The sequence below is a fragment of the Myiozetetes cayanensis genome, unplaced genomic scaffold, assembly GCF_022539395.1.
Source record: "Myiozetetes cayanensis isolate MyiCay16 unplaced genomic scaffold, myiCay2020 scf13, whole genome shotgun sequence".
NCBI classification, from domain to species: Eukaryota; Metazoa; Chordata; class Aves; order Passeriformes; family Tyrannidae; genus Myiozetetes; species Myiozetetes cayanensis.
In genome coordinates this window covers 19161580-19408429 of record NW_026086937.1, presented here as the reverse complement: position 1 = coordinate 19408429, position 246850 = coordinate 19161580, and the positions used below count along the sequence as shown (strand labels likewise).

At 47.4% G+C, this 246850-nt stretch overlaps 4 protein-coding genes across 6 annotated transcripts; all 4 read right to left on the bottom strand.

The window, feature by feature from the left end:
- Positions 1-50035: 50035 nt before the first annotated feature.
- On the bottom strand, positions 50036-52364 carry RPL22L1 (ribosomal protein L22 like 1). The gene is made up of 4 exons (XM_050308212.1): positions 52291-52364; positions 51714-51806; positions 51196-51317; positions 50036-50288 (listed from the first exon to the last, which is right to left on the bottom strand). Exons 1-4 carry the CDS (start codon positions 52297-52299, stop codon positions 50144-50146), a joined length of 369 nt encoding a protein of 122 aa, XP_050164169.1. The 5' UTR covers positions 52300-52364; the 3' UTR covers positions 50036-50143.
- A 255-nt stretch (positions 52365-52619) lies between these two features.
- EIF5A2 (eukaryotic translation initiation factor 5A2) lies at positions 52620-60166 on the bottom strand. The gene is made up of 4 exons (XM_050308211.1): positions 59962-60166; positions 58451-58555; positions 56808-56939; positions 52620-56542 (listed from the first exon to the last, which is right to left on the bottom strand). The coding sequence occupies exons 1-4, from the start codon at positions 60124-60126 to the stop codon at positions 56483-56485; spliced, it is 462 nt and encodes a 153-aa protein (XP_050164168.1). The 5' UTR covers positions 60127-60166; the 3' UTR covers positions 52620-56482.
- A 2177-nt stretch (positions 60167-62343) lies between these two features.
- On the bottom strand, positions 62344-76050 carry SLC2A2 (solute carrier family 2 member 2). The gene is made up of 11 exons (XM_050308296.1): positions 75894-76050; positions 75163-75258; positions 74517-74773; positions 73879-74003; positions 73007-73122; positions 72304-72466; positions 71691-71878; positions 70569-70673; positions 68430-68531; positions 67808-68011; positions 62344-67602 (listed from the first exon to the last, which is right to left on the bottom strand). The coding sequence occupies exons 1-11, from the start codon at positions 75924-75926 to the stop codon at positions 67411-67413; spliced, it is 1581 nt and encodes a 526-aa protein (XP_050164253.1). The 5' UTR covers positions 75927-76050; the 3' UTR covers positions 62344-67410.
- A 5054-nt stretch (positions 76051-81104) lies between these two features.
- TNIK (TRAF2 and NCK interacting kinase) lies at positions 81105-232695 on the bottom strand. 3 transcript variants are annotated; one of them, XM_050308683.1, is made up of 32 exons: positions 232433-232695; positions 205034-205099; positions 153879-153935; positions 149283-149408; positions 141330-141440; positions 138868-138958; positions 137403-137533; positions 133335-133389; positions 132534-132612; positions 128674-128849; positions 126907-126973; positions 125862-126066; positions 117739-117849; positions 117172-117258; positions 115676-115876; positions 110859-111023; positions 108822-109061; positions 106460-106566; positions 103999-104162; positions 102823-102920; positions 98018-98202; positions 95258-95384; positions 92925-93089; positions 89938-90052; positions 89387-89557; positions 89113-89256; positions 88141-88275; positions 87778-87878; positions 86204-86353; positions 85148-85307; positions 84412-84551; positions 81105-82676 (listed from the first exon to the last, which is right to left on the bottom strand). In XM_050308683.1, exons 1-32 carry the CDS (start codon positions 232487-232489, stop codon positions 82593-82595), a joined length of 4071 nt encoding a protein of 1356 aa, XP_050164640.1. In that variant the 5' UTR covers positions 232490-232695; the 3' UTR covers positions 81105-82592. The 3 variants fall into 3 exon arrangements, with proteins under 3 accessions (XP_050164640.1, XP_050164641.1, XP_050164642.1); XM_050308684.1 differs by lacking the exon at positions 117172-117258; XM_050308685.1 differs by lacking the exon at positions 108822-109061 and having other exon boundaries at positions 232433-232694.
- Positions 232696-246850: the final 14155 nt, after the last annotated feature.

Genomic DNA, 246850 nt, shown 5'->3' with positions numbered 1-246850 from the left:
CATGTTCAAAATGATTTCTTTTTGCATTTTTATTTCTTGATTCTCGAAGTTTTGTTCGCTCTAGATACGCTCCCTGGCTGTACCTGTGTTGTTCCATTTTGACATCAAATCCAAACTGGTTTCATCTCCAGTGATGCCTGGCAAGGATCAGATTTCAGTCTCTGTTACAGTTTCATGCTAGAACTTCTAACAGGACCTATTCCCAATGTGAGCTGTGTCTCGAGTGGAGAGAAACTTTTCATTCTCTGAATACTGAAATGAATGTCTGCTTGTAAAAATGAAAGATGGTATCCTCCAGTGGGATCAGTTCAGTTCTGAAGTCAGTGTTTGCCCAATGTGAATGACTCTGACAGGAGCTGCTTCAATGGCAGTGACCTTCTGGGGACATAGAGACAGTGGCACTGCACAGATAAATCCAGCCAGGGTGGGGGTTGGATTAGGTGACCTTTAAAGGTCTCTTCCAGCCCAAACTATTCTAGGACTCTATGTCCATGATCTTGTCTTTGGCCAGGATAGCAGACCACGTGCCATCTCTGACATCCTTTCCAGCCTTGATTTCTGTGGCGGTTTTTGTGTCTTTCCAGATGAGTGCCATCATTTTCCCAGTTTCTTACCAGACTCTCTCCAGCTTAACTTTACCTTGCTCTCCCCCCTCACTGCAGTCTCTTTGCAGCCTCTCTCTTCCCAGACAGGAACAGAAAAGGCCTCTGCCAGGTTACTGCTGGTCAGCAGAGGTGTCATCACAGGATGACAGGATGCTCTGTTCCCTTCCTGTTGCCGTGGCCAGCACTCATCTTGTCGTACAGCACACAGCAGAAAAAGCCTTGTTGGAGCCAAAGTGCAGCCAGCTGTTACCCTGTTCACAACCAGCAGTTTTGGAACCCTCTTTTGTTATTTTCCTTATTCTTTGATTGCCTGAAAGCAACACTGAGAGCTGCAGCTGCTCTCCTGTCCCTCTCTGTCCATCTGTCCCTCCCCAGGGCTTCCTGTTTGGTTGTTGTTTCTCTTCTCATTCACTAGCTTCCCCACCTGCTTTTGCTCAGTCCATGGACACTGGATACAGCTGATATCAGGAGCTTTCCTTGGACTAAATCTGTGCAAAAGTGAAAACCTTCCCCATTTGTTATTGCACCTTGTTTTGCAGCACTTCTAAGACCATGGTGAACTCCATCTGACAGCACCACCAGCCTTTTGTGCTCCCATCCAACTCCTCAGTGCTCGTAGAATGTGTGAGTAAAGGGCATAGGATGGTTTGTTTGTGACAGGATTGTCAGTCTGGCCAAGTTTTAATGGGACTTATCTGTGTGTGTGGGTTCAGAATCAATTGAGTTATATTTACTACTTTGGGCTTGCATATCAGAGCACGTGAAGTTTGAGGGCAGTTTGGTTGGTAGCAGCAGAGAGAGGCTTTTGTGTCCTCTTAGGAAACCCTTGCAGCACCCAAGTTGGTACAAATCACTGTGCAGTACCACGATGCCACCCCCACCTTCCACCTTCTACTGCTCAGAGCTCTTGTTCTGGCAGACTTTGCTGTGTGATAGCTTCACAAACCCTGTTTTGGTCCAGCCTTGATCTATTTTGGGTAAGTTTGCCTCTGTTCTATGCAGTGGTACCTGCTGTTTGCTCCACAAAACAACCTGCCACCACTTTGAGTGATGAATGTTGCAAGCGTTTTGTCAGAGGCTCACGTAAGCTCTTTCTCATTAATCTTTACCCCGTTCTCATGAGTTTTGTAATGTCCAATCTTGCAGGAAGATGAATTTCTACACCTACCCCTCTAATGGTTCTCTTCAAGGTGATTAAATGTGGATAAAGAACCGAGTGGGGACAAGTTACCCTCTCAACAAGTCCCATCAGTGAGGATGCCCTCAGATTAAGGTGAAATTTTCCATAGCAGCCAAGCACACGAGGATACTTTCACAGCAGAATCTCTTCTGTTCCCAGGCACTGCCCATTTTCTAGACCAAACTAATTTCTGCCTGTTTTTCCCTAACAGCAAGTGGCCGTCTGACTAGTAATTTAAATACTTAATCCTATTTTGAATTTGACCAAGGCTTTGGCCTCAATAACACCTTGTAGCAGGGATCTCCATCAGCTGCTATCTCATTATCTTGGCTGTTTTGCTTATCAGTGTTAAATATGGCCTTTCCAATTTCGTGGGACATAGATTTCTTTTTTTTTTTTTTTTTTTTTTGGTGACTCTGAATACAGAGAGAGAAGAAGCCAGCAGAATCCATCCAATTGATTTTCTTTCTTCCTTTTATTAAAATGTTTGTTTGCCTCCTTCATAATCCCCTCACACTTGTCTCATCGGTGACTAATTAATTGTGCCATTTAAATACCATTTAAATGGTTCCTGCAGTTTTCTAGGTTATTTCTCTGTCTGCAGAGCTTTCTATTAGGACAGTCAACATCCCTTGGCCTGCTGATCCCCATATTCTTCCAGGGCTTCCAGCATCCTCACCTCATGGGCACTTTTTCTCTCCATGAAACCTCCCCAGAGTGGAAAGGCTCATCTCTAATCCCTTTAGTCTGATGAGTTTTCCTCAGTGCTGTTCCTCAAAATGTTTTGACATTATCAAAACTGACTAACGGGATGTTCAAGCGTGGGTTTGCATCGAGGTCCCAAAGTGTGTGCTTGGTCACCCCATGCCATTTTTGTTGGTTTTACAAAGGTGCACTGGTTTGGGTTATGTTTCCAAGCAAAAAATTATTTCAAACTGTTTGAGAGAAGCCACAGCACCTTTCCCTTTCCATTTCTGTGTCCGTGTGTGCTGCCTGCAGTCCCTCCAGCAGCTCCCGTTAGGCAAGCAGGGCACAGCCTCTATCATACACTCATCATTTAGCAAAGGTGGCTGCAGAGTGTCAGCTGGCTCTTAGGAACAATTGATATTTCATGGGAAAGCTCTTCTGTCTGCAAACACCAGGTTGCACAGGGACATTGTATTAAGCAGCCACTCTGCATGCCTGGGAGCTCATGTCCACAGCTTTGGCAAGTGTTCTCTCTTTGATTTGGTCTGTAGCATCACAAGATATCTCACTGAACAGCAGGATATCCCAGACATTCACTGCAAAATTCAGCTGACAGTGTCTCTGAGCCCAGACCAGGTGGAGCCCTGCAGAAGTGCCAGTATTTTTAGAAACAGAGCCAGAATGCTTGGCCACTCTTTTTCTTCCTTTTGCATCAGTTGGAACCTCAGTGAGTACCTACAGGGGTCAGAGTGATGGAGGCACTAATGTAGGAGGATAAAAGAAGGATTAATCTTGCTGTTTCATCTCCTGTGGGTGACTGGTGCCATGACGAAAAGCAGCATGAGGAAGGATGGTCCTGTAATTAAAGCCCTGACCTGAGACTTAGAAAACCTCACTTAGGTTACTGGCTCTACTACAGGTTTCCTGGTTGAGCTTCAGTGTTCTTCATGTCCCAGTGTTGTGAAATGACAGTGGAAGTATTGCCTGGTCTCAGGGAGTGTGTTGACTGCACAGGCTGTAATTTCCATGGGTGAGGGATGGTCTCTACATGTTTTATGGGATCTTGACCTCAGTTGGGACAGTTCAGCTGGGCAGATGCAATTAGCTGAGCAGCTGGAAGAAAGTGCCTGGAGTGCTGAGCTGTGCCTGCCTCTTCCCTGACCCTATGAACTCTTACTCTGATGCACAGGGACTGCAGCCCTGACCCTGCTGGGCAGGGGACAAGCCCAGCACCCACAGGGCACCTTCTTCATTATTTAAATTACTTATCTGTAGTGGAACTGGCCATGGGCTTAATTTATGCTTAGGGCAATGGAAAAAGTTATTCTGCATTGCTAAGTGGCATCTTGGACAGGTTGAAAGGAAAAACATCCATATGGATATTTCTCGTAAACCCATATGAGGTGCTTCCCTCTGCAAGGGAGGGAAACCTCAGTTCTGCCTGGATTTAAGCAGAAACTGGGGTAATCCCAGCACACCAAAACCTGGGGTTGCTTTGCCATTTGATGTCGTACAGCCAAGATTTCTCACAGCCTCTTTCTTCCTTGCTCCATACCATCCATGCCAGGTTGAGCAGAGAAGATGGATGATACACCCATCAGACACGTTCCCTGTTCAGAGGCACATGGGGAGGTGGAGAATTAAAGAAATCCCTTTCAAATCCAAATGTGACCGTACAGTGCAAGCCCAGTTCCAAGCCTGCAAAAGGAGTGATGCCCTTTGGCTGTGCTGTCACCGTCCCCAACAGGGAGCTCCCACTGGCACCGAGACAGCTGTGCTCACCTTGGCCAGGGATGCATAAAGAGCCATGTGATGGGGCTGGAGGCTGCACGGGGTGGGGATACCTGTGGGGACACCCCACCTTGGGGTGCTTGGGACACCCCCACCCCCCACAGTGGGGCTCCCCTTCCTGCACTGGGACAGGGACTGCAGATGTGCCTCTGGGGGAGGCTGGGATAAAGCAGCTGCCAGTGAGAAGGGATTAAATGATTCACTGTTTGGAGGCTGCTGTCTTATTTAAAGGACCACACACTATTTTTTCCTTATCCAGGGAAGACTGCTTTTAACAACCAAACCAGGCAGAAACTTGATTTTTGTTGCCTTCTCATCTTCTTCATCCCACAGTTTAACATTAGTGCTTTGGGCCACTGTGTAGCTTCTAAGTTCTACCTGACCATCCAGGTCACACCAGGTATGCTGTGATGATTATGGCTTAATCAAGTGAGACTTGATACCCTGCTGAGTATCAGTTCCCACTGTCTTACAGGTGGGTTTAGCTCTTCTGGATTTCAGTTAAAGTCACAGGGGTGCAGCTGGTGGAAGGATTTTGTCTTAGTTGTCTGTTCTGGGAGTAACAGGTGAAATACCATAGCACAAAGATGGTACCAGTGCAGGGACATTGGGTGGATTTGTTGACAGATCATACATGGGATGTGGCTCTGGATACAGAGACACCACAGGATGTCAACTCTGTGTTAGGCAATAGTGTGACTCCCACGGGTGCTCCCCAGAAGATCAGCACCTACTTGATGCCTTTAAGCCCTCCAAAGTCTGCCAGGCACCTTGGGTTTGAAGTGATGCACCACCTGTAACCTGTATCTGTCAGCACTGACTTGTCTGGTGTTGAGTGCTTAGTCCAGAGCAGAGAGTTGTGGTGTTTGCCACCTGTCTCATGCCCTGGAAAGATGAGCCTCTGAAGCTGAGAAGATTGCTTGGCTTAGCCAGCTACTCATCTCAGTAAAGCTGGTTCTAGCAGGACCCATGCTGGGCTACTTTTAGGCAGAAACTCACTCTATCAGTAAAGGGCCTGGAGAAAACCTTTTTTTCTTTGCTATAGGAGCAAATGCTGCAAATGCTTTTAGTGTGGGAATACTTTGAGGGGAATGCTTTCAGAGCAGAGCTTTGGCAAGGGGACACATGACCTGGTTCACCCATGATGAACAGGGGGCAGGACATCTTCCACTGGACCAGGTTGCTCAAAGCCCCATCCAACCTGGCCTTTAACACTTCCAGGTATGTTCTGGGAGGCTTCTGAGGGATGATTTGCTCTGCTGTGGTGTTGCACACACCAGGTTGTGTCTGATCTCTATGGCTTTCCTGTGTTGCCTCGCATGCTCCCTACCCCAGACTCATTTCAGCTCCCCGTCATTTGTTGTACCTGGCTGCCTCACACAGGGCTGGGGAGATCCAGGAGCTGTTTGTCCCCACTGTGACACACTGTGGTGACAGGTCCAGCTTAGTCTCTGCTGGGCTGTCCATGCCCAGGAGAAGCTGTTATGTTGTGCTCAGTAAAAGCAGTGTTAGGCCAGAGTATTTGCTTTGGATTCATACACAAATAGCTCACTTGCTACTGCTGAGAGTGCCAGGTTACATTATTGGTCTTCAGAGTATTTTAGCATTTACTTGCCAAATTTTACCCAAGGAGTGAACTACTTCTGCTTGAACAAAAAAACAAAACAGAACATTTTTTTTCTGGGGGAGGAAAACAGAAAGATATGGGAATGCTTCCTGGGCACTGTAACTGGCTGTGTGATTTATCCATCCTGCTGCTAACCCTGGACAGGGCTTTGCCCATCCCGGGATTTGCTGAGAGGCTGTTGTTTGCATGAGTGCATTTGCTTTGCATGTAAATAAGAAGGTCTATTGTCTGCTGTTTGTTTTTCACTAAAGTGCAGTTTTTGCGTGTCCAGAATAACGGCTGTTGTCCCAGAAGTAGGCCTTCCAGGAAAGGAAAGGTTTATAAACATCCCAGGGATTGGAGATAAGTAGCATCAGCTATTCAGCAGGAGAGCACTGCACATCTGCTCTGAAACCAACAGCACTGCAGAAAAAAAGAGGACAATATTGATCTGATAGTTTGTTGTCATTGACATTTCTATTGATCTACTATTCCCTGATGATTTCTTACTGCTGAAGTCAAAGGCCAGCGCTGGGAAGGGCCAGCACTGAAGGCAAAAGCGTTATCCAGATGTGCACCATACTGCAGTTTTCCTTGGACTAAACAGTTTCTCAGTTGAAGCTCAGCCAAGATACTTCATCTGGGTCATTCCAGGTCTGTTCAACCTGATTTTGCATGTCAGCTGAAGGACAATGAGCCAAAGCCTACACCTCTGAAGTCACCGTGGATTTAATATCGTAATGCAGCCTTGGCCGAGTGCAGTTTGAAAGAGCAGAGCAGCACAGATTGAATTACCTGCAGCATATTAGTTGAAATCTCCTATTCACGACCCACAGGGCCTGAAGCAGCTCAGCTTTCGGGGGAGGCTGATAAGATCTAGCCTGTGGTAGCATAGTTTTAGGTTTTAATTTGGCATTCATTATATCATTATCAGCGATCAGGGGCCCGGCTCGCTTATGAGCTGCTAATGGGATCTCAGCCAGGTGGCTGCCACGTCCACTGGCCCTGGTGAAATAAGTTGCCTTGTGTTGAGTCTCTGGTGTATGTCCCATGGCTTTGATAATCATACTTTAGTGACCCTCTGGTACGTGGGGGTGTGCTGTCCATGGGAGTACCCCAAAGAAGCTTTAAAACTAACACAGAAGAAGGAACTTGAACCAGATGGCTCCTCCAGAAAATGAAGATTGGATTTTCAGTAGTTTGTGTGTCTTCCACTAACTTAAAATAGCTCCTTTCTGTTTGGTGAGCCAAATAAGACAAGACATTAATATGCACATCCAGCAGTAAATAGGTTTCAAGAAAGCTTCTGCAGGGCTGGGGGAGGATATGAGGGCAGTGTGTTTTTCATCACTGATGTGCCAGCTAGTATGCAAAACACTTGCAGTGCAGGGAAAGGACTGGAAAACTGGGGGAAAAAAATTTTTTCCACTAGTCTGTGGACAGAAAAAAAAAAAAGTTGATCCAGAATGGAGACCAAATACTAGTATTGAGTCTGATCCAGTGACATCTAATTCTAAAAGTACCTGTTTTGATGAATCAGTTCTAGAGTGGGCCAGGTACAGGCATGATGTAGCTCTTGAAATCAGGTGGAACATACATAAATGAAATGCTGCTTACATTGATCCCTTTTGTTTTTTTCTTTTTCCCCTAATTTATTGTTATTTTCCTGGCCCTTGACGTTGCACATTTATAAAGACAGGCTTTTAGAAATTGCATCTCATGGAAAAATCCACTGGGCTTTTCCACAGAGGAGTTAATGGATTTTATGAAAAGATTTACCTAATCTGAGGTGATGTTTTCAGTCTCATGAAACCACTGCTGAACAGAGCTGGAAACAAGTGCTGAAGCAAGGGCTGGAGCCATCTCTTCTGTGCAGGGCACACGGGAAACAGAAGGGCTTTGCTTTGTTTCGTGCTTTTGGACAAAATAAAGTAGATTTTCATTAAAAACCCGGAGGAATGAATGAGCAATTTCTTAATGTACCCAGTCAGCAAAAGAGAAATGACCACATCAATTAGACAAACCAGATTAATGGCCGGGGTGCGTCCTGGCTGTCCACATAAAGCATCGACAGCCCAGCTACTGCTCAAATACACCCTGATGAACCCAGGCAGGGACTGATCTATATTTACCTTCTTGATTTACCAGAACAGAAACCAGCAGGGACTCTGAAGCATATGATTCAATCATGTTTCTCATGGCTTATACAACTCCTGGTTAGGAAACGCTGCCTGTTGCAGGCAGGAGAGAGGGCGAGGGAAAGCCCCCGCCTTTTCATCCCCTCTCCATCCCCTTGATGTGAGTCTCCAGTGGTCCCCATCACGCAGTGCTGGAGATGGCATTTACATCCTGGATCCATCCTCGTCTCGTCCGGATTTTGTGTTTGACTTGCTGTGTGAAAACCACAATATTTGAACTGCATTTTGATGACTTGCGTCGAACCACAGGCCAGGGCTGCGGGTTCACTGTTGTGCTGCAGGGCAAGGGGATGTGTCACAGCTCAGTGCCCTCCTTGGGGACAGCAGGGACCCCAGGTGCCCCAGCCAGGTGCAGAGGAATCATGTTGCACTACAAAGGAAAGGAGGAGAAGCCCTCTGTTAGAGTTCATAGTCATCTTTTACATTCTCAGCATCATAAGTAATTAAAAAACACTAATGCTCCATTGTTCTCCCACCAGCCTAAAAAAAAATGGTTTTAATCCCCATTTCTTATTGCCATTCCCTTCGCACTGGTGCTGAGCTGATGGGTGCAGTGCTGATAACTGGGACTGGCCACTGGGTCTTTCCCACTGGGAATTATCAAGCAGAGGCACTGGGAAAAAAGCTGCTCCGTGGGGAAGTGCTTCATGGAAATGGTAACCAGTGGCTGCTGACTCGGAAGCTGCCCCTGTGTGGTGGCACTGGTCACCCCAGGGGACAGCGGGGACCTGCCTGCACAGGATCAGCTCCATAGCAGGGATGAGCTCAGGCAGGAGGAGCAGGAGCATGGATGGCAGTGGATGGGATCAAACCCAGCATCTCTGCTTTAAGGAGAAATATAAATTGGTCTTTCTATTAACAACCTTATTGTGCTGATGCAGGATTATATCCAGATCGAGTTCTGAACTGCTAATTTTAGCACTACGGAATTTCCTGAGGTGTTTTTATTACACAGGAAGGAGAGTTACACATAATGCAGTTTTGCAGTAGGTTAGCACATATTTTAGCGTGTGACAGTCATTTAACCACCACCACCCCCACACACACTTATGTATGTATAAACAGGCTTCACCCAGCTTGAATTCCCACTTTCCCATTCACCAGGGAGCACGAGCTGCCTGCTGCTTTGTGCCACACACAGTGCCCAACGCCACCAGTTCCTTAAATACATTATAGATGTACATTCCTGCAGGCAATTTTTATCCTCTTGTGCCCACACCGAATCACAGAGTCAGGTTATCCTGGGGCTTTTTAGGAAGTTTCTGGTGTTGAGGCATTACAGGAGGAGACACAGGAAAATGTGGTTTGTTTCACTCTTTCCACTGTCCACTCTGGAAATAGCTGTTTAGGAGAGTAATTTCCCTTTTCCTGCTGGACTTTGGTCTGGAAGTGAGCTGTGCTTCAACACAGTTGCTGTAGAGCATCACTGGCCACTGCTGAGTGACTGATCCCATATCACTCTCCACCAGCTGGTCTTTGCAAAGGTGAATGGTGAACAAGGAACACTGGCATGACAAGATGTGTATTTTCCTTTCTTTTTTTTTTTTTTTTTTAAGCAAGAAACCCCAGCGTTTTGTTGACACAGAACAACTAACAGTTCATTTGCAACTTCCCAAATGAAGCTAAATTATTCTGAATAAATTAAACATTAAAGCAACATCTAAGCAAACCCAGGCTCCTGATGGAGCTTAGTTCTACTTGGAAATGCAGATGTTCAGCCTAATGGGTTCCTCCAAGATAACCAGTGACAGCCCCTATCCAGCCTCACAATTCCCTCACAATATCCAAGCCTATCCTTAATTTTTTTTTCTGGCTTTTCCATGACTTATTTTATTTCCTGCTGTCAGTGGATTGTCTTTGTGTTTCCCAGTCGAAGCATGCTCACAAGTGGAATGCTACCAGTCGGTCTCCTCGTACAGCAGTTTGGCTCTGGACTGATGAAAACAGACGAGCGCTTAAATTGAAGAGTCATTTGACATTGTGCAGTTAAAGGAAATGTTCTTCCTTATGATAATTAATGATTCTTGAAGGCAGGGAGCAGGGAGTGGGCAGCCCAGGTTGCTGCTGGCCAGGGAGAGGAGAAGGAGGGGAGTTGGCAGGGGAACATATTGCCAGCTCCTCTCTGCAGGGAAAGCAGTGGATATCTGTGGGGAGGGCAGAAATGCATACTCAACACTGAAGCAGAAATCTAGAGTACTCTTAGCAATCTCCAAGGAAATTTGTGATTTTGCCTCTGGTAGGAAGGACCACTGGGTAATACACAGTTGTCAGAGGGTGCCAAGTGGTCAAATCCAGCAGCAGAGACACATGTGCTTAAATCAGAGCTGCATTTGCCTGCTTGTTCTGCTTTACTGGCTCCCTTTCCCAACTTTCTGCCCAGTTAAGGTCATCATTTCTGTCAAAATGTAGCTGCAGAGATGTGCATTTTAATTCCATGTAATTACAGTCTTTGGGAACTCGGTCTCCCCCTGCCTCAGACATCATCCCTGTCCCCTCTGTCCCTGCAGAAGAAGATTGAAGTGCTATTACAGAAGGTGGCTGGAAGCCACTCTTGTTCTCAGAGGCCTTTCTTGTCCCCCTGCTGTTATTTTCAGAGCTCTGACTCGAGCTTCACTGCTACATGGGCAACCTCCTCCCCAGCACTCCCTCCCGAGGCGGGGAGAGTGCGACACAAAAGCCACTCCACTCCCACCTTCAAAGCAGATGTGACTCAGCCTGCAGTCCGGGGGCTCTTTGTTGAATTCGGAGGAGGATGAGTCACAGGAGGCGAAGGCAGAGGCTCAGCTGGCAGGAATCAGCTGATGGCCTGGCAAATCGGCTCAGCTGGGCTGATTCACCCGGGTGGAGGGTCCTACCTACAACCATCCCACCCACCCCCGGTTGCGCTGGAGAGAAACCATCGATAGGATGGGGCAGCTGAGCTGAGAGGCACAGTTATCAAGTCAATTGTGATGGAGATACATGGGAAAAAGGCTGGGGCAGGGAAGTCTTCCTGCTCCATTTAAAGGACTGGGAAAAATGGTTCTCTGTTAATAGTTCTCAGTGCCATCCCAGCAGGATGCCTGGTGTCCTTGTCCAGCAGCATGGTAAGTGTGGGCCTGTGAGGGCTTGCAGCAAGTCTCTTCTTCTGTTCTTCAGTTCCAAATGTCTTGCTTTAGAGGAACAAAATGTATAAAATGTATAAAGCTTCTTTTCTTTATAAGGATCTTTAAGGATGAGGATGATAGTCAGAATGTGGAGAAAATCAAGTAAAAAACACTTCCTGCAGTGGTTTTATTGACAGCACAAGGAGAATTTGTAAGGTTTTTTTGTCCCCCTTGTCACTTTGGTTTCCAGTTCCTTCAGTGTATTTAGTCCACTCGCATCTTAATTTTCCTTGCTCTTTTAGCTGGGTGTTGTATTCTCCCTCCCATCCTCTAAATCATGTCAGATTGCTGCATCCCACGGATGATGCAACTCAGAGTCAATAATCTTCTCCTGGAGAAATTGCTCCTGAGGGTTCAGAGACCCAACTGAACAAAAGGCATATAGGGAAGGGTCTGTTTCTTCTGGGCTGGGCTCATAGCACTTTCATCCATGGGAGAAGGGATGTGACTCAGAAGGCAAATCCTGAATGAGCTGTCCAAAATCTGTTACCAGCTAAAGCCACTTTTTTTGTACTAGTATAGAAGCAGGACTTACATCGGCTTTGTGTCAGGTTGGTTGTCAAATGTGCTGTTTGGCTGCTGCTGAGAAACAGTTTGTTCTTGTTCCCCTCCTGAACCGAAAATAAAGAGACTCTCATGTGGAGCAGGTGCAAGGATGGAGAAAAACCATTGAAAAATAGTAGTATGCACACAACAGGTTACAATCACTGTGCAACATGGTATACAAATAGCTTCCTATATATCTGCTATTAGTGGTAACTACCCTTGTCACCCATCTGCTTATAGATCCTTATGTAAAAACCGAGTTATTTGTAAAACAAATTGCAAAAGGCCACCTCTTGAAACAAAAATAAGTCAATTTGTCATCCTGATAAACATTTCTGTGGGGTTGTGTGGACAGCAGTTGTGCACCAAACCCACCCCTTTTCATAAGGACAGCACTGGAAGAGAAATGCCCAAACAGAAGTGATGCTGGGTTTGAAGCACACAGAATGGCTGTGGTTTTGCTCTTCCACCTTGCAAAGATAGAACTAGAAATGGATGTGTGTCCTTGACCCAAAGTCCAGGGAAAGGAAGCCCAGGCTGTGGGATGGGTGCAGAGGAGCCCACTGGATTTTGGCAGAGCATGGTCGGGATGAGACCCTTTTGGTCTGAGTCAGGAGGGAACGTTACCATAAACTCCACCAAGAGTCAGGTCATGATCCCTCTTGGTATGTCACTGCTTTTGCAGCTCACAGGTGAGGGATTCCTGCTGGCACAGTCTTAATTTCCTGCAGCTTTTTGAGCAGAAAGGCTGTTGTGCTTGTAGCCATCTTCTCCAGAAGGTTATTCCTGTAGAAAAGAGCGTTTTAGAAAAAATGAATTTTAGCTGTTGCTCAGGTTTTGATGGAAGACTTTGTTGTAGCCACAAAAGAATGTAGCAAGCACAACTGCTGGCTTTTTGAGCAAGGATAAAAATTTAAAATGTATGGCACAGAGTGAATAAAAACAAACCAAGTGTGGTCCTGCTGTCAAGTGTCCAGTGTAGTCAGGAGAAGAGCCCATGGCAAATGCAGCACTTGGCTGGCAGAGTGCTCTTGTTGGGGCTGGAAATTCTTGTCCGAAGCCCAGAAAAATCAGGGGGCTCCTACTGAGTTCCTTGACCTTGGGATTAGGCAGGATGTAAAGCAGGAGGACATGGATAGCGATAAGGTGTTTGGAAAGAAGTTATGCAAATGGTGTTAAAATAATGCGATTTAAAATATTAGCTCTGGCAGAGAAACACTGCTGAAGTTTTGGTCAAGGGGAACAAATACTCAGTAAATTAAAAAGTCAGGAGTTGGCTCTAAAACAGTTGCTTTGTAAGCAAATGCTGCCTTTCGTGGTTGGTGTGGAATGTGCTGTGGGAAGTGACTTTCTTGGGGAGGGAGAGGGATATTGCCATCATCGAACCCATCTGAAGAAATGGCTCAAGTTTACAATTTTGTTGGCACTCAGGAACCAGACAGAGGTTTGCCAATTATTTTTGTAATTCTCTTTATAGATGGCATCTTCCCAGAAGGGAGCCAAGGTCCATTTGGAAGTGTAGGGGAAAAACTATGCCATTATGGCCAGATCAGAGCCCCCTCTGTGCCAGTCCAGCAAGGATTAACTTGTATTTTAAAATTTAAAGCCATATCCAGTCCAAGATATGTTGTGTGTTTTTTTTTTAAAAGCTCACTTTTATGTTTTAAATACACGTGTATTTGATGCTTTCAAGGCAAATGTAGAGCATATAACACTAGTCTTTGTTATTTTAATCATCTGGTGAATCTGCAGTGCTCTTATTCACCATGACTGTCTACCCAGGAGAAAGGAGGTCACAGACTACAAAGGAGCTGGCAAAGCAAATTCAATTTTTGGCAATGCAAATAACCCTTAATAGGAAGGGGAAATTTGTAAAAAAAAAAAAAAAAGGCTAGTCAGTGGTAATTGCTTCTGTGTGGGAGAACACTGTTGGTTTGTTTTTTATTTTCTTTCCAGAATATTGCATGGTTTCTTTTGTTTTCTTCATGTTTAACTAAAGCTATCCCTGACCTCCCACCTGAGCATCCACCGGATGAGATAAAAGGAGGGAAGGTCTGAACAGTGAGGGGGAGATATACTCTAAAAATATATTAAATATCTTTTAGGAATGTAAAATCTTGATCTGGATGCATGTTTTCCACTGCCTGGGCGTGGATCCATGGGAGTCATGCGGTGCAGACAGATTAAACTTCAACAAAACAGTGGGCAGAAATGAAGGAAAGAAAAGCAAGAAGCACAAATTTGAAATAAGAGAAATAAACTCCGGGTTCAGGTTTGTTTATTTAATTGTCGTGTTGCTCAGGGAATCAGACGAAGTGGCGTTTTAAAACCTCTGCTTGATTTTCCCCAAGTGGAACATCCCAGCTCCCTGCCCTTGGCCTGCAGTTGCCAGGGGGTTCCAGTTCTTCTCCAGCAGCAAAAGAAACCAGCTCTTTCATTCCATCAGTGTTATTAAGAAAGAAATGAATGGATAACACTTTGCTCTGGGGATGCACAACACTCTCGAGGTCTGGTCCCCAGACCTTCAGGTCTGTTACACCATCTTCATAATGACCCTCCTTCATGACAAACTTTTTACTCCAGAGGCTATTGGAGGTGAACTCAGGAATATTTATGGAGGAATGTTGATGTACTGAGATCCCCTGGCCTTTAAAATATTTACAAGTAAAGCAAAATACACGTTATGGGTTTCACTTCTCTTTTAAAATGATTGAAATGACACTGGAGTGGGAGGCGTTCGTGTTACATTGCTGAAGAACATTGAATTTGATTAGTTCCTGCTCTGCTTTTCTTTTGGCTGAGAAAATACCTATTTCTCTTGCAGAAACAATTTATTTACAGCGTGTAATAGCAGAGCACTGGGATGTGCTTTGTCCCATTTTGAGGCTTTGTGTTGCAGAGAACAACTTTATGTTGTTTTTTTCCTGCCTGAATATTTAACGCTCACCTTCCTCTGTGATTTTTTTTTTTTTTTGTCAGCTGTGTTTTTCAACTGAACATTTCTCATTTTGCACAAGGTTGATAGTGATAGGACAAGGGGGAATGGTTTTAAACTAAAAAAGGAATGGTTTAGATTAGAAGTTAGGAAGAAATTCTTTATTCAGAGGGTGGTGAGGCCCTGGCACAGGTTGCCCAGAGAAAATATGGTTGCCCCATCCCTGGAAGTGTTCAAGGCCAGGTTGGACAGGGCTTGGAGCAACCTGGGATAGTGGCAGGTGTCCCTGTCCGTGGCAGGGAAGTGGAATGAGATCAGCTTTAAGGTCCCTTCCAATCCAAACCATTCTGTGATTTCTGTATTAAAGAGAGAGCACTGGCCTTGTCTCGTGGACAGGACAGCAGTCCCTGACTGTGACCTTGGAGCCTGATGCTGAAGGGACTCCATTTCGCTCACAGAGGTGCAGACAGTGACCACAGGTGATCGTGAAGTGAGGAGCCCTGGGGTTGTGCTGCCCTGGCCATGGGGGCTGGGGAGAGACTGCAGCTCTGAGTCTGATTGCACAGCCTGCTGTGAACCCTCGTGGGGTTTTACCCTGTTCCTCCCCACAAGGTCAAGGCAAACAGGGAGCAAGACAAACCCAGCTTGTCAGTCTGCTCTGTTTAACTGTGGGAAGATGTGAAGGCTGAGCTTGTCCATCACAGCTCTCAAGAGCAAAATCTACCGATACAGAATTTCTTCTGGAGATATTGCTAAGCTGTGCTAACCCATCGCTCACCCACAGTGTCTCCCTGCAGTTATTTCTTTTATTGAGTACATTAAAAAAAAAAAAAAAAGTTTCTGTCTTTCTTCTCTAATGCAATAACTTTGCTTCCCATCCCTGTTCAATCCCGTGCTCGATGAACACCTCAGCATGTGAGGACTGTGCTGAGAGTCACCTCCTGCAGGTGAAGGGACCCTCCTGGGTAGCACTGGAGATGAAGTGTCATATATAACCACAGGTTTGGAACAGGAGGGCTGGGTAATGTTTTTCCAGGATGGCTTTGAAAGACTGTGCATGTTGTGGTCTTCTTAGGAGTAACTGTAAACACAGGAGGACTGTAGGGCAATAGAGAGCAAGAAATACTTATGGAGAGGCTGGAGGCAAGGAGTGTTTGTAGATGGGCAATATTAGTGGTGTCTGAGCGCTGGAAAGCCACACAGGACTGGCAGATGGCAGAAGGCATTTAACAAAACACTCTGCTGTCCTAATTGCTCCCTTTGCAGTCCACTGGACTCTTATCAGAGGCACTTTGGGGGCATAGAGTTAACATCCTGAAATAATGGTATGAATTTAGTAATACTTGTATTGTTGTCAGAAGTAACAAATGCTTTCCTTTTAAGCTGTTAGGATGGAATATATGACAGCCCCACTCTTTTCCCCTGGAGTTACAGTTTTTCCTGACTCACGTTGCAATCATTTCTTTTCTTTATTTTTCTCTTTTTCAATATTACATTGTAAAAGACCTGACTGATGTCAATGCAGAATATCCCAGGCCTTGCAAACGAGGCCAGCCCTGGCCACAGCTCTGCTGATGCCTGGGAGGAGCAGCCTCCACTGGCCCCTTGCCTGCTCTGTGCACCCACAGAGCTGTTGTGGAGTGCCTGTAATGCCGTGCTGTGCTGTGAGAAGACTGTGTTGGAGGTTGGTGATAGAACTCTGACTTTCTATGAGAGGAAGGAAGAACTCTAAAGCACTCAAAATGGGTAAAGAAGGAGAGAATGAACTTTTTTCTCATAACTAAAGGCCTCAGTGTGGTGTCAGAAATCATTACTCATGGTACTCCACAGCCCAGCCTGTTGCCCCATAATGCCATATTTTTGTTGGTTTTTGGGTTTTTTTCCCCTTAACTTTGAAAAGAGCTGGGTGTAGATGAGTTTCCCCTTTTAATGCTGAAGTTGCAGCCCATGCTGTGTGATGCCATGGTGTTGTCTGGGGGAGAAGGACTGAGCTTCTGCTCTTCATGCCCCAGCTGCAGAGCACCCTTTGTTTGCAGAGCTTAGAGCCTGGTGTCAGCCTTTGGTAAACTGGGATATTGGGACCTTTGTTATCTCAAACCATCTCAGCCATTTCCCTGCCTCCACTGTCTGTACTGTCAGCTTTCTTTTGCATTTTCTGCAGTCGTCCTTCCCAGTCCCTGTGGGATGTGCAGAGCTGTGCCACACACAGGGCACGTGCCCAGGGGCTTTGTGAGAGGGCAGGGAACACATGTGAAGCTGTGGATGGGCATTTAGTGCACCTGCACACCATTTCCAGCTCCTCTGTTGCTGCTGCAGCAGTGGTTGCAGGCTAAATATCCTTTGGAACTGCACCCAAGAAAAGCCCAATCAAGCTGTACAATAGCCTGGAAATTGTTCTTTGATCAAGTGGCACTTTCATATCATCCTAAACACTGTAGAAAGACAAACTAGGTTACAGGATGGCTTTTTTTTTTTTCACCCATTGTTTCATTTAATTTGAAAGCCTTTCTTTGGGTCTGTAAGTGCTTCCTGCCTCACTCTCTCCCCAAACACGAAACACAGATGGTGCAGTACTGCCTGTATCACACAGACAATAAAAGTTATTTAATGGGGTTTGATGTGCTTCAAGCAATGGAGGAAAAAACCCCATCCTCAGAGTTTTTGAGATATCCTTGGCCTGAATAAGGGAAGAATTAGACAAGGAAGATGAGAACCAGAGGAATGGAGCTAAAAGGAGGTTCCAGTGGAAACGCAGCTTGGGGTCTGTGTTTAACATTCCCCTGGGGTTTGCTGTGAGATCTCTGGAGGGAGCAGACACTGGAGCAAGCAGGAAATACTTTGAAATAACTGACTTAAATTAAAGGTGCTCTCTTGAACAGGATGGTGGTGCCCTTCTGGGAGGATGACTTCTGAGCCACCAGCAAGAGGCTGATGGTGAGCCCAAGAGCCCCTCTGGCTCTGGTTTTGGCTGCCCTTCCCATCTCTTCAGTACAGGTTCTCCATGTTCAGACTCAAGTATAAATTTCCACTGCAGTATAAGCAGTGCAAAGCCGTATTAAGGAAATTGAATGTGGCATTAGTCATTCCCTAGGCAAGAGCTGTGCCTAAGGAGAAGGAGGAGGAGGAGGCAAACAGAGCAAGGCACCATGCCATGGTTTCTGTGCAGTGCCAAGGCAGCCAAAGCTCAGATCTCCCTTTGCTGCTGCTCAGAGGCAGCAATATGTTCAATACTGAGCATATTGGATCAGCTGGATTATTTCACAACACTGGTTTATCAGTAGTCATTGTCAATTTATGCTGCTCTGTTAATGTTTCCTCTCGCTCTTATCCATGAGGGATTAAGTGAAGAAACACAGTAATGTGGTGGATTGTACAAGAATTGTTCAGATTTTCCTATCAGCTGCATCAAGAAGGCATTGTAACTGGAAAACTGCAAGTTTGAGCTTCCAGGGTTAGCCCAATGAGCATAATGTTTTGCTAAACTCAAGGTGTGCCTTGGCTCACTTTTTACATTTGGATTCACTGAAGGATTCCCTGATTAAGGGCTGTGCAAACTCAGCAACAAGTGCTGACCCAGGTTGGTCTGTGGGGCTACATTTGTACTCGTGTTCAAGGAGTCTGGGGTTTTACAGTGCACTGTTTTACAGAGCAGGAGGTCAGTCCTTGACACCATCCATGGCACACTTTTGGTCTGTGCTCAGCAGCCCACCCTGGGCACGGTGCAGGTGTCAGGATGGGTCAACCCTTCCCACAGGCAATTTTCACACAGCCTTTTTGTTCTGCAGGGTGACAGAGTTAAGCATTATGCACAAGGGTCATCCTGTGCCAGCTGGCCAATATCCGAGAGAATGGTCCCAAGCCCATCTAATTTATTAGCAGAGAGGTACCCTGATTAAATTGATGGTCTGCTTTCTGGGGGCTGAGGCTTCTTTCAAGATTTGGTCATTTGGAGGTGATGAATTTTTGCCTCAGTAAAAGCTTCTGGGTTTGACCCAAAGTAAATTGTTCAGACGAGTCAAAAAGCCAAGCCAAAAAGGCTCAGAGGGCCCCATACAAAGCAAAAGTTTTGTATGAAGGATTATGAAGGCAGCCTTGTTATTGTCTTGTTCTTTTGGTGTTCCAGGGAATACTTTGGGCGAATACCATGGGAATAAAGGAAATATTTTCGTCAACAGAAAATCCCCAGAGAGTCTCAAAAGGGCAACCCTACCAATAAATTTGTTGAGGGTGTGTTCTGCCTTGTGCAGAAGCTGCTGAGCATTATGTACAGTGCCTGAACTTGATTACTTCATGTCGTGCAACTCTAATCACTTCTGGGTGTTAACATGTGCGAATTAGGAAAAGGATTAAAATTCTTCTTGGGAGTGAAATGTGTTCTTTCTGATGAAGCATAAAATTAGTTGTCTCTCAGGGGAAGGCCCAGTTGAACTGTTGTTTACGGGGGTTTCTTTCAGAATTGGGGCATTGATGGGTTCAGTTCATATTTAATTAAAAAAAAAAAAAAGAAAATATTTGTCGTACGTTCAGGACCACTGAGTGGTGTTTTGCTTGCTGACAGTGGTGTTGCTTGCTGCAAAATAACATTAAGTTATCCTGGGGTTTCTTCTCTGCTGTTGCTTAACTTATAATGGATGACTCTTTCCAGGTAGGGAATGGTCTCCCTTGTTAGGGAATGTGAGAAACTGTATGTTTTAAAAATTTAAACTTAAATATGACAGCTGTTGGCCAGGCAGTGAAGAGGAAAGCGGGAATGCACGCAAACCACAGGCACGAGAAGCAGGATCACAGGAAGAGAGTACCCATGCCCAAGGGAAATACTGAGGCAAAGTAAGAAACTGCTCTGTTTTAAACCCCCTGCCTCTATTTGAGTGGATAGATGAGTCAGACTTTGTTTTAAAGACACTGTATGTTGTCACTACATTTTCTGAAATGTGAAAATCCATAGGGGAGCATCAAAGGCAGTAATGATCCTTAGAAAGATGCCTGTTTCATTTCATTTAAATGACCTTCACATTAACTTTTAACAGCTGGGCTATGACCACTATAATCAATGGAGAGCTGAGTCACAGGTACCTGAATCACTCCATGAGTCATGTCTAATCCAAGATATTTCTGTGAAAATCCCTGGAGTTCATGGGCAGATGTCTGGGTGAGGTGAGATGCTTTGTCCTCGGGAAGCGCTACCATCCCTTGCGGGCTGTGGAGAACCTGGATGAGGCCTTGGACCAGGCAGGAACCTTTCAGGCAGACACTTCTTGTTGTGTTATGACATGAAACCACCCTGAAGTGGGTGGACTTTGCAGTGTTAGATTTATGGTTGGACTCAGTGATCTTAGAATTCTAACCTGAATGATTCCATGGTTCTACATCTGCCCTTTGCCCATCCACAAATGAAGCCAGTGACAGGGCTGGGAACAATCCTTGGGACCAACTCTACCCAAGTCCAAAGCCCACCTAGGCAGTGATAATGTGCACAGAGGACAGGCACTTCCCCTTCCAAATTCTCCCACAGTAGTACATTTTATGGCCAAGGTTCTCAGTAAGTTCCCAGCTGAACATACTTATGATCTACAACAGGTCTGTGAATTCCTGGGTTTGTATCTGTGCAGTGATGAGGTGTGGCCTGGCAGGAGGGTGTGCTGGTGGAATTAGTGCCTGCTGCTTGGCTACAGCAGGGAATGGGCAGTTCTCACAGTGGGGCTTGAAATTTTATACTAAGATTTAATGCCTAGAAAGTAAATGGTTTGCAATGTGAGTCATTTGCTTTGGTGTTAGATTTAGTCTGCAGCAATCAGGAACAGGTCAATTCACCAATCAGTGCAAAACCAAGACCTGTCAAGCAGCTGCTGAGCACCCCACTGGGCTCATCTGCAGTGTCAGCATCATTGAAAGTCCATGGTAGCATCTAAATCTGCTCCAAATAACCCCAAATCGACATTCTTCCCAGATGAGTGAAGGGTGCTGGCTGGGCTTACAGCTTTGTTTTATGGACACTCTCCTGTCTTCCAGTTCTTTGTGTTTTTTCAATCAAGAGATAACCAGCTTATTCAAAGGATGGAGGAGACTTGCCAGACATAACACTGTTGGTTTAATTTCCTTCTGTGTAATCACTCCTGTACTCATTTTTCACTAAAATTTATTTCCATTTCACCTTCCCGAAGACAAATGTGTCTTTTTGAAGATATGCCAGGGCAATAAAAAGAAAGCTGCAAGGCCACAGTGATGTCACATATGGGTTTCATGGGCCATCTGCAATGGAAATATCTGTGACAGAATTAGATTGGACTTCAAGGGGCTGGGTGTACTTTCAGCTGCAAGTTACACTTTTCTGCGTGTCATCAGAGCAGTCGGGTTTTAATTGCAGTTCTGTGTCATGCAAAGCTGGACATGGGGTTTAACACCAAAAAAATGGAAGTTAGCTCTCTTTTCATAACTTCAGGAAAAAAGTTCCCAGTTCTAATGTCTGGCAAAGAAGCTTGAAGTGTGAGTCTGTGTGGTGGGTGTTCATGGATCTTTGGGGACTCCGAATCTCACTTCTGAGAGGGTGAGCTGCTCTGTTCATTTCCCACGAGAAACTGCTGGGAAACGCAGAGAAAATGATGAGGAGACTCCTATCTGCATTTAAATATCCTTTTGCTTTCATCCACCAGTTGTAGCTGCTGGGAGGAATCAGGGCTTGCCAAGGGTTAGACAACACACACTAAATCTCTTCTGAAACTCTGTCTTCAAGTAGGGATGAGAAGGGCTGGAAGTCTGAATTTAACAGTCTCTGCTGTTGAAGTTACCTCTTACACAGCATGATTTAAGTCCTCACTGCTCCAGACTCTAGCTGTGGAGTAAATAGGAGGTGTAGTTTGGCACACTGTTGAGAACAACTTTGGATTTAATATTCCCCAATACTTTCAAACAAGAAAACTTTCCATAGCAGGCACTCAAATTGAATGTTAATTAGAAACAAAGATCCTAAAATATACCAGTGACAGATTTAATTTGAGAAGGGCTTCCTGCACTTTCCTGGAAGCCATACAAAAACACAGAGGGAAGCAGTCTGAAATCCAGCTCTCTGGATGCCGTGTCTTCACTGTTACTGCTGTGGAGGGGTACAAGCAGGTTAATTCAGCCCTCTAACCAAAGTGCTTTTACTGGTTGAATTCTCTGTTCCTCAGGAACCTGCTTCCAACCTCCCACCTCTTACCTGATGGCCCAACATCAGCAGAAGGAAACCCTCTCGCTGTGCAAAGTGCCCTTCAGCACCCAGAAGAAGAAGGCTGCTTTTCCAGACCTGACTTTCCCTGCTGTTTTCTTTTTTGCTCTGACTCTGGTGATAGCACTGCCAGAGCTACTCCCATCCCTGTCACCTTACAGGACAGGTTGAATCCTGCGTCTGCCTTCACCTGCGACAGGCTGGGGCATCCAGGAGCATCACAAGTGTGTAAAGCTGGGAGAGAAGTGCTAAGGGGGCAGAGCAAAATCCCAAATGGCAAGCCTTTGGACAAAGATGGAAAGGATTAGATGCCTCGGTTTGGATCTTTTTGCTCTTGTAGAGGAAACTCAAGTTTGGGGAAGAATGAGTTTCTGCACAACCTCTAATTAACTGGAGGGCTGACACTTCGCAAGGCAGAGGTGGCAGATACTGTGTGTGTCCAGCTGAAATACCTGGGAAACAGGTGATAATACCCAAATCCACCCCTCTCCGTCATTCAGACCGGAGTTAAAGCTCTTACACATCCAATGCATTATGTCTTCTCTTGAAAACTGGCTCTCCAGAAAATAAACCAGGCCATTCATCCCAACCTTCTGGCACCGGCTCCAAATGCAAATACCAGGTTGCACAGCCTGCCCTTCTCAGCATTGCATGCTCCAAACTGGGAGGCTTTTTGTGTGCAATGCCTCCTGCAGCTGGCATGTCCCCATTTTGTACTAGACAAACACTGACAGCTTTATTTCTTGTTTGTTTGGTCGTGAAGATCCTCAACATCCTGGTTTGAATTGAGTATTGTGGTTCCTCGCTAGCAGAAATGTAAATAACAAAAGAAATTTCATGTATTTTAATTACCTGAAGGCGTCTGTTTTAATCTGGTAAATCCTCTTATGTGATAAAAGTAATGTTGCTATGGGAACCCTATCTAACAGGAAAGGTAGCACCAGTCTGCTTGTAAATAATTAGGAAACGGATGCAGTGTAGGGATTTTTCAGTCACTTGGCACAGAATTGGCTTCACGGTGAAAGTTTAGACCAGTGTTACAGTTTTATATCTGTATATGAGTGAAAGGCATAGATTTAACTGTGAGGATCCCCTTCAGGCATCTTGGAAGGGTGGGTAGATGCTTCTTTCTCCCATACAGTCACCCAAAACACAGCCCACCCCCTCCAGCAGTGCATTTAATATACTGTGACACTCTCATCAGTGTTTATTAAGTGCTTTAACTCAGTAATGTGTGAAGTTCACTCAGGACTGAGACACTCACTGAAATAATCCCTCAAAGGCAAATTCCACCCAGTAACTCACTTGTGCATCTCTGCAGCAGCCAAGGAGCCCCATCAGTGCCCTGGGAGCAGAGCCAGCAGTGCAGGTCCCCTCTGTGTCACCCCCAGCAGCCTTTGGTGTGACACCAGCTCCTGCCACGGCTTTGGCTGGAGCAGACAGGTGAAGGATTTGGGATTTGGACGTGGTCCTGTTTGTCTTTAAATCACCAAATCCCTCTGCTTTACATAAAGCCTCCAGGGACAGCAGTGCTGCCCAGATGGATGAGTGCCTGCTGGTGTGTCCCTGAGGGGCAGGACAGGCATCCTCTGCCTTGCCTGGCGCTCTCCTCAGTCGTCCCATCCCACAGTTATCCAGAGCTGTGTGTTGTGAAAGGGTTTATTCATTTACCAAGTGGATGTGCTGATAAGAGCCCTGTGATAACTGGCAATAAAGCAATAATGGCAATATGGTTCAATATATTAGCAAATTTTCCATGCCATGAAATCCTCTCCCCTTTTCTTAGATTAAAAGGAACTGACTAACAGGATATTTCTCATTTTAGTTTATGTAAGTACATAATACTCAGTATATTCTATTACATTTTAGGATGGAACCTGGTGTATGATGAACTTTCTTTCCTCCAATGCAATCCTTGTGCCTTGAGGCCACTATTGAGAAAGAAGCTGTCATTATAAGTTTAGAAGAGATATTGAGTCACTCTAAAGTCTGGGAAGCAAAGGAAAGGGAGAAAGATGAAATCTACCATTAATTAAATACTTTTATATAATAATATATATTATATATAATTTATTTTGTAATATTTTTATATTATTTATATATTTATAATATATAATATATAATTAATTACACACTGAAGAGAACTAATTGTTTGCCATGTAACTATAAGGTGGTCACTGAAAAACAAGTAGGCTTTGTTTCATAAACTGAAGAACTACACATCAATCTACTCCATCTACTGCTCAGCCACATCCATTATGCAGTGGTGAGTGGCATATTCCTGTCTCATCACATATCAGTAGTGTGGTTTCCATGGATAACGTTTCCATGAGAAATTGTAAATTTTTGTCAAGCAAATATTTTGTCTGCAAAGAAAACCTTTGTAGAGGCAAGTAAGATATGTCTGCTGCATAAAGACACTGGATTTGCAAATTAGTATTACTCCAGTCAAGGCTGTCAGTGTGCTGACATAATTTGAAGGGAATTATTTCCTTTAGCACAGGGAAAGGTTTGGTACAGCTGAATAGGAAGCCTTAACTTATCCTAGAACTTTCAAGGGACTAGACTTCCAGAAAAGGGACGTTCATGAGGAAATTCCAACATCAGAGATATTTTCCAGAGGCTGCTCCAGGGGGGAGCACCTTGTGGATCAGTCTCAGTCTCAGGTTTCAGTGATCCTAGGGATTTTATCCAGCCTCACCAATGAGAAGATCATGTTGCAATAAATTGCATCTCAAAATTCATAATCAGGTTCATAGAAAATAATCCCACTAGCCCAACAATTTCAGGTGGAACCCACCCTACTGCAAACAAAGTTAAGGACATTTAGCTGCTGTTTGGGTTGTGCAGGTTGATCTCCAAATGTCCTTGTCTGGGATGGTGCTTTGGGGGAAGGGATGGGAGGGGAAAGGCATCATACAGGGCTTATCTGATTCTTGGGCATAAAAATATTGCAAGCCATGTTTCATACTGCAGTATTATGTTAAATTAAAGTCATCTTCCTGACATAGCTCCTGCCCAGCTAGATATGAATCATTAGAACAAACCCAATTTCCTAATTATCTTTCCATTGCAGGGTAATGCAGTGAGTTTTGTAAAGCTGTAATTTTATCCTGGTTTACTTCCATGTCCTCTATTTTCTCTAGAGACATGCTCTGTTCTCCTCTGAGGTTATTTCTGTTGTGATCTTTGGCTACAGGATCTTTGCATACAGGTGGCATATGGAGGAATTCATCCATCTTCAGCTGCTTTCCCAAATTCCCAGGGAATTTTTGCTGGGAATGCATAAACTTGTGCAGGTGTTGGATGGTCTCTAGTGAAGCAAACAGTTTGTTTTAATGGTTGAATTGATCTTTGTGGCAGATCACAGGAATATATTTGTTGCTGACTTGCCATGTCATCTATAGGTATTTTTAGGTGGTTTATGTAAAACAGACTTAAAAGAAAACACAACAGGGGGACCACATTATGAGAAGGTTTGTGAAAACCCTCTGTGCTAACAGATATTTCTGTCAGTACCTGCAGACGTTGGAGAGATTAATTAGTGGAATTTGTGAGAAAAGCTGACACAGCAAAGTGTTAAAGGAGGAAGCTCTGGCGCTCCTCACCCTCCAGAAGTCTCAATGGTCCTGTCCTGGTTGCACAAGGCTGCATCAGTTGGGTTCAAAAACAAGTCCTCTCTGTAGAAAAAGGGGTAAAGACCTCAAACTTAGGTGGTGGAAAGTGAGTGATGTGCCATCCCCCTGGGCCAGGGTGGGTCTGTCCGTGTGAGCTGCAGCCACGCTGCCAGGACGTGACCCTGTCACTCTGTCCAGGGAGGGAAAGAGGTACTCTGGCACCATCCCGGGAGGGGAAGGATGGGAGAGTCCCCAGCTCCACTTAGTGGGCAAAGCATAAACAACATGTAACAGCTCGGCAATAACCACCGAAGCCAACTGGACAGTGTGTTAAAACCCTCCAGCTAAGTCATGAGGAGGAAAAAACCCCTTTCTTCGGCCTTGGAAGACCACCCTGAAGCCCCGGGTTCCCAGAGGAGGACCCATAGGAAGTGTTACTGCACTGAGCTTGTGGATTTCTCTGGAGTTATGGAGGGGTACAGTGGTTTGCTCATGTTCCTGCTCAGGCAAATATTTAATTAACCATGGTCAGATTTTCTAATTTTTTTTTTTTTTTAATTCAAAGCTCCTGTGAAAGATACCCACCAGGAGCATCAGGAGACTTATCTCCTGAAGGCAAGGCTTCAGCCTGGCAGCAAGGGTCAGCCTGCACAGCAGTGGCTCCTCTCCAAGGAGCCAAGACATTTGTTGATAGCCCTGGTCCTTCAGGCTGCAGGGGAGGCTGCCTGGGGATTTTCAGGAGGTCATCAGAGCCAGGAGAAAATAAAACCCAGGGTTTTAGTGCAATCATCTTTTCTGCTGATAGCTGCAAGATATCTCAGTAGCTCTGTAGAAGCGTTAAGGGCGGTTCATTAAGCCATTTCCACTGGTGAGACATCTCACCCGAATCACTTGCTTCATTCTCTAGTGCTCCAACTTTTGGCATTTCGTCAAGAAAAGCCTTTTAAGGTTATATCTTAATTAAAAACGTTCACCAGCCTGGCTACAGCTCTTTCTGAAATGCTCCTCAAGCAACAGCACTTCATATGCTATTAGCTACCTCCTGACCTCCCTCCTCTCCTGGTGACCAGGTCCATTTAAGATGATAAATAAGAAAAGTAACACAAATTATATAAATGAGGCACATTTTGAGGGGCTAGTTGCCATTTCATATTTTTCTGTGCTCCACAGGGATTTAGGGTGTGTTTCCTGTACTCCAACAGGGATCCTGTTATTGAATAGTCCCTTGCACCAGAAATCAAGACTCCTGGTCCCAGGGTTTCAGGATTACTTGCAGACAGGATGGCTTGCATGGCATATCAAGTATCATCTAAACAAGTGTTCCCCTCTTCGTGTCAGGGCCTTCAGCACATAGGATGCAGGGAAACTAAAACGCTTTTAGCATCTGATATATTTTCTTTATTAATTTTTATGAAAAAGGATTGCAGTGGAATCACAAAAATGGAAGTGGTCCCCCCTGCATTTGGAGAGGATGCAAAGAGAGGATAATGCTTTGTGGGTTTGGGTTGCACTCTAGTTTGAATATCTAACATTATTATTATTAATTGTTTGTTCCTATGAAGTTCAAGTTAGAGACATTCCCAAGCCACCAGTCTTTTCAAAAGTTACTGGATTTTCTCCCCCCTCATTCTTTCTGTATCTCTGTTGTTGCTCCACCCTTCCTGCAATCACCCTGGGAAGCTGATGAGCACTGAGGTAGCTGCACAGCAGATACTGGATCCTCAGTATAATTTTCAGCAGTTAATTAGCAGCTCTGCTACTCACATTGAAAAAGTGGAGAGCTTTAATTAGACTCACAGAGGGACCTGAAAAACTAGCCAGCAAGTAGCCTCTGTGTTCGGGCGGGTGAGGGACTTGCACTGAAATGTAGCTCTGTTTGTAACCTCTGCAGCGCTCATAGAAAGCAATTTTATTAGAGAAAAAGGAGAAAAGGAGATGGAAGAGGTTCCTGGTTACAGCCTGAAGTGTGATTTCTCTACTTGGTGCCTTACACTGGCTCGAAATGTAGTTTTAGGTGTTATTATTCCGTAGCCACTGTCAGGGAACATCCACTGCTGCTCCTGCTCTTACTTAATTTTTTTCCTCTCCATCCCTCTTTGCTCAGTCAGTGTTTCTTGAAGTATTGGCAGATTCCAGGTTTGCTTTTCAATGGTGTGACTGAGCAGTGCCTGCTCTGAAGATCAGGAGCGAAACACACCCGATTTGTGTGCAAATTGGCCCCAATTAAAATGAAAAAGCTGGACAGTGTTGAGAGGGGACACAATATAGAATCAAAGAATGGTTTGGGTATAAAGGGACCTTAAAGATCCTGTTATGCCAACCTCCCTGCCATGGACAGGGACACTTTCCACCACATCAGGTTGCTCAGAGCTCCATCCAACCTGGCCTTGAACACTCTCAGGAAGGAGCTGTCCACCTGGGAGTGTCTTAACAGCTGCACGAATAATCTTTAACTCTGTGCTGATGTCAAAATCTGCTGTAGAAAGGGTTTTTTTTTAAAAGACTGAAAAAGATGTGGATTTGGCAATGCAGGCACTGTGCTACAGTTTATATTTAAAATAAATTATTACTCTGTTGTATGGTTTAATCAGCTAATGAATTTAACATTTTTGGATAACGTTCTTAATGTTTTCAGAGTGTCTTTAAGATACTCTTTCCTTGCCTCAAAGCCTTTTCTGACCTTAAATTAGATGAGCCATTTCAAGCCTGGGGCAATGAGAAGGGTGAAACACAGGTCCAGGTCTTGCACTGCCTGGTTCAAGGGGCACCCAGGGGGCAGGGTCTGCGTTTGGGTTCCACCACACGTGGGAAACGCTGTGATGCTGAAACACCCTCTGTGCTCAGGGCTTGGTATGTACTCTTCACCCTGCTGGAATTTATTCAATTTGCAGAGATTTAAAACAGATTCATCAGGGCAAGGCATTTCCATTATATTTTGTCTGCCACGAGGCAGATGAGCTGAACGGGGGGGGGGGCAGCTCCTGCCTGGAAAGGGGCAGGGAAGCCTCATCCAAAGGTGCGGGATGGAGGGAGTGGGATCGCTGGTGCTCCCCGTGCCCCTCCAGCCTCCCTGGTGCCGGAGGGAACTTTGCTTTTCCCTTGGGCCGTTTGGGTGGCTGGTTCAGGCTGCAAAATCCATTTAGCTGCGGCGCATCTGCCAGGGCTCTGCCTGAGAGAGACGTTATTCCATTAAGCTGCAGATCGGGGAGATTGCAGTAATATTTTTATACTAAAAGACGTGTTGTCCCAAGATGCCCCCGACGGCGGGGACCGACGGCCACCATGCATATTTATGTCCTGCCCTAATTACCTCGGAGCGGGAGCATTTGCAGCCATGCATTGACGGCAAAGCTCCTTATTTTGGAAAGCAGAGCAAAGCTGCAGGGCAGGGAATGACCCCAGGAGCACCACGAAGACTTTTTGTCTCTCTCTCCAAAGTCATAACCTATTTTTGGACCAGTCATTGGGAGGATTACAATTTTATTAGCTGAAGTAACCACAAACTGCAGCTCCTCACCGAATGGCTGCAGCTTTTGAGCCATGTTTTGGCCTCCTTCTCTACTGGTTGGTGTTTGTAGCCCGGGACAGGCTGTGACTTGCTGCCACCTGGGACGATGTGGTCACTGCTGCAAGGTACCTGCACAGTCAGGTGACAGCAGGCAGGGTTTAATGTCCCGCTGCTTCCCACTTCCTTTAGATTCCACACATAAAAATAAAATAGAAAATAAAACAAACAAAGAGGGATGCTGTTTAAAGGATTGAAAACTTATTATTAGTTATTTTCCTCTGTTCTGCTCTCTCCAGGTGTCAGCTATACTGAAGTATCAGTGAGAAGTGGTACCACTTCCCCACCTTATATTCCCCAAGGGTTTTACCTTCATCTTCAAAACATTTCTGTGGAAATGTTTTCTACACAAGGAGCTGGTGTTGCAGGCTGTTGGAAACAAGAAAACCAAGTCATTTGCCCCAGATTGTGGAGCTGGTGGATAGCAGATCCTGCCTAGGAATCACTCCTCACTAAAAAGAATGTGCAGGTCAAGGCTGGGCAGGGAAGCACCAGCAGCTGCTGGTGTTGGAGTATGACTGTGCTGCTGAGGGTCCCTGCTGGGCTGCCAGGTCCCCCCACCCCCCCTTTCATGTTATGCACTGATTTTAATGACACGGTGGAGCCAGGTCATGCACAGGAAGGAAATCTCCAGCTTTCATCACTCAAGTCATCTGATGCTGGGCTGTGTGGAAGCTCCCAATGCTGTTTTATCATCCATGTGCCACTGGTTTTGCACTAAGAAAACAATTATTGCACAGCCCAGGACAGGCTTCCCTGTGTTGCTGAGACTGCCCAGCCTGTAGCAGGTCACAACAGCCTGGACAGGATGGAAGTGCTGGCACAGCCCTCGCTTGATGCTGAAACTTTTTGCCCTGGAAAATCAGGTTTCACCTACCACATCCCTGTGGGTTTCAGTCAGGGTCATTCTAAAATAAGTAGGGTTTGATTGATTTTATCTGTTAGTCCCAGGGATATGAAATTTTAGCAGTAGGTTTGTGTGTAAACTCTGACCTCCAGGATGGAGGTGATCTGTTTCAGGGTGTCTTCACGTTTTGGAGGACCCTGGATCCATCCTGAAATGCAACGTTTGGTCTGTCTGGAGCCAGAATTGTCCACCACACCTTCAGACCCCCTAAGCAGGGTGTCCCTCACCATATGGGCTCAGAAGCTGAGGCCACAACACTCATGACCTGCCTTTGCCCACAGCAGGTACCACGCTTTTGACTGGCAGCATAAAGATAAATTCACCTGTAGCTTGGAAAGCTCAAGGTTTAGCAGACATCCCCTGGTGTTTAGGCTGTTTGTGGGGCTGCAGTTCTGTCCTCAAGCTGAGGTAAAGATTTTGTCAAATGCTACAGAGAGCTGGAAAGCAGGGAGAGGCTTTGACTGCTCTGCAGCCTGAGAAATTCTACAGTGACTCAGAAAGGGAAATTTTCTGCCTGAGGAAACTGGCAAGATGCTACGAGCCATGAAAAGGGACTTGTCACTGTGGTGGTGACGACGAAGGTGAAAGAGATTGATGCAGGAGCTGAAGTATTCCTCTGGCACAAGAAGTCATGAGACGTCTGAATCCTCCAAATATTAGATTGCAGTCTGAGTGGTGCTTTGCAGTTAATGATCCGACCAGAAGCACACTTTCATGGAATAAATGCATGTTATTAGAGACATCTCCTGCTTTTCTTTCTGGTTTCGATGACGGTCTCTCCTCACACAATTCTCCAGCGTGATTTGCATGTGCAAGTTAATTAATGCCTGCTCTAGCATGGAAAAATGTAGAAGCCCACGTGGCAATCTATAAAGCAGAATTTCCTCAGAGGTGGAAGACCTGCTGCCTGCACCCCAGGGTGACTCTTACAGTGCCTTGGGCTGCGTGGGGATGTCAGACAGAGGAATCTCAGTTTGTAAGCCATGATTTCACCAGTAAGGGAGTGAGATGTTCTGGCATTTAGTGCTCAAACGATTTTTTTAAAATGATAAAACAGAGCAGATAGATCAAGATGGAGGCATGCAGAGGAAGAACCTTAAAGGATTATGGATTTGGGGTGTTTTGGGCCAGGGGAGCTGTGCTGGCTGCCAAGAGCATCCTGCAGGTCCCCATGCACAGCAAGGAGAGCAGAGACCATGGTGTCTGCCCAGAGCTTTCGAATTGCTGCCACTTGCAGTTCCTCACTGGAAGAAGCAGCATGGGAAGAGCTGAAAAAAAAAAAAGAAATAGGAAAAAGAAAAGCCCAGCACGGTCATTAGGATGAACTGCTTAGAGTTAGATAACCAGAAATGAGTTGCTAAGCAATGCTCAGGGAAAACGACTTGGAAAGGACGTCACGGTGTGCGATACCTAAGGGGGGGGGGTTAGCAGAAATCAGGCTCAGCCACCGTGGCACAGCAAGCAGGGCTCCAGGGTTGTTACAGGCAGGAAATGCAGCATTTTGCTCTATGGATTATTACTTTTATTATTTACTCCTTTATTGTTACTTGATGGGTTCTGGAACTTTCAGGATTTGAGGTTGCAGAGGAGCTCATCTTGAGGATGCATCCTTGCTCTTCAGCCCTTTGATTTGCACAAACGTATTTACTACTTAGTTAAACAGATTTCCATCATTTTGAAAAGCCTGTCAAAACCATTTAGCTGTGAAAAATCCCTGATGATTTTGGATATCTTCAGAAGGAGGGTGTATTTGTGGCACTAATTAGCTCCTGTCAGCATGTAATGTGTACCTTTACCTCCTCTGGTGTTCAAAACCATTCAACCCCAGGCCTCAGAGATGCTGGGCAGCATCAGGGCACTAAGGACTCGGAGAGAGATGAGGTCTGTGCTGTGCAGTTTATGGTTCCCTGGCTGCCCACACTTGACATGGAAGCTATTTAAGGATTTTTGTGTTCAGATCCAGCCCTCAGTACAGACCAAGCTGCAAAATAGTTAATCAGCAATAGCCTCATCAGTAAAATTGAAACTTTTCCTCCTGGCATTTCTGTTTACATCCCCTTGTCTCTTACCCTGAGCAAAGATAGGAGTCAAAGCTAATGACTCAGGGAGTGTGTTATGATATCACTGTGCTTGGCTCTTCTCATCCTGCCAAGTGTCTGCAGCCCGTCCTTGGTGCCTTTTCCTTAGATAAATTCTGCATGGAGAGATACAAAACACTGACTCCCTCCAGCCCCGCTGCTCCAGCTCACTGGGAAAGCAAGCCAGCCCCACACTGCCTCATGTCACATCATCAGCAACATCAGTTTGGATGGCCCCAAACAGCAGCTCCCCCGTGTGAGACCCTCTCTCCCATCAGCAGATTTCCCAGGGAACAGAGACGGCTGTATCCGTGTTATCTCCGGGCTGGAATCGCCTCTCCCGGGCACGTTGCCTGGCTTGCACCAAAATGTTTCTTGTTTAGGCAAGAGGGACAGAAAGCACTGTGAGGAGTGTCCTTGTTGATAAGGGATGTGTCGAGCTAAGCAAGCCTGGCATTTCCAGGGGCCAGCTCCTCCACTGAGGTGGGGGAAGGTGGCTCTGCCACGCTCGTGCTGATCCATGGACACTCATGAAAGGATGATCCAGGTGTGTGAGGAGGGATGTGTCATCAGTGGAAGTTCCACGGTCAAGCATCGGTGCTTCACCTGTGTGTGACACGTGGGAATGCCACGTGCCCTGAAGCCCTGACCCTCTGGGCTTGGGGTGGCTCAAGAGGAAAAGATTTGGGATGGCTATAGGGAAACCTGGTCATGCCGTGTTTTCTGTGTGGAGAAGCTTATCTGGCAGCATCTGGTTTTAGAGGGGAGTGCCCAGGGAGACCCTGACTCTTTAGGGACACCCAAAGGGTCACCATTACTCGTTAGGACCAAACCAGGAGCTGGTTGTAAGGACTTGTTAGGACCAAACCACCTCAGAAAGAGGCACAGTGAGCTCCAAACTTTTTGAGCTGGATTTTCCCATCCCAAATTGCACCTTTTCCTGTTGCAGTGACCCCCGGGATGCAGAGTGATGGGTGGGAGCTGCAGACAGCAATCCTGGGTGCCCTCGAGCTGGTGGCACAGTGAAGCCTGGCACTCAGCACTTTGCCAGAGCACAGACTTCCAGGCCTAGCCTGGAGTGATTTTGCATTTTTTTGTTATAAAACATCAGTGCAACTGATCTGGGTCAGGACAGGGCTCCTTCTGCTGAGCTGTGACATACCCTGTGCTGATCAGTTAATCTCTGCCTGCTTTGTTTTCACTGGGTGTTACAGCCTTGTGAGGGCTTTGTGAGAATTAACAACTAAAAACTGCTTTGATCAGTGCTGCAATTAAAGACAAATTGCAAGTTCAAGGAATTGCAACCAGACAGCTTGAGAATGTATTGCAGATTATCCTTCAGATGATGTATTTGCTGGAGAGCAGAGGGAGGTGTGTCTGTCCATGCCTCTGGTAGGATTCAGATCCCTGGGACTGAGGGGATGCCTTCAAGCCCCCTGCTTTAGGGACAATGTCATGGACACTGCATTATAGCAGAAGGGATGTTGCTCAAAACCACTCTCCACCTGACAGTTACGCTTATTTTTTGCTTTCTAGGAACCTTTTCAGGTCAGAAGATCACAGGTCACCAGCACTGCCTGCTTTCAAAACTGTGAGATTGAGATAATACTAGTGAATGCTTCATTGCCCAAGCATTGACTTCTATTTTTGGCATTTAAATTAGACTGCAGTTAGCCAGCCCAGTCTTTCCTGTGCCCCGATCCTGGGTTTAGACAAGGGGCACAGTGCTGTCCCATTTGAGTTTCACAGACATTTCTTTTCATAAGGCAGTTTAGTAAACAGTTTATTAAAATAATACATTTTTACTCTGACCTTCCTGTAATTTGAAAATGCCCAACAGGGCTTAATGGCACTAATAAAGAAATCATAAACTAAGAGGAGCCAGGGATGTTGGCCATTTCTCCCCAAGACTGTTGGTTAATGTGTAATATGGGTATGTGTGTTGGATTGTGGTCCTGTATTTGCTGCTCTGTGTAAACAGGCTTTTACCCTTCTTCTGCTGCTCTTCCCTTTCAGAATGAAATTTCAGTAAGTTCCCCCTCCCTTCCCCCACCCATGATATTTTAGACTAACTGGAGGCAAGAATTGCTGGTTTTATGAAGATTTACTTTAATGGGGTGAAACATCTCATTTCCATCCTGAATAACTTATGGCGAGCTCATTCCCACTGGCTCTTGGGTTGTTAGCTTAATTATTTTCTTCTCTTATTCCTTATTTACTTATAAACAGCAGTTGTATCTTCTCTTAACCTGTTTTTTTTTGGTTGGTTGGTTGGTTGGTTGGTTTGGTTTTTCTGTTTGTTTTTGGTTTGGTTTGGTTTTGGTGTTTTGTTTTGGTTTGGTTTGTTTTTTTAGCCTAAAAAGTTATGCTCTCTTATTTTAGGCAATAAAGTTATTAAATCCATAAATAAAGACTCAGTCAGGACCCTGGTCATCTGTCCCAGTTCATCTCTGTCAGTGGGAGAAGTGCTGCTGTGTGGGGCTGCTGAGAAAACCTCCACCGTTTTTAACACAACTATGATTTCTCCTGCCAGTTGTTAATGCCTTTAGAGTCAACCAGAGAAGCTTCATAAATAAACTGCTTTCTAAATGGGGGGTATTTATGTATAGACACAGAAAGGAGGTCAAAATCATTCGATTAAGCAACTGTCTAGTAGAAGGTGTTCCTGCCCATGGCAGGGAGTTGGAAGTAGGTGATCTTTAAGGTCCCTTCCATCCCAAACCACTTTATGGTATCTGCAGAGCAGTTGCAGAGAAGAGCCATCTGCATTGCTGATGTCCAAGTCTGACATCCAACTCGAAGGTTACAGGTCTTTCAGGTTGTATTTCTGCTTGATTGTCACTGATAAAGCTAATTTACGCTAAATTGTACGAAATTGGAGTGAATTTTCTGAGAGCTTGTTCTCCAGTGCCTTTCACAGGAGGCATTTCCATCTGAAAAAATAAGGCTTTTCCTTAGCTGCTCATCAAACCTCTTTACCAAACCTTCTTAGTTGTGTCATGAGGTCTCAGTATTGTAAAACTTAGTGTTTCCACATGTTTTCCTGAGGCTTAGAGCAGAGTGGTTTGTTTTGTTGTCATCAGGAGCATGGCTGTGCACAGGAACCACATCAGGACCTTTCATCCATTGCTGGATTCTCCTGTTCTCTTTCCTGGATTATCTGTATTTCATATTTGAACCTATAAATGAATCATTTCAGGGGAAAAATAAAAAAAAAAAGCAGCTAAAACTCAGGGAGAGCACGTATCTGGGCATCTATTTCCAGTGTGTTAGATCTGTGCAAAATCTGCTGCTCTCTTTGGAGGCACAAGACAACATCCCCATTTTTCTGGCAGCCAGCAGCACCCACTGAGCACTTCAGAAATCTGATCTGTTTTCTTCTGAAAATCTGATGGAGTGTTTAAAATACATGACTTGGGAATGATTTTGAGAAATGGTGCTAGACAGCCTTATTTGCTTTCTGAAATCATTTGAAAAAACACCCATTTTAGAAAAACTAACCACAGCCCCAGCAGAAGGATTAATTCATCTGTTTTCTCAAGGAAAAATAATTACTACGGATCTTTCAAAGCTCACAAGGAGTCAGCAGTGAAGTCTTCTCCAGAGCTGTCATCTGTGCCTGCAGATCTGGCTGTGATGCTGTAAAATCAATCATCTCTCTTGGCCGAGGCCGGCGAGCAGGAGGAGGCACCTCTGTGCTGGCATCTGGAAAGTCAAAGCTGCTGCTGAGACTTTGTCTTCACTGAATGTGTTGAGAGATGCAGCATCTGCTGTGGTTTGTAGTGATGAATATATATGAGGGGAGATGGTTTTAATTTAAAATGTTCCAGTTTTTCATTAGTGGAGTCGCACAATACCCAGAGGGAGGGTGCCTGAAGGGGAAGCGAAGCTCAGCACTGGTGGTGGTCCCTGGTGCCTGGCAGTGGGAGGGTGGGTGGGTGCAAAGGTAGGGTGGGAAATGAAGCATTTTGCATTTCAGTGAAGCCACTGGGGAAAATGAATCAAACAGCAGTGGCAAAAGTTGTTGAGGAAACAACCTGGAGAACAGCCTTGCAGGAAAGGCCTTTTTGGAGGCCAGCTTGGACCCTGAGACTCAGACACTCTGAGCAACCTGGTCTAGTGGAAGAGCTGTCCCTGCCCACGGCAGAGGGGTTGGAACTGATCTTTAACATCCCTTCCAACCCAAACCATTCTATGAAAACTGGGTGCAGAGCAGTGTGTTAGTGCTGGAGCTTCAGAGAGCTCAGGGACATCCCAGAGCACCGCAGGGTGGGTGAGGATGATCCTGACGCTGGATCATCCATTACAGATGCTGGCAGGGAAGAGCCTGGTGGGACTTTAATAGCTATCAGCACGCTGGTGCAAAATATTAGTTCTCCTGGGACATGAGCCCCAGGCAGATGGAAGAAATAGGAAGAAAAATAGGAAAGAAAAAAAAAGAGAAGGGAGGGGAGGCAGCAGAGCTGGGTTGGGTGGCTGAGCATCACAGCACTCAGATCACCTCCTCCCGCTCTGCTCCGGGGCAGGTGGGATGACTTTTTGGCAGGGACTGGCTTTCTTGAGTTGCTTTCCCACTGAACAAGACGTTTTTCATTTCACATTTTCACAAGAAAATGTCAGTTCCAAAGAAAAAGATATTGTTGTTTTTATTGTTGTCTGCTGTCAGTTTTTCCTTCAGGCTCTCACTTTCCTCACTGCAAGCTCTCCAGGTGGGGATATATTCACTGCTTTCATAAGACTGGCATGAAGGTACCCTGCCAGCAGAAATAAATACCCATACTGATAGGAGTTAGTATCTTAGTTTGGTATTTTCCTTTTGGAAAGAACAGGAAAAACTGAAAACCAAAATGTGAATTGCTTTTGAATTCTTTTGAAACTTCTTTTTAATTGGTTGGTTTCAAACTTTTTTTGGGGGAAGCATATTTTTTTCTACCAAAAACCTGTGAGCAAGGATTTTTCTCCAGGCATATCTTGTCGTGTGAGTTTTATCAGCTCTCCAGGCAACAGCTTTGCCGAATGAAAAGGTCAGGTGAGCGGCAGCAGAGGTGGGAGTGACTCTTTTGTTCCAGGAGATCTTGTCTTTACAGCTGTGAAGATATTTCTGGCTCTGAAAAAGACCTCACACATTTCTTCTTCCTAATTCTCAGCCCACGGCTTCTTGCTTGTCAAGAGGTGTTGGACATTGGAGCTGTTTGGCTTTTAAACTTTGAGGAAAATCAATGCATCTGCAGCCAGGAGAAAGTGGATTTCAGCTCCTCTTTTAGGTGCTCATGAAATCATTGTGTTACTCCTCTGAGATTTTCTTCAAAGCTCTTGAAAATGTTCTGTGAACAGCCTAACTGGCAGTTTGTGATTTGCCTGGTCCTCTGGATCCCCTGTCCTGTCCTGCCTCCTCCCCCTTCCCAGGTCTCCATGGGTTTTCGTGGGTCTCTGCTGCTCCTGTCATGTCCTCTGGTGGGGCTGGGCTGGGCAGGAGGTGCTCTTGCCTCTCCCCATTTCCCTACCTGGTTAATCGCTATTTTCTTGGCATCTGAGCAAATGCAGTGCTCTGGGAGCGTCACTGCCAGGCCAAATTTGGAAATATGTCCAAAACCCATTAGAACTGTGGTGGGAGGTGGGCAGACCATGCAGGGGAACATGACAGGAACCTCTGTGTCTGTCTGGATGATCACTCTGTGCCTTCATTCACCGAGCACACAGCGCAGCCGTTCCCAAGCACAGACCTCCCACCTCCGAGACCACACGTTCCCAAGTGCGCCCCTGTCCCCACCCTGCACGAGGGTTTGGGGTCACCTTTGTAGTTGGTTTGTTCAGTGATTAGCAGGGAGTCACAGGGGACGTTCAGTTTATGTTGGCATCTGCTCTTTTGTGGGGGAGAAAAGGTTTAGTTGTACGGCTGACGGACAGAGTTGATAAGTGCTGACTTCAAAGGCTGCTCCAGCTCTGGTGGTGTTGAGTTACTCCCTCATGGTCCACTTCATCATACAGCTGTTTAACTACAGCTGGATGATGGTGTTGGAAGCGTTCCCATCGCATCCACTGGGCTCTCTGGATAACAACCCTGGCAGCTCTCTAACACAGCAACTGTGAGGGGTCTGAGTCAAAGCTGTGGGCCTGGTTATCCTGGGAATTTTGGGTTGTTTGAAAACAAAACATAGCTGACCATGGAGGCAGACCGTGCCCCAGCTTTGTGCAGAGCTCCAAGCCCTGTCCAACCTGGCCTTGAACACTGCCAGGGATGGGGCAGCCACAGCTTCTCTGGACAACCTGTACCAGTGCCTCCCCACCCTCACAGGGAAGAATTTTTTCCTAGTATCTAATCTAAATCTATGCTCCTTAGCTTAAAGCCATTCCCCTCTGTCCTCTCTTCGCTTAGAGTCTGCAAATTGAAATTAAAAAGCCTCTGAAAGAATCTGTAAGTAATTTCTAATGATCCTTCCCAGGGCATTTTAAAAAATGAAAGACCCCTCTGCTCTGCCTGCAGTTAACCAAGGTCCTCTGGAGCCAGGAGACCACAGAATATTTTAAAAGCAATGTTACTTTGCAGCAGCTCATAGCTAATGAATTCCCAATTCGTATCTCACAGTAGGTTTAGAAGAAAAGAAAAATCCATTTTCATCACAGCTGTAATGTATTTTCCAGTCACTTGTGGAACAGATTGTGCTCAGACCTGCAGCTTTAACCACTGGCACAGCTGAGATGGGGATGGAGGTCAAAAAGGCTGATGCTCTCCTTCCTCCAGCACAGTGCAGTTTGTCCAGACTGTGGCAAGTTTTGTCTTTTTTTTTCTGTGGGTTTTTATAGCTCATTTCACTCCATCTGAGTGCTCACTGCAGCTCAGGTGCTCCTCTGTAGGTGTTGGGTGGTGACTGATGTGCTGGAGGTGTCTCTGGTGGGCTCCTGGTTTGCAGTCAGCCAGGAGGGTGCCCCTTCCTGGGGATCCTTCCTTCCCTGGGGGTGTCATGGCAAAGCTGCTCTCACCAGCAGTGCATGTGGCTGTGGCAGCTGGGCTGGCTGAGCCCTGGGCACAGCCTGTCCAGGACACTGCAGGCACCAGGAGAGCAGCTGATGGCATTTGGACCCAGGGTCCCTCATCCACTCTGTGCTCTAATTGCATTAAAAGTGTGCATCTTGGAGGCTGCCAGAGACTCCATTTTCGTATTACTTTGCTGGGTGCTCTCCCCATTTCTACTTATTTTACTTTTGCTAAGTGCCTGCAAAACAAATTACAGCAAATATTCCCTCATCAGGGCAATGCTTTGTAATTCACTGTGCATTTTTGTTTGCACATGTTGGTGCATCCACCTAAATTGTGCTGGCTAAGGCCTTGAAGGGAGTCATTAGGAAATTTCATCTGATGGGTGATCAGCCATCTTTCATTTGTCCTGGTACCTCGGATCAGGATCAAAGGAGAGAGGCATAACAGTAGAATCACAGAATCAAAGAATGGTTTGGAATTAAAGGGACCTTAAAGCCCATCTGGTTCCAACCCCCTTCCTTGGGCAGGGGCACCTTCCACTTGACCAGGTTGCTCCAAGCCCTCTCCAACCTGGCCTTGAACACTTCCAGGGATGGGACACCCACAGCTTTTCTGGGCAACCTGTGCCAGGGCCTCACCACCTTCACAGGGAAGAATTTCTGTTATCTTTTTCAGTGAATTATGATGTTTTAAATATCCCTACTGTGAACAAAAGCTGGTGTTTAACTATTTCCCAGGGCAAAGTCAAGAGGATTTCTTTGTGCATCCTCCATGACTGTAGGGAGCTGGAAGCTCCAGGCGTGGAGCTGGATGTGATGGTGTTTTCTGGGCATGGCTCCTCTTACACAACCACGAGAGCTGTGTGAGGAAGCCTCAGCACCACGTTTGGGAGATCTGGCTGAGAACAACAGACCCTGTCCTGGGTATCTCTGCAAGCAAACGTGGTGCCCTCGAGGCTGCTGCGCACCAGTCAGGGTGAGTGTTGCCACTGCCGTGTGACACAGTGCTGGTCCCAGGCTGTGAACAGATGGCAGGGAGGCAAAAACTGCCTCTCAGTAGACAATGAAGCATCTTTTGGCATCTGTGCTTGCCTTTAGGCAGCAGCCGGCACAGAATGGCAGGGGATCTCTGCTGGTGAGGGGGCAAACTGAGCTGGTGTGACCTGGCTGTGGCTGTGTGGCTTTTCCAAGGTATTTAATTAGTCTGCCAGGCAGGACAACAAAATTCCCATGCATTATTCTGGCTGGGTATTTGAGTCCCAAATGGGGATGGCCAGGATGCAGATGGGACTCGGAGCAGCCTCTCTGGGTCATAGCTCTTCCCTTTCCTCCTCTTCGCTCCCAGGAGCCCCCTTGAGGTCCCATGTCTGTTGGGACATTTTAGGAAATTTAGGAAATTAGGAAATTTTAGGAAAAATATTCATCTCCAGTCAGTGAAATAAACTGCCAAAGAAAACAGATATGGGAGGAAACCTTCTGGGCATTTCACAAAAATTTATGGGTTTCTAAGGAATGTTTTTGTTTTGGCTAATTAACCAAGAACTAGTCTGTCAACAATTCCCTCAGCTCTTGGTCCTAGAGGTCCACTGTTTGCTCCTGGGCTGTGCTAACATGTGCCTTCCCATGAAAGTAATACTTTCAGGCAGCTACTTCAGCATCCCACCAGTTACTCTCAGTGAGAATTTTGCTCAGATCTAGACTAGGAGTTCCCAACTTCACTTGGGACCTGGCTTTGCAGTATCTCATCACTTCCATGTGATTCCATGATTTTAAAGGCTTGGCATAAAGAGATTGTGATTCTGCCTGTGTCAGCCTGGGCTGTCACAGGGAACCAACATCCCATGATGTGGATGCTAAACTTGCAACCCAGCTCTGCTTCTTACTTGCCTATTAGGTTGCTATTTTGCATCTGAGGTGAGTCAAAGTGTAATCTCATTAACAGTAGGGTTTTGAAGCATTTTAGCTTCAATATTTGGGCTTCGAGGTATTGCACCTAGATGGTGCCATCAATGCACTGCCTTAGAAACAGGAGCAAAGGAGGAATCTGAAAGTACAAGTGGATGTGCATGCATGCACATGCCAACATGTTGATTCTTGGAGTTAGTTGAGGAAAGTACCAGGGAAATGTAAAATTGGTTATGCATGATGAATGCAGCTGAAAAAGTGCGTTGTGCATTGCTGGAATGTTGTGCACCAGCTGAGCGAGCAGCTCTTTTCCATAATCCCAGGTTCACCTTAGAACTTTTAATTACTAAACTCAGATTTCCAATTATTTGCAGGCAGTGTGACAGAACCTAAAATAATTCTGCTTTGTGCAACCCAGCCTGGACCATCAGCCCCTGGCTGCTGCTGCTCATCCAGGCTGGAGCTGGGCCATCTGGGTCATGTCCTGCCTTAAGTGAGGAGTCCTGGGCAGGACACTGCTGCAGCGACTTGGGGCAAAATGTGATCTTCTGTCTTGATCTTCCCCCCCTGTGCAGCTGAGATGGAGTTTGCTGCTGTGTTTTCCACTTTTCAAGCAAGCTCTCCTGTTATCAAACCCTGACGTGAGAAATGGATCTGATCCGTTGTCACACCCTGGGGAAATTTTAGGAAAAATGAGTGCAGCGTTGCTTAACCTCTACTTCCAAGTTCAGATAAACAGTCGTGCAGTGAATTCCAAATTAAAAGAATAAACCACAGAGCTGTCCCAGATATTGGGTAAGTAAGGAATGAACAGACCTTGCTGTCTCGTATGGATTGCCCATTGCAAGTCTCCAGAGTGCATTGCTTTGGTGTTATTCATTTCAGCAGCTAGCTCTTGCTCGACAGGTTGTTTGTGACCAGTTCACCACCAGCTTGCTCAGTTTGCAGCCCAGACTGGGGTTCCTGTGCTCAGTGTGGGCAGCCAGCCCTGCCCCTGGCTTACAGCAAAGCGTTTCCCTGCAAAACAGCACATCTTCAAACACTGAGCTTTAAACCTTGGTGTCTTGGGAGCTACCTGGCAAGCAGAGCAATGGGCCAAACTGGGAGGGATTTTAATTGCATCCCACGTTCACTCATCCCTCTATCAGTCTGATCCTAGCCTAGGGTCATCACTGTTCTCACTTGTATCTTCCCTCTTTCCCCAGGGCAAAGTAACGGTGCTGGAGGGAGCCACCCTGCAAGTTTTGAGCTCACATCTCAAAGGTCTATTTGTAAAACCATCTTGAAGGGATTGGCACAGGAATGCCGTTTGTTTTAAAGGGAATTAGGCATCCCAGCTGCTTCTGGGGCTTAGCAAAGCTCAGGGCAGCACATGGAGATATTCTTATAATCATAACTCTTTGTGTGCAGCACAAAAGACCCAGAGGAATTAGGCAAGCGACAGCAGTGGCTTCTTGACTCGCAAGCAGAGCTCTCCCCACAGGTTTTGTGCACCAGGTCCAGCAATCCCACCCTGGCAAAGAGCCCTCCCAGGGCACCCCTGCCAATGGCATTGCTTTGTGAGGAGCTGCAGACAAGGTCCCCAGGCCCAGGTTCCTGATTTTATGGGTTTTGACTCTTCAGTTATTGGGCTGATGTGGGAAACAGGCTCCCTGCTAAAGGTGAGCAGGAAAGTTGCAGTTTTCTATCACAATCTCTGCAGTTTGCTCTCCCAACAGATAATTCTGCACCTGCAACAACATTAGTTGCTTTGTGCCTCTTTGTTGTGTTTGTGGGAAGAGGAAAAGAGCCCTCCTGAGCTTTCTGTGGTGGGTTTGAAGGTCAGAAGTCACTGAGAAAAAGCAGATTTCCTCTCCCCACTAACCTCCAAGGGCCACAGAGCTCATCACAGCTCAGATGTGGTGCAGCACTGTCAGCACCCTGCTGCCATCACCCCTGTCCTCTGGGAGGCACCTTGCCTTGGGAATTATACATATTTATAGATACATATAGAGAGAGATAATTTATACATACTATATATAATATATAAATATTTTATTATTACGTTGTATACATATATACATATGATATGTATAATATGATACCTAAAATATGATTATATTTTATTTATACATTATCTGTATATGACATATAGTATGTTTTTCATTATAAGTAATGGTTATTTCATCTAATAATTGTGTTGGAAATATATGTGGTTTTGGTGCAGCTATTCCCTGGTCATGTTCATCCCTGTGCCCAGCCCTGGGCTCTGCACACGCCTTTGGGCTCTGATTGATCCTGTGCAGGAATTAATTGATTATTTTCTCCTCCAAAGGGCCAAAAGGGCTTCAGCAGGAGGCAGGGAAACCCACTCAATTTGTGCCTTTAAATTCTGCTTTAATGCATGGATGTGCTTTTGCTTGCCGAGGAGGAGCAGAGGGATGCATTTGGAGCCAGCAATGCTCAGGTAGACAACCCATCTTCCTGGACATCCCTCCTTCCCCCGGGAGAGCAGCACCCATCTCATCTTCAGAACATTCCTGCTTTGTTTGGCTCCACCTTCTGCTGGGTTCACAGATACACTTTTTGCTTTTGTACAACTGCAAGCCTGGCAATTACTGGTGTTTGGAGAAATAACTGAACAAGTTGACAGTATGAAGAGAATCTAGAGAGGGTTATTGAACACAGACACAGCAGCTCTGGCTTAGGAAGTCCCTAACCATGAGCTGCTGCAGTCTGGTAGGTGTGGCTGACCCTTACTGATGGGAGGGCACTGGGGTCCAGAACCTTTGGTCAGACTCACTACAGCTTTTTCCATGTATTAACTTAACACTTCAGCCTTTGGCATCACACCATTTCCCAAAACTTTCATTTAAAAAGCCAATTAATTTCTAAGTCTCCTGTCAAGAAGAGTTGAGAAATACCACTCCTTAAACTGCAGAGGAGTAAAAAATAATTCATTATTCGACTTCATGGTTTTTAAGCCAATACAAAAAATTTTGGTGCCCTTCTGTGTTTCTTGACCACTTTGCTGCTGCAGTGCTGTTAGCAAAGATCGTTTGGCACTGGGGCTGTAACCTGTCTAGCCAGGGGTCAGGCAGGCCTGAAAGCAAGCACTAGGGCAATTTACATTTAATAGCCGGGCTGGTGTAATTAGAAGGCTCCTGTGTTTGGTTTGGATTCATATTTTTCAGCTCCAATACAGTGTCTCGTGGAAACACCCGCACACGGCAGCACGGAAGCTGTGGCAGCACACCTGTGAGTGCTCCCTGGGATGCTCTGCATCCTGTACTCCTAAGGCTACCCAGAGAAAACAAGACTTGATCTCTGTTTCCAGCAAATACCCATCTGCCCCCAAAAATGGGAGGAAAAAAACAGGTCCCTGGGGTGTCTGGTGGGTGCTACACAGGTGGGAGAGACGGCAGGACCCTCTTGCTCTGGGCTTCAGGCCACTCACTCTAGTTCAGCTGACCCTTGCTGCCCACCCAGAGGCTCTGCCAGTTATTTCTGCCAGCCCAACGCTGTGCCCCATTGCAGCTGGTGCCATGGGGAGGGTCTTTATCCCCGTGGGGGTCTCGGTATCCCAGGCTGGAGCAGGAGGAAGAGCCGTGAAACAACTGCTGGGGAGATCGGAGGCTTCACAGCTCCCGTCTCACTGTGTCAGCAGAACTGCCCCTATCTCAGGACCCTTATCTGCCAACAGTGTAAATATTTTCTAAATGAGCTGGAAGGAGGAAGATTGATGAATGCAGCTTTGCTGGAAAATGTTACCAGGTTGGGAACAGCGATGGCTGAACACCCCCTTATCTGTCCTGGATGAGGAGCAAGGGATAACTGGGATTTCCCCAGCCTGAGCCAGTGGCAGTGCTGCTCCTGGAAGCATTCTACTCTTCTGTAGCAAACTGAAGCATTTTAGTTATTTGCTTTCAATTCTGCTGTTCGTGCACCTCACTGTGTTTATAATTCAGTGCCGTCTGCCCTCCGTGCCCCCTGTGCCAGTGATTAAGAAGATGCTGATGCTGTTGCTGGCTTTGGCAGCTGGAGGTTGGGCTCAGAGCATCCTGTCAGCGTGCAGGGAACACCAGTGTGGTGATTGAGCCACTGTGTGGCCAATGGTCTCCTGAAAAAAATGCCTGCAGTCCCATGTTTCCATTTAAAATCCCTACCAAACCTCTGAACTAATGGCAAGAACATCATAACAAACATGAGACTCTAATCAGGCTTGCTGGAATGGGGTGGGATGGGGGTGTTTGAACTGCCTTGCCAAGTTAAACTACTTAATTAAAAAAAAAAAAAAAAGGAAAAAGGAAAAAGATTTGTTAATAACCTATTAAAGCATTTCTCTCTTAATTGCTCGTTTAAATCCAGCAGGGATGGACAGCAATGGAAAACCTATCCCAGCTGGTGCCACTTTGTGAGTTTATTAACCCTCAGAGCAAAGGGATTCAGGTGCAAAAGGCAGTTTCCAGGCTTGGGGGGGGTCATAGAAACACCCTCCTTGGAAGCAATCCCTCAACCTGCTCCATGAGGACTTCATGGGATCCTGCCAGAGGGGTGTTTGGGGCATGTCCTGGTTATCCCAGGCCACTCCTCCCACCTGTGATTTGTGCTCTGCAACAGCATTGTTTGAGTGTGAGTTAGGGCTCAAACAGCAGCCACGGTGCCAAGGGAAGCCTGAAAGGGGTTTTAGGCCAGCACCCTGCCAAAAATACACGTGCCAGGGGAATTCAGCTCTTCTGTGTCCACTGGACAGCTGAGCAGCAATCTCAAGGTGAGTGGCTGGATGGGCTGGGTGGATTTAGAGGCTGAAAAAGTGGGGTGCTGACATGAATCCCTGCTGAGCCCTGCAGCCCCGTGCTGCTCCCAGGGCAGATGTCCACATAGTGGGCCCTCTGAGTTACCCTGCCAGGACAGCTGGGACAGCCCTAGAGCCTTCTAAATATGTAATGGATAAATAAAATATACACATATATAGATTATATGTATATATCATACATATATATATAAAAATATACAGTGAGGAGGCAACTTGATCCCTACTGATCTGCCCAATGAGAAATTTTTTCTTTGTCTTTGCCTTTAAAAAGAAATAACAATTGTTCCTTATTTTTGTCTATATTTGGTGTAATCAGATCACTCCACCACTGAAGCTCATTTCCTGCTGCTGGGTACATCCAGGCTATTATTGAGTATTTATTTTCCACGGGCCTCTCTGTTTCTAATTACTTCGTGCTGATGTTTTGTGACAATGTTGAGTCTGCACCTCCTTTAAAACCTGCCACATGCTGGGTTTATTGTATACATGAGTACCCTGACACATTTTTCAGACACTTCCTGCTATTATTTACCTCTTTATTGCTGATCTTACTATTTCTGGGTATATAATAAAGCTGTTTTCTGATGGGGCTATAGGCCAGGAGAGCAAACAGACAGAAAGCACACAGGTACATCAAGAAGTAGCTTTACTAGTGATGCTTAAAACTGGTGAAATGCTGTGGGGCTTATTGTTCTTTTTTTTTTCTTTTTAATGGAAGACAATAAGAGTTTTGCTGCAGTAAAAGCAATAGAGACTGGTGGTGCAGAAAAATAATATCTCTGTGTGCTCACACATAAATAGCCTGTGTGGTGCTGCTACTGCTGCTCTGGCAACAGCCACTTGTGCTTAAAAATCTCTGTTTCTTCTTTTTGTTTGACAGACATTGGAATTTTACACGTGTGGGATGTCTCTCATAAACCGATTTTATTTGGGAGAGAGCAGTGAAAACATTTGTTTGAGAAAGAAAGGGGAAAAACACTTGAAAAATTAAAGGGGGAGTAAAATATATTTTTACAACAGATTTTTATATGTTTATAAAACATAGAATGCATATAAATGTAAAAAGTTTGGCTATACTGAAGTCTAATAAGAGTTATGGTGCCACTGCCCTCCTGAGCCCTGAGCTGGCAGGTGCTGGCCCAGGCCCATCTGCTGAGCTACCCATGCAAGTGATGCTCTGCAATGATTATTCCTCTCTCCAAATTACACTTCTGGCTTGATGGACCCAGGGCTCTCAGCTGGGTGGAGGCAAAGCAGGGGTCTCAAAGCACTCAGTCCTGCTGGATTTCGTGCTTTTCCCTTCTGGAAATCCTAGAGCAACCTGAGCATCACCTGAGACTGGAGCAGGTTTCTGTGGCTGCTGAACTTGGAAGTCTTTGTGCTGTGGATACATAATTTTTTACCAGCAGCTTCATCCTGTGGCTGATGCAGGAGCACATGTCCCTGCAGCTCCAGAGAACCTGTCCCTCCATCAAGCAGGGCTTTTCTGGGCTCATGTCCAGCACTAAACATGGAAAATTCCAGCAGTCAATCCTGCCTGCTATCAAGTTGTTCAGGATCTTTTAACTTTCAAAACAAAGATGAACAAAACTGGTGATTTTACAGCAGATTCTAGTTGGAAAGAAACAATTGGCCTGCCAGGTCCCTGAGGAAGGTACCTGGCTGCTCCCAGCGGGGCAGAGCTGCCATCTCAGTGAGTTATACCCCACCAAGGATCGAAGAAACACTGACCTCTGGCTTTTGGAAAAGCTTGCTTCAATTCTGATCATGATAATTTGCATTAATTTACATTTGAACAATAAGAGGCTCTGTTCCCTCACTGTCACCCGCATCACACCTGGCCTCTTCAGTGTGAAATACATGAATTTATGAAAGAATCACCATTTTTCTGAAGTGTTTCCTGAGGTCAAATTCTCATCTGTGGACTTCATTGAGTTTTCTCCATGAGTCTTTTAACAATTGGACTGTAAAAGCTCCACTTAAATTTAAAATCCCTCTTTGTGGCTTCTGTGCCTAACACATATGTGCAACTTCACCTGACAGAACTCCTACAGAAGAGCTGTAACAGCCCCCATGCTCCAAAAAGCCGAGTTAGGAAGTTCTTGGTACAGTCAACAGAGCTTGGGCAGCAACACAAGGACAAAACAAAAATGCCTGGCTACTATCTAAAAACTCTCCTAAATTTGCTAAGTACTCTAGATCAACAATTGTTAATCAGAATTCTGGTTTTGCAAAGGTTACCAACATTTTGAAGCATCAGGATAAAGAATTCCAAGGCTCCATCCTCACTGCAGTGAAGCTCAGGGAGTAACACAACTTGCATGAGCACTTTGGCAGTTTTCCTCCAAACGCAGCTAGGAAATAAGTTGCTTTGCTTGCAGTCCCAGGCCTTGTTTCCCTCTCTCCTGACTAATGACAGTCTGTATCTGCTCGGCTGTACAACCACACACTGCCAGCCTGCTTTGAAAGGAAGGATAACAAGGCAGCGTGATCCCATTAGCTCCGACTTTGTTTGTGCTTGTTCTATTTAATCACAACAGGTTTGTTGTGTCAGTGAGGTGTAAAGGATGTACTTGTCACATAAAAGCACAACACTGAAACACCAGGTGGGGATGTGTTTTGAAATACAACTCTTTAAGTTCAGGCCCTTTGCTTAACTTTGTGCAGCCAAGAAAACACGCCAGTTTTACAAATGCTTGCAAGTCTACCGGGGAAAACCCGGCTTGTTCAACCCAGTATGAACTATCAATGCTGTAAATGCTTTGTGACAGCAGCAGTGATCTTTGGACTTCCAGGAAGGGAAGGACCTTTAGTTGTTGCTTCAAAACTGCCTGTTTTTTTCTCTCCAGTGGGAAATTCCAAGGCAGCATTACCCAGTGCCCTAGGTTGGGACAGGTCTTCTGGTGTTTTATTTCCACTGAAGCATATGAAGTCCCACATATCAGTCTTGGCAGCCACACGCTGCTCCCTTCCTTTCGCTACCTCTGAGACAGCAAAATGGAACAAACCAGCAAGGCAGAGATGACAAAAGTAGCTCTTGTTCCACTGCTGCCTCCTCTCCTCTCCCTGGGCCACCCGTCAGGAACAGCTGCTCAAGCACATTGGAAGATGACAAACAGGACCCCAAAGCCTGTTGACAAAGTTCACCTCCCCTTCTGTACTTCTCATTTAGATTTAGGTGGCGTGAGGGGGTGGCACTTGACTGTTAATGTGTTGCTCTGTGCTTTGGCAAGTCTCTAAATAGAATGTCTGAGAGGTTTGCCAGCAGAAACAATACTGATATAACAATTTACTTTAAAAAAACCATCAGGAAATCAAACCATTTAGAAAGCACACTTCAGTCTGAACTAGCAGATTTGTTCAAGCACAAAAATCAGTATCAGAGCCTACATGCATCCCTGTTTTGTATGTTAAACAAATATGACACTACTTATTCCAGAGTTCACCAATGCTCTGGGACCTGAGAGTAACAATAAATCACATGCAGAGGACACTACCAGCCCAACAGCACATGGTACTGAAATGCATCCTCATGCAACAGTTACTGCAGCTGCAGGCTCACAAATACTTTTTTAGTGAAAATTCATCAAATTTCTCTTGATATTACACAAACAGAACTGTTTTACAGGATTTGGAGCGATTTATGTTTCAATGGAAAACCCCTCACTTGTAATAAAGAAATGCTTGTTTTAAGGAAATAATCCCAGAAGTCAAATACAAGAACTGTAAAATCATAAAAGTAGAACCATCTGTATGGATCTTATGGCATTCAGTCACTGTCAATATTAAAGGACATCTCACTGCTTCTTTTAAGTTTTAGCTGGATGCTGGCAATGAGACTTGTCTCCACCTCCTTATCAATCAATCTAATATAAATCCAGCTAACAAACCTCTGTCATACTGGAGTTTGACTCGTGGTTATACACAGGAACACTACAACCAACTAATGAATTAGGTAAATCACACAGGAAAAAAATATTTACAAGTTGTCTGGTTTTTAAGTAAATTAAAAGTAAGCTTTCATTAAGTATTATGCCATTAGCTCCACGTTAATTAGTAGGAGCTCGTACTTTCAATCACAAAAACCTCCAGGATTTATCTGTACCAATGATTAAAAATTGATCTAACTGTCCCACAGGTGTGCTGGGCAAAGGGGCTCAGTATTCTCCTACTGGGACTCTCACTGGTGCCAAGTGACCAGCTGATTTCTGGCAATGGAAGGAAAACTGCAGATCAAACCACTCCCCGGAGCTGCTTTTTAATGAAAGAAAAATACCAGAAAACCAACCATGCTCTGTCGAACAGGGTACAAAACCTTTATTCACCAATAAGTTAAGTGTTCTTATAAATAGGTGTTCTAGTCTTTCGTACTCTGTGCTGAGCATAAGGCCAGGATTCCATCATTCCTCGGACTCTGACCCTTCCTCATCCTGGCTGATCTGGAAGTAGCGCAGCTCGTAGGTCTCCTTGTCCGACGCCACCACACGGAGCCAGTCCCGCAGGTTGTTCTTCTTGAGGTACTTCTTCGTGAGGTATTTGAGGTACCTTGAAAACAGGAATTTCATGTTAGAACCTTCTCACTGAACCGCCCTTGCTGCTGTCTGCACTCCACCCAAGACACACTGGTCACACCCAGAAATAGAAGATTATCCTATGTAGCAGGTAATAAAAGGTTTTCATTACAGACATGTAAGAATTTATTATCTGGTTTTGACTAAACAGCAAAATGCCCGTAACTGAAAAGCACTGGTGAGTGGTTTTAAACCTTGGTCTTGAGAACTGGTTCTGAACCTTGGTTCAATGTAACGGATTCTGGTGCATCTGTATCAGCAAACAAATGGAGGGCAGGATCTGTACCTCTGATCAGGGCACTTATCTGTTGTGTCCTAACAAAATTGGCAGTTTAAGGCTTTATTTAACTTATGGGGGTCTTTGCAACAACAGATATCTCACACATACACACACATTTTAATACAACCAATTAAATAATCGAACAGCCACCCATGACCTGAATTCAGTCTGCCTGTTAAAGGTCCATCTTCCCTCGATACACTTCTAAGGACCTATTTGGAGTATTTGCATTAATGTGCTTAGAGTGAGCTTAATTTGCAATCCTTTAGTTTTAAAAAGCAGTTTTAAAAATACCTACTATGATAAATGTTTTAATTACATATTTTGCTAATATTTACAAGTGCTATGAACGTTAGAGCCGACATCTCTCCAAGTATCAGAAGTGCACTAAATGAAATCCCTTTTGCAGGCAGGAAATGAGTATTAATGGGCATTTTAGGGACATGATTTAGTGTGATGGACTTGGCAGTGTTAGTTTTATGATCTGACTCGATGATCTTGAGGATCTTCTCCAACCTTAACGACTCTGTGATTTTATGTTCAACATAAAACAGTTCAAAACTCTCTACCACAAACACAACAGGAGGAAACCCGTGCCAACCTTTTGGAAAACTGCTTCTCAGATGTCACAGTGATCTTGTTCTTCAGACGTTCAATGTGAACGGTGTTGCCCAAGTTCCCAGTTTTTCCATTGACCTTAACCTTCTCCTTTAGGAACTGTTCCTGTTTCAACATCAAACAAATAGAACACTAGGGAATGGCACCCTAGGTATGAACTAGGGAAGGGACCCTAGTCATGCAGCAACGTTAAAAATCACCGTTTACTCATGTCCTGATAGAAGTATTTACAATGCAGAAAGGTTTTAGAGCATGTAATTATAAAATATCACTCCCTTGCTGAAACAGAATTTTAAACAGTTCTGTTCAAGGACAGGTATAAACTATACTGTCTATATAAGACAACTAAAGCCATATATAACTTTTTAAAAGCGCTGATAATTTAAAGGACAGCTGCTGATCTTACTAGTTAAGAATGCAGCTTTCCAGGTGTAACTCAGCTACTGTAATAAGGCTTTAATTATACCATCCGTCACAAGTATGAGCAAAACCACGACTTACAAAATTCCCTGAATCAAAGATTCCGTCTTCCACAGGATGGGTCAGGTCAAGGCAAAACTTCCAGGTGGACTTTTTAGACTTTCTGTCTTTTTGCTAAAACAAACACACACGCACAAAAAAAAACAACCAATATTAAGAAACTGATGCCAGAGCTAGCTTTAATCCGAGCAAAGGGGTGGTGTGGACGCACGGCATGGGAGGGACATGGGGCGGGCATGGCAGGGGAGGGATGGGGACACACTGGAGGAGGGGACACCCACGGCACAGTGGGACACACGCGAGGGGGATGCACTGTGGGGAACTGGGGGCACACGGCGAGAGAGGGGGATACTCAGGGCGAGGGGGGACACACTGTCGGAGGGCACACCGGGGAAACGGGGGACACACATGGCGTGAGGGGAGGAGGATACGGCAGCGGGAGCGCCACCTCCCGGCGAGCGACGCTTACTGCAGCCGCCTCCCCACAATCGCCCCCCCACTCAAAGCCCTTTCGGGGAGCCCCGCGCTCGTCACCGGGCCGGTTGCCGGCCCCCGCCCGCCCCACAGCTCCCCTGCGGCCCCCGGCCTTCCCCCTCACCGGCGCCATGGCACTCCCGCCGCGCCGCTCCCGCCGAAAGGAAGTGCGGGGCCCCTGCGCCGTGCTTTTATAGGCTCGGCGGTGACGTCAACGCGCGCGGCACGCCGGGAGGCGGCGGGGGCGGCCCCGGGAAGATGGCGGCGCCGGGTGCCGGGATTCCCACGATTCCCACATGGAATTCCCGGCGCTGCTCCCGCGGGACGGGCGCGCGCACGCTCCTCCCGCAGCCGCGCGTCTCCCCCACCCTCCCTCCATCCCGCACCCCAGGCAATGGGCCGTGGAGCGCCCCCCCCCGCGCGGCCCCGTTCAGTGTAACCAGCACCAGCCTCCCCACAGCACTGACACCTTTATTGTTATTATTATTATTATTTCTGGAGCAAAACACACACGTACAAATCTCTTTTTTTTTTTTTCCCCCCCCTGATCGTTTCCGTGGTGTCGAGAACACGAGCTTCCCAAAGAGAGTGGCGGAGCTGCTCGGGCCGGGAGCGGGGTTTGGATTGTCCCACGATCCGTAACTCCGGCTGTGGCCGTCGCTCCCCTTTTCCCCGGGAGAAGGCGGGTTTGCTTACAACAGACAGCACAGGACAACAAGGGCTTCTGCGATACAGCAAAGCACAGCAAACAGTTCCTTGGAGTTCACAAACCCAGTCGCTCCCGGGTGCCAAATCCTGTGGGGCCGGGCTTGCAGGTGCTGGAGAGGCTCCCGACCCCCTCATTCCACGCTGATCGCTCCACCACGCCCCCCCGGGATCCCACACCTTCACAACAGTCCCCGTGGATACTCGAGATATCCTTAACAAGGTTCTTTTAATAGCCTGAAGTTTAGTTCTACTGTAACAAACTACATTCTAATTGCTCGACCAAATAAAACAGAAATTAAAAAAAAAAAAGAAAAAAAAGAAAACAAGTGGGGTTTATTGAATTTTGAGTTCTGTGAGACTGACCTGCAGTAACCATAAGAGTTTGAACTGTCAACAAACTTGACTTCTTTACAGATTATGTAAAATTATCTGCTCTGTGAAACTACAGACCGTGCACCATTTCTGGGTACACTGTAGATTACAAAAACCTGCAAGAGAAACAATGAACTTCAGCTAACTTCTTAAAAAAAACAGCCCTGAGAACATGGCTCAACCAGCAAGAGCCCAGTTGAAAAACCACCATTGTAAGCAAAAATCAGAAGGATCTATTGAAATCTCAAAGTATCATTTGCCAACATTTGAGGCAGGAAACACTGCAGTCTTTCCAATTATGTAAAGTAGTACGAGAAACTCAATGAACAGGAGCCATAAAAAAAATGCATTATTTGGAGTGGAAACACCTCTCATCACCTGCCTGTGTTCACAGCCTTTAAGCAATTGCCATCAGCTATCAGAAGTTTACAGTTTATGGTTTTTGACACAATTTTAAGTGTTAAGACAGTAATACAGAACAAATACACTGTTAAGATTTGTTTTAAAGTAAAGCTATGAAAGGAGAACTTCCCTAAGCACTTGGTTATGGATCTTAAAAAATACACATCCCTATGGGCTACTGATCACAAAGTTTGTTGCAACGATCCCAACAGGAAACTGAAACATCTTAGTTTGGAAAAAAAAAAAAAAAAAAAAAGCCTCAAATACATGTTCTAATTTAGAAGCAACTTTTAACCTTACTGAAACTTGGAGCTTATGCTTAAGACATGCTTGTGTATTATCTATGGGAAGCTTCATGCATGATGCTCTGCACTTCCATGGTGTCTGAAGTGCTTCACAAAAAAACAGAACTAAGTATATAAGAACAAACCTATAATGAAGTACTTAACCATTTAAATCTTGCAGAACTGAAGGTTGCAATAGAAGGATGTCTGAAAGGCCCCAGGAGGGCTCTTCCAGCAAGCTGGAGGTCATAAAACCTCTATCTTTAGATTGCTGTAGTACTTGAAAACTCCAGTCAGGCCTGAACCCCGCTTGTAGGAACAGGACTAAAACCAGCCCTGGTCCCAGAGAGCTTAGTCTGAGTAACTGCTCAGATTGTGAGCCAGTGGCATCAAAGACCTGTCTTCCAACAAGGTTTTTGAGGACAGACAGGCATCTGAAAGTAGACTAAAGCACTACCAAGAACAAGGACAAATTCAAGTCTCGTAGTTTTCAAGCATATTAGAAGTATTTGTAATATGGTGATAGCATTAGAACTTGCATTAGTTTGACATAGCAAACCTGTGACTTCCCATGTGACACCACACAGCTCAGATTGCTGTCAGCGCCATCATCAGTGCTTTTAGTCACCTCCAAAGCCAACAAAGCCTGTCTTCTAGGTAGCAGCCCATTGGAGAGTGCAGAGTAGCCTCACCTATTCCACACACGCTTCAGAGCTGTTCTGAAGGCACTGCAATCTACAGCTTCTGCTAAAAGCAGCTTTGCCACTTCGGTCAAGGTGCTATTTACTGAGTTCACCTGCAACATGTGTTGTGCTAGGCAAGAGCATGAGGCAGGTCCTGCTTCTGCCAGGTGTCCCAGGTAACTGTGCTTTATTACCAGAGTGTATTTATTGCTGTCTTTACCATCACTGCTCTCCCTGGCACGAGGAGTCTGTGGGAAATGCGTGTCTTTGCCATCTTTGCCCTGCCATGGTGTGTCCAAGGGCAGTTCGGGGCAGTTGCCACGAGCCCTTTGGGGACTAGAGAGTACAAGCTATGGAGTTGAACACGCCTGAAGCAGTTGAGAGCAGCGTGAAGCCTGACTCTGGCTGCCAGTGGCGCGAGTTGTGCGTGCTGTCCGGGGCAGCAAGCCACGAGCTTACGTGTCATCCTCCACCAGCCACTGAAGATTAAGGCAAGTTCACGGAACAATTTATCAACTGTGAAGAGAGGTCTGAGCCATGGACTACAGGAAGTTTCCCCACTCATGGAGAGTCACCAAGTCTTAGAATTCAAGCTGAACGCCTTAAACAGGAGCAGGCTAATGATCCTTCCATAACTATTGCTGTGAAGCCTTGTGAAGCTACTATAATATAGTTAGAGGCATGCAGGCGTGTTGCTATGACTCAGAGCTCTCTAGGACAGGAGCCAGCTTTCCTAACTAGGTAGCGAGTGTTTTACTTTTACAGTTAAGCCATGGTTGTTCGGTATCGCCTGTCAAGTTTATAGTTTGAAAATACAATAGTTTTTTTTTTTTTTTTCTTAAAAAGAATCACATGCATTTAGTTTAGGCTCAATGCTACAGTTTGTCCCACTTTTTGAAAAACGTGTGGTCCCTGTGCTACAAAAATATGGTCTGAACCTGAAGGTTAAAACCTAAAGCTGGAAGCACTGCAACAGATTCCCATGGAGTTTGTCACCCTTTTATAGTTTAAGATAAATATAATAAAGGAAAGCAACTGAACTGCATTTTTCTATTTTATTTTTCAAGTCTGACAAAGGCCTCGAGTGAAAGTCTATAGCTTTAACATCCATTCTCACCTTTGTGTCCCCTTGACCTATCTATGCCTTATCTACTCAATATTCCAATTGCCTGCCTAAACCACAGGTAGGCTTTTTTTTTTTTTTTTTTTTAAACCATTTTATCATTACAATAAGCCAACAAGTTGGCAAAGAAGAAAACAGAGGTAATACAGTTAAGTTGCACATGGCCACTGGGGCTTGGTCAAGCCAGCTGGCATTTCTGATCACTTGAGTTTCTTGGTCTAAAAGTTGTGATTGGCACCTACAGTTCTGCAAGAGTCCCAATCCACAAAGTACTTAAGCTTTAAAAAAACAAGAAAAAAAAAAGGCTACTTTTATTGTCAGTTCTACCTAAAGATGTCAAGAAAAATACTATTTGTGCTCTAGGTCACTTTATAATCCTAGATACCTACCAGCTTATCTAAAAGCCCCTGAATACTGTATTTTGTCTGTTCATACAGACAAACACTGTTTTGCTCAAGCAAATAAAAATATATCCACTAGTAACACCTGATTGGTTTCTTAGATCCATAGCTGAAACCCACAGGAATGTTAAAATAGTTACAATTAAGGAATTAAAACCTCAGTGATTTTGAAAACTGCCAGTTAGCCTGCAACACTAATCCAGAATCCAGCACTGCTTTTTAAGAATTCAAAAAGGAAATGAGGTTGCTTGTGAAGGCCAGAGCTTTGGTGACAATAAGAACCAAATTTATAGATCTGTGGTTTGTCCAGACCTGAGCAGTTGCCCGAGCCTGGCGATCTTCTTTACTTGCAAGGCTTTATGGCTACAGCACATTCTTCATTCATTGCACTTATGACAGATATCTGGAAGAGAAGACACAAAGGTGAGCTCCAGACCATGCCACAGGAAGTGCTCCTAGAAGCTACAGACTTTCACATTTTAGTATCTATCCCATGTCGTTGGAGTACTCCACTACAAAAGTCCTTCTACATCTCAAAGGGCCAATTCCCACCCCTGTAACCCACTCTTCACAAAGAGATACAAGTGGTCAGTACCAGAATAAGACTTCTTCATTGCATCATCAAGTGGAATCAGCCATAACTGCTCTTGTCTGCCCTCCACACTCACCTGCACATCTTCATTGGCATTGAATTTTCCTTCTATTTCTTTGCCGAGATCCCCTTCTGGCAACTTGAGATCCTCGCGAACTTCACCACTTTCCGTCAGCAGGGAGAGATACCCATCCTGAATACCTATCAGCTGTGAAGAGAAGGCCACTTTTAGGAAGTTTAACATCAGCAGTCACTAGCAGGTAGTAGCTGAAGGTAAGCAGAAAGCAGTGAACTCTGCCTGTTACATCAGTTCTTTACTATTGTAACAGTTAAGAACCTTCTGTAAGTCAATTTTTAGTAAGTTTAGTTGGCTGGCTTAGGGCAACTGTAGCAAAAGCCAGTCTGCTGTCAAGAACCAACAGAAACCTGCTGGTTACTTCCTACTGTGTTGGGCACTGCAAAACTAACCCTTGAGATTTAGGAAATGTACTGCTTCCAGGTCACTGGTTCAGCTTTATCTGTGAATTAGAAACAATAACTGGAACAGCACTGCTTGTGTGAAGTGTACAAAGTACACAACAGAGTAACTGTACACTTCCACACCTGCATTTCTACAGTGAGATACTGTCATTTACATGAAACACTAGTGAATAAATCAGGGAACATCCACCAAAGTCGTGGACCACTTCTGTAATGCTGTTTTCAGCCTAACCAAAAGCCTGAGCTATGGGGAATGGCTATTCTGACAGAGCAGGCTGGGGAACTGGGAACATGGAATAGTAAATCCAAAGGCTACCCTAACAAGTCTGATAAATAGCAGGAATTTCTGTAGCAGTAAGAACCCAAGAAATGGAGAAAGACCACCAAGGTAACATTAAGAATTTCTTGGAAGGTCTGAGCCCTAGGACAGGCTGGTCACACTGTATTCCAACAACATCATCTGTTTTGCTGGGCTCTGTCAAGCCATTGCAGCTTTCCAGATGATGTGGATGTTTAAACTCCTGACCAGAACTATTCCCAGATATGATGGGAATATACCCCCCACATTACAACTTCAACCTGAACTGTGCTGCTTTTAAGAGCTCACTATCCATGCCACAGAAGGCATCACAGAAGCCTGCTGAGCTCTCTTCATGCAGGTATTTCAATGCAGACTTCAGGAGCACCAAAATTATTTGATATCAACTAAAGCCATCTCCACACGAGGAGGAAAAAACACTGTAGCAAGTTAGAACTGGCATCAGATACAGTTTGAGACTGTTTGGGGAATTCATCCACCCTATGTAAGAGCGAAATTATAAATGCCAGTATATACTTTGATTCAAATCTACTTGAAGTGAGAGCTTGACTATCCTTTAACTAATAATAATAATTTGCAGCAGGGATAACCTCTCTCCATATTTTAAAGGATGCCAGTATCACAAAGAACACAGAAGTGATCTTATAGCAATAGTTAAAAAACGTGATTATGAATTATGTCTATTACCTGTCACATTTAAAGATTACTACTGTAACATGAGACTGTTAACACACAAAGGGGCTCCCTCTTTAGCAGAGAGTTTTGACATTCTTAACAATCCAATAAATGCTATGTGATATCTAGACAAGCAAGTTCAATTAATTCTGACAACAGTACTTGTATCAAGAGGCAAATTTGGGGATGAAGAGAGTTTACATGTGGTATTAAGAGCATAAAGCCTCTTATGACTGTTAACTCACCTGGTAATCATTCCTCTTGATATTTGGAACATCCATGTTATGAGTCGACGGGCAAATATCTTCATATTTTTTACCAGTGAAGATATCAATACCAACCAAGTGGACCTGCAAGAGTAGAAAAATAACTTCAGTTACTCTTGGCCCTAGAGAAGCGAGATGCCACTGCTGTATGGCACCTTAGATAACCGGTTTCACACAGCTTTCTAAGAAACCATGTGCAATCCCAGATTCCACCTAGATTCTTTGCTTGCGGTACAAAGACATCCCTCACACTGAGAGGAGGCCTCTTGATCCCTTCAACAGAACACCACAGAAACCCTACGTGAAAACAGATCGCTGTTGTCTTTCACTGCCTTCTGCAGATTTATTTACAGCAGCAAGCTCAGATCGTGCAGAGGTTAAGAAAATGTGTTATTTTAAGTTCTAGCTGTTCTGAGAATCACAAGTGTCACTGACAACACAGAGGTTAAGGGGAAAAGCCGTGGTCGTGCAGAGAGATCACAGCAGCCCCCACCTCCCTTTTGCCAGTTGCACTGCCCACTGCTGCTGGAGCTTGGATGACCAGTTTATCCAGCCCTTCTCGGGTCCTTTACCTCTCACACCTGTTTCTGTGTTTAAGAAAACTGTATCTGTCTATTAAAAAAAAGGGGAAGGAGAAAGGAAAAAACTGGCAAGAGCTTGGTACACTCCAGCTTTGACAAATCCCAAATACTCTACCCACCTACACGTATCACACAAGGTTGTGGAAACTCAGAAATCTCTTTAGTGTGTGCTTGTGAGAGATCTGTCTCTAAACACTCATGTTCCCGCCACGAAGAGTGGCTGAATGAATGAGGGGGGATTCCAGCCCTGCTCCAAGCCCTGGACAGCTGCACCAGCCAACTGCTCAGGCAGCAGCCCCAGACAGCGGCTGAGAACGGCCCTGCTGGGACAGAGGAGGGGGAAGGCCCTCCTGTCCCAGTGCTGGGAAAAGGAAAGAAGCTGCGAGGCAAAGGCAGCGAAACAGGGCCAGAGCAGGCCCAGGGAGTACCGAGTGTCCGCCGAGCTCTCCGGATTATGTAACACGGCACGGGCCCTTCTGGTCTGGCGCTGCAACAGTGAGAGAGAGTGCCGGCACGGGCGGACACAAAAGTGCTGTGGTGGGGTAGCGACAGCACGGCCCAACCACGCCCTAGCGATTTCATCGGCCCCCCTTCCAGAACTTACTCTACCCCCATTCTACAGAAACTCGTTTTGCCACTATCAGCGGTAAACGGTTATTTTGTTTTGTTTTAAAAAAAGCGTTAACGCGGTAAAGTTGGAAGAAAAAAAACTAAGTTCCCCCCCTCCCCCCCGCCCTCAATCGTTCTTGTTTTACGTGACTGGAAACCCTTCAGTCAGCTCTGGAGCGACGAGACACGCGAGACGCCGCTGCGAGAAAGGCAAAAAAGCAAGACAGAGAGCCAAATGAAACGCTACACCCGTCCCTGCCGGCCGGGAACACACACACACACTGCGGGCCGAGCGCTCACCTTGGCGTGGCCGTGCTTGCCCGTCTTGGAGGTGGACATCTCCACGATCTTGCAGGGGCGCCCCTTGAGCACGACGAAGCCGTTCTTGCGCAGCGCCGAGCACTGCATGGGGTAGGTGGAGGAGGCGCCGGCATCGCCCGTGGTGAAGTCGAGCTCGTCGGCCATGGCGGTGCTGGGGAGGGACGGGGGTGTGCGGGTCGGGGGGTGGGGGCTGCAGGGAAACCAGAAAGAGAGAGAGTCGGCTGGAGAAGGCCGGGAACGCGGAGGGGGCACCAAGGAGTGGCGAAGTGAACACGGGCACGGCCCCAACCACACCCCCTCCCTCATGAAGCGCGCCCCCACCCCGCCAAAACCCGCGCTCCGCACACGTGCGCGGCGGGCGGCACCCGCCACGTGCCGCGGCCCCCCACCCCCGGCCTCCCGCCGCGCCTCACTTCATCCCCCTCCTCCTCCTCCTCCTCGCAGTCCCCACAGCCCCGTTACCTCGCCGGAGGGTCGGAGTGCCGGGGGCGACGGGAGCAGCGGGCGCGGCGCACACGCGCCCCACACACTGCGGCGGCGGCGGCGGCGGCGGGAAGGGGCGGCGCGGGGCGTACGCCCCGCGCCGCCTCTTCCCGCCGCCGCCGCCGCCGCCCATTGGCCCGCGGGCCACCGCCCCGCCTCGGAGTGGGCGTGGCCGCCCCCGCCCCGCCCACCCCGCCCCACGTGCCGGCGGCGCTTTCCCGCCCACACCCCCCGTGCGGAGCCGCGCCTCGGCCGCCAGGGGGCGCCGCCTCCTCCGCCTCCACACACCCCTCATGCATCGCCGCCATCTTGGGCGGCTGAGGCGCCCCCTCCCCGCAGCGCACTGTACGAGGGGGGTTTTTTTACATCGCTACAAGGGAAATATGCGTCTCCCAAAAGCCTCGTGAGGCGTGATTAACTGCCCTCGTGTGTCCCCCCCACTCTCAGAGTAATCAGAAATCTTGGGTGGCCGAGGCGGCCGCGGCCCCCTCCGCCCCCCCACACACAGAGGGGGGCTACCCGCGCGTACCGAGGGGTGTTACACGAGTTGCGCGAATTTACACGGGAAACGCGTGTTCCCAAAGCCTCATGAGGCGTGGTTAACTGCCCACATGACCCTCAGTTGTCCACCCGTTCCGTATGTCCCCTCTCAGAGTGATCAGAAGTCGGCGGCTTGCAAGCCAAATGGGCCTGAGACATGCAGGATCCATAGCGAGGGCTTGTGCTTGTTAATAGACGTGATATTCCATTAATAGTGGAATTGTTAGTACTGCAGTACTGCGTCCAGCTCTGGGGTCCCCAGCATAGAAAGACATGGATCTGTTGGATCAGATCCCAAGGAGTGCCTTGAAGGTGATATTCTTCTGCAAAGAAAGGCTGAGAGCTGGGGTTGCTCAGCCTGGAGAAGAGAAAACTCCAGGGAGCCCTTGTTGCAGTATTCTAGTATATAAAGGAGGGTTATAAGAAAGAGAGAGAGAGAAACTTTTTACCAGGGCCTGTAGTGACAGGTAAAGGGGCAGTGGTTTTAAACTGAAACAGTGGGGTAGGTTTAGAAAAACCGTGCCCGGAAAAACTTTGAATACCCCATCACTGGAAGTGTTCAAGGCCAGGACGGATGGGATTTAGAGCAATCTGATCTAGTGAAAGATGTCTGTGCCCATGGCAGGAAAACACAGAAATTTCATGGCAGCACTGTCAGCACCAGCCTCTGCCATCGCCACCACACCCTGCTGTGTGCTGTCCAATGTTTTCTGCCTCAAAATCCTGAATTTGTGTTCTGATGGGGGAGCAACACAAGTCACTTTTAACGCCATATTTTTAAATGGTTCATCATGGGATATTTTATTTAATCTGTGTTAATCTGCACGATCTCTTTGCCTGTGGTCCCACCCTTGGTTATACAGATCCCACTCCAAATTGTGCGGCGTGTACCCAGGAAGAAACGTTTGGCTCTCATTTACATGGGGCCACTTTGTGATGCCCCCGTGGTGGCTCTCTCTGTTACCACAGCTCTCTGTGGATGCTGCCTCACCCAGCCTGCTCTGGAGATGATATCCTTTATCCTGCCCTTTTTACTGCTGTCTCAGTTGATAAGGAGAGTCTGGGGCATCCTGTTAAGTGTTTTCACATGTACAGTGTGTGTTTGTTTACCTGCAAGTGTGTGACAAATTGTACGTGCTCTAGGGCATTTTTTCTTCTGATAAAATATATCGTGAGAGAACGACCAACTGCTCTGACCCAAACTACAGCAGGCTGGGGCTAAGCACTATTGGTAATTTTTTTTTTCCTCAAGTATCAGTTGATAAATTTGGTTGATTTTCCACAATTAACAGATTCATTTTGGAGTAGTTGAGAGATCTTCTGGGCTAAATCAAGTCCTTTTACTAAAGTACAGCTGGAGATGATATTTATTTTTCAGACACAAAACAAATATTCCAAGACAGCCTTTATCTGAGATTCAATAAAAAACATTGGAAATCCAATCCATCATTCATTGCCTGCAGGCATCTTTCCTTTGTCTAGATCAACATTTATTTTCTAATGTGTGTTTCTTGATAATACTGATGTGATTATCCCCCTTTTCTATGCAACAACAGCAATTTGATTCAAAGCACATTTGAAAATAAAATCCTGTGGCCTTTCACATTCAAAGGTATTTCCTTTCCACTGTTGCCCAGCTGGATCATACACACCCCTTTTCTTTCCAGTAGGCTCAGGATGTTATCAAGCTTTAGTTCTCCTATCTGTGTCTATATATATAAGAAGTGAAGAGGGATTAGAAAACTTCTGGAATGTTTTAAACTGAGTGAGTTGTGTCTGTCCTCAGTTATGTTCCGGAGAAGTGTCTGATGCACGTCCTTAAATCCCAGCCTTGGGAATATGCATTTCAGCCAGAGCTGGGCTGAACATCCCACCTTGTTTCCAGCCGGCCTGCTGGAAGGCAGGAGGTGGTGTTTACACCCACATGAGCCATGGGTTCAGGTCACACGATTAGAAATAACAGGTCACGAGCAAAGCAGTGTAAACAGCCCTGTTCCAACCTGAGCCAGCGTCTGCTTCAGCTGCCGGGCTGGCTTTGCTGGGATCTCACCATGTCCTGACTGTTGGGTTGAGGGTTCACAGCGGCTCCTGGGTGCTGCACTGAGGACATGAGAGGCTGGGAGTCAGTGACTCCCCTCTCCACACGACAGTGCTGTGCTCAGCAGGCCCTCTGAGCTCCTCCCGTGTCTCTGTGGGGCAGGAGCCGGGTCAAGGAGCCTCTGCAGTGACCTTGCCACAGGCACCTACCCTGCTCTGGGCACTGCTTTATTCCTGCCGTTCACTGTCAGCTCCCTCTGCCGTGCCTGTGTCCAAATTACCCAGGGAATTACCCTGGGACCGGGGATCAAAGACAAGCAGTGACAGTGCAGGGACACTGAGCTAGTGGGAACTATTGTAACTTCCCCACCAGGAAGAAGGGAAGCACAAAGTAACTGCAGCTGTTCCCTCCTCCTGGGTGTGCAGCAGTGTTCCTGCAGTGATATCCCACCCACAACCTGGGGGGCCCTGATGCTTTCCACAGTCACAGAGCCGCTTCCCGCTCCTGAACAGAATGCAGGGAGGCAAAACCATAAGACACTACCCACGTCTCAGGTCTATAGTTGTATCTACAGCCTGTAAAATTTAAGGACTGCTGATCCACAAGCCAGGATTTACTGCCCCTTTGCTGGGGAGGAGAGCCTTCCTTTTCAGCACAGCTACTTAGGCTGTGCCTCTGGGTAAAATTTGTCAGTATTACTTGAGAATTTAGTGAAACACTTGAGCACACTCAGCTACCTTAAATTAAATCTCATGCTTACACATTCTGCTGGATCCAGACCCGATGTCCTGCCTTGAAATTCCTCAGCTCTCATAGATTTCAGTGAAAGATAAGGACATTGAACACCTCGGAAAATTAATCGTACCTCAAAGACTTGGTACCTACGTACACAGTACTTGGGTTAACTTTATCCTTATCAGCTGTTTGACTCTGGAGGTGGAGGGTAGTGCTTTTCAGCAATGAAAAACAAGTTGAAGTGAGGCAGAAAAATCTGTGATAAATTAGTGTGGAGAGTGTTAATGGGGCCAAATGTCCTGAGTTTATTGAATTAGGGAAGTCAAACCAATTTTAAAATTAAGCCTCGAGAGTGGGAGACCAGATATCGTTGGCACAACAGGAAAGTCTTAATGGCTGTCGTCTCAGCACATTAGGAAAACACTGTCAGAGCTCTTGCTGACAAGATGCTTTCTCAGGGATTATTAATTATATTGCATTATTAGCCAGGCATGGCATGAGAACATATTTTGCACGTTAACTAAAATGCAACAACCATTTAGCTAATAAGTCTTTCAAATTTTCTTAATGATTAGCGACTTAGTAAAAATGTAACAGTGAGAGGTAAAAACAGTGGTTCAGCAAGCTGTATCTCAAGAACAAGTTTCAACTGGAACTTGCATGTAGCAAGGACAGATAAAGTGTACAGTTCTAATTACTGGAGTGATGGGACAAGACATAAGTAAACATATCGACTCAAATGACCCCTTCCTGTGTTGTCATATGGTTGGTAAAAGTGCTCTTGTGATAGTTCAGCCCAGCTTGATCCTTCCACCACAACCATAGGGAGGACAGAGGGTCAGCAGTGCCAAGGCTTTGTCCCAGAATGGAAGGAGAAGACTTTCACACAGCAGCTGCTGCAAGGAAGCACAACCTGAAACTCCCTTTTCCTTAAGCGTTTCAGAACCCCCAGGCAGATCTTCCGGGAAGTTCAGGGATATAGCTATGGGTAATGTTAGTGTTGCAGGGCTTTGTTAAACTAATTTATGTGCTGAGGTACAGTAATTGAATCAGGCTTTCTATTCTCATTCAGCAAAACAAGGACTGGCTGCTCAGTGTTGCTCAGTAAATGGCCCCTCACTGTTCAGTTGGCAGTCACTGATGCCCTGCAGGCATTAGGACAAAGCTTAGCAGAAGTTTAGAGAAATAGTTTTGGACCACCTGTATGATGGCTGTGAACCCAGCCTGGCTGGGTTCTCCCTCAGAGCCCTCTCCCCAAATGCTCCTCCTGACTGTCGTGCCTAGAGAGGCCCCAGCACCACGTTTTAAGCTGCATCAGTGCCATGAAGCAGAGATGCTTCACGGAGGGGTGAAGTGGGAGTGGGGCCAGCTGGGGCCAGACACCAGCACACCTCTAGTGAGGGTTGATCCCAACACAGAGCCAGCTACCACAGGCTCCAGGTCTGCCTTCAAGCCCAGTCTCACCTCTGTACCAATCCATTTAAGGGGGTTTGGCTGAGGGCTTGCACAGCATTTACCACTCATGGAGCAGATGTGTCCTGCCAGGAAAATAGGTCCTGTCTGGCACTGGACGTATGTCTGAGATGTACAGAGGGGAAAAAACCAACAGCACAGGCCAACACGCACCATAGATGTTGTTCACTGTCACTTTTATCTAACAGACATAGATAATGTTATTGAAAGCAGGAACCCACCTCTTTTTTTTCCCCCTTTTTTTACATTCAGACAATCTGTTATAATATTAAACTACCTGTAGTAAACACTGTGGAGAGTTTCTGAGCCTGCTGTGGCAGCTGGTCTTACCTGGGGGGACCTGTTTGCAGCACTCAGACAGAGAGTTCCACCCAGATAGATCTGTGCCCCAGCTCTGCTGCTCTCTTCTCCACCCCAGCCTGGGCCCTGGTTCCCAGATCCATGTCAGACCTGGAATCCCCACTGCTGTAGCACATGACAGCACTGACCCAGTTCTCCTCAAGTTAAATCCCAGCAGTCACTCCGGGAAAGCCTTTGGTGCAATCTTACTGCTTCAGTGCACACACTGGGGCCAGACACTTCTCCCAGAGGACCTTGTGGCTGCACTTCCAGTCACTTGGAAGGGACCAGACTTTGCTTTAGAGTCTTAATTCCAAGAGAGTAAAGTCTACAGAGGAAAAACGTTCAGGCACATGGAAAGGAGCGTGAACTTTCCCTAAAAGCAAAGCCATAGCAGCAGCATGATCCTCCTTGGCCCGTCTGTTCTGTGCTTTTCATTATGCTTGATCCTCTGTTACATTTTGGCCACTGCTTCACCAGCAGCGTGGTGAGCTCACAGCAACCCAGCAATGCTGGTGTTTCGTCTTTAAATAAATAATGGGTTTCTATCCTGAGAAAGTTGCTAGAAAGTAACCTGGTATCACAACAAAGAACATGCAAATCTTAAAAGTCAAGCAAACACAGAGCAGGCTTTTACATTGTTTCCAAGATATCCCCCCCAAAAAAGGAAGAAAAATCCACGGAGTTTGATTATGTCACATAAAAATGTCTCACAAAGAAGCGAAAGGAGCACAAACAAGGCTATGGAAACAGCATGACCTCCTGCTTGCACTTCTTGGCTGCAGCACATCCAGCCAGCAAAATCCAAATTGGTGCAAAGTGGAGGTCTGATCAGTGGGTACCTTCCAGTTAACCCTCCAGTACCCATTGCCCCTCTGGGTCATCACTAATTGTTACAGTACAGGCAGCCCAAGCCCTTGACTCAGGCTGGAGCCTGTGGGTCTGAGCACTGTACAAAGGGAAGGGAAGGCAGGCACAGAGGATGGGGAAGGAGGTGACCTGGCAGATGGCAGTAGGACTTGAGACTCCTCACCCTGGGGTCAGGAGTGCCCAGGTTCCTTGTGTGGTCAATATTGTTCTTGCCTTGTGCTGGAGCAGGGAGAAGGGGAGGGAGGAGAGGCTTCCTAGGAGGGAAGAGGGCGCTAAATAGTCTGGCTGAAGCATAAGGAAAAATATGCCCATCAGCCCAGCCACAGTTTCTAAGATTCTCCTAAAAAATGCTGTGATTGGAAATCCTTATGAGATTGGACAGCATTTCCATAATGCACAGACAGCAAAGCAAGTGAGGTTCAGGTGGGATCCACCTTCTTCCTCTGCACAGGCAAGAGTAAGGGGGAGTTTGCCCCACCTGTTTTCCTTGGCACCTCATGCAATCAGTGCTGTGTGCTGGGGGCACAAATGCACTGGCAGTTGGCTTCTTGAAGCACCAAGTCACTCACAAGAAGGAAGCAGCAAGCATGGGACAAAAAGGTGAAAACATGAGGCTGCAGCATCAGCCGACCACTCTTCCCTTCACTCCAGCTGAGCGATGGCCCTGCTTGGCCATGTGGTGACATCACTGTCCTGTCGGGCTCTTACAGCGGGACGTGGAGACACACAGGTAACAAACTCCTCCCGTCCTTTCCTGTCTCTTCCTGCAGTACAGTTGTACCAAGTGTCTCAGACCAAAATGCCAGGTTCACCTGGGAGGTGCGAACCGCGGCAGCCAGAAGGAATGCAGTGGATGGGTCTTCCTGGTCTGCCAGCTGCAAGGTTTTTGTGAAATGACACTTTTGCCCACGGTACCTGAAGGAGGTCCATGCCCAGTGTCTCCTTTCTGGCTATGCCTCCTCGCTGGCTCGCAGGTCCTGCAGCTCAGTCATGGCTTTGGCCGAGAGCTTCTTGCGGCGGAACACGGCTGCGATCTCCTCAAAGGACTTCCCTTTCGTCTCCGGGACTTTGAAGTAGGCAAACAGAAAGAAGAGCAGGAGCAGCGCCGCAAAGATTGCAAACACGTACGGTCCACACAGATCCTGCAGTGGGGCAAGTGGGAACAGGGGACACCACCATCAGCACCCCGGGGATGGCTTCCCCTTCCTACCCCGGGGGGACTGAGGTGCCCAGCAGGCCTTGGGGATGGAGATCTGGGAGGCACATCCCCATCCCGCTGGGTTGCTCCAGGAGCCAGCGGCGGGGTCGTGCCAGCCACTTATTTGTGTGGTGTGAGGGGTTTCTTACCGCTATGTACTGGAAGCACATTCCCACGATGAAGTTGCAGGCCCAGTTGCAGAAGCCGGCGACGGCGATGGCGGCGGGACGGGGGCCTTGGCTGAACAGCTCGGCCACGATAAACCAGGGGATGGGCCCAGGCCCGACTTCAAAGAAGATGACGAAGAGGAAGATCGCCACCATGCTGACATAGCTCATCCAGGCAAACTGGCTCTGTAAGAGGTTGGTGTTATAGTCCCAACACAGCTCTTATTAATTATCACCAATTACTTTAATTAAGCTTCTTTTTCAGAAATTTCTTTCCTTTCAGACAAGCGGGGGCTGGACATGAATAATTAAGGCTCTCAACTCTTGTGCCAGGTGCTGGCCGGGTGTGTGTTGCCAGTGTTGCTGCTTGCAGGAGTTCACAGCCATCAGCTCAGCTGTTTGTCTGAGCCCTCTCCTTGCCTGCAGCATGGCCAGGACAACAGAGAATGGTACTACTGTTAATAACCAGAGTGTTCAGCAAAGGAGGTCACCCCTTATTTGGTTTTATATCCCAAGAGGGGCTTGCTCCAGTGGTTTGGACTGACTTTGATGGCGTCTTCTCTTGTTTGCAAATCAGGGATTAAAAATGGAGAGAAATCCTTACCAGGAGCACAAGTCCAACTGTCATGGCCACGGCGCTTATTAACATGCCCATCAGTCCAGCCAGGAACAGGGACCGCCTGCCCGCCTTCTCCACCAGAAAGACCTGTAGAAACATGTGCAGCAGCTCAGTCACCAGCCCTGCTGCTCTCAGGATCAGGTCCATTAGCAATAACCAAGCTGTTACCACTGCCACACTGCTCTCCTGCTCTTTTAGCTCTTGTGGTAGGGATTTATGTGCTGGTTTCCAAGTGACTCCTAGGGAGCCAGACTGAGCAGTCACCTTGCCAAGGGCAAGGCAAAGCCACGTACACTCAGAGCTCATGAGTTTCCAGGCTCTCAGGGCTTCTCACTGCTCCTACACATGTATTGCTGACTGTGGAGTTTTCTCTCTCTCTTATTTTCTTTCCCAGGAATAAAAAACTTACTAGCTCTGCAGTAGTTTGAAATTGGCCTTCAAAATATAGCATGATTCAGGTCACACCTTGCCTGTCCCAGGGCAGGGATAGTTGTGTAGCAGCAGGATTTTTCCTCCTCTCAGATTCCTTTTGTTTCCCTGGTATCCACAAGTCTTAGGTTTCTCCTTCTCAGCTCCTCTTGGTGGACTCCAGTCATGTCACAAAGCTTTTATAAATCTGTACCAGACACCTCACCCAGTGGGGGGGTGTAGGTACCTCCAGAGGTCAGTGCAGCTGGCCTGGCCTAACTGTGCATGAGCCTCTGAGGCTGCCCGGTCCTTCCCCTCTGCTCTGAAGGACACCTCTGGCCAGCAGCTCAACCTTTCCTGCCGTTACAGCTGTGATTTATGCTTCCAGGAGACCGTCTCTTTTGCTGGAGGCGGTTCATCCTGCTGACTCGGGAAGTTGCAGAGGACGAGCCTCTGCGTTCCCTTCTCCCCCTGCCAAGGTCCACCTGCTGTCAGCACTTCTGCCTTTTGATCAGGGTCTGTCATTTATTGACAAAGGCAGGTAATTTTTAAGTTCTCACAGCCAAAAGAAGCAAAGAGCAAATGCTCCAGGCCGCGAGTACCAGAGCCTCAGAGTGGGGATGGAAGTGCAGGAGACCCTCCATGCTGGAGAAAGGCTCCTTCCAGCTACACACCTCCGAGTCGCATTTCACAATAAAGATCACATTTTCTCCTCACTGTGGGGCCTGTGATGGACTTCCTCTAAAGAAAGTTCACCCCAAGACCTCCTCATACATCCTGGAGTAAGAATGGGTTGGGTTGGAAGGGACCTCAAAGACCATCTTGTTCCAACCCTCCTGCCATGGGCAGAGGCACTTTCCACTATCCCAGGTTGCTCCAAGTCTGGTCCAACCTGGCCTTGAACACTTCATGGATGAGGCATCCACAGCTTCTCTGGGCAACCTGTCCCAGTGCCTCACCATCCTCACAGCCTATTTCTCACTAATATCCAATCTAAGCCTCCCCTCTGCCATTTTAAAGTGATTCCCCCTTGTTTTAAATCTCTTGCAGCTGTGTATTTCTCTCTTGCAGCCAGTCCTGCTTTGTTGGAGGTAAAAGTCCTTTACTCCCTAAGTCTCTCAAGAGGTGTCAGGGAAATGAGCTTGGCATTTCCTGATCTTATGTTAATGGCCACATTAAAAATCTAATTGCCTGCTGATAGGAATTGTGTTAATCCTCTCAGGAGAGAGACAAACGAAGGGAAAAGTCTGTGGAAACAAAACCATCCTTTTATTGCTGCAGAGCACTGCCTAGATAGGATGAGGATGGGTGCTGGATTACTGGATTACTGTGGAATAGCCTTTGGATATCACTCGTGCAGGTGCTATGCACATACACAAAACAGCTTGAAAGATAACAGGTAAAGGAGACTGTGAGCTGCTCACTCCCCCATCCCAGGCTCCAGCCCCTTCTGTTTTGGGGGAAATGCTGAATTACCAGAGCTTCCCTGAACACAGGGATGTGGTTTCCACTCATAAGGCATTTTAGCAGTGCTGGTCAGCCTCTATGTCAAGGCTGAAATTTTCAAATGAAACTTGCCCAGGGAATGATTTTTCCCCGTAAGGTGTTCAAGGTCAAGCCCTGAAAAACTACAAATCCCCAGCATAAAATCATGTTTCAAAACCCCACTGTAGCTTACGTGCCTTTGTAGTCTGGGTGGCAGAAGTATTTACTTACAGAGATAACAGTGAAGACTGTGTTCACCACTCCAACACCGATGGTTGCGTAAACTGGTTGGTCAACGCCAGCTCTCTCGAAAATGTTTGTAGAATAGTAAAAGATCTATCAAAAATACATCAGGATGAAGGATTAGGCAACAGGGCTGGTGAAACTTTTTGCTCTCTTGAGGGAAGAGTTGCACTTGCTTGGCTGAGATGTGAAGTAATTTAATTATGATTAGTTTTTCAACTTTTAATAGCTTGTTATAGTAATTAAAACTGAAAATTTCAAAGGAGCCAGAGGGAGTTAAAAATCCTGTTGAAATTCCCCTCCTGAGCTACTGCATTTGCACATTAAAACTGTTTTCTTCCATGCACTCCATGTTTAATCTTGGAAATCCAGATCACCAGCACTGAGCAATGAAGAAAAATACCTTAATATGACTGAAATTTACATGAATTTTAAAATATTCTCATTGCATTGGAACAACTCCCATTTCTTCCTTCTCTCCAAGAATAAGGTGATTCTTTTCTGCTGAAAGTAAAGGGCAGGAGGTAAATGGGTGCTGACCCCAGCTGTGCTCTGTGACATCCTCATCCTGGTTCATCCCCACAAAGCTGGGCGCCTCTGCATGCCACTTTGCCTTGGGATGCAGAAATGCTCCCAGAGTTTTGAAAGCTGGTGGAACAGAGGCCTCAAGTTTCACCAGACTGTCAAAAAAGTGATTTTCAGCAGGTTATGAAAAGGAGGCTCTATGCTTCTGGGTGCAAAATGGTGGTTCCTGGTATCCCCAAGAGGTGATACAAAAAACTGTTTAGTTACAAATAGCTAGAAAATAAAGATTCTGTGGTTCCTGGGGTGAGCACATAGTCATTAAAGAGAGCAAACTGCTGATGAACTGGGGTAGGTGGAGGGTCACGGGAGAGCTGAGCATGGACCTGCTGTGCCAGCTGGGTTTGTGCTGAAATCCCTCACACCCTTCTCCCCTCCTGCCCTCCCACAGCCAGCACGGTGGCTGAGGAGCCCACTGCAGCCATGGGAAAGCCACCTTTCCCCCCTGCATGGCTTGGATGGAGCCAGGGCTGCCTTTTCATGCTCAGCGTGGATTTCTTTAAGGACAGACATTTTGGGGAGACTCACCGCGTTGATTCCCGAGAACTGCTGGGATATTTGCACCATCAGCGCCACGATGACAGCCTGCCTGTACTTGGAAGAGGTGAAAAGCTGTCTTATGGAGACTTTCTTTTCACTAGCAGCTTCTTGCTTTTCTTTTTCCATCTCCGCAATCTCTCTCATCGGGTCACAGTTTCCTCTAAGCCTTCTCAAATCTTTTGAAAAAGAAAGAAAGAAAGATTGACATTTTATATGCAGATAAGGCACAGAGTAAGGACAAGAATCTCTCTGGCTAAAACTTAGGGTAGGCCAACCACTTGGACAGCCAGGTCCTCTTGCTCTGAGGATTCCTATGGCATATCAAGGATCCAAAGTGTGTCTGCTTGGCCAGGGGCAGCAGCACATCAGTCCTGCAATGGCCCTGAGACGCTGTGCTCAAGCCTCATCTCTCAGCAATGCTCCTTAGTCCCATGCAAACATCTCAACAGTTTTTGGTCCAGATCTGATCTGTACCTCAGCAGCTCAGAGGGTGGAACGGAGCAACCACACAGGTATATGTGAACCCTCAGCCTTTTCCTTCTGTGTTTAATACTGTGTACAGTATAAAAACAATTCTAGACAAGCCCAGAATGTGCCTTACTTCTTTTAGCTTCCTCCACCTTGCCCAGTTTGATGTAAAGGTATCGGGGGCTCTCAGGGCACAGCAAGAGCAGGAAGAACTGCAGCAGGGCAGCCACGCCAGACAGACCGAGGAGCAGGGGCCACATCTCATCGTTGCCCAGGAGAAAGTCTAGTCCAAGGACCTGGAATAATGGAGGCAGGTTTGAATGGATAGGTTTGCACCCTAAGAAAAGAAAGTGATCGATCACTTTGGCATTTTGAAGTGACAACCTGGAAGTAAACTAGAAGCAAATACCAATTCTTTTTCTGGATCTGTTTGTTCTTGCTACATTTATGTGCCCACCTGTTGCATAGCTGGAACTCCTGCCTTGGTAGGGAAAAGCTGACTGGGACTTTGGGCTTCCTGCTTCTCTGATGAAGCCATTTTTGAGCACCTGATTATCAGGGGTATTGTCCTCAGGATCCAGCCTGATGCTGAAGAGATGCTGAAAGTAATTCCTCAGGAAGAGGAGAAATTGTTTTCAGAAGCATTTTTATTTCTTGAGACGTTGCCTTTGCTAAGACACCTCCAACTCAAGGCAGGAGTTTAACCCCATTAGAGCAGATTGTTTTGCACACTCCTTCAGTTTTGGGGTGGAATGGTGAGTGACACCCCAGCGTATCACTGAGGTCTCCCTAATCTCCGAGCCACCCTCTCTGCACATGTGAGCTTTCCTTCTTACCTGGCTGATGAGGATCCCTGTGACGATGGCGAGCTGGTGCAGCGTCCCCAGTGCTCCCCGAAGGGCCGTGGGAGAGACCTCACTGACGTACATGGGCACGAGTCCGGAGGAGAGCCCTGCATGGAGCACACAGGGTGTCACCTCCTCTAGACCACAGCTCAGAAACCAGCAGAAACCACTCCCCAAACGTGGAAGGAGGATGGAGCCCGTGTGCTGCATCCCACACCCCACCAAACCCCTTGTGCCTGGCTGGGAACCACCTGCACCTTGGAAAGGTGCTGGGATATCCCTGGATTCAGAGCCCCAAGCTGGAAGCCTTTATACTGAAACACACACATAAAGAGCACAGAGCAGAGATTGTCCACTGGGAGGAGTTATCACAGGGCAACGAGCTTGCTTAAAACTTGCCTTGAAACGTCAGAGCAGAGTATTGTATTTGTATACCAGTAACAGTGATAATGAGCTGTTGTTTCTAAGATAATTCTAATGTAATTCCATATAATTTACTGGCTATTGTATCCTCTCCCTGTACAGTGCTCCTGTGCTCTCTGCTAGACAGCACTGCTGTCTGGGGAACTTGTTAACCAGCCTGGCTAATGATGTGCTGTTACAGAAGCCACCAGCAAGATCCAGTGTTGAAACAGAGAGGGGCTTACTCCTTTCTAGCATATGTAAAACAGACCAGTTTTGTGACAGAGCCAACCAAATTATTCTAGGAAAGATCCTGGATCGAGAAGGACAGACAGAGGAAGAAGAAGGAAACTCCCACCTGTGAAACTCCTTCTGAACTAAAAAAAAAATTAAAAAATGTAGGAAACCCTGAACTGCAGCCCTGGAGCAGCCGGCACCTGCCTGACCCAGGCTGGACTCACCGCAGTACAGCCCCGTGACTGCTCTCCCGGCGATGATGAGGATGTGGGACGGCCCAAATTTCGCCAGCCCCATGAGGAGGTTCCCAGCGATGGAGAGGACGTTCACCACCAGCATGGCTTTCACCCTGCAAGGCAGCAGCACCTCAGCTCCTCCCAGCACCTCGCTCGGCCAAGGCAGCCGGCGCGACATGCGAGCGGAGCTATTGAGGGACATAATCAGCACCACAGAGGGAAAAATAACCATCGTAGGCACTGCAAAATTTAGCACCCCGGTGCAATCAGAGGAGTTAAAATTATATTATAAATTACATTTTACATCCTGTGCAAACACTGTTCAGATGCCCTTCTCTCCCATTTGCCATGGAAAGAAAAGGGGGAATTCAGAAGTTAATCAAGGCTGCTCATCAGCTGCTGTCTGAAGCGCTAAAGTTGCAATAAAACACTTGATTTATAATTGAGGATTTTAATAAGCCCGACCTCTGTGATGGTTGGAACAGTATTTTGGAAGTTGGAGGGTGAGGTTTTTTCCCCCTTTTTTTTCCTAAATTGGGGAAAATAATAGAAATTGTATTTCTACAGGGAGGGAACAGAAAGCCTTGGGCTGTGGCACAGAGTCAGAGCACACATGGAGTTCTCACCTGCCGAGCCGGTCGCCAATCCAGCCCACGGTGAAGGAGGAGACCATGCCACCGACAGCAAACACGGAGACAGAGAGGGACCAGTACATGGTGAGGATGTGTGGGGAGGTGGCCAGGTCCTCGCTGGTGTCAGCCAGGGGTGTGAGTGTGCCCTCAGTGCCAGCCTGGGGGTCTGTGCCATCCTCCCCGGAGGTGTTGGTGGCATGTCCATCCAGGGGGATGACGCCCAGCACACGCCCGTAGTGCGCCTCTATCACCTGGGACAGGCAAAGAGGGAAAACCCCATCAGCTCAAGTCTGTAACCACCCCAAACACCTGCTTGGGTTTTTTTCTACCCCAGGAAAATATTTTCATCGCAGGGTCTGCAGGGGAGAAATCTTGGTGTCCCCCCCAGCTCCCCAACACCCAGAGACCAGCGAGGAGGGACCGCAAGGGCAGGCACAGAACATCCCCCCCCTCCCTGGGCCGAGGTGAGCGTGGTGTCAGCATCAACAGAGAGCTGCAGTCCCTCGGCCTGGCATAGGGACTGTGTTGCAGTGGGGATGGCTCCACGACTGCAGAGCCCTGCTCCTTTCCCTGGGGAAGTGGCAGAGGGGGCGTCCTGGCCGTGTTGTTGGCTGTGCACAGGCTGGAGGGCTCAGCTTACCTTCTGGGGGGCATTAATGACACCCAGGCTGTAGCCATACTGGAAGAAGCCCAGCACTGCAGTGAAGACAGAGAGGACCAGCGTTCCTGTGAGGTGCTGGAGGAGGAAGCAGAGAAGAGCCTTACCCTGCTGTCCTAACCCTGCCCAAAGCTGGGGGGCTGCACCCCATCTCTGTCTCTGGTGCCCAGCTGGCTCGGACAGCAGCATCCAGGGGGGTTTGGCTGGCTTCAAAGGAGAAGGAAAGCCTCTGGGGATGGGCAAGATCAAGACCCCCAGAGCAGAGTGCTGTTGCCCCACAATGAGCAGTCCAATTCTCCCTGCTGCACTGCCCATCCTGGCCCTGGAGCTCACAGGAGCCAGAGCTCTGCCTGGTACAGCAGCGCAGGCAGCAGCAGCGTGCCCTGTCCCATCCCCATCCTTATCCCCATCCCCACCCCTGGAGCACAACAGCTGGGGAAAAAAAAAAATCACCAAAACGGTGTTTCGGCAGTGCTGTTTCAAGCATTGTTTCCTTCCATCACAGTTAAAGTTATCCAATGAGCCAACAGAGCTCTTAAAAGTAAAAAACAACCCCTTAACCCCTTTGCCTCTGTGCTCAGTGCGCAGACATCAGAGAGCAATTAATTAAGGGAGGGGATTTTTTTGGGTTGGTTTTGGTCTTGGCATGGAATTTCTCAATGCTGGTCTCCTGCAGAAATCCCAGTGCAAAAATACCAGTGAGCCATGGTTACCTTCTCCGTCTGCATTTTGCTTTTCTCTTCCATCCCGCAGCTCCTCCACTGTCGTCCCAGGAATGGTCCCTGTCCTGGGCTGTGGAGCAAGGTGAGGGCTTGGGCAGGGAAGGAGGGACAGCCGGGGTGGGAGGGAGGCAGGAAAACTGGCTGATGCTCTGAGAGATGGGACTATATCAGCTCTGGAGTTAATGAGAAACCCAAGCCTTCCATGTGTTACTTGGCCACTGCTCGGCTCAGAGCAGCCACCACCAATCTCTGTGTCTGGGGACACGCACGAAACAACAGGAGACCCACGAAAGACATAGAGGGGACCTGGAAAATTCAAATGATCCAGCTGCAGGGCTGGCTTGGGGCTGTCCCTCGGTTTAACAGCCGGGAATGTGACATACCAGGGACTTGGGAACATGCTACAACCTGTTTAGAGATGCTCAGCACTTTCCTCGGCTCCTGTGCTGGTGCATGTGCCACATCACAAACCTCTTTCTGAGTTAGGGAGAAGAAACCTCTCCAGCATATGTTAGCAAAGCAGATAGAAAATGACTAAGTGTTTTATTTAGATAGCACTTAGCACCTGCTTTAAAATATATTTATGTGTGTGTATCATCACATACACAGCCAAACACATATAAACACAGATGTACAGCGGCCTCTCTGTGTATCCATACGTAGACACCTGCACGCACAGAGCCCCTCAGCACCCAGCTGAGTGCCAGCACACACCTGTACATGCAGCCTGAGCGGTCAGAGGAGACATCTGTATGTGCATGTGAAGATATAACGTAGCAAAATTACCCAGAATATTAAAGTAACAGAGCTTTTCATTAAAAAACTCCACAACAGCGTGAACACCGAGCCCTTCAGCACCACCAGCTGATCTCTGCGCTGTCAAATATCCCTGGTTCTGTGAACTGTGGCCGATGCTGCAAATACTCCTGCTGCTGCCAAATGTCTTTGGCTTGGTTTTCATGAACTTTGCTCATCTGCACAAGCTGGTCTGAGCTGGTCTCGCTCCGGCTCAGGCTGTGCTGTCCTTGACATGGTCAGCGAGAGGAGCTGCAGGGCCAGGCGGACGGTGGCATCCGTAGGGACGTGCCAAAGTCTGAGTCAGATTGGAGGTGATTAATGCTGATTAAAGCCATTACCTTCCAGACCAGCCCCTGATGGGTCCGGCAGCCAAGTTACAGCGACTCATTGGATGATGCTTTCAGCCATCCAGGCTTCACGCAGGCACAAAATGTACTTTCTACAGAGGAAGAGCAAGAGATAAAAAAACAAAGATGAGTTTAAGACCACTAATCTTTGCACTGGGCTCCTCCAGTAAAGTAAAACTTTAACTGGAGGAGAAAAGTTCATTGCATTAAGCAGGTGTTGATTCCAGCCACAGCACCTGCATTCCCCCCTTGTGCTGGCGTAGCTGTAAAGGGAAGGGCCCAAGGCTGAGCTTTTTAGTTTTCCCCAATATTTGTCCTTCCAGCTGAGATCTTTGCCCATGGTGTTTGTTTGCTCGCTGTGTGTGGATACCCAGGCATTTACAAGCACCGTTTCTTTGCACTGCAGTTAAATGCCTCCACAATGGGGCTGTCAGGATTTGACAATTAACAGGCTTTTTAACAGGCTTGAATCAGAAAACAAAAGAGAGCTCTGACCCAAGATTCCAAACCCTTGGGCACTGTGAAATCCCTGGCCAGGACTGATGTTCCCCTCCAGGATCCCCATGTACCTGTCTGGGATCCCAAACCCATTGCAGGTGCCTGGCCAAGAGAGGGTATTACTTCTCCCCTGACTCTTCCCAGCCTACCAGAGTTAGAGGGGTGAAAGGCCATCCACAAACTGAAATGAGAGAGCAGGGTGGCCTTTCCGTGTCCTCCCTGCTGCTGCTGCTTCCACAGCTGAATCCTCCTGTAATTCCACTTCCCAGGGGAGGGTGTGGAGCACTGGGGGCAGTGGTGGGACGGTGTGGGCTGGAAGCCCCACAGTCACGTGTATTCCTCGACCAGATTTGCTGGCAAAAGGCATGAACTTATCCCGGGCTTCTCCCACCCCCTCTTCCGCTCCCTGCCAGGCTGGATGCTCGGAGCCACCTCTCCCTGTGAGCTGATGCCAGCTGGGCTGTGACACACTGCTCCACGGCCTGGCTCTGGGCAATTCAAGCACATATTTAGCTCTCAGTGGCACCAGGACTCCAGACCCTGTGTTTTCCTGAACAGGGGGCTGGATGTGGATGTGCTGATTAGCTCGAGGCTCGTCCCGAGGCTCACAGGTGGAAAAGGGCCATGTGTAAATCTGCCTCCCACCGTGGTCACTTGCCAAAGGGGCTGACTGATAGCTTGGAAAACAAAAGAACAACATTCCTACAGGATAGAGCACCGGGCCAGGCTCCACCAGGATGAATGGCTAGCCCAGCAAATCTCTTGCACGTCTGACAGCCGGTTGTGACCACACAAGGTCACAAGGTCACCTGTGACCACACAGGTTGAGCCCTGAGGGTGCAGAGAGCAGCACAGCACAGCTCAGAGCACACCAGCCTGTCCCACGGCTGGTGAGCCTGGCCAGGCAGTGGTTAAGTGATTGGAAAACAACAGTGTCTGCATTATTGCTGATGCTTTACCTAAAGTGTAAGAACTGTGTATAATGTTGGTTAGGCAGAATTGCCAGCTTATTGCCTACTCTCTGTTGTGTCCACTGTAATTGGTGTTGCTGATAATCTAATGCTCTGTGATAAAAGCAATGGGCTAAAGTTTATGGCTGGGCTTTGCTTTTGAGCAGCTGAACGTGCTTGTCACCTCAGTGGAAGGAATTTAAAGATTCCAGGACAGTGAGGCTTTCTCTGTGGCTGGGGCAATTGGTGCACCTATTTTACTGCCTCTAGGTCACTCAGAGGTGGCTCTGATATAAAAAAAAATTAAAAATATGCCATTAACTGGAACAAAACAGAAAGAAAAAAAGGAGGATTGAGTCCATAAATCTTTGGCTCTCCAGGTAAGAGCAAACTGATGCAGCACCTCAGCTGGCACAACATCCAGGGCAGGCACCACTGGATGGTGGCTTCAGGCTGATAAAACACATTTAGGAGAGGGAATTTGGTGCATTTACAGCACTGCTGTAAAGATACCGGAGTGGTGGCCTTGTACCCTCCCAGCAAAATCAGGTGGCATTAAAACAGGGGGGGTTAACAGGCCCCTTCCCACTCCCCAGCTCTGGGTGGTGCAGCATCTCCCAGGACGGAAAAACTGGGAAGCAAACCCAGCAAAGCTGTTGTGTAGCAGGTCACAACAGCCTGGGTGGGAAGTGGCAGCTCTGCAGGGAACACAGGGCAGGACATGCAGGGCAGCAGGGGGCTGTGACAGGCAACCTACACCTAGAACCACATCCTTACTGCTGAGAGCATCTCTGCTGGATCTCCTCCGAGGAGCTGTGCCCTGCTGGTGGCTTGTCCTGGACACAGGCAGGGTATGGAGTGGAGGTTCACCTCACACCTTCAGGAACAGGCAGGTTCAGTCACTGCTGGCCGACACGATGCTCACGCTGGCCCCAGATACGCAGCAGCAAATCACTGCCTGAGCAGGAAAGGACCTTACATGGGCTCGTGTTGAGACAAGGAACTGCAGCACAGCTACTTCAACCATTTCCAGCAACCAGCCCAGCTCTGGGGCCAGGGCCAGGGTCACCTTGAGCATCCCCCTCCTGTCACAAAATACACACTATCAACCTCCAAACCACCTCACAACCAGAAAAACCCCATTTGATAGTAATTCTGAAACAGGTTTGAGAAACTTTCAGTTCCCACAAGTAGCTGCTACAGCCTTACCTTTGAGCATCCTTCACCTGGGTTTGGTACCCAGCACCTCCCTGGGGTGCTTGGCGGTCACCAGGGGCCTCACACAGCCTCGTGTCAGCTCTCGAGGTTTTTCTTCCATTTACCAGGACTCATCCCTGAAGTTCGTGCAACATTTCACAGCAACTCTGTAAATAACTGAATCTGCACCAGGCTCAGGTGACTCCTGCACACACAGGCATTACTGCTTTTTCCTCCTGCAGCACTGCTCAGCTGAATGAACAAATTTCCTTTCTCGGGTAAAAACTCCCAGAAACAGGGTTTCAAAAGGAGCCCCAGGTTTTACTTCTTTAAACACTAAGTAGTTTCTGAGAGCACTGATCAACCACAAGCATATTTTACTTACAGCAAAAGACAGGAAAATCAAAGCTAGGAATATCTGAAGGAGAAAGCAGGTCCTTATAGTAATCATGGGTTGATTTTGTAGAAGAGCAGAATTTTTCAGGTGGTAATGGTCCGTCAGGACATCCCTTGGCCACTGCTGACTGCTGGGCAGCAGCACAGGGCACATGTCCCATCTCCCTGCACTCATCCTGCTCCAGAATGCTGCTCTCCTGAGAGTCTCCAGGCAAAGAACATCGTGACTGGGAACCCTGAAAACCCCCTTTAGCTCTGTGTCCTCCAACACCCCGGGTTTTATTTACCCAAACATAAAAGGCATGGTTTAATGGTGAAGTTTTTTGTGTTTTATTGTGGTTGGCACCAGAAAAACGTTTGCTCTGTGGTATCTCCATACACACACACCATAGACAACACTGTGGTAATACTGGTTTCTCGTGATTTTGTTTCAGATTATTCTAAGATTTAAAAAAATACATTCACAAACTACCTTATGTTTAAACACAATGACTTCCTTCTATTTCATCACTGTACCCAAAACCCTACAATAAAACAATAAAAAATAATCATCCAAGGCTGCGTATTAGTTGCTTGAAGAGAGACCAAAAAAAAAAAAGCCCAAAACTAGTTGTCAGTTTGCAACATAATAAAAGCTCTGGGCTTTATTCGATTTATATTTTAACCACAATGAAAATATAAAGAGCTGGTGGCAATCAGTGTCCGTGCTGGGACTTGCATGGGGTTTAAATACCAGTGTTGTGGTCCTATGGCCATCCCTACACTCTGCAGGCTGCACTGGCCCAGCAGGAGGGTGCCTGAAGACATAACCCACAAAGCACATCTCACCTGTGCTCCCTTGGGCTCCATATCCTGCTGCAAGTCCCACTGCCAGCAATCCCTGCAATACCAAACCATGGCACCCTTCCCACAGGATGCTTCGGGTGAGGGTGGCCCATCCCATCCCATCCCATCCCGTCCCGCCGCCCCGCATTGCCTCTCACCCTCGATAAAGATTCAAGTTTGACCAAGTCCTGTTGATTTAATCATTTTTTAATAAAGCCATCGTTACTGAGTACACCAAGATTGCCAGTTAAGCTCTCTATATGTCGCTGGAGGTAACAGCGCTGTGATCGACAGCGGAACAGAAAAAAAAACCCCAAAAACAAACGAAACCAAACCAAAAAAAACAAACCCCAACCGAAACGAGGTAGGTTAAAACCAGCAACACAGACCTTGTTATGCGACACCCCAACACCACAGGCGGCCATGCTTGCAGCTACTGAGAAAGAAAACCCCAGATACGCACCGAGAACGGAAATCAACTGAGCAGAGTTTATAAGGACACGATTCAACCTGAACTAAACACACACACACGGTTCGGCACAGATGTTGTCTTTTCACTGTATGTTGGGTAATTCCTAGGGAGTGGAGGGGGTGGAAAACAAGTAGATTCAGACCCTTGGCCGAAGAAACCACACATATATATATTTTTTTTAAGCTCTTTACAAGCCCAATCCAGCAATGTGGGGGGGACAGGCAGCTTGTTTCGTGGTTCCCACCCCTGTGCCGGCTGCTCCCGCACGCCAGCGCCCGGCTCCAGGCTCAGGGGCACAAGCACCCGCAGCTTGGGCCAGCTTCAGAATCGAGCTCCGGTGCCCACGGCATCCCGGGAGCCACTGGTGGCCACAAATCCCACCTCGGGGGCGAGCACGGGGCTCCTCCGACCGCTCCGCCGTCCTCTCCTCCTCCGATCCCCCTGTCCCGGCGCCCGCGGCCAAGCCCCGGGGTGGGAGGGCACCTCCGGAGCAACAGAAGAAATGGCACCTCTGTCCCTATCAAGACACACCATTATGTGAAGATCCATATAGAAATATGGATTGACAGACTTGACAAAAATGGTAGCTGATTTTTATTAGTCTAAGGCTAGTAGTTTAGCCATTTAAAATCCATTTCCCAAAAGAGGGGAAAAAAACCTATTACTTTTTCTCTTCTTTAAAAATCCGTTAAGCCGTTGCTGCCAAAAGCAACATGTAAATGTTGGTGAAGGCAAAAGATTTCTAAAATTACCCAGCTATATGGTTATGGCCTTCATCACAAAGATAAAAGGTACATTTATTGTGCTGTCTCTCACCAGATTTAATTGGTAACTTTACAACATACTATATATTTGATGCTAGCAGGCAGACAGAATTAAAAACAGACTTTTTGACACTGTTTTCTCTCCCCGTTCTTACAAAGTAGGGGACAAAGAAAAAAAATAAAACTAAAAAATAAAATAAACCAAAGTAAAGGAAAACTCATAACCCACTATAACACAGCGTAATCAGGAGACCTCGGGTGGTCCAAGCGTGAAAGTCCATCCCTGGCCGCAGTCCCTGCCCCGGGGCTGGCGGTGCCGGGGGAGTGTGGGGAGGGGAGTTCCTCGGCGCCCTCCACACCTGCCTCTACAGTGTTAGTCCACGTGTTTAATGTCCTTTAAATTAGAAATAATGCCATGGCGGTGAGTGCCAAGTGCTCCTCTGTTACCAGTTCATCATGGAGTTTCTGTTGAGGGTCATGAAAAACACTTGGCTGCTTCCTCCGGATCTCACCGATGCAAAAAATACCTGTTTAGAAGGGAAAAAAGAAATTATTATTATTATTATTATTATTATTTTAAAAGTCTGTTGACTCAGTGAGTGAGGAAAGCAGGAGCTGCCCCACACAAATTGTTTCCTCTGCCTAAACTCCCCTCCCTGCTCCTTTTCTCCAGCTGACAGCACAAATTTTACACAGACCCATTGCCTGGTTCTCCAGTGTCCATGGAACTGAGGGGCTGGAGCTAAACCCATGCAGACTGGGATCAAACTGAACCACCTATTAGTAAATGCAGTAAATAAACCTCCCTCTCTGTAACTACAAAAAAGAGCAAAGTTTAGAACTCCTTAAAAATACCAAGTTTATCCCATAAAATGGGATGTTTTACTGCCACAGCACCATTTATTATGCAAAATAATTAAAACTGGTCTGGATCTTGCTAAATGTTCACCATTTGGATAGACACCTGCCCCGGTTTGAAATGGTTTTCTTCAGAAAAGTCAGTCCTGGTATTTCAGCTGTTCCTGAAAGTAAAGCTCAGGAAAATGACTTCCCTTCAATATGTTCAAGGCACAGAAACATATCAAGACTCTGTATGGAGAACACGGGTTTTGGTGCTCCTGCCAGGATCCACCAACATCTGATCCCAAGGGGAGTCTCAAAAACAAGAACCTGTAATTTGCAAATACTGAAGGGGACAATCTGAAGCCTCTGTCCTTTTTAAAACTACAAATTACTTAATCTTACCAGTTTAACCAGTTCCCCAGAAAGACAAACATCTGGTTTTAGTAGTTCAAACCCATCAGTGATCAGCTGGTTCCAGTATTTTAGAAAGACCCAGGTGTTTTTTTTCCTAGGTTTCTTAGAATTAAATTACACTTCAGTTAAAGTTTAAATTTAGTTTAAATTTAGTTTAAATTTAGTTTAAATTCAGCTTCTTGAGCAGCTTGACACGCTCAGCTGCAAGGTTAGGATACATTTTCATGCAGAGTTCTGGTGTAACTCCATCCCACAGGTAGGGCAGTGCTCAAATAATGAGCAGCTGTTTGTGGCCTCAAACCTAATTTACTGCACATTATTAAACCCTGCTCTGGGGACAGAGCAATCAGTTTCTTCACTGCTTTCGTGATCGCGTTCATTATGAAAGATCTCCCTGCTGCGTGATCCTGATTTATCTCGGTGAAACCCTGTGAGATGAGGGAACACCACCAGCAGAAACAGACCTTGGCATTCAACCATCTCTTCCATGCAAATACGCCTTTTCCTCCAGCAATTTCTCCTCATGACCCCCCTTGCAACACCCATGGCAAGGGTCATCTGCATGACAGCCATGCAGCTGTGGTGACCCTCCAGAGCAGCATTTATCAGTGTTATCCAGAGAAAAACATGAGGCTCCACGGAGAAAATAACTTAGGATGCATCAAAATGTTTCTGCATCAGAATTCAAATCAGGGTCACTTACACATCCTTACTGCTGCCATTTTTCAACTTCCAGAGTTTACTTGGCAGCCTCAGTTTAATGTTCAGGTGAAAGAACCGGGAGAAAGTCAAGCCAAGGGAATGCAGATCTCAGCTAGAGGAGGAAGAGATTTTGCAGGCCGAGGTCTCCATCCACTGGAGAAAATAAACTGGGAGCAGGTTTATGGGCACTGCTTATTAAACAGGACTTTCCGACTAATAATTAACCTCAAGATAAATAAGACTTAAAAGTCTAAAAGCACCCTGCAGCTTAAAGCATGGATAGAAGCTTTGAAGTGGACTTACCTTATCATTTCTTTCACATAGAAACTTTAACCTTTGCGCTCGCTTGTGCATAAACACTCCATCCAAATGTCCTGTCTCCACTGACCGGATCTCAATAGCTTTCTCTCCCCAGCCCATTATTTGATTGGAATGAATGTAGGCTGTCAAAAGGAAGCGTTTGGCAGGTGTTACAACTTGTGCTGGGTTAAATATTTATGCAATGGGCAGAAAAGCTCTCATCAGCTGTTACTCAAAGCCTATGTGGATCAATGGCAGGGTTCTGACGGCCGGGCGGGTGCCCAGAGGGACAGCGGCCTTCTCAGGGCACTTTTCATCCAGAAACTGCTGAGCAATTTAAACAGAAGCAGCATCACTTCTTCTGACTTCAGGGAGCGAGGAGCTGGGCAGTGGTTTGCCTCTGTGGGCTGTGGAGCTGAGCAACAGCAGAGCAACCCAAGTGCTCCCAGCTCCACATCCAACCCCTCTTCCACTCAACACAGTATCCCACCACTGCAACAGCTTGTATTGTCTCATCTCATACTCAAGACAAACCAGAGCTCAGATCTTCAAGCAGTCCCTTGCTTTTAATATGGAGGATCAAACTGTAGAAATTAACCAACTGCATCTCACAGCTGGCGGAGGGAAATCTCCTTTGATAAGCAAAAGCCCAAATGACTCCATCTCAGCATTCTCGACTCCTCATCTTACTTGCCACTTGTACTTATTTTAAGCAGGTGAAGAGGAAGGGTTGACCTACCCACAGAAGTAGGCATTTCTCCCCACTGGAGCACCACATCTTTAGTTATCCGTCCGTAGGTGTTCACGTAGACACCCTCATCCTCGTAGCACACGAGCATCTCCATCCCGTCCGTTTTAGGCAGGATGACAATGGCGTGAGGAGTAATATTGCCCTGAATCTGCAGGCAAAACAAACCCTGGAAGTCAGAATTACACGGAATGGAAGAAGAGGGGGAGGGGGAAGGGAGCAAGAGCCTTGGGGAAAAAAAAGCCCAAACCAACTTGAGAACAAAGCCCCTCCCTCCATTCACCAAACAGGCACTGGCTTTCAGAGATAAGCTTGAAGGGGAATAAGCTGTCATGTTTACCCTACCATCAGAGCTGTCTGACATGGCAAGGATAAACAGGTTCAGTAATTACAGACAGATCACAACATATACGCCCCCAAGACTGATGGCTGACACTTGGCTGGAACACAAATAAGTGACTGAGTCAATGAATCCATCTCCTGTTCAAATCAAGGTAAATAAACCCAGAATTTAACAGGCAGCCTTAGGGAGGAAATACTCCTATTTTTTAGCAATCAGTGTCTCAAGGGCAGCTATAGTGACTTTCCACCCATGTCTGCCCTTCCACAGCTAAGACAACACAAAACCATCCCAAACAACCCTGGTATTTCGCCCTATGCTTTTGCCAGATCTCACAGAGGAGGATCTGATGCTTGGATCAGATTCAGCACTTCCTGGATTTCTTTAGTGACACAGTTTCTCCTGCACTGGTTAATCCTGGGCTTAAATAAGCCAACAAGAAAACCCTACAGAGAGCTCCACTACTACTCCATGCAGTGTATAGACTCTCCTTTCTGTGAGACACGGCAACCTTAAACCTGACTGCTTGGGAACGAGGGTAGAAATAGCCTGGGCAAATAATGAACATGAAGCATGTGATAGCTCCAACTCCTCTTCAAGGCAGTATCACTGAGGACAGCACTGGAGGATGTCACACCCATCACTGGTCACCATTTCTGAGCCACCAAGAGCCTCTCCAAACCTTGCAGGTGACCCACGTTACTCACATGAGATGGTATGTAGATATCATAGGAGTTCCCAGAGTCCACATCAATCACATGGAAACCAGTGTGTGATCCAAAGATAACCTTGAGCCTCTGACCCTCTTCTACAGTGAGATCCACGAGCAACGGCTTGTGCTGGAGATCTGCAAAAGACTTTTATAATCCCTTCCGTGAGTACCACAGAAAACCCACCAATCCTGCTAAATATGCGGTTATTTATACTCCTGCCTCTCTGTTCCTGTGTCAGATGCCTCAGAGGATATCACCCACTCACTCCAGCCATCCCAGCTCACCCTTGCCAAGCACAGCTCCTTCCCACAGGAGCCCGGGGCCAGCACAAGGATTTGGTCTCTAAAGGAAAGCGACCGCTCAATTTTGAGTGTGTGTTCAGTCAGCAGAGATCCGTGACCACCCACTTCCCCTCTTGGCAGGGATCACCACTCTGGTTTGGGCAGCTGAAATGAGTCAGTTTAGCAAAGACCTACTATCCTCTGCTCGAGCTAATGTGCTGGATGCAGGCTGGGACCAGCTCCCAGACGCAGATCGATCCAGGGCAGAGTATCTCTCCATGACTTAAGTGCTCAGCAGGAGGGTGGAACACCCCCAAGACAGAGCAAAGGGCTCCTGGCTCTCTGTGCAAGGACCACTTTGACTCCTGACAGGGAAGATCTGTGGGTGGTATTTCCCTCTCTTCCAAAAGACCCCTGCCTAACAAGGCAAGGCAAGGATGTTCATGCCCCCAGGCTGCAGAAGCAGCACCAGGAGCACCAGCCAGCATCCTCAGAGCCCACAGAGGCTGGATCCCAGGCCATTCTGGTGCTGCTGAGCTCTCCATGTCACTGAGCCCATTTATTCTGGCTTTTGTTCAGAAAAAGCAAATGTGACCTAATACTGAATAAGCCCATTTGTGTTGGAAGGATGCAAAATGAGATTACTCAGCATGAACATGTCCACGGGGCATTGCCCCTTGTGACTTGTGTCTGCACAGAGCTTAGGATGAAAAGTGCTCTGAAGGACTAAGGACAAAACACCCGTTGGCAGGTTGTAGAGGGGAAAGGTCTCACTGAGGAAACCGAGGAAAAGGGAGGAAAAAAAAAAAGAGAGATAAAGAGTGGGTCATTCCCCCAAACTTTCTGTCTTGGAACAGAATCCACATGGCAGAAGGAGTGTGGACCTCGCAAAAATAAAAATGGAAAATCATGCCAACCTATTTTTGTCCTGTATGTGAAAAACTAGTCAGAGCTTAAAAAAACCCCAAACTTAAAAAATCCACAAAAAAACCCCCAGCACAAACACCCATCAAAATCTCCAACTCAGTTTTACTCATATGCATTTGATCAGCTTTCTGCAAACCCCCCAAGTGAAGCCTGCCAGCATAAGCTAATATTAACACTTCATTGTTGGCCATAATCAGAACGTATCCAATCTCTTCAGCCAGCATGGATCCCGTCTCTCATGCCTGCCAGGCATCCCGAGGAGCTCAGCTACATAAGCAAGAAGCTTTGCTGCTCTGCAGTGTACAGAAATCTCATGTATTCACAATAACTGAGTGTATTCTGGTTAAAAGACAGACATACCTTAAATGCCATAAACTTGTGATATGGTTTTGGAGCCCAGGCATAGATCTCTACAGCGTTCTTTAAGGCAATCACCAAGAACTTGATCCTTTCATACTTCACTAAAATAAAAATAAAACCAATTTTAAAAACATTCATTATCTTTCCAAAAAGAAATAACTCATCTCCAGGAATTGCTTCTCAGGCCGTCTCTCTGTTGGTTCTCATTAAGTAGAGTGTCCACCTAATACAGACAGATGAATTCCAAATTTATCTGTGGCTATGGTCTACTCATGTTTTTAAGATGAAATTGTCAGCTCAGACCTAAAACTAGAGAATAAAAATGCATCTCTTCAGACATTTATTTCCAGAGAGGCCACTCACCGACTTTGTAGTGGATGCATCCTTCCAGGTCCCCGACTGTGATCCAGCCCTGCTTCTTCTCCACCTCAGGGTCATTGTGTAAAATCCTGTTTCTCAGCCAGGACAGGTAATACACACGCAGCTTGTTCTTCTTTCCTGTTGGCAAAGGAAACATCCCTGTCAGAGCAGAGCCTGTGTGCAGGTGGAATCTTGAGGTTTCACTGCTTTTTTTCACTCACAAGATGATAAAATTCAAGGTTTTTTTCACAATGAAGTTGAAAATAGTAATTTAGCTGTTGTATTAGGTTTTTCTTGGGAAGAAACACATGAAAAGCAAAGCCCAGACCTCTGTCTCCCAGACTGCAGGTGGACACTGGAAAAGCCAGGCTTTTGCTTCTCTCAGGCTGGAAATGTTCCTTTTCCTTTAAATCAGTGTTCCCAATGAGATGGTGGGGCACAGCAGGGTGCTGACCCCAGCTCTCTTACAGCTCAAGGCTCATCCAACCCCTCAGCTACCTGGTTTCTTTCCTTTTCTCTCCTTCATACAGCATTAATTCCACCCTGGAGCTGAGACACGAGCTCCTTGGCCTGCGACAGGCACCACTGCCTGCCAACAAGCCCAGAGCTGGGCTCTGCAGTGCTGAGGGGCTGCCAAATTTCTGCATGTCTGCCTGCTCTTGGATGGCTGTGATCCGCCTGCAAACCTCCCTGTGACTGCAGAGCCGCTGCTGCAGGGACAGGACACAGCTCACACCGAGCCTGTGGGACAGGACCCAAACCATAAACCCAGGGCTCTGTCCTGCTCACGGGGTTTCCACAAGTCCTCAGGACTCAGCACCATCTTGGGGTTTGGTCCTCCCCCCATTCAACTCGTTTGATTCTGGAATAAACCACCTCCAGCTCCCCTGGGAGCTTCCCTCAGACACTGGTGGGCAGGTTTTGTCTGAGCTGGGACCGCTCAGGGCTGAGCAGGGGAGAGCAGGAGAGGAGCACCTGATATTGTCACGAGGACGTTGAGGCCCTCGAGCACGTCCATCTGCTGGAATCGCCGCCTGTTGATGAGGTTGTAGACCTTCCCTTGCCCGCTTCGGTCCAGCAGCATCAGGCCATTTTCCGTGCCCACCAGCAGATTCACACCTGAGGAGGAGAGGGCGGGCGATGGGCACCAGGAGCTACAGCTGCTCCCAAGGACAGCACCCCGAGCTCGTCTCTGCTGCCCCACCAGCCACAGGCTCCGGGGAGAGGGCACGGCGTGCTCAGGGCTTACCCCACAAAGCAGCACAGAGTATCTCCGAGTTGAAGCGCTTCTTGTACTTGCGGATCTCGGGGGTGTCGCTGTGGGGGCGGATGTTGGTGGGGTTGACGTTCACCACCGAGATCTTGCGGGCTTCGTTCAGCTTGGCCTGCTCCTGCCTGAGCAGCTCGCTGGTGAACAGGGCTGGCAAGGAAACACAAGAGCGTGGGGTGGGGGGGTGATGGGTTAACTGTTCTGTCACCTCTGTTTTTTGGGATAGAATGGTAATAGTCGTTTATCTCCTGATGGGGGAGTCATCACCGTGTTACAAGATATTAGTTCGCCCAGGCAGATGGGAGGGGGGGCTTCTGCTGCTTCCTGTTTTCTCTCAGACCTTTCTGGTGGCATTTAACTGGTGGGGGAGTAGCTGGATGGAAACTGGAGAAGGCAAGGATGCGGACACGAGCAGTGTTTGGACAAGAGTGAGGGAAAGGTGAAAGAGGTTCAGTGGGGTTATTTGGGCTCCCAACCTGGATTCCTTCCACAAGACCCTCCTCTCTCAAATTGGCCTCATTGTCTCCTACCAGTAGCAGATGACTCCTCATCCTCATCTTCATCTTCATCAGTAGGTGAGGTCTGATACACTCTGGTGTCCACAAACGGGGTGAAAGAGGCTTTGGTGCTACTTCCCATACCATACTGGAAAATAAACAGCAAAGACAGAGCTCAGAGCACAGAAATAACAGTAATTTAGTGAGTGTGTGTACATGTAAGACTTTGTAATTAGCAAACACAGTGTCTGCCCCTAAGGTGCCCTTTTCGAGCCCTCTATAAACATCTCCTCCTACCCTTCTAACTGATCAGAGAAAACATTAAATTGGGTTTCTGAGTGTCTGTGAGCAACAGAAAATGACAGGAGGAGGGCCTGGCTCTGCTCTCTCCTCACAGCAGAAGCACAGCCGTGACAATGGTTAAGGAGAAACTGCAGGGCCAGAGGCAAAAGCCACCACAGGCAGAAAGCAATCGAGAATCACAGAATTGTTTAGGTTGGAACAGACCTTTAAGATCATCAGGTCCAGCTGATAACTCATCTGGATCAACACACCTGCCTTAAAACCCGCTCTGGGATGTCAGGCAGGTGGGTATTTCCTTTTCCCACCGAGCAGCCAAGGGTGGTGGGACCATGGGAAACCTTGGCACAGGGCAGCTGACACGGTTTTAAACTGCCCAGCATTTCAGGTGAGACTGCAGAAAGAGCCATTTCTAAGCTAACAAATCTCAACCTGAAGGTACTGCAGGGAATGTCAGAGCCAATGCTCTGCTGAGGGAATGTGGGGATGAACAAACTGCAACATCACGTTGCTTTCTTTTTAAAACCATTGCTTTGTTAAGGCAGAAAACGAGGCTAAGACCTTCTTCCTAGCAAAAGGAAATCCTTGCCTTGGGAGTTGAAATGACGTGATTTCCCCCCTCTGTTGAGCAGCTTATCCTTCCCACTCCAGTATTTACCAAGGACATGCTTTATGGATGAGCTCCATTTACAGCAGCAAACCCCAAGTCACCCTGCAGCAGCTCTACTGCTCACGTTTTTCTTCCCTGGGACACTGCCCTTCATGAAATAAATCTTCCTCAGCTTTCATGTCACCCAGTTACTGAGCACAGGCTGATGTGCCATGGGATCACCACTGCCCTGGCACATCCCTACCCACACTGGGCTGGGCCTGTGCCTGTCCTCCAGTGGGCCACAAAAAGATTTAGGGGCAAAACCCCATCGGGTGTAGGAGCACCCTCGTGGCTCGTGACTTTCCTGAGCCTTTCGGGGATGGCATCCACGCCAAAACCACGCTGCGCATCCTGCTCCCCTCCCAGCTCTCCTCCCCTGACAGTCTGGCTGTTTCCATAGAAACAGGATGGATTTCCAAACAGTACACAGTGATCAAGACCCATGGAAGGAGTCGACAGCCCGCGGCAGGGAAGGCTGCGGGCACAGATACCACGTTCACAGACACAGTTCATCCACATCTGTGTGCACATGTAGGATAGGCTTGAGCTGCTTCGTGCTTCTCTCCAATCCAAGAAATACACATTTTTTTTTCCCCCTGTGCTGGATGTCTTTTCCAAAACCACTAACAATTCAAAGAGGAGAAAAATTCAGTATTTACAAGGATGCTTTCCAGCTGAGAGCCAAGTGCTTTCCGGCAACTGAATTATGAAGGAACCCCTCATCTCAATGCATTTTCCTTGCTCAGATTCAGTCATTCTCCACAGAAGCTGACATTTTAATAACTTCCAAGTCTGCTATTTAAACATTAAGACTTCATCTTCCTCCAGGTCCTGTTCCACTGCCTGTAAACCTCCTTGGTGGCTTACAAAGAGCAGCAAGCTGCAGGCTGAGGTTGTGCTCGCTCCCTTCTTTTTGCTCACAACACTATGAGTCACCTGGAAGCCCGTGAACTAAATCCCCAAGTTTCCACTTACACCCACTCCCAGCTCAGTCAGCCCTAAAAATGCAGTTTTAGAAATGGAGAAGATCTTTTTGGTCGATACTCTATAAATGAATAAATTTAAACCCAATCCCAGCCTGCGTTTCAGCAATCCCAGGATGACTGTGGAAGGTGTTACTTTCAGGATCAACTCTCTCACTGCTGCTTTTAATACCAACGAGGAAATGGAAAAAAATTGTGAGGTCAAGTCAGGCACCATCTGTTCTTATGTTTCATCAATGCCCAATTCCAAACAATTTTTATTTTTATACTGCTCGTAAAAGTACACCATGAGTGCATAATTTCTATGAAAGAACATAGTATGGCAGAACTTTTGATGTGTAACCCACAAAATTGAATGAAAACATTAAATACAATAGCTTATTTAGCACCAAATGGGTTGATTTCTCATGGGGAAAAAAGAACTCATTCCCACAGCTGGGGACAGTAAGCAGGGAACAACAATTCCCTTGGTTTATTGTCACATCTTGTACTGTCTGAGACTTTTTGCACCTCATACAACATTAATGTTCAATCATGTCCCTGTTAAACTCCTTCCAGGGAAAAACACTTATCCACGACACGAAACACATGATTTTAAAGCTGTGCAGATTTCTGTCTGCTCTGAAGAACTATCCAGAATTTTGTTGGCTTTGGTTTTTGCTGACCTTTTGAGTCATGTTAATTATCAGAGTTTGCACAGGAGGAAGCTGGGCCCAGTTGAAGTTAATGGCATCACTGCCTCTCATAATTTCCTTTTACATCCAAGAGTAAAACAAAAAAATAAAAATGGGGCTTTCGCATCAGTTGGCAGCACTTAAACCATCACCACCAAAATTCCAGCTGGTGGGCTTGAGAGACCTAACATACATTTCTACCCTCAGCCACAGACCCAGAGAGCGACAACCCATCCGATTCCCTCGCGCTTCCACTACACTCACCCACGAGGACCAGAAACGGAGAGAGGGAAGAGCCAAGAAAGCCAGGGAGGAAAGCAGGAAAGCCCCTTTCGTGGGGCAGAGAGAGGTTAATACTTGTTTAATGCGATGCAAAGGAGAAGGAGGAGCTCTCCCCCCACCACCACCTACTTCAGGCACCGAGTCCATGTCCTGCGCATGCGTGGAGACTCGCCCCAGGGCCTCGGTCGGCGTGCCCGCCGGCGAGTGGCTTTGCTGCACCAGGTCAGGCAGATTGATGTGACCTGCAAAGCCATTGCTGGCTGCGTGGCCAGAACGCTTTTTTTCACCAGAGGTCTGCAGAGACACAAGGCATGAGGAAGAAAGAGAAAGGGAAGGGCGGGGGGGTGGGGAGGGAAGAGAGAAAGAAGAGAGAGAAATAAAACCAAACAAAACTAAGTCGTTGGCTGTCCCCAAGTTCCCAGAGCAAGCGCAGGAGAAGGACCCTCTCTGTTCCATCCCCATGCAGTCTGGCAAGCAGCAAATCAACCCCCCCGCTCCAGGAGAAATAAAGACAGGATTAATCACAAAGTCAATACAGAGTAATTAGCCACGTTACAGCGAGAGAAGCCCGATCACTGTCGTTGGGAGACAAGGAACGTAGGGCAGATTCTGCGCTTGCCACCATGGGCACAAACCCCATGGCCAGCTCTCCTCCCACATGGCCACTGGCCATCAGTGACAGCAGAATCTGAGCCCTTGATCAGCACAGCTACAGCAGCAAGTAGCCTGACTGCAAATGCCAACACAGCCCCGCCCATGTTTCTGTAACCCAAACCAGCAGTGAACAGCGGCAGCAGTGCTGGAAAAGTGACAGAACTGGCAGCTCGCTCTGCACACAAGGTTCCTTGGGTTTCTCCAGGGTTCCTCTTCTCCTCCATCCCCTCCCCGTGCAAGGCAGGTGCTGGGAATTTTCTGCCTTCCTTACTTATCCTGCCATTTTGATGAATCTCACCTACCTGGAGCACACCAGTGAGATCGGTACAGGGATTTGCCTATTTGCTGGGGTTGGCTCACCAAGCTTCTGGCCAGTCCTAACAACGTTTATCCTTTGATTGCTCATTTCCAGCACCTTCAATCACACCCTGCCATCGCAATAAGGAGTGAAAAGCCCTTTGCCCAAAGCCCACTGACCTCAGGGAGTCCATCCTCTGATGGCTTTGGTGGGGAGAAAACTGTAAACACCCAGCACAAGGCTTCAGTTTGGGTTTCTTATCATGCCCTCTCCTCAGAAAGAGGTTTTCCAGCTGCTTGTCTTGCTCATGGCTTTTAAACCCTTCTGCATCCCTGGTTTTCTCATACAGCCTTGCTGGCACAGCACGTGGTTTACTGCTGTGATGCTGAACACAAACTCATTTCAGAAATGACTCCCTGTTAGAGGGATTTGTTCTCCTGCTCAGCCACATCACCCTCCCTGATACAGGGATGTGCAGAGCCTTGGAGATCCCTGCTCTGAGCAGCTCCTCCCCAGTGAAGGATGAGGTGAGCTATTCATTGCTGCTCACCTTCAAAACTGATGGAGAAAGGTAGCAAACATACTGTGATTTCTTTGGCTAAATCCTTCTTTTTTCCAAAGTTGCATTCACCTTTTTCCTTCATATGCGAATATTTTATATAAATGGACCTAAGGATTAAAATGCTGCTCAAGTCTAGTTTGCATTTGATCTAACCATCCCTCCTTCACAATTGCTGACTCCCAATTCTGCTCCCTCTTTCTCCTCTCCCATCCACCTCCTTTACATGCCAGTAGGAGATTGACTCCCCTCTTCACTAACCACCAGGGCCTCCTGCCCTCTCACCAGATCTGCTACCCATCTGTGTTTCCAGCAGCATCACCAGAACATTCCAGGAACTGGGAAACTGAGGAACACTGAGGGAGATCTTCCCCAGCCTGAGGGAGATCTTCCTCTGCCTCATTCCTGCAGTACCATCCATCAGGACTGATCCCACCACAGCTTCACCTCCACAATGCTGGTGATGAGGACGAGGCCTCACATCCCTGTGGGATGCCCAGTGTCCCCACAGCCAGCTCGGAGCAGGACCACCCCCTGCCAAAAGCCTCCAAACGCTCTACAAACACCTCAGGGCTCTAAACAGTCACATGGTGGCAAAGGCTGGGAAGAAGAGGGGAAACTCTGGGCCAGTTCCAAGCGTGTAACTAAATGCTGTAAATGGAAGGTAACTTCTGTTGGCTGGAGCAATCGTGGGGTTACAGCAGAGCCATGTGCAGGAGCCTCCTCCCCGCCGTGCCCTGGCACTGCTATTCACTGCTGTTTGTAGTTCTGAGAAACATCTGCACTTGTCACATTTGCTCCGAGTGTAAACTGCATTAACGAGAGCGCTAACGAGCACGTTGGACTCCATCATTTTGTGTTCCGGACACACAGCACTGTTAGTTGTTGTTGTGCTTACATGGGCAAAACCTCCTGAAGATGCTCCATGGAAGTATTTGTTTTACAACTTACCTCCCTCACCATTAAAGTCCCTTCCCTTGAAATATTGCTAAACGTATCTGCGTGGGAAGTCTCTAGCCCGTGGGTTGTCACCATTCCCAGGTTGTACGGCTCATTGCTTCCAGGAATTCCTGTTGGTCTGAGGGCAGAGTGGAAAAGCATTAATTACAAATGTTTCTTTTGCTAAAATAAATGAAGAATCCTCTAATAAAGTATTTCAATAAGGGTAAGGCTCTGTATCTCTCACGAAGAAAAATTAGAAAATGTATCCAATTAAATCTACAGGGAAATGATTGATGCTGTCAGAAATACAGGATTGGGGTCAGGTTGATAAACTGTAGATACAGCACAGAGACCAAAGAGAAGGACCTTTCTCCTCCCAAGAGGAGCAATGATGAACAGGTAACAAGGAGTGGCAGTCCTGCTCTAACTTACATAATTTTTTCTACTTAAGAAAGTTTAAAAAAATGTAATTCGCTCCCTTTATTCCCCACTTCAACCACTGAAGATGGTTGCATCACAACATCTGATGGCAAAAGACAGCAGGGGAGGAGATGGGGTTTGGAGAAGGTGTGGGCAGGAGGACAAGTTGTGACCTGTAGCACTCTGCAGTTTTCCAGGTGAAAATGTAGCCCTAGCCCATGGTTTCACCTTGAGCTCGTTTCCGTGCTCCTATCTCAAGAGAGAGCCTGGAATCTATTCTCACACACTACCAATAGCTTCTCACCACTGCCAAAGGATGAGAAAAAGCACAGTTATTCCAGTTATAAAATAAGAAAGCAGAGACAGAGGAGGTTATGTTAATTTTGAGACTGTAAATGCATGGCTGTGGTAGCCCCGAGGTCTCAGATTTCATCAGTTTTCACATCATCCTGCAAGAAATCCCTGGACATGGGCAAGAGCTGGCTTGCACAGCTTAGAGAAGAGGGAGCTGAAGGGAGTCATCACAGTCTTCAGATGGAGAAATGGTATCTGCAGAGATGGATGGAGTAAACAGTCCCTCCTGTCCACTGGGACACAAAGCGATGGATGGGATTATCCTGCAGCAGGAGAGACCTGGATAGAGCTGGAATGAAGAGCAGCTAAGTGCTCAGAGAGGATGCCCAGGGAAGTTTAAAATTGGGTTATACAAAGATCACTTGGAAAGTGCAGGAGAACACGAGATGATCTCTCTCAGCCCCAGTTTCGGATGACAAACAGTGAGCACAGAAAAATAAAGCTTTGATAGAAAAATACCCAAGTACATCGAGCCTGAACTTAAGGTCCCTTTTGTAAAATAAGGGTGTAACTCAGAGCACTGGCTTTCTTCCCCAGACACAGAACAGTGCAGCCCTGCCTGCAGGTACCCCTGCATCTCAGATATCCCTGCATCTCCACCTTCCTATCTGCAGGGCACGTTCATCGACAGGACATTTTGGGACAAGTGGTGTTTGGCTGGCAGCGGGGCTGGGATCATCCATCTCACTGCCGTGCCTGTCATCCCACACATCTGGCTGCAAGGCATTCAGTCAGACATTTCATCCACTGAAAAGTGCTGTGTCAAACCCAAGGTGTTTGGAGAAGGATGTCAGCATGGATTAACCGCTCCTGATTGAACTCCTCATCCGAAAGCAGCTTGGGGCCCCTTCTCGCATGCATGGCTGCCCATCCGACTGCTTCAGATTCAGAGCCATCCCTCCCATCTCCTGACTTGCTCCAACAAATTCCAAGAGCTCCGATTTTAATTCTTCTGGTGGAAGGAAGCTCCAACCCAGGAGCCTGGCACTCTGAATAACATGGACCCCACGGAGACATGGCCTCCTTGCCACCTGGAGGGCTTCTGTGCCTCTCTGTGCCCCAACACTACGAATCAGAGAATCAAAGAATTGTTTAGGTTGGAAAAAACCTCTCAATTCATCAAGTCCAACCATTATCCCAGTACCATCATGTCTCTGCTAACAATGTCCCTAAAGCCAGGTATGCCTATATTGACTAATAATTCATTTATCAGGAAAAATGGAAATGAACTGAATAAAATGCAAGTTATCCCCTGAAGATTCCCACAGCTCCTCTGTGAATTCAAGGGTCGGGAGTCAGATCCTGCTGCCAGGCAGAGACCTCCAGAAACACTCCTGCAAAGCACCAGGAAGGAAGCCCATGATGACAGCTCACTGTGCATGCTGAAGCTCTGCTGCCCTCCTCCCTCCTCTAGAGAGACTCAAAAGCACAAGGGGGACACAACAGCAAAGTCTGCTGACCTTTTCACTTCAGTGTTGTAGCCCACCATGTTTTGCTGCCAGCACAGTGACTGAGCCAAGGACAGAAATCAAAGACAAAGATTCAGGATTATTATCATCCTGGCACTACCAGCTGGCACTGGGCAGGCCACCAAGTACTGCACTTCAGCATGGCTTGATTTGGGGCAAGACCAAGAGCAGGCAGAGCTTGAACAAGCCTGTCCCATGGGCAGGACCCATGGTGTGGATGAGGTCAGCTGCAACCACTCTGGCCAAAAACCTGCCTGGCTCATCAAAAGGAACAGGTCCATCAGCTTCGAGCCAACATTCCCTGAATGTGCAGTGGAATTAGTTTTTTTTTTTTTTTTTTTTTTTAACTTTTCCATTAAGTATCTCTAGTTTGAACCAGGAAAAAGACTCATCTGAGTACATTATCCCTTGCAAACTTGTTCCCATGCTGCTTTGGACACGTCCTACACCACAGCCACTCCTCCTCCAGACCGAGACACACTGCGGTTTCATGGTTTGTCCCCCCTCAAAAGAAAGCACTTCTCACATAAGCCGTGGGATGTCACTGACAGGCACGGTCCCATCATGTGTCTCGTTTTCCCCGTCCTCCTCCTCCTCCTCGCTGCTCTCGGACTCCTCGCTGGAGGAGGAATAGTCTGTCACCTTCTTCAGGGGGCGATTGGTTTCCTCGATGCGCAGCTCCCTCAACTCTTTGGCTAAGGCCGTCAGATCCTAAAGGGGATGGGGGCGAGGAAACAAGAAAGCGATGGCTGTTACACTCAGAGCGAGGAGAACGTCACATACATCTCTCCAAAAGCCAATGCTAACAGCACGAGCAACAAGAAGTAGCTTTACAGAGTCGTTACAAACATGAGACAAACGTAAGACAATGTTTGTAGCATGTAGCATTTATTAAACAAAACAAAACTGATTTATGCTCACTGAAAAATCAATAGCCAACCTCTTCTTTTTCTCTTTGGAACGTGTATGTGCATATATATACACACACTTATATGTATATACACGACAAAATTATATTTGTTGGAAAAGGTGAAGTTCAGTCACCATCATAGTAAACTGGAAAACAACGTCACTTCAAAGATTGGCTCGGAGAATTTCTCCTGCAGGGTTTTCTCTTCTTTCAAACTTCTCAGAGAGACCCCGTAATGGTATTTATTCTGTAATAAATGCATTTGGGAAGGAAGCAATGACAGCATCTCCCATGGAGTGGTGCAATCCCCACGTCAAGAGCTGCTTCCATGGTGAGTCTCCGCTGTCGGGCGGCTGCCGAGAGGCGGTGAGGAGCACGAGGAGAAGCGCCCAGCTCAGCCAGACTTTGGAGTCACAGCTCTGAGTCAGCCACACGATCAAAAAATAACAATAATAATAATAATAATAAAAAATAAAAATCCCTCAGCAGGACCCATTAAGCACTTTAATGTGAAATGTGGCAGCCTACAAGCTAAGGGAAAAAGAAAATAAAAAGGAAAGCCTTGAAACGAGAAAAAAGATCGGAGCAGTCCCAAAGCCTAGTCATAATTTTTCAGTTTACCATGACTTTTGATGAGGTCTCAGACCCGACAGTCATATAAAATAGACACTGCTATTTCAAAACAAGGAACATGGCAGGCACCGTGTAGAAAAGAGACTTTTTGTTATCTTACATGCTTTTATAGCAATGCAGGGGGAAGCAGTAGGGCAGAAAAGCATGAGAGCTCGAATTAGAATGGGTTAGAGAACTCTGTTGCACAAGACATGCACATGACGAACAAAGCATCGCAATTGTCAGTCTTACCATTTCTCCCTATATTAGTGACCGAGGTAGGCATCAGTGCATTCGGTCAGAGATAAAGGATTAGGGAGAAAGAAACTCATTGAAAAAGACTAAATTCCACAGCAGTCTTACGGCCATACTCTCATTTACTGCATTTCCAGTTTACCGTTCCAGCAGGGCGACTACGGCAATATTAATTACGGTTGCAAAGAGAGCTCTTAAAAAAATCTATCCTGTCGGACACGTGAAGAAAACGATGGAAAAACCTCTACGGCCGAGATGCAAACCCAGTTTGGTTTTTAATTGTGAGGAAGGAATGCAAGCAATCTGTGCTTTGGTTCCTGATGACCCACACCTCCCGGCGGGCTCCCACCGGTGACAGCCGCACATTCTGCTCCCAGGTCTGCCCTGCCCGGCCTCTGATGCAGAGGAAATGCTCCTATGGATACTGGAGAGCTTTGCATCAGACCAATAATTATTAATATACCAAAAAAACCCCAGGTTGTTGGTTGTTTTGTTTTTTTAAATTGTTAGTTCCTGTTCCACAGCAGGTACCTGTGATGGGTTTTATATGGGTTGTTCAACATGGAGAAGAGAAGGCTCTGGAAAGACCTGAGAGCGTCTTCCAGTACCTACAGGGACTCTCAGAGATTTGGAGAAGGACTTTTGCAAGGGCCTGGAGTAACAGGACAAGGGGGAATGGCTTCAAAGTGTCACAGAGTAGGTCTGTCTTAGATATTAGGAAAAAATTCTTCCTGTGAGGGTGGTGAGGCCCTGGCACAGGGTGCCCAGAGAAGCTGTGGCTGCTCCATCCCTGGAAGTGTTCAAGGCCAGGTTGGACAGGGCTTCGAGCAACCTGGGCTACTGGAAGGTGTCCCTGCCGATGGCAGGGGGGGTTGGAATGAGATGAGATTTAAGGTCCCTTCCAACCCAAACTCTTCTGTGATTCTATATCCCTCTCCAAATGCTCTCTGTACCTTTAAAGTAAGGCTCTTTATCGAGATTTAAGAGAGAATGTGGTATTTCAGGAGTTTATTTTTGATGCCAACATGTTTGGGATTGAAATACAGTCAAATCTGCAGTCACGACAACTAATTATTTTAATTAGAGCTGCAGCAGCTTCTATGGTATGATTGTTTCTTTTCCTAAATAGGAATCAGTGACAACTTCAGCAGCTCAACAATGCTTTCCATTTAGAGTATCAAACATGCTCTTTATCAAGCACTTGCCTTTGAACTGGATTAGAGCCTCTCACTTGAAAAACGACTTTAGGGCTGCGTAAGAGCATCTCAAAATTCCAGCTGGACTTCTGCAGTGCAGGACTAGGACTGAACTCTTCCCTACCAAAGCAAAGGACTGTGAAAATTACCTCTTTTTTGCACCTTCCATTTCTAACGTGCCTCAGGGCACCCTATCAGCCTTCTTTGGTCATCGCTAGAAGATAGTCAAGTGTTTTAAAAATCAGCTTAATTAGTTTTTAATAACTAATTTAGAAGTTATAAGAGCAATAATAATCCCAGACAATATAATCAGATAACTCTTATTTCCTAGTTAAAGCTTTGCCTCGGGATGGTTAATCCTTTGATGATATCATTTTCTGCAAGTAATGAGCACTTTGTAGGATTAAACGGCTTCACCAAGTTGCTCTTGGACAAAAAACAATCTGACAACTAGAAAGAAAGTGCTTTGTAGTTCCATACGTGTTCCAAGTTCTATTACTGAGGGTGACATAATACATAAGTTAGTAGTGTCAGCGCTCTTTAATTATTTTTAATTACAAAGCCTTCTTTAGATTTAATATTTGCTGGAATCAAGTCAACTTGGTTTCCAAAATCACATCGCTCATTGAACTTGAATTTAGCACACATGCTGCCTCTATTTAGACACTGATTTATGTGCTTTTTTCTTAACAAAGCACCTCATTAAACAAAATGTATTGCTCATATTATATCCAAGTTAACTAACCAGCACATCTTCCTGCTTTCGTATCTTCTATTTTTAGAGGAAAGAGGCTGCAGGAAAGGCTGCTGATACTGGTGCTTTCCATTACAGCTCTGCAGTTACCAGTACCAGTATCAGCAGTGTGTGCATAGTGATGCATGTGTGAGGTGAATTATATGTTAAATCAGGAATGCTGGGTCTTTTCCCACGAATATTTAAACATTCACCATCACCAGATACATTTAAAATATTGTCATATGTGAAAAAGGTAACTCAGGACTTTCATTTTTTGAGAGGATGGATGAGGACAAGCGTTGCCCGTCAACATCCAAGACGGCTCTGCTGACTCTGGCTTTGCAGCTGATGCTGGTCCATGAAAATGAATTATTCCACTGTTCTGTTTTCCTTTATTTTCCAAGTGCCTTCATTCGAATTAGGCTTAAAACACATTTCAAACAGCACCTGGTGGCCCCACTGAAATCAGTGGGTGGCCAGGGGCTGTGGCTGAGAGCAGAATGTGGCGAGGGGTGCCCGGAACCACCTCCATGTGCACAGGAAACCTTCGCTCTCACTCCTTCTCTTTCCAACGCGCCAAACGACGGCAGCACCACACGTGGACCTTGGGGTGTCTCTGCCATGGCTTCCATGCAAGTGGCGTGGCCAGAAGGTTCTGGGCAGCCCACGGCTGAGCAGAGCACACCAGCAGTGCCACTCCCCTCCCCACGGGCAGGCTCCCAACACCGGAATGCGACCTGTTCGCTCTCCCGTCTGACCCAAGATTGCATCACCATCTTTACCAACATCAGCACCAAGAACACCCGGCTCGGCATTAAGCACTAACTAGTCAACCTTACATAGGCATGACCCACTGAGAAAAGATATCACTAACCTCATCTATAGCTTTCTTATAGCTCTGTGGGTAAAGGAAGAATAATCAGCATCAGAGGAAACAGATCGGGACAGGAAAAAGCCAGAGGAAGGGCAAGCAGGTTAGAAATAAAATTAGAATTGTTAGCTCAACGCTGTGGAGTGTAGAGAAAAAAAAACATCATCAACAAAACATTAATAAACATTAAAATAGAGAAGCAGTGGAAATTCATTTCATTATTAGGCCGACTCCGCAGTTTTAAGATATAAACGTCAACAGCATTAAACCAGAAGGAAACACTTCGGATGAGATTTTGCTCAGAGTAATGCAAAGGGAGTGTACAGAGACCACTACCAGGTCGGGTTTTAAGCTGTGAGGGCTGTCGGGGGGCTGGTGGTCCAGCCCTCCCGAGCAGAGCACCCCTCCGCCGGGCTGCTGCGGGGGACATGCAGCACGGAACACAACGATGTGCCATCGGCAACCGCCGCGCCCAAGCTAGAGAAGCCCTTAAGCACCTGCTTCACCCGAGAACACAGGCTTAAGTGCTTTCCCCTAGGCTTGGGCTCCTGGTAAAAACTCATGCACTCTCTTAAGCATTCAGATCTCCCAGGGGCTCCCGCCGTACTGCTGCTTTCCAGTCTGTCTGCTGCTGGAGAAGCACCAGTAACCAGCCTCGTTTTTGGGGTCCCCACGGTTATGCTACCGCACCGAAGGGAAACGCGGCCAAGCCGGCTGGCAGCATTCCCACGGGAAACAATTCGAGACTCACAGCGGGTCGGCTCGGTCGCGTCACGTCCCTGTTGTCTTCCTGCTTGACCTTGGCAGGCTCGTGGGAGAGCACAGGGGACCCTTCAGGCTTGGCATTCCCTGGGTGAAAGGCAAGCGGAGAGAGAGGGAATTAAAATGCTGCCCAAACCCATCTCTGCATCCTGTCACCTGGGACAGGTGGGCGCAGGGGCTTCATCATCATTTTGCTTCTGCTGCCTCTGTTCCCCACCAACAGAGCAAGAGAAGCCATAATCCAGCCCAACCTCCACAGACAGCCCTCTTGCAGAGTTACTTTTGTACTTAAGAAACAAATTTACTTTGCAGAAGAGCAGGGTATGTGATAAATTAAAAGCTCTGAAGCATCTAACATCGCTAGGACATTATTTGTCACAGGACTGCTCATTAGTGAAAACAAAACCGAACCCAAAATGACAATTGGTGACAAACTCCTTTTATTGACTACCTAGAGTGATGGTTTCAACAACAGACATGTCATCTTACGGCCAAGTCATAAAAATTTCAAAGCATGGACACAGCATTTGCTTTAATGCTCTTCAGCTCTGGGGACTGGAACCACAGGGCTGTGCCAGAATGCAGATGTATGGGGTGTCTGTGCTTTGGCAACTCCACTGTGATTACACAGGGAAATGGAATATCTTTAAGAGGGGCTCTAGGATGAGAGGAAACAATTTGGCTGGGAATATAAACCCCGTATCAGCGTGGCTGCCTGGCAAGACCACTGGAGAGAAAGCTTCCTCCAGGCTAAGTCACTCCTCTGCCTCAATCTCAGGCTTTGCACAAAAAAGCAGCTCCAAAGAAATTATTACATACCCACTGAAAGTGGAACACACACCCAAAGAAAACCATGTCAGAAGAAGTGAGCTTGAATTGATGGAGATAGGAAGCACACAGGTATTTTCTTCTGTTTACCCTCAAGCACAACCCCCACCTCCTTCTGTACAGGTGACTCGGCACTGCGATGCCATGGGCATCCCACATCAACCTGCAGGCCAAAGGAGGTGCTGGCATCTCCAGTTGGAAGGAGGCCAGCAGCTTACAGAAATGATGGACCCTCTGATTTTTTTCAATTTTTAAAAAACCAAGCATGAGATCACAGACCTCTTGCCCTTCCTGCGTTATCAGGAAGCCGCAGAGAGCGGGACGTTTCCAAGCTCACCTCTGACTCTGTTGCGCTCGCTGGAGCCAGCCTGGGAGCCGGGCTGGGATCCACCCTGGGAGCTGGGCTGGGAGCTGGGAGTGCTGGAACTGGAGGAGCTGCCGCTGCTGGTCCTCTGCAGAGGGCTCTCCACGATGGTCTCTGTCCTCCTCAGGTCCGGGTTGCTGCAGGAGGACAAAACAGCAGCGCACCATCAGCTGGTGTCACACACACCCCCGGGGCTCCAGACCCTTCCCACACTGACAGGGACAGCTGCAAAGCTGAGGAGACGTTTCCTCAGTTGGAGAAGACAGGGTTGAGCTCATCAATTTTGGGTGCACCAGAGCTACAACGAAATATTTGCCTAGAGAGGCTTTCTACTCTTATTTCGTCAAATTTGGCAGCAATTAAAAGATTCTTTACTCAGAACTCCCTTTCGCTCTGTGGATTTGCAATGCTAGAGTTACCCAATGAACCATTAATATTCACCATAAAAGCAGGAATTTGCAAAGTGCTGTTGGACAGAGAAAGATTTCAGTGAACAAGGATCTCCAGTTTGCAACAAGGCTGCAGATAATTTGTACCACTTATTCACACTCCCCAATTTTCATGGCTTCGCTTCAAACTTTCATCAGATATCCACTTTTCTTCCTTGATTTCTCTCACCCTTGTGAACACACATAAATCTAGAATAAAAAGTGCCCTTGATGCACGAAGAGTGACTAATATCTCTCTGGGTATCAGATGCCTTTAGGAAATTAATTCTTACTTGGCATTGAAAAGACATCAGAAGAGATGTTCATGCAGAGTTATGCAATTTGGTTTCATACAATGTTTCTGTAAGTGATCTTATTTAAATTCTAGTAAAAAATGTATAGTAAATATCCTCTCATTTGTTACAACAGGGTGACAAATAAAAGAAAGAATATTTTTGGAATATTTACATTTATGCATGAGGAGAATTGAGAACCAATAGCAGAAGTGGTTAAAAAGAAAAACTGGAGAAATGTTATATTACTCTGAGATAAATGAAGTATGAAATAATTCCACTGAATACTTAAGTTTAATGGACATGGTAGAAACCTAATAATTTCCAGTATTCATCAAACTGAAGGCCTCCAGCTCATCCTGTATGGTTGACGGGTCCTTAGCTAAATTAGCTCATGAAATATATTTGAAAACTTTGGCAACCAATGTTTTTACCTGAACTGACCAGGACTGGGATCATGAGGCTGCAGGAAACGTTGGGCAACCTTGAACTCAAATCCCAGACTCCCATTATCATTTTACTTCCAATACTATCACTTACAAGGACTACACAGTCCAATATCCCTCTGCATTTTAAACTGTCCTTCAAGCAACAGCTAATTAAAGGAACCACATTTTCAAGAATTCAAAATGTTTCAGCCTTCAGCAAAGAAGAGCAACAAACCATGATATATTTTTTTTCTCTAATTAAAAAAAAAAATTAAAAAAAAAGAACAACAAAAAATACTCTGCCTCCTACTGCTGGCCCTGCCAGTGACTCGAGGCTGCTGCCTGTGAGTCTGCTGATGCAGGGACGGGGCACTGAGCTGGAAAAGGAAGGCGTATGCTCAAACCAGTGACAGCACTCGCTATGAACATCCCAGCGTTCACTTTTTGACCTCACCCTGAGAGGACACGGCAGGAAGAAGCAGCCAAGGAGCTCCATCATGCAAAGCTAATTGGAACTCGTATTTCCCCCGAGATCTGCCTGTCTGAGGCCTCGCTCTGCACAGCAGAGACAAGCCCTCGCATGACTAAGCCATGTTCTTGCCATCCAGCTCTGAGCAGAGCCTGTCAGCTTCCCTGCTCGTTTCAAACATGCCCAGGGATAGCTGTGACATGGCAGAGATCAGACTGCAGCAGTGGTGCAGCTCCTTCCTCCCTGCACACCACAGAACCAGAGAGCTGGATCTGGCCAAGCTAAAGGTCCTAGTCCTAGGAAGCCAAAAGGAATTTAATCCTTGATCTACATCTAAAGAACATCTCAGCAAGCTGTGAGAGTGCCTGTCCTGAAGCACATTCCTCAGTCAGTATCTGTGAAAAGCTGCTCTGATGCACAGGAAATGTATGGAATGTACCACTGGGACCTCCCCGCTGCCTTATATGGACCCCTTATATGCAAGAGGTGACACTGGGAGAACCAGAACCTAATTCCACTAAAGGGAGCATCCAAATTCCCATCTGACCCCGCAGCAGCAGGTGCAGCATCCACCTCCAAACCCTGATGCGCAGGAAAGTGTCAGCCCTGGGAACAAAACCTCCAGGGATCCCAGTGCTCACAGCGTTTGCCCTCAGTACAAAACACCAGTGGATGCAAAAATTCATCCCAGAGACGAGCAGCCCTGCAAATGCCGTGGTGCTGCAGTCAGCAAAAGCAGGGCTGCTGGGCAAGACCAGGAGCAGTGTGGCAGTGGCACACTGGGATCACTCCTGCCTGTCCCCTCCGTGTCCATACCTTGCCCGGATGGGCTGGGAGCCCAGCCGGGGCCCCAGGGCGCTGCCATTGCCCGGGGAGTTCTTCCTTGCCAGAGCAGGGGATATGGAAGTGGTTCTTTGAGGCACCTGGAAGAGAACAGAAACATTTGCTGTTCACAGTCTGGCCCACCACCCGAGAGATCATGAGATCACCTTCCAGCACTGCCCTAAGGCTGATTTACAACTGATTTCCCACTGAGAGAAAGGCAACATTTAGGGCAATTATAAGACACAAAGTTCTTGGCTTTCAGAAGGAATCGCTGGAGTGTGAGACAGCAGGGAGCTGCAAAGGTGCTGTCAGGGATGCTCCTGGCACAGGAGTCCCCAGCAGTAACACAGAGCAGCCCAGCTGCCCCCAAACAGGGCACTTCTTCAAAAAGGAATATATGCACACATACACACAGATTTATATAATTTAAATGTAACAAAACCCCAAAACCTAATTTTTAAGGTAAAATTCACCCTCAAGTGCACTTCAGAAGCCACGGCAAATTTTTTTGCACCTCTAGTTCAGATAATGACACAAGCCAGCAGACAGAAGGTGTTGCCCAGTGGACAAACAAGAGGGCTGACAGTGGGAAGATGCAGACTGACCCACCTAATGCTTGGATTTAACACTACGGCCTTTGCTGAGCTTCAGATGCCAGCTGCCAAACCTTGCTGTTGGCAGGATGGCTCACCACAAACACCCAAAGCCAACTGCAGCCTGTGGGTGCTATGACAGCTAACCTGGAGCCCTGCCCCATCCCGTGGGAGCACAGGCACCTCTACATGGCCAAAGGCATGGTGGTCTCATTTCCCAGCAGTGTCTGAGTGGAGAGGCACAATACTCACCATGCAATACCTTGCACCAGGTAACAGAAGCCCAGGGTTCGGTGGGATTAGCAAAAAAAGGATTAGATTTTTTTTTTTTTGAGAATAAACACACAGTTGCATCAGGTAAGATAAAAAGATTTAGCGAGTGAGCACACTTTATACTCTGCAGCACAACCAGCTGCAGCTTGTCTCATTACAAAGCAGTCTCCCCTCTGGGTAGGGTACTCTGCAGTCAGGACTTGGGGAGGTTTTCACCTTCCTCTGAAGCATCCAGCCATAAGCACTGGCAGAAACAAGACCGTGGACCACAGAGACAGCCTCACAGGGCAGTCATTTCATTGCTTGCCAACACAGCAAACCCATTTCTAGCAGTTAAATGTGAAGTCAGACTCCTCATGGGCATCAATAACGGCCCTAAACGTGATCCGGTGGGGATCCCTTCCAGAGCTCACGTTCCCTCAGCCCAGGGGGAAACACTCCATAGTGCTGGAGAACAGCTTTCCTCCCAGCAGCAGGTGCCATGGTCTCACTGTGCAGGGCATCACTGCAGTTGAGATGTCCTTCCCAAAGAACTCATGGCAAAAGCCAACATCAAATTGGAAGTGTTTTTTCTTAATTAGGTTAAGAGCAGGCAGCGGCCCTCCTGCACTCCAGAGGAGCCAAGCACACAAACAGCTCCAGGAGCTGTTGGCTTGCTGTTCTCCTCAGCTGAGCACTGCTGTCTCCTCTCACTTGGTGACAGCAAAACCAGGAACATCATTAACACCCATGACACCACCATACATCCCTTGCACAGGAGGCTTACCTGGTAACTGGGATTTTACTCTTAAAAAGGCAAGTCACTTACTTTGTTAATACATGGAAAAATTGCCTCTCAATAAGGGACAAATACTGCCTCACTGTCACTAATCAATTTATAATCATTTCTTCTCTGTAAAAATCCTCCCAGGCTGAGCTCTGATTCACTGTAAGGTGAACTTTAATGGCCAAGTCATAATTCTTCCAAAATGAAGGTGTATAAACAACACGATCGAAATACCGGTCCAGAAGAATCCTAATTAGAGAGGTACTGCCAGACACTGCCAAAATGTCAATGAATGTATAAAGCTGCTGGAGCCCTTACAAGTCTTCCATCAAATATTGATTGCAACTGGAGGCATGGCACTGGACTAAAAAGGACCCGTCTGATTGAGTATGACAAATTTTATGTTCCTATAATTCTATTTCAACAGAAGGTTGTTTTTTTATCCGAGGGGAAGGGGAGATTAATTTGTTTTGGCCGCTGTCCGGGCTCGGGAACTTTCTTTGCTGGAGGGCAGCACTGTTTTGCAGCGCTCTGTGTGTGCACCCAAGAGCAGCTCCCAGCATCTTGTGCAAAACCTGCCTCAGGAAATGCAGCCCCCGGGCAGGTCGGTACCACAGAACCACAAGGGATGGGCTCAGTGCCGGCCACTCTGCTTTGCCGGAGGGACTCAGCTCTGGGATCGCCTCTTTGACGTGCTGAAAGTGAGGAGCGACGGTGTTACCTTTGGTGGAATGTCTTCCTCCTGCCGTAACCAAGAACTTCGGTCAAACTTTTCAATGCAAGGGGGCAGAGGAGGGTTTTCTGAGGTGGGGTCCGAGTTCTGCCTTGGCATCTCAGTGCGGTGAGAGGTCACCGTCAGAGCCTCCTGAAACCCAGCCAGTCCCTTTGCAGGCTGTTCATGCAGTGACTGAGACCCAGACAAGGAGCTTCCTTGGGATTTCACAGTGACCAGATGTGGAATCTAAGCACCAAGTCAAAACAGAACTATCAGTCAAAATAGGAAAACCAAAAACCAAAAAAAAAGAAAGGAATCAAAAAAAAATTTTAAAAAATTTGATCTAAAAAAAGATAATTTTGATTAGCATTTTGGATGCACTGAAAAGCCCCCTCAGTCTGAGATCAGCACTGCCTTGGTTTCAGGAACTTCTGACTTTAATCGCATCAACGCAAGATCCGTTAAAAATTACACTTGCACAGCTCAGCCTCTTAAAATCAGGAAATGTCATGCTCACTCCTGCCCACTCCTGCGTGTGCAGGGACACGGCTGGCACTGACAGCCCCTCTGGCATTCTGTGGGTGCTCCCTCCTGCCAGCTCCCATACGCACCGTGCCCACCCCAGGCTCTGCCTGCTGCCGGATGAAATTCCAGCTCCTAAGCCTGCACCTCTACAGTTGTGCTAATGAGGTTTGGCATGGATTTTCCATGTTAAAAATGAAAAAAAAAAAAAAAAAAAAGGAAACGATAGTAAATAATAATTGATTAAAAAAAAAATCATCAGGAATTCTCAGGCATAGATGGCTTAAAAAAATATCTTGAGGCATGAGTTTCTATAGGTCCTCTATCCCATGGATCAGCCCTATAGGATACAAGTGAAAGGAATCCTGGTATCAGTAGTGGGAAACCTGAGAAAATCACAAATTTACAGTTTGTGAAATCAGAGCTTCTTCCCAGCTCCCTGGGAAGCTGCACTCCTTGGATACAGCGGGGTTATAGCTTTTATTTGACATTCCTGCACGCGTCTCTGCCCGCGTCTCACAGCTATGTGTGTATGCACACACACACTGACATGGGGCTCTGGGCTTCAGGCAACACTGTCATTGCTATTTTACTGCCAAACAAAAGGTTTTGTAGCTGTTGATGATAAGGGTTGCTAAACAGGTCACTGAAAAGTACCTGGTGAAATCAGAGAGATGACAGTGACGTGGGGTTTTGCCCACTTCCCAAGGCATGCAGACCACGTATGTTGGGCAAAGGAGTTTTATATTTAAGGGCTTTCCTGCATGTTTTTGCTTAAAGCTGGCATGGTACTGGAGGTGCACATAGCACATGTAGATGGCACTGAGTTGGCATGTTTTCCCATAGAAAGCCCAGCTGGACTTGGAGCAAAGGCTTTGTACTTCCCTCTGAAATCCCTGCTGGAGTCTGGGGGAGGCATTCCAGGGGCTGGACCAAAACCAGCACCAACACTCCTACAGCTTTCAGTGGCAGAGCACTTGCAGACCTCGTGGCTGGGGGAAACTTTTAAAATAACGATGCCCCTCCTCTGTGACAGTCGTGGTGATCTATGCCCTCTCCAGATGTGTTTGTGACTGATGTCAACTCAATGGAAAACCAAAACAAAACCTTGAATCAAAGCGGCAAACAAAGCAAAACCTCTTTCTGATGATCCTCAGCATCAAAGCGTCCTGGGTCATTTGTACCAGGTGCTGTGGTTTTCAGTCTTTTACACAAACCAGACCCAAAGAGGATCAGAGCAACTGCTGCACTGGACCAGAGCAGCAGCTCCTCTCAGTCCTCCTGCTTGTTTCTAGCAGTAACCAGTCCGTGATGCTTCAAAGGAAGGTATAAACCAGTGTGATGCTGCTAACACATGGAGGTGACAGGAGGAATACTCATGGATGTAGATGCTGCTCTTACTCATGAACATGCTTCAGGCTGAGGAACCAGGGAGTGAGACTCTATTTCCCTTTATTCCGCTCTTTCTCTCGTTACCTTACCAGCACCCCCAGCATCCTGGCGCCGGGGAAGCGCCGTTACCTGCGGGTCCACGGGTCGGAGCAGGGGTGGGGTCCGGGCTGGCTGCACACCACTGATGCTGAAGGACTCTGACCGAGGAGGCAGGTTGGGGTCAGAAATCCTGTTGGCCACCTTATGGGGCATGGCCGGCGAGCTCTGGCGATTGAGCCGGGAGCGCTCCTCCACCTGCAGGGGGATGGGGAGAGTGGGTCAACACACCCCAAAAAGAGACCACTTCCAATGGAAAATAGAGGCATGCATAAACACCTGCAGGAAGCTCTGCTCACTTTAGGTGTATCACAACTAATGTTTGATCAAGGCAGTGATCGGTCAAAGGTTGGACTCGATGGTCTTGGAAGTCTTTTCCAACCTAAACGATTCTGTTATCATGGAATCCGAGTTACCCCATACACCGTACAACAAATGCATTTTAGAGGCACCAGAAGGACTATCTGCATTGATGTGCTTAATTAATTTCTGAATATGAAGTGGAAAAATAAAGAAACTAAAAAGAAAAAATTAGGAAAAGGCAACACACCTCAGAGGCGTTTCTAGAAGATGACTCCTGAGAAGCTCTTGCTTCTTCTCAAATAGGTCTTTAGGCAAGGAGACCCCTTTCCTTCACTATTATAAACACCATGACAAGTGGTTTTGTTTGATTTGAATAAAATAATAAACATGGCAGCCAGAAGACGGCTGGCTTTGATCTGGATTTAGTGAGTCTGGCACCTTGTCATGTATGGGAGGGAAAATCCTCTATTACTGAGGGAGAAATCAACCCAAAGTCCACTGCTTTCAGCTACCCTTGATGGGAACATGGTGGTTTCAGCTAGCCCAGCCTTATGTGCCATCCTGCAGTCAGACTGTGCATTGATATTCAGGCAGCATATGCTATGCAGGATTTTTGATACCTCAAGATCTGCTGAATATTTTCATTTACGTATCATTAACATGTTAAACACCCTTAGCATGTCTCGATTCCACCATGGACGATGCCAGGCTAAAATGCAATCTTTAAAGTAGGTTTGCTTGGAAGGAACCACAGCTTTTCTTTAAGTAAATAAATACTCATGAAACAACAGAGCCACTTCTATGAATAAAAATGAATCTTTCTCAGAGACTGAGCAGGCAACAGAGTAAAATAGGTAAGAAATTTGCGTTAGGGACTTTTTTCAGTTCATGATGGACCCCTTGGGCTTCTGTTGAGTCCTAAGAGGTCACCACAACTTCCCCAGGCACTGCCCACTGACTAGCAGAGGCAGAGCTCGGGTCAGCAATGCCCATGGAAGCGGACACAAGGATGGGAAGGAGAGCAGAGCGGGAAGGAGAACTCTCTCTGAACAAGGGAACAGTGCTGGGTCACAGGCTGCTCCAGCACATCTCCTTATCAGCCAGGCCTTGGCACGAACAACGACAGGCAGAGACGGTGCCGCCGAGTCCTCCGGCTGTTTGCAGGCGCTCTCCGGCACGCTGCCAACCCAAGATGTGCAGCTAATTATGGAGGATGTCAGAGCTCGTGTGGAGGACAAGGCAGGAGAGTGATGAAATAGGGAAGTCTGGGTACTGGGAAGGAGAAAGGTGCTTGGTTTCCCACTGCTGGCATCTCCTTGTTAGCACCTTGTGGCACCAGCACGGCAGAGGATGCTCTTGGGACTCTACATTTGTATTTTGTGGGGCCCTACTGACTCCACCATTAGATAGAGAGGGGTAAAAAGCAGCAGAACTCTTAAGGAATTCATCCTTGCTCCAGCTCAGGCCATTTCTAATTGAACTCAAGACTCCCCTCAAACAGGGAACATCCTCAGCAGAGTCTGGGCAGTCCCAGTGGAAGGCTGCTAATGTTTTAACACATCACTTCACAGTGAGAGAAGGATAAAAAGCCACGGGGACTGAAGGAGGAGCTGATGAGGGTGTTTGCTGCTGCAGAGAACAGACCAGCTTGTGATGCACAGCTGAGCCCCAAGTTCCTGGGAATCTCCAAGCCGCAGGAAAGCACTGCAAGTTTCACCTGGCTACCTGCAACACCTTGCTTGGTCTGTAACAGAAGAGTCAGTCCGTAACAGAAGAGTCAGTAACAAAGGGAACTGCTAATTTCAGGACTACTGCTCAGAGTGCTAATGCCATGGCCCTGGCTGGATCACAACACGCTCTCCAAAAAGGCCCAGCTAGTCCTTGATTAGAAGAAGAGATGTGCCTTGGCAAACAGGGCAGGTCTGGGCCAGCACCCAAAGCTACAGGCCGAGTTAACTTACAGTGGACAACCCTCCACTCGCTAGAAGATGAGTAGAAGGGGCAGCAGATGGAATGTGCATCCACACGTGTTGGCAGGACTATCTGATCAGACTGTTTTGTTCAGAAGAAAGAGAAATTCTTGACTGTGCCTGAGAGATGCAGCACAGCCTGGTTCCTCACCCAGAGCTCTGCTGTCACCAATGGGCCAGTCCCCAACAAGGCAGTGCAGGGACACAACCACAAGGTGAGTGGCCACAGTCTCACCTTTAAGCTTTACCCTTTGTCTGCAGGGTCTTGGGAGTCACCATGTGAAGACAAGTGAGGTGGGGAAAATATGTGCATAAAGGAGAGGTGTGAAAAGCAAAGAGGGGCACAGCATGAAGAGAGCTCAGCTGTGGTGATCAGGCTCCTGAAAGAGAAGACTTCAGACCAGAAAGCATAAAACCAAGGACAGTATGGGATACAATGCAAAATCTTCAGGAAATATCCAAATAAGCTTTGCAGAGCCTCCAGAAATTGTAGGCGGAGCACCAGACTCGTCTTTTCATTGTTCCCAAAGGAAAACAAAGTCTCAATATTTCTGTTAAATTAGCATGCATGGGTTAGATATGGAAACTGCAAAACTACAGCAAGAACCACTGATTAAGTACCAGCACAAGTCCATCTGTATAGCCAGAAAGGGTGGGCATTCACTGTGAGCAGAAAAGCACCTAAATTGCTAAAAGTGGAACTATGCAGTAGATAAAACAGGGGATGGAGGTGAGAGGAGTCGTTCTGGGAAGTTCCCAAGGGTGCTGTGCCCAGGCAGTACATCAAACCACTGCTCCCAAGAGCACAAAGATGCCCCAGCTGCTGCTTTGAGCATTTAATTAGAAACTGGGTAGAGCGACACAGGTGAGGAATAACTGGCTTGGACAGCTAAATGGTGGAAGCTGGAGATGTTCCCTGACAACAGGAAACCTTAAATTCCCTATGATTTCAGCAAAGGGTAAGAGGCCATGTTCTGCTACTCTCATTCACACTGTGCAGTTCCCAAGGTCCTGCTTCCACTGACGGCAACAAAAAGATGCCTCCTCCGTGGAACAGAAGAAATGGGCCTTTGTGTCCAAAAGGGAAAACTAAATCCAACACTTTTCTCCTTCAAACCAGATAAAGAATAACATTCCTTTTTATGTATCTTTGCTAAAGTTTTGAAGACAGTGCCAGAGGTACTTTAGCAACATTCTAGAGGATTTACTCAAAACCAGAAAATGAAAGAGTTTACTCCCTTCTTCCTGCCTGCTACCCTACCTACCCTCACAGCACTTCTGCAGATGCTCAAGAGAGACCCAATTCTGCACAAAGAGGCAGAGGCACCACCCAGGTAGAAGACTCTCCTGTCAGAAGGCAGCTCAGCACATCTGGAACGTCTCATCTGCAAATCCCACTTATCAAACCTCTTTTTCCACTGGAAGGGCTGGAGAATGATGCTGCAAGTCCATGAAAATATATCTCCTGGTGCATTGCCACAAAAAGAGAATGAAGACTAAATTGGAAGGCAATGAAGGAGAAACCCAAGGGAGTATACAAAGTATATGAAGAGCTGAAAAGAACTTTTGACACCCACATCTATCTCTGTGATGGTTTAGAAAGGCCAAGAACTGTTCGTATCATTGGCCTTTGCTTAGCAATGGACAGCTGGCTGAATTCCTTGAGCTTGCAGGTATTGTGGATGCAGCTGAGGACTGTCAAGAGGAAAGACCAGGAGACAGCTACATGTTGGATGCACATCACATCTCTGCCAGAACTAGAGTGCCAGACATCTGGCAGCAGAGCAGAGATCCTGCTTAGTAGGAAGAATAAGTGAGTTATTAAAAGATCTTTCTGCCCAGGAGTAGGGTTACAAATTTAAACCAACTAAACACAAAGAACTTCAGAAAAATTAATAGCAAGAGCAGGCACCAGTCTTACTGGAGCCACCACAAAGACATTAAGGAGAAAGAGTTTGCACATGATCCTGAATCCGCACTGCAGACAATGCATGTCTTCATCTTTTCAAGACTACTCAGCCAGGCAACAATTAATATTCAAAATCACAACTGTTAACAACAATTCTCTCTTTTTGCTTGAGAGAAAGAAAATCACAGAAGAGCAATCCCAAGAGATAAAGCCCTAAGCCTGGGAGGAACAGCTGTCCAATCCCTGACTATGTGGAATTAGGGCTTAGCAAGGCACTCCATGACAACTATCCCCTACATTCACCCCTGGCCCCCTTTGGATGTGCCAGGAAGGAGAATGAGAAGATGATCTTTAAAGTCCTTTCTAACCCCTTAACATTCTATGATTATATGCCCAAAAGCCCAATAGGGCTGAACCCCTCCAGGAGGGATCCATCCTCTTCCTTGCACAGCCTCATGGAAAAACCTCCTCCCTCCCCTCTGCTTGCACAAACACAAACGCTGAGACACACACTCGGCACCAAACTGGGAGTGTTTCCAGCACAGCCGATGGCATCTGCTGGATCCCAACCCTGTGGAGCACAACCTGCAGTGGGCACTTGGGACCAAACCCCACGCCCAGCCCTGTGGATGTAGCTGGGCCCCACCACGCCCCTCGCTCTCCCCTACCTCCTTGGCCCAGGCTGGCTTCTCGCTGGCATTTATCCCTTCTTTGTAATGGTAGAGCGGCTTCTTCTCTGCCGGCCTCTGGTCCTGCCGCTGCTGCTGCTGCTGCTGCTGCAGGGACACCAGGTAGTCCCGCTCCTGCTGGAGCTGCCTCTGCAGCCTCTCCGCCTGCCGCTGCTCCTCCAGCTGCTTGCGCTTGTACTCCTGCCCAGGAGAAAACACAGTGACAAGGTGCCCGGCCAGCCTGCAGGTTTATCTGTTTGGGTGGAAAATGGGGTGTCTGAAAGGCTGCTTTTCTGGAAAAGCTCATTGATATGTAAGACTTTGGGGACTGAGCTGTAAAGCATCTCCAAGGAGAGACTGCTGGGAGGACAGAGCCAACACATCCAGAGTTGTGACTTTGGCATCGATGTTTTGCAGCTGCTGAACTGCCCTGTCAGATGGGAATAGGGGGTGCTAGCGCTGCTTTGTCAGGGAAACCCTGTGAGATCCTCGAGAGCTGACATGTGCTTAGGAGTTACCACTGACTTTACCTATATATTTCTGGACAGGAAGAACAAAGGATCAATCCAGTGAGGTGTCAAAACATCACCTGGTCAACGTGGGGCTCCAAGTAACCTGCTCTAGTGGAAGGTGTCCCTGCCCATGGCAGGGGCATTGGAATGAGATGAGCCTTTAAGATCCCTTCCAACCCAAACCATTTCATGACTGTGTGGTCAGATAAAAACAAACCAAAATCAACTCCTCTGTAGGACCAATTCACTGATCCTGGGAAGGGCTGCACAGCAGAGCCAATTGTGTGATCCTTCTGAATCTCTATGAGGCTCTGTGAGGTTTAAGGAGTAAATCACTTTGAAAGGGCCTTTTTAGAAGACAAGGGCTTGTGTGAGGGTTTTTCTTTTTCTTAAACAAAATTAATATCACGAGCAAAAAAAGAATAATCCCTGCAGATTAAAAGAAAATGCAGTGAGAGTAACAGCTACCAGCATTAAAAAGGATAACTCAAAACCAAATTAAATAAAAAGAGGACATCTACAACGCAAACAGCACATAAGTGAATACACAGCATTCTTGCAAGGAAATTAAAACAAGAGCCTTCGCTTGGAACACGAAGACCAGCATGGCAGGGTGGGTTTGATGGGTGCAGGCACGCGACAGCTCGAACGCACCCCGACATGCTATGAACAGCCTTCAAAACTACACAGCAGCAACCAGGGCTACTCCTCTTGTGGAGGCACCAGGGCTGCTCCTCCCGTGGAATCACACACATGCCAGCGCCGTGGAAGGGATGCAATGAGAGCCGTGCACCGTGAGGGGGCCCAGCCCGAAGCGGCGGCAGGGAATCAAGGCATGCTGGCAGCCACAGAGCGGGACAGGAGGCTCCAGGTAAGGTGGTGAGTGGTGTCCCCCATGTCTGGGCATGGCAGGAGGCACCTGGGTGGGGGGTGGGTGCAGGCGGGCACATGCGGACGCGACAGTGGCCGGGGCCTCCCATTTACCAGAAGTAGCGCTTGCTCCTGCAACAACTGCTGCTGCAGGATCTCTAACTGTCTCTGCTCCTCCTCTAACTGTCGCCTGATGTACTCCTGGAGCCATGGGCAGCAAGGATCAAAGGAAAAAGAGAGAGAAGGTAAAAGAGACAGCATTTCCCAAGAGGCCGGAGAATGAGGTGGGCACCCACATCCACCCCACCCGAGTGCCGGCACTTGATCGATCAGCACAGGCACCCTCAGTCCCTGCCCAAGGAGCCCAGGGTGTCCATCGCTCTACATGGAGGGGTAAAGAAGAGAAACCACGGGAAATGGCACACATGTCCCAAGAATACCAAAAAATCTGACCCCAGGAACCAAGTGGGTGGGAAAAACCTGCATCAAGTGTCTCCACACCTGCGGGCCAGCAAGTGGATCCACACAGAAACAAACAACAGCAGTGAAAGCAACACACGCGGTGTTAACAATTAGGCAATTTGCTCTCAAGTAGTAAAAAATGAGTGTTTACAAGAAAATCCCTGATTAGAGGAAGAGGAAGCCACGCTGAAGGCGATGGCCCTGCTCCCACCAGGTTACCTGCTCGTGCTCTGCACGCCGCCGCTCCTCCTCCCGCCGCATCTGCTCCTCGTAGTGCCGGCGCTGCTCCCGCTCCTGCTGCTTCCGCAGCTCCTTCTCCCGCCTCTGTTGCTGTGGGGGCAGGAGGCACAGGTCAGCACCCCCACTCCTTTCCCTGGGACATCAAATTCTTTCTCTCGTGATTTTTGGGGTGTCACTTCGCCCAGAGATCCAGAGTGCTCCCGCTCATCATCAAGGAGATGCCTTCCCAGCAGGTCGGTCCATTTGGGTGGCAGGGGGGCTTCCTGATCCCACCTTCTTGATCCCACCTCATCCTCACGCACTCTGATGCCTGGCACTAGCTATTAAGAACCCAGAGCAGTGTCCCAGCCAGCACCAGATCCTACTTTATTATTCCACCTGCAGAGGAAGCCATGGGGGCAAGTGCACGGCCCCCACCAGTGGGTTAATCAGGCCTCAGACACTCGGGAGCTTCATGAGCCCATCCCTTTTGGGGAACTCACATCTCAGCCCCAGTGAGGATGAGGGAGGGACCCAGGGGATTTACTGCCTGTTGAGAGGGAAACACATCCCTCTTAATGGCTGCTGAGATCTGAAACTAATAAAGAGGACCCAAAATCCAAGGGCTTTTCCTTTCTGAAACAAAAAATGAGCAGCACAGGGAAGGCTTCCCTTGCCATCCTCAGGCCACCCTTGCCTGCTGACCCTCCTGGGTCACATCCCTGCCTGCTCCACTCCACAGCACCTTTGCTGACAGCAGATCCGGGGAATTTTGTGGTAATGACAACTGACCCACAGCCTGCTGTGAATCATCCTGGGCGACACTTGCAGCTCCCACATCCCATGCTTTTAAACCCAGCCTAACTCCTGCAGCTACCCAAACCATGCCAGGAGGGTTTTTTTGGGACGCCCCAGGGAGCAGGGGCTCGCAGCAAACTGCTGCAGTGCTCGGCACGGCAGCCCCTCGCTGCAGCCTCACACCACGTCAGCATCGGCAGAGGGCACTCAAATGCCAGCACTGGCTACTGGGGCTCTGCAACCTGCCATGACTCCACCATCTCCTGCCACACGCTAGCGGGAGGCACCCGCTGGAGCAGAATTCTGGCCCTTTTCCCCTGTTTTAATTTTCCTGTCACTGACATGCAGAGGCCGAGCAGACTGCAGTGCGAATGCCGGCACTGGAGAAGCTGGAAATGCCACTAAATCACGGGGAGGGCTGGAGGCAGCAGCTGAGGAGCTGGCTGAGCAATCCAGAGACCAAGATATATCCACTTGAAACTGCTGCTCTGCAGGAACCGGCACTGTGCAGATGGATTTGAAACCTTTATCTATCTAAAGATACTTATATAGATATGTCCTATATAGGTATTCATCCCTACCATAAATATGTCTATAGAGATATTATATATTATATAGATCTCTAGAATAAATCTCTAATACAAGAGATCTAATATATATGTTTATAATCGATACCTAATAGATAGATCTGCTCTATTAGATACATATCCATTATAGCCATTATAATTATATATATATATTCTGTATTTTCTCCTATATTCTATATCTCTGTGTCTCTGTCTCTCTAGAGACAGATATCTGTAGATACCTTTATAGATATCCATATAGATAGATCTGTCTATAGATCTATCTATAGATACTGTAACACACATTTAAAGACATCCCAACATTTCAATCTCAGGAGGAGCCACTGCCTCCTCACCCATAGGCAAACATCCACAGCCACTTCGTGCAGGGACTCCAACGATTTCCTCGGACTGCAGCTCAGCTTTAGTGCCACCTATAGCCATATTTATCAATTCTGCTCCACTCGCCTCGGGGAAGGAAAAAAATCGCATCCAACCTGAAATAACCTGCCAGCTCCAGACTCCGGCGTGTCCCACGCCAGGCACAGTCACTCGCGCTGCCCACGTTAAGCAGGGGATCCATGTGTTACTCCCAGCGTACGCCCGTCCTCGCCAAGCACGGGGCAAACGTGGGGATGGCTGTAGTTTCTGGAACTCTGTACCAGAAATTCCAGAGGATAAACCACTGGGACGTGGTCATTCGGCAGCAGTTACGGTAACACGTGGGATTTCTTGGCTTCAGCAGCGCTCCACGACCTCCTTAGGTGACGGTCGCTGCTCCCATGACCTCTGCAGCACAGATCTTTAGACTAACAGGTTGAGTAAATGTTACCCTGAGTTTCCACTGACAGCTCTGTCTCACTGGTTTTGGGGTGAGTTTTAACGCTTTGGTTTTTTTTGATAAATTATCACACAGCTGAATAAAGCACATAATGCCTGTGTAGGCTGGGCTTGGCTAGCAGGAGGCAAGGCCCTGAATGCCACAGCTATTTCTTACATAAAAACCACCCAAATGGTCTTTATTCCCAATCTGGCAGGCGAAAAAATCCAAACCTTTCCAAAGAAGAAGGCAAAAGCTTTTTTCACAGGGAGAGAACAGCACACCACAACCCTTCCAGGGCACCACGTGCCCAGTGGCCCCAGCGAGGCTGGCCTGCTTCTTGCCTCTCTCCTGCTAGGCAGCATCTAACCACCAGCTTCCTCCACGCTTAAAAGCCTATTTAACTTCAGAAGCTGGGAACTGAGCCCCACAGGTACAGTCTTCTTCCAAAGACAGGTTCCTCTGGATATTTAAAGGGCCTGTGCACCTGCCACAGCCGGGCTCTTCGGGCTGAGGCTGTGAGAGGGATGCAATACCCACATTTATCGAGGCCAGGAGCACAGCGCTCCCCTCCAGCTCCACAGCAGATTTGTCAGGTCACATTATGAGCAAGTCATTTGTCACAGTCGCATTACCAGCACCTTCAGCTAAACACTGCAGCCCAGCAGAGCGGGGCGGAATCGGCCGCTCCGCTGCCTTCCCAGCACGGCCCCGCTTCAGCAGCTGGCAAACATCTGGAGAGGACCTGGCACTGCAGCGGGAAAAGCCTCCAGCAAGGATTGATGGGGATCCTGCTCTAAGCAGGGATTGAGCTCAGGGAGATGCAGCTGAAAACAACTGCATGTAGAAACGGAGGAAAAAAAAAGGGGGGAAGATTCAAAGATCTCTCTTTCATTGCCTCCTTTTCTCCCTGTTTTCTGCCTGCTCTCTCCCACTTCGAGTGCACACTTCCCACATTTCTCTAAGCCTGAAACTACTGTGTGTATTTACACTATCCAGATTCATTATTCATGCGAGGCAAGAGCACCAATTAATTAGGACTGCATTTATATAACTCTGCAGGTAAAGCTATATGTAGCCGCTTGTAAGCCAGAACGGGATCTTATTTGCGCTGCACTAGATATGACAGGTTTTAAATATTGATGAGAGAAGACACACGAAGGCAAAACCTCTGGTGGGAAGGCCCTTGGAGGCCTGGCATGAAACAAGGACTTCAAAGGAGCAAGCTCACTTTGCTAGATCAGACACATTCAGGGCTACGAGCGATCGCAGAGCTGCTGCCGCCCCACAAACCCAGTGAGCTCAGAGAGGCACCTACACTTGCAAGAAGAGGCTCCTGGAAACCTTGGCTGCTGGCTCCCAAACATCAGCATGAGCCAGGAAAGAAGTGGAAGGGGAATTCCAAGTGACAAATGAAAACAAATATTCTAGGTGGTTGCGTTGCTGTGACAGGCTCATTTATCTGAGCCACCAGGGAGAGAGTGACTGTGGCTGGAATATCATCTTTCCTGACACACCAAGCACTGGAGCATGGAGAGGTGTTTTCCACTGGTAGAGAAACTGGGTCAGAACTTCCCACCATGGCAAATGGGGATCTGATAAGCTCTGAGCCACTACAGGAGCTTTTAGTCAGGATCATCATGAAAGGATGCTCTGTGCAGGAAAAAGCTCATGCTTCAGAAACTGTGAGCTCTACATGCTTCCCAACCAAAGAAAAACCAGAGAGATGCAAGACTTAGACCACACCTGTACTACAGGAGATGCTGTAGTACACAGTTCTCCTTGCAAATGGGTACAGAAATGCTGCTGGGACCACTGCAGTGCCCCATGTACCACATCACTGTGAGGGGGCTGTCATCTGAATGACAATGTTCCTACAAGCTGAAGGACACCTGCACATGCAGAAGAAAATAACAACCACCATTTTAGGTAATCTAAATTTATCTATGATTAATTGCTTGATTTTTTTTGGCATTGCTTCATAAGAGCTACCAATAGATGGTCTTCTGCTGATTAATTATACAGGAACTTCAGTAATTTTTTTATCCCTTGAACATCCAGCTCTCTAAGTGCACTAAATGAAACCTCACATGCGAAGGGCAAGATGCTTAGATTTGCCTTACGCATTCCCTGTAAAGATCTGACCTTCATTTTATATGTAGAAAGGAAAAAAATCCACAACGTGACAGAAAAATGAGGTTATGTAAAGCCCTCCCTGACTCCATCTGCCCACTGCTGCCAAGGGGCCTGCACAGAGATTTGTCTTGCAGGATCCCTAAGGCTCCTGACCCCAAGATATGTTATTCCTACAGCTCAGTTGGAGTTTCAGTGGTTAAACCAGTGCATCAAGGCTCATTCTGTTCCAGCAAGAAATGGAGGGTTGATTAGGGAGCTATATATATATATTTATATATCTAATGTAGGTATATACAGGGAAAAACTAAAATATAATCAAGCCTTATAACCCTTCTGCATTACACAAGCATTTTCCTTGGTGCTATTTGATCTATTGATATTTAATTATCTCATTTGAAGGTTAATTCTGCTGCACATCCTGAATGCACACCAACTTTCTGCATGAGAGAACCCAAAACTTCAACTGTATTCCCATGAAGGTCCCAGTTTCAAAGCCAGCTTGGGCATTTTTTACTTCCACCACAATTTAAGACAGCTGCACATCTAAATCTCTTTGGCTGCCTGGAAGGAGATTCAGCCTCAGAGAAGGAAATTGGTCAGCTGTTGAAAAAGGAGGCCCAAGTGTCTGACAGATGCGAAGGATGGCAGTAGGTCTTGGGGGTAGCACCAAAAGACCAGCAGAAGATTTCCTCACTTGACTTTTTAATATATGCTGTTTAATATATTAATTTATTTGATGCTATTGTTGGAGCAACATTACGAGATGGTAGGTTTCCCCAAAATGGCCCTAAAATGAGAGGTACTTTGTGATAGGTTCAGAAATCCCGATTTAGAAAGATCTAGGTGACAGAAAAAACAGGATTCCTTCATTTTGAGCTCTACTGGGTGAGGAATGAGAAATGGTAGGAGCTCTACCACTGTCAGTATTTAAAGATAAGACTGCAAGAACACGAAAAAAACCTCCTGAAGGTCTGCACTGACAGAGGAATGGACCAGTTAACCCACTAGCAGGCCTTTCTCCAGCTCTTTTGCTGTGCATCTCCAGTACAAATTAACTGCAGGCATTTCTGAGCTTAGCATCCTCCTAAGTCAATCCTTTTGGAGCTGCACTTGGGCCCAAATGTCAACTCACTCCCTCAGCCTGGCCACCTCGGCACAGTCTTACGACAAGTCAGAGCTCTTTCTACAAACACAGTAACATGCTTGGCAGTACTGGACAGCCTGACTTAGGAGCCCCAAAAGCCACCAGCTCCAAGGGTTTATGTGTCCTGGTTGCTCTACTGGGTTTTAAATGTCAACTTTATTTTGAAAAAACAGTAATCTGAGTCTTCCACTGGCCTCTCCTCCCAGAGATCTGCTGGTCCAGTGCTGCTGGTTGGAGGCACACCCCATCTTAGTCAGACCATAAAGTACCACGGAAGAAATCCTGTTCCCATTAACCAAAATAAATCTGTGGCCAAGAGTCATCAATGAAAGTTTTGCTGATCCCTGCATCTACTAATTTTCTGTGGTTCTCCCACAGCAGCCCACAGCAGATACCCAGCACCTTGCAGCTGGCAAAGCCACAGCTGGCCACGCTGGGGAGCAGCACCTCTGCCACAACCCACAGCATTTGCAACAGGAGGTCTGTACCCCTTTCAGGAACTCCTGCTTTAATCCTCACCAAAGCAACTCAGCTCTTTCTTGCTTGCCACACGAACAGTGTCTAATGGAGAGCAGAGCTCACTTTGTGTCTGGAGATGCAGATGAAGCTAAACCTGGACAGATGGACCCGAGAAGATGGGCACTCGAGGAGATGCTGGGGCTACCACAGCTGCCAGCTGGCCCCAGCATCTGCCCTAATCCTTGCTGAGCCCATGGGGCTGCTCACACCAGGGTGGGCAAAGGATGCCCTTCAACTACAGTCTGTCTTTCCCCACTTCTCTGACGTGGCAGGAGCATGGAAACACCTCTTTGTCAGCTTTGCTCCAACATGTAATTTCCCTTTCAAATTAGGTCTGAAAGGTGTAAGGCAGCTGTTAGAGCCACCACAGAGGCACTGGTTTTAAATCCTGGCTATGGCAGAATTGGCTTTTAATGACTTGGGGAAAGAACAGGGGGAACTGGCAAAGCCCAGGGGGCTGGGCAGAGCCCGGCCCAGCAAGGCAGTGACTCCAGAGCTCGCCAGCTTAGCAAGGGGATTAGTCCTCCATTCAAACCCTGCCTGGGAAGCAGTAAAGAGAGAACAATTTTCTTCTATGTGAAGAGAACATATTAATACAGCAGCAAGCATTGTGTTCATTACAGGATTGCAGCTAATCTGGTGTCTGCTTTTATTCTGCTGTTGTTCTGCTCCTGTACCGCTTGCAGCAAGAGGGCTGGGACAAAGGCAGAGCCAGGCTTCCTTACAACAGTCCTCAGATAAACATCCATTGGGGCAGGGGATTTCAGGGTGCATCTATGTGCAAACCTTGTCCTCTCTCAAAGCAGCTCGCCAGCCTTGGGAAGGGAGCAAAGCCTGACCTACAAAAGTATTGAACACGCTGTGCTCTGCGCTCTGACAGCAGCACAGACCTACATATTTACCAGACTGAAAAAATGCTTTGCCTGGGACTTGCCTGTGTTGGGTTTTGCCCTGGAGGGGCTCAGAGGACCACCTCAAAGAGGGTCCACACCATCACCATCATCATCACCATCAGCTGCCTGAAATTCCTTCCTGTCTGTGCCCCTGGCCTGCAGGCATTACCCAGCACAGGGAGAGTCTGGTGACCACAGTAACAGATCTCTGGCTCGTGCAAATTAAGGGGGTGACTGCTCTTGTAGTCCATTTACTGCAAATCCTTTTTTCAGACATATTGGTGACCTCTTTGGAAAGCTAATTTAATGACCCTTAACTATGAACCCTTCAATCAGTCTCTTGGAATGAGTTCAGTGGGAGGCAATGGGTGTATTTGTGCAAAACCCCATCAAAAACCCAAGAGAAAAGCCTGGGGGTTTTTTTTGTGAACTTCTGCAATCCAAGAACCAAGAGCTAAAGCAAAAGTGAGCACTTCCTACAGAGCACATGGCCAGGCTGAGCAGCTCAGGGACACCCAAAGTCACACGGTCAAATCCTGCAGCTGGATTTTAAATGGGGTGGATAATTTTATGACCGATCGCATTTGTAGCTGGTATGTTAAGACAAGGGTAATGAAATCTTATCCTTCAGGGCACATATGGATCATTGCACAAGTCAGGCAGGCATCTGCCCCTCCCCTGCAAGAGAAATTGTAATTGGCAGGGACCGTTAGGACTGAGGTTGAAATTAGGGATTAAATGGGACACAAATGGCAGATGGATCTGGGGAAAGGGAAAATTGAGCTTTTCAGCCTCTTCTCAACTGTAACAGACCACAGCAGCAAATAATGATAATGAACTTGACAGGTGCCTGTATCAGGATGAGTTTTGCCCATCTTGACCGAATACAACTGTCACACCAATAACAGGTTAATTCTGCTCAGTAGTTCCAGGGATCCCTTTAAGTTTGGCATTTCAGTGGTTTATTTATATCAAACCAGTTCTATTACCTTCACAAGAGCTGGCAGTACTTAACTGCAGTGAGGAGATCAGCTGGAGTATGAAGGTATGCCACAAGGATGAGTAGGGGTACCTAGTGTTACACTTTGACCAGTGTAACAAAAGTTTGGCATTGCTGACCAGGGAGATCAGGACATGACCTTCTCAAACCAGGCTGAGAACAGTCACTTGGCACCTGCTACCAGAAATCCTGCCGTTCCACCCCAAGCCAGCCTCTGCCGGCCCGTCACTCTGCTCTGGCCAGTTACCTCCTCCAGCCTTCGCCTCTGCTCCTTCTGCTCCTCAATCCGCTTCTGCCGCTCGGCCAGCAACTGCCGCTTGTGCTCCTCGTTCTCCCGCTGCTGCTGCTCCAGCTGCTGCCGCCGCAGCGCCTCCGAGCGCTCCTTGTTGGCCAGCTGCAGCCGCAGGAAATCCCGCCTCAGCGTCGACTCCCCGGGCAGGTTCAGGATGGAGCTGCACGGGACAGAGGCATCAGAGAAGATCCCCTCCCCGCATCCTCAAACCTCTTCCCCAGGGAGGTGATTTTCCGACGTGGTCCCTCTCCCCTCCATCCCAACAGCATCCGAACACCCAACAGAGCTTGGGTGGCAGCGGGTGGAGGAATGGGGGGACTGCAAGTGTCAGGGCAGGGTGGCAGACACAGAGCTCTGCCCGTGGCCCACCAGTCACTTATTTGCTGAAGGTTTCCCTCACATTAAGTTCCTAACCAAAGCCTCTGGTGCTGCAGTGGCACACACTATATTTAGCTGTGCACAAAGCACACTTAGCATGAATCACTGCCAGCTATTAAAATACTACATTATCTCGGTGAAATAATGAAATAACCTGATACTAATTACAACAGCTCTGAAAAATGTCACCAAAGAAAGTTCCAGCCCCACGGTGCTTGCAGTGGCACTGGGGAGGTTTCATGGTGAAAAGTTACATGGAAATAGGGAGTTACACTTGGATGTAAGGAACCACAGTTTAAAGTCTTCTTTAATTTCATCTTATGTTTTTCCACATCTCAATATCCACATTCCCATGACAGCACCCTGCTGTGATGCAGGTCCCACAGGCAACAGGGTACCCTACCCAGGCTGTCTTCCCCAGCTTTTGGCTAAGGTGATTTGGAGCATCAGTTTATACCCACGCACCACCCGGCAGTGAGAATATCCTCTGTTCTGCCAGGGAACAGGACTCAGTGCTCAAAGTGTCCTTTTTCCATTTCCAGTTCATATGAGCCCATAATTCAAGCTGATTTTATACAGAGCTAAAGGGACATAAGGGCAGAAATGAAATGCTGATTCTTACCTGGGCTCTCCAGAGTCATTTTCCTCCTCCTCCTCCTCACTTCCACTGTACTCATACTCTGTCTCATCTAGGAACAGAAGAGCTCATCAGTGCCCTTTGCTGGACTCATTTGTTTTTCCAGTGGCTGAAACCCCCAGAGCTCTGAATGCAGAACAGACAACTCTCTTCTTCTTGCATGGCTAAGAATAAGCAGCATTACTGCTCTTCCTTTTCTGGTTTTATGGGGGATTGCAAGGCCAGGGAAGCAGAGGTGGTCACCCTGGGTGCTGCACTCACATGCCTGTGCCAGCTGGGAAGAGGGCTGCAGTCCCGGCTGGTGCACCACGGGCAGCACCAGCACCAGCAGGAAACAGCCCTGACAACCACAGCCCCTCAGTGCAAAGATGGGGGTGTCCATGAAATCAGAATTTATCCCCATATGACAGCAAGTGACCCCTTCTTTAGGAGGGTTCTGCAGAGGGAGGTGCCCCACAAGCTATTGAAGCCACAGTCAGTGGAGGGTGGGATTTAACCATGGCTCTGAAGGCACCAACTCCTCTTTCCCCAAACATATGCTCTTCCTATGCAAATCCATGTAATTTCCAAGCAATGAAGATATCCACATAAAAGCCCACTGCAATGTTGTGCTACGCACTGCAATTTCTGTTGGGATATCATCTTTATCGGATGAAGGGAATTACAGTAAAAGAAAGGCCCACATTTATCCAATTACTCTCCATCTCTAGGGTCCAACCTTCATTTGCCAGACTAAACACATTTAATACTTCACTGGGATCCCATTTTATTGTTTTGATTGTAGTGAAATCTATTACAAGGGGCTGGAAGGTACGCATGAAAAATTAATTCCGCTACCAATAAGAAGAGAAATAGCGACGTATTAATTTGCTGGATTCTGCAAATGAGCTTTCAAATTAAAATTCAGTTCACAAGCTGCTGAATACTTCAACAAGTTTCTTCTGCTATCTGATCTTTCTTGCAGAGGACTTTGATAGGGCCTGGAGAGTTCACTGAAAACATTCAGTTTAATAGGTTATTCCTCGTCAGTGGAATTGCTTTGGGGCAAGGGTCTTATCTCGATGTTCATTTGCACAACTCTGCCATCGCTGGTGCAGCGTGGATGTCACGTAGATCAACAGACTGGGCATGAAATATGTGAGCTGGGGAAAATTCAGCTTAGCAGCTTCATCCTCCCACACGCCAGGACCTATCTATGTAAACGTATATTTTATACACACATTTTAATGAATCAAAGCTTAGATGTTCCACGTGGAAATTACCACCTGGACAAAAAAAAAAAGATCAAAAACCCACACCATTTTTCATTAGGAAAAAAAGAATTTTTAAAAGCACTGATTAGCTCTAATGACAGTCACCTGTCTGCTTCATATGAATACCCACTGGTTTGTTGTGGCTATTTATTTTCGTTTCAGTGGCTGAGAGGAATCAAATCAAACACAGCAATCTGACCTCAAAACCATGGGAAGCGTGGTCACAACAAGGGATCACACCACTGAACTCAACCAGACTGCAAACAAACTCAGCCATCTGAATGAGGGGACCACGAGCAATCCAGTCCTCTCTGCCTTCCTTCTTCTACCCACATCCTTTGCCTGCACGGACATGCCTTGGGATCCTACAACAGGGATCCCCAGGCACATGGCAGAGGTCATGGATTGCCCAGATAGGGATGTCTAAGCACATGGCAGGGGTCAAGGACTGCCCAGGGTGCTGCTTCTCCACTAACCCTCCTCTCTCTTCTGCTCTCACCTTTCTCGCCTCGCTTCTTTTTAGTCCTGTCGATGTGGTCCTTGAGCTGGATGCGGACCTGCCTCTCGTTGGGCTGGTCTCGGATGAAGGGGTGCTTCATCAGCTGCTCTGTGGTTGGTCTCTGGCTGTGGTTCTTCACTAGGCAGCTCTCAATGAAAGACTGAAACTTTTTAGACCTGGTCAAGGAGAGGAAAGGAAGGTAATTTTTTGGCTGCTACACCCTTCTTGCTCAGATGCCATCCTTCCAAAAGGGTTCCCATGATCTCTCGATGCTCAGCACTGTCTCAGAGCTGCACCATCACACACACCCTTTATGAATTCATCCTCTCCTGTTCTTCCCATGCATGTTCCTATCTGTAAATTCCCGGTGCAATTAGGAGAAACCACTATTCTGCTGAGCCTGCAGAAAGCTGGGAACCATCAGTAAGACTACGGAATCACCAAAGCCAGACGTGACCAATGGCTACCGAGAAAAAAGCAAGAGAGTATTCCTTCTCCCTTCCCTCTGACCTGTGAAATTGCAGGTAGAAATAAGAGACAACACATACAGATATAAATGTAATTCCTTAATAGATTGTTTCTCATATTTTATGGCCCCAGGCAGTGTTTCAAGAGATGAATCTTTCTGAAGATGAGTGGGACAAGTTAAGTTGATTTTTCTTTAAGATTTAACATCCCAACATTAAATGGCTTGTTAAAGCTCTGGCAACCTCTGGGCAATGCTGCTGCCTGCAGCCCTTCCCTGCTCTCTCAGAAGCATCACTAACCCACCAGATCCAGGGGGCCACCATGACCTGGACTCCCTGATCATGGATCCCAGTGAATGGGACACACCCTTTGGGCAGCATGGCTTGGGCAGAGGGGGGGAACATGGCTGTGAATGGCAGAGCTGTGGCCTTCTCACAGCCTGCCTGCCCACAAAGTTACATTCAATCTCAGCTACAAGAGTCTCAGCCAAATCTTTAATAAACAAATTTCTCTTAGACTCAAGTGTTGCACATCAGAAGTTTTCCTGGAACTAATTTCATCATATTATAAACCCAAGAGAACAGGGATTTACAAGAAAGGAAGATGTTGACAGGCTACTATAGTCTATGTTGCTTTAGCAAATAAGAAAATGAATATAAATTAATGTCAGAAGCCAACAGATACTACAGAATTGCATTAGAAGTAAAACAATAAGCTTTCAGGGATTTTACTTTTAAGCTGTCAGGCTAAAAGTGATTTATCTTTTAAGTGCTAATCCATACAAATTGAGATGCAAAAATAAAATACACTACTGGATCCAATTAAATCCTCCCTCCAGCTTTATTAACAAGCAAATCTTCCTTCCCCACCTTGCCTTGAGAAACCCAGTGTCTTGGTGTATCCAGAAGTGACAATCCACATGATGTTCAAACAAATTCCACTTCTAAAACATGATTCTCCCTTGTTGGTGTGAAGCTGGAGAGGCTCCAGTCCTGTATGTGTGGTCCAGAGCATGTGCAAATACGGTCCAGGTGAAGTAGCTAAAAAGTTATTCTGCAGTAAGTGATGGGTCTCCCCATCTCTTGAGGATGGGGATTGGGATGCACCCTTGACCTCACTGAGCAGCCACGGACAGGGACCAGCTCAGGCCTCTGGATTCCCCAAAATCTTCCTCTCTAAAAAAGGCAAGCCTGCCCAGTCCCACAGTTCAGCCCTCCCTGGAGCTGGAGCAGAAGACAAGGGCCTTCTCCCTGGCTCTGATCCAGGAGGACACCATCACATGCCTCATCCCCTCCCCAGGCCCAGGTCAGCCCACCTTCCTGAAACACTCCTCCTCCAGCTCCTGGGGTTTCTAAAGCTTAAATCAATGTTTGCAAAGACTTTGCAGCTGCTTGGATGAAAAGTGGTCTCACAGTGCAAATATCACCTCATTAACAAAGAGGTTTTGTGTCTCTTACAAGGCAGGCCTAGGGAAGGTTTATGGGAACGAAATCACTAAGGTTCGAGTTCATTTTGTCTGCAAAACACGGGAAGAAGAAAAATAAAGCTCCATTGCTGGTTGGCTTTAATGGGGAAAGAAAATGATACACCAAAGACTTCAATTTCATAGGAACAGCACTATTTTAAAAGCCAGTTCAAGTATTTAGTGAGCAACAAAATTTTTTTCCTCTCTGCAATTTTCAAGTCGCGGCAGACTCCCATGCCAGCATTCCCTCTTGGCTTTCCCTGACTTACCCTCAAAGGTGCTGGAGTGCCTCTACTATTTCTTTCAAGTAAGGAAAAAGATGTCTTGCCCACCTGGTGTACTTCTATTTACGTGCTGCTGCACACAAAAGCAAGGACAAACTCAAGGTTCAAGCTGAACCCTTCTTCATTTGGCTTTCCTCTTGTGATCTCTGCTTGTGAAAACCAGCTCACTGACTGCCAGAGACCCAGCATGAAAGCCTGGTCAAACACCTCCACTCTTCTTGGGATGGGCATGCAGAATTCCAGGACCCATCCTGGCAAGGCACGTGGAAGGTGGTGCCAAGGAACATCCCACCTTGCACAAAGCACATCATGGTATGTCAGGGCAGGGACTAAAATACAACTTCCACTCCAGCTCTGTTTTTACCTTTAGGAGGAATGTCCTGCTCAAAATGTGCTTTCATCAGCTCCCCTCTGCCTGGAGGCTGAAGGAATCTTTGCTGAATAAACAGCACTTTGGTATGAAAAATAAACTCTGAAGTCTCACAATCCATTTTGTGCTGTAGCAGTGAGGATAATGAAGGAGCTGGTGATCTGGCAGAAAACAAGCATCTACACAATTTTCTCAGATGACTAATGGTATCCTCAAAAGGTTGTGCAAGGAGAGTGAGAATCTTTGACACCCTCTGCAGAGCCAGCTGGGAACGGTCCCTCTCCTCCTGGTTTGGTACTGGAGCAGCTGACAAAATTAAGATGCCTCCTGCCAAAGGCTGGGTGAGTTTTTAGGGGCTGTTCCTAAAACCCCAGCAACCATGCATTGGATGCAGAGGACTCCAAGACCCTCTCATTCCTGTCCCAGCAACAAACTACCTGCTGCTGAGGTACCAAGTGTTTTCCATGCCCACTGTGTGCTCTTCTCCCTTTTTTGTGTGTCTGTGTCTTCAGTAAGATAATAAGCAAAATTTCAGGGATTAAGGCAAGGCTTCCCTCTGGGAGCTCAGCCTATCTGGGAGCACAGGGTTGTCTCTCCAACCTCTGGCAAATCTTTCCTGATGAAACCACTGCTGAACTGGGGGCAGGCAAACAGCACGAACCAAAGACAAGTGTTTTTAAGGCCTCCACTTCCATCAATACAGAACATACAGTAACAAAACAACATCTGCTGGGCTTCAGGAATATTTTTCCTGCGGGTTTTTATTGGCATGCCTTGCCTTTTTTTTTTTTCTTTCCCAAAACAGTGACGTATCTTTTCCTGCAAAATTTTAAAATAAAGCCCAAACTTAAGTACAAATCTCCGCATTCCTGGGCTTTCAAGATAAACTATCCTTTTTTTGGCCTGGATACATGTTTCCACTTGAAAAACGGAACCTGACTGGAAAGAAACAGGAGCCAAGCAAAGTGTCATCAGACTTCAGGCTGCACAAACCGCCCTGGAAAAGCCGGCACCGCCCTGTGAAATGGCAGTGTGAGAGTTTGGCTCTCTCTGCCTTCCAAGGATGCCCTCCGTTCCATCGGGATTCTTCAGCCCAAAATTCCTCTCCCCAGGAGATCAAGACCCAAGCCTGCACTCACAGGAGGGATGCTGGAGACCACCACCAGCCCCCAAAGCTGTACAAACATAAACACAAACACCCAGCCCGGGCTGCAAGAAACAAGCTGCTCCAGAAACATTTCACAGTCGCTGAAGACGGAGAAAAGAAACTCACCACTTCTTTGACTTCAACCTCGGGGCTGGGTTGCGGGGGATGAGGAAGAGGGCTCTCATGGGGTGCATGTCACACAGAGCTGCAATTTGCAAGAAGAGGCATTAAACACGGACACCCAACCGGGGAGACCCAACTTTCCCCTGAGGCTACGAGACCTGCAAGACAGGTGAGAGCTGAGATCCCCACCCAAGGGGGGTGTGTGTGTCCCCAGCAGCGCCAGGTTCAGCGGCAGGGAAGGGCTGGGGACGCCTGTGCTCCTGCAGCTGCGGGTCCTCAGCACCCACCCAGGTGCCAGCAGCAAGGGGCCAGGAGCACGGTGCAGCTGCACCGCGTGCCACGACGCTCTGCCCTGTTTACCTGCACTCACCAGCATGCAAGGACGGCCCCAGGGTCATGCTGAGAGCCGTGGCAGTACGACCTGAGCAGGTGCCCCAGGGGAACCCAGTGGGTCACTGCCGGTGTCACCGCGGAGGTCGGTAAAACAGCAGCCCTGAGGAGCAGTGTTTTACCTTCCAGTGCTCCACCCCTTCTTCATCTGTGCTCTATCTGAGGAAACTGAGTACCAGAGTGCTCAAGTAAGTCACACAGATGTGCTCACTGCCTATCCAATCCCCTAGGCCATGCTGCCCTAGCAGCTTTGTCCCCATGGATGCCGCAGGCTCCATCTCAGTGAGCCCAGGTTGCTTGGGAAAGCCTTGGCATGGTGTTTCCTGCACAGGACTGAGCTCTGGCTGGTGCTCAGCAAACCCCAGCACGTCACAGCCCAGGGTCAATGAACACAGAGGGAATGACTCTACTTACGGGGAGCACCTTCGGCCATCTCGATGGCTGTTATCCCCAGAGACCACAAGTCACTCTGTAAAAGAAAGCAGAGGGACATTTGTGACATAAGGAAGCACTGTCACAGCATCAGGTAAGGCTCTTCCCAGCCCTGAGAGCTCAGCTCTGGGAGCCAGATCCTCTGCAAGCCCCCAGACTGACATCTCAGACACTGCCTCATCTTTCTGCCACATGTTGGAGCTTTAGAAGGGGCTCTCAAGCCCAATATTTATGCCAGGGTTTATTTCAAAACTTTCAAGTCGTTTCTGGTGTGGGACATGGCCACCTTGCTGGCACCACTCCCAGCAGCTGTGGTGGGGACACTGCCCAGGGACTGATGATGACATGAAGGTCCCCTGGTGGGGGCATTTTAATGAGCCCTGTGCACTAATGAACAAAACCCTCAGTTCCTGGATGAGCTGGTCACAAACTGCTCCCTGGATGCATGGCTGGGAGAAGCAGAAAACCTGGCTGCTGGCTCCCTGCTTATGTGCTGGGTGACACATATCCAGGGATTTGACACAGCTCCACAGAAAGCAGGCTACCTGGAATTGATGCTTGGAGTGTGCTGAGATACCTCAGGAGGCTCATGTATCATGGACTGCTCATTAAATGGAAGCCTAAAAGCATCATTTTGCCAGTGGAAGGAGAAATGGACACTGTTATTTACCCAGTTCCCAAGCCCTGCTCAGCCCACATGGTTGGTTGAGTCTCCTGAAGGATCAGAGCAGAGAGAATGCACCTATTTGGGAAACTCTTGGATTTCATACCTGTATCACTTTTCCTTTCCATCTTCTCCCTTGCAAACAGGGACACCTGTATCCCCAGCTCCCTGCCAGAGAGCAGTGGTGAGCTCCCCTCCAGTGCCTCCTCCCCACCCCACCATCACTAATGAGCTGTGGCTGCACCTCTGGTAATGAGTCCCAAAGGATGGACTGGGTCTCCTGCCAGTGGAGGAGGCAGAGGAAGGATATGCCCAGCGAGAGAAAATGAGCACTTTCCCAAATGACACCGCCACAACTTGATTTTTTGGCAGAAGGTGGCTAATTCATTATTATGGACACCATATATACAGGGCTGCTAAAGATTCACAAGCCAGCACCTGCTGGAATGGGAACTGGACTCTGACCAATTCATCTCAAGGTGGAAGGGATGGACTCTGCCTTCCACCCTTTCTCCTGCACCTCCAGCTCTCACATCGTGCTCTCCTTTGCTCTGCTCTCTGCCATGTCCCTGCAGTGCCACTTCAGCCTTCTCCTCTCCAGTTCAAGAGCTGCCCTTTCCAAACTGCCTCGAGCCTTTAAACCTGCCATTTAGAGAGCAAATCCCAGAAAGGTTGTTTTTCCCAGTACAGAGTCCCAAAAGCTCAGCCAGAGCTAAAGAGAGTCTCTAGTAACCACAAGCACCTTTTCACATTCACCCTCCAGGAAAGGCAACTTGGATTTTCAATTTCAAGGCACTTTTCCTCATTTTTGACTCAAGTTCTCCCTTAGCAAATGCCGCCCTTGCTACACATCTTTGTACCTGCTTAAAAATTCTCTCTAAAATCTTATTTCCAGCCCTTTCACAGTACAGTCTTATCCATTCTTTGTTTCTGGTCAGCTGGGATTTCTGCTGCATACTTAATTATCACAGTCTTTCCACATGATTCAGCACACATGACCCCTTCCCTCTGGGTTGCCACTGAACTCCTTCCAAATTCCTAATGTGTCTTTCCATATTGAGGTACCCAGTATTATATGCAAGATGCCAAGTGATCTTAAAGCTGGAGCAATACAGAAAGGGATTATCACCTCTCAAAGTCTCCCAGAGAAAGCAGAAAACTCAGCGGGAAGCACACATTTTATAATGATCTGGAATTCAGGGGTTTTTTGTGCGGTTTTTATTTTTGAGGCTGAAAAGCTTTTCAGTCCATCCAGCAAAGATATGATGTGCTAATATATTTGCATTGCCTTGACTTGGGAAGGGAAGCAAGCTTCTTTCTCCCCCTCCTTTTGATTCTAAGCTTATTGACAAGATATCTCTAAAGAAAAAAGGAAGACCGGCTGGGGAAAAAAATAACAAATAACCTCAACAATGTGGGGTTTCTATTTGTTCTTTTTAGAAGTGGTTTATTTATGTGAGGAGGTATTTACTGCCTCCTTCCATAGATTACACAGGCATCTCTTTCTGGCTAAGAAAACAGTGAGATCAGAGGCTTTTTGTCCAACAGATTAAGCCTGCGAGAACTCCTTTTTTCACCCTATAAATCTCATCTTTTGTATTCAGTATTTTAAGCCGGTCAGCTAAACCAGAGAGCATCTGATTTGCATCCCTTTTAAAAGAAATAATTATCATTTACATCCTCCCCCCCCCTCAACTTCAAAGCGAGAGCATCAGGTGCAGGGATGTGATCCGGGGTAGGGACTAATGTCCAGTGGCTCCCACATCCCCAGGAGCTCCGAGAGCACCCTGCAGGGAGCGTGTCGGCAGCAATCAGCCTTCTGTTCCACACCCCCAGCCACAGGAAAATGGTCAATGCCGACTTCAGAGACGCGAGCGCCCGGCTCGCTACGAGCATCTGATCCTGGGGGACAATGCAGGGATTCTGGTCCCGGAGCCTGTGCATCACTCAACGGCATATTAAGTGCCCTAGTTATTCCGGCAAGAGGAAAATCCTCAGGGATTTCAGAGGGTAGAAAGCAGCCTATGAAGATATCAGTCCTCTTTTTAAAAAAATAATAATAAAAAGCTGTGATTGACGAGAGTGTTGCACAGGCAGCTGGCGGTGGAGAAGTGGTGGGAGCAGCCAGAGCGGGGTGCAGCCCTGCCACGAAGCACTGCCATCAGCAGAGCTGAGGAAGTGCCTGTTGTAATTGGTTAATCAAAGAGTAATAAGTAATTGCAGATTAAACTATTTCTGCGTGTCCTTATCATTAATGATTTCTGTAACCCCAAGTCTGAACTCAGCCTGGAAAGCTGCTCTCTGGAAAAACATCAGTTCAAAAGTTGACTGATGCACTTTTAAATGGCTGCAATAGCAAAGCATCACTTGGTTACTTTAAAATCATTCATCTCTCAAAAATGTCTCTGAATGATCAGTAATGGCATCCTGAATAGCCCTGTGACAGTGGACTGTGGCACTGTTAAAACTGGAGTGCTCTGCTGTTAGAAAGCAGCCCACAGCCAGGGGGTCTCAAAGTCCTTTTTAAACACCATCTTGCAAAGTGACCTTTTAGCATGTGCATGAACAGAGGTACAGTGAGCTTTACATGTCTGAGCTTTCCCCCCAAAGCTCATGTGCCAGTGACCTGCCCTCCTCTCTGGACACGCTCAGTGGACCTTGGGAGGTTTGGAGCTGGAAATCCAAGTTCTGGACACTTCAAAAAAACCAAGGGACAAAAAAACCAAGGGATATTTCTACAGATGTGTGTCCAAAAATTTATAGTAAGGCAGAAAAAGGATAAAATATATTAAGCTCTCCCTGCTTTAAACATCAGGCCTCGCTGTAGTTTGAATGGGCAGGTGGGGCTCCTAACACTCCTGTGGACCTGCTGCGTGGCACAGGGCTCTGTGCCACATAATAACTCAGCAGTGATGTTGTGCTGCCACTGATCCAAAAATAAACTTCAAACAGACTAGAGAGACATGTAAAAAGTAGGTCAGCCCCCTAAATGTCTGATTGTGTGGCAGCCTTCAGATCTCCCTGCGAATATCAGCCTGCAGGCCAGAAGATATGATTTTGCCCTTTCTAAACCTGACCTGACTTCTCTCCAGAGTAAATAGAGCAAATACAGCATGTTTGACTGGAGTATTTAAACACACAGCACCGAAAAGCAGGGTAGCAGGTAGGAATCCTCAGTCTGACACCTTTCTCAGCATGGGCAAAGAATTCCTCGCAGTAAATTTGGATACGTGAACAGCACAACAAAGATTCACGTTGGACCTGAACTGGCATCTGAAAATTCTGCAGCCAGAAAGCGGGAGGAGGCTGTGCTGCCTGTCAGTGCACTTTTTCAGAGCTGCAAGGATACACTAAATTCCTGAGTGAGAAGGTGCTGGCTTAGGTACCTTGAAGTCGTAAGTGGCATCGGGATTTTCATCGCAGGCGATGACCTCGGGGGCCATCCAGTAAGGCGTTCCAATGAAGGTGTTTCTCCTGCCCACCGTCCTGTCCAGCTGAGCGCTGACACCAAAATCCACTGTGGGATCAGAGACACAAAGGGGCATTGTAAGGTCAGAGACAAACCTGAGCAACACTCTTCTGTTGAATGTAAAACATTGTGTTCATTCAGAACAACTCTGCACGGCCAGGAAAGAAAGACATGGCCAGAGACATTCCTGTTTAATCTCTGCTGAGATCAACAGAGGTCAGGCAAGGACAAACCTGATCATCTGATGTCCAGGTTTTGTATGAAACCCTGTGCCTTTTCCTCCTTGCCAGGAGGCAATGAAAAGAAATCACAGTTCCTCATACTAATGAGAAACAGGGTTAGCAACATGAATAAGCAGCAGCCTTTGTTCTATGCTTGCTCATTTGAATTAAAGCCTGCCAAATATCGGTGGATGCCTCATTTTTCTACCTAAATTCTTGCTGGAAATGGCAGAAATGCAAAAGACTTAAGGAACTAAGGGCCAAGGACAAAGGCCCATAGGGAAATGTCAAGCAGAGAGCTGCAAAATGAAGCAAAAAATGATGAAATCAAACCAGTGAGAGAATACTCTATGGTCCACTAAGTACACTTTGCGCAACACAACGGTTGGAGATTTGCCCTAGAGAATTTCCCCTTGGAGGGGAATCTTCACCAACATAAAGCCAAACGAGCTGGTGGTACCATCTGTTAAGCTGGGATTTCATTCTGCTGTAAAGGGAGAGGAGAGGCATGGGAAAACAAGGCTTGCACCACACATTTACCAGTGTAAGGGATCTTCCATCACCAGCATAAATTAGAATGTGCAGAGGCAGTCTTAATAACACTGGTACTGGACAACTGAGGATATGAGCCCATCATCTGCACTGATCCACTGCCTTCTATATGATCTTCACATGAATGCCTGCTCTTCTCCAGGGTGGCTAACACCAAGTATGAAATTCAGAGTAGTTATTGCAAATTAAGTTCTTTCCATCAGGTTAGTTTGGAAAAGGAGTCTGGATTATGTCACACTAAACTGAATGGATTATGATCCTGGAGGGCACTACTATGCAGCTGTAGCTGCAGGGGAACAGCCTTTGATAATGCTTGGTGATGCACACAGGGCAATTTTCAATCTGGAGCATGAAAAAATGGTCTTGGTTGCTTAACCTTTATCTGATGGCAGAGCTCTCTGAACAGTAACACCACTGCAAGTGCATCTTTGCACACAGAACTTGGCCATCAACCACCAGCAGTTTATGGCACAGCACTTGGTCCAGCACCCAGGGTCATGTTATTGAGGCCAACATGACAAAAAGCACAGAGTGGCTCTTGGTAACCCATTTGCTGCTTCCCTCCAGCCAGCCCACCTGCAGTTTCCAAGAGCTCTTACCCACTCTTACCTAGTTTCACTTCTGCGTTTTCCGTCAGCAACACATTCTGTCCCTTGATGTCTCGGTGAATTACTTTGTGCTGGTGTAGATGACTCAAGCCCTGGAGAATTCACAGAAAGGTTAGAGGAATCCAAGTTCAAAGCATGTTATTTTCTGACATTCCTCCTCAACCAATTATGCTCCAGAAATGAAAAGATCACAGTCGGAGTTAAGCACTCGAGAATGCTTTTGTTTATCACATGCTCCAAACACTGTCCTGTGTCCCATGCTGGGAGGACATGCCCAGAGTGGCCGATGGGCTCCACGTCCCTCAGCGGGTGACGTCCCTCAGCGGGTGCTCCCCACTGCAGGGAACCACTGATCCTACAGGGATTAAAAACCAACCTTTCACGTTTCTGCAGGAACCCATATTAACCCAAATTCCTCCGTAGATCTAGACATAATTTCCCCCATGTGCTCCCTTGCCTTAGGGAGCCATTTCTGTGGCATAAATAATAGAATGGGTTTGTCTCCTTTCTGTATTTCCATCATCCAGAAACTGAAGGAAACAATTCCCTTGTTATATCGGTCCAATAAACTGGATTTCAGTGCACTGAGAACGCTTGCATTAAAAAATCTACCATGCAAATACAAACATTATAACTTGCACATATCCCTAATAGAGATATAGCTCAAATTAAAAGCCTGTCTCAAAGGCTAAAGGTAAACCAGCTTTGCTGTTCTGCTGGTTTATTAGCTCATTAATTTCCCTCTGCAACCTACGTCTTTATTTCATTCATTTATTATTTCAGTTTCAAAGTAACATCCACCTATATTGCCAGCTTAGGAAAAATATGGATTACTTCAAAAACTAATTTTGCATTAGGCTTACATTTCACATTAAACATTCATATTTGAGGAAGAAAAGAATCTCTGCTATCACTACTGGTAGTTATTAGTCATTTTACACTCGTTACCTTGGGAAAACACTGTGGAATAGATTATATCTGTACGGGAGTCCTTTTTTAGCCATGTTATACTTGGTTAGAGGCACCTTTGTGCATTGCAGGTACAGCGAAAATTCCACTGAATTTCAATAAATCCTTTAACAGCGTGGGATTGAGCCTTGTGTTAGAATTACAACTGTCCATCAGCGTCTGAACCAAGAGTGAACCACCTTCTGCAGCACGAAGGTGGGAACCTTTCATCACCCAAAACCCTATGGAGGTCACCCACCAACAGTCCCAGCGTGAGGCCAAAATCAAGCGATGACACTCGACGGTGGCCCCGGGACGTGAGTTAGTGGCTGGGTTCTGACTCACTGCCAGGGACTATTTTAAGAAGCGGGCTCACGGAGCTCATACATTTAAAATAAGCCCATGTAACTGTGGCCTCCTGGCACTGAAAGCAGCGTCCATACAACAGCTGATTTGTTACAGTGCCAGCATCTTCTGCACATCATGTTGGTGTGGACAGTGGCACTCAGGATCAACAGAGAAGTGTTGTGTCACCTCTGGACACCCGTGGCAGCCTAAGTGTCAGTCACATCCTTTCAGAGGATCATTTTGCCTCATTTTCTTTCATAGGATCATTGAACTGTTTAGGTTGGAAAAGACCTTTAAGACCATCAAATTCAACTGTAACCCTGACACTGTCAAGCCCACCTCTAAACCACGCCCCTAAGTGCCACATCCATACATTTTAAATCTCAGCAGGGATGGGGATCCATCACTTCCCTGGGCAGCCTGTTGCAATGCTTGGCAACCCTTTCAATGAAGAAATTTTTCCTAAAACTTCCCTGGTGCTACTTGAGGCCATTTCCTCTCATCTTATCACGTGAACAGTTCTGGTTTCTTACACACGCCAAATATTTCTATTTTCTCTTGGACAGATGCTCAGTTTGCAGAGCAATAAGTTTTGATATCAGGCAACCATTAAAATCCCATCATCTGACCTCAGCTGTGCAAAATGCAGGCAAGTGTTTGCTGAAGCTGCCATCTCCCAGGATGTGAAACTCTGGCGTGGCCCATTTTAAGACACTTCACTCAAACATTTATATTGTGGGTATAAAAGCTGCAGCATCCTCATTAAAGCCAGAGACATGTGGATTAAATAAAACATGGGATGCTTTTTAATAATGAAGGTTTTTCTTTCCAAAGACTTTATTAGTCCTCACCTGTTAACTAAAAACGTAATTCTAATGCAAATAAATCCTTGCCCTACTAACACCCAAAGGAAATCATATTTTTGTGGAAGGAAAAGGAGGGTTAAAATTCAGGGAACTAATAGAGCTAAAGGGCATTAAACAGGGCTTATTTATTATGCATCGTACAAGCACATGAATCATTCATGCCTGCAGGCACCACAGAGGCTCCAGCCCATGGCAGTGCAGCATCCACGAAGCCCGTGGAGCCAGAGGCTTTCCGTGTCCCCCGAGCACCGAGTGCCACAGTCCAACAACCCCCAGCACTCAGCTCCCTCCAGACACGTACCCGTAAAATCTCTCTGCAGATGTAGGCGATCCACTCCTCCTTCAAGGTGTTCCCCTTCGTGTTCTTGATGAGGTCGGTGACGGAGCCTGCGCCGCAGAACTCCATCACCAGCTGTCAAATGGAACAGAAATGCAATTAATGCAGTGACACCAACAGCATCCCCCAGGCTGCCCCACCCCAGGGCAGGACCCCGATGCTGGCACCGCTGTTGTGGGGCCACGGTAGTGCTACACACTACGGGACATCACCCTGAACCTACCAGCTTACAACCCATCTGGGTCATAGAAACTAAACAATAAAAGGCTGGAAGGCTTGAAAGGCTTGTTACTCTCCAGAAGGTTGGGAGCAAGAGACAGGAATCTGTCCAGTGCTGAAAACCAGTGGAGGAGGTTGGAATCTCAAACCCCACCACTACATATCCCACTTTATACTTCTGATCAATCTGTGTCAACAACAGCAAAACTCTTCCCCTTGCATGGAAGTTCTCTGAAAATGCAAAAGCACCAAGACAGATGTTTGAAAGCTTCCTACAACCTTAGAAATCAAGTGTACTTTTCAAATTACTTCTTTATTTTTTTTAACCAGAAGATCTTTGGCTCTGATCATCTTTTTGAGCAGGAAAGCTCCCCTGAGGGGAAGGTTGCCATGCAGTTTCAGTCTTCCTGGGAAAGAGCTTGTGTCAGACTGCTCAGGTTGGTTCAAACCAGAATGACCACCACCCCTTGCACCACTTCCAAAGTGTCAGAATATAAAATATAGAAGCACAGTGATCTAATTCAGACCAAACTTAACCTTGTCACTGAGCAACTGTGAAATAACTGTTACGAAAATAGCACGGGATGTGAGTCTGCCTCCCAGGGACATCACGGATCCCCTGGGCGTGCAGGAGCTGCCACTGTGCTCCAGAAAGTGAGCACAGCCTCTATGTGCAACAAGCCTCCTCCAAGGCCTGTGCAAGTGTTTCTCTCAGATGTGAAACCATGTTTTCCAATTAGATCTATATCCTATTGAAAGATATTCCCTTGTAGGTGGTGCCTTGCCAGATTCTTCGATGTGCATGTTTAAAGTTTCTTATCACACGAAGCTTACACAGCATTTAATGTTCTCCAAGCAAGTGACATCACTTCATTAAAAGCACAGGCCAAGAGAAGAGAAACAGAAGAAGGGTTACTCCTAACCAAATTGCACCAATGCAGTGATTTAAGACTATCATAAATTATAATGATTATAAAATCGAGACACAGCACTGCCATAAACCAGTCAGGTTAAATAAAATACTCGAGCAGATTACACCTTAGTTGGCTTTGACCACGCTCCTATCTTCAGTTTAGATGTTAAGTTTCTTTTCTTTTCCTGAACTGACAGCTGAAAAATGCTTGGTGTATCCCTGATATGTCAGGAAACTTCAAATGGATGGGGAGTGGTCAACGTCTGCTCCGTGCAAAGGCAAGGAACACGCCTACAGCTCTTCCACCCCAGTGGGATCTGAGCCATCCAGATGGGTCACTGGGACACAGCCTAAGGCATGGGTTACTCATTGCTCACCACAAGGGGAGTAACGGAACAACTGGTTTCAAAGTCACTTTTCCTCTCTTTCTTCCCTCTGGATGATGGACACGTGTTTCTGATTAAAGGAATGTTGGGGATACCACAGCAGCAAGTTCGGAAAGGAAAACTCTGGGGAGCTGAGCCAGCCACAAACACTTCCCAATCCAAAATGCTGCCCTTTCCAGTCCTCTTCCATGGAAATTCATCCACAGGCTCTCACCAGGGTTTGGAGCAGAAATAAGAGGAAGGGCATGCTATGATGTGTATGGCAATCACAATACTTGAAAGAAGATGGAAGAAATCCCAGGAAAAGTACACAGTGCACCCATTAATTTGGCAGACTATGTTTATTGGAGCTGGCAGTTCGCTCAGTCCTCTACCCTGCCCTTGATTTCAACAAAGAAAAGATTAACTTTGCAGCAGGAGGGGAATAATATGGTCACCTGCTGAGGTATCCCAACTCTGTGACTGTGCAATCTCCTGGAGATTAAAGAAAAAAATAAAGAGAGAAAGGGAAGGAGAAACTCCCAGAGGGGGTGTTTCCAACAGGGCTTTTTAAGAGCTGCATATTCCCATAACATCTGTAGGAAAATATCCAGCACTGGCAGGTCTCTGTCAGCACCAGCAGGCTCCAGGGCCTGGGCAGGGGCCAGGGGGACTGAGCAGCGCTCACGAGCACTGCCCGAAAGCTCTGCCACGAGTTCTACAAGAAAATGAGCTGCAGAAAAATGACAAGGCTGTCTGAGTATCCCTGTCCATGATGGAGAGCTGATGGACACCCAGTGTGAACAACCCCCATTCCCAGAAGGTTTGGATGGATCGGGAAGAAAGCTGGCTGTTGTGGTGCTTAGCCCCACTGGGATCCCCTTATGCTCTCATGGCTTCCTTTGCTCCTCAGGTGGAAGGATGCTACAGAATTCCCAACAGCAGCTCATGTAATGCAGCATCCAATGGGAGGAACCACAGATGATGGCTAAGGAGTCACACCAACAGGAGAGACCTGACCCACAGCACTGCGTGTCCTGCTGGGATAGCATCACTTTATCAACACTCTACGGGTATATTTAATCTGGAAACCAACACTCTTCCAGGAGAAAAAGAACAGTGAATAGAAGTTCCAGCTGATTGTAGGGCAGAGCTTAATAGACTCAGGAAAGTACCCAAGTGCTATTTGAAGCCTAAGGCTCTTTCTTGCCAGTCCCATGCCTCTAGGTGAGTGCTTTGCCCTCACACACTTGCATCATTACATCTTCTTAAGGGATGAAGTCATGATGGAGTAAGACAATAAACTGGAAATGCAGACTGAATTTTTATTAACCATAATTAAAATTATCATCAAGATGGGCTAAAGGTAAGATCATCTTCCAAAATTTAATTTGCAAGGCCATTTATTGAGAAAGTATTTTTAAATATGGTTCATTTAGCATTTACATAGCTCTTCATACCAGAGTGACAGGAAACTTCATAAGCAAGGCAAATTCAGAAGCTGCAGCTGTGTTCTGCTTTCTCATGATTTTTTTTTGTTTAAAGAGCCTTTGCAGTTTCCAAATCACCACCACTTTCCCCAGTTTGGGAATGGCCAGTAAGACCTCTGTTCCCACCACTGTGTGTTACCTGGAAGGGCTCAAACCTGAGTACCTCCAGCACAGCAACCCCAATCCAGCTGACGGTGAACTGCTCCAGCTTGTCCAGAGGAACACCTCAAAATTAATCAAATCCTTTATTCCACAAACCAAATCCTCCTGTGCTCCTACTCCTCAGCCCAGGCACAATTTGACTTCTTTCAAGTTACAGAAAATAAGCAGCATCCAAAGGCTCTCACATGTTTTCCTGAACAAACGACTTGCCTGCCTGCACTTCCCTGCACATCGAGGCTGGCCAAGCAATCCACGTCCCCTGGGGAGGCAGAGGCAGCTGCTGCCACGGGCCCTGAGCAGGCTGAAAGCTTTGGGTTAGGGATGGCAGCAAAAGGAGCTGGGCTCGCAGTCTTGCAGTGTTTACAGCACTGACAATGCTTTGAAGTGGAGTGAGAGTGAAATGGTGTTGGATTACTTTGCCAGAGAGCGGCAGAAAGCTGCTCTGGTAACCCCAGGCTTTCAGCCAGGGGCCAGAGAATCATAGAATCATAGAATAGATTGGGTTGGAAAAGACCTCCAAGATCATCAAGTCCAACTCCTGATCCAACTCTATCCCCCCTCACTCCCCAGGGACTCCAAGGCTTGGAGGGGCTAGAGAGAGATACAGCTCAACCCAAAAATGACCCCTCTCAAATGTTTCATGATCTAAGGCAAAGCATCAGCAGCTGCCCAAAACTATTCTTCAGTGTACATAAGCAGATTAGGAAGAGCGCTCCTCCTCGGAGCTGCACAGGTGCAACCCAGTGCTTCAACAGCTCGTGCTCCATTTCCAGTGGAGCCTTGCTGCCCCCATTTTTTGCTCTTCAGATCCAGAGTCTGTTCACATCACCCTGCCACGGTTCAGTGGTTCCCTACAACTCCACACAGTGAAAAAGCACATTTCTGCTACGCAGTGACAGCCCTGAGCACTGCACGGCTGCAGCAGTGCCACCCTGACTGAGGGGCTGCTCCCAAAACACCTTAATTCCTTTCTCCCCCCTACATTGCCCCAGATTATCTGCTGCAGAGGACACCCTGGAGGCAACACCACTGTGCTTGCCAGGAACAGGTATCTGGCAACCTGCCTATTAGCCACTTTCCCCCTCGGTGACAGATGCGGCTGCGGGCGCAGGCAGGGTTGCCATGGCAGCCCATCCATCACAGCCAGCGCTGGGACCGTGCCAGTGGGCCCTGCCCTGGGTGGGCTCTGCCCTGGGTGGGCTCTGCCCTGGGCTGCTGCCGGCCACTGCTCAGCCCCCACGCCCTGCACACCCCTCTCTGCCTGCTGCCCATGCCTGGCAGGGCATCTCCAACCACGGTCTCAGTGCACCGAGAACAGCAAGGGCAGACGATGAGTGTCCAGCTGAGTGGCACTTCCACAGCCTGGTGCACGTGCACAGGGTGTTAATGGATGGGGATCAAGCAGAGTGCCTGCAGTTTCCAGCAGTCCTCAGGGCAGGGGCCCTTCAGGATGGGGTCACCTCCCTCGTCCAGCCCACACTTCCTAATGAACGTCCCATCTCTCACCACTCAAAAAAACCCCACCTCAAAATATCTCAAAACTGCACAGCCTGGCATCCCACAGCTTAGATCTGAGACGAGCAAGGGGAATTCACTGAGTTTAACTCCAAGAAGCAGCAGTTAGCAGATTAACTGGGTCCTCACATCCCCTGGGAATTTCCCCAGTTTCTGCAGCCCACCCTCGCTCTGCCCCTTGCTCCAGAGGCACCCCCAGGCAGGATGCCCTTGTCTCAGCTACAGATGGGCACAGTCCCTCTCGAAGGTCCACAGCACACCAGAAAGCAACATGTTACCCAACACAGGAATAAACCTACCTCCTGTTTTTTCATTTCTTTTAAAATGCTCCATAAAGCTTGTCCCTATGGCTTTTATTTCCTTTTTTCCCCTAATGTATCAGATTTGTGATGCATCTGCTAAAACACCCTTCCAGGCAGCTCCTTAATTCCAGGAAAACTGGATTCTTTAGTAACCTCCTCCTTCAGGGCGAGTGGCTGCTGTGGAAAGGAGCAGCAGCACCGACAGACCTGCCCGGCAGAAGCGATGACAATACTTCATGTTGGAAGCCTGCCACGTTTCTGAGAGATCCTAATCTCCACTGAAAGAGTTCCCTATTTTTTATTTCCGTATCAGCCTCCTGGATGTCGATAAAAAGAATTACTTGGGCATTATCAGAAACCGTTTTATTTCAACAAAGGGCCAATGAAAAATAAACAAGCCTTTATCTGTGCAGCAGGACTGATAGAGTTCAAGGGAGTCCTAATTCAATCAGATCCCGAAACAACAGCTATTTAACACAGCAGCACCAGCACACCTCTCCTCCACAGCTGGGGAGCTTTCCCTGGAATACCTCCACCAGACCCAGCATCGGGTACAGACTTAAAAAGCCCCTCACATCTCAGTGTGAGAAAAGCAGCTTTTGCACAAATTGTTTTTACTAACCAATGAGAGAGGCCACAAAATTAAGAGGAGAGATTGAGGTCTGGAAGGGAATTTAGATTATCTATTCTGCCTTCCCGGAGGGGGGGAAGAGCAAGCTGCACAGCTGGCTGATGAACACCTTCTTCCCTTGCACAGCTGGGTGATCCACTGGGGAAAACCCAGGTTCTCCTCCAGACTTGGGGCACCTGAAGGTGATACAGCACATACAGCCTCCTCTGCTGTGTCATGATGATGGGGATTGGTGAAAGAATCAAAGAACAGCCTATGTTGGAAGGGACCCACAAGGACCATCAAGTCCAACTCCTGGCCCTGCACAGGAAAACCCCAGGAATCCCACCATGTGCCTGAGAGTGTCGTCCAAATGCTCCTTGAACTCTGCTGGCCTTGGTGCTGTGACCACTTCCTGGGAGCCTGTTCAGTGCCCAACCACCCTCTGGGGGAAGAACCTTTTCCTAATGTCCAACCTAAACCTCCCTGACACAACTTCAGGCCATTACTCTTAATACCTCTTGATCCAAGGAGTTCTCTACTGAGCTTTTCTTTCTGGAAGTTGGGGCTGTTCTGCATAGGCAATTTAAAAAGCATTATTCTATTAACACTTGTGTATGCCAAGAGCCCTTTCTACTGTAGTTGAAGAAAAAGAAAACAACAAAAACCAAACCCTGTTCTCTGGTCAGAGCACACAAACCCCAGAGCCAAGCAGTGTAAAGGCAGTGAGCAGAGCCCAGCTCTGGGGAGGGCTCCTCTTATTATTGAGGGCTTTGGCACACAGATGGTGGGTTTTCCCCCCAGGCACTCCTGCAGTACAAGGGGAAATGTTATGGGCTGCTTTAATTTTTTATTTCTTCTTTTTTTTTTTTTTAAATTATTATAAACCAGCTAAAGCCAAATGGAATTTCACTGGATGAAAAAGCATTTCTCAGCCTGACAGCTTTTCTCCTTGCTGAATCCTAGGCCAGCTGCAAGGAACATGTTCCCACCAAAAATAACATGAACATCCAAGCAAGAAAAGCCCCTGGAGTCCAAGCTCCTAAGTCTTTCCAATAATTCATTGTACCAGAAAGTCTCGGGGAACAAAACAGCACAGAAGTCCATCAACTCCATTTTTGTCCTGGGAGGAATGTGCTCTGAACTCCTCCCGTTCCCAATAGATGCTCTAGCATGTGGATGCAGGGGCAAACAGCTGAAGTCACTGAATGTTTTGCTAAAATAAAGTCTATATTGTACAGAAACTACAGGAAGGAAGAGCATGCTGCTGGCTCTTCAGCATCTCCATGGTCTCCAGATGAACCATGGATATTTGCTACCCATGAAAAATTATGCTCCGGTAATCTTGCTCAGGCACAGAAAAGCTCTGGAAACCACCCATGGGTAACACAGAACCGACTGGATTTACAAGACTGTGAAGAAATAAACGCTATCCAGGCCATAGGACAACATCCAGGTCGTTGTATTTAGGATCACTCCAACACAGCCTTATCTTCCATGCTGCCCCAAGGAAAGCAGGGTTCCAAACTGCTGCTCCAGAGACTCTGACCAGCACAGCCAAGCTCAGACACAGAGCACAATTAACTTCAATTAATTTTTTCATTCCTGGGAAGCCCCTGTCTGCAGAGCCACTGCCCTGCCCTGAGAGCATCAGCTGCCAGCAAGGGGTGGGCTCTGATGCTCCGTCTCTCTCCAGAGATAGACAGTAGATTTAAACTCTATCCTCCACAGTCTGGGAATGCCAAATTAATAACTGAGAAGCCACCAACAAGGGAAGCAGGGAGAGGAGGCAGCCAAGGACTTATGGAGACACAAAGCAGCTTTTGCTGCCCTTCAGCAACATGAGGCACCTTCACTGAAATGGCTGAACAGCCACAGACCTCCCTGCCCTCCCCTCACCGTCCCCATCCTCTTTATTCACCTGCACTGGCTCTGTGGAACACGAAGCACAAGAGGCAGCTCTGAGAGCTGGCAGGAATGACGTGCACCCAGCATTCCCCCCAGCCTACATCTTCCCAGTGACACTCCCAGCTCCCTCCAACTGTTTTTTTGATGCATTTATTTTCATAGGACAGAATAATTTTCAACTGCACATTGTAACAAAGACAATGCTAATGACACCTCAGAATAAAAAGGGTTTTATCATCAGCCTGCAAAGGTTTTATGGCAAAATGGAGAAGCATTTTGCAGTGCAGCAAGAGCCTTTTCAAAGGCATGTCTTCAAAAAAGATGGATGCAAAATAAGGCTTTTTGTGCAAGACAGGTGCTGTTAAGTGGTCAACAGGGAGTAAATAATTTCTGTCAAATGCAAGTTTTTTTTAAAGAAAAGAAAGCAACTTACCCAGAGCTGATCATCCATTCCTGGTGGGTTCTTTTTAATAAAAGCACCATAATAAGTAGCAATATTTCGGTGGTGAGAATACTTCTTCAGCATGTTAATTTCTTGTTTGATCTCTTCCTCTTCATCCTGGGATGAGGTGAAAAGAAAAGAAAAACAAAACCAGAGGCATTAAGAGACAGCATTTCACAGGCTCCCTGTTCTCTCTGTACGTGGGTGAACTTCCAAGCACCCCACTCCTGACCGACCTTTTTCAAGCTTCTTTGCACCATTTTCTACAGCCACTTTTTGCAGCAGAACCCTGAGAGCTGGACTGAAGACTAATGGATTGCTGCTTGAGCCAAAAGCTAAGGAGAAAACACATGCTTTTGCCACATTCCCTGCCACGTTTTTGAACCCTGAACTGGAGACATCTTCAGGAGGTGTGGAAATCAGGTTATTTCCCAAGAGTTCAGATCAGGTCATCTCCTCCAGAGCAGGATCCCAAGAGGATCTCCAGAACAGGGCAGCAGTTCTCTCTCATGGGTCAGTGACCCACTATCCCTTTGTGCTGCTCCACACTTTGCAGGAGGGACAGCCCCAGGAAGTCCCAAACAGTTGGGTATCTGAAGGTGTAAGAACCCACCGAGGGGCTGGGCAAGCAAAGCAAGGTCTGGCTGGGAATCGAACCCTCACATGGAGATGTGCTCTCCATCCAGAGGTGCACCAGTGCCAGACTTTGACATCACAGCCAAATCCCGTGTTTTCAGCAGTTTAGACATTCCTCCACCTTTTTAAACTAATTTTTTTACAGTTCATATCATAATTAACACCAGTCTCGTGCTGCTCTGAGGCTCGACCATACCTGCGTTACCCTAGTTCCACAGGCAGCAGTTAGAACCTTGATGTCAGTGAGCTTTATTGTAAAGGACCAGAAGGGCTGTTCATTCTCCATTCTCCTTTATTCCTCCCGTGTCCCTCACTTGCTTCATCCCAATCTCAGACTTCCAAATGGGCAGAGGCCGAGACACCCCATGGAACAGCACAGCTTCTCGAGGAGCAGTGCCCCCTGACCAGGTGTCACACAACTCAGGCAGAAACCCATCTTTCTTCCCAAAATACCACAGGAAGTGACTTAGTGGCTACTCTCTTCTAAGAGGATTCAGGGAAGAGTAGAGAGGATGAGGATTGGAGGAACAAATGCAAAAAGTATCCAGGGGGAGCCTGTATGAACAACCTCCAGTTTTATTTTTGGTAAGAACACAGAGGGTATAAACACCAAAGAAGATGAGAAATGGGCCCCAATGTTACAAGGAAAACCTGGGGACTATTTTAGAAGACCTTTATCACCTCTCTTCTTCAAGTAGTCAAAACAACTTTGTTTGTTTTCATTTGTCCAGGAAACCAGGGGACAGAACACATCACTTTATCAGGCCAAAGAGATGGGTTTTCTTCACTGAAGTCCCTTGCAACAACAACAAAACAGGAGCTGGATGCTCAGCAGTGCTGGGAGCATGGAGCAGCACTCAGCATAAAATCCCAGCAGGTCTCTGAACACCACTAGCCAGCTCTTCAGTCATCCCTCACCTCATGGCTGGCTCTCTAGCAAAAATGGAGACAAGCCCCAGGGACATGTGGTCTAAGGTTTTGTCTCGGGTCCCTCTTTAAAGTTGAAGACCTCAAAATCCAGGAAAAAAACCCTCCAGAGCATCAGAGCTGGGGATGGCAACTGAGGGCATGTCTGCATCTGCATGGCCATGCTTGGTGCCTCCTGATCCAAGCAGGGCTACAGCCAGCAATCACCACCAGCAAATCCAGCGAGGGAGGGAAGAAAATGGAATTATCACAGCGAGTTGCTGCACCTACTCCAACCCAAAAATGAACAAAACCCACAGGCCAGGCTTTGCTGCCACGCTTTGCCTCCATCAATCGATTCTGTTACATCCATCGCTGGAAGTAGGTCACGCAGCAAACAGCAGGGCCAGCCCCCGGAAAATTAATCCAAACTCTTAATTCTGAGATAGTGGCTGCCCAAACCGATGAAGTGCTGTAATTTGAGGGCCTCTATGCTGCAATCTTCCCTTTGAGATAATTAGCAAGAGCAGAAATGAGTTAAACAAAGCATCATTGTCAGGAGCCTTTAGGGGTTTAGTGCAAGGCACGTGGTCAGGATGAGACACTGGTTGGGAGCTCACTGAACACAGAATCATGGAATACTTTGGGTTGGAAAGGACCTTAAAGAACAGCTCGTTCCAAGCCCCCTGCCATGGACAGGAACACCTTCCACTCGATCAGGTTGCTCAGAGCTCCACCCAACCTGCACTTTACTCTCCGAAAGCTGCAGATGGCTGTGGTTGGGATGGCCACACCAGCTCTGTTCTCTGTTGACTTCTTAAAGACACATTGTCACCAGGGACATCCTGGAAAAACAGGTGGGATGGAAGGTCTGGATCAAACGAAACAGCACCAGCACTGAAATTGGTGTGTGTCAGGAGGAGGTGAAGGACTGAGTTTGGGGTTTCACCAGCAGCCTTTGCACTGAGCCTGGACCAGGCGCCAAACACGGCACAGTGCAGGGACCAGCCTGAGAAAATACTCCAGAAGCAATTCTTCATTGGCTGGAGAATGTGGCTCTAGATCTGACTTCAGCACCAAAAGCTATGAAGCACAGTCAGTCCCTTACCCCAGCACAGATTTCCACTGTCTTCCCTGTGGTCACTGCCCGTCCTTCCCAAGCCTGGTCTTGCTCTGAACTAGACTACTCTGGCTAAAAGTAGCCTAAGGGGAATATAATTAAACACCCAAAAACCACATCCCGTGCTAAAATCTGATTTTACCTTGACGTTCAAGGTAAATAAATCTGAACCTTGGATGTTCAGCTGTGAAGCCCAGCTTTGAAAGGTAAAGTTTCAGGTCAGGGACATCAGATTAAAGATGGGGATGAAATTACTACTGGGCAGGATCAAGATTTCAGGCACTTTTCTCCAACATCTTTGCTTGGAAGTGATGATATTTTAAAACCACTGAATTAAGTGTGTATTCAAATTTAAGCCCATGTTTGGCCTCAAAATAATATTTTGATTTCTCAGCTTAAATTCATTCTAACATCAGACTTCATCCCATGGGAATCTCGCTGCTATTTATGCCATGGGTTTATGTTTGGTGGGTCTGCCTATTCCCTGAGAGCCTGCTTCCCACGGGAACGAGACAAATGGCACTTGTAGATATTGCAAATAAACAGGAACAAATCTCATTCACATTTACAGACTCGTTTCCACACATCACTTCACCTGTTAGCACCAAAAATAACCTGGATGAAGGTCCCACAGATATTAATACCACACCATAACATCTAAGTTATTTCAAAACATACTCTGAAGGCCAGCTGCCTGCTTTCACAGAGAGTCATTTCTGCATGTGCTGAGCTCCTGAAATCTAATTCAAAACACCAACTCAAAAATTAAGGTGAGCAGACTGTAATCAAGTCCTAAATTTTGAAGTGCGTTATTCTAGTACAATAACAAAAACAAACAAAAAACCAACACAACAAACAAACAAACAAACAAAAAACAACAACAAAAAAACACCAAACAACACCCCAAACACAGCAAAACATATCCTTACTCCCAAGCCTGCCATAGTTTCTGTAGGCAGGAACTTTGGGAGGCATAGTACTGCACTCTGAAAAAAATTATTCAATAAAAAGTGTCCTCAGGTCACCTTCCTAAATGCAGCTGTTGAGGTTTTCAGGGATAATAGCCACTCCACTCTTTTGTGGCCACTGGGAAATGGTGAAACCATTCTTTCCCCTAAATTCTGTTATTCATTTCATAATTTGTAAATTCTTGGTTCTCTTAATCTGACACAAGTTTCAAAAGAGCCACGTTTATGCCATCAGAGTTGGTACGTTTCGTTCCTCTTTATCAGTAGGATGCACAGGAATTATTTAACTTGCCTAATGAAGTTATTCATAACAATACTTGTACACAGTTTTGGTGAACAAAAGGCTCTTTAGTGAAAAACATGGATACAGAGAAACTGAAATGTGTTTATGAATACACGATCCTGTTGTTACTTTTGTCAAGGGCACCTGTGATAGGAAAAGGAGGAATGGCTTCAAACTTACAAAGGACAGGGTTACTTTGGATATAAGGAAGAAATTCTTCCCTGTGAGGATGGTGGTGCACTGGTGTAGGTTGCCCAGAGAAGTTGTGGCTGCTCCATCTCTGGAAGTGTTCAAGGCCAGGCTGGATGGGGCTCGGAGCAACTGGGTCTCATAAAAGCTGTCCCTGCCCATGGCAGGGGGCTGGAACCGTGGGGTCTTTAAGGTCCCCATGATTTTCTTCAGATTTTATTAAGGCATTTAAAAGAGCCACTGCTGGAACTGGATGTTGTCGTGTTTCAGCATAAAACCACCTAATCTCCAAAACTCTTGCAGATTCATTTTTCTCTCACGTATTCATCGAAACCAAAACATCTTAATGGCACAAATCACATTAAGACAAAGGGGATTTACTTCCCAGGAACACCAGTCTTCCACCAACCCCCACACGTTATCCCACCCCATCCCCTTCCACCCCTATCTGTAATTTAAGGATGCAGAAGGTGAGGATACATTACCCCGGTGACGTCCATAACCTTAATAGCAGCAAGCTGGCCTGTTTTAACATGACGACCCTGCAAAAGCAAAGGGAGAAGTTTGTTTAGTTTTGCTCAGTGACAATATTTTCCTTGCAGTGCACAATGTCCTTAAACAATCTCCTTGTCCTGGTAGCATCTGCACATTTTCTGTTTGTGGTTTTTTTTTTTTTTTTTTCTTTTTTTTTCAGGAGAATCTTCACAGCAGCCATGATGGGAGAGCAATTCCCTCCCCTTCCTCCTGCCATTACAATTAATTAGTACAGGGCCTTCAGTGCTGTATTTTCCTGGCAAACAAGTGCTGGAAATATCCTTTAATGCTCAGCCATGCAAAAAAAAAACCCAGCTCAGGGCCTCTCCTGAGCACAGAGCATGACTCGGCTGGAAATGGGCTGCTGGGGCTGTGATGATGGGAATGTGCTGGCACTGCCTTTGGTCCACTCGTGTCCCAGCCCCGGCTCTCATGGATCTGGGGACACACCAGGGACTCCTGGCCTGCAGGGCACCATATGCACACTCTGACCAATAATTCATTTATTTTGGGAAAGTCCTGGTTAACAGGCTAGGTAGGATTCTAAAAGCAGATTTGCTTCTGGGCTGTGGAAGTGGCCCCATCCTCAGTGCTGGCACAGGCAGGGAATGTGCATCTAAAGGAGATGCTTGAGAACCAGCACAGGAACCAAGGCACTGGACACATATTAGGTCCTTTTTTTTACTGAAAAATTAGCAAATCACTGCTATGGGTTGTTTTTTGCATAGTGCTTGACCACATTAATCCTAATGGAAAAACGCCTGGAAGCGATATGGAAAATACAAGAGCTCCAACTATTGATGAGGTCTTCAAACTAACACAAGTGCTAGCAGGCAAGGCAATTCCCAGGCTTTCCTCCTCTCCTGAGCAATGGAAGACACAACACCATATCAAAATTGCTCATATCAAACCACACACACAAACACCCTCTGAGGGCGTGTGCTCTGATTCCAAAGCAGGAAGTCTGATGCTTCTCCTCCAGTAAAGCCAGCAAATGCTGATCCTGGCAGAAGAGCTGGGAGGCAAAGGGAAGCATCCCTATTTCCCAGTCACTCCTTACGATGGGAGCTGCCCAAGGCCCCATCATGTGAGATATGGTACGGGGGACACAGAGAGAGTGGCAGCTTCTGACCTACAGCTTTGATAATTAACACTCCAAGGACGCAACAAGGAGCAGAGGCAGAGGTGGGGTGTCAAACTACAGCACTTCAGAAACAGGGAAAAACAGGAGCTTTTCCTAAATTGCAGGCTCCTCCTGCCCCCCCACCAGTGTGCATGTTGATGAGCTGGGGTTTGCACCCAGGTGTCCCAGCCCTCCTGCAGGCTGGAGATGGTCTTCCACACCATCTCGCCTTCCCAGACACGGGAACCTCTCTCTCCCCGGTCCCTCAGGTTTCCAGGCACGGTGCTGGGAAGCAAACCCACGCGCCGGCTGCGGAGCAAGGCGGCATCATCCTCTCCAAATTTATGACTTCACCAGGAAGCCAATTCACCCACCAGGGCTCCTCGCTCATTTATTAACAAAATTTATATGTCCTGAGCAGCCGCATGTTCTAACAACGGAAAAAGAGCTTTATTTAAAATATGTGCAACATAAAAAGTAATAAAATCAAGCGCAGCCCAGCAGCACTGGGGCTGTGGATGAAGCATCCCCTAGATGCGGCCGTCGGGAAGGAGGGGCACATGGCCAGACACCATCTATTTAGACAGCTAAATCTGCAGAAACAAAGCCTCCTCTTCCTAAATTCATCCCTGTTTGCTTGGCCAGGAAGACCCTGTGTGTTCTGACGCTTCAATTAAAGCCAACGGAGCACCAGCAGGGAAAACGCTCGGACACAACCATGGCGTGACGCACCTGCCATGAAGTGGAGGAGAGAGGGGGAAGCAAGCTGGGGCACTGCAACCCCATGTGTTCAGTAGTTATACCCACCCTCACCTGATGCATCACCACCTCATTTTGTATTTTAGGGAAACGCCCCAGCCCTGCTGTGGCGAAGTGCTGCTCCCTCCCTTGGCACTGGCCAAGGGGAAGCAGAGCCCTGCATGCCCACGGCATCCTTCTCCCAAGGATCTGCAACCACCTTGTGTGCCTTCCAGATATTTACAGATGATGGTTAGGACTTACTATTGAGTAGGCATTTACCAAAACAAAACAAACCACTTGGAAACATGTGTTAATGTGAGCCATGAGGGACATTTAGTCACGCAAAAATCAGGCGAAGTAGAACCAGTAAGTATTTAGCCTGGGATCTTCTAACAAAGGTTTGGCTTTTTGTATAGTTTGTTCATAACAATGGATTAAACAGCTTCCTCCTGGCAGATGAAGCCGTCCAAGGAAACCACAACTCCTCACCATTCAACTATCCCTTTTAATTCAACATACCTATTTCAGACTTGTAGTGAAACCACCAAAAAAGTTTAGAAAAACCAGCTAATTTTCACCCTACTGCAGGTATTCTTGGATTTGCAATACAGATACAGACAGGCTGGAGAAAGACACCAAGAACTGGAAGATGAAATTGTTAATTAATGAGCTGCAACTGCTAAGCTGTCCACTGTGAATCTGCACTGATGTAAGGAGGTTAAAAATGAGGACTGGGGTAGCAAGAAAAATGCAAAACCTCCCCTGTTGTGATGCTTTAACCTCCTGCATTTTCTCCACCCATCAAAATTTGTTGGCTTTTTCTTTTAAATCATTGCCCCAACAGGGCCTTCCATGATAAAACCACACAAGGACCAAGTCCTACTCCTGGGGTCACCTCTATTCCTTCAACACCAAAGATGTGGGTCAAGACAGGCAAAAAATGTTGAAGTTCAACAGAAAATCTCTACTTTTTTAAAATTCCAGCTTTTTGGTGCCCCATGCTTGGGAGTTAACCCTGGGGATGCTGGAGAGGGTGCGAAGCCTTCAGGAGGATGAGATCCTTCCCAAGTAAGGAAGCCACTTCTGAGCCTTCAGATCACACAACCACCAATGTTTTTGGAGGAAACTGGAGCTACTAAAGCGTTTTCACCCTCTCCAGATTTGTTGTCAGGGTTCACTTGGGTATAAACCCACATTTCAGCCTCAAGCTTATTCAAGCGTGGTCTTAAAAGCTGCCACAATTTTTAATTAAACACCCATCTGAGCATAAACCCATGCTCCTAATTACTCTCAAAATGTTATATCAACTATCACTAACTTGATAATGTCAAGTATTACGACTAATTTCTGCAAATGAAGCAGGCATCACGAGTTTTTTTTCTTCAAAGGTTGTGGTCCTCACACTCCATAAAGTGTAGTGGACCGGCACATGATGGGAAACATTGGTAAAAGCTTTTAAACATCAATTGATGCATCCAGGCATAATATTTACTAAATAAATAAACCCTGGCCTCAGCATCAGCCTTTGTACACAACAACTGCATGTCCTGGCCCAAAATTCAAGTCTACTTTTTAAGGACAGAAAGAGGATGATTGATTGTTGCTTTTTAAAATTTTGCTTGCACAAGCATGGATTTCACCTCTAAGCAAAAACTGCAATTTCTGTACCCAGAAATGTATCCCATCATATTTACTTAACTTCTGCTGTTGGCTCTTATTCATTCAGCAAAATAAATGACCCACCACCACCTGCTGCAGCCAGTGGGACACAACCAGAATTGTCACTCTCTTGAGAAAGGCAGCATCCAATGCCCCACACACACATAACCCCCACAGCAGGCATCTAATGAATGGAGCAACCACGTTGTAGGTCTGATACTTTAAAGCAAAACACTCGTGGATCCAGCCACTCTGTGCTGCCCTTAGTCATGCTGCATGTAAATATTAGTGTGATTAAGGTGTTTCTGCAAGGCACTGGTGAAATTTTGATGTGAATGGTCTTATTAGGACCAGACCACAACACTGCTGAGGAATTATAACCTAAGGAATGCTCTGTCTCATACAGAAATCTCAGTGAACTGAGACAAGTAACAAAAAGTCTCATAAAAATCCGAATATTACCACTCTGGCAGGAGAGAAGCCTTCCAGCTAAGTTTCTTCCATTACATTTTTGCTGCAGTTGAAATACTGAGCTGGTGCCAGCAACCCAACAGCCACCTCTTTTATTGTAACTCCTGCCTCCAAACAGCACATCCTCGACACCACCACCTCCAACTTATTCTTCCTACAACATGAACAGCACAGGACACCAGAGATTTTGCCAGGTTAGAAATCACCACTTCAGTTTTCTATGTTGACCCATGTTTTTTGATAAGTGCTGACTATGACAAACTCTTTGCCCAGCCCTCCTTCTGCACATACACCATCCAAGGTGTTCCCTGGTGAGTCTCATCTCCTCCGTGCTCCATTTCTGCATCCAAGTCCTTCTGCAGCAAATCCTCTCCTGGGATGGGCCAGAATTTCAAGCAGGTCCACGGTCCAGATCCTGCCAGTTCCTTGTTTTCCTGCAGTTTAAGACAATTCAGGGTCTCAACCCAAGATTTTTAGCAAGAAGGCACATGAGCACTACTGCACTGAAAACTGCATCCAACTTTTCCTGAAGGAAGGAACTTTGCCTTCCAACGGGAGCTGTGAATCTGAACTGCCATCCTGCAGTACATTAGACCATTTTATAGCACCTGGTGTGATTTGTTCTCAGCTTTTACAGAGTACAGGCACATTTATGTACTTGGTTTCCCACTGAAAACAATCTTGAGGGTGCCAAAATCCACTTTCAAACTAGTCTGAGGGGCTAAAATACTTACTGATATAAAACCCAGGCTTATTCTAGTGTGAAAATTCAACAGTTTCCAAAAGAAGCTGTTTTATAAATTACGTACTCGAGCTTTGCACTTGGTTTACACATTTCTTCAAACACATCTGAAGTAAGTCCACGTCTCCGAGAAGGTAATTAAAACATCGGATACTCTGCATAGCAGCCCAGCTAAGAAAAAGTGACTCATATAACAGGATGGGAAAAATGTTTATTTTAACAAAGAGTAACATATCTGTTTGATTAAAACAAGAGCCAACACGGGCCAAACCTTATTGTTGCTGCCTGCACTTAAACCCAGTACTGGGACTGAGATTTCAAGCCACTGGGGACTCAGGACAGCTCTGTAGACTGGGGACCAGGCCTTCACCCTGGCTGGGGATTCACCCCCTTCCCTCTGCCTTACTGCAGCCAAACCTCTGCCCTTTGCAGCCAGGTGAGGTTCCAGAGCTGCTCCTCTGCCCTCCTGAGCTCTCCTGCAGAACCCTGGTTGCTCACTTGAACACAGCTCTTCACCTCTGCCCAGCCTGCTGACAGCCCTTTGGGCTGCTTCTGGAGGGCAGACCACCTTCACTGAGCAGGACAAGCACAAATTCCAACTCATAGCCAGTCCTCCCCCCCTTACACCCATCACCTTTTCCAACGTTTCAAAAAGTAAAATCAGGGAAAACTTTCAAAAAAATTCAAAACGAAACCGAACGAAGTGGATCTTTTTCTTTTTGGTTCTCAGCTGGGCATTTTGATTAACACTTCAAGTTTGGATTAAGCAATCAACCAGAGCTTCCCCTTGGAAAAGCCTAAATCCTCTCCCACCACAGACAACTCTAAGTGCACAGGCCCAAGCTAAATGCTCTGTGCTGACGGAACAAAGCTGACCTCAGGACTGAAGTGTTTCTGTATCAGTCAAGCTCTGATCAGGGCCATGCAGCTGGGAGAGCTGCAATTCCATTAGTGAAGCTCCACAATAGGTCTGACGTTAAGTAAAGAAGGCAGGATTATTAGATTAACAAGCTAAATTGTTAAATTAGCATATATTTTTCATCTCCAGAAATAACAGGCACCATGGTATATAGGTGAGCAAGGCTTTAATCTCATATTCCCTAATATATAAAGAAACACATCCCTCACACCAGTGCTTTTACTGATTCCATCCCCCATCCCTACTGTAGTTCAAAGGAGGCTGGAGACACCATCTCCAGCTCAGGAAAGACTGAGGTTTCCCTCTTCTATGGATAAAACCAACAGTATAAGAGGTCCTAAACCAGCATCAGAGAACCCAAAACCTTCCAGAAGTTTCTGCAGATGGTTCCTCTAGATGTGGCTTGCAACCCTTGTAATTCCCACCTAGAGAAACCCACTGATTAGAAAGCACATGTCCCTCTCTTGAGGCCCCGACACCATTTAGCACTAGGACACTGGACACGGAGGATTGGGTATCTGCTGTGACAGATTTTTGTCCACAAGTGTTTGAAGATGTAGGTTTTGAAGAACTGCTCTTCGTGGTCACAGCAAACCCTGTGGCAGAGCAGATTTCAAGATATTTCTGCATCTGGCAGGGCTTTCCCAGAGCCAAATGTTGCTCTGGGAAAGGGAGGTCAAAGCCTCACCAAGAGCAGGTCTGTGCTGGAAGATGAGTGGGCCAAGCACCACAGCAGAGAGCAGAGAGAGATGGAGATCATCAGCAGACAACAAATGCACCAAAAGTGGGTTTAGGGAGCATCCTACAGGAACCTGAAACACCAAGGGACTAAGGAGAGAGATTCCTGGTAAAGAGTAATGTGTGTATGTATATATATATATATATATAAAAAGAAGGACAAGCAGTGCCTTAGGAAAATATTCTCAGAGTTGATCCCACACTGAAGGCAGTAGCGTTCAGAGCACCAGTGGGATGGAGGAGGAATGGGATGCTGCCAGTTATCACTGGACCTCCTGCAGATTCCCCAGGCCCTCTGTGAGCTTCGCTCCTTGTCCCAGCACCCCCAGGTCCAACCTGGCAGCTCCCAGCATGGGGCAATCCCCAGGCTCTCTGCCACAGGGAGCAGCCCTGCCCCTGCAGACCTTGGGTGCTCCTTCCCCTCCCTCACAGCCTGCCCTCCCTTTGCCCCAGCTCCTTTGGCTTCCCTGCAAGTGCACATTTTTGCAGCTAAAAGGAGGCAGCACAGCCTGTTCCCAACAACACTAGTTCATGACAGCCATGTTATTACCACCCTTTAACACCCCCACTGTGCTTCTGTTTCACGTCGCTGCCTATTCAACACTGCAGTATTCATAACTAAAATTAAGTCTGCGTTTAGGAGACCCATAAGGCACCCTTTTCACACAGGCCATGTCTCTGGTAGCAGCACCAGGCTGTTCCTTGCAGTGGGAAACACTGAGCCATGGAGGGAACAGCGCTGCCCACACGCACCAGGACCACCCAGTGCTCTCAAGGGAGACACTTGGCTCCCGAGGGTGGCCCAAGGAAGATCCAGGCCAGGATATCCCACTGGCTGACACCTCCAGAGCCTTGGTGCCTGACAGGGGTCAGAGGGCCACAAACCTGGCCAGGTCTGGACTGCAGCAGGGAGCTTTCACATCTGCAGAATGCCACGCAGATCCAGATTTCCACGTCCTTCTGCCGCACGCGACCCCCAGCCAACCATTTCTGTGTGGTCCCAGGGGCACCTCAGCTTTACCACGGCCAGAATCACATAGTTTTCAACTTTCATACCCAAACTCCAGGATGAGCCCATCAGCTTCAGGGCACCAATTCCCATCACAGGTGAAGGTGGCTCTGTGCAGGCATAGGAATGGGCATTCCAGGGCATTCCCTGAACTGACTGGGGATGCTCATGACCTCAGACCATATGCCTGGGATGTGAGTGAGCCACTGTGTCCAGGGCTCAGGGGCACCAGCACGGTCTCCACCACGCAACACGCTCTGGCAGCTGCTGCTGTTTCTTCTGTACTCTCAGAAAAACCAATTCCCTTCAAAACAGATTGCTCCTAATGCGCTCCCTGCTGCAGGGCAGACAGGGTTTAATGCCTGCAAACGTGTGCTGCTGCCTCCCATGGCAATTCATTCCAGAACACCGAGGGACTCAGGTACCCCTCAGCCTCCTCAGGCTTTTGGTACCTCATTCATCCATGCCACACATTAAACAGCTCCATTTCAGCATGTGAATTTAAGCCACCTGCTCTTTAAGCCATGCCCCAAATCAGTAACTGTCTTGCAAACTGCAGCTGAGTTAAAAAAGAATGTCCCTTACGGAAAAAAACACTACACAGGCTGATGGAAATGTAGTTTCTGGAAAACACCTCTTCAGTGCCATCTGCTTGACTTCGGCTCTAGTTTCATAGTAGCAAGATCCAAATTTGGAGGTGGCATGTAAAGTGCAAGGTGATTTTTCAACCAACAAACAGTGGGGAGAACCCCCTCCCGTGAATGTGAGTGCTCAGCACCCTCTCCAGGAGCAGGGATGGATGGCACTGGTGGCAGGAGACAACCACAGGGGAGCCAGGTAACACAGCGACACCTGTTTCCTGAAGCTGGTAGAGGATTTTTTTTGGTTTTTTGTCCCTTTGTAAGGAAAACTGAGTATGAAGGAAAGCCCGTTATGTGTGGTGTTTTCCTGACCATTTAATCAAGGACACTTAACTCTGTGCCTGTCAATGGTTTTCCACTGCATTTCACTGACTTGCAGAAAGAAGCCTGAGCACAAACCCACCAGGTTCTTCTGTGCACCAACCCTAATGCTCCAAATCCGGGAGAAATTTGGGCTGAACTTCTGAGGTCCCGCTGCTGAACCTGCACGGGATATGTGTCCAGTTACCTTAAACCACTGCCTAAGCAAGCCATCCTCACAACCCCTTCACTGCCTCCCCCTTTGAGCCTCTCCAGTCCTTCTGACCTTTGGATCAGTACAGATCTAACCACCTTAGTTCCTGCCCACGTGGCAAGGCTGACTGGCACCTGAGCCAGTTCGTACATTCAGGCTTCACACGTTCATCAACCCTAAGCTCGACTCCAAGTCCCTGTCTCAGGGTGGTAGAAATAACAGGAGCAAGCTGATAAAGGTACTTACGTTTTATGGGGCTTAGGAGAAAATGCCACAGCTGCCAGAAGCTCTCACATACATCTCGTGGGTGACTTAAGTCGTAGCGTTAGGAAAGTAAGTGTAAGAATGACATAAGTAAGCCCAGATGTTGTGCTGTGGAGGGCTGAGATGCTTCCCTAATCCCAAAGATTTTGTAACTCAAGATACTGCAGACCCTGTGCTGCACGTTTCTATCTATGTCAGCTTAAATATCAATTTTAGACCTCACATACTCAAAGGCAGATGGGCATCACATTCTCTTTCATCCAGAGCTGCCTCCAGGGTCTTTGTCTGCCCTGAGCAGCCTTGACAACTTACTGTCCATCCTATCCTACTCCCAGTCACTTACTGTCAGGAGTCAATAAACATTTTGCAGTGCCTCTGTTCTACTGATTTAGAAGACGCAGCCATGCCCAGAGCAATACTATGTGATACACATACTGATTTGGGTCTACAGGGATACATCAAAGCTTCCGTGCTGTCCGATGCTTTAAGCGAGTCAGGTATTGAGTAACAAAATTTTAGAACCACTTATTGGAAAAGGGAGCCTGAGAAATGACACGTAGACCCCTTTATCCTTACATTTGCTTTACGTATGTCACACGTGCACTCGCTGCTTTGTCTGGGATAAAGATGGGATTTTTGACTGCAGAACAGCCCCACTGTGGCTCACCCTCTAAGCCAGCCTTGAGGGTTGGGATCAGCAGCGTCAATCAGCAGATTAAACTCCGTTGCTTTTATACTTTCTCCATTTCCCAGTCTCCTCTCTGAAGCAGGAATTTCCTACCCGTGCACTGGCAAGCCAAAGCTTTTCTGTGAAGCAGTAAGGCAGCCAGGTCATTGCCTTTCCCTGCCTTCCCTAAAAACAGACCCAATGTCACCACCTCCCTTGCTCAGCAGAGGACCCTCCTCCTGGGACACCCAGGGCTCTTCAACAGTTCACATTTCACTGCAAAATAGAGAAACTGGGTGTGAGGACTCCTCTAGGAAAAGAAGGAGCCCTAAAAGACCCCACAAAAGACACTCCCTCAGCCCCACACACGACCCCCATCCAGCCTCACAGCAGGCAGCGCAGCCGAGAGGGGCTTTAGCCAGGGATTTGAGAGCAGGGAAGAGAGGAGGAGGAGGACTTGGGATTAGCAGGGGAAGGTTAAGCCGGTACCAGGGATTGCATGGGAACAGTACAGCTCAGGAACGAGTGGGAGGAAGCCAGAAAGGACCGAGTGTCCCTGCCACCTTCAGCACTTGAGGACATGAGGGACGAGCCCAGCACTGGCACAGCACGTCGCTATTTGGTAATTGGGGGCTGCAACCACTGCCTGACGTGGTTATCAATGCAGGAGGGCTGCCCAGCCATTGTGGGCCCCACTTACAGGGCAGTAACGTGTACAGACACAAATCGACGCCGTGCAGTTCGAAGGAACGGACTGAAGGCTGTGGATTTCACTCACTGTTATTTGCAAAGCGAAACAAAGCAGGCAAGAAAGCTCTCAAAGCAGCCCAAAAAGCTGCCTGCTTGCAGGGCGCCTGCCGGAACGTGGGCAGCTCACGGAGGCTGCCTGCAGCTTTGCAAGGAGAACACATATGGGCAGGGGGTGATGGCCTTTTATTCCACTGGATAAAGATCTTAGTGGAAATCTGAAAAGCTCGGCGTGAAACCTCATCCACAGCTAATCCACACGGACTGTGCCGTGCTGTAGGCACGTCAGGAAGGAACCAAGGCCAGGCACTGCATCAAATCACGCCACAAACCTCCAATCTCAGCTGTACTAAGAAATTGGTAAGATAAAGTTTTAGAAGCATCCCTTTGGAACAGCTGCTTCCTGCTCCTACCTAAAAGGCAGCTCAGGCCACTCACAAGCCCCATCCCATACAGCCAGGACAACATGCCCCCTCTCCCGGGCCACCACAGACTTTAACACTTTCCCAGCAGGATCAATGCTTGCTAAGCTCTTAAAGTCACCTTTAACAGGGTGGGCAAAGGTGATACACATAAGTCCCTGCCAGGAGCAGGGAAAGACCTCCCTGCATTTTTCCGGGTAAAAAAAAGCCCCGACTTTCCAGTTTGCCTGTTCCTTCACAGCCAGGTGTAGGTTTTGTTACACTGAACAGGAGGTATAAATTCCCTTTACATTACAACCTTGTTTAGGATAACGTTGATTTTAAAGTACACTGTGGAGTGTGCTTTCATACTCTCCAAGGAAGAAGGGAAAGCACAGCCAGTGATGTGTGGCGTGGGACAATTTCCCGGGATGTGGGGCCAAGGCCGAGCTGAGCAGCTGGAAGCTATTCCTGGATCCCCACCAAGTGCACTCGACCTTGGCCGAGAGACTGGGCTCTCTGCTGCTCAGCGTTATCCCCAGTAAAAGGGGTAAAATAATACTGCTAAATTAAATAATAATTTAGCTACCCCCTAAAAATGACGCAATGGGTGATGCCATATTGCAAAAAGCCTCCAAAGCCTTCCTTAAGTGCAGAAACATGTTTGAGAATATAAGGAGTTGTTCCTCACACAGCCATACTCTGCATCAGAGCCCTGATTTGCACCTTCAAACCAGAGCACTCGATAAATTCTTAATTATTTTTTTCCTACAGCAGAGGGCTTTTGTCTTCCCAGGAGACTTGCAAGAAAAAAAAAAACAACAACAAAAGCCAACACAATTTCTTTACATTTTTAATTCAAATGCTTCTACATAGCACTTCCATAAGACTGCTTAAAAAGTGCACTAGAAATTGTAATTAAAAGCTGATCTGCTTTAGCAGAATGACTCAGGCTTCTGCAGCTTCAGCCCTGGCCTCAGCCAGCTCTGCCAGTGCAGCGCTGACTGTTTCCAACCGGCACAGAGCGAGCTGCCAGCATTGATGAGAGATCAGGGGAAGGTTTGCTTAAATATGAAGGGTAAAAGATAAAATTCAGTTACTATCACCTAATTTCTGAGCAGCACAGGAGGGGAAACAAGCAGCCCTGAGAGCAAACAACCAAACCCCTCTATAAGGCCCATAAAAATAACATAAAGCCCATCGACAGATGTGTTTTTTCTGAATAAATACCATCATAAATGTAACCTGTCCCTTTGCCTTCGGAGCAGAAAACTGAGTTGTCAGATGGCCTGGTATTTCTCATCCCTCCCACTGCTGTAGCTCAGCAGGACACACTGGTTGCAGAAATACCACCCTGGGATTTAGTTTCTAGTATTTCCACAGACACCACATTTCCCAGAGGGAGCTACAAGATGTGCCTGGCTCTTCTTTGCTATTGTTGTTTCAGTAACCATAGAATTGTTTAGGTTGGAAAAGACCTGTAGGATCAACGAGCCCAGCTCTAAAACTGACACTGCCAAGGCCAGCACTAAAACATGTCCCTAAGTGCCACATCTACACATCTTTTAAATTCCTCCAGGAGTGGTGACTCAACCACTTCCCCGGGCAGCCTGTTCCAGCGCTTGACAACTCCTGACAACTTCTTTCTGTGAAGAAATTTTTCCTAATATCCAATCTAAACCTCCCCTGGTGCAACTTGGGGCCATTTCCCGTTGTCCTAATGATGGAGGTGAAGGGCTGAGATGAGGCAGAGATGCTGTGTCCTGGTGCTCCTCACAGCCATGGCTTCTGCAAGTGAACCTCCATGGGTGAAGGCAGTTGGGAGACTCCGAGAGGGTAATGAAATGCCAGGGCTGCATTTGCTCAGGCAAGAGCAAGGCTGTGAGAAGTAGGGGATGTTTACAGCAAAGGCACTGGCAGGTCGTGAACTTAAACCTCTGGACATGTCTCTACATCGGGTCATTTTTCCCAGTTGTCCTCGTACAACCTGAGTCCTCTCCAGAGATGAAAGACGTTCCTTCCCTCAGCTCACAAAAGCACATGCAGATCCCTTTGAATGAAAAAAGCTCCTCAGAGAGGCCTCTTCTGTATCACAAAGAGAAGTCTTGGCTGAATAGGAGGGACACACATTTAACATGAAAAGGGCAGCACAGGCGAATGGGTGGAAGGAGATTTCTGTCACAAGCACTGCAGAGCTGCACCCAGAGTCAGAGCCAAGGGTTCCTCCAGCACCAGACTTAAGAGACAGAACCCATGTTCAGGGTATGACAGAGAAGATCCCTGCTCCCCTGAAGCCCATTTGCCATTCAGTCAGTCATACAAAAATGGAAGATTAGACAGTGGATGACACAGACAACAAAACTAATGAGACAGTCCATTTTTGTTCCCTACCAATGCCCAACTTGTCTCCATCCAGGTCATCAGCCTCAAAAGGCAAGACACCAGGAGCAAGACTTCTCAATCAAGCATTTCCTGACAGAAACCAGGATAACAGCAAACAGGAAGCACAGGGTAAGAGGGGACCAGCCACCCAACCAAGCACTGGGCATTCACAGCTCCTCCTCAGACCAACAGCTCTCAGGTCAGCACAGATTAGACAAAAACCACTGCAAAGTTTTGGGCCACATTCTGCGTGGGTGATGTGGCAGTTGTCTCACCTGCAGATGTTTATGGTACCACCATCACTGTCCCTAAACAGAACACTTTCAAAGTCCCCCCAAGGGAGATGTAAGCGCTCCTCAACACTTGGCTTGGGATCCACCAGTCCGGCTTTAAAATCTTCTCCCTCCTCTTCCCACTATTTGGGGATTTAAAAGTTGCCTAAGCCAGTTCTCACAAACGAAACATGGCAGATAAATCTTTGAACTGGGAAAAATCACACCTAGGACAGACATTCCCCCTAATTCAGGCCCTCCTTTCCAGCACCCTGCTCCTGCCTTTCACTTGAACATTCTTGCTGACCCCAGCATAACTTCTCTAGACGTTGCCTCCAGCCAAGCTAACTCCGGAGAGTTTCCAATGCCGTTAAAAATCCATCCTGGCTACTTAATTAGAAGTGAATAATTGTGATTAATGCTCACAGTGATGATGTGACCGAGGAGTGAAGTCACTGGCAACAGCAGCAGCACCAGCAATGGCACAGGAGATGACTGCAGAAGCCACAACTCATCCTTGCTGCCTACAAGCCATGAACCTCCAGTGCTTTAAACAAAGAGGAAGATGAGTAATTTCAGACAAAAGAATGAGCCATCGTCAAAACTTCTGACACACAAATATCTGAACTGGATTAGGTACCTGTGTTACAAGTCTCTTTCTTTTTTCTTTTCTTCTTTTTTAAGCTTTTCACATTTTGTTTCCTTCCTCCAGGTTTCCAAATTCCTACCTATCTCTGAAAGAGATGAGCTGAAGTATTCCCTGCAGGCTGCTGTTCCCAGTACCTTCCTGATCAAGAAGAACCAGAGATTTCAATAAATCTAGTCCCTATTCACCCCACACGCACCTCTATAAATTTCTGTTGCAATTTCTTTCCTTGTCTTCTCGGGATCTCAAAGCATTCATGCGCTGGACCAGAAAGAAATGAGACTCATCAAATAAAACCTGTCCTGAAGATAAATGTAAATATAGAGGGGATGAACTGCCTTGGTCTAGATGTAGAGCCATCTGAGGAGATCAATCACCACTAAGTTGACCTGAATGATGGTCAAGCCAGGCTGTTCCCTGACAGGGAATTGGGTTTCATGGTTGTGGAGGATAATTGTTAAGAAAAGAGACTTCAGCAGCATTTGCAGACTGGGAAAAGCTCTTTACACCTGCTCAGGACATGCCATATGTAGTAGCCTTTTAACATGCTCTGAAATGATGGTCCTGTCCTTCCTGAAAGAGCTTATGCTGATCAAAAATAAATGAAAGTCATCCTTATAGTCCCTGTCTTAAACGCTGTTGGGGGAAGAACAGTCTTTTAGAAGTGCTCGTAAAACCTGCCCAAACTATCAGTAACACACAGCGTTGTGATTTAGTGTGGATGTGTCCCAGTTCTGTGAAAAAATAAGGCAGAAAGAAAGAAGAAGCGAAAAACACCCGATGTGACAACAGAAAAGCAGATCTTGGTCTCCCCTGAAATTCCTGGACAGCTTGAAATCCCTTTGAGGAAATCGGAAATAATTTCCCCTTCTGAAAGCTTAGTGAACAGGTCAAAAATATACCTGTCCATCCAGACACAAGCACCCTGTTTTCCTGAGTGATTTTTACGCAAATTAGATTATCCAGCCCTTCCTCTTCCGCTCTGTGCCAAGAGCCACTTGAAATGCAAACACTTAACTTAGAAACATAAGGGAAAAATCTTCTGACACACAGCAAACCTGGGCCTGGGTGACAAGAGGTTGCCCATTTGGTAAATCACTATTATACAACTGACTGGATAAAGTGGATTTCCAGGAGATGGGTTTCTCACGTGCCACCAGGAAATGCTCCACCACGCAGGGGCAAGTCCCAGGAGCGATGGGGTGGGAGGATGCCGACACCTCTCGCCCTGCAAATGCCGTTGTTCCGAGGAAGGAAAACAGAAGTGAAACAAAGCCTAGCGGAGCAGGTGGCAGGAAGAGCAGTCATTTCTCTCCTCCTCCCCCAAACCCATTATTTACAGTGAAGTAAAAACCCATGTGTCCCTAAAAATACGAGTTCAGGCTTCCTGTGGTATCGTCTGACAGCAGCTTGTCTCCAGCTTTCCAAGCCCTACGAGGCCCTGCTCACTGCCTTCCTCCTCTCTCCCCTTTATTTTCAGTCTTTCCATTTTCCTCCCTTTCTCTCCTTCTGCTTTCCCCTGTTTCATTTTTCACCACAGTTCTGCTAAGGATAGCGTGGCATCCACCCAACACCAGGTATCCACTCAGTATCCATCCAAAAAGGAGGTTGGAGGACTGGGTCAAAGCCACTCACCCCCTGATTTTGTCTCAAGAGGAGTGCAGGGACAGGACTGAGGAGAGGATTTCTCCTTCCCCTACCCATACTTCTCTGATTATGGTACCTGGACACAAAATAAATTAAAGCTAAAAGCACCTAAAAGCATAGAGAATAAAACAGGGTGATTCAGAAAAGGAACAGTACATCCACATTAGTTACTGAGAAATGAATAAATGGCAATTCCAAGGCTGCAAAATTATTCCATTCTGTAGAAGAATTTATATACTTTTAAGAAAGGGCAAAAGAGGTGGGCTGAGAACATTTTCCATTTATGCATTTACTTTTCTAGGACCTGGCTGTGCTGCCATACCAGCATTAAGCAAACCCCCCTCTTGCCATATAGGCAAATATAAATTCAAAAATATAAATTCACATTTCTCTGGTAACTCACTTTTCATTGCAGTCCTAAGGTTGTCTTTTTGCACCCTTATGTTTTGTTTATTTCAAGAAAAAAAAAAAAGTTAAAAAAGGTTAATTGCTGCCATGTCTTAGGCCAGATCATTATTCACACATGGGTATCTGCCATGCACGGTCTTGATTTCCACATATTTTCTACACCAACAAACCTGACGCAGCATTTCAGACTGAAGACTGATTTCCAGCAAGAATTCCCATCACTCCCTGATTTTTGTAACATATGGAGGAAGATCTCATGCCACCTTTCAACCTACTAACTTGTTTTCTCAGGCTCGTGACAGGACAGAGCTCCCACTGTCGTGTCTCGGGCACCTCTCCTGGAAGCTCTCACAGTGCTGCTCGGGGTGAGGCTCCCAAATGCACCCCAGGATCCAGCATGGAGACACCAAGAAGGCTCAGGGGTGTCATGTCACCTCTTCTAAGGTGGTAATGAGGGCAGTCAGCCTTCCAGGGGTGATTCCATGCTATTCATTCCCGCTGGCGTCTGCGCTGTGGCATTCCCAGAGCCTGCCCCCAAACTGTAACCTGCCCATCCTCCCCCTGCCCCCAGACCAGTAAGACTTACCCTCACACTCAGGTACACGACCTTCGAGGCACAGCCTGGTTTTCTGGGTACAGATCACATTTGGGAATAGCTGTTGCTTACACAAAAACCCCTCAGTGCTCACTTGCCAGCCCATTTCCCTCACACGCGGTGCTATTACAGCGCAAGTGCACCAAGCGCTGCGCCTTCCACGGCTGCCAGACCACCCTTTGATACGCTGACCATACACATTCTTTGCCTCCCAAAGCAAAATCCTCGCTGCTTGGCTTGGACTAAAAAGACACCGTGCCTTCACCACTTTATCCCAGCTTCCCGAGGAACAAGCCAAACTGGAGATTCGGCTCACGTGGGTGCGTGCGTGCGTGTGCTTGCGAGCTTTAACGCTATGAGCTAACTTCAAAGGCATCAAAGACAATTATTTTCTACCAACTTCGTGGAAACAGGCAGCTGGGTGGCAAAGGATGCCGGACGCAGCCTTTCCCGAGGTTTATCTCCAACAGTTTTTAATCCTGTCGGCCCCTTTCTCCAGTCAATTATAGCAGCCTCTGTGTTGCCAGAAAAGTAATGGCAGGGAGAGACTATAGGTATAAGCAGACATAATAGAATCCTAATTTAATTAGGGAAGTGCTCAATCAACCAAGAGACATAAATACAAGGGAAACCAGGTTTATTAGTTCTGGTGCTTGAAGAAATGCCCATTTCATTCCTGATTACTGGGGGAGGGATAAAACAAATCAGTAATCTTAACAGCACAGTCCTGGTTTGCTCTATCAGGAAAAGTTAATTACAAAACCAACCAAAACTCAAGAGCTTTCAAAACTCAGTGCTCATGATGGGCAAGTAACTGAGCTCATATGGGGGGAGATGGGTTCTGGCTTAACTCTGGTTGCAAAATAGAAACCACAGCTGGGCCAGCCTTGTGGGAAAAAGTTTGTGACCCCAGTTCTCAGGTGAGATTTAGATTGCTCCTTCTCAGCGACTCCAACAACTCGCTTTCCCACGTGTAAGAGGAAATTCAGGATCACTGGGGGTAACAACGTACACCAACAGGCTTTGAGGAGGAGAAGGGGAAGGCACCAACACCCCAGGGCAGTGCTGAGCCCACTAGGGCTAGAAAGCTCCATCTTTTGCATCCCATCCTCATTTGGGGTCAGCAGGTTCAGAGCCTGCTTAGTGAAACAGCAGGTGTACGTAGCATTTGTGCTTTAATGCCTGAGAGCTTAACAGTGCAAAGTGACTAACGAGGGGCTGGGGAACTATTTGCAGATTAACTAATTGATTTCACGTTATGAAAGGGCAGGTTGTAATTTTAGGATTAGAAATCCGTATTTTGGATGTCAACACCTCGCACTGAGAAAAGGGCTAAGAAGCAGTGGCACAATGACGTTCTAATCCACCCGTGAGGAACCAAGAAGGCAAGGGGAGAACGAGCCATTCATGCCAAGAAACGTCAAAAAAATATAACAAATACACCGCAAACACCACATTCTGTGTTCTCTTGTAACAACAGGTGGGCTAACACACACCTCTGTGAGGACTCCCACCGCCTTCACTGGGATTATCCAGCTACAGCCACAAGATTTGAGCACCCACCCAGCAATGCAGCAGGGCCCACCCCACCATCAGATGGATCCAAGAGGATCTGTCCACTGGCCAACCGTCCCCACCTCTCCTGCAGCCTCCAGGGTACTGCTGACAGCACTAATACATACTAAAAAACCACAACCAGATGCCAGAAAGAGAAAAAAAAACCCTATATACGGGAAGCCATGTGGTGAGACTGTCTGAGCATCCCGTTCTGGCACTAACTTAGTGAGACCAAGACCACACAAACACACTGCTCTTCTTCCATCCCCTCCTTGGTTTAAACCAGTGGTATTTATCCAGCCTCAAAGGAGTGACCTTTCTGACATTCCAAGAAGTTCCAGCTTCACTGTGCCCTTTGGGTTTATCCATCCAGGATAAGGAAGCACCCGTCCCTACAACATGGCAAAGTCCTCAGCACTTTGTGGGTTCATCTCCCCAAGCTCAGCTCTCCAATAAAAACCAGTGATTCTATGATACACACTCACCTATAAATTCATATATACAATATATGCAAAGTGGTGAATCAGCACAACCCACCCCATGTGGTCCTCTATTACTGCTATTGGCTCATCAGGATAACCCCCAGAGGATGTCAGGGATGAAGTTTGATAAAGCCATGATTATTTAAGCAGAAAACCAGTCCTCTTGCAGCCTGCAGTATCCAGGGCCCTGTCTGATGGTACATTAAACACAATATTTATCTTACCAGGCGCTCGGTGTTTTATGTTTTGAGATTTTTCAACTTCCAGTTAGAGGGAATTTTGCAGGCTCAAAAAAGAAAAAAAAATGTTCCCTGTAAGGTGAACATAATTTACCAACATGTTTTTTGTTTAATTTGGTTTATTCTTCCCCTTTCCTTCCCATTTTAATTCAGTTTTTCCTCTTCCTCCCCACTGCCTCCAGTTTACGTTACTTAAAATTTACAAAGTTTGAAATAAATAAAGCCAGACTGAAAATATACACAGTCAGTCTTGAACGCTGCAGAGGTTAAAAATAGGTTTTAAACCAGCTAATGTCAGCATCAGCATGAAAAAAAGGACACCCTGACAGCTCTAATTATTACATTCTCTTGTTTTGCACTTCTGAAGAGCAGCAATTAAATCTCTGCTTGGGCTTATAAGGAAAAAGTAAAGTGCTCTGCACCTGCAAAACGGATTCTGTTCCATCAGAGGATTTCAGCTCCCCAAAGCACATTATCCAGGGCAGCCTGCAGAACAAAACCCATCCTCCCCTTTCCAGCGACTGAGGATTTTGCTGCCGGTTCACAGGGAGGAATACTAATAATGGCAACCCCTCCTCTTCTGCCTCTGCTGGATGGATTTATTTAAGTAAAAAAAAGCTCACCATTTCTGGACAAAACCGTTGCAGACTATGTATGTGTGCAATGCCTGAAACTGCCATATGGTGATAAGAGTAGTTTTATTCATAATCATTTTTATTGCAGTAGCCTCTGGGGACTTGAACTAGGTCACTTTCCCATCAAGGCTCACTACAAGCCGTTAAATAAGTGGTGCACACAGGGCCCTTTAAGCATCCTGTATAAACGAGTCATTCTGTTCATTAAAAAAAAGGAAAAGAGAGAAAACAAGCACCACAGTTTATGAAAACTATTTTCTGCTGCTCGCAAATTCTTCGATGCTCAATAATCTGAGTTCAGCGTTCGCAGCTGTTGCCTCAGCAGCATGGAGGGGTCTCTTGTTTATTCCAACTACCTGTCTTTGGGACATCTGCTGCTCTTAGAGAACTGCACTCTTGTTAAATCTGGCTGGGATGAGACAGGAGGTTGGAAATCTCCCTGACTCAGAGACAGAGGGGACTCACTGATAGCTATGCCAGTTGCAGCAGCCTTCATTTCTTTAGGACATTCAGCTAAAAAAACATATCATTTCTTTCATGCTCCATTCCAGGCTGGCACCAAGCAAAGATGGCTGAAAAAAACCCCAAAAAACCCAAAGCAAAAGAAAAGAAATCGCCTCAAAACCCCCCAAGAAACTACAGGACATCAAAGTCAAGCTTCTGCATGGAAAACAAACGTTTTAATTTGAAAAAAGTGTATTTTTGTTTTCCTAATGCAAACCAGTTTTGAGAAAGACCGTCTGGGCAGCCCCTCTCAGTGACGAAGGGAGGACTTGGTATGCGCAGGAAGGGCAGACACCAGCTGGGACGCCAGGAGAAGAAAGGCACAGTGTTTCCATAAAGCCAGTGGGGAAAAAAAAATATAGCTGGGAACATTTTTCTGGCAGAAAACGTTCACTCATGGAAGCAAAGCACTGATAGCCAAGGAGAAAGCTGAGCTCGCTGAGCCAGCTCTCCCGCTCCCAGGGACACCTGCAAGTTGTCTTCTGCAGCAGCAGCTGGATGGGGACATAAATAAGGCTGCCTGGGCTCCATCCCCAAACCCAAGTGATCACTAACGCTTTCCAATTGATCCCAGTGGGTTTTGCATCAGCCACTGACCCAGGGATCTTGGATCTCCTCATGGAAGTAGACAAATCCCATCCATTCTGCATGGAGACGGACGAGCCTTTCTCACCATAACTGAACTGCCGCCCTGGGACACCGATTTAGATCCTGCCTAACACAGTCAGCAGTCTGCTTAAAATACTTTCATAGGTTTACCAGCCTGAGGAAAGGACTGAGCATGCCCCAAAGCTCAGGCAGCTTCTCCAGCTCAACTGGCTGTTCTAATAAAAGGCATTACCTCCTGGTTCAGCATGGTTACAGTGAACGCTACTTCCAAGGGCTTTGCCGAGTAAGTATAAAAAAGGATTTAAATAAAAAAGCTACATCTACTCCAGACATTTTAAATTTGCTTCCAATTCTACAGGTCTTGAAAACTTTTAATGCAACTTATCAGTCTGGGAAAAAAAAAGTTATCCCTATTAAGCTCACTGTGCAATACATATCCCTCCTTGGCTCAGCTATCTATTTTTGTCCTTATAATGGAGCAAAACAACGTGATAACGTCCTTGCAAGGTACTTCATCACAGTAATAATGTCACACGAGATAACTCAAGGGCGTGCTTCTGGTGTTTGTCTTTACCCTATAAGTCAGGAGTTTATCTGCTGGTTGCAAGGGCCAAGAATAAGAGAGCATATTTGAAGGTGCGCGTCATGCCCAGCCCTGCTCGTGGGACGCCTCGCATTCCTCCTGTCACACAAACTGCCCTGCAGTTGCTGCTGGGCTGCAGCACGTGGTGGGACAGGCAGCAAACACCCATGGCTGGCATGTCCCCCCAGAGCTCCCACTGCTTGGTGGGACCTGGGACCACTCCAGAGCATCAACAGGTCTCAGAAAGCTGAAGAGCATCACTGAACAACTCACGAAACAACAGAAGAGTTTAACTCATGAAACTCAGGAAGCACAGATGAAAGAAACCCAACCCCACAAATGTAAGAACCAGCAGCTCTGCCCTGTCCTTGCACCAGGGCTCTGGCTTTTCCCACTGCTTTTCTCACCCAGAAGGCTGTGTGCCTTCCAGTGTGCCACGAGCACCAACAGCCCCAGTGCAAATAGTACTGCCATGATTTGTACCTTGGGCTTTCTTAACACTAGTAATAAAAATCTAGTACTTAGATTTTTCTGGGTGCAAAACGCCTGCTTTATTTTTTAAGCCCAATCCTTATCCTGACAGATTTCCTCCAGTAGTCACGTAATACATTTCACACCTCACAGTTGCATTACAAAAGCCTTACTGACCCTGCGCAGCATCACTTATCAATTCCACGTACATCGCTCTTGTGTCGACACAGGGATGAAGTTGAAGTGAGTCCTGAAAGATGTTCTTTTTTTGGCAGGTCCTGGGAGCCAGCTCAGCACATTCCCATCTCCTGCTTCGTCTAAAAATAATAAACCCTCCCGAAGCAGTCGGGATGATCTGTGCTGAGCGCAGGCATGTGGTGTGCCCGGTCAGCTCTGCTGCTCCCCCCTCCAGCCCTGCCTGGGAAACACCAGTGACTTGAACCACAGACAGTGGCTGGCTAGAGCTGCCAGAGAAAGGTCATGGTGCTCGGCGTGACATGGAGATCTTCCCTCGGCTTCCCAGTGACTGGCCATTGTCCAGTCTGATGGTGCAGAGACTGGATGTTCACCTGGCCATCCGATTCACCCCCTCTCTGGGCCTGGTGGTGGGGTTGTCATCTGGTGACCCACCTCAGATGGGGGGACAATCAGAAAGCAGCAGCTAAGACAAGACTTCCCCTGCTCAGCCAGTTCCTCACACCTGCTGCCTCCACGGACAAAACCAGCACTCTCACTTTTTGCTTTTCCAAACATCCGAGTATATAGGTTGGAAGTGACTTCCATCTGGTCCAAGCCCCATGCAAGGCAGGGCCATCATGGACCATAACCACCAAGGTGCCAGAGCCAACCCAGGGGAGGCAGCAGGGTTGCAGCACAGAGAAGCTGGTGGACACTACCAGCCACCACGGTGACCCTCCATCACCTCCAACAGGCTGGCAGCACACCCCAGTAAGTAGCTGTAAATTCAGACTTCCAACAAATCCAAGAGCTATGCAATTTTAATGCTCTATTATTGGCAGCACTGTATCTGAATTCCAGAAGGCATTCTCCACGCTAGTAAACCTAATCTTCTACCTGCAACTTTTCAATTTGCTGCTGTGATATAGGTGCATCCTGCTCCTCTGAACAGCAACTATGAGATTGCTCTCTCCTTCGCTGTGATATAAGAGCACCCATCCCACTCACAGTCCCTGCTGCCCATCTATTTCTTGCAAATACACAACTGAACACACCCTGGGATTCTCCTATATCACAGTGTGAGAACACAGTGGTCCACTCGAGTGATTTTTTCATTACTGTTGCTGGCTCCCTGACTCCTAAAGCCATTAGAGCAGATGCACAACACTTAAAGGAGAAAATGGTCTCAATCTTACAGGAGATTCTTATTTGAACCTTGATCCCGGGACCGATGCCATTCATTCCTAAGATATTGAAGCAAAATAGGTATTAAAGGATTAAGAAGGACAAGAAAACACCACAGACAGGGCTTTGCTCCTTGCACAACGAATGGGCACCAGCAACACACAGGATACATCACCAGGCCCTTCTGTGATGGCCAACTGTCTATCAGAGAAATCACTCAGTCATCTCCTCACATCACTGCTGCCTTTTTGTTCTCAGAGCCCTCGTCTCTGGCTGTTCTCAAAGCAGGCAGGAAAAGCAGAGCTGACTGGGTAAAATGCTGTTTATTTAGGTGGCACAACTGAACCCTCACGCTACGCTGAGCTCAGCTGACCTGACACATCAAAGCCTCTGACTGCTTTCCAAGCGCTGACAGCAAGGACCCCGCCACAGCAATGCTGACAGCACTTGCAGAAGCACCACAACATGCAACACCACCAACAAACCCACAGTTGCAGATGAGAAGGGAAAGGAAACCACAAAAAGTGATGCTTACCAAAGAGGAGGGTGGTTTTGGCACAACAGGGGCACTACAAGGCTGTGATGGTCTTCCCTGAGGTCACCATCAGTTCTGCCTGGCCCAAAAAGCAATCAGTTTGCCAGGAAAAGCAGGAGAGCAGGGTATGTAACAGCCAAGACTTTTTGGGTGACACCTTACCTGGCCATGGCTGAACTCACCCACAGGTTGGGGTCAGAGCATGGGACCCACTGGGGTTTGCTGCTCATTGAGGAAAAGGGATCACGAGCCCTGATGCTCCTACAGCAAACCCATACCCACCATGTATGCTCTCTCCAGAAAATAACATACCCTTGGACATTTGGGAGACGAAGGAGCAACAGAATTCAGTCATTCCTCCAAACAGAGGGAATGTGTTTTAAGCAAACAGCCAAGGAAGCACAGGGGGGATGAGGGGAGGGAAGCAAAGCAGTTGTCTCATAGAGTTTAGTCTTTAATTAAGAGGGTTGAGCAGAATGTTTCGAACACCACATGGGTATAATTTAGAGAGCAGTTTGTAAGATGAGTTTTCATCTTCAGCGTGGGCTTTCATGTATTAACAATAAATAGAATTTTCATATTATTTCCATGAACTTCAGCCTTCATAAAGAATCCCAGCTTTTTTATAGTGGCACAGCCAATGTTCATATCAAAATGCCTGTACAAAAGTCATTCTGTGAAGATCACAGCTAAGTCCTGGGTATTTGGTCAGAAAACCAGTGTCTTTTAAAGCCATTCTGACAAGGGACTCTAATTTTATTACAGTAAGGAGCTGTGACACAGGTGTGGACACAGCAGGACCCGGCCTGATGACACACGTAATGCCACACACTCTGGAGGGCACAGGGAGATCTCTGACCCCGCTTCTACCACTTCATTTGAAACCAGCACAAAGCTTTTCTGCCCATGTTTTAAAAGGTGCTTCCCGGATCTCCTCCAGCCAAATTCCCGGTGCTCCTAGCGCAGTCATCTATCACCGGCTCATCCTCTCCCATGCTCTCCCTGCGGGGCCGCAGCGAGGCTGAACAACGTGGTTCCTAATAGAGTATTACATCTTGTAATTAGTGCAACACCAGTAACCCAGATCAAGGTGTTTTATCACAGCAACCCAACCTTTCCTCTACAGGATGCTTCCCTGAAGAGCACAAGGCTGTTCCTGTAACCAAGCGCGTTCCCAAACAACAAACTGACACGCTTCCCAGGTTTTACAACCTGCTCCCATGGGGGGGCACAAGCCATAAATTCATGGGAGCAAGAGCAGCAGCCTCTGTTCCCTTCCAAGTACCCTCGCTTGCTAGACCTGATCCTTCCATTTGCACGGCCAAAAATGGGTCCATGACTGAGTCTTCTCCACGAGGAATGTCATCTCCCCCAAATGCTACGAGAATGCAGCCCCAGCTCTCAGAGCTGCCAACAGCCCTGTGAAGGCTGTGAAGCTCCTCCTGAGCTGCAAGCACATCTGTAGGGACTGATTCCTGTGGAGCTCTCTTGCAGCAAAGGGCCCGGGTCCCCCATGGGACTGGGAACCCCACAGGGTCTCTCTAACCAGACCCTACACACTACACTAAGGACCCCCCCTCAGAGCTTCACAAGGCTGACAAGCCTATTCAGCAACTCCGTGGGGAGTCAGAAGGACTGGCTAGAAAATGTGGTTTTGGCATCAATTACCCAAGAAATGTGAGTGAAGTGAGTAATGTCCCCATCGGGCTGATGGTGTCAATGAGCCAAGGCAGGCACAGAAAGGTCAATAGCTCAGATCATACCAAAAAACACGTGGCACCGCAGAAACATTCATCTCTTCAGTCCTAGCCCTGTGCTTTGACCACATACATTTGCCCATTTTCAAGCTGTAGCCCACTGGGCATTATATCTGACTAATCCTAAACCCCAAAAGTTCCCTTTTCCACAAACAAAAGTTTCTCATTGCCTCAGTTAAATGACCTAAACAGCAAAAAAAAGTCACAAGGAGTCACTGTTGAAAGTCCTTTCAGAAAGATACCCAGTTAATTACCAAACTACCACAGAGTCCAAAGTCATCCCAAATGCATCAGCATGGCAAGAGATGAGTCATCTCAGGAAATGCCAGGAGCTCCTCTGTCACCAGCCACAAGGCATGGCCAGTTTTTGCTCCAGACAGGAAGAAAAACACTGGGTAATCTGAAATGGACCACAACAGTCACCGGACAGGAGGTAGCAGAACATTAGGACGGCCTACAAAATCTGTTCTTATCTCTGAAAAAGAAGGGGAGATGTTTTTCAGTGTGCTGCTGAGCAGGAGAAGCGTCCTACTTCCTTCCTCATCACCGCTCCAGGGAGCGCACAAAGAATGCTCCTCCGAGAGTAAATTATTTAGGGAGTCATCACAGCACGTTATTTCCGCTCATTTCCGAGGAACAATACAGCTCAACCTGGAATTTAAACCAGCAGCAGTGAAATGGTGCCCAGTTCACTCCACCTCCAGAAAACAAGCAGAGGATGGACAGAGAACACCATGAAACCACCACTAATAGAGGAGGATGCAGCGCACGCTTGACGTGGGTTAAACACAAGACATGCAGTCACAGGAGCTGTGGCACTCCATAAAAAACTGCTCCATCTTCACATTCTGTGAAGGAATGAAGGAATACACTTTCCTCCTAAAAGACAGCTGGGTTTTCTACTTTCACATGAATTACTCTAATCTTGTTGTGACAGTGCAGAGCAACCAGAGGATGCTGCGAGTTAAACGTCATCATTTGTCTGTAAGTTTTAAGAGGGAACGGGGCTGCCAAATCAGACCACTGCAAAGCAGGAATGTGACAGCTGTAACTAGGGCAATTTCAGTCAGGGAAAGATCTAAATAAAGAAAGAAGTGGGGGGAAAAAGAAAAAAAAAAAAAAGAAAAAACAGAGAAACTATACATTACAAGAGGGAAGGGAAGCAAGAAATGTAGGTACTACTTAAGATAAAAATTGGCCATTTGCCTATTTAATGGTCTCCTCAAACCATTATCATGTTCCTCATGTACATGATGCACAACTGCTTAAGAGCAGCCTGGAAGAGACAGAAGAAGAAAAATGAAACTGAGGGCCAAAGCACAGCACCTGCTTGCCTGACTGCAGTCTTTTAAAAAGATGCAGAACCCCAGCTAAGACTTGGCCAAAGCCCCCAGAAGCACTGATGGAAACACACACATACCTTCCAATGTTTACTGAGATGGTTTCAAGCCTCAAGCACGTGAACCCTGCATAGAAAAAGTCTGTGCTGAGACATGAGAGCCAAGGCAGGCAACAACCTGATACCCTGACCCTGATTCACTCTGAATTCTAGGGGAATCAAAGAGGTTCTGCAATTAAGGAGACGACAGGAAAATCAGATCCATCTGAGCATTCTCCAAAACAAAGGCCAAGTGTCTCTGCTGCCACCAAACTCCCAGTGGATTACAAAAACGTTAAGCCAGAGGGGGAAAAAAAAAAATTTGAAAAATCTCAGAATTGTCAGTAAATTTAGATGTGCAGCCATTAAAAAAAAGTTGCAATTCTTTTTAAGAAATGTTTTCTCAAGAAACACTGTGAATTAAAACCAGATTCAGAGTCCACCTAACTCCTGTATCCTTCAGTCTTTCTAAGCATTAAATCCAGAGTCCAGCTCAGGCAGTCAGTCACCAAGGCTGGCCCTCATGCACCAGAGGAAACAGCCCCATCACAGAGGCCCCTCTTCTTCAAGGTACCCAGCTGAGCATCCAAGAGTGACTCTCTGCTGCTCCCTAAGAAGAGTATTCAAGAGGCCACATTCCCTAAAAATCTTTTCCAGTTTTATGTTCATCTCAAAGACATCTACATTCAGGAGTCAAAGATGTAGAAAGATGCCCAGAAGAAATTCCATGCCCAGGATATTTTTTTCTTCCGAAATAAAGGAATCCAGCTTTAAAACCAGAGAGCTCTTGGTGCACATGGATGGTCTGGAAGCAGAGCTGATGCCTGGTGGCCAACAAACCAATGCTGAGGAGTGTATTTTTAAAACCTGCACTTCACGAGGTTTTGGCAACAATTATTTTTACGTTTCTGCTCAAGACCAGCTCACCACAATGGTCTCCATCAGGACCTCAGTTGTCCTGATAGGTCAATGATTTCTAGAGTCAAGATCTCTCATAACCAGCCACCAAATAAACACTACCATGCAGCAGAGCCTCCTCCCTGGAGATGGCTTAGGCAGCAGAGCTGATGCCTCCAGCTGCATATCCTGAATCCAGAGAGACTCCACATTTGCCTTCCAGTAGCATCCACACTGGCCTAATGAAGACATACATTGCAGACAATTCCTGTCTGAGCCCCTCATCTGCTGCACACACCAATCCCAGCTGTAGGACAGACAGGGCCCATCAGGGTTGAACAGGAAGAGCAATTGAACACGACCTTGTGCTGTCTCTGGGCGCTGGGGCTGCACCCACGGGCACATTCCCAGTCACAAAGCCTCCAACCCGCATTCCCACACCTCCCCATGACCCAGTTCCACACTGCAAAACTGGATTATGGCTCCCATTGATCCACTTGGTTTTCTGCTTCGATTTTGCTGGTGAAGCAGTGAAAGAGGTCATCCCTCTCTGCCACTGCTGAGGCAGCTTCCTACCTACCAAAGAGCAGAGCTTATCTCCCTGGAGCTCCTTGCTAGTAACCAAGAGCCAGACAGCAAAAATATCTTGGAACTGTTAAAAGAAGAAAGTGTGAAAAACAAGATGTGTTCCTGGATACACAGAGCACCTTCCCAATCTGTCCTCACAGGGCTTAAAAAAGGGCTGCCAGTACGTTCTACAGACAGTATTTTATATTATCTTTACAGGGTAGTCCACAGCATCCATCACCAAGATGCTGCTGATGTGCTGAAGGACAGACATTTATTGTCAGCAGGGGATACCCATCACAGCTGAAGATTCTGTAATTACTGTTTCTTAAGAGAAAGTGGAAGATTTATTGTTCACATAATAGTCAATGAAGGTCTTTTCTGGTGTAGAACAGTGGTTTACTTACAGGCCTTCATCTGTGTGTCACATTGTATTATGCAAGATTAAATAATTTAATTTTTTCAGGCTGTGATTTTAGGTAATGTGTGGATTGTCCAGCAGTAATTACAAGGACAGAAGCTACTTGTACTCTCTGCTGTGCCTCCCAAGGCAGCTGGAACAGAGGTACCAGTAGGGACTCTCTCTTCCTACCCAGATAGTTTCTGGCTATATTTCCTTCAGTCACGAAACCACAGGTAGAGAAGATTTATATTCTGTCATTGGATAAAGGTCTTCAGCTGAGATCAAAGCAGTTAGCTATAATTGCAGAGAAAAGGTTGCAAAACAAATCCTAATTTATCAGTAGGGATTTTTCACCCCCTAAAGTACATACCATCTACAGCAGGCAGCAGAGATAGGAAGGCAGGAAAAAAAATCATCCATCATTAGAGAAGCTGCCCTCATTCACAGTTTTGCCATTAGCCACAACAGAAACCCTAAACATGAGACAAAAATCTCAGTGCTGTGTGTTATGTCTCCCTTAAAAAAATGTTTTTAAAATGAATGCTGCATGCACAAATCCCACCACTGCAACATCTCTGCCTTCTCTCCATCTTCTTTCTCACAGCTTCTTGATAAAGCCAAGACCTGATTCTTTAATTCGAGCAGAAACTTCCAAGAGAAACCACAATTCCAGACAGAGGCGGAAAATGACAAAGACCACGAGAGCCAATGACTCCAAACTGAAGATGGACAAAGACTAATGGGAAATAAAGAGCATAATTTATAAGTGAGAGTGACTAATCACCAGCAGGGATTGATGGAAGAGTGGAACCACCGATGCTTGAAGGCTTGACACCAGAATTAAAAGTTTGATCGGAGTAAGTTGCCCAAGATGCAGTTGTACCACACTGAATGAATCAACATGTGGAGTCCATCGTCTGCCAGCTGGTAAGGTAGGTCCAACCACCCTGAAATACAGGATTTCTCACCCAAGGAGAGACTGGAAGCTGAGGACCATCCCCTCTCTGTTCTCACACCATCCTGCTGCCCAGCACCAGGGAGGAGATGAAGTGCAATCCACTTCCTGGAGACAGACATCACCCCACCACTTCAACCCTTCACCAAGTTTTAAGACTAATTTAAGTGTTGCACAAAATTTTGGGACCAGGCTGACTTTCCACTTCTGGACATACTACGGGAGTTTGAGCATCACTTAAGCAGTTCTGCAGTGCAGGAGAATGAAAGAATAAATAAAGAGAGAAAAGAGAAAGCACATCCATCTTACACTCAACCACCAGAAACATGCAAGGCAAAAGGGAGGGAATAAAGGACAGTATTCTCCCCTTTTACCTCAGCCCAGCATTAAAAAGACAAGATACAATCCCAACTATAAGCCTCTATGAATGAAAAACTGGCAGAGTCAATAAAATGTGAAGTAAACCTAATTCATTTTTACTATATGACCTACTTTCAGCAGGTTTTGATTCACATGAGCAGCTAGAGCTTCAAGGTGGTGATTCGGCAAGATCTGTTCATTAAAGTCATTCCTTTCTTTATGGCTTTCAGCTTCAAGGGATAAGAAAACACATTTCTGTCAGAGGCATTCGCCAAAAAGGTCCCCTCGGCACAAACGCTGCAGCAGCCAGGGGAAAAAATGGATGTGAATGTAAATGCTGCTTCAGAACTGAACGATGATGGGAATGGAGAAAAACCTAATTGCTGGAGGTGATGCCTCCTCCACTTCCCTAGAACACCCGCTGGGTCCCACTTGGAGCCCTGCAGGGCAGGCAGGGATGCTCTGGGGGGGACCAGGGTGATGGTCCCTGCTCCCTGAGCATCCCCTCATTGCAGCCATGACTCAGCCCCTGCCCCAGGAAGGAACAACAGCATCGGTGCCTGTTTGCTCTGACAGGCCAGAATGAGGCCCTGGGGTGCTGGGCCAGGACCCCGGCAACACCACCCTGGCAGCAGCAAACCCCTTGGGGTTTCCCCACAGTGCTCTCTCCCAACCTCTTGTATTTTGATAATTGATACAGCCCTGACAGATTAAAAATTACTTCCCCTCCTCCCCTGTCCCTAGAGGACAAAAAAGGAATTTGAAATAATCTGCTGGCTTTTAGTTCTTCATCACATCCAGCTAGTCCTGGAGCAGTAACTGGGGCTGGATCTCAGATAAAATGCTGCAGAAAGTAATTTTCCATTTTGACTGGAGCATCCTCTCCCTCTGTGCCGCATCCTCTCTCCCTGGCCACTCCTTCTGGGAGAAATACATAATATCATCTTATCTACTGACCATGAGAGGGCCAGTAAAATAAAGGGGAGCACAATTAACCTGGATCAGGCTTGTAGGCACCAAACACTCCCACAATACTCACCCAAGCAGCCACATTTGATTCCAAAAGGGCTGGTCATATGCTTGGGCTGAGCATGTAAATAACCACATTAGGACCTGAAGTGGATGAGATTGAGCCAGTCATTGCTAAATAAACACAGAGGTGATCTCCTCTCCTTACTGCAACACCAAGCAAGCTGGGTGCCTCATCTCCACACAGCCCAGATTTTGTAAACCCGTGGGGAGCTCAAGTTAACCAAAAGCAGTTGTTTGCTTTGCAAGCAGATACCTCATTCTGTTGAAAATAAAATGTGTTTTGACATTTCCCAGGCTAATCCTGACATCAGGATAGCTATTCCAGAATAGCATCCCTATTACCTGCGCTGCCTGGGGCAGCCAGGGATCCTGTGGGGCCGGGAAGCATGGATGAACATAAGGATCTCTCCACTGCACTTTTCACTGGCTGCTCAGTCCCAGCTTCAAGTATCTCCAACACTACAGAAAATTAGGAAGAAACAGAATTTTGACAAAGGCTGTGAACATTGTACTGAAACAACAAGGCTCTGCAGGCGAGGCTGGAGTGAGCCACCCCTTGCCAAGGTCACTGCAGAAGAGATCAGTCGCAGACCCTTCAGAAGAATCTGCCAAAATAACAGTAATTAGAAAATAAATAGTTCATTTCTGTGCTCCTCTTGGGCCACTGGCTGACAGCATTGCTCCAGCTGAAACCAAGGGTACCGTCACCTCGGCAAGCACTGCCATGAGCTGCTCCCACAAAGGGCGCTCCACATTCCTCCAGGAGCAGCCACACTACACCTCAGGCCCAGGGCACAAAGGCAGGAAAAGGCACGTGGCTGAGAAAGTGGAGCCTTGGAAGACCTCTCATTAAATGTCTCCGTGTGGAGTAAGGAGAGCTGACTGGAACAGCAGCAGCTCCCGCTGCAGAGACACAGTAAAAACAAGGCAAAACCCCAGAATGGGAACCCAAGCTCAAAAATCCTGCATGTTCCCCAGGCAGGTACTGTGTTATACACACATTTCACAGTGAAGTGGAATTTAATTTTTTCTACAGGGAAACCACCATTTGAATATTTTGGCTCAGAAGAGTTTCCTTCCCTCATCAGCAAAGCAAAAGGATCTGTGAGAAAATGTCCCTCCTCCAAAAAGGGGGAAAAACAATTCCTGGCTTGAGCCTAGGGAATGAAGCAAATTCTCTAAAGTTCAACTGAATAAAATGCCATGAGAGCTTTTAGGCAGAGCTGAGCCTGACCTTAAGCCTGGCCTGGCTAACCCTAGCCTCCTCATGAGGGAGATTAAATAAAAATAAAAAATCATGCCCTGTGCCTCAGCGTTCTGATGGACACAAACACCCTCCTGGCATCAGCCCTGGCTGGCCATCAGTCAGTACATTTGAGACTTAATTTACTTCTGTTCACCTTGAAGCAAAACATGCAGCAATACAAATGAGTGTTTTCCATATTTTGAATGTAATTGGGGGATTATTAAAAAATAAGTTGCTCTCAGCCTCCTAAGAGACATGAAAAGGTCACGGAGCAGGCTGCAGAATATTTTCCCAGCCTTCCGCAGAAATATTTAAACTTACATGATTTCTCTATTTTAAGGCCTTCTCTGAGACTTTTCCCCAAAAGTTCCAAAAATAATAAAATAAAATGAAAGCGCTTCACAAAGAGAGGACACGTAAGGACACCGAGCGCGGGCAGGAAAATAGATTTCGGTGCTTCTATGAACTCTGGCAGCAGAGACACGGGCAGATGGGAGCAGCAGCGAGGGAGCTCAGCTCAGCATACCATGCACCCGGCGGGAGGGTGCCCGGGAGTGCTGCCCAGCAGCGGGCACCTCGCTCCAGCGCCGCAATTCCCGTTCCTCGATGCCGCTGGAGCAGAGGGCACACTCCAGGCAGGAGCAGGGGCTGGTCTGGGCACCGCCCGCGGGCACAGCCGAGCGGGGTGGGAGACACACCGGGCTGGAAACCAGAGCGGGGAGGGATGAGGGGATGGGAAAAAGCAGGGCAGCCCTCCGGCCTCGCTGCCTCCCCGGCTGCCAGGGAGCTGCCAAGCCCGTCAGCGGAGATGCTGCAGTATTGCGTTCGCTTTGGCTCCGCACGCGTCGGGAGCAGCGCTGCCGGTGAGTCACAGCTCTGCACCACTCGGCCCCGCTCCCCTCCCCTTCCAACTGGCTTGAGCATCATATGTATTATTATTTTTATTATTATTCCTCTCTCCTTTCTTTTTTTTCCCTTCCTCCTTTTTTTTTTTTTTTTTGACTCACTGGCTGTTTCACTGCTAGCCAAAATACCTCCTGCTCAAGGGAGGGAGCTGCGGAGAGCGAGAGATGATGGGGAGCCTGCCAGCCCCAGCCCCAGCCCCCCCACGGCCTTCTCCGGTGGAGAGGCATGTGGGTTGTGGACTTTTATTTTCCACCCATTCAATCACAGAAACTCCTTGAAGGAGATCTGCTGGTTCACATAAAGCTGCAATAACAAAGCAGGTTTTCAGTGTTTGATTCACGACACTGACTTGGGCTCTAAAAGCTTCTAATTTTTCCATGAGCTCCTGGCTAATGGGATATGTCTCCAGTATTGCCAGTGGGTTCTTTTGTGCACAGCCTCAAGTAACCTCTGGCACAGCCTGAGGATATTCTTCTTCTTTCCTTTCCTTTCACTTTAAAAAAAAAAAATAAATTTAACAATAATCAATATTGAACTGAGTTCACAAAGCCAGGAACACTAAGTGCCCCCACTGTAGCACTCCTGCTGATACCTACGGGAATGTTGGATACACCAACATGCCAGGGTTTGAAAAGGGCCAAGGAGTGTAAAATCATCCAAGTTCAGTGTTCACCTGGGATCCACCAAGTCCCAAGTTGCAGAAAGAGCCCATGGTTGGTACCAAAGGTTAAGTCATTATTGAGAACGCACCATAAAAAGAGGTATTTGAAGCTACTTGAGGAGATGCCACCCCTCTTTGAGCAGCCAAGAGATGCAGCCTAGGCAGGCACATACAAATCCTCTAGGTTTTACCCCCTCCAGGAAGGCAGCACCTGGGTATTCAGTCTTGCCTCCCCATCTCAGCTGCTGGCAGAGGGGTTGATGAGTTACCATCAGAAAAAGAGATCTGTCCCATTCCAACAACTTATACACGCCACAGACACGAAGATGCCAGCAGCAGAGCAGAGTCAGGGAGGCTCTGCAGAAGGAGTTTTGCTGCTCTGACTGACAGCTATGGTTTCCATGGTTAAGCTGTCATTCAGGAGGCAAAGCTACCCATATGCAAAGCGAAGTAAATCAGTTTAAACAGTGAACCCTGTAGCACTACACAGTCACTCTCCTCTTTAGAGAAAACACTACTCTTTACAGATGCCTTCTACTTGTTGAGATCTAAGGTGTGTCTGCATCCTCTGTAAGAGGCCACAGCCGATGCCAGGCCCTGAGAATGCACAGATTGTGTGTGACGCCACCAGGAACCATGCTGGGTCCAGGTAATCTGTGTCCACAGCTGCTCTCTCACTCAGCTCCCTTTTATCCATTCTTCAAAGTCTCTCCTGATGCTGCTAAATAAACGTGATCTCTTTCCTGCACCAAGCCAGTCAAACACAATTCACTGCCATCAACTCTGCACTCATGAAGGCTTTCTCCTCTGCTGCTGAAGACAGACCAGCATCTCTGTAGGACCTCGAGTCCTGCAGGGACCACAGCCAAATCTGCAGCTACCGAAAGAACTCCTTCCTTCACACTCTTTTCACCAGCAAAGGCTCGTTAGAGGATGGAGGAACTTTAAAGCTTGTTCCCTCCAGTAAAACAGCCTTCTCTGCACTGAACATGATGCACTGAAGATCATGTTCAGTGCACTGAGGATGTGCTGAGACTCATCTATTTTTTCCAGCAGCAGTTCTCCCTCAGTCCTGATCCCAAAGCCAGTTTCTCCTTCCTTGAGAACTCAAGGTCAGTCAGACCTTGGGAGAGGCTGAGAGTATCTGCTGTAGGATGGTTTGTGGCACACACAGGGCACATATCTCAGATGAAAGGAGTTGTCTGGAAACTTCCATAACTAAATTGTGCTTACCCACACATATCCCACAACCCTCATACCTCAACCTCTTTGCTAAATCCAGTGTTTCCTGCTTCAGTTGCACCTCTGCTTTTCACTCTGGATGAATCCCTTTTCTTTCACAGCATCCTCTGCACTTCCATTCCTTCTGCTAAACTCAGTAGTATATCTTGTGGTAGCCTTTAATGGTGAGCATCAATAAAACAGATCAGCCTTCCAAGTCTTTTGTTTTCCAGTCAAATATATATCTGCTTTCTTCCTCTCAGCACTATTTTCCTCTAAGCACCAGCTCAACTTCTGCATCACTGCTTCTGGGCTGACATCATTTAGATGGATGTTGTGGGGCCAGTCACCCCCAAGAGCTGCCTCACTCCTCCATCATTTGGAAGTGCTCATCTATTACAAACATTTCCCTTCACATTTTCCTTCACCACTCCAACAAAATATTAACACCCCTATCAGATACATTATATTTGCTACACATTTCTAGGTACCTCTGTTCCAAACAGTTTTATTAGAAGCCTTTGTACCCATTAAGGCCTGAAAGAATGAGTGCCAGTGGCCTTTTGTAGGTTAATCCACGAGAGATCAAAAGAGTGCAAGACATTCTGTCTATTCAAATTACTCATTTTACAGTATAATAGTATGAATATTAATATTGTCCATTGAAAAAGTGTGTTAATTAGGATGCTGGCAGTTTCCTGGACCACTGCCACCCAAAGTAAGCACTCGAGGGTACGTGACTATTCAAGCTGAGGTCCCAAATCACCGCTAATGACAGTGGCACACTCAGCTCAAGAGCCAAATAACCAAAATAATTAACAAGGGAACAACCTACAGAGGGTTAATGTTATTTATTTCTCCTCTACTAATTTCAGTTATTCCCCTCCCCAGTAAAAACAGTATTTAACCAGACCACAAATAATTTGCATAGCACACACGTGACAGCTGCTGGGAGGTTTTTAAGCGAACGGAACAAATGCCTCATTAATAACTAAGCGCCAAGAAATGCTGAAAGAATTTTGTACCAGACCACCAAAAACCACAGCAGTTTATTCTTCTGATACTTGCCTTGGATTAAACACTACACTCCTTTGATAAGACTGGTTTGGACAGATGAGAAAAAGGAGAAGGCAAGGTCCACATACGTACAAGGATACAAACTTGGGAGGTTTGTCATAATTCAGACACAACTTTTTTATGCAGGTAAAGGTTCCACAAGCTCAGGGAGAGGCCTGATCTCTGGGACATTAATAGCACACAGATGATCTTTAGCAGATATGATATTCCCCCCTTTCCAGTTTCTGTGTGTATTTTTATCCTACAGCATGGGTGTGCAACTTTCACTGTAGTCTGCTGATCTCAAGGCTAATCTTAATTTTCTGCCAGCAAAATGAAAGGTCAGCTACTGACCAGACACCAGGAAGGTCTCCCAGACACCCAGGTTATTTACAGACCTGATAATCCTGATGTCAGCAAGCATCTTGCCACAGAGGAAGCAAGCAGACCTGCAAACCTGGGTACCAGTGACCCCAGGACACCACCACTGTTCCCCAAAACACTTGAGATTTGCAAACACACTTTTTTTTGTTAAGGAAACAAACCCAAAAATTTTGGAAATTTTTGCAAAAATAAGGTTTCCACCGAGGGGTCTGATTTGAATGAAAAACCCATAGATTTTGTTTGGCTGGGCTGTTTTCTCCAAGGTGGAAGAAAAGCACATTACCTCCCTTGGACCTCGCTCATTCTGCTTCGGGGACGTATTTTCCTTTGGGATCACTCTAAGTTGGAAACACAAATCCAGGTTTCCCACCTGTGAACCACTGCCATGGTTATAAAGGGCCAACTAAAGTCCTTCTACTCCTCAAAGATGTTGTAGCCAAAACCTATTTTCACAAACTGGGGTTTCTCAGCATGGTGGGACTGACAAAACTTAGCGCCACACTCTTCAGCATCTCAAGCTATGCTAATTTTGGCTAATACCCATCAGTCAAGAGATCTAGTTTCTCCTGCAAGACCTTCAGCAGAGCTTCACAGCCCCATTTACAAAAGCAGAGACTTCAAAACATCTGGTAAGGACACAAATACTTCATTTCCAGAAGCTCTCAGCACCCTGACCAGCAACAGTAAGTCAACAAAAGCAGGAGGTTCCCCAGCTTATCTGTAGGTCAGGTCACTTTTTGCCTCCATGCAGACTAAGGCAAATTAAAGCAGACTCCTGCAAGCACAGACGACCAGGGCCTTTGGTTTTTGCATTCCCACCTGACCTATGGGGCTGCAGAGGAGACTTTGCATGTGCACGGACACACCCAGCTTAGGGTGAGAGAGAGCTTCAAATACAAAGAATTTCTGGCTGCTGAAGACCATCAGTTGGAAGCAGCTGCACAAACCTTTGATAATTCCCCAGGTTACTGAGCACTTTGCTGCTTAAATCTCTCCCTGGCCAGAGCTATTGCTTGTCACCCACCAAAAGCTAATCCTCTTTTTTCTGATTTCGTCTCTATCTTCTCTTTTCCCCCTCTCCATGCAAGCGCAAAGAACCTTTAATCTTCATTTCAGATGTACTTTTCATGATGTTGCAGACGTGTTATCTGCCACTGACAGTATTTGCCACCTATTTCTCCCTAAAGGACACTGCTTGACCTTGTAACAGCTTCCATGCCTCCAGCTTTAGAGGCTGAGCCTTTCTATTTGAATGGATCACAAGTAATCACTTTTCTGTATCCATTATTAGCAGTGAACTAGCTACCCAGAGAGCTTCTGCTTTGGCTTTGTTTTTGGTTTGTTGTGGGTTTTTTGTGGTTTGGTTTTTTTTTTTTTGTTTTTTTTTTCCCCTCCGAATGCAGCATTTTTCCCAGGCAGAGACATATTATGGCAATTCAGACACTGACAACTGTGTAAATCACACCCAGGCAAAAGATATTGATGACCTCATTCCAGTAAAGCATGAGATGATCAGGCTGCCCCATGGTATTTTGATCATCTGAGAACCCTGAAATTGAAAGTTGCAGGCTCCATTTTGCTTGGAAACCTAACAAAAGGCATTAAGTGTGACAAAAGGCACTTAGAACATCTCTTAAATTATCTCATTTCACACCAGCAGTAACAAATACCCGTTTTCCTCTATTAATACACTCTCCTGGCCCATAACTGTTCTCATTTTTCTAATTTTGAATTAAAATGCTTTCAACTTATTGATCCCCTCTGCTAGAATCCTTTGCTCCTGTTTTTTATTAGTTCTTGTACACGGCCTAATTTGAACAATATGAGCAGTGCATCCAACACCACCACCTTTCTAGCAGACCTTGTCTCCTGGGAGTCAACGTGATTAATCTCTCCCGTGCAAGACAAGTCACGTTCCACAGCCCCAGCTCCTCCACACACTATTGGTGTGCTTAGAATGGTACTCTCACATCTTTTATTAAATTATGTAATTAGCTTGTTTCTTCTCAAGTGCCTTCCCAAACAGGTTGTAAACGGTCACCAACGAGGGAACAAGAAAACCCAACGCTCACAAGTTCTTGCCCATCACTGGATTTCTCCCCATGCCAACTCATCTGTGGGCTCACACAGCCCAAGAGATATTCCCTAGTATCTGAATGGTGCTGAAGGCAGCAATTAGCAGAGGTTTAGGCACAGACTGCTGTAGCTATGCCAGGAGCTGCAACCTCTCCCAAGGGATTTGGGGTGCTCTCGCAGCTGGTTGGGGCTTCTTGGACCCTTACTGGTGGGCACACCCCACTGCCAGGGGCTCAGCCAGCTGAGGGATGGGGCTCACATACTGCCCTTGCACCAGCCTCTTCCCTCACTGTATTTAAATCCAACTGGTGATATGCAGAGTCCTCCCTAAACACCACCCCAGGCACCTTATCACAGGTTTAGGACTCTTTCTGGAAGAAAGGCAACAGATTTGGAGAAAGGCTCATGGACCAACCCAAAATTGTGCTCTCACTGTCAGCCCTTTGGCTAATCCACATCCCTTGCTACATGCCCTCAGTAGCTGCTGGCATCTGGCTGCTCTGCATGCAAGCAGTATCTCCTGCAGCACAGCATGGGAAAGGCACCAATCTTCCTTGGCCATGCCAAGTTTCAGCTAATATGGGCAAACCAAAAAAAAAACAAAAATGAAAAACCACCACCAAACACCAAAACCAAATGAACCCCCCAAGTTAGTCACAAGGGAGAAAAAGGCTGTAAGATGGAGGTGGTGCTGAAGTGCTTAACCCGGGTGAACAAAGCTAAATGATTCACAAAGCCCAAGTCAACCCAGGCCAAAGACCCATGAACAGCTTGAGAACAAGCTTCTCCCTGCCCCCATGCCCTTCCTCAAGCAGAAGGCTGTAACCTGGCTCTCCCATGCCTGGACAATCCAGCACAGCAGCACACATGCAAGTCCATTTGCTGTCCAAGGAGTTACACAGCAGCCAGCATCAAGGAACAATCTGCCCCACCCATGCTGGCTTTCAAAGGTTGGGTAATGACAGACCTCAAATCCAACTGCTCCTGTGGAGAATTAACCCCATGGGCAGCATCACTTCTGGGGAATGGCCATGCTCTAGACCCACTGACCAGCTGAATGAACTTCTCTGCAGTGCCCATCACTCCCTAACCCACCAACTCTGTGTGACGCTGAAGGCAGAGGACCCCAACTACACCACGACTGCCATGGCTCTTCTATCCCAACAGATGCTGGGTTTTGCCAGTTAAAAAACCATCATACTGGAGGAGCTTTCAGCAGGTGTTTGAGAGTCCACCTCACTGCTTGGCTGCTACAGGATTTTCAGATGATGCCGAGTGTTTTCTGACCAGGAGGACTCACCCGCTGGATGTTGCCCTTTGGTGCCACAGATCAAGACTTTTCCCCATTTTGGGCAGCTTCATGACTACAGCAAACAATGTTTTTGCAAAGTCCAAAAATGTAATTTGATGTTGTGTTTCATAAGCCTGTCCCTCTAACACAAGATTTCCATTTTCTTTGGCAAACCACCCCTCGTGTTAGCCCTATTGGCATTCAGATACACAATTCACAATTCATCTGGAACGGGCTATTTACAGAAATTCTGCTGAACTGGCTGTCTTTCCATTAGTTATGTAGAGAAGAAAAGGTTTGGCCTCGATCCTCGACCTGCTGAATTAAAGTGTGAAAGAGAAAATCTCTGCAGCCCAGGAACGCAAAGGCATTTCCACTGGTGCTGCCCACTGCGGCTACAGCCATAATTGCTCTAAAAAAAACAAGAGACTAATGGCAACTCCAGCGGAATCTGCAATTTTTCCTAACCCCTTTTTGCTGCTTACATGTGAATTTTTACCGCTGTAAAACACAGAGATGCATTTCCAGCCCTTCATGTGGCCCATAAGAGCTTCAAAGAGGTTTTTATGTCCCAGGTGGGGAGGGGGGAGATTGGTTGGAGACTTCTGAATGCTCAAGTGAGGTATTTAATGAGGCATCCTATTCCCAACTAATGGTTTTGCTCAGGGACAAATTGCAACACCAACGAAAGTATTAGCTCAAGAACTCAGCAGAAACCTCCCATCTTGTCCAAAGGGAATGCAAGGCAGGACAGTATCACTGGGAAAATCAAGGATAGGGAGAAGGAGAGGCCTTGGAACAAATTCCAGGCTTTCTTTTCCAACCCTCCATCTCACATGCTGACCACCACTTACCATTACAACAAAGGTTCTGGAGGAGGAGCTCAACTGAGAGCTCAGCAGCAGAGATTCCCATCCCACCCCAATCTTGGGGTGACCACCAGCCCCCAGGGTTGCTTGTCCAGATGGAGGAACCACCCTGAAGTTCACACACCAACAGTTATTTCAAGGAAAGCATAATGACAACCTTTGAGGAATAAATCACACCTTTTAACTAATAAGGAAACATCCACAAGTCAATTTTTTTTTTTGTGGTACAGCTGCTTTACTGTACAATCCTGATCTCGTTTGCTCTAGATACCATAGAGGCAAACACAAAATACATTTCTCCACACTGACCCTGTTAACAAGCATTTCTCCAGAGAGAAGAAGAACTGTAAGGAGCTAACACCCGTTGTTTATTTGTTTTTTACAAGCTAGACTTATTGAAACAACATCCCCACCCAGCATTAACTGGGAAAAAAAATAATTACATCAAGCTAAGGCCACATCCCCTGAAATGAGATGAGAGCATGGTGCATTGCCTGTTCCCTGCAGCCCAGATGAAGCATCACCTCCAGCATGAGAAGCATGTCACACTAATGGGTCTTGCCCAGATAAGGTGATCCTGCTTCTTCATCTTTAGAGCCCACAGAGAGCTAACAAAGACAGAACAACTTCCAGACCAATCTTGTGGGCAGCTTTGTAAAATTAACTATGGGCATCTGATACCCAGTTCTGTCCCCTTTTTAAACACAATGGGCTGGATTACATCCCTGTCCCTTTCTGCCCCTGCACATCCAGTTCATCTGATGTATCATTTGCCATCAGGTTCAGTGGGTTAAAAAAAAAAAAAAAAAAAAGGATGTGCAGAAGACTATTCCTTTTGGAAACTCACTGCCACAGATCACAAGCATCCCTGTAAATATCAGAAACCAGAGCAGAGCAGCACCCCTTCCACCCCAGGGTGCTACTCCTATTCATGCTGCTGAGACCCTTGGTGAAAACCCCCAACCACACAACTGAAGAAGCCCAACAACCCAGGAAGTTCCTACAGCCCCCAAGTCCAACCACCACACCACAGCAGAGACTCACACCAAGAGAAAGCTCACCAGCCCCAATCCAGCACTCAAATTTCTCATCCTCTTGCAGACCCGTGGGCCACTGCTGAGTCTCCTGGATGCATCCCAGCGCATCCTCTCTGCTGGGAAAACTGAGGCAACACATTAAGAAGGAGCAGGTGCCAACATATCTTTAAGAGCATTGTCCCAGTGCTCCCAGCGCACAAAAAACCTCGGAGAGGGAAGTTTGAGAATACAAGCAATCCCTGGGATATCAACACACAGGTCTACAGCTCAGCCCAGGCCAAGGCAGATGACTGTGACCACACAGGGCAGGATGCTCCACACCCACGGGCAAGCACCAAGCCCCATGTCCCCACCAGGGCATGGGGATAGAGAGGTGGCTGTGGCACCCTGCCTTGCTCCCAGTCCACAGGATTCCCTGGGCTGGATCATCACAGCCCATGCTAACAAAGGCTCAGGCTCCCCCACATCCCTCTCCAGCTGACTGCAGTGCTGTCTGCAGCCCAGACTCCTTCCCAGCCACCTACACAGGAGCCAAGGGAGAGGGGCTGGGGGAAAAGCACAGCATGGTGGGGATGTGGGGACGGACTTGGGCTCCTAGCCATGCACTTCCATGTGCACATTCCAAAACAAGAACTTAGAGACCTAAAACACACAGAGAAAATTTAGAGACTTAAACAAAACCAAAAAAAAAAATTATGCCAATCTGCCATTCTTATGCAAGGAGAGGAAAAAATCCCACAACATTTGGAAGCAGGCTGTGTTTGCTTGGCACTTTCCATCTTTAGGTAATTAGTGTAAAGGGCTTCCCAGGTAAACCTAAGAATAAGCTGCAGATTTCAAGAGAGACACAATTCTCTGCAGTGAGCCTTCAAAGCACAGCCAGAAGTTGCAGAGCTCCGACCAGTTCCCCGTAGGCATCGCTTGCCTTCAAGTCTTCAGGGTCAGCCACAAGTCAAACTGCATCAAAATTTGGAAAGACATAAAAAAAAATGACAAGCAAGAAACGTCTCTGAAGACAAACACTACAGCATTAGAGAATGCCTCAACTCCACAGCCTGGACCAACATTTATGGGCTGCTGCTCCTCCCATCCCCTTCTCTAAACCTTCTAAAAAGCGCCTTCCTAGCTGAGAGTGGCACCTTCAGAGCTGGGAGGAAAAGAACACCTCCCAGCTCTAAAACATACTTTTCAGTGCTTCTCTTGGTTGTTTTCCTCAACTGACCTATCAGCAGCTGCTGTACTTGCTCCTCTGGGAATCAGCCTCACTCCCAGCCTTTTGCATTTCACAAAATGTTGGTACAGTGGCACCGAACCCCCATCTCCTCATAGATCGTTTTCCAGTGCTGGTATCACCCAGCAACTCCCAGCTCTGCCTCCCCAGACCACCCCAGGATTGCTCAGTTTCTGATTTCATGGGGAGAGGGGCGAGGACAGGGATGGGAAAAAAAGGAGAAGAGAGGGCTCGTTTAGCAAAGGTCACCAGAGAAGTCCACAGCAGTGAGGACCTGGCCCCAGGCTTCCTGTGCACTGCACCAGGCTCCAGTTCACTCTAGACTAACCTGTTACTCCTTAAATACTAAAGTTAACAAATGCAAGAAACAGCAGGTACCAGCTTCTCCTTGGAGCAAGGAGCTCCTCACCTGCTGCCCTGCAGCCCAGGGTTATCATTAGAGTGATATATCCTAACAGCTGATGCTTTTTGTAACCCACCTGAGCCTTACAGCACCCTCATCCACTGGCCACAGCCACACCCTTGTAACATACTACTCGTAAGATACTACAGTGAGAAGAGCAACGGAAGCTTCAGCAGGACGAGAAGCCCCTCCCAAAAGGGAGGGTGATGCTTTCACATGCAATAATCCCAGTTCTAGAAGTTGGCTGTTTTCTAAACAGCTCTCCCACACTGCACTTCCACCTCTCAGAGTGTCCTCACACAAGGCCTGAGAACAGATGGGTCTGAGTTCCCAGTCCAGCCATTCCTACGGGATAGGAGAAGGTGGTATTGGACATGGAGCTTGCTTGTATCATCTGCAGAGCAGGTGCTTGCACAGAGCATCTTCTAATCCCCACAAGTCAAGGAGAGAGCTCTCCCTCCATCCCTATCCATGCCTGGCACTCACACGAACAGCATTACAAGATCCACCCCCATGTTCCCCATGCTTTGCATTACCATTGACTTTATTTGGCATCTTCAAAGCCAGCTTTTTAATCCTAAGCCATTGAAGATAATTTTTGTGCAGTATTTACAGGATCAGAGCATTCAGCAATGCAGGGGAAACTGGACAAATGTCACTTCACAGATGCAATGGTCTGCTCCCGACCTTCCCCCTGCCCTTTCCCTTCACAAACTCTGCAGGTAGGGAAAGGGAACAGAGATTAACAGGGAGGCAACACAGGAACATTTATAATCACCTTTTATAACCTGCATTCTATAGGACTGAAATGCAAAAAGCACCTTTCCCTTATATTATTCAGAAAGCAGCGAAGCTAATGTGACATATTGGTGCGTAGGTGTGTGTGGGCTGGTTTCTTGGGGGGAGGGAGGGCTGAGGGCTCGCTCTGTGTTTCAGAGAAATGAAGCAGCACAAGATGTACCAGTTGCTCTGGTAACAAAGCTTTTGCCTTTTTTTTTTTTTTTGAGTAAGAGTGAAACATCATTTTAAGCATTTTCCAGTTCAGACTTCCTTGCCTGCATGGCAAAAACACGTCCTCGTTTCAGAAACACACACACATACTCCATTTGAGTCAGCAAGGAAAGGACCTTCTCCTCTCAAGATATTATAATATTGTAGGGAAGCTGATAAATTGAGGTCGCCCGTTTCCCTTCTGATAAGGCTGGCAGGCGTTATCACACACCAGAATGCCAGCCCAGCCCCTTCCTGTGACCCAGTACGAGCTGATAAAAGCCCAGCATCTGCGAGCTGGTGCCTACAGAAGAAGGGGAGACACCAGCCCCGGTGAGGACCCTCACACAGCAGCACCACCACCCTCACTGCCAGCACACAGAGCCACCCCAGCGGAAACAATGGCTTAATATTTAATACTGTGCTTGTAATACGGAGGGATTATAAAGCAGCTTGTTGGGGTTTTAAATCCATTCACACTCACACAGACCATGTGCGACCTTGAAGGTGCCAGGAGGCTGCTGCCCACACACAAGGTCTGCGTCTGGACGGGGGTGTGAGCGGCCCAGACACCACCCAAACCATCCCAGCAGAAGGAAGAGCCCTGATGGGACAGGATTAACTGCTCTGCTGCCCCAGTGGGTCACAGGCAAGGTGCTTCCCTGCCCCAGAATCATGGAGCAGGCTCTTAGTGCAAGCACCAAACCCCAGGGAAAGCCAGAGAGCTCCCCAAATCCGAGGGGCCAACCCCTCATCTAGAGCGACCACCAGGGATGGCTACACACATTCACACATGTGCTTACGCTCAGCCTGCCCTGCCATGCAGCAAAAGCAATCTCTGAAGACCCTGAAGATGAGAAGGACTCAAAACTGAGGACATGACGCTAGAACCACCAATACAGCTCGAGTCACACCCAGCCTCACAGCGGGTGAACATCACGGCTCATTCTATAAACGAGACGGTGGGAAGAGGGAAATGCTCGCAGTGCACCTTCAAATCAAAAGCTGGCTGTCTAGGGTTAGAGCTGCTTGTTTGGATTGCAAGATGATGGAGCTCTGCATTCCTTCAGCAGCCTGCAAAAGCAAGCACCAGGTGCCCCTGGTGTGCTCAGGACCAGCACACAGCAGGCAGCACCACAGGACAGGTGTCTGGACGAGGGTGGGCAGCAGCACGACCCGGTCTGCAGGCAGTGCACACATTCAGTCCAGTCTCTCAAGCAAGGCACAGCAGTCAGTCTGCAGCTATAAAAGCTGTGTGTGTAAACTAAGATTAATTCTTTACAGCAACAATCCCCAGGAAATATTAATTGTGTGCAGCATGGTAGCTTCTTCCACACGGCTAAAAGCAACAGTGATTAATTATCGAACCATTGACCATCAGCCTTTCAGAAAGGGAGACAATAAACCAACTGATTATTAAAAACAATTGCTGTCATTCTTGACTCAGCCTAATTACCTGAGCTGCTAATAATGACCCAGGAACCTGCAGAGTCTCTGTTCTCACCAGGGCTGATGCAAGGGCCCCGTGCTTGATTGGTAGCAGCCACACCACAGGCAGGCTAAATATGGCACAGCCCCCACTTCCTTTTCTCATATTCCCCCTCAAAAAATGTAGAAGGGAAAAAGAGTCTTCTCAAAGCCTTTCTTTAGGATATTCACATGCTACCCCACCAGCCTGCACTGGTGGAATGCCCAGGAGGAAGGATGCCACTGTGCAGAGAATGCACAAACAGCACTCAGGAGGGCAGAACACATCTTCTGTCTTCTTCTCTGGCATGGGCAAATTCTGGGACAACGTTATCAGTAAGAGGCTTGTGCCTGGGACATTCTCAGGGGTTTGACTTCTTCAGGGAAGAAACAGTCCCAGCAGTCCTGCTGCTCCCAGCCCTCCAGCAACAGGCGACCTTGGATTTCAAATGTTTCGTTCACTTTCTCATGCCCACACACCTCAACATCTCCATCTACTGGGTCAAACCTGGGTGTTTGCCTCCAGGTGGATCAGTCCTGGCTTCTGGCAAATGCCAGCCTGGTAATAAATAAGTCAGTCCTGATTAAAGACCTTGGGATGCATTTCTTTATCTTTCTCCCCTGTCTCCCTGCCTCAGACAGACACACACACACACTGCAACAAAAAGCAATTGCAAAAACAGTGTCCTCTTCAAACAGCTGCCTAACTTGGGCTGGCAGGGGACAGGGACAGCCCGTGGGCAGCCACTCTGCCTGGTGGCACCCCAAGCTGGCTCCTGGGGTGACCCCCTGCTCTGCTCCAGGATCCTGTGGTGACGGAGGAGCTCCCTGGCAGGCCACAGCTGAGAGTGGTGGCACGTGGATCCCGCACACTCTAAATTAGAACACAGAATAGCGCTGCGTAATGGCTTAGTGATTATATGGCATTTACCAGATAATTAAACAATCAATAGTTATTGTGCAGTTACAGAGTTGCCCACATACTGTATCTTGTACCCTGTAAAATAAAACCTTGTTGAAGCTGTAAATGGAGAGCCACATCCCCACAGCACAAGGCAAAGCAGGACTTGGCATTTTGTCACTGCTGTCCTCCTGGCACAGTTGGGAAGAAGCACGTGAGCATGTAATCTCAACATCATTTATTTCAATGTTGTAAAACTACACAAGATGAGAGGGGCAAAGGTTACCATCTGACCTATTTCCTGATGGGGTTTTTTTTCCCCCTCTATTGCAAAGGCTTGCATCAAAATCCTTCTTGGGTGACACCATACACAGGCCAGCATGTGAAAGTCCATGGCTAAGCCCGTAAGAACATCAGGGGAGTGCTCTGATTATCAGTATATTCAGTGCACAGTAAGTAGCCCACTGCATGTCTGTCCCATCCTTGTAACCATCTGTTGGACAGGTATTTGAGTAACAGTGTACTTCTGCTTTGAAGCCATGTCTTTATTGGTGCTGGACACTCCAGCAATTGTGGCCCTGATTTATCCAGGCAATCTAGGCATACAGAGTATTTTAAGGAGTATTTGTCTGCTCTCTTATGCAAAGTAGAGATAAGCAGTAATAGTAATATTCTGGAACATAAAAGCAACATTTCCTTACACTTTGGATAATGCTCTGAAGGGTCTTAGTGAGTTTTGTGTCTACAGTTTTCATTTCAGCCATCAGCCACCCGCTAAAAATCAATGAGGCAAAAGCTCAATTCCCCAAGTCCAATTCACTGTATTCCTGTTAGCCATTTCTTTAAACACCTTAAATTAAAAAAAAAAAAAGAAAATCCAAGGACACACTAAAATCCACTACTGCAATAATGCCTGGCACAGAAGCTAGCAAGCTTTCAGTCCTTTATCAAAACCAGTTTACAATCTGTAACATTAGATGCAGGATTATTAGAAAATAAAGAAAAGCTTCCGATTCAATTAGAGAGATAAATCATCACTGGTGCGGTCCCTCATTAAAATAAAAATCAAGCTATTCACAAGAGATCATTAAGCAGCGAACAAGGAATGTTATTTCTCTCTGCATTTTTCCCAAGTGAAGAGCTTGTGGTCGGGGTTAGAGAAGTGAGAGCAGAGCAGGTCGCTGCTGAGGGCTCCTGGGGCATTGAGGTGTCACTGGGGTATGGCCAAAACTAGCAAGGACCAAAGGGATGTTTTAACCTGCCATCCTGAGCAAAGATCGACCTTTACTTGAAAACACAGAGGTCAAACCAAACCAGTTACCTCTGCCTTGAGCACAAGGCTCAGAGAACAAGGCTTTGATTCACAGATAGCACTCTGAACCACCTGAGAGGAACCTGCAAACCATGACCCAGAAAACAGGATCAAAGTGACTTCTGCAGCGAGAATCATTCCAGTGCCTGCACTCCAGCAGCCCTCCTTCTGGGGGCTCTTAACATGTACTGGGCTTGGCCAACGTGTCTCTTCTGTGAGCAAGGAGAAGGCGCTGGCAGGGGCTCCCCAACCTCTCCAGCACAGCAGATCTGGAAGCTGGTTCCATGAATCCCTGCTCTCTGAGGGCTCCTCTTACTGCAGTACTACCAGACACTTCTCAGCCTACTCCCCAGGGTCAGGCTGCAAACACCATTCAATCATCAGAACAACGTAACTGGGCACTTTATCCCACGGGATCAGTGGGAACTTTGCACCCTGTACATGTCCCTCGAGTTCCTGTGCAGGCCAGCTAGCTATCACCAGAACACCTGCAGCCTCTAACACAAACGTGGCCATGAGGCAGTGTAAGACCTGGCTGCTAAATCAGGTTTTTGGGGAAATATCAGAGCTGCAGTCCTGTTCTGGCAGTCTCGTGGCACACAAACAAGATGTTCTTCCAGGCAGGGGAGAACATCTCACTTCTTTCTGCCTCTTCCCAACAGGGAAGTTGCTTTTCTTGCCTCAAGAGAGGGATCAGCTGTGCAAAGGAGAGGTGATGCTCACCAGGTGACCGTTCCTGGCCACAGAGCTCAGGCTGGAAGCCAGCACCACAGCAGGCACCAGAACCTAAAAACACAACCAGAGGCACACACAGCCTCTACGAGGACACCAATGGTGCTCCTGGGGTAACACCAGCACAGAGGGGAGGATCACCATCCCTGCAGAGATTTAAAAGACATGCAGATGTGGCACTTAGGGACATGGTTTAGTGGTGGACTTATAGCACTGGGTTAATGGCTGGACTCAAACTAAAGATCTTTTCCAAACTAAACGATTCGGTGAACCCCAGCCCTGCCTAAGAGGGGTTTGAAATGGCAGTGGAACAATCTAGTTACAGAGGACATGGCTCCTAGGTATGGATCACTTCTAAAGGCTGATTTAGAACGGAGCCAGAAGGTCTGTGTGTCTTGAAAGTTGATCCATTTGTTTTGCTGTAAGGGATAAATACAGCGGTGGTATCTGGAGAAAAAGAATCACAGAGATCTTATTTCCGCGCTGGGTTTTAGGGTGGGACACCATAAACATTTATGTATGCTTTATATCAAAGTCTCCTTTTGTTTACAGAGTGTGTGCTACTCCAAGACTTCAGTTTAAGAGAGCTGTGAAGTCAGCCTTAGCCTTAGCTCATACCTCAGTACTTACTAATTTGGTTTGGGCAGCAACGTTTTCCCCTCCACCCCCGTCACCATCCCGTCTGGCACCGGCACCACGTGAATCACACCGAGGACAATCCGGTTACTCCAGCAAGTTAAAAACAGTTAAGAGGAGGATTTTCCCCTGGTACAGCAGGGGAAAAAGGAACACAGAAGCGTTCACCTCCCACAAAGCCCACTCGTGGACACTTCTGGGTGGTTTTTTCCCCCTCTCTGAGGTAAGAATCAAACACAGCAAGAGGAAACTCGATCAGCTGAGCCGTGCAACCAGCAGTGCCAGCTTATTTCCCTTTTCTGCTCTCCACAAAAACATGACGCTTTCAAAAGGCCGTTACAGGCACATAGTTTCCACTGATTGTTAGAAACATGCACCAGTTAAAATTAGGTCACCTTCGACCATTATTTTAGCAGTTGAGAAGAAAAACAGTTCAGAAGGGAGCTCCAGTGGTGGGGAGCACATGGTGGGAAAACAATGAGTGCCAGAAGGGAGGGCTCCCTGGAATATAACCTTGATAAGAACAGCTTTGGGGTGGGGTGGTTTTTCCTTTGTTTTTGTATGTTTTAAAAACACTCATTCCAGTTCAAAAATTCATACGTTTAAAACTCCAGAAGTTCCAGTTCATCTTTGGTTCACTTCAGTCCCTTGATCCCTCTACTGATGGATTAGCCTACAGCTGCAGGAGGAGTCTGGGGAACCTGCAGCCCTCTAAAACCTTTCTCTTCTCTTCAGCAGGGGCACTAACTGTCTTTTAGAGCATGAGAAGCAAGAGCTGTGTCTCCAAAGTCACAGAGTAAGAGCACATGACTATATTCCCTTCTACAGTCAAAGGATAATACGTGCATGATGGGTAAACAGGATCTCTGTGTACCCACACACACACAACTACACGTGTATACAGCACTCATGCCCACACATACAGAAGTTTTTTGGAGAATGAGGCCCAGGGGAACTACTGACTCCCAGCAGAATCAAAATATTTAGCAAACTCCTCATACAACCATGCCAGAAAACATCTCCCCACCATATATTAAATAAAGATAAACCCAGACTTTGAAACAATTCAATCCCTCCCCGACCACACAAGAATCATCCATAAGAAGACCCCACCAAGATGACAGATTCTGGAGATCCCCCAAGCTAAGATGTGCTTGAGATAGGTGATATAGTTTAGCAGAGGGAGGACATTTTAAATATCATTGTAAAGAAGTTCATGGGTGTAAAATCCTGCTCTCCACAGTCCCTTCACTATTGCTGCATCCCGATGTTTACAGATATTTAAAGCAATCCTACTGCCTTTAACAGGCACTTTAATAAAAACATTTTAGTGGTGTTTTCAATCCTGCAGCAGGTTTCTGCCAGTGGAAAGGACAGCAGCCAGCCCATGTGCAAGCAGAGCACTAGACTGTAGCAAACTCATTTGGCAGCCTATTGCAGCCGTAAACTCAGCGCTTAGGAGAGCTCGAGATTTAGCTATTAAAGCACAGACTTTTCACTCCCTCCTCATCATCTAATCAATAAAAAGCAACTAGGGGGAGAGGGGAAAAAAAAAAAAGCTATTTATTTTTTTGTGGCAGTACCAGAACTAATACGAATTGCTTACTGTAAGAGCGCTGTGTGCTACACGGTACTTGCACACAAAAGGCCAGAGTTCAGAAATGCTGCTCTTCAGGCCTGAGAAAGGTCAAAACCTAACCAAGGTGAGGTGCTGAGATGCTCCACGTTCAACACACGGCCAAGGAAAACTGGATCCCTTCAGCTGGAGCCCTTACCTTATAGACCTGCCCGTAGGTACCATTGCCAACAAGCTCCACCAATTCAAAGATTCCTGCAGGATCCTAGGAGAAATGAAAAAAATATATTTAATAAGCAATACTTACAGATCTCTGAAAAAAAATAAACATTCTGTGAAGATCAACATCTCACTGACAAACGCTTTGAGCGGTTCAAGGTTTTCAGGCAGACCTGGGATTGGAATTACAGTGACAGTGAGCAGAAGCATGGCACCATCCCAGTGACAGCCCTGCCAAGTCCCAAGCTCTGCCCAGCACTGCCCATCTCAGCATCTGAGCTGGGAGATGCCAAGCAGGTGAATGATCATGAATCCATTATAATGTCATCTGCTCCACACATGAACACCCAGTTTATGCTTTAAATTCAACTGCAAATGTTTGCTATTAAAACGTAGGTTATCATATGCATTGGCTTTGGAATAAAACAAGCTCACTGGCAGGATGTCATTTCTGGGGCTCAAAACAGGGTTCTTCAGGTCTATTCCTGATGTCAGGAGCATTAGTGTTACTTGCTCTAAAGGTCATTTGTTGTTTGGTGCATCCCGGTTGTTGACATCCCGGTTTGTCAACCGAGATGAGCAGACCTAGGGCAGTGCTATATGAGGACACGATGACTTGGGAGGGTGGCAACGAAGCACCAAACCCTGTCCCCAGTTCCCCCTCCACCAGGCGTGTGCCCAGCCAGGGGAAGGACGGTCACGTGCACCCACTGGCACAGTTAAAAGATGATATGAGCAGTGAGGTACGAGGGAGGGTGGGGAAAGAATACACCAGCGCTGCTATTTTCTCCTCTCGGTGGGTTTTCCCCTTACAGAAGCTTTATTTATACTCTCCTGCTCCTCCTCCTTTTCCTGTACTCATCACTCCAATTTTGGATAGTGTAATCCCCCTGGAAGACGGTGGATGCGGAGGCATCCCGAGGGTCTGTGCACCCCTGTGTCCACCCAGCTGCCGCAGGGGTGACCCTGGCTCTGGCACCACCCCCATCCTCACCCTCCCTCATGGATTTGGAGTCACTTGAGCTATCAGACAGCTTGGCATCCCAGCTGCAATCCCAGAGGCTGCAGACAGGTCAACTGCCAGCCCTAACAGGCAAAAGAGGATCAGCCAGCAGCACTCCCTGGGAGAGAGGAGATGGACACCCACCACCCCGTTATGGGCACAGAGGTTTCATTCATTACAAAGCTGCATCAGCTCAAGATGCTTCTGGGTCCAAAAGTGAAACACTGGGTCTCTGTGAGCAGCTGAGCAGCAAGGTTTAACCCAGTAATAATGCCCCAAGCAAATTAATCCAAGTCTTGACGTGAGTGGGGCAGCTTTCCACCCAGCTCAGAACACGTGGGCCTGCTGGGGTTCGGCACATCCCTGTGACAACGTCACAGCCACCCCTCTGATCATTCAGAAATGCCACATCCCCCTTCTGCCTGTTTCTCCATCATATGCAAGCAGCTTCCTCAAGCTGCCTGGAAAACCCTGGGGTGCTCCAAGGGTGGGAGCCCCACTCAGCCTTCAGTGGGACCATCCACAGCAAGGGGCACAGAAGCTGTGGTGGAGGAGACTCAGAGACCACCGAGGGCACACCTGCCCTGGTGCACACACACCTCCAGCTGGACACTTGGGCTGGACACAGGGGAAGCTGCAGCACAACAGGTTTCTACCAAGCAGCAACTCAGCCAGGTGTGGACGGCCTGTGGCTTTGCTGCCTTGGTACCAGGCAGGGAAAAGCCATGAATGGATGGGAAAGGGAATCGGGACCAGGCTTCCACACTGGGTGAGGAGGCGGAGGAGGGGGAAACATGGCAGCAGCTGCTGTTTATTTTTTGAGTTTCTTTCCTAAGGGTTGTTCTCTGCAGTGCTGAAACAACTCTGAAAGAGGCTTTTCCAGTGCTACAAGTATATCTATTTTTGAATATTCACTAGGAGATTAAGGCACAAGAAAGCTGTGCCTAGGGCACATGCTCAGGAGGTTTGGAGAAACATCCAGGGATGCAGCTGGCCATTTCTGATAAAAGGAACTCCTTCCTGCAATGCGTTTTCCACCTTCATTCCACAAATCCTGAAACTAAAGAGCACCCTCTCCCACCATCCCAGGTCACTTCTCACTCCTTTTGTGTGCGTGTAAACGTCAGAGGTTGTGTGGCTCCAACAGGTTTGTCTGAGTCCATCCATCACCTGGTTGCAGACCTGACAGCCCCACACCTGCCTCTGCTGCCCCTGTGGCAGCTGTGTGCACATCAGAAGGGCTTTCCCCCATTGCTCCCATCACCCACTCCCTTCCACTACAGCTCCAACACACCAAGCAGTTTCTCTGCCGCACTGTCCCCCCTCCACCCCGTTTGTTTCCTCTTTGTATTTTTCCAGAAGCATCGCCAAGGTAACTGGGCACCTCGCAGCACAGCAGTGAGTGACACTTCTCCCCTGACTGCTGGCACAGGCAGCTCCACCTCAGCACAGCCCTGACAACACACCAGGAGCACCAGCAATGTCAGGGAGCAGAAGGGGCTGATCTCCCAGCCACGCTGCCCTCACCAGCCTGGCTTCTTCCCATGCAGCAGGCAGTCACAGGGACAAGCTTCTCCTCAAAAGCCACCATCTGAACCCAGGAACAATGTGCTGTTAACAGCCTTTCCAGAAAATACACAGCAAAGGATGGGGCAAGGCAGGGGGAAGAAATCCTGCTTCCCACTGGCCTCCCCTGGATTGGTTCCTACACAGAACAGAGCTTTGCATCTTAATGGCAGCTTTGGAATAGGCTGTCCCTGGTACCAGGGGCACATCATGCACACGCCACAAAGCCCCAGCTGAGATGCTTCAGGAGGGTACCAGAGAGCAGTGACAGCAGCTCCAGCAGGCTGGAGTGGGCAGCAAGGGAATAATATACAGAGGTATGTTAGCCAGGGGAAAAAGAAATCCATCCTGCAGAGCCCAGACTGGGACCAATCCAGGCCAAGCAGGGAGTAATCTCAGACCAAATATAGCCTGTGCTGCAGATCAGGGCTCACAGCAGTGCTGGGCTGCACTTGGCTGGGGGTGGCTGCAAAGCTCATCACACACGGGTGCCTCCAGCCTGGCTCCTACCACCTTCTGCTGGTGCCTTCTCCCCCATCCACGAGGGACACACGGGTGGTGAGGCTGCTTCAACCTCCTCTTCCCACAGCCCACAACGCCTTCACAAGCACTACTGTGTTTTTCATTACTGAAAACATCTGCACTAAATAACAAGCCCACAAATAAAAGGAAAAGAAAATGAGGCAAGCTGTTAGTTTAGGCAAAGAAGATGCACTGTTTAAAAATGGGGGAGAGAACCCAGCATTTAAGACAAATGCACAAATAATTTTCAGCTCTAGATTAGCTTCACACAGAAAAGGATTTGCATGGTCGTAGTAGCACAGCTCAATCATTTCTTGCTAAGGAAAGAACGGGCTTATTTCTAGTTTAAGCTTTCTGGGCTCACCACCCCACTCCCAGAAGAGCCCAGCTGTGGCTTCCTCCATAGGAAGGTGCTACTGGTCCCAGTGTGACTGCTCGCACACAAAGCCTCCTTGAGGAGGATGAGTTATTTGGCATTTGTGCCAGAAGACACAGGAGCAAACTCAGGCTCTCCATGAAGCAATGAAACACTCAATAAAGATCTTTCAGCCACTCATGGGATGGGAAATGTTAATAGCACCTGCAGCAAGGGCTGTGCAGGCCCAATGGTCCTTCAGGCAGGGACGGGCTGGCAGCTGAGCAGTCCCTTGCCAGGATCTGACCCTGCTTACACAGCTGCAGCCAGGACAGGCTCAAATTCAAGTGGGAAATTGTTATGTTCCTCACTCACCTTTCAGGAATATCAGTGGTACAAAAGTCTCAGTGGCTAAAACCAGCCTGAGGCACAGAAAAAGGCAGGAGCATCTCCATTTCCAGCAATTATCATGGAGTGGGGGGGGAAAAGTCCACTATATTTCAATGAACAGTATATTTAAAACTGGTACATTATCAGAAAAGGGACTTCTGTATGTGGATGATAAAGCAGGATGTATTCAAATTTCAGCAACAAAACAGGCATCCCTTTTGAAGGGCTTATCGGCGTGGAGCATGGAGCGAGCTCACGGCAGGAGCACATTCCTGGTTAAAACCACTCTGCTCTGCCCAACCCAGACCCTGCAGAACTAAAGCTGAAAGATGTCCTTGCCTACACCATAATGTCTCGACAGGTCCAAGGCACAAAAGAGCCAATGCTTTGTTTGAGGAGACTATTCAGAGAGCAATATCCATACCCAGGGCTAGGTCAGTTAGGGCTGCAGGCATGTACCCGTGCTGACTGTGGTGACCACTGGGTTATCAGAACACAAGTTAAATATGGTTATGCAGGTGTCCATAAACACAAGAAGCATTTATACACAGTCTGTACACCAAACTTGATTGTTCTCCTTGAAGGAGCCTCATTTTTCTCCCTTCTAGCCCACACAAAAGGGATGTAACAGGAAAGGTTACATGAGGAGACAGTGGAGAGATGCTCGGGAGAAGGGAACCGAGGGGCACACCAATTAAACCACGATTGCTGTGGATGCACAGGAGGGGAAATGGGAGACTGGAGTCTCTGTAATCATCGTGCACTTAGTCCCCCAATTCTAGCAGCTAATGACAACTTCCAGCCAAAAATCATGGAGCTACCCAGTCATTAAGCAAATGTTATAACCCTAGAGAAGGAAACGCGCTGTGTAACTGGAGGCAGAGCTCAGTTACGGGTCAGTAACAGAGGAGTGTCCCTAGGCACTTGTCAGCTAAAGCAACTCCAAGGCACTAGGAGAGGTTTTTTAATTTCCACAGAGAACAAAGTCTGTGCAACTAATGCTCCCAAATATCAGGATTTTATGAGCCTCTGCCTTACAGCTCCGCAATAAAACGGCCTCAACGGGAGATCCCATTAAACTGATGAGGCACCCACAAGAACCAAAGCAGGCTTCCAAAGCTGTTTACTCACCACCCCCAATATGAGGCCCAACGAGCTCTGTCTGTCTGTCTGCAGGTGCCTCTGCCCGGAGAAGTCCTGGCAGTCACAAGCAGAGATTTTGGCGCTGGGAAGCACCAAAGAGTCATTCTTCCCAAACAGTTGGCTCTTTTAAATTAATGACAAGGCCGTGGCACACAGACAGCCCAGGAGAGCCGTAATCCCACCCAGTATCACAGAGCTTGGCACAGCAGCACCCTCAACCCAAGTGGTTAAGTCGTCAACTGCCTGGAGAAGAGTCTTCCAATCCCAGCAAACTCCAACCAGGAGCGGAAGATCATTAATTCAGAGTGTGAGGAAGGCTTTGTGAGGAATGCAGCAGAGACAGAAAAGCCCTTCAGCAGTACAGTCTGATATGTAAAACTGCCATCAGGGCAACATACTTCTGATTCTGTAAAACCACTACAAGGAACATGTATAAGGATAAAGCCTTTAGTTCCCATACTATACACCTGCCCAGACTTTAATTCCCCAAGGCCAGATGCCCAAGCTGGTTCTTTGAAGCCATCCTTCACATTAGCCAAGTCAGAAGCTCTGTAGACAGCCCTGCACCTCCCAAGCACTGGGACCTGAGTAACCTCAAGCTCTACAAAGTCAACTGCTATCCCTTCTGAAGGCACATCAACTCACTCACTCTGCCATATTTTCTGCACTGGTTTCTAGAGAAGGAATTGAAGTGCTTTATGATTTGACAAAACAAGATCCAGATCACCTTGGGGAAGTTACCCCAAATGACATGCAGTTCAGAGAAAAATAGAGGGGTTTGAAGAGTACTTGAAGACACAGCTGCTTTTTAGTAATCAAAAGGCTGCCTCCATCTCCAAGGCACTTCTAGTTAACAGTCCTGTGAGTAATATGAAGATGGACTGCACAAGCCAGGAGAGGATTGCTAATACAGCTGCAGACAAGAGCAAACAAAGCAGGAAGGCAGAGGCCAAGGCAAAAAATACTGATGGAGTTTTAACTTGAAACTTCACAAAAAAGAGGCTGCAGGCATTACCTTTTTGAGCTTCAATCACACAGGCATAGCCCTAAGTCCGTTCATTAGTTTAAGCAGTACCAAAAATCTTAATAGGCTGCACAGGTATTTTTGAGGTAGATTTGAGATATAAGTCAAGCAATAAAGCAGAACCATGGATGCTATTCAGCCCTCACAGGGATTGCTTAATCTTCTCCTAGTTTTGGTACCTTCCCCTCCTTCACCCACCCATGCAGAGACTCACAAGACAAGCTATCATCAATGGCATCTACCACTGCACCTCCTGCCTACTCAAGCAATACAAGCTGCTCTACTTGGAAGAGTAATAATGAACTCCCTGAGGGCTTTGTTTTCATTTTGAAGAAGCAGTTTGTCCTCCCTCACCCCCAAACACCCAGCTCCGTAACTTAAACGAAGATGTTAGTCAAGAAACAGCATTACTACACAGTGTAAGAAAAACTGTTGTCAAGGCTAAGTTGTTAGCAGAAGAAAGATTCCCCCTCCCCTTGACAGCTGAGAGAAGCCTGTTTATAAATCTATCTGAACCTCTCCTCTCCAGCATCTCACCAGGAGCTGTTCCTCTAGGCCCTACCAAGAGCCACTTTTGTGCTCTGTCCACCTCCCCTTTCTAAACCGTAAATCCACTTTTGCAGGCTTCCAACACTCCTCTCCTCGGCTTCTCACTGCAGTAATGCTCCAGTCACCACATGTGAGTCTCTTTCCTTTCCAGAATATTAAGACCTGCCAATAGTTGGCAGCAGCAAAATTAAATAAGAACTAATCGCCACACTGGGCTTTTCAGTCAATAAAGCTGGATTATTTCTTCAACTATTACCTGTTCAGTTTAGGATATAAGTGTGGATTTGTAGCCCCCAGCCAGCAAAGGAATAGCCAACACCAGTGCTGAGAGAAAAAAAGTAAAAAATCCCCTATGCACATATGCAGTCCAGTCCCACTTGGTCCTGTTGAGGCAAAGCCATTAAAGCTACATTAAATTGACTATTCCAGATTTCCTGCTCACAGATTCACACTTGCATGTACAAAATTAGAGTTCTTCTGACCTAGTTTCTGCTTCCTAGTATGTCAAAAGAAAAAGCAGCCATTCTGTACCCTCTCCACAAATATGAAACATGGAGGCTCCAGGCCAGTAACATACAGACCCGGAAATAAGGCTTTTTTTTCAAACCAAAGTGATGCATTTGCACCACTGCAGAAGGTGGGTCCCACAGCCCAAGGTGCAGTAGCAATACCAGCAGAGGACAACAATGATATCTAAAGCTAATCTTCCCCCACCACTGCACACTGGAGCAGCCCAGTCCAAAGAAAAGCTATCCACAAGCTACACACATTCATCAAGGTAAGAAGGGGCCAACCCTACTCCCCATTCCTTCAGAAACATCACTAGCAACACGGTGACTCCAACTCATCCTGATGTCATTCAAGGAAGGGACAATGAGTCTTGACTTAAATCTAATGAAGATCAACAACTGCCCTCCCTGAGTCTCACCACACTAAGAAAATGCTGAGATGTTCAATAACCCTTAAGACAGCACAACTGTACTTATCCTTCATTTAAAGTTATTCTCCCTCCAAATCAGACAACCCTCTCTCATTTGTTAAAGCTCTACAGCACATTCCATAGATCCCCAGGACAGACTCCACGAATTGTTTGCAGTTGTATGACAAGCCCTCCTTCCAGTTCACAGAAGACTGTTCATCCAGAAGAGTCAGGAGTCAATCAGTCCAGAAGCATCAGCAAAAGCCCTACTGCCAAGTGAACCCCGAGGTTTTCAATGCCATGTTAGATGACTGCAGCCTCAGCACAATCAGCCACTTCAACATACGCCTAATTCAAGCACACAACTTCAACGGGACGATATATAAAAGGCTTGGCTAAGCTCAGCGTCTCTAAAAAGCTACAGTGCCAATTATAAATCACATCTATAGTCCCCAGAAGATCTAAAGTCACTACCAGCATTGTACCACGCTTCTTGGGATGCAGACATCAATTAGAGCACAGCAGCTGGACGCTCTCCTCACTGGAAGTCACTTATCTGCCATTTCAGACCAATAAGATATTATTTCTAAATAGATCTCATCCCTCTGAGAAATAAAAGAGTTTCAACAGTGGCCAGCAAATGCTCGTGTCAAGATGAAATTGTTACCCTACTACTAAATGCTGTCAAAGGTTTATGGAGTCTCGAAGGAGTTGGTTTAATTATTTACCAAGGCAGCTGTTTCGGGACCTATGGCCTCTTAACATCCCACTCCTAGAGACACCCTGTGTAAAGAAGGGCTGCTGCCAAGCTCACACCACAAGCAGAAGGAACCCTCTCAAACACAGGCAAACATTCAGCCTCCAACTGCAGGTCACGCTTGTGGCTCTGTCTGTGGATGTCTGCAGGGGCGACAGCTCAGAAGCCAGGCTGCACCTTTCCGAGTCACTGCAGACTGGACACCCCGGCTTCTGCAGCCCTCACAGGAGGCTGCTGGGGTCTGACATCTGGGATTGCCTTTGTCAAGAAATGACAGCCTTGTTCCTGCCTTGCAGTGAGAGTTGTGGCCAGAGGGATGCCTTTAAAATGGGAGAACATCTCACTCCCAGATGCATTTTGGAGGGGAAAAAAAAAAAAAAAAAGAAAAAAAGAAAAGCAATCTTAAAACCCTTTGCTTTTTAAAACTAGGATGGTTTTGTACCTCTATGTCTGTTTTCAAGTTATGGTTGCTGAGCTGACCAGAAAAGTTATCAGAGACTAAAGCACTGTGTCACTGTGACACCAACAACCCAAAGACTACAGCCTTCAACAGCAGGGACCTGTGCAACAACCAAAACACAGGCTGGGCATGTAGGCAGGCATTCCAAGGAGCCTCAGGGAGACACAAAGCCAAGGGAGAGCTGAGAAGGCATCTGGGCCAGAGCTGTGACCATTCCTGTTCACCCAGCAGCAGATGAGCATTGGGACTTGGGGCACTGCACCTGGGAGGGTTTGGTCTCGTGGAGCTGCTGGAAACCCTGCACACCACCTGAACAGAGGAGTTACAGGTGGGCCTTGAGAGAGATGACTGGTGGAGAGCCTTCCCCATCAGAAATCCCCACATCCCAGTTTAAAGCAGCTGCCATTACTTTTCAATATTTTCTTGTCCCTGTATACATGTCTGGAGAAACAACACCTCCCTGCTGGATTCAGTCACGTTTCTCACATCAGCCCAATTTTCACAGATCATCTGGAGATGGAGTTATCTCCTGGTTTGGTGCTTTTTGAAGAGTTTACCCACAGCCTGTCACTTGTCATCAGTTCCTCATGCCTGGCTCTACAAGGGCTGGTTAGCAGGAGAGGATCAGATAACTGTCCAGCAGCAATAATTTCAAGAAAGGACAATGTGGGGACTAAATCACTTCAAACTATTGAGAAGAACTCTGCAAGAGAGGCTGTAAAAAAAACCAAAATCTGCAAGTATACCAACAATCTGTCAAAACCATGTACTATAAACTCGTTCTTACACTGAACTGTCTTGACAAAGCTGCAAAATTATTTAAAAGAATATCAAAAACATGTTAATTTGCACGTTCCTTATCTAGAAATACCTTTCTCACCCAACAGTTAACAAGCTGTGGGGAAGGAGATGGAAGGCTTCTCACCTTTTTTCCTGCATTTCACAGACTGTCTCCAGCAATGCCAGACCCAGCAGGGAGTCTGAAGGTTTGGTCTTGACAGACACTCAAACTGGGTGGAAAACAAGGTCCCACAGCAAAAAGAAAGCTCCTGCCTGATGCATGCCAAAAAAACAGCCTGGAAGTCAGGGACTATCCACAGTTGCTGAAATGATTTGCAAGAATTTTTTGCCAGGGCGTAAAGTATTTCCTACAGTGAGACTTCTGTATTTCTTGGTGGCTTCTTACACTGTGAAACACCCTCGTAAATTCAGGGAGATGCTTTTTATTTCCAATCCCAATGGCCCGAGTTACTAAACATGGGGGGGAGGAAGGCAGCAAGAATTATTTAATTTAGTTCTTTTGATATATGCATTACAATGGCACTTTGGGTAAGACAAAGCAGAGGGACCTCTTCCACACAGACATCCCAGGGAGATGCGCTGGTTTTGCTTTGCAAGTCACCACGATGTCCCATAAATCCAACCACCACCTTTCGCTTTCCGGAATCAGCTGTGTTCCCCGTCAAATTACAGCCCCGTGGTACCTCCCTGCCTTGGGAGCTCCTTGCTAGCTCTGGTCCCTGGAGCCAGCCATGACATTATCTGACTCTTTGCAGAGCTCCAGGGTTTTTTATTAGCTCACACGAGCAGGCTGGAAATATTAACGCAACACGCGCACAGCAGCTAAGCAAGCCCTGGAGCACCACGGGGACCAGCACACTGAAGGCCAGTACAGAACAGGGAGAATAAACCAGGCAGGGAAGTCCATAATATTTGGATTTGCAGCTGAGGAATCCCACCCAGCAGCATTCCAAGCCCTCCTGCAGGCACAGGGCACCACAGGAGCCCCAGCATCCACCAACCACCCATCTCACCCCTGCCCACAATCCTTCCCCGTACTCAGGAATGGGGTCAGCTCTTCAGGTCCACCTTATTCAGCCCCAGGGAGACACTGCACATCCCCACACGGGATTTGGCCTGCAGTCATAAACTGTGAGATTAATCATGCGGGTGTAGGGATGTGAAAAGGGGATGGGAACCATTCGTAACTGCTTCTAAATTAATTGCCGTTATTGTTATTTGATTTGCTAAACTCTCTGGGGCTAGATTTTATTTTAGAAAACTATGAACATATCAGATTAATCAACTTAAAATAAATGGGTTTGATTTATTTATTTCTGCTGTATCTACTCCTCTTTAAGCTTGGCAAGTCACTGCATTCTTTCCATCCTGTGAAAGAAAAAGATCAAGAGCTTCGCTTTATTATTATTTTAAAGCAACCTCTACGAAGCTCAGCAGTTCCATCAGTTTAAATCATGGCAGAGGTATGCTGTGAAGGAGGACAAGTGCAAGGCTGGAGCTGGTTTCCACATGTTGCAGATGCTGGCTTTGCACTGGGAGCCCACCAGCAGAGTCACACCACACAGCCCAAGGAAATCAGATCTATTCCCCCATACTTCACACATCCAGAGAGCTGAAAAAGACACCCTACCAGATTTCAACAGGGGCCATCCCAGTGGGACATGCCCAGTCCAGCCACACTTCTTGCAGAAAGCACCTGCCAGAGGAGGAGAAGTTTAATCTCCTCTAGCCAGATTGTGCTGTTTCTGAATCCTCTGGAAGTTGGGTCAGCATCCTGCCCCCCTCCTAATCCCCTGCCCTCAGCTTTAGCAATGCAGCAATGCCTCTGCCAGCAAACTAAAAAGAAAAGCCCTCACATATATTATGCTGAAGAATATTAATCTTGTGTTCCACAGAATATTAAGTGGATTACATCTGCAGCCTCCAAGGAGAAAAACGTTGATTTCCATGTATCTTGTGCTATTATTCACCCCTATTAGTTTCTCTACCAGCCTAACGTTAGTCAAGATGATTTCTTGTTAACCAGTGCAGAGCTCAACCAAGCAACGAGAGCAGGAGTGTGACCTCTGTGGGCACAAGGAAGATCAGGCCACTGTGGCACTGTTGATTCACAAGTCAGCATTCAAGGTGAAAAACAGTGCCAGCTTCATTATTTTCTTTTTAATGACTTCATGATGTGATGGCCCCTGAGCATCAACATCTCTTTGTAAAGGTAACAAAATAGCACAATTTCCTCCAAAAGAAAATTGCTGACATCACTTGAAACTCGCCCTTAATTGAGATATAGCAAACATGAAGAGATGGACATTTCTGGCCTGGAAACAGGATGAGGGAGGGGATTCAACAAAAACTTGACGTTCCTGTTCTCACACCCGTGGGCACTGCAGCCACCACCAGCACCTTTCCTAAACACCCCCTCCAGCTCAGGCAACCCAGCCCTCCACTGGGTAACCATTCAAACCATTGCAGAGTGCCACCAGCTGACTTTACTGGAGTTTTACACTTTCCTTGCAGAGGTGTTAATGACTCTAAAAAAGCACAAGACTCGAAGAAGCAGCTTTAATACCATTTAAATGCTTACGATTAGGAGAAACTGAGGGAGCCTGCAAGGGCCAGACTCTCAGAGGGCGGCACATCCATTGAAGCTGCTGCTCATGTGAGAGGAGTGTAAATTACTCAGCATGGAGTAAGCAAGATCAAAGCCACTCCAAAAGGATTCAACCCACTGACAGTGATGCAAAACTCAGCCCAAGCTTTTTCTGAATATTTCACAAGCAGGCTGATGAGTTTAAAAGGCCAAAAGGGGTGTTTTGATGATGCTGCACAAAGTAAGGAAGGAAACAAAATCTCAGGACATATGTTTCTCTCTAGACACGTTACACGACCAAGAACTCAGCTCCAGCTTGATACATGGAGATATTCATACTTTCTGTTGACATCTCGCTTGTCTGTGCGGGGAAGAGGCACACAGCTTTCCAGCTGTAATTCCCAGGCTCCCTCCCCTTTTTTATAGGTCCCAGAATAATTTCTATTCTACACAATAAACATCAGAACTGATAAGAAAATCCTTATCAGATGAAGTAACTTACAGCTTCCCACGTGGGCAAGACAGAGAGCTAATGGCTAGAAAAGCAGATAAGGGTGCTCACAACCAGGAATCAAATCCACATGTTCCAGCAATAACACACCTTCTCTGAAAGTAAAATAAACAGTACAATGAACTCTGCCAGGCCACCCTAAATCCTCAGAGAGCATCACCTCACCCCACCTAGCAGACCCAGCTGACCCATCACCACCTCTGCTGGTCAGAAGGGAGGGCAGCTGCTGCAGTTTTTATTATAAGCCGACTGCAGTGCATGCCCAGCTGAGCTCCAGTCCACCTCACAGCCCCAGGCTACAGCAAGGAAGATAAATTACTGCAAAACCAAGAGTCTTTTGCAATTCTTCCCTCCTCTGAAGACCTGATGTATTGAAAAGGAATAATTCTCTACGCAGGGACACCATTTCAGCTATCAGTTTCCCCAGACTCAAAGCGCTCTACAGTCAGGATGGACTTTTTGTTTGGGGCAACACCGACTACCACGATACTACAATCCCTTCAGCATCTATCCCGAGGCCCAAACAAGCTCCAGTGCTCCATCTCATCCCTGCCAGAGATCCAGAGTTTTCAGTAATATTCAGACCCCTGGCAAGCTGCTGGCAGCACAGCTGCACCTTGGGGTCCCCATATCACTTAGTCTAAACCAGAGGCACAGGATGTGATCCTCACCACTGAGTCTTCCCGAGAGCTCTAACCTAGTGGGTATTATCTCTCCATCTGATTCATCTCCTGAAAATTGACGCCTGCAAGTTATTTCCCTTCCCTCACGTCCCAAACATCACTGTGTTGGCAAGTATACAAGAAAAGCATTTATCCAAAGGAATTCGCTCATCAAGCCTTGCAGACAATAAAACCACAGGTTATCTAATCTTAGGAGAGCATAGTTTAATGGCTACAGCACAGGATGAGAGGCCAAAGGGTTTGACTTCTACTCGCAGCTCTGCCAGAGCTGAGCGGCTTGGGAGAGAATCTAGGGAAGATGCTTGACCCCTCCTCACCTTGATTTCCCCTGCTATGAGATTCTCCTAGAGCTCCTTTCCTCACAGGGGATCTTATCTACAGAGTCCTCATTAGCATGTGAAAAGAGTTACCAATCTCCGGATGTGGATGTAAAGCAAAGTCTGAAGGAGTGGAGAAGCAGCACTGGCCAGGGAGCCTGAAGACACATCCTCTTCAGTGCTCAGCAGACCAAGCACACTGCACTGCACATCTGAAACATCTGAATCCTCCCCCTCTACTGGGAAGGGAAACTCCAGCTATTTCCTTTTTCTTGAGAAAACTCAGAGGAAAGATTAAATTCCATGTCTCCATAAGTCAAGGAAATCATGTGAGATTTTTCCAGTGAAGTACTGAGAGACCCCCACCACCTCTAGTCAGTCACCTGCAGAAATACCCCACAGGCAACCCTGCCACAGAACAGGAAAACCCTCCCAAGGATAACCCTTGCTCTGGATGCCAATGAGTGGCAGAACCAGACTGATCAGAAGAAAAACTAGAAGTCTGCTCTCACTGTCCAGCAAAATCTGGATGAGGAGGTGAGGAAAATCCAGACCCAGCATGGATGTGCCCACAGGTAACACCAGAGCCTCACTCCCAGGGTCCTCCTTACAACTCAACTCCTGCTGGGGTACAGAAAGGGCTTTTCTGGTGTTAAACAGAAACTCCCAGATGGAAAACAACTGAATATCAACAAGTAAGCTAAGATTTCAGCTCTGCTGGGGAGGATGTAGAATTACCCCATTGGGCCTGTTCCCATCTTTCCCAGTTGCCTCAATTAACCTTGAAGGCAGATCACATCAACCACACCAGTGCCAGCAACCAGCTGGGACTGCTCCAGCCCAGCAAGACCTTTGCTCCTAAGATACATCCACAAACTTCCTGCTTCCTCCCAAGTGGTAAAACACAATGCAGTGTCCACCCTGGTCAAGCCACATGGAACAGAAAGGTCTCAGAGCAGCAGCTGGCTCAAGAACTTGAATAAAAAATAAAAAAGGCTCAGTCTTTTTAAGCAAAAAATGTCCTATTGTTCCATAACTAATAGAAAGCAGAAGAGGTTTTATGGACTTAATGAGAAACGAGGGTGAGCATTAGAAAGCACATTTCGGTATTTCATGATCACAAGGTGAGCTGCTTGCATAATACTGACAAAGAACATGAATGCTGATATCACAAGGCAGTTATGAAACTTGGGTTTTAAATACTGAAGAACAATAACACAGTAATTAAGTCTCATAAGTTGTTGGGTTTTTTTCCCCTTCCTTTTTTTCTCCTTAACTGCTAAGGCTGGTTTTCCAAAGGCTGGTAGATGCTGCAACCTTCAACTGTGGTAAGACTGTCCTCTCTGAGGAGGTGCAGACACGATGGATGCCCTCTGCTCCCACCTCCTTGCAGCACCAGGGATCCATCCCACCCCTCAGCCTCACCGCCAGTCACGCCCCTTTTTCAGACCTACCCCAGGGGGGGCTTCAAGCTCACAGTAAGGGACAGACTGCGACCCTGTGAGGAGCAGAGCGAGGGAATAAACCTGAATAACTGCATTCTGTGAGTTAACTGCTGAACCCCCAACAAGCTCCTCAGTCTTCCTCCCTGATGGTTTTCGACACAAGCACATGCTCTTGAGAATTACTCTCAGTGTGACCAGGACACGCTACCTCCCCTACAAGACACATAATATGGAGCAGCAAAATGTCATGAAAATCAAGGGCAAATGAGCACAGAAGACAGTCCCTCCCCCTAACACCACTTCTATTTTTAGGCAGCCATATTAGCTTGGAGCAGTTTTACTCGTTTCTGATAATGAGCAGAGCTTTTGCATCTTCTCTCGAGGACGTTTCCTCCGTGCAGGCACTTTGCTTTACACCACAGCACAGAAGAGGTCACGTCAACCAGCAAGAGCAAACCCACGACTTATTGTGAAAGGGCCTTGGGAAAGCAACTTCAGCTCTGAACTTATGCCCCTTCTCCCCTGCCAACCACAGTGCTCCGTTTTTTAAGCGGTACAGCCCGTCCACCTGCAAGGTGTCCCTCCCTTTCAGTCACATGATAAAGCCTTTGCCTATTCAAACCTGTAATGCTTTCACTCCACCCAACCCAGGTGGGATCCAGCTGCTCAGTGAAAACCAACAGCTCTGGTTTGCTTTATCACAGAGCAAAACCCCTCCCTGCTGTGGGTCCCCTCTGGTGCTGAAGCTGACAAGGATGGCCAGAGGCACGAGGAGAGCTACCAGGAGCTGCCAGCTCAGTGGCAGGACCACTGGGCTCAAGTGGGAACTTGGCTCAAGAATAGGATGATAATTATCAAACAAGTAAGACAAAATGAGAATGTGTTCAAGATCTGTGTCCCACTGCACTGGCAGTTCCTTTTCAGGAAGTGATGTTCCTCTGACCCTCACAGAGCTATTCCTAACTACACACCAATTTTCTGCAGTGCAACCACTCGTACATTCAATGTCCTTTAGTTGCTTCAGACTGCCTTGACAGGAATATCTGTCCTTCAGGTCCATCCCTTCCCGTCTCCTCAAGCCTCACAACCTTCCTCCACAGCCCCTCACCACCACCCTCCTGTCTCCTCGTGCCCACTCTGCTGTCTGCACTGCCAACAGGCAAAGTCCAGAGGGCAAGAGACACCTTGGAACAGGTGGCAGAGGTGAGGGATGGTGGAGGTAGGCAGCTCCTCACCCAGAAAATGGAAGTGTGGCAGAAGCAGCCCGGGGGTCTCCGGCTGTTGTGGTGCATCACTCAGGGAAGAGGGAAGGCAAGGCCTCACATATTAATCCACCCTTTTTCTTCCCTGAATTTTCAATAAACTACTCGAAGTTATTTGCCCTTGAGACTATGAACTTTAAGGACAGCCTTTTTCCACACTTCTCTACAATTATGAGATCTAGGGAAAAATACTCCTCTCTCAAGTTAATTTCTTGCATCAGCACTTCAGAGGATTTCATGACCACAGACAAAATCATCAGGCTTTTGACAAGTGAGAAAGCCTTCCCCATGAGCAAGGTGCCCCTCTGCTACGTGAAAGGGCACCAAGTCCCAGGCTGAGCCCAGGAGCCAGTCACTTCTTGCTGAGATCCCTCCCCGATCACAAGCACCTTCACACCAGCTCTCACTTTCTTCTGTGGATTGTGAAATCTCATTTATTGAGGGAAAGCACTAGTTCAGTAAGAGGAAGTATTTAAGACAGGTAGTAGATGATTAACTAGTGAGTCCTCAAGTGAATTGCTGCAGGAACCACCACTGGTTCCTTAAGGCCATAAAAAAATTCTCGTCCTGCACCCACTTGGCAGACGTCAGAGGAGCTCATGGAGGGGCAGTGCCTGGCAAACCCCTGCTGCAGGGGCTGACACAGCCACAGACTACAGCTCTTCACCTCCCTCCTCCAGGCCAGACTCCTAACTGTAAGTCTCCAGCCCAGGGCTCCTTATCATTGGTACCCCATGGACCTTCCCACAGAGGATCCCATTCCTACCTTCCTCCTCTGCCATCAGCCAGGCTGCCCCACAGACTCTCCCTCCCCGTGCTGAGACCACAGCCTTTGCAGAGGTGGCCATGGTTTTCCGTGCCCACTGCACAGCCGAGCACCCACCCACCTCCCTCCCACCAGCAGGCACTTGCCACTCGCCCTCCAGCCAGCTGAGCCATCTGGCAGGAAGGAGAGCTATCAGGGTCCCCACCCTTGGGCAACATCACATCAAGGCAGCAGGCTGGGGAGGAGAGGTACTGAGTGTTGTGTGGCTCTTTTAAGCCAAGGCCAAAGAAGAAGCAGCATTTTTGCTCAGAGCCTCGGCCTTTTCACGATGGAGTCCCCCAGAGCCAAGTAAAGGTGCTTCAGTGCTCTTAAGTATCAGCTGCTTTTAGGCAATAATACCCTGAACACCCTTCTTCACCCTGGCCTTTACAGCACACCGTGAAGAAGTTACAAGGATTTAGCACTTTCTCCTCACCAGGTCATCACTAACAAGTGACTCATATTATACTGCAAGCGTGAGTCATCTTGGCAGAGGTCACAATCCTAAGTGACAACTACTTTTCAATTATTTCCTTCAAGTTGAATTAAAGGTCTATTGTTATGCTAATTTTACATCTGCTCTATGATCATCTTTCCTTCCACTGTCTCCAGAGCAACCTGGGATTTCAGCTCATGGTCCAAACCCCCTCTGGAAGAGCTCTTCCACCACCGTGTAGTTAGAGGTAGTCACAAGACATGGGTATGCCAACGGGAGGTGTTCTGGATGGGCTTCCAGTTATGGCACCTACTGGCTAAAGGAGTTCCCCATCCATCCCTCCTCCCACTGCTGCTCCAGAGGGACAATGAGCTGCTGTCCCTGCCCTCTTCATGCTTTATTGTAGCAATTGCTCAAGGATCCGGGGCTTGCCCAGAGCTCAAACACAACCACCTGACACATCACATCGTTGCCTCCACGAGCAGGGGCAAAGCTCAACAAGCAAAATCACTCTGAACTATGCCCAGCATCACATGAATATCGAAGAAATTATTACATGCCACGAACAGGGCTGGTATAAAGAGGGGCATTTTCCATTTTCTAGCCAAGCAGCCCCACATTTCAACAGGACTTCAGCTTCTCCTCTCCACTCCTGTTCCCTTCTCTCATCCCACACACAACACCAAGCTCATCATACCCATCACAGCTCCCCAACCAGTGAACCAGAACAGACAGCATCCTTGCCAGGGCAGGGCACGGTCACTGCAGGACACTTGGCTCAGGGAACACGGTTTTGCCCATTAGAAAACACAGCCATTACCAGGCTGGTCACCAGTGGAGCGCTCTGTTTACATTTACAGCAGTCAAACACAGTCACACTGGCTGCGAGGATCACTTTGGAGAGCATTTGTAAACTGCTCTCACTACTGGAATCCCATTTAGCTATTACAGCCTCTTCAGCCACACTAACACACCAATCCCCACAGAATAGCAATGGGAAGAGCAGAGTCATCACACTGTTTACTGAAGCTAATCAATACATAAAGGCTGAAGATTTATTGCACTGAAGACAGCCTGTCTGCATGGCCAGAAAACGCATTTCAAGTCCTTTTCATTCTGTTGCTTTGGCCAATGTTTTTTCTTCCAAGAACAGCTTCCTGGCACACCCATCTTTCTTCCCTCCCAAAATGGTGGCATCTGCAGGCACACTAGAGAAGCCCCCTCACCCCAAACACCTACTCTGAGTATTCAGTGGGAGGGCAAAATACAAAACCCACAAGTTTAAGGGCACTACCTCTCCCCTTCCAGCCACATTTCACGTGCAGTAACAGGTCCATGGCTATTTCAGCATCTCCCATCAAAGGGAGTAGCTTGGAGAACTCTGGCCTGTGTTTTGAAGGAGGTCTATGTGCCAGGGACACAGGCTGTGTCATTCATAGCTACACCATGCCGTCCTACTCCCCTCAAGAGGGAACAATTAGGTCCATGCTTGTTTTTGTACACATTTATATATGTGTATATATATGTGTATATATATATATATAAAAATAAAAACTCTAAAGTGCCCCACATAGCCCACAGCAATATCTAACATGCTGTGTTTTGGGGGTGACCACCCACAGTGCTGAGATACCCCACGAGTACCATGACTAATGAGCCACAACTGGGGAGATTCACTGAGCTGCACCAGCAGAGCTCATTCTCTGTTTTCATCCTGGATCATGTTTTGGGGAGCAGAAGCAGTAAGGCAACAGCCATCAGGCTTAGTGTTCCTGGAGCACCAACATGAATTAGAACAATGAACAGCTATCAGGTAAACACATTTTTTTTGGTCACTATGTCAGCTATATGGCCCTCAGTGTAAAAGAATCACAGAATGGTTTGGGTTGGAAGGGACCTTAAAGTTCATCCCTTACCATGGGCAGAGATGCCACCCATTAGACCAGGTTGCTCAAAATCCTATCCAGGCTGTCCCTGAACACTTCCAGGGATGGGTCCTCCACCATTTCTCTGGGCAATCTGTTCCAGTGCCTCACCACCCTCTTAACACATCTAAGAAAGATGGCAGTGAGGGAGGAGATCTGTACCATCACTTTTGCCAGTTTATCTCAAAATCACACTAAGCTTTTATGCTTGTGTATGAAAGAGAAAGGAAGAGGCAAATATATTCTGATTTACAGAGAGATTTCTATTGTTGCCTGGACATCAAACAGCAACCAATTAGTCCTGTGAGGATCTGACCGACAAATTATGAAAATAAATGCCTCTGAAGCTTTGATCTCCTGTATTTCTATAGCATGCTACAGAGATTATTAGACACATTTTATTAGATTCAAGCTGTGCAATCTTTTCCTCAGCAAAGGCTCTACCACCTCCAATGCATCCTACAGTCACCATTCAGCAGATTAAGGGCATGGTCCCAAACAGTCACTTCTGTCATGCACTAAACACATGACTCAGCTGGCAGCAGGCTTTTTCCTGCTGAGTTTCAAAATTAGGAGAAAAGGGAATTTTTAAAAGGAAGTGCGGGGAAACTGTCAGCCACCTAAATTTTTTTTTTTTTTTTTTTTGGTTAGTTTATAAAGGAATATGCATCCGAGGCAAAATTCCTGGCTTCTGGAGAGTGCTGCTTTCAGAACAACGAACTGTTCTAAAAGCACCACTAAAAGCACCACTTTCTGCACCCCAAAATGCCACTGCTGGAGGGACCAAGCAGAAGCTGTAACAAAAGGCTCCGAGCGCCGTGAAGCTGAAAACCACACGTGTGCTCACGTGAAGAGAAACAGCCACCCTCGCTGCAGCAGCAGCAGCAGCGCTGAAAACCGAGAGGATGTTCCACTCCCATTGCTAAGGCTTTACTCAGAAGAGCAACTCGCTGCTCGCAGCAGCTGCGCAAACCAAGCGGCGCCTGCGCTCGCCGGAGGCCGCGGCTGTTTTCAGCCTGAGCGCATCCGTGGGAAGGATGGGACCGTGTCACCCGCTCAGGCCTCGCTCACTGACGGGAGGGCGGTGTTTGCACAAAGCTGTTAATATCTGACAGGGCTCCTGTGGCAGAGCAGAGCTGGTTCCCTGCAGCAGCAGAGCAAAGTGCTCGCTCTTCGCCGCGCGGGGTAACTCAGCACCTGAGCACGGGGCGGTAAGCACTGCTTGCTCACCTCGGATGGAGGGAGGAGGTGATGGTATCCAATCTGGATACTCTAATGCTGCCCATCTGACTGCCACCATCCATCATCTACTACCAACACATAACCTTGAACTTCTGCCAGGCGCAGCAGCAAATTAACACGGAAAAGCAACATTCTCGATCAAAGGGAAAGCAGGTTTTCGGATTTGCCATTACAAAATAAAATCAGGCGTGCAGAGAGTTATAACTGAGCGCCAACTCAACTTCTTATCAGTGTTTTCCAACCTTGGTGGCTTTTCCTCTCCTTTCACTAATGACCCATTGCAGGAGCTCCCCAGGGCTGGGGCCCAACTTGCTGAGCATCCTCATCCCACTGCAGGAAGGGGATGTTCGGCCCCTTGCAGGGCTCATCTAGAAACAGCCATGGAGGAGGAGTGCAGAGAGAGGGGGAGTATCCGTTTCCCAAGGACCTTAGACAGTCCTCCTTTAGAAATCATAAACGATTTACACGGAAAACATCAAATCTCACTTACATGAATTGTCTTCCTGAGCCCAGAGCAGACAGCCTGTCAGTGGTAATGTGCACTCACAGTTCAGAGTGAAAAAACAGGACAGGAGGAGGGGACTGAGGAGAAGGAAATTAAACCCACTGGCCTTATAACGAGGAAATACCACCTCCCACTTAATGGAGCTATCAATGACTTAGACTGATGGTTTTCAACCTGCAGCCTGTTTTAATGGCTGTGTGAAAAGTAACAAAGAAGGCACCTGAGCATCAGCAAATGGAAGCCTCATGTGATGGAAGCTCTACACTTCTTACAGGTGAGCAGAGCACCTGCAGATCAGCTAGTGCCAAAATGGACACCCTCAACACCATCCTCCCCACCCCAAGGCACAACAGCTTTTACTGATGCTGTTTCTCCACATCACGCACCCTTTTGCCTGGTGGTAGCATTTCACTGGGGGAAGCACAGGAAATCTAGGAGGATTCTCCTCCCTTTATGTCTCAGGTATGAAGAAATGAGACAGGGATCAATACTCTGTCCTTGGTCTGCAGGTCAGAGGCAGAGAACTCCCACCGGTGTCTGTAATTACCCTTGCAAAGGGTAAGGGTGCATCAGAAAGAGTAAGGGAAGGGTTTGCAGGAGCAGCTCAGAGCCCACGCCCAAGAGGTACTAGCAGCTTTTGTCTGACCTGGCCCCACGTGAATGATGTCTTTCAAGGACACCTCTTCCACAGCTGGATGATTCATTTGTAGAGATTTACATACAGATCAAATGCAAACCACTTCCCCCCTCACCCCACACAAACTGCACCACTACATCTGTGCGCCTGGCAGATAAAAACTACCTTCACACAGCAAGGACAAAAACCTCCTCTAACTCTTCCCTCTTGCATGGATTAAAAAATCAGACCCTTTATTTTAAATACGCACACCAATCAAATGCTCTTTGTTGTTTCAAACCTTGACTCAACGAAGTGCTTGCGCTCAAACTTCAGCCTGCTAAAGCACATGCTTTGCTATAAATTCACTCCAAATTGTTATTTTTTATGGTTCCCCAGCAGAGGAACTCTAGTGAGAACAGAGAGACTCTCCATGCCTTTAAAAACACCATACACTTTTGCATTGTGGAAGAGCTCCAAAGAAGAGGAAGAGTAACCCCAGCACCAGTGCTGAAGGACACATGGAAAACTGCAGAAGAGAAGCATTTGGGGTGCACAACTCCAAGAGACAGGGAAAACCCTAAAAATCAACCCTACAGAAAGATTAGATAGAAGACAGGCCTGTTTCTGTTGTAACTTTTCACAAGCACACCCAACGATAAACATACATGTGTAGAGCATAAATGTTTGCACCACTACCAGCACTCCTGGCTCAAGGAATGGAAGCGAGATGCAGAAAAGAGGCTTAGAGTTGGGCACTGCCATGCCTTTGGATGATTTAAACTAAAAGAGGAAAGATTTAGATTAGATGTTAGGAATAAATTATTTACTCAGATGGTAGCAGGGCACTGGAACAGAATACCCTGAGAAGCCGTGGCTGCCCCATCCCTGGGAGTGTTCAAGGCCAGGTTGGATGGGGCTTGGAACAACCTGGTCTTGTGAAATGTCTCCCTGCCCATGGCAGGAGAGCTGGAACTAGATGAGCTCTAAGGTCCCTCTGAACCCAAACCATTCCATGATTCTATGGTTCAGAGACCAGTATTCTGCTGCCAAGATTTCATGGTTAAAAACCTAAAAGGCTCAAAAATACACCAAGCATGTGGACACTGTCATGCTCCATAGCTTACACGTGCACAGAATGACCCTGGAAGAGGACAGATGAAGTCCCTGGTGGAAGACTCCTGAAAATGTGTCTATCCTGAGCAATTGTGACTCTATATATTTATTTGTTGAAGATCTGTCCCAAATTTTGCATCGTAGCATATCATGTCAAACACAGCACAGACAAGCTCTTCATGTCTTTTTTAATCTCCAGAAGTCATCTCTAGTCAAATTTGTTCCTCTTTCTATTTAGGAAGAAGGTGACCTTTACAAAAGCTGCCCAAATTCTGTTGAGCTTCAGAGCCTTTTTTAAAAGGTGCTGGAAGAAGAAACCTAACATAATGCTGCCAGGATAATGCTCCTGAGTGGTGGCTTGCAGTGCTTATCCCCCATTAAAGCCTCTTCTAAATCTTTAATGATGCTGAAATATGCCATAAACTGACAAAGTTCTGGAAACAGGACAATGCCAGCATGTTTGTTTTAGTTTTGTGGGTTTTTAAACATGCCAGCTTTTATCTACACTTGACAGTGACCAACTAATGCAAACAAATGGCCACAAACTTCACTTCTATACAAAGCAAAGCTAAAGGAAGAGCAGTGACATTTTTGGGTTTCATCTAATTCTTCCCAGCAACAGCTAATACCCACCAGCTCCTTAATTCTGTGCTGTCTCCTCTCCAAGCCCGAGCATTAAAGGCCAGGCTTTTCCAAAACAGCTAATGATTTTAGGATCCAGCTTCCAGAAAGCGCACAATCAGCACTTCACTAAGAGTAAATAACAAAAGCTCGGGTTTTACTAATGAGTTCAAAACAAAATCAGCATTCAGGTACGTGAAGAAAACAATTACTTCTTCCCCAAAAAGCCTTTCTTAAAAAAACTCCCAGCCCTGTGGGAAACCCTCAGCCAAGCAACCTATGCCCAGGACAAGCCCCTCACCCAGAAGACAAGGAGCAACTGTGAGCAGGACGGTTGCTGGCCCCAAGCCAGTGCCAACCCAGGGGTTATCAGCTCTCTGAGAAAGGCCTTCCTTCCTGAGAGCTCTTACAGCCTCACACACACACACACACCTTGCAAAGCACCCCAGATGAATCCAGCTGTGGCAGCTACTGCAGAAGAGCCCAGTGCCACCGCTGGCACATCAGCCAGAGGCCCAGCCCTGCAGATGGATGCAGCAGAGGAAAAGCTATTGACCTGAATATTTGAGAAGGATCAAGGCCACTGCCTTCAGCAAGAGATGACAGGCTCTTGCATTTGCTGAGACATTTAAAAAAAAAAAAAAAAAAAAGACGGGGGAAAAAAGCCAAACCCAGCCCCATCTTTCTGCTCTCTCCTATTGGGATCAGCTGTGCACTTAGCACCAGAGAGCACGGCAAACTGCATCCCTCCTCAAGCTCGTTCCCATTTTTTACTGCAAAAATCTGCTTCTCAAACACGCCTGTCAACAGCCTGTGTGAACCCCCATGTTAATCATTATTCTGCTAATAACACTGCCAGGTCACCTGGCTATTAAACACGCTGAGTGGACCAGCAAAAAGATCTCCTTGCCCATACAAAAGAACATTATAATGTAGTTTATCTTATCCCCTTGTCAGTATAAAATGCAGCACTACCTGTTCAATGGCCTCATCACTTTAAAATTACAGTTTTCTGCAACATTAACAATACTCATTACCAGCACCACCACCAGAACGTCTCTGTTTTAAGAATCCCTCTGACGTCGAGGGCTTTACGCTGCCCTTCCCTGGCACACTCAGCCCTCTGCACACACACAGGGACACCCGGGTACCACGGCAGTGAGCACAGGGCACAGTGATGGATAGGAACGTGTCATGAAGGAGGCAGGAGCCAGCCTGAAGTGAGCTTACTCGATGCACCAGGCCGTGCATTTTAATCAGGATTCAGCGCTTTGTTCCTGGCCCAGCCGCCAGCACGTCAAACAGATGCGCTGCTGTGGTGGAGCCCGACTGCGTGGCCAAAATAAACTCCAGTGTGGCAAAAACAGGAGCTCCTGCCACCTCCTGTGTCACCTTTCAGCCCAGCCCTACAAATCCCACCCCGTAAGCCAGCGGGGAGAGCCAGGCTGAAATGAATGATGGTATGCAGGGTTCTGCTTGTGCCATGCTCAGCCTTCAACAGCACTCTGCTGTCCTGCAAATCCACCTCCCTCCCTTGGCATAGGGGTAGGGAAGCCGAAGCAGAGGACAGGGCAAACTGGCAGTCAAAGGTCCACCTTTCTTACACACATTTGCTTATAAATTGCTTTATAAAATTTGCTTATAAACCCCAGCCTCCTGGAACATTTCAGTGACTCAAACTTGGAGATAAGTGGCCTGAGCGTTTCCTTTCCCCCCTGCTGGGAACACATCATCCCCTTCACCAGATTCTCAAGTCAATACCTGCTCCCAGCATTTCACACTGCCCTCCCTCACCCCTTCAAACACGAAGGCAGCACAAGAGCAACATCTCCCCCACCCAGACTCACCTACAAACCCTCAGCAATGTGACACTTCTTTAATAATAAATAAAATTTTGCAAGGCTTGGGGAATTACTCCTCCCTGCCATGTTTTGTGCTCAGGCAGCAAATTTACTATCGATTTCTGATTCAGAGCCCATGGAATGATTCACGCTTCATGCCCTATCTGCTGAATTTATGACCTTTAACAATTATTCTAAGTGCTGGGAGAGCTTAGTTTAGAAGAAGATCTATTCCCTGGCAAATTAAGCTCCTATTCTTGTCTTGCCTGCAAACCACTCCATCCCTCATCGTTTACAGGAAAGCGTCAGAGCAGGTCTCTCCCCCTGAGAGGGGGCAGAGGTCCAAGCGGCAGGAGCCCTGTGCTGCCAGACTGGTCACTGCTGGGCAGGGGGACACGGCTTTGTACCCCCACCCCGCTGCCAGTCCCCTCGTTTCAGGTCCCCTTGTTACCCTGCAATGCCAGCACAGCTCTGCTCACAGACCAGGCGCTGCCGGCGGGTCTCCGGGGGAGGCAGGGAATATACATTTCCTCCCGAAGTGAAAACAAAACCCTGACTGTATCTGGTGTGCATTGTTATTAAAAAGCCACAAACACGGGGGAAAAAAAAAAAAAAACAAAACCCTAAGCGTGTGTGGATACAGCTTTAAAAAGAAATTTTACCCTAGTTCAAATACGCTTCCCAACAAAGATGTTAAAAAAAGAATATTAAAATAAAAGAACGATTTTCAGAGGGCAGGGGAAGGAGAGAGCCTCCTCCCCCACAAATGACACTGCTCTCCTGGATTAACTCCACTGGATTCAGCAACCTTTCTCCCAAGACACCTTCCACCTACGAGGGTAAATGAGCTCCAGGTCTGTTTTTAAAGCTGGATGGGTCCCCCAGCCCAATCTCATCTACAGTGTGTATTGCTGAGCAATCATTTACACTATTAATCAACCAGAAACTCACCAGGAAGAAAGTAGGGCAAGTGAATAAAGATAGATTTCTCTTTTTTTTTTTTTCCTTGCACTGAAGCAAATAATATTTCTAAAAATATACTTGTGCAAGTCTTCAGCGGATTCTGCTTAATTTTATTTATTTGTCTATGCCAGCAGGCTGCAAGAAGCAGCCTCGCTGTTGCCTCCCGCATAAACGCTGCTTCCCTCAATGACTCCCCGTGCTCGTTCCTTCCCAACGAGCTGTTCTTACGGCCAGGAGGATGGAGAAAGGGGGAAAAGGAAGAAAGTTACAGGAAAAAAAAATGGACCGGGGGGGGACATCAGGCCACAGCCCACGCCGAGGCTGACACGTCTGACGAGTCTGACATTTCAAGGGTACACGCCGGGCTCCTTTTTCCAGGGGGGCGAGGAGGAGGCAGCGCGCAGGGACACAGCGGGAGAGGGATGGAGATGGGCTGCGGGAGGGGGGAGCGCGGGCTCTGGGGCGCAAGCCCCGCACCCCGGAGATGCCCGATCCCACCGTTCCCGTGGGGGGCTCCGGGAGCGCGGGGGGGGCGGCTGCGGGAGGGGGGACCAGCCCCGCGCCCCACGGTCCCCCGTTGCGGGGACCCGCCCGGGCGCGTCCCCCGCAGCGCTGCGCGGGTGCGCGCACACGGACACGCACACACGGACACGCACACACCTGCCGTGCCCGCAGCCCCGCACGGCGCCCACAGACACGCACACATGTGTACGCACACACGTGCGGGCGCACACACATGTGTAGGCACACACATGTGTAGGGGCACACACATGTGTAGGGGCACACACACACGCGCGCACACGCGGCGGCGGGCGCGCACACGGTCACCCACCCGCAATCCTCATACGTGCGGGCGGCACATCTCACACACACACACACACACGGAGCCCCACCGCCCCCGCGCCGGGGCACGGACGAAGGGATGGAGGGACGGCGGGATGGAGGGATGGATGGATGGATGGCGGCGGTGCCTCTCCCGCAACCCCGCCCCGCGAGCCCCGGCCCTGCGCCTCACCCGCAGCGCCGAGAGGTCGATCTCGTCCAGGCTCCGCGCCGGGGAGTCGCTCGCCATGTTTCCGCCGCCGGCCAGGCGGCCCCGCCGCCACCGAGCGGGCAGTGGCGGCCGCCGCGGCGCTGGCGCTATTTAACGCCTCTCCTCATGCGGGGCGCCGGGCAAGGAGAAGCCGCTGCCGCCGCCCCTGCCCCTTCCGCCCGCAGCGGGGCTTGAGCTACGGGCGGCCAGGCAGGCAGGGCTCGCCGCGGGCTGCGCCGGGATGGCGGCGGCGGCGGCGCATCGCCGCGCCCGCCCCGCACCGCGCCCGCCCCGCACCGCGCCCGCACGGCCCCGGCCCTGTCTGTCACCGCGGGGGCGGCGCCGCCCCGCCGGCAGGGGGCGGTGCCGCGCGGGGGCGGGCTGAGCCCCCCTGAGGGGCGGGCGGGGGCTGCGCCGGGACCGCCGCGCCGCCAAGGGAAGGGGCACGGGATGGAGCCTCGGTGGGCACCCCTGGTGCCCCACAAATGGGCTCCTTCAGTACCCACACACCCCCGGCTGGGAGCGGGCCGAAAGGATCCAGGCTGGATCTGGGCAGAAGGGTCCAGCGATGCAGGCTGGACCTGGTCGGAAAGGTTCAGGGGGCCGGGCTGGACCTGGGTCCCTCTCCCACCCCAGGAGACCAGTGGTGCCTGACAGCTTTGGTGGGAAAAGCTGCTCCGTTTCGGGCGTTGAACCCAAATTCTGCCAGGCAGGAGTGCTGGGAAACACCAGGGCCTTTCCAGCAGCCGCCCGCCCGCCCTGTGCTCCTCGGGATGCTCAGCTCCAGCGCTGGCCCTTCTGCAGCTGCATCCACATCTCACACCTGGATTTGGCAGCCTCTTGCCGACCTGTTCCCTTCCGCGCTCAGGAGCCACCCCAGCCCTACTGACTCCCATTCTTGTCCTGAGCAGGAATAACAGATTGATGCTGTGTTTGGAATTGGCCAAACCCCCTCCAAAGCCAGCAATAGCTAGGTAGAGTCAGCTTTTAGTTGTCCCTATTTCCCTTTTTCGGATGTGGTTTCTGCCAAACCAGGTGCCATATATAAATATATATGTATAAAAAAATCTGTTGCCTTTGAGAGAACCGTATGGAAGCTGTACTTACAACATCAACTTGTGTCAGGAGCTTACAATATGCAGATCTGGGAAGCGGAAACCCTACACATGAGTCAATTGGCAGGAAGATGGGATTTTATTACACTTTCTGATTGGAGATGTGCTTTAAAAGTAATAATAAATGGGTTCACAAACAGTTGTGCAGTTGTGGGGAGGGTGTGTGCTGCTGCTGGTGCCGGAGGTGCAGCCTTTCTGGGCAGGACTGGGGGACACAGTCAGACCAAAGGACAGAAGGAGATGATGAAATCTCCCCAGGAGCGGTAGGATCAGTGCCATTGGTGCCTCCACCCTCGGCAGCAGGAGGACTGCATCCCTGGCTTATCAGCGTTATTTGTCCCGATGGCAGCAGGGGTGACAGGAACTGGGGGTGGCAGCACCGGTGTTTCAGCTTGCAGGGCTGTGAGGGTGCAGCAGAATGTGATTTCTTTTGGTAATGAACTGCCCAAGTGGCAGGTAGTGGAAGCCGCGCAGGGCTGCACATCACCTGCAGCGACAGCAGCCTGCCTGGATTTATCCCCTTCTCCCAAGCTACAAACCATCACTCCTCGATATCATGCACAGTCATTAGCCCTCACTTGTATATAAAGAGGCAAATTTCATCAAAATGCTGAATTCAATAAAATAAACACCCAGGACTCTCCGAGAACCCTCCTGAATCTTTCGTGGTGGTTTTTTTTTCAAACCAGATGTTGTCTGTGTCTGTTCCAGCCTGGGGATTGCAATGCTGCGCTTGTAGTTGGGAAGCTGGAAGGAAAACTGCCTGGAAACTAGTAACAAACCAATGCGAGACTTCCTCCTGCTGACATTGTTCTCTGGGAGAGAAGGGAGGAACAAACAGGATGAGAGAGGACACGGGTTTGCTCTAATGTGCTTTCCATCCAAGAACACACGGGATTATTTGTGAAAAACATTAGGATTAATACATATATATATATAAATATACATATCTATATATATTTCTGGTCCTGCGGACTGACAGATTGCCCTGATCCTCAGCATGAAAGCAAAGTCCCAAGCTAAGCTGTGATTTTATTATGATCTATCCACTGCCTATCAAGATGGGAAAAAGGTAGAGGACCCTCCTGTTACCACTGACATAAGAATTGCATAAAGTGATAGAGGGAAGTGACAGGAAAATCCCAGAGCGGGCTGCTGTTTCCAGGCTGCCTGCAGAAAGGAGCAGCCTTGGTGGGGAGATGTGTGCCTGGTGACCTCTGGAGATGCCAGAACTGCTGCACAGTCTGTACTGGTGCCCAGCCAGGCTGCAGGAAAAGCTAGAACTGGACAGTTCTTTTTTTTCAGGAAGCTTTTTCCATAAAAAGTTAAGTTTCCGATATGTTGCTCTTTTATTTATTTACTTACTGGTGTATCTGTGTCTCCCTGTACACTGTTTTTGTGCCAGGAGCATCTAAACAAAGCCTTGCTGTTGCAGTCACCGTGACTCAAAGCAGAGTAGTCAGTTGAACTGGCTCAAAATATTTTGCTGTGAGTCAGTTCGGCAGGAAATTGTGTTTCCACCTGACAGGTCCCCCTGGTCAGGGTGGCTGGACCCCGCTGTGTCACGCTGTGGCCCCTCTTCCCACACGGTGCCCTGAGTTCCAGTCAGTGCTGGCAGCGCTATGGGTGGGATGCAGCACAGGCAGGTCCCTGAGGAGCCAAAGGCACTGAGTTGCTACATCCCATCCTTCTATTAAGCAAGAGCCACGAAGGAGAGCACAGTCCCTCCCAGCTCATCCACCCCCCACAACCATGTCCCTCATCAGCTCCATACCCAGCATTCCCACTGCCACAGAAACTGGGAGTTTTGTTCGGTGACAAACCATTGTTTTCCCCATTTCATCTCCATTTGGGAAGTGGGGAAATGTGAAAATACCATATTTCCCACAGGCTTTGGTCAGCCTGGTGAGCAATGAGCACCTGAATGACCCAGAGCTCTGCTGTCAGCTGTGGAGGGCCAGTGTCAGTGACCCTGAGATCGCTGTTTTTGATTTACTCATTGAAAGGCATCAGCTCATATATAAACTATCTGGGTCACTTGACCTCTGCGTGAAACTAAATTTAATTAACTAACCGTTAATTATATCATGAGGGGATGTGTGTAGAATGAGTAAATCTAAGTGACACATAAGCCCTTGTCCAATTAGCAACAGCTTCAGGTGCTTTGGACTTTGGATCTTTATCCAAAAGGTGATCAAGAAAAGGAAAGAAGCAAACAAGGAAACACATCTGGGCCCTGACACATTTTTTTATTCCACCAACACATGTGGACCACTTGCTCACAATAATTCTGTGGCCATTTATCCCAGTTTTTCTGGTTCCCTACATCCAGGCAGGTTTACCCCAGTGTTAGGCCATGTAAGACAATACTTGAAGGACTCTGCACAAACTGAACTGAGGATTCTAAAAAATGAATACTCTGTAAAATGCATAATAATTGGGGTGTAGGCTAACATGATAACATGCAGCTGTGTTAAAAGGCACTCAGAAATGACTGGCTAAGTGTGCCCTAACCTGTATCTGTTGATCTTCTCAAATGCACTTTAATTGATTCATTATCACTTACTGATTGCTCATCCTCCTGCTGATACGGGTTCCTCTCCAGGGAGAGAAGTGTTTTTCTATTGCATCCTTGGAGCTGAGCAGGACTACATGAGGGAACCCTGCTGCCAGGATTTTTCCTGTAGGTCTATAAAAAAAAATAAAATAAAAATCCCCCCAAACCAATTCATTGCTCCCTCAATTAAGCACTGTTCAAGTACAAACCCCTGTAATCACTGTGATGGGGGAGTAAATGGAAAATCAGCAAGGCCTCTTTGGAAAACCCTTCCTCCACAGATTTATACCCAGGGAACACCAGGGTGCACTTAAATAGCAAAAACCTGGGGCACCACAGAGGAAGAGGTGGTGGATGGTGTGCTTCCAGTAGCTTCACTTGTGCACAGCATCCCTCCAGGCTGCTGTTCTTCCCCAAAATATTGGACAGCAAGGACCAGCAAAAGGTTTCCTTTATGCCTCTTCCACTGCTCTTTGCTGTGCCTTTCCCTGGTTTACGTAGCTCAGACTCACCCCTTGCCTTGCCTGAGCTAAGAGAGGCTTCTCTGGGGTGGCAAGTGCCTGCACCCTTTGAAGCACCACTGTATTATTTACCAGAATGTTAACATTTAAATGGAAAGTTGCAATTTTTAGGTAAAGCAGAGCTGTAAATAGTAATGCCTGTGCCTCCCCAGCAGATGCAGCAGGCACTGATGTGGATCTCCCATCACCCTGGCTGTAGCACTGGAGGTCTAACGTGTCCTTTTGGCAATATGTTTCCATGTCACTTTTTGGGAACACTAGTGATGCAGGCCTTGGTTTTGTCAATTAACCTATTTCCTTTGTGCCTCCCCTGCAAAGAAAAAAAAAAAAAAAAATCAAAGGGCAACCCTGCTCTTCAAGAGCGTGTCAGGTCTGTTATAGTCATTTAAAATGTGCCAATTGTGACTGGTTAAAAACCAGTCAAAATCCCATTTTTGCACTGCTTGCAGAAAACCTAACGTGGCCTTGCCCCCAGCAAATCATAACCCCAAAGTCCTGCTGAGGAATACTAATTTCTCCTTCCTTTGCTGAGATCTGAAGGATAATATCGGTATGTGTAAGGTCCAGAACTTGTGAGCTGCCAGAAAGGGACGTTCCCCAGGACCCACCAGCCACAGCAGGAAAGTCCTCTGGGAGCCCCTGCCCATAAATACTGGATTTACAGCCCTGTCCATGGGGCAGAACAGCTGCTCTGCTTGTCAAATGCCTTTTATCAAAATTATTTATCATCCCAATGTGTTTTTTATGCGGATCAGTCTGGAGCTGAGCTACCCTAAGCCAACCAGTATTTGTATTCCCTCTTTCCCTTTTCTTTCCTGGCTTGCCTTGCATCCCAAAGGCAGCCCCAGGCCTGGGAAACACCTGACCTGAAGCCACCCCCATCTGGCGTGAAGCACAGATCAGCAGAACAAGAGAAACTGGCTCTATCTTTTGTCAAATGCAAATTGCTGAGAGTTAATTAAGACACATTTCAGGAACAGTGAGGTTTTTTTTTCTTAAAATTGTAGTCTATCCTGAGGTGTGGGCAGGGTTCAACATCATCTCTCCTCAGGAAAGGGGTTACAAAACTGGAACTGAGCACTGCAGTTGGCAAAGGTCCTGACAACAAAGGTCCCACAGGGCTTTGAGCACACAGGGTGCTCAGAGTCCAGTGAGGTTGGAGGTAATCCAGATCCAAAACCTCTTTGGCATATTATATTTTTTTCCAGATTTTCATTTATTTTTAATGATTTCAACGTTGCCACCATGGCTTGTGAGTTGTGTTGTTCTGCAAAGAAGGTAGGGCCACAAAGGCACGCTGCTTCTGCCTTGTTGGAAGCCCGTTGGAGACTTGTCATTTCCCCCTGCAAAAGGCAGAAGTCTTTTGTGTACACACACACACAAAAACCAAAAAGAATAAAAGAAAGGTTAAACCACAGAGCAGACTTTACAAGTCTGATATTTCAGGCTTCCCACTCATCATCAGGGCCCAAAGCAGAAGCAAGTCAGAAAACAACTGGAGGTACTTAAAGCAACTTAAAGTAATCGTCTGAGTAGTGCTTAAAGTGTGAGTGTTTGAGTAGGAAGACGGGGTTTGAGCCAGCTGCTGTTGCCTTTCTGGGGAGGCCTCGCTCAGAGGTGTTTACTTCCTCATGCCTTCATGGAGATGTGGCAGTCCATGAAAGCATTCCTCCTGGAATTAGATAAAAATGGTTGAGAAAAAAAAAAAAAAAAAGAGGAGGGGGTGTTCTAGGTCCTGTCATAACATGGAAAAGCTTAAAAAAGCTTATCCAAATGTTCACCAAAGGTAAGACTTGCTGCTTGCTTAGGAAACATATGGAGGAAATGTATCAAGGCATGGGCTTTCTGACTTGCTGAAAGAGAAAACCATCACCAGGGCACCGAAAAATATCACTTCACCATCTCAAAAAGGAGCCAGAGCCACTTGAGTCTGGATTTATGTATGGAAAGTCTTCTGCAGCAGCGCTGTGGATGGAGGCTGGCTTCAGGCCTGGGAGGTCCTGTAGAGTTTACATACTCAGATTTATACATCCTTATCCACGGGAGGCAAACCCATGAGGAAGAGACAAGGGTTCTCCTTGCTGTGCAGCATCCCACTGGTCAGCAGAGCCCTGGGAATAAAGGGACACCAGAGATGGGAAGAGCATGGTCAACACTTGGTTCAGCACAAGGATATAGAGACCAAAAGAAAACGGGTATATTGAAACAAGCTGATGATCTTAGTGTTAACACGTGATTTCTGAGAAACTACCAAAACACCCGGCAGGAAACTGGGTGGTTTTGAAAATATCTGTTGAAGGCGTTCTGCATGATCCGTGGAGTGACTCCATCTTCAGTTGAGAAAGCAGAAAAGAGTGGGCTGATCCTCAGAGCAGGGGGAAACCCTGCCCACATCTGAGCCTGCAGTTTGGGCTCTCACGAGTAGGTTACTACAAGGGAGCCATCAGCTGGGAACTAACTAGGGCACTCAGGAGAACCTCGGGAAGAAACTTACATCAACCCCAAATGGCAAAGACATGACCCAGACCCAGTTCCCCTGTGCACCAGTGCTGAGTGGGAGGGATGAGCTGGAAAATTTCCTTTGAAATTCTGTCCCCTGCAGGCTCAAAGCAGGCAGAGTATTAGAGAGACTTTTAAAAGTGTCTTTATATGTTTAATTAATTCAGAAATGTGTGGTTCTGAGTTTGTGGCTCGTGGCACAGGCAGTACTGCAGCCTGCACTGAGCTTGCTGACAGCTTTGACCTCCCCGAGGGTTACAACACCAGACCCTTGAAAGCACGTGATGATGAGTGGAAAGAGACACACCACAGACAACAGCAACTGGAGAGTGTGACTTTTTGGCCATCACTGCTGACACTGCCAAAGCAGTGCTCCAGCCATGCCCAGTGCAGGGCTCTGGAGAGCTGAGACATCAGCTCTACAAATATCAAACACTGTGTCTGTCCATGCACTGCACTGTCAGTGGTCCTTATCTAACCCAACCTCTGCTGTGGAGCCAACTGAAAGACCTGGGGCAGTGGCAGAGGCAAGGGATGCCAAGGGGGCTGTAAAAATAAGCTCAGTCCACTTCCAAGTCCTACTTGAACAAAGCAAACTGCACTGTCGTGTCCTGTTGTCCTTTTCCACCACGTGCTTGGAAAGGGGATGAAGCCACTCCATACCGCGCTCACCTCATCAAAATGCACGGAGGGGAGGTGCCAAGAGCCCCGTGAGAAACCTCTCTACAAAATTTCTCTGAACTACTTAGTCGTTAAAGAAGATTTCAGTGCTTTACACAACATCTCAAGAAGCAGGTTAGCCATAGCCTAACAGAAAATCCACCATCCTCCATGCAGGCAGGTGGTGGGTTTAGCCCTTGGTGAGCTCTCAGAAGCACCAAGTGACAAGTATAGCAAAGTCTGAGTTTTGCATTTGCAGTAGCGGACACAGGCTGTTCACTGAGAGAGAATTAGCCTTTTTCTGTGCAAAACTGAGCATTAAGAGCTAGTCCAGCTGCTAGGAAAGGGCAATTAGGCTGCTAAAAGCCCAGGTTGCTTTTGAAAAATAGGAGTCGATCTCCTGAAACATGCAGGCCATCGTTCAGTCTGTTTCCTTCCCTCCCTCCCCCTCATCCTGCTCCCCCCCCCGCCCCCACCTTTTCTGTCTCTAACTTGAGCTACTCCAAGAGCTGAGGTGCAGCTTTGCCTGAGATTACCCATTAAAATAATGAAAAAAACCTGTAAGACAACTGTAAGACAACAATTTCTTCCAGGCATGCAAAGCAGCCGTGTTTGCCCTTGCCAGAGCTGCCTGTGTTTTGTTTCAGGCCCTGGCTTTGCAGATTAAGCAATTGGGGACCATAACAAGCACATCAGCCTAATACTGAGTTCAGGTTAAGCACAGCAACACCAGCTGGTTAGTCAGAAAGAAAGAAGCATAGAGGGTCAAAGTGACATGACCTCTCGTGGCACTGGGAAATGTCCCTTCAGCTTTATCTCAAGATGCACCTGCTAAACACACCCAGGTGGGGAGATGTGCCACACCAGAAAAAATAGGAGGAAAAAAAGTCTGTGTATCAGTAAATCCCCTGCTAAACTCTCTTTGCAGAGGTTAGTGTGAACAGAAGTTACCCTGAACAAAAGGAGGGTGCACAAGCCTGCTCAGAGAGGGATGGGTCTTCCAAGTGGCATGTGTGGGTGTTTCTGTGGAGACATCTCGCTTGATTTTTGTCCAAGCTCTCACAATATTCAGCACTTTTGAAGACCCTGGAAACCACATGCCCATATGTGACTTTTAGTTCTTATTTTAAAATAAATAAACAACTGGAAGTTGTAGCTTTAGGAAAACAATAGAATATGATCCTTGAGAGGGTTAAAGAAACTAAGGGTAAGTTTAGGTGACCTGAGGATGAAGGAGATGTGATCGGGTGAGGTCTCAGGTCGAAGAGATCATCCATCCCGTGTGAGGAGGGTTCTCCAGCACCTCAGCTCCATTCCAGCCTCGCTGTAGCCTTGCCAGAAATAAAATATTGGAAATGTGGGTGACAGCTTAGATTACACATCATTAGAAACAGCCAGGATAATCTGCCTCCAGCTCCCTAAAAGGAAATCTTTAGCTAACAAATATGCTCCAGCCTTTTGAGCTGGCAGATAACGATGGAACAGTGGATAAAGCATAGCTGGATACCAGGGAAGGAGTGGACGTGGTGCCATGTGAGGGGGTGATTCAGCAGGCCAGGGTGAAGAGCTGCTCCTGGAGTGGCTTGGCCAGGAAGAGGAAGAGGAAGGTGGGGGTTAGGTTTTGCTGGGTGTTGCAATGTGCCACGCTGCAGCCCCGGCACCGTGGCCAGGCCGGCTCCCTGCTCTCAGGGACTGTCAGCACAGCTTGATGGGCTTCATGCTCCTCACCAGGGGGTTCATCGTGTCCATATGTCATCTCCATGTTCCTCCCATGACACCACACCACAGACAGATCCAAGAGTGGGTCAAAGAAAAGCACCAGTTTACTTGTTTATAGAAAAACCCTGCATGTGAGATCCCCGCCCACCTCAAGGACAAGCAGCATCTCCATGTTTCCAGTTGGCTCTGTCCTATATAAAGCTGTAAGATTTCTGGGGCAGGAAAATGCTGGAGTTTAGGTCCCTTGGCATCACAGGATGCTGGGAAGGTGCCCCATGGTGCTGCAAAGCAAGTGCATCACAGCGCTGCTGCCACTGCCATCAGCACCAGTAACACAGGATACTGGTCTGGGTCTGTTGTGAGAGCAGGAACCTTGTGGACATGGACAACTTGATCTTGCTCCTGCTGAGAAAGTCTCTGTTTGAAACAGCGTGTCTCAGCTCATGGGGACTTCTCCTGCTGAGACACTGAATAAATTCTGCTTTAAACCTTTCTGGTATGGTAAAAATAATAATAACGAAATGGCAAGACACAGAAAGCGTACACACAGTGGGAACCAAATTTGGAATGATTTACGTGGTTCAGGCTTTTTTTTTTTAGGGCAATAAGCAGCTAGTGCAGCTCACCACATGCTCACAACAACCCAAGAGCTCGAAGACAGCGTGGAGGTTTGAATGAATGATTCATTATTCCACACACGCTCCGGCTCCTCTGCCACTCCAGCCTGTACCCAGCTGGATCTCAGGAGAAATTCCTAGAGTGTGTAATTGTGTATAATGTGATCATCCTGCAGCAGGAAATAGGTTTGTAAGCATTCTTAGCCAGTACAATCGATGTCGTACAGATATGGTCTGCAAGGAAACAAAGTGGAGATACACATTGCAGCGAGTCATTGGAGAGCCAACACAGCCTTCTGGGAAGGGCATTTTAGGCAGGGAAATGTGTTTAAGCTCAAACAGTCACGGTACACACAGTATTTCATTTTAAAATGTGTCAGTGTGGCCGTGCTCAGGGGGAAGGGGGAGGCACTGACCTGCCGTGCCCCAGCAGCAAGGCCAGATGTGGGGGGCACCCCTTTGAGAGAGGAAGCATCACCCTCTGACAGAACCCCACAGTGGAGGAGGGAGCCCAGGGGTTACGTGCTGTGACTGCAGCCTCCTCCAGCACAGCTGTGGCTGTGGGGTCCTGCAAGCACAGCGGGACCCAGCACAGTGGGGTCGGGGCTCGCAGGCACCCAGCAAAGTGGGCACCCCCTTTCTTGGGGTGCGCAGGCTGAGCCCGCAGCACCCTCTAGAGGAACGCGGCCACCCAGCCCTCGATTTCAGGGAGGATTTGGATCCACGCGAAAGCATCTTTCCAGCAATGCTTTCTCAGGTGGATTTAACCTATTGCTGTGCACCAGTTTATCTTGGAGACGCATCACTCATGAACCCTGTGTGTCTCTGATGAGTGGCATCAGGCCTCCAGCTTGTCCCTCCAGCGGCAGGGGGTGGAGATGGGCACTGCTGCAGGCAAGGGCTGATAGGGAGGGAAAGGTGGATCAGAGGCTCCCCACCAAACCACCAAACCAGGAAGAAGCACCCAGGGAAAAGTCCTCTGAGCTCCTGCCTTGCAGGGCTCCAGGTCCCCACTGTGTCCCCAGCTGCAGCCAACGTTGCCAGGATGCCAGGTTTAACACAAACTGGAGGTGGAGCTCTAGCAGGTGTGGAGATGGACATTTCACTCATAACATCTGGTCCCCAGAAGGCTGTAAAACTGCAGCTCAGTTTAGCTTAGGATCCCTCAGCCATGGGCACTGCATCCCTACACCCGCCTTGACAGAGCAGCTGCGTCAAGTCAAAAAGAGTTTGGTGGACTGTTACCTAAGAGTGACCTATCAGTGAAATCCCACTGTAGTGTGATCCCTAATGGGATCCTACAAGGAAAAATAGCTTAAATTCCCATGTGTGATTAAATGCCCTGGTTACACCTGCATTACTCTTTCCAGTCAGGATGTGCTGGCCAACACACAGTCCTAAAAGATACGTGGGGTTCATCTGTTACTCACTGTGTAGGAGACGTGAGACACCCGAGGACAAACATCCTTTGACTGCTGTGCTTGTGGCTACAGCTGCCTTCACGTCTGGAGTTTCCCAGTTCCACGTCTCATGCTGGCCAAATGGGGCTTTTCTGCATAAAGAAAACCATTACCTCTGCCTCAAATTAATTCTGTATACAGTACCTAGTTCATATTTCTGCAGTTACAGTGCTTTGTATTTTATTTTATAAACCACGTATCAATTTCAAGGAGAAGCATCTCTGAAATGTGAAATCCTTAAATGTAAAAAAAAAAAAAAAAACAACAAACCCAAACCTGAAAGTCTCAAACCCACGTTTCAAGTCGAAATTAAAAAATGCTGGGCAAGCAGCCTGAGTCCTCTCCTGAAGGATCCATTTTCCTTGGATGTACAACATGCAGGTTCCAGCCTGCGAGTCTGCTGGGCTTGGCCGGGGTCCCTTAATGTGCATTTGGCTGGTAAAGAATGAAATAAGGAAGGCAACCCCGGGAAGAGAATAGAAATACTTTTCTGCCTGTTTTGTGAGATAAACTAGAGGGATCAGATAAATGCCTAAGCCAGGACACCAGCACCAGGAGCTACAAGATGGGACAGAGGGATGGAGCACCTCACCCACAAGAAAGAGCTGAGAGAACTGGAATTGTTCAGCCTGGAGCGAAGGTGGCTTTGGGGTGACCTAATTGCAGCCTTCCAGTACCTGAAAGGAGCCTGAGGAAAGATGGAGGGAGACTATTTATAAGAGCATGTAGCGACAGGACAAGGAGGGACGGCTTCACACTGACAGAGAGCAGGTTTGGATTAGATATCAGGAAAAAATCCTTTACTGTGGGGATAGTGAGGCCCTGGCACAGGTTGCCCAGAGAAGCTGTAGCTTCCCCATCCTTGGAAGTGCTCAAGACCACACTGGACGGGGCTTGGAGCAACCTGGGATAGTGGAAGTGTCCTGGCCCATGGCAGGGGGTGGAACAAGACCTTTAACCCCTTCCAACCCAAACCAATCTGTGATTCTAAGATTGGTGTCTCTCTGGGTGACAGCCCAGCCTGACTGTCCCCTCTCTCCCAGGTGGCCCCAGCTCTGCCATCCCAGGAAGGACTTGGAGAGAGAGAGCAGCTGTCTGTCTGGAGACACTGGAGCATCCATGTGACACACTTGCCTTTATCAGGAATGTAAGGGAGTGCACATGGACCTGGCCAGGATAAGAGAGGCTGCAGGCCACAGTGGTGGGATTGCACCTGCCTGGACAGCCTGGTGCTCCCAGGTGTGCAACCACCACACAGCTTGGCCCTGGGGGATCCTCCAGCTGGAGAAGTGGGTCCAGATCTTTGTTACCTGAACTTGCCTTGTGCCCACACCACCTTCAGCATCCCTCAGCTTCCCGCTGGGTGACCTCCAGCTCACCTGCCCTGGCAGGACTCCAGTGAAACGCCCAACCCTTGGCCCAGGGCAGGTTTCCTAGTCAGGATATTCCATAAGGACAGGCCATCCACGGGGCACTGCAGAGCTCCTGAGCAGCACACAGGCAGCACCCTGCTGCCACTGGGCACCAGAATCTCCAGGTAATAGTCACCTGTGAAGCCACTTCAGTGCTATCTCCCTGTTCCCCTTGCCTTTGTCCTCAAATGGGAACTCATGGGATGTTTAATTATCAACATCATGCTGAATATGGAGAGATTCCTCATCACTGAATCTGGGGATAAACAGTCTCCTTTGCAGAATAATTTCTTTTTTAACAGCTCCCCCTCCCCCTTTCTCCAAATTAATTTCCATCCCAGCCACGAGCCTCCGTAGAAAATCTTGCCATAATCATTTTGAGCTAAATATTCTGACTAATCAATCAAAGCAGTGGAACCAATTTTGAAGCTGTCACTTTTAATTTTTCCAATAAAAGAAAAATCGAGCATTTCACTCACAGTGCTGTTGTGATTCAAGCTCTTCAAACCTTCGCTCCACCGCATCAGCGCTTTGGAGAAGTACTTGAAAATGTGAAGAACTGGCACAATTGCAGAGAAACTAAAATAAATTGATTTTTAGCAGCGAGAAGAAACCTGTTTCTTTGCGCACCTTTAGACCTGGCTCACAAAACCTTTTCTTTCTTTCTCCCCTGCTTTCCCCCTCTACACAGAAATAACTACAGCCTATTAGTGATTTCATACGCACAAAGGGCTGGCACTCATTAAAAAGTTGACGTGTTATTGAGAGCTCGGTGCATAAATGCTAATGAAGGCCCAGAAAGGTGCTGGGGTGGAGGAGAGGATTCCTCCTGCCTCCAGCACTGGGTGCCTGTGGGATGGAGCAGGAATGGCCTGGGTGCAAAAGTGGCTGGAGAAATCCATCCTGGAAAGGAGAGGCCGTTAAACACACTGGCAAGGGCACTTTGTGTTCGGGGTACGTGTGGGCTGCGTTCCTGCCCAGCGAGGAGCCATCAAATGAGAGGCTTTGCAAGTTGTTCAGTGAGGGAGCGCTCTGGCTGTGGGAAAGTCGAGGGGAGTTTTGCCATCGTGTTCCTGCCTCCCAGCAGTCGGTGCCAGGCACAGCCGTGAGCTGGTGTTCTCTTCTGCTTTTATGGATGGACGTGGATGAACTCGTGCCCTGAAAAAGCACTGTGTGCCTCTGTGTAGGAGAGGGAAGACAGCAAAAACAGCAACAGTGCCCTCAGTTTGGGCCCCTACTCGAATCCAAAACAGAATCCAAAACAAAATCCAAAACAGAGCACTGCACCAGCTACTAAAAATGAACCCTATCCCAGTCCAAACCAGGACAACCACATAGAAGAGGGAAAGGAGCCTTCCTACAAAGTGATACCTGAACTTCCTAGATTCAGGACCACTTCCAGTTTCACGTTAATTTCACACCAAGATAAGCTTACACCGTGATCCCACAGCTCTCCTGCACTGCTCACACAGAAACCCAGCTGGCAAGACAGAGCCAGCAATGCCACCAGCCTCTGTTGTGGCTGCCCTGTGTGAGCCCATTGCCCACCCCCGTGCCAGCCAGCACCCAGCAGCAGTGCCTGTCAGGTCCCACACCGCTCCTGCTTGTCACTGTCTCCACTTCAAGAGCCTGTGAGCAGGATGCAGGAGGCACAAAATCAGCGGGGAGATGCTGGAGTGGCAGATGAAGCCAATGGTGTCACTGAGCCTGATGCCTCCTACCGACCCCCTGCCTGAGCCTCCGGCTCTGTTGTCTTGGTTTATTGTGTTTACTGAGGGCACAGATTGGGTTTGGAAGTTCTGAAGATGCGGAGAGCCCTCTGGCATATGAGGAAGGAGAT

Coding starts and splice junctions, on each gene's coding strand:
- RPL22L1 (XM_050308212.1), bottom strand. Junction 51,318..51,713: donor TCTTTGATTCAGGGAATTTT/GTAAGTCGTGGT, acceptor ATGTTGAAACAG/GAACAGTTCCTAAAGGAGAA. Junction 50,289..51,195: donor GAGAAGCAGTTTTCCAAAAG/GTTGGCACGGGT, acceptor CCTGTTTTCAAG/GTACCTCAAATACCTCACGA.
- TNIK (XM_050308683.1), bottom strand. CDS start 232,489: ATGGCGAGCGACTCCCCGGCGCGGAGCCTGGACGAGATCGACCTCTCG. Junction 126,067..126,906: donor AATGACTCTGGAGAGCCCAG/GTAAGAATCAGC, acceptor TGTCCCGTGCAG/CTCCATCCTGAACCTGCCCG. Junction 117,259..117,738: donor GGCGTGCAGAGCACGAGCAG/GTAACCTGGTGG, acceptor CCATGGCTCCAG/GAGTACATCAGGCGACAGTT.
- EIF5A2 (XM_050308211.1), bottom strand. CDS start 60,126: ATGGCCGACGAGCTCGACTTCACCACGGGCGATGCCGGCGCCTCCTCC. Junction 58,556..59,961: donor GCAAGCACGGCCACGCCAAG/GTGAGCGCTCGG, acceptor CTACTCTTGCAG/GTCCACTTGGTTGGTATTGA. Junction 56,940..58,450: donor TCAAGAGGAATGATTACCAG/GTGAGTTAACAG, acceptor TTCTCTTCACAG/CTGATAGGTATTCAGGATGG.
- SLC2A2 (XM_050308296.1), bottom strand. CDS start 75,926: ATGGAAGAGAAAAGCAAAATGCAGACGGAGAAG. Junction 75,259..75,893: donor GCAAAATGCAGACGGAGAAG/GTAACCATGGCT, acceptor TTCCTCCTCCAG/CACCTCACAGGAACGCTGGT. Junction 73,123..73,878: donor AGTCACGGGGCTGTACTGCG/GTGAGTCCAGCC, acceptor TGCTCCATGCAG/GGCTCTCCTCCGGACTCGTG.